This window comes from Chrysemys picta, chromosome 9 (assembly GCF_011386835.1).
Source record: "Chrysemys picta bellii isolate R12L10 chromosome 9, ASM1138683v2, whole genome shotgun sequence".
Lineage (NCBI taxonomy): Eukaryota > Metazoa > Chordata > Testudines > Emydidae > Chrysemys > Chrysemys picta.
In genome coordinates this window covers 19,166,255-19,446,920 of record NC_088799.1, presented here as the reverse complement: position 1 = coordinate 19,446,920, position 280,666 = coordinate 19,166,255, and the positions used below count along the sequence as shown (strand labels likewise).

Here is a 280,666-nt window from a genome sequence, read left to right as displayed (position 1 = left end):
TCCATACATATCCCAACAAATTGCACGTCTTCTCATTATATCTTTTGAAGACCGGAGTGCTGCTGCTATGAGTAAATAGCCTACAGATCATCAGAAGTATCCCCTGATTGCTTTCCAAGGAAAGATCTCTCAAACATTTTGATATCTCATGCCTTGCCCAGTACAGTAGAACCTGAAGAGTTACGAACACCTCATGAATGGATGTCATTAACTCTGGGATGTTCATAACTTTGAACAAAATGTTATAATTTTTTCAAAAGTTTACAACTGAACATTGACTTAATACAGTTTGTAAACTTTATTATGCAGAAGAAAAATGCCACATTGCCTTCGTTTTTAGTAGTTTACGTTTAACACAGTACTGTACTCTATTTGCTTTTGTGTGTGTGTATCTATCTCTGCTGCTGCCTGATTGTGTACTTCCAATTCCAAATGAGGTGTGTGGTTGGCTGGTCAGTTCATAACTCTGGTGTTTGTAACTCTGAGGTTCTACTGTACTTCCACCTGGTGGCACTATATTCTTATAGCCAAGAAAAAGAGAGAGTTCAATGGCTGTATAGTTTCAGAAGTGTGTACTTTTGCATAAGTACTGCAGAAGCCCCAGCGAAGTACTAAGTTTGATATGAACTGCTGCAGTTAAACCATTTGAGAGACCATTGAATCCCACCATCACAAAACAGCAGAGGGAAACTTGCACAATTGACTTTTGCCTCCACGTTCTCCAGTTGAGGAGGAAGGTAAGTTAAGTAGTGAGATTCGCTCCTGGGAAAAGACACATCTTGTTTGCACCCCCAACCCCTTGCTTCCTTCTCCCCCCTGCAAGTAAAAGAAAATATTTAAACTGTGGCTGAAAATCCATAAGCATTCCACCTGCAAAAGCTTTCTGGGGAATGTGCTAAATGAATACGAAACCTTGGCATCTGGCCATACTCCTCTCCAGGCAGGGCTGATTTGTGTCTGTGCTGGCCTATCTGGGCCCCCCAGTGGAGCAGGGATTTCAGGTGCTTTACACTACTACAACCTCTTAATTTTAAGGCAATAATCCTACAGAAATCTACTTTCAATGAGATTATTCGCAGCCCATAAAATTGTGTGTGTCTAAGTCTTTGCTGGATTTGAGTCCAAGGGTAGGTCTACACTTACCTCCGGGTCCGGCGGTAAGCAATCGATCTTCTGGGATTGATTTATCGCGTCTTGTCTAGACGCGATAATTCGATCCCGGAAGTGCTCGCCGTCGACGCCGGTACTCCAGCTCGGCGAGAGGAGTACGCAGCATCGACGGGGGAGCCTGCCTGCCACGTCTGGACCCGCGGTAAGTTCGAACTAAGGTACTTCGAATTCAGCTACGTTATTAATGTAGCTGAATTTGCATACCTTAGTTCGAAGTGGGGGGTTAGTGTGGACCAGGCCTAACACTGTACTGAGAGATAAATCTAACACATGAGAACATAAGAATGGCCATAGTAGATCAGACCAATGGTCCATCTAGACCAGTATCCAGTCTTCTGACAGTGGCCAGTGCTAGATACTTCAGAGGGAATGAATAGAAAAGGCCAATTATCAAGTGATCCATTCCTTGTTATCCAATCCCAGGTTCTGGGAGTCAGAGGCTTAGAGAAAAGCAGAGCATAGGGTCATTGGTAGACCTAGTGAACTTATCTAATTCTTTTTGGAACCCAGTTATACTTTTGGACTTTACAACATCCCCTAGCAATGAGGTCCACAGGTTGACTGTGCATTGTATCTTCAAAAAAAAAATAAAACTTTATTATGTATGTATGTATGTTTGTTTTTAAACCTGCTGCCTATTCATTTCATTGGGTTATGTGAAGGGGTAAATTACACTTTCCTATTCATTTTTTCTGCACCATTTATGAGAAGTTCTTTATTTTATTAAGGAAAAAGTGGCATGGGAAATCCCTTACCAAGTTTGAGTCAAACACCTTATCAAAGTCCAAAGACCTTTCAAAATGGATTTATTTTGTGACGTGTGGAGGAAATTACTCTTTGATTTTGCCTAATTTAACAGCTGCTTCCCTCATGAAGGAAGATCTGCATATGAAGTGCCAAGAGCCTGAGAGCCAATTCGAGTCAAGGTTATTTGAGCTTCACATAGGACCTAATCCAAAACTGGAATGACTCCCATTGAGTTCACTGGGCTTTGGATCAGACCAATAAAGATTCAAGCTTAAGTGCCTAGTGTTAAAGTAATACATAAAACCACAATAAAGATGGAAGCTTTGTGGAAATACAAGGGTTTTATTTATGCTGCTGTAAAATCACAAAAATAATGGATATCTTTCAAGGATAGTGAGTTTAAAATGCTGGCTGCATTTTGTATGGAGCTGATAGTTAACATTGTCAGTTCTTTGGTATATTATTTAACACACCTCCCCCACTTCAACTCCTCCAAAAAGCATGAAGCTGAAATCAAGAGAGGGCAAAATTTTTGTGGCAAAAATAGCAAGTCAACTATCCATTAGTAAAGTTGTAGGAGGCTCTTACCTTTTAAGATATTCTTAAGGTTTCTTTGTCACTATACCTGCCATACCTACATCTGCTCACAGTTCAACAGGTGCCTGACATTTTCTAGTATGCTATTTGTACGTATGTAGCAAATTACAGTTTTTGCTTTCCTTAAAAAGAAACACTGTGGGGGGGAGGGGAATCTCTCTCTAGATACTACAGTGATAGCTGTATTAGAGCAAGAGGGGGAGAGTTATATTAGATAACTCTGTAAAAGATGTTATGTGGCTGATGCAAACACACATTTTAGAGACCCTGTAGATGGCTTGTTTGTTTTTGTTTATTTATTTATAGTAAATAATGGGCTCCTCATTAAGGTTTAGTCTATTCTGAAGGCAGTTTGCTTTATTTCCCAAATGCACACCAAGCACTGCAGGATGCTAAAACTGAATAAACCATAAGCCCAGCAGGTACAGAATGAACTGATTTTTACATCAGGATAAGAATGTCACTAGAACATACCTTATAGTCTCTGTAACTAACCTCTAAACAGTGAGTAAATATTCTGTGGCACTTTTTGCTGATACATACATTAATCTCATGTGTTAAAGAGAGAGTGTTACTACTATTCATAGAAGATAAATTAATTTCTCTAGTGAATAAATGTTGTCTTTAAACAAAACTGTTATCAGTATCTGAAACATTCCACAATCTGGTCGAGGGATATCTTGTTTTTCATTATAGCTTCTGACATCCTCTTTCCCCCTACCCATCTATGCCTTCAACTGTCCAGATTATAATCCCATATGCTAGAGATATTTTTGCTTTCTTGTTTAAGGGCATTTCTTGAAGCACTTATACAAACTCCTCCCATGACTTTGTTGTGCATTACCCGTCTCAATGTTTCTGTCTATTTAGAAAAGTGTTCATTGAAGATGTTAGTGCAACATGTGTCGAATAGGTCATTATGGTGTTTGTAGCTGGAGGAGTTGGGATCGGTCTCTCAGAGGTGCCAATTCCGTGGGTGCTCCGGTACTGGAGCACTCGGGTGGGGGGGGGAAATAGTGGGTGCTCAGTGCCCACCGGCAACCCCGCCGATCAGCTCTTCCCCTCCCCTTCAGCGCTTCCCGCCTGCTGGTGATCAGCTGTTCAGCAGTGTGCAGGAGGCGCTGGGGGAAGAGGGTGGAGCTGATTGGCGGGGCTGCCGGTGAGGGCAGGGAGGGGTGGAACAGGAGCAGGAAGAGGCGAGCATGGAGGCTTGGGAGAAGGGGTAGGGGTGGGATCTGGGGCAGAGTGCGGGGCCAGCACCCCTGGGGAAATCACAAAGTTGGCACCTCTGCATTCAATAATTAGTTAATTTTTCATAATCTCTACGTTATTAGGAATATGGGGCACTGAGGTGATAGGGGTGGCAGGAGATCTTGAAGGGATTGAGAGACAGGGAAGCTGAATTCAATGGAGCTATGCTATTGCTATATTTTATTACACCAGCTGAGGATCTGGCTCCAGAATTTTATAACGATAATCCTAGAGATCATCACTGGATAATATTGGAGAATGTTCCCAAGAAAGACTCTTCTCATTTGAATCCAGGAAGAAGCACCTCTTGTTGGGAGAAAACCCAAAAGTGAAACATCTGATCTCTGACCCTGCTACAATATCTGAAATACCTTCAGCAAAAGTGAAAGGATTTTACATGGAAGGATCAATTATTCAAGATTTAATGAAAAGATCATGCCTATTTCTACCCTGCTTACCATCTCAATGGCTATTAATTAATCTGAAGAAGTTGTGGAATGTCACATTAACTCCAGAAAAATAAGATCTCTACATGACAATTCAAACTGAGAATATTGACAAACTATATCAACAAGCTGCCTAAAATGTATGAAAGAGCACAACTCATTTTAAATGAGACGGGTAGCATTTTGGTTTGAGTTCTAGACCATTATTCTAGTTAGTGTCACATTACTTATATGACAGCTTGTCATTTATCTGATATCATTCTGTGAGCTTTAAGAACACTTTTTTTTTTTAAGAAATTGTACAGCAACGGCAGCATCCATTGCCATTCATACTTCAATTAGCTTCTCAACTGCAATGGTAATGGCAGGGTATTGCCATCAAGCCACTAGCTAAAACTAGCTGTTTTACTATTTATTTATTTGCCAAGGGCCAACTAGAGCCACTGAATGGAAAAGCACTGAACTCAATCTAATGAAGAAAGCAGCTGTTTTGCTGCCTCATCACATGTGAGAGCACTTTAGTCTCTTCGAACTTCTTGTATGAATTATAATCTTACCCCACTATTGTTCCTTTGAGGATTGTCTCTCACTCAGACTCAGACTTCAGAAAGCACAGAATTATTAATGTACATATGAGGTGACAGCATGATCTATTGTATAGGGCAATGGACTGAGAGTCAGCAGACTTGGACTCTAGTTTTAGCTCATTCGTTAACTTACTGGGTGCCCTTGGGAAAGTCACTTCACCTGCCTGTGCCTCTGTTTCCCTTCACCCTTTGTCTATTGGTACTGGAAGCTCTGTGGGGCAGGTATGTGTTTAAACAATGTCTAAAATAATGGGAGCCATTTTTTTTTACATTAAAAAACTGGCGAACATGGGAACTATTGAATAATCAAATTAAAAGGAAAGAAAATGTTAGTGAAAGTCAGTGAATCCCACATGTGTTATTTCAGCAGCTTCCTGCACTATGATTTTTCATGGATTCTTCATTTTGGTGGTTCAGTCTTTGAGGTGCAGCAGGATCTGAGTTATGATGAAAATTGTAGGCATGGAAATATGGTGCAGAATTATAAGATGTCTCCAATTCAGTTAGAAAAACCTGACTCAGCTGCAGAGCCCAAACATGTCAAATTATTTTAAGGAGAAAGTTCAGATTTAATAAAATGTCCAGTACCATATCACAGTGGATCTTGGGAAAATAGAGCTGTTCAGTTTGCACCTATCTACTGCAAGGATAAAGCCAATAGAGACTGTGGGATAGAATGTGTCATTCAATTTAGCTTTATCCTCTGCCTGTGTGAGTTGGTTACTCGGGAGACTGGAGATGGTATTGTGAGCTTTAGTTAAGAGATTCCACTTATCAGAAACTTGCACCTTTTGCTCAAGCAAATGTGAACACAATCTGAATGCAAAGGTGGTGCTGCTGCAGTAGTCTTGACAGACAGCATGACTTTGAAGCTGGCCGCAAACTCCAGAGTCAGTGAAATGCTTGCCAGGAAAAGACATGCAGTATTAAAATTATTTCATCCATATCCTGTGTTGAGAGAGAAACTTTCATAGAATGTAGACAAAGATTATTGGAGTTTTGGATATGAAGTGATCTAAGACAATGCCATATTCAAACAAATTTTTGCACTATTCTTGGGGAAAACAGCCTACCAGTTGAGTGCAAAACAGATTGAAGAAATAGTGACATTGGTAGCAGCAATGGTTAGGAGAGCATGAGTCACCACAATCAGTCCTATACACAACATATTTATTTAATCTTCATCGTAGAATACAGCAGCACAGCCATTGCCACAATTCTAGCAGACAAATATCTGAATGATGAAAGGTCAATCATTCAGTGACCCTTTAATGTAATGAGAACTGAAAAACCAGCTGGGTAGCCAACTCTGGAAAAATTGCCTTCGTCTGTTCAAGTGCTGTGTATAATACAGATTTAGTACATCCAGTTGCTCTGTGATAGACAGTATGAATAAGCCTATTTAGTATAGACGATGCAAGACATTGCACTCTCCTTCAAATAAATTAGTAAACTACTGAAATTTATAGGCCTATCTTCTTAATACATACTTTGGCAGAAGAGGCAGCATAAGGAGATATGGAGGACTCTCAAACTTTTTAGTGGCATAGGTCCACTTTCAATCTTAAAGTTCCGCCCCAAGTGGAATTCCTATTGAATTAATAGGAGTTCCCCAAATGGATCAGATGCAGGAGTGGGCCTCTCACTGAAAATCAGTACAGTCTTTGCTGATTTACATCAGCTGAGAATTAGCACACCTGATAGTGTTCTGAAAAACTGTACTGGATAATTTTTTGACTGTGTGTGTGTGTGTGTCTGCATTTAGGCCCCAATTCTCTGCACAGTTCCTAGCATGAGTAGCTGGGCCAGGATGTGGATAGATACACGGGGGGAAAGAATCCTCCCCATGAACATGTGAACTGGCTCCAGCCAGTGACTGAAGTAGCACTGCATGCCTCTACCATACCCTTCCCTGCCTCTGGGAAAGGAGACTGGAAGATCTTCCTAGCAGTACATTGTTTTTGGTCCTTCCCCCAGCACACCTCTCAAACTTTGTGTTATTGTGCATTAGGCTCCAGGGAGCTGAACTCTGCATAAGGAGTGCACAGCCCCTGCACCGAAGCCCAACACACAATCCCTGCCTTGTACAGTGGGACCATTTCGGAGGCAGAAGCGACATGATTTGAGCCTCAGAATAGGAAAAAATTATTATAGGGAGGTAGTAGCACCACTTCTAGTTAAGGCTTATTCATAACTATTAAAAGTTTGAGGCCTCAAAAACCATAGCTTTCTGTATGTTCCAGCCAGAGCTGTGATGTAAGGTTGTTTGAGGATTTTCTCTCAGTCACTAGCATAGGCCCAGTTTTAATCATGCCATTTCTCCACATGTGGAATTCCTAGTGAATCAATGGGAGTTCACCCAATGAACAGGTGGAACAATGGACCCCTTTCACTGGATGTCAATAGGGCTAAGCTAATTTACACCAGGAACTTCTCTCTCAGCAGTAAGTATGGATATTAACTCAAGGCTGGATATTTTTTTGTTTCTCCATATTTGTTAAGAACCTCTCTTTTTAATAATATATTTTTGCATTTTAACTATGTCTCAGTTATAATTAAAACTTCAGTCAGGACCTATTTCTGTTCTTCCACACAAAGAATTTGAGTAGAATGACCACTGTGGAATGAGAAAAATAATGTCCAATGGCTTATGGCAATTAACAGAAAATGCTTTTGGACCTGTATTCTGGGTAAAGTCCTGCACTCAGGCAAAATTCTCCAGCCATTGAAACATTGATCCTTTGCATGAAAAGAACACCTTGCCTGCACAAAGAATTCTGCCACCAATCTGGCTGTAACTGAGGCTATCCATCGTGTCAAAATTAAAAAGGAGTAGTTATCCTCATTTAAGGAAGTCAATTTAATTAATGCATAATTTAAGAATGTAACTTTATTCTATATTTCCCTCTGCCTTCTACAAAGACGTTGGGAAAGACCTGAATAAATGAGCATGCAATTGTAGAAGTTTTACTGAGTTGTAAAACAAAAAATTAAATGCCCTTATTTTCCAGGCTATGCTAAATGGAGTACAGGGGAAAGTCAGAGTCCTCTTGCCAGCACTGGCTTTAATATGAACACTTAGGACTGTGGTTCTCAAACTTTTCTACGGGTGACCCCTTTCACATAGCAAGCCTCTAAGTGCAACCCCCTTATAAATCACTTTTTAATATATTTAACACCATTATAAATGCTGGATGCAAAGCAGGGTTTGGGTGAAGGCTGGCTGCTTGTGACCTCCCATGTAATAACCTTGCGACCACCTGAGGGGTCCCGACCCCCAGTTTGAGAACCCCTGACTTAGGACATTGATATATGGATTTACTACTTGTGAAATGAAAATGAAAGCAGCTGTCTATGTATAGTGCTGTTCGTCATCTACACTGCTTTAATATGTTTGGGATGGCATGCAGATAAACAGGCATTTACTTTCAACATAGCAGCGCTAATCTAAAGTAACTGACATTCACTACCACTGCATTATAACACATTATTAAGGTCTCAAAATAGCGAGAGCATCATTAAGATTGTGTCAGAATTTTCTGTTTCACAGGGACTGTATTCAGTGTCTCATCTTTATTCAGAATTCGCTTTTGTAATCATGCCATGGGGAATTTGAACCAAATTTCAGCTACTGATTAATGTGTGTGTGGAATGATCTCCCCTGTTTGTTGTTTATTAGGAAATATGGGGAAACTGGAAAAGCCTGATTTCCTTCCCTCCCTGCACAATGCACATTTGCTACCCCATACTCCTGCCTAAGCAGTAACATTGGGACATTAGAAATAATCAGCCATTCATCATTCCCTCCCTCTTGTTCATTTGTACACTTGAGGAGGGTCACTATTTTCCTAGTTGTTATGGCAACAACTGCCTTTGATAACTGATATGTCTCAGACTCCCATAACATTATTCCAAAGAAGGGTCCTAGGAGGAGATGTAATAAAAGCAGACTGGGTTTGGGTCTCTACAGGGTAGGTAACACTGTTTCTTTTCAAAGGGCAATTGTTCATTTTTATTATAATTTTTTTTTAGAATTACAAGTTTACATGAAAATAAGATATAAAATTCCAGTTCCTTTTCCTGTATATTTTTTACCTGCTTCTTACAAAGTGGAGGCTATAATTTTCTGAATATTTACCTCTTTAATATGGGAAATGTATAGCACTGAGCCCTTACTCAGATTCCTGTCACACAACTTTTATCTATCTATCTATCTATCAGCACTAGAACTTAGTCCTTCTTAATGTTTCTTCATAATACATTTTGTAATACTGGTAATGTACATAGGACTACACTAAACAGACTTATCATAGCAGCTGCAACTACTATTCATACAGCTTTTGTAATTATCCTTGCTAATTACAGTTGGGAGGTAGAATTGGGTACTGTGTGCTACATTAAAACTAGAGAAATTAAAACAGAGCCATTTTATGGAACTATTATGTTCTTTTGGGGACTGCAGCTCTTAGTGAAGCATTAGCTAATTAAAAACACCAACATAGTTCCTGAATAAACCATTAAAGTTAAAGGTTACTTTCACACTTGAGTGGTATATGTCAAAACACTTTTTCCTGGTTTGTAGGCCTCGTGGCATATATAATTTAGAAACAGTGTGCACAGTGGAAAAATTCTGTATGTAATGGTGACGCAAACACATAGGGTAAGGGATCTTGAAAGGAGATTTGCTGTGTTGTCAATTCTCAGTTTTGCTTCCTTTAAGAATATTTTTTCAAGTCACAATCCGACATTTTAGATCAGTCCTTATCTGTGGGCTGGGTATGTGATTTCCCTCCCCCCTGCTTTTTGTGTTTGTAAAACTGAGCCTGCTGGAGTGTGAAATCCAGCAATAGAGGGATTTTTTAATATTTCACTATATTATATATTTCAATCTCCAAACATGGTATTGTTTTCAGATGAGGGAGGTTTCTCTAAAACAGTTTCATTTTTTCCCAAAATGTACAAATATCTTTAGTATCTTACCTTGCTCCAAGCTGATCAATTGCGATAGAAAATAAATAGACCTAACAGACCCAAAGAAAGGCAATCTCAGATTAAATATATTTTGGCTTGAAAATACTAGATTTTTATTGTCAAATGCCAATAAACATTGAGTTTGTGATACACACATAAACCAATGTAAAGTATTTCTGTTGATGAGAATCAAAATGTACCAGTAGACAAAATAATCTTAAATCTAACTTTTTATTTTTATTTATTTTGTATATTTTGACATATGATCCCAACAATTTGTGTTTTTAAGGTTATATATCTTTTGAATCTCAACATCTATTGTCATTAATGTTTGACACTTCCCCATAATTTCCTGCAACTGTGAATATTTAAACTTTAAAAAAAGCTTAAAAATAAATGAATATTATCTGTCAAAATGTATTTACATAACAAACTCTGAGAAGCCTATTTATACAAGAGTGTCCCATGTCACAATCTGGTTCAGTAGCCCATTCTGGACAGGCACCAGTTTCTTGCTAGTGGACCCAACCGTTGGATCCAACATGCTCCTAAGCCAACCTGGTCTTAGCAGAAGTGGATCACTATTTCTAGATCTGGGTCTTTAAAGCGCATTCCCAGGTGCAGTTCTCATGTCTACCACCTTTGGGAAGTGGGGCCTCGCAGCTTGACTGCCTTAGGCCCCGGGCACCCGGTTAGTTATGTACGCTCCATCAGAGTTCCAGCTCACTGGGGTGCTCTCAGTTTCTTGATTAACCCCTTCAGGGACAACATGGCTGAGGAGGGCTTTAAACTAGGTTCACTGGGAGAAGGAGACCAAAGCCCTGGGGCAAGTGGGATACCAGGAGGAAGCACGAGCAGGAGAGCGCAAGAGGGGAGGACTCCTGCCTCATACTGAGAAAGCAGGATGATCTGCGAGTTATCTTAAGTGCCTATACACAAATGCAAGAAGCCTAGGAAACAATCAGGGAAAACTGGAAGTCCTAGCACAGTCAAGGAATTATGATGTGATTGGAATAACACAGACTTGGTGGGATAACTCACATGACTGGAGTATTGTCATGGATGGATATAAACTGTTCAGGAAGGACAGGCAGGGCAAAAAAGATGGGGGAGTTGCATTGTATGTGAGAGAGCAGTATGACTGCTCAAAGCTCCAGTATGAAACTGCAGAAAAACCTGAGTGTCTCTGGATTAAGTTTAAAAGTGTGAGCAACAAGGGTGATGTCGTGGTGGGAGTCTGCTATAGACCACCAGAGCAGGGGGATGAGGTGGACGAGGCTTTCTTCGGGCAGCTAACAGCTGCTACTAGATCACAGGCCCTGGTTCTCATGGGGGACTTCGATCACCCCAATATCTGCTGGGAGAGCAGTACAGCAGTGCACAGACAATCCAGGAAGTTTTTGGAAAGTGTAGGGGACAATTTCCTGGTGCAAGTGCTGGAGGAACCAACTAGGGACAGAACTCTTCTTGACCTGCTGCTCACAAACAGGGAAGAATTAGTAGGGGAAGCGAAAGTGGATGGGAACCTGGGAGGCAGTGACCATGAGATGGTAGAGTTCAGGATCCTGACACAAGAAAGAAAGGAGAGCAGCTGAATACAGACCCTGGACTTCAGAAAAGCAGACTTTGACTTTCTCAGGGAACTGATGGGCAGGATCCTCTGGGAGAACAACATGAGGGGGAAAGGAGTCCAGGAAAGCTGGCTGTATTTTAAAGAATCCTTATTGAGGTTGCAGGACAAACCATCCCGATGTGTAGAAAGAATAGTAAATATGGCAGGCGACCATCTTGGCTTAACAGTGAAATCCAAAAACACATAAACACCACCCTATACTGGAAAGCTACTGACCGCTATACGTACCTACATGCCTCCAGCTTCCATCCAACATACATCACACGATCCATCATCTACAGCCAAGCCCTAAGATGCAACTGAATTTGCTCCAACCCCTCAGACAGAGACAAGCACCTACAAGATCTTTATCAGGCATTCTTAACACTACAATACCCACCTGGGGAAGTGAGGAAACAGATTGACAGAGCAAGACGGGTACCCAGAAATCACCTACTACAGGACAGGCCCAACAAGGACAATAACAGAACACCACTGGCCATCACATACAGCCCCCAGCTAAAACCTCTCCAGGTCTACAACCTATCTACAACCTATCCTGGAAAATGATTCCTCACTCTCACAGACCTTGGGAAGCAGGCCAGTCCTCGCTTACAGACAACCCCCCAACTTGAAGCAAATACTCACCAGCAACTACACACCACACCACAGAAACACCAACCCAGGAACCAATCTCTGTAGCAAACCTCATTGCCTACTCTGTCCCCATATCTACTCTGGCGACACCATCAGAGGACCCAACCACATCAGCCACACCATCAACGGCTCATTCACCTGCACATCTACTAATGTTATATATGCCATCATGTGCCAGCAATGCCCCTCTGCCATGTACATTGGCCAAACCGGACAGTCCCTCCGCAAAAGAATAAATGGACATAAATCGGACATCAGGAATGGTAACATACAAAAGCCAGTAAGTGAACACTTCAATCTCCCTGGTCATTCTATTACAGATTTAAAAGTCACTATCATTGAACAAAAAAACTTGAGAAACAGACTTCAAAGAGAAACAGCAGAACTAAAATTCATTTGCAAATATAACACCATTAATCTGGGCTTTAATAGGGACTGGGAGTGGCTGGCTCATTACAGAAGCAGCTTTTCCTCTCCTGGAATTGACATCTCCTCATCTATTATTGGGAGTGGACTACATCCACCCTGATTGAATTGGCCCTGTCAACACTGGTTCTCCACTTGTGAAGTAACTCCCTTCTCTCCATGTGTCAATATATAATGCCTGCATCTGTAACTTTCACTCTATGCATCTGAAGAAGTGAGGGTTTTACCCACGAAAGCTTATGCCCAAATAAATCTGTTAGTCTTTAAGGTGCCACCAGACTCCTTAGTGAAATCCTTGCTGATCTTAAATGCAAAAAAGGAGTTTACAAGAAGTGGAAGATTGGACAAATGACCAGGGAGGAATATAAAAATATTGCTCAGGCATGCAGGAGTGAAATCAGAAAGGCCAAATCCCACTTGGAGTTGCAGCTAGCAAGGGATGTTAAGAGTAACAAGAAGGGTTTCTACAGGTATGTTAGCAACAAGAAGAAGGTCAGGGAAAGTGTGGGCCCCTTACTGAATGGGGGAGTGTAACAGTCTCGGCCGAGGTTCGGCCCTCAGCAGGGCTGTGGGGTATCCCACCGCCTCGCTCTGGTCCGCCGGCAGTCCTGGCCCGGCGGCAGTCTGGGACAATAGACACACGGTTAGGGGGCTCAGGCCCATAAGCAGGGGCTGAGCCAACAGGTCAGAAAAGAGCCCTGAGCCCTCAATCAGGGCGGGCAGTAATTACACAGTCTGGGGCTCCGGCCCTCAAGCAGGGGCTGAGTCAGTAGCTCAGAACCCCAGGCCCTTAAGCTGGGGCCGAGGCAATGTCTATAGCAGCCCGGGCCCTAGGTCAGGGCGGGGCAGTAATCAAATAGTCAGTCAGACACCCAGGCCCTTAAGCAGGGGCTGGGTCAGGGTTTGTAGCAGGTCCCAGCCTCTCTAGGCCAGGGGAAAAGGGAGAGTCTGCCACCCAAGGAGTGGGTGGCAGGGGGGACGCAGGCCCTCCCACTCCACTGCGTCCCAGCCCGGGGCTCTAGCAGTGGCAGAAAGTCGCTGCTGTCAGTGGGGATCCTGGCCGCAACACACTGACATCGGCTCTGGCAGTGCAGCAGCCAGACTGGGGTCGGCTGCCCCGGGGCTACTTCCACACTCCCCCTCATATGGTACCTGGGCCGTCCTAGGGTCCTTGGTGCTCTCCACCAGCATCAGTTCCTCTGGGTAGGTAGCGAAGGGCAGTGTAACAGTCTCCTCCTTGGGTTAGATTGCGTGGGGCAGGCTCGGCTCCTCCTCGGGGTAGCTGGCATGGGGCGGGCTTGGCCAGTTCTCCTCAGGGTACCAGGCAAGAGGTAGGCTCAGCACGCCTGGTAAGTCAGCAGGCTGGTCGCGGCCTGCGGCTGTCTCCCCAGCGGGAGCTCAGACACAGACGTCTGCTCTCTCTGCCGGCGTGTGCTCCACTGAGCTCTGCAGGCAGGCTTTTATACTTCCAGGCCGGTGCCATGACCTCTGAGGGGTGGGCGTCGGACCCAGTGGCTCCGCCCAAGTTGGTATTAGGGGAGGTTTGGCCCTCAGCGGGGCGCTGGGGTATCCCACTGCCTCGCTACAGGAGGCAAACTAGTAACGGAGGATGTGGAAAAAGCTAATACACTCAATGCTTTTTTTGTCTTTGTCTTCACAAACAAGGTCAGCTCCCAGACTACTGCACTGGGCAGCACAGTATGGGAAGGAGGTGACCAGCCCTCTGTGGAGAAAGAAGTGGTTCAGGACTACTTAGAAAAGCTGGACGAGCACAAGTCCATGGGGCCAGATGCACTGCATCCAAGGGTGCTAAAGGAGTTAGCTCTGTGATTGCAGAGCCATTGGCCATTATCTTTGAAAACTCATGGAGATTGGGGGAGGTCCTGGATGACTGGAAAAAGGCTAATGTAGTGCCCATCTTTAAAAAAGGGAAGGAGGAGGATCTGGGGAACTACAGGCCAGTTAGCCTCACCTCAATCCCTGGAAAAATCATGGAGCAGGTCCTCAAGGAATCAATTTTGAAGCACTTAGAGAGGAGGAAAGTGATCAGGAACAGTCAGCATGGATTTACCAAAGGCAAGTCATGCCTGACTAACTTAATTGCTTTCTATGATGAGACAACTGGCTCTATGGATGAAGGGAAAGCAGTGGACGTGTTATTCCTTGACTTTAGCAAAACTTCCAATATGGTCTCCCACGGTATTCTTGCCAGCAAGTTAAAGTAGTATGGGCTGGATGAATGGGCTATAAGGTGGATAGAAAGTTGTCTAGATTATCGGGCTCAATGGATAGTGATCAATGGCTCCATGTCTATTTGGCAACCAGTATCAAGCGGAGTGCCCCAGGGGTCGGTCCTCGGGCCAGTTTTGTTCAATATCTTCATTAATGATCTGGAGGATGGCGTGGTTTACACCCTTAGCAAGTTTGCAGATGATACTAAACTGGGAGGAGTGGTAGATACACTGGAGGATACAGAGGGACCTAGACAAATTAGAGGATTGTGCCAAAAGAAATCTGATGAGGTTCAACAAGGACAAGTGCAGAGTCCTGCACGTAGGACGGAAGAATCCCATGCACTGCTACAGACTAGGGACTGAGTGGCTAGGCAGCAGTTCTGCAGAAAAGGACCTAAGGGTTACAGTGGACGAGAATCTGAATACAAGTCAACAGTGTGCCACTTGTTGCCAAGAAGGCTATCAGCATTTTGGGTTGTATAAGTAGGAGCATGGCCAGCAGATCGAGGGACATGATCATTTCCCTCTATTTGGTACTGGTGAGGCCTCATCTGGAGTACTGTGTGCAGTTTTGGGCCCCACACTACAAGAAGGATGTGGAAAAATTGGAAAGAGTCCAGCTGAGGGCAACAAAAATGATTAGGGGGCTGGAGCACATGACTTACGAGGAGAGACTGAGGGAACTGGGATTATTTAGTCTCCAGAAGAGACGAATGAGGGGGGATTTGATAGCTGCTTTCAACTACCTGAAAGGGGGTTCCAAAGAGGATGGATCTAGACTGTTCTCAGTGGTAGCACATGACAGAACAAGGAGTGATGGTCTCAAGTTGCAGTTGGGGAGGTCTAGGTTGGATATTAGGAAAAACTTTTTCACTGGGAGGGTGGTGAAGCATTGGAATGGGTTACCTAGGGAGGTGGTGGAATCTCCTTCCTTAGAGGTTTTTAAGGTCAGGCTTGACAAAGCCCTGGCTGGGATGATTTAGTTGGGGATTGGTCCTGCTTTGAGCAGTGGGTTGGACTAGATGACCTCCGGAGGTCCCTTCCAATCATGATATTCTATGATTCTATGGCAAGATATACAGATTTTAAAAAGAAATTCCTGAACCCTAGTTACTTTTACTCACTTAAGAAAGCACTGGATATCTACAGGTCTTTGTATAATAACAAACAGTTCTGTCTTCACTCATTTTCTCTCTCTCTCCGGACTGGACTTCTGGCATGTAGTGGAGCACAGTCGCCTTTCCAGAGAGAGTATCCCCATTAAATAGTATCTCTGACCTCTGCTAGGTGTCAATTTGGAAATTCCAACTAACAGCCATGTGAGTCCCACATGAAGAAAACCATTGTCTACATGAGGTGGGCCAGTCATTGAGAGGCATTAAAAGCTTATGGCTGTTTCATTGATCATTCTCTTTAAGGTGTCCCACCCCCCTCCCTAGCAAGGCAGTGTCTGGAATAAATTGGCCTTATCAAGATCAGGCTGTTTTTTGTTTTTTTTTTCCCAGTCCAGCAAACAAAATGGAAGGGTATAATAATGGACTGCAGTATCTGATACAGACATATACCCCTCGGTCACAGTCTGCACCATACTTGCAGGGTAAAGTTGGCTGGGGCTCCTATGTAGGAGGGGCAGAGTGATTTATAAAATTTGACTTTAAACTATTATTTCCAAAAACAAACTTCCTCTTCCTGCCTTTACAAGAGACCATGTAGTTGCTAAGATTACATTTCTAAAATCCATGCTTAAAAAACACCCTTATGATGTTAACCTCAGCAGATAAGATATGGTACTTAGTAAAGCAAAGAGTTCACATGTGTGTCTTGGGGGAAAAAAAGCATCCCAACACCAATGCTTCTGCTTTCCTTTTTTGGTCTGATTGATGGCATGCCTTTACCTACATAATCTAGTAAGGCAGTTATTAAATCTCACCTTGAAAGATTTGTGAGTTTGCTTCTCAATGAGCAATGCAAGTGATCTCTTCAAAGGTTTGTGGAACCCTCATTGAAATGTTGCTCATGCATGTTTTGACCTCTGTAAAAATGAACGCTGATTAATGTTGATGTATCTAAAGAAGTTCCATAACTTTGTATGGTGTAAAATCTGTTGACAGGATCGGGATACTAGCGTTCATCCCTAGCATCAATACCAGTTACTTCTACTCTTGCCTTTGAATTTTATTTTGTAATGAATTTCCTAGATGGACACAATGGATGCAGGGGGAAGACTGGGAGTCAGGTGCCTGCTGTCTGGAGTAAGTATGGATTGTTATGAGAGCAGAAGGAAAGATATTGCCACTGGGATGAAAGGGTGAAAGTTTGGGGGGGAAATACTGCAGGTAAAACAGATCAAGTAAGATGTACCTAGAGAATCATTAGTATGAAGAGAGATTTAAAATAGAGAACTTGTGTTGTATTACAAGGATAAGGCTTTAAAAAAGATATTGTACCTTTATGATGGATGTGTCCATAAAAATGTTTATTAGGCAAAGCTCATTCAGTTTTGGTATCTCAGAATTTTGGGCTGGCATCAGCCCTGTTGTATAGCACTGTTGTTTTGCTTAACCACTGTTAAGGCTTTCTAATGCCCCCATAGCGTACAATTGAAATTGACTTCACTGGCACCAGGAACAGGCCTTAAAACTATGCAGAAGCCTCCATTTTATCTTTGAAAGCCTCTTATGAATGTTTCCATGTCCAAATGTATACATCTCTTAATTCAGCATAACATTTTCTACACTACACCTCCGACCAGTCGAAAAATTATGAGTCCCAGGGCTGGTATTTTTTTTATAGCACTAGGATTGCATAAAAACCCAAAAACATATCCAGGGAAGCAGATAGGAGCTGTTCTCACAAACCCCTCAGGTTTTAGCACTGTCTGCCTTGTGTAAATGCTAAGTAGTATTCTAATTGCTATTATCACCAGGGATTTGATACTACTGGAAGGACAACCCTGGCTGAGGGTGTTATGTAGGGATTTTCTTTTATTTCCTTAGGGCTCTGGCCTTATATGCTTTTTAAAATTATTAGTATTGGGAAACACATTTCAAGACTAAATCTCCTGCTTTTTACTTTTGTTTAAAATGTGAGTCACAGTTGCAAATCTTTCGAGTTTTCTAACAATTCAGTTTGTGTGCTTCTTACTATATAGATCTATGCATAGAGTCTAATTGAATGGCATCTCTAAGAAATAAATAACACGCTGCCACAATGGGTCAGAGTAATAAAAGGGATATCCATGGATAGAAACTAGTATCAGTGATTTTATTCCCTGCACATTTCTGCTATGAACTTGTAAGGGATTAAAGGTATAAACAGTTTCAATAAACAGATTAGGCGTACTTGTGGCCGTAGAGACTAACAAATTTATTTGAGCATAAGCTTTCGTGGACTACAGCCCACTTCATCGGATGTATAGAATGGAACAGATAGTAAGAAGATATATATATATATATATATATACACACACACACACAGAACATGAAAAGGTGGAAGTTGCCATACCGACTCTAAGAGGCTAATTAATTAAGATGAGCTAGTATCAGCAGGAGAAAAAAAAACTTTGTAGTGATAATCAAGATGGCCCATTTCAGACAGTTGACAAAAAGGATTATCACTACAAAAGTTTTTTTTCTCCTGCTGATAATAGCTCATTTTAATTAATTAGGCCTGGTCTACACTAACCCCCCAATTCGAACTAAGGTACGCAACTTCAGCTACGTGAATAACGTAGCTGAAGTTCGAAGTACCTTAGTTCGAACTTACCTCGGTCCAGACGCGGCAGGCAGGCTCCCCCGTCGACTTCGCGTACTCCTCTCGCCGAGCTGGAGTACCGCAGTCGACAGCAAGCACTTCCGGGTTTGACTTATCTCATCCAGACAAGACACGATAAGTTGAACCCAGAAGTTCGATTTGCTTGCCGCCGAACTACCGGGTAAGTGTAGACCTACCCTTAGCCTCTTAAAGTTGGTATGGCAACTTCCACCTTTTCATGTTCTCTGTATGTGTATATATATCTTCTTACTATATGTTCCATTTTATGCATCCGATGAAGTAGGCTATAGCCCACGAAAGTTTATGCTCAAATAAATTTGTTATTCTCTAAGGTGCCACAAGTACTCCTCGTTCTTTTTGCGGATACAGACTAACACAGCTGCTATTCTGAAACGTGAAATAAGCAGATTATTTCGCTTAGGGCCTGATCCAAAATCCATTGAACCCTATGATTTCAGTGGGTTTTGGGTTAGTCACTTAACCAGCAACCTTTGCAGTGTTTTATTGCTTGAAACATTTATTTATGACCAATTCCTTTTTAAATGTGTATTTTCATCAAATGATCTTTTTTTTAATATATATTTCTACGCAGACACATGTTACCCTAACTAATGATCCTCCTTCAAAACCCTCCTTAAAACTCTGCTTTGAGACGAGGCCTACACAAACACAGACAAAGGTTAGGTTGCTGTTGTGCTGAGACCACAGCATACCATGCTGACCATATTTGTCTCATTGTTTCTTTGTACTCACCCATCTGTCTGTATCCATCTGTTGTCTCTTGTTTTAGATTATAAACTTTTTTGGACAAGGACTGTCTTTTTGTTCCTGCTCCATGATAGGAGGTTCTAGGTGCAACTGTTCTTCTACTATACTACTACTACTAAAAATAATAATAATTATCCTGGGGAGAAAAATCTCACTGTGAACTTGTGGTACCATTCAAATCAATGGGAGTTTTGCCATTGACTTCAGTGGGGCCAGGGTTTCCCTCAACATTTTTGGATAGCCTTCAGAACTGTGCCTGTGAATATTAGACATTTTCTTGAAGTGTATGGATTTTGTTGTTTTGCTAAGCACAGTTTATATTTGTAGTGCTGTACAAGACACAATGATAAAGAACATGCCTGCCCTAAAGTCTAAAAGGGGAGACATGTAAGGAACACAGATGGTCTAAGAAATGTAGCATAGGGAGTTGCTTGTTTTTATTTTATATGAAATAAACTCTAATTTGCCAAAAGTTCCAGGTCATATTTTCATAAACCAGATTATATTGCAGGTTTTTATTCCAGATTTGAGCTAATAAAGTATTGTACCTGTACTGCCTTTACTAGTTTACATAGCAGGTATGTTCAGGGATCTGAATTGGGGTATAACATCACCTCTACAATAACCATTAAATAAACCAAAGTGTGGGCTGATCCTGCAAACCTTTACTTCATGCATGTATTTCTTACTCCGATGAGTAAAGCTTTGCAGGATTGTGCAGTATATCATTAACAAGAATAATTTATTAAATTTTATCAATGTATCTGTTGTTTTAAATACCCACCCTAATACAAAATCATTTCATATCATTCCAGTTCTAATTTCCAAGCAGGTAGTACACTATAGCTACAGCACTATAGTTATTTTTGTGTTCCTTCTGAAGCAGATTCTGAATAGAAAGTGTGCTAGTCTTGACCTGGTTCCTGCCTGTTGAGATGTCCCTTTAGATCCTTATAGGCAAAGGATCTATATATGGTATGAGACAGAGGCTGTTATGAATCTTTCTTTCTCTTTCTGTATAAGCGGTCTTAGCTCTGAGGATTTTAATACATTTTCTTCTAGCGAGAATTTCCAAAAGCTTATAGTCTTACAGACGTATTTCTTTCTGAAAAAGTATTGTTTCTGCACATACTGGGAAAAATGAAATCATTTATTTTAGTGAATGGGCTGCAAGGGCTGAAGTACAGACAACTATTATGAAGGATTATAGGACCCCAGACTGAAGAACTTCCAAGAAAGAAATTGTTGTAGCCACCTACAGGAGGAAAGTGGGAAATGAACTGAATGTGTACTATATTTGCATATACAAAGTATGTTTTAAAAGTTGTTGTTCATAATTTGCAGACAGGTTATTTTATTTAATCAACTACAACATTTGGGAAGCATTTGTTGTTGTTTTGCAGTTCAGGAGAATAGCTTTAAGATGAAGATGTTCCGGTGAAAAGCAATTTAAGGGATTTTGCCATAAATTATTTTATTAATTATTATTATGGGTTATTTGCATTACCATAGTATCTAGGATCCTAGTCATGAAACAGGACCCCATTGTGCCAGGCACTGTAGAAACACAAAACACAAAGACAGTCCCCTGTCCCAATGAATTTACAATCTAACAGGAACTAATTTGACTTGCGGAATAGCCACTACTGTGATAAAGGAATTAAGTCAGATGCTCTATACTGTTTTCATAGATAACCAGAAATCCTAAAAAGGCCATGTATCAATTCCTGAGATAACGGCAGATCAGCTTGACCAGATGATTTCAGGATGATAAATAGAAATCCTATATTTGGAGAAGTTACCATGAATTTTAAAATTGTGCAATACTGACTCAAGTAATTTCATCTCAGAAATCTAATAAACTGGCAAAATATTTCTATTTAAAGTCTAATATTTCCATATTGCTTCCTTAAGGAGGTTGATTGAAATGGTGACTAACTAAACAAGCCCTGTCTTGGAGTGTGTGTTTTCAAAAAGAGTGTGTGTTTTCAATTATTTAAACTCATTCAGGTTAGCTGAACACGATTGGAAAACCCTGTTAAGATGCAGGCCAGTATGCTTAAAGCCGTGTTAGCTGTCCATGTGCTAGACTGGGAGGGAAGTCGGGGAATGGTTCCAGATATTTCTGCTTGGTGTTAGAGGTTGGAAGGCCACTGGTGCTAAATTAACATCATCTACTATTATGTTCCCAGCAATTGGGAAGGGGAAAGGATGAGGAGAGCAGTTGGATGGCTACTCTGAGGCCTGAAGAACTGTGCATCCTGATAATGGCAGAATTAGTTAGCAGGAGAAATATTTCATGGTCTTTCACATTCCTGGGTGTATTTGTTGATAAAAGTCACTCAGACTCCCCTAAATACAGATAGCTACAACACAGAAGGCCAAAAATAGGAATTTGTTTCTGAGGCCTGTAAAGATCAAAAAATTCCTAAATCAGTACCAGAAAATGACCTGCTTTTCACTGTTTCAGTTGTTTACTCTTCATAACTTATTAATTTCTGCAGCAAGTAAGCTACTTGAATTGCGTAAGATTTTTTTCAAACTAAGACAGTAATCTTTGTGGCACCTAGATATCTTTGTATGAAAAGTTATTTTTCTTTAAGTATCTGTCCTTCTTTAGTCTTTTATATCTCAGCATGGGATTGTGTTGCCTTGTCGGGAATCAACTTTCAGGTTACTCAGCAGAAAACTTTAAGAACTGAAACTAAAAGTTCCTAGAACTCTGTTTTAAACAAAATGGGGGCAAATTCATCCTTGGCATTACTCCAGCGGCTTTAATGGATTCAAAGAAGGACTGAGTTTGGCACTATACTTCTAGAAATGACATTTTCCAAAATAATTTTCACTTAAATCCATATTCTTGATTTAAAGTTGTTGAAGCAATTTTCACTGTAATTAATTTGTTGTTGGCTGAAAGATTTAAAAACGGAGACCAAATTTAATTATAATCAAGGTCTTGAGTATTTTGGCACCTTCACATTGGCTGATCATTAGTGGGCATAGCAGTAGTGTTTTTATTCTGTCTTTTATTCTTATAGAAATCCAGAGGAAAATCTATCAGAACAGAGTCCCATCCACCATGAACAGGTCAATGTATTCAGAGAACCACCAACGCATACCTGGACGCATACTTCCCAGCCCCAGTATACAGACAAGCATTAACTCTGCTCAAGCTAGTGGGCTAAACGTAACACTATGAATGTGGCAGCACAGGCTAGCTGTCTGAGTACAAGCCCATCCAGCCACCTGGATCTATACTCCAGTAGCTAGCCTGTGCCATCACCCTTGCCAGAATGTCCACACCTCTATTTTTACTCTCTAGTTTGAGCAGAGCTAGCCGGTTTGTCTGTTCAGGTTGGGAGGTACACTAACGGTTGTGTAAACATACCCTCAGAGATTTCTGCTATATCTAATATAGGAGGTGCCTTTGGTACCTGTGTAGTAATAGCAAGTGCTGACTTTTTATTAACTACATCAAAGGCATAATGTGGCAATTAAATAGCTAATATTTGTAAAATACTCTGAGGATGGAAAAGTGTTTACGTATTTATTATCAAATAGAATAAAGATATTGACTTTCAGTGGAACAAATTTTAGAAAAACTGAAAATATTTAGGGGGATAGAGTAGTAGGAGGAAGGAGATAGAGTAGGGCAACAGATATTTTTTGTAAAAGATACGTTAATGAATATCTAATGTTTATGTGCCATCTAGGAGTCAAAGCAATATCAAGAGGTAATAATGTGCAAAATGTACTTTAAGTGAGAGTCAAGTGAGGGATAAACAATGTTTTTGGCTTGTCGGTTATTTTATTTTTCTCTATTTTCTTTGTTTTTTAAGCAAATGATGAGTTTGTGTCAATTTTAATCCAAACCCAACACCCAGGTACAGAAGAGGAATGGAAATCTGGAATGAGGAGGAAAGAAATAGTATAGCAGATGGTAAGAAACATAAAGCTACAGCACAGAACCAAAGGCAGAATGTAAAAAAAGGTGGTATTTCAAGAACGTAACTAAGAAGTAAGTGAAGGAAGCAGTAGGACCTCCTAAAAATGGCAAGTGACATTTATAGACAGAACGGTAGGCATTGCTTAAGAAAAGAAAAGAAAAGAAAAGAAAAGAAAAGAAAAGAAAAAATGAATTCTTTATCTGTGTTTAGAAGGAAGATGAGCAACAAAGACTAGAATTTGACCTAAAATTCCCAGTGGGAATAAAACTAAAAGTGATAAAAAAACAAGGTCTTGTTAGGAAAGGGGATCTAAAAATCATACAGATCATACAGAAAGGAGGTGGGGATGTGACAAAGTTCAGAATTAGAACCAGTTGCCTTCACTTTATGTTCTATATCAATGACCTGCAGAAAGGAGCATACATTTGGGAGAGGAAATTTTCTGCTGATTAACTGCTCGGATGCTTGACATTGGACTATGAGCGCAAAGGAGGAAGCAGATGGAGGGTGGGGTGGGATGGAATTGAGAATTTGTTGGGTCTGCTAGGAGACAAGCAGATAAGTGACTTATGCAATTAACTGTAGAGAAATATGAGGTGAAATAGAGACAGGAAATAAACAGTAATCTCAGCGCTCATATGCTACAAAATATTCCAGCAGGAGAAACATCTGGGACTCTGGAGGAGAGAATGAAAATAAAACCTTTGGCATAATGCTCAATGGCATTAAAAATGATTCTATGTAGAAATACAGAAAGTAGATATTACTTAGAGGGATTTATTTTTAGTACTATGCTAAGGGGGTATCGATTTAGCGACAGTCAGACTGTATTTTAAATTGTGTGCAATTCATCTCACCTTATTATAGCAAGATTTTATAGCTATACATACAGGTGGTAGATCAAAGGACTGCAGAAGACAACAGTCTTATACAAGCACTCAGGATTTTATTTCTTTCAAAGGCAAAAGACTATGTTATAATATGATTATGTTGTTGTTATAAGTGATTGAAACAAAGATTCTAAATATGTTCTGGAGAAACTTGGGCTAACTCCTGCTCTAGGCTCAAGGGTGCAATAGGAGATTCATCTTTGCAAATGGGAGCTGAATGTGGACTCAGATTTTGTTTGTTTGTTTTTCAAGGGGTAATGAGGAAGATTCAAGGAATAGTCAGAAAGCGGGAGGGCAGACTTTCATATATAATTTATATTCTGTATAACGACATTGGACTGGATGATCTTTTGCTCTTTTTCATCCTAAAATTTCTTATGATATAAACTACAGATCTCTGTGTGTTCTTCTGAGTATTTGGGAAGGATTTTAGAGATGAATCAGTGGAGTATAGAGGATTCTGAGGTGCCTATATTTCAATACTACAAGAGTCTGTGCATAAATAGGATATAAGAAGGGCCACATTCCACTATTGGATGTACAGTGGGCGATCTCTGTGAAATCCTATTGGGAGCACTGTGCATGCATAAAAAACTGGAAATTGGCCTTTGGGGAAAAGATGATTTGTTAAACTACAAAAGAGCCAGATAAGAAAAGAAAATAATTGGAACTTCTTTAAAAACAGAATGGAACTATTGTAAAACCGAGGGCTAACTTTACATTTTTCAAGCAACTGTAATGTGATGTATTTGTTAGCAAAGGGGTTAAAAGAAGTTCAGTCTACGTTATTCTAATGTTTAATTAATAAACTAGGGAGATTGACATTTGAATAATTATAAAGAAATTGGGATGAGGAAATAAGGAGGGGTCTGTTAAGAGGGAGAGTGTTCCTTCTGAGTTAAAGTAATTTTGACATTAAACTCGAAGGCCACACTGATCATTCAGTCTAGAATATAAAACCAATTTTCTATGTAGAGTACAAAATAATCACTTTGGTTCATTCATCAAAAGTGTGATCCGACTGATCAAAATGGAGTGATAACAGGGTTTGTCTATTTTTTTCATTTCCAGTTATCTGGATTCTTATAGGCTAGTGCAACATTTCTGGGTGCTGAAAGGGGGTTTAAAACTAATAATCTGTTTTGAATGAGTCTCCTAAGTCCCCATATAATATGTTTGAGCCAATGGTAGGGAAGGGAAAAAGGTCCATGTAGTGATGCTTTGATTTTTAGTACATTGATGTTAGGGTTTTGAGTCAATGTAAAAACAGAACTTTCAAAATTATTGAAGGTTTGAGTGAACTGAAAATCTCAATTTGCACTTCTGTGAGACTGATCAGAACCAATAATGTGCAAATTAATGTATATCAGCAAGCAACAGGGTTTAAAAAGAAATGTTTATAGTAAAATTAGCTACATGACTTCTTTAAGGTTTAACTCTGGGGCACTGCAATCCTGAGAGAGTCAAATGAAATATTTCATTTAGGCTATATATCAAAGCTTTAGTGAATTGAGGAAAGTTGTACATGTACATGGATTGGCTTGGTGCAATCCCACAAATCATATTTTGTGGGATGCAGTGGACCGTAAAATTGGAAAATAGGTACTATAACTGCATTCAATGAATGCAGACCTATATGAGGAGACTTAATGTTCCTGTCTGGAGTGTGAAGCATTTAAGAGGATAGATTTTTAAAAGCACTTATTATACTTTTGTATAATTTCTGCAGCATCCCAAAAAAATAACTTCTGTCAAGTGCAATACAAATAACTTTGTTGTTTTGAGAAGCCAATAAATGGAATGTGTCGAATTTTTGGAAGATAGGAAAAATTCCTTCAAAAATGCCTGGGAGCCAGGAAATCAAAGAAACTGTAGTTACTACAAAATGAGACCAAAGGAAAGACCCATTTGACATTACAGGCTAGTCAACATAATGTATACCAAGTGCACTTGTACACTCATTTGAAGTAGGTCATAGGCTGGCCTATTTGTCACAGCTTACAAAAGTAAAATCAATAGGAAGAAATATCAGAATTATATGTATTTAGCTTTATCGTGGAAAAGGCTGTAAAATCTCATGAAAATGAGAGCAATATTTGCATTTAAACAATCCAGATAAAAAAAATTAAATGTTTCCCCCCACTCTGTTCTCAGCTAATGGCTCTGATACATACAAGCGAATAATGTGCATCTCTAAGCTGTCCCCCACCTGCACTGGCTTATTTACTGAGCAGCATACATTCCATGTGGATACTAGGTATTGGTTTTTAGTTAGACTATTGGTCTCTATAAGGGGTAATAAAGGGTCAGCAGAGGAATATTTAGATATGGTTTTGGAGTTAGAGATCTGCAATGTGAAGGGAGAGATCTAACACCCTGACTCTGACAATAAACAAATGAATTGTGGGATGGTGAGTTAAGTCATAGTACTACATAGTGTGGAGAGGCTGATATGTACCCAGTCATGCAATATAGATTTGCCTAGGGCTTTTTTTCCCCCCTCCACAGGGAAGAGAGTTACCTCAGAAAAGGAAAATTTCAGTTCATGGCAATCTCAATGAGTGCCTATTGCTGAAGTTCCCCTGGTGAACTGGGATGATATTTGTTCAAGATTGGAGTGGTTACCTCCACCTCACAGCTTAGTGTAGGAGCTCAATGGGTTATTCCCATCAATGGTGCCACCCTAATGAATAAAAGAGGCCCCTGTTGGGGAGGATAGTTCAGTGGCTTTGTGCTAAATTCTTTCTGTTTATCCCTTTCTTCAGGCTCAAGTGAATGGATCACAAGAGTTAGTGTGGCTGGAGTCAGGTCCTTTCCCTGGGGGTAATTGTAACCTGGTTTGAGAAGCTGCATACACAGAGGGTCTGGCAAGGAAGCCTCAAAGTCTTTGTGAATAGACAAGGCCATGTGAGAGGGGTAAATCAGCAGTGGCTAAACTATGTGAGTGGAAAAGGCTGATGATTGGTTATCATGAAATTGTATATCCGCTGCTAGAGTTATTCCAGGAAGAGGCGGAAGACCTCTCCAACTAGTGAGTGGATCTGACAGTGGACACTATTAGGGAAGGGATGAGTAATAATCTGGAAATCCAGTAGTGGGGTGGGGAAGTCAACCAAGTAAATTGCTGGTGCGTCCTAGTGGCAGGTGCCCAGTGCAGGTACTCATTTAATAGATGCACCAGTTCCAAGATGAACCAGAATTGGAAGCAGATTAGGAGAAGACATTTCCTCAAGATTGGGGAATGGGTTTGGACTCCTAATGGCTGGTACAGTGAGGAGACAACCCCCGCTCCCTACCCCCTTAATGGTCAAATGAGGGAGGGTGGTGGGGTCACAGGATTGGTTCTGGGACCAGGTTACCTGACTTGGGGGGCTGACAGCAGTTCTGCTCCAGGTGATAAATATTATAAAGGAAGGATGAACTGCTCTGGGTGAGTTATTGCTGGATAGTTCCCAGATATGTTAGTAATAAAGCTGAGGCCCAGTTAAACCGTATTCCTGGTGACTTGTCTTCCTGTTGTGTCTGGGGCAAGCCTTTGATGGGTTTGACAGAGTAGGGAATACAAGGTAATGCTAACTCTATCATCTTAACCTATCATAGAAAGCAATTAGCCAGCCACATGACTTGGGGATATGGGATCATGTCACATACAGTGCCTGCTTCCTGACTCTCCATTCTGGCAGGCTATTTCTGTTTTTCTGCACACACTGTGGAAGGCACAAAGCTATTGTGGAAAAGCTAGCAGCTGTGCTGTGTGGGAAGTAAACCACATGTCTGCCTTTCCCGTCTGTGCTGTCCCCATGGCTTGATTTGCATGCAGTTACTATTAATTTGCTTCCCTCAATGCTGTGCATGGGAGTAGAGTTCTTCTGTGTCAATATAGGGCAATGTTGATTGCTAAGGATATCAAACTTCATTACGATATCTCAGTTTACAAAATTACCCCTAAAATGATTAATGTCGTAAACCAAAAAAGCCCATTGACTTCAGTGGGTTTTGGATCAGGCCTCATATGAAAGACTTGAGTGCTTTAATTTAAAGCTTTGCTCAATCAGGGCTATAAAGTCTAAGACAGTGGTTCTCAAACGTTTGTATTGGTGACTCCTTTCACACAGCAAGCCTCTGTGTGTGACACCCCCCCCCCCCATTATAAATTAAATACCTTTTTTTTTACATTTAACACTGTTATAAATACTGGAGGCGAAGCGGGGTTTGGGGTGGAGGCTGACGCCTTGCAACCCCCCCCACCCCCTGGTAAAACCTTGCGACCCCCTGAGGGGTCATGACGCCGAGTTTGAGAACCCCTGGTCTAAGGTGCTGAATAATCTCGATTTCTAGTAACAACATTGTCAGTTGAGGGCTTAGCACCTCTCAAGATCAAGACCATAGCTGGACTAAAGTTTATAGCAGGGGTACACTGATTGATATATTCTTTAGTGCAACATGACCCTATCACCATCAATTGTTTGTATCATATAGAACAGGGGTCGGCAACCTACGGCACGCGAGCCGATTTTGAGTGTCACTCAGCTCCCTGCCATGGTCCCAGCCTCCCCCCCCCATCCACCGCTCTCCCCTGTGGGGGGCAGGAGGCAGAAGCTTGGTTCTCCTGCAGCCAAGCTTCCCGCCCCTCCCCCACTTCTTTCCTGCCCCTCCTCCTCTCATTCCCTGCACCAATCAGCTGATGGCCCTAGCGAGAGGGAGGAGGAAGAGCGACAGCGTGCACACAGCTCCGTAGAGGACAGAGAGGTAGGGACGGAGCCTGGGGAAAGGGGGTGGAACAGGACATATCCCTTCCAGTCCCCTGCCATGAGCCGCTCAGGGCAGGGGGCTGGGAGCACCCCCACGAGCCGAGCACCCCAGCCTTCTGCCCCGTACCCCCCACCCCTCTGCCCTGAACCCCCCCACCCAACACACACCCAGCCTTCTTCCCTGCACCCCCACAGCCTCAGCCATCTGCCCTGAACCCCCCCACCCAACACACACCCAGCCTTCTTCCCTGCACCCCCACAGCCCCAGCCATCTGCCCTGAACCCCCCACAGACTTAACCTTCTGCCCTGCCCCCCACAGCCCCCAGCCCTCTGCCCTGAACCCCCCACACCCCAACACACACCCAGCCTTCTGCCCTGCACCCCCACAGCCCCAGCCCTCTGCCCTGAACCCCCCACACCCCAACACACACCCAGCCTTCTACCCTGCACCCCCCACAGCCCACAGCCCTCTGCCCTGATCTCTGACCCCCCCCACACACCCCAGCCTTCTGTCCTGAACCCCCAGCCCTCTGCCCTGACCCCTGAAACACCCCCCCCCAGGTCTGGGATCCCGGCCGCAGGCCCTGATCAGCCCGCTGCCGGCCTAGGTGAACAGAGCCCCAGGCTGGGAGTGAGCTGAGCAGGCTTGTGGCGTAAGATCAGCATTTTAATTTAACTTTAAATGACGCTTCTTAAACATTTTGAAAACCTTGTTTACTTTACATACAATAGTTTAGTTATATAATATAGACTTATAGAAAGAGACTTTCTAAAAACGTTAAAATGTATTACTGGCACGTGAAACCTTAAATTAGGTTTAATTAGGTGAATAAATGAAGACTCGGCACACCACTTCTGAAAGGTTGCTGACCCCTGATATAGAAGCATGTTCGATCCCAAGTGACATATGTGTATTAATTGCAACATTATTGTAATGGTTCTTTGGCTTATTCATTTTTTCTTATACTATAGGTAAGGACAATTTACCAACTTTTCTTTGATTTTAAAGGGACATTGTCAGTTGAATTTGGCCTCAAGTATACATTTTTGTAAAAACAAACTTTTACAAACCCTCAGACCTTTGACATGTTTCCATGCATTAAAAGACAATCCAACAGAAAGTTGTTTTTAAGAATTTTGCTGTCTAAACATTGCACCTTGGATAACCTAAATGTGGAACTGGCTTAAATGATCTTTATGTCCAAAGTTGAGAGATAGCATACTCAAAGTGGGGACATCACAAGGGGTCACAGACCTAGCAAAATAAATAAAAATCAAGCCAGGTTGCATAGGAAAGCACTTAAAAACTGCTTTACCAAAGTTGTTGCTCCCAGATTAATATTAGATCCCACCACCACCATTTATTTCAGGCTATAAAGAGTCAAAAGGCAGCTGAATTTTAAAAATTCTTTCATCTTAAATATTCTAGTGTGTTGCTGGTGACATGTTTCTTTAAAATGCACTAAACTTACAATGTCCCAATAAAAATGGATTAATAGGACTGATCATAAACTGTTTGCAAAAGTGTATATACATCTTTGCGTTTCAGCACACGTACGCTAACATTTTACAACTCTCCAATTTCTCTCTTTTGAATACTGTTCTATGTTTATTAAAAATTGTTTTGCAGTGTCATGTGGCTGTTGTGTACCATATTTTGGTGTCACCTGACCTATTTTTGCACTCTGAAACCCTGAAAACAGTGTGATGTACATGACATATTTCCCCATAAACCAAACAAGATTACTAGTCTCTTACAGTTTTGCAATATGTTATGTACAAAACTTAGTAAAATGGAAGGAGGTCATTTTTTGATTACAGTACAGAGTTTGCTGTTTGATTCCTACTTAGGGTATAAAAGTCCATACTTATATTATTTCATGTGTAAGAGTGGGTACTCCTTTTTAAGGGAAAACTTCTGTTTAGATGATTAAATGATATATCTCTGAGATCTGAATGCTAAAAATATTATGCCTCACAGTTCTCTGGAGCAATGACCTGGAATAAAGGGAAAAGAAGACATTTTAATAAAGAAACAGTGGTTAAATGCTGCATGGCTAATAACCCCTGTTATCTCTAATTAGGTTCTAAGAGTTCGCAAGGATTTCTGACACGATAATGGTATACTACATGAGAGGAATGCATCAATAACAGGTGAGTGAATATGATTTATTTCTGAAGCTTCCCCTTGTTGAATAATCAAACACACTGAATGGCGGATGGTCAGAAAATATGAGTAAATCATGGAAGTCTGTACATTGTCGAGTTTGTAAAAGCTCCACTTTAAATTATATTTAGACATTTTCCATTAGCATTTTCTCCATATAATTGTACGTCTGCACCCATCTGGAACTAATTTGAAAATCAGAGGTTAATGGTCACAAAAGATGACTTGTACCAATTACATGGAATATTTATAAGTTCAGTCTCAATACCAGTTCCCACTTTAAATGCTGTTTTCACTTGTCTGGCAGTGACTCCAATAATTAAGTTTTAAGTGTTACATTGTTAACATATAATTAACATAGAATCTAGCTACAGTAATGGCATTTTTGAAAATTGTTGTTTGACAGAGGATCCCTATTCACTATAATGGTATATGCCTTTAAAATACTAAGAAAATATGGATTGTTTCTGAAACACCAAAGTTATTATAAGCCCTCTGTATGGGGATTTATTCCCCCTTTGAAGTTCCTATAGTGAAACTTCCTGACATTGTTCAATTATATAATCTCTGTATTTGTATATTTGCAATTGTTTTTTATATATATATAAAGGCAGATCATTCTCCTTCCATTAAAAGAAGTTTTCTCCAAAGAGAGCTCTCTCAGGCTGCAAATTAATTGTGTGCAAGGGTGGACTTAAAAGTTAAGGTTAAGGTGCCCACTGGTTCTTTTTTTACAGGAATTATATGACTGTCTAGAGTGGTTGTTTGAAGTCTCACTGATGGAAAGTTTTTATTATTATTATTATTTATTATTATTTATTATTATGGTTTAAAAGAAGTTTATTTAGAAAAAAAATATTCTAGAGAAGTCCCTTTGATCAAAGCATGGGTGATTCTCTCTCCATTGGCCCTGATCAAAGCATATGCTCTATGTGTCTACATCTCAACAAATATTGTGGCTCAGGAAGATGTTGGCCAACATGAGAGGATGTCATAAAGGCTTTCACTAACCTTTCATTTCAGTTACCCTTCCACATGTATAATCCAGTTATAAATTCCCTCAAAGTAGCAACCAGAACTTTTGCTTTCACCCATGCAAATGCAGGTGGGTAAACCAAGAGGATATGTGAATGGCATTCACATGCTTTGTTTTGCCCAGGTGTTGAAAGCATCATTGGTGTGATGCACTTAGGGGAGAACTGATTAATGGAGACCTGTCCAAGATAAGGTTCTCAAATTTGGTTCTCCTGCTTAGCAACATATTGTACTGTACACTGGGCCAATGGGAAGTTAGAAGACTAAATTCTAGCTAGAATTAAAGGTGTGTCATTAGAAGTCAGGGATAATACACAATACATAATTTGTCAAATTTAGGGTCTTTCTGTGCATGTGGAATATCTACAAGCAGATTTGGGTTTCTTGGATATTATTAATTATTCAAATATAATAAATTAATATCTTTTAAAAATGTTTTACACTCAGAATTAACTGTGAATATTCAAAATTTGAGCTGTGGCACTGTGATGTAATTGGCCAAAAGGTCATGTAGTATTGAGCATCAAATTAAATAGAAAATCCTATTCCTTGCTGTAGAATTATATAGGATGGTTAACAATATATAAAAAGGAATATCAGTGTCTACCACATTTTATTCAGTTTTAGAATTATATCCACCGAAATCTACTGAATTTCTATTTAAAATTATTTAACCCTTATTAAATGCTGTAGAAGTTTCCCATAAGGGCTGTCATTTCCATCTAAGAAAACCCACAGAAACAAAATACACAAAACAGAAGAAAACCACCAAAAATCCTCCAACACATCTACATCATCTACTACAGAACTGTTGAATTAATAATACAATATTGAAGAATGCTGTTATATCAACAATCATTTATAAATGAGTGCAATAGGACAAATTTCCCCCTCATGTGTCTCTCTTAACTATTATTTTATAGTTGATTATATTCTAATGAACTAGCACATTTAGGCCCCAATCCAGAAAACAAATACATGCTTAAGTTTACCCACATTGATGGTCTCATTGAAGTTAATGGAATCATACATGTTAATAAAGTTAAGCACCTACATAAATGTTTGCAGAATCTGGCCTTATTTTTACACTTCCTTTCTTAAGGGGAAATGTTGCACTCACTGAAGTTTTCAACTTTCATGAGTCCTCTTTCCTTATTCCCTACTAAGCTTTAAATATGTATCTTCCAACTTTACCCTAGGGGGGACAAGTTACTTCTTAAAGTATTTTTCAAGGTTAAATATTTTAATAAGGGGATTTCTCTGGACCTCTCAAATCTATAATGCCCAAGGCTCTAATATTATTGCTCAGCAGGGGTTCAAGAATGATTTAGATTTTACTTTCATTTACATTTGCCTAGCTTCCAAAATGTAGATGACAAAGCATATCAGCCATATGGATAGATAGTGATGTCAATGGTCAACATAAAAAATGGATCTCTCTTTAGATAGAAGAGAATTTCAGATAAGTCTAAATAGATGGGATAGTAGCAGAAAACTATCGTCTCTGAGTTTGGAAAAAAAAAACCTTTTGTGTGCAATGATACTCTAACTTTTGTGTTGATTATTCTTTCAAACAGTGCAAGAATGATTTTCCATTTACGCAGCAAACATAAGGTTAATTATCACAATGAAAAAACACAGTATGTAACCACTATATTTCATTCTGTTAAAAAGTATATCAAGATTTATTGAACTATAAGATATTTATCATTTTGTTTATATCAAACCTTTAGGATTTGGCAATCTTACTAATGACTTGGGGAAATATGAGATGCACTTTTTATTTTAATCTGGAGAAGTTGAATTATGTTGGCTTGAGGTATTTCTAATACATTTTCTTGGCAAGTCACATTAGCATAATCTTATGCACCCTTCAAGGTTCAAGAAGGAGTTCAATATATTTAAATGTAAACTGCTTCCCATTAAAACTCATTCTATCTTGGAAGAAATCTTGCAGGATCAACACAGCTGAGTAGCTCCCTAAGGATATATAAGTATGCACTTTTTTCCAGAGCAGTAGACTTGTTGTATGATGGCACAGTTCCTTGCCCTTTCAAAACAGGAGCCTCAAAGGGACTAATAAGGCATGGAAACCAGAGGTCTGTCATACAGAGTTGGGCTATTTTCATCACAGGCCATAGAACACAGTTAACCTCCATTATCATCAACAGCTTACAAACCACACTGGATGGTCAGAGAGAATCAGATTAAATTTGTCAAACTACAGTGAACATTGACTTAAGTGCAATGATGGGCCTGCAACTATTAACCTCTTGCAAACTTGAGAATTGACTCCATTTCCTTACCATACTTTTCCTCCATCACACAAGGCTTTGTTAAAGCATAATATTGTAGAGATACACATGACAGCTTGGCTGCTAGTATATATTTTTATTTGAAAGGTATCAATAGGGTAGATGCATAAATAGTTATTTACTTGTACACAGATGCAATGTAAGAAGAAAATAACCAAGGTACATAGAGTATGAGAAAGCTGGTGCTACTTCAGTGTTCTATATCTGTGTATTTGCAAATAACTAGCTAATAGATAAGGTGTTGCCTAGTACATGATGCTCAAGAATATGTAGCATGATTTGTGAATTTATTGGTTCTGTAGGACCAATATAATTTGTTGTACACTGCAAATGGCTTCCTCTGGCAGCTCTCAACACTGTCAGCACTATTAGACATTTGTTAAGCCCATGATTCTCTAATGTGGCCTCTGTGCCATCCCCCCCATCCCAGGATCCCTCATCTTGGCCCTATGACCTTCACTCCTCTCCTGATTTTCTCATTTTTTACCACCCTCCCACCCCCGATCATTTGCCTACTGGGCTCAGTCGCTCCTCCCTCTCATTTGAGGGGATGGACGTTTAGTTTTGGGCTGTGTAGGCCCACCTACACCAATATGTGCAATAGGTGCTCTAATTTGTCACCTGTTTTCCAAATTCTTCCCCATGTGGGAAACCTACATAGATGTCAGGAATCTGATTTTTGAGTTGCAGTGCTTCCTCTGTGGGGAGTAATGGGGCTAGCATGCCATAACAACAAATAGGAGGAGTTCCATTGGCATTAATCAGCTAGTGTTTTGAGCTCCAAGTAGATCCTGGGTTACCTATGAAAGGGTTTCCCCCTCTATACCGAGACCCAGAAAATCTCATGCTCAGTCCCTCAACCATTTGTCAGTATCTCCTTGCTGGCCATTGCCCTGAATTTTTTACGATTATGGTTGTTCACTCAGCAAAGGGGTCACCACAAGACAATGGAGGGGAATCACCATGGGGTTTAACAAGGATAGCGATTATGTTGAAGAAGGCAGGCATGCAAATACACAGAACCCAGTGAACCTGAGGAAAATCATCTGTGATTGAACAGGAGGTCTGCCCCTTTTCTCAGTGCATCCCCCTCTTGTCATTGCTGTTTGCCCTAATGCTATGATCTCTAGCATCCAAACAGAAACCAACTGACGCTTCCACCAATAAGTGCCATTTTTCTGAGGATTTATCTCTGCATCTCTGTCAGGTGCACAGTTGCACAGTTTCCCAGTTTGTTTCACCTTTGTCAGCTTATATAATGTAACAGGGTAGTCTTTTGAGCCAACCATGGGCCAAAACCCCAAAGGCCAAGAATTCTGGTATTGTAATCCATAGAGTGAACACATGACTGAAAAGGGTTGTGTGACCACATGCTGAAAGCAGTTCTGATGCAAAAGAGGCAGACTTCTCTTAAAAGACATATCGGGTTCTAGAAAGACCTTGGTGTAGGGCTCTCCAGAGAGACCCAATGAAGAGGTCTGGTGAAGAGTAGCTGTTTGGAAAACTGCTGGCAAGATGGTCTGAATAGAGAGAATAATTCTAAGCAGTGGCTCTGGCTGGGATTTAAAATAGCAGGACCTGTAGAAGAGGGAGAGTATAAGCCCTCGTGATACCCCTAGAGGATGGTGAGAACACCTCTGTGACCCAGAGGTAAAGGAATTTGAAGAGCTCAAGGAACTATTTAACCTGTAATACAGTTGGTTGAACTTGGATTTACAAGGTGAAGGTTGTGGCCCAGGGAGGCCTTGGACATATTTTTCTTTGTGTTGGGACTCATGTTACCATGGAAGGAGAGGATGTTTTGGTGTGGCTGGAGGGCCAAAGCACAAAAAATCATGAGCCACCACAAGAACAAGGGGAAACTGAGAGTGGACATGTCTCTATGCAGTGGATTAGCAAGTTGCTATCTTCATATAATTTGTGTATTAATTTTGTCTGTAAATCTCCTTATCTCTTAATAAAAAGGAATAAGATGAGTTACAGGTGAACTGACTAAACAAACTAACAGCTACATCAATGGAAATCAATGGGGCTCTGGGTCTGTGCTACTGATCTGATGTCCAGATTGTTTCCAGAGGCCCCAAACCTGCCAAACTTTGTGTCCATGAATAGTGTGCCATTGGAGTCAGAGATTATTCATGTGCATAACATGCAACAGTTGGGTAAATGTTTGCAGGATTGGGACTTCAGTCAAAAAAGTATTTGTTTTATACTGGTGAGATTTAATTTTAAGACCAATAGATATCTTAAAAAATCTAATAGGATGGGACTTTGTCAGACTTATTTTGCAGGAATGACTGAGCTGTAAACAAGTGAAGAAATGGTGTTTCTAATGGAAATACTGATATGACCTTCAGTATCAAATTACAGAAAGCCCCCTCGCCTATGGGCATGTGACAACCTGATTTACAGATTTATTAGGAAGTCACAGAACAGACTGAATTCCCAAGCCATTGTAGTTTTCTAATTTACTAGATACAATCCTACCGCTCACACCACCTATTTCCACTGTCCAAAGAAGAGTACAACACAATAAATGCTTGGCATGTGGAAAAGATGGTCCAAATTAGTAATGTAGTGCAGTTACATTAGCCCTCTTTCTTTCCTGTGGTTTTTGCATAGTGTATTTCAGTCAATAACAAGTGCTGTTTTGACTGCCGTCCAGAATGATTCTTAGTTTTTGACCTCTGCTCTTATTCCCAAAGCTGATGTCATGAGCAGAAAATAAATTGTCCAATGATCTGGCACCAGCAGTTTCCTCTTGAGAGTGAAATAAACCAAGAATATCCTATTCTTAATTCAATTGGATTTTTTTCCATTTGAGTTCAGTGGATGTACAAATGCATTGCTTTCCCCCGTTCAATTGTATATTGTTTTATTATTTCATTAGTATTACAGATGGAACTTTTGAAAATGTCTTGATCTATATTGTTCCTGTAGTTCAGTCCAAGGGCAATATAACAATTAGGGAGCTGAGATAAGTTTAAAAAGAGCCCAAAACTTAAAGGGTCCTATCTTCAAAGTAATCTCAAGTGGTTTGTATCAATGCTTTATTCATTTTCTACAGGATGTTTCCTATTCTTTGCAACTGTAAAAGAAAAAGAGTACAATCTATTAGAAGGAAAACATTCTTCTGTTTACAACAAATATACAGTAGAAAACCATTATTTTGATAAGGTAAACTATAGGATAACAAACTTTCATAGCTATGGTGATCATCACAAAAGCCCAAAAAGAAATGTGGAAAAAGCTAGTCACACATAGACAGCCTAACAACATTATTTAAAGAAATTATATTCAAAGGCGTCATTCTTACAGTCCTTCTGTACCTTAAATTCCTATTCATTTCAATAGGAGTTATGCACATGGAACCATTGTATGATCTATTTTTACCTTGATTACTCAACTTTATCTGAAATGGCTATCCAACACAGGATTATGTCCTCTGATGTCAATTAATTCCATTACAATTCTCTTTCATCCAAATTCATTTAGTCTCCAGCCACATTTGGATATCTGGGACAACATTTTACTAAGTTATGTAGCTGAAAAGATGAAGTTGAAATCAAATTTAACGTGATAAATCTAATTCACTGTATTCATGACATTCATACTGATGATTCCTGATTGAAAAACTAATCTAAGTTCTTGTTTTGGAAAACTTGTTTTAAGAATAAATAATTGGGACTGAGGAAAGAGAGCTCCAGCTATTCAAGAACCATGTTGGCTGACTCCATCAGCTTAAACCATGTCCATTACATAATTTACTAATTATTCTTTTGTCAGGTGAGAGAACTAATTTGATCATCTCAAAGTCACCCAGAAAATCTCCTGGAGTGATCTCTTGAATATTATTTAGCAGTTGGTTTTTCTTGCACAGGAGCTACAGAGACAAATCCTTAGATCAAAATCTCTTTATCTCTTTCCCACACAGAGCCTGCCAAAGCAGAACAAATAAAATTTATTCAGTTGGGTAAATGATCCATTTTTAAGGTAGTTAAACCAGACAATGGGGTAACTCTACCACTATCAAAAGGAAAATACTTTTGCCTGACATCTCAAGGATGTTCAATGACCTCTTCAGAACAATAAAAACTTGAGGTAGCACTGAAAGATTTCTTATCACCTTCTCTTCAAGATGACTCTTCAGAGAAAGAAAACAGGATAAAACTCATTACCAATGTCCAACATACACTAGAAAGCCCTGATTCAACAAGTTTCTTAAGCATGTGCCCAACTTTAAGCATGTGAGTGCTCCATTGAAATCAGAGGATTTACTCATGCTTAAAGTAAGCCACCTGCTTGAGTACCCTGCTGGACTTTTGTTAGTAGGTACAGAAATGGTTCACACTAATGGATATTTTATTTGGAGTGATCTTTAACATTAACAGCAGTGCATTTAAACTGTCAAGGAACGACATTTTAAAGCAAGGAATGTGCTGTTATTTCACAAGTTGAAAAATTATTTCTTTACTCTGAGTTATAAATGTTCCTTCTACGTAAAATAATAAATGTAAGTAAAAGTAGTTAATTACTCAGTAATTAGTTTGCTTATTCTTCCTAAAGTCATCTTTACTTCCCCTTAACAAACACTGAAAATAATTAAGAGCAATGAAGTGACCTCGTTTCTTCTTTTCATGGTTTTTGTCATAATCTACAAGAGAAACTTGGGAAGGGTAACGGATGGAAGAAGAGGGATCTGAGGGAGTAGAACAGTCCCCGGAGCCTGCTTATTTTCCACAGGTGGGTGCGGGGAAATAATGAACAGAGCAGCCTCTGAGTCTCTACTCTTTTAAGAGTGGGACGGGGAAGGGAAGAGTAGTGGGTCCAGTAGAAGGAGGAGAAGCTGGGAAACAGATGAGTCTTCTGAATACCTTAGCAAACAAAGGGGACAGAAGCTGAGGAGCTCTGCAAAGAGGTAGGAAGGCACCAATAAACATGTAATCTTTGTTTCTAGTAAATAAGATACTCAACAAGCCATTTGCAGCCAATATTACTATACATCCTCTCCATGTGCTATACTCCCCTTACCAAAGAGCAAAATACACCAGTCGTGCTCACAATATCTATTTGCATCTTATCTTCCAATCAATGCATGTACAGTCATTTTGCTATGGTAGTACTGATGATCATTGTGCAGGATGGGAAACTTTCCTCCAGTGGTGTAAACTGGCCCATTTTTCCCTCTAAATCTTTACATGTTTTAAAATATAATTGAAATGGCTTTGCTCCCCTTGCCTTTGAAAATTGCCATCCTAATGCAAAGCAGTGCAGAAACCTTACTTTCTGAACTTCTCAGTGGCATGTTGACTAAAGCATGGTCAATTGCTGAGCCTTGAGTTTTTGACTTGAAGTGTTACATTCTTGTGATAGGAAATGATGATGAGGGCTGGGAATCAATGCATTCTGTATGTGATGTGAATGTCTGTGAGCTGTTCTGCACTCCAGAAACATTGTATCTGATGCGTGTTAAATCAGTTGGTAATGTAAGTCAGTGCTGAACATGTTCTTCTTTTTACCTTTTAGTTCTATGCCACTGTTATGATTTAAAAACACTTCTCTCAACACAGTAATGCAAGAAGATAAATCAAGGGCCAAATTATGTCCTTATTTGCATATGAGGACATCTCTTAATTTAAGCAGCAGTGACACAGGCAGGTAAGAGTAGAATTTGGGATATAGTGAAGAAGAGGAGGGCAGGCTGCTTTTATGCAAAACTTTGTACAAACATAGAGCATCCTTGAGTTCAGCATGTAAGGTATGAGGGAGTCTTGGTTCCTGCAAATGTAACTATATGGGATAATTATCAAAGGGCTTCCTCTGTGTTCTCAGGGAAGGATTTGGGTGTTCTTTCTGGAGCACTTGGAGAACAAGGGGAGTATTCAAAGCATAATATATGTGGTGCATGATGACCATATCTTCAATCTACTGTGAGTGTTGTCTCATGAGTGGAGTGTATTTTGTGAGGGGGAGGGAGTGAGGTAGCTGAGACCTCATGCTGCAGTGAATGGAGAGCTGCACTGTGAGTAGGGATACCATATTTTAACATTCAAAAAATAGGAGACTCCACGGGGAGGGTAGCCCCACCCTGCCCCCATCCACTCCTTCCGACTGACCCTCACAGAAACCCCAACCCATCCACCCCCCCCTGCACCCTGTCCCCTGATCACCTCCCCTGCCTCTGACTGCCTCCAGGACCCCACCCCCTATCTAAGCCCCAGTGGTCCTTGTCCCCAACTGCTCCCTCCTGAGACACCCCCCCCAAACTTCGCCCCCTAGGACCCCACCGCCTACCTGTCCCCTGACAAACCCCTGGGACTCCCATGCCTATCTAACTGCTGCCTGTCCCCTAACAGCCCCCCCAAACCCCTGACCCATCTAACCCCCCCTTCTCCCTGTCTCTTGACTGCCCCCTCAGAACCCCCTACCCCTTCTGCAACTCCCGCCCCCCGACCCCTTACCGTGCTTCACGCAGCACCAGACACACTGCTGCATACATGCTGCCGTGCTCCCCTGTGGAGCCACAGCCCCCTCCAACCCCCCCAGCACCTGCCTTCCAGATTTGAACACCTCAAAATTCAGGAGTGCTCAAGCTCAACTTGGGCAGCTGTTACTTCATTTCTCCCAAATCAAATATACTGATACTGTAACTTGCTGTAGAAAAAGTAGGATAAAATTGAGCTTCCCAGTGGTTATTAGGAGTGGAATTGCTATTTTCAACAGCCATTGCCTTTTTTGTTTGTTTGTTTGTTTGTTTAAAAGGAAGACAGCAATATTGCATTGGCAAATTCCCCATAGAAAGAAGGAGTGGAAGAAAAGAATAATAAAGGCACCTCAACTTTTCCTCATTTATGTAGGACAGTCTTATAATATGCATCCAGATATCTTCCAATCACACAAGTTGAAAATTGTTCTACTTTACTGCAGTTCTGTAACCATATGGGAACCAATCCTGTCTGTGTTGTGTGCACATCTAAAATTCCTGCTCAATGACCTGCCCTGGGAGCGAGTTACCAGTGACCCAGGGCTGCGGCGGAAGGAGGGTGCAGGTTGCGGGGGGGTGGGGGGAGGGTGGGGGGGTGAGCCCAGGGCTGGGGCGGCAGGAGATGTGTGTGGGGGGGCAATGGTGGGGGGGTAGGGGGAACCCAGAGCTGGGGCAGCAGGGTGTGTGTGTGGAGGGGGGGAGAGAGCCCAAGGCTGGGGCGGCAGGGGGGGGTGCGGTTGGGGGGGGTGAGAGCCCAGGGCTGGGGCGGCAGGGGGATGTGGTTGGGGGGGTGAGAGCCCAGGGCTGGGGCGGCAGGGGGGTGCGGGTGGGGGGGTGAGAGCCCAGGGCTGGGGGAGGCAGGGGGGTGCGGGTGGTGGGGGGAGAGCCCAGGGCTGGGGCGGGGGGCAGCCAAAATTTGTTTTGCTTGGGGCGGCAAAAGGCCTAGAGCCGGCCCTGGACTAATGCAGGAATTGTCAGAAAATCCTCAGAAATAGATGGAGGAAGGCAGTGTAGAACTTGTCCCTTGTTTTAAAAAAGCTATAAAAACAGCTTTTCTTGTGCATGAATGAGTAGGAGAGGAATGTGAAGCAGCTAAAGAATGGTTTCTACACATGACCAACATTTTCAAAAGCATGGGAATAAGCAAATAGCCATTTGGGGCCCCATCTAGAAATTCAAGTGGGCACCTAGGGGATTTTCTAAGCTTGTGTTTGGCTATCCCCAGGTTACCTGAGCACTCAATGTGATTTTTAAAAGCACTCATGAAAATGTGCTGGGTGCTCAGGGCTGATCAGAAATGCACCCTTGGTGCATCCATTGTTTTGCATGATACATGTTGAGTTTTCATCTGTGCTGAGTTCAGCTGACTGTCCTGAATAAGCTGCTATTTCATTTTTTTTTAATTTGTGGCAGGAGTACCTAAGCCTTGGCTAGGTGTTCCTTCTTAGTATTGGCGACACCCAAAGAAATATGTAAGTTAGCAATTTACATACATAAATAAGGTCTGGATGTCTAGTGCTGAGCAGTGTAGAGAAAATTCTTTAGAAACCCCTGGATAGTGGTAAAACCCATGTGACTTGGGCAAGTGCAGGAGATGGGAAGATAACAAAGGATGAAGGAGGCAAGAGGAACCCCACTACAAACACTTAGGAACTGACACAAGCAGAGGCTGTGGGCTCAGGTGATGAATTGGTTAAATACTGCTGAGCCCAATGGCAGGACATCGGAATCAGGATGTTTTAAGATAGCGAGCCATCACAGACATCATTGTGTCACCGTATTCATGGAATATGATGCACTCTCTGCCCTGGTCCAGTCAGAGAAAGAGAGAGTTGCAGTTCACAAGTCCAATACAGATGGGAATTTCTGCTTGCTTTAGTATTGATAGCTCTGTCTATCACTAGGGGATCTAATGATTATAATCCTACAGATCACAGAATTGAGAATCCTGCAGGCACAAGGGGGACTGGCTGATGGAAAAAACATTGCCTTGAGGATCCACTGAAAAGATCCAGCGGCAAGGATGTCCAGTGCAGAAGTGACCCTGAGTGGGACGGAGAGGGCACGGCTCCTTTGATTCCATCTATTTCCCCCTGCAGCTCATCACAGAGACCCTAGATGGCTTCAGCAATAGGCCATCACCTCTGCATGATCTGAAGCCTAGTGAGATTGAGGAAGGTCCTCTGAGACTCATGAGCCCAGTTAGAAGGGTAAAGGATGTCTCCTTTGACCCTCAGCCTTCCTTGCTCCCACCTACTTTTCCTGAGACAATATGCGATACGCAGCCATGACATGAACAGGTGGTGTACTGCAGCCTTCTGGAACTCTCCCTTTGCCCCCAAACTCCAAATGACCCTTTCCTTGAAGCCTTGATATATAAGCCCCAACTTGCCAGAGAAGTTTATGCTCCTCACAATCCCCAATGGCAGGATGTGCCTGAATAATAATTTAAGCCCTTGTTCCAGTGGGATTCCTGAGTCGATATGGCTTTTCCTCAAAATTAATAATGCTTGTGGGGTGTGCCAGAGGTGCTGTAAAGGCAGGCTGGCTTCTTCCTGTGAGGAATTAGGTGAGTAGTGTGGATTTAGAAGAGGTGAAAGAAATAAACTTTGGGCTCTAGCCTGATATTTTTTTGTTCACAATGCCAGAGGAGAAAAGTGTGTGTGTGGGGGGGGAATTAAACAATCTGCCTTTCCCCCCTTTTGCAATCTTTTTTTTTTTTGTACTAAAATCAATTATCCCCATTCTCTGTCCCCAAGGCAAAAAACAGTTTGCAGGTCTGAGAGTCTAGTGAGGTCTGATTAAAGTCAGTGACAAATTTATATTTATAAGCAAGACAAAGATGATAAAAATGAATCCCAAAGAAGCCATATTTCCCCATATTTGAGTTATCATTGATTTGATTGATAAGCATAAGGTAGTATCATTAGAAAACTTTTCTGCAACAATGCTGTCAAGTCTGCTTCCCCACTCTGAACTTTAGGGTACAAATGTGGGGGCCTGCATGAAAACTTCTAAGCTTAACTACCAGCTTAGATCTGGTCCGCTGCCACCATTCCCAAAAGCTAATTCCCTTCCCTGGGAAGCCTTGAGAAACCTTTCACCAATTCCCTGGTGAATACAGCTCCAACCCCCTTAGATATAAAAACAAGGAGAAATTAACCATCCCCCCTTCTTCCTCCCACCAACTCATGGTGAATACAGCTCCAACCCCCTTGGATCTAAAAACAAGGAGAAATTAACCATCCCCCCTTCTTCCTCCCACCAACTCCTGGTGAATACAGATCCAACCCCCTTGGATCTAAAAACAAGGAAAAATCAATCAGGTTCTTAAAAAGAAGGCTTTTAATTAAAGAAAAAATGTAAAAATCAACTCTGTAAAATCAGTATGGAAAATAACTTTACAGGGTAATCAAACTTAAAGAGCTCAGAGGACCCCCCTCTAGTCTCAGGTTCAAAGTACAGCAAACAGAGATAAACACTCTAGTAAAAGGTACATTTACAAGTTGAGAAAACAAAGTAAAACTAACACGCCTTGCCTGGCTTCTTACTTACAAGTTTGAAATATGAGAGACTTGTTTAGAAAGATGTGGAGAACCTGGATTGATGTCTGGTCCCTCTCAGTCCCAAGAGCGAACGAACTCCCAAACAAAGAGCACAAACAAAAACCTTCTCCCCCCCCCTCCCCCCAAGATTTGAAAGTATCTTGTCCCCTTATTGGTCCTTTGGGTCAGATGCCAGCCAGGTTACCTGAGCTTCTTAACCCTTTACAGGGAAAAGGATTTTGGAGTCTCTGGCCAGGAGGGATTTTATAGTACTGTACACAGGACAGCTGTTACCCTTCCCTTTATAGTTATGACAAATGCAGTATGGAAGGAGTGGGTAACTACCTACCCACTTAAAAGACAGCATATTAGAGTAAGTTTATGATTGAATATACCTTATAGTAACGAAGTTAAATATTACTTATATGATTGTAGGAAATGCTTTTGTTCTGCATGTTTTGTAAGCAGAGTCAGGATGAGCTCTACCCTGACATCTGGTGGTGAATTATGGCGAGTGTGGAAAAGAACTCCAGGGGCTGATCTTGTTTGCATAGGCACACCCACTCGCCTGGCATGAAACAACAGCAACTCAAAGTGGTTACTTTGGCTGGTGTGGGATCCCCAGTTTTCTCTGTTATTGGGGCAGAAAGAATAAAGTTTTGTTACCCTGATTCTGTAAATCAAGGCCAGTGGAACTGTTGTATAACAGAAGGACTGAGTGAGTCCTTCACCATTACCTAAGTAGCACTTGCTTGACAAGGGGTATGGGTTACAAAACCCAGTGAATTGAGAGAGAGGGAGGAAGGGGACAGGTATTTGTACCTGATGGTATGCCCCTTCTCCCTCTCTGTCTGAGGGTTTGAAACACCAATTGCACTACCTCCTCTCTCCACTGTTGAATGTCAGAGCTAACTTTGATTCCATTAGGAGTCTAGTTACAGGCTGCTGAGCTGAATTCACTTTGGGCCAATGGTGCACTAGCACTGGGGCTCCCCTACTATGAGCTGAAATTGCTAAGAGCTGAAATCACAAAAGAGCTAAAGTTATTAAGAGCTGAGATCACTGAGTGCTGTGTTAACTAGTGGGGGAGCCTGAAGCTATATTGCTAAGCAGCTGGCGGAGCAATTTGTGGGGACAACTGGAGGAGCAGCGAGTGGTGCGGAGCTTTGCGGGGTCAGTTGGAGCGGCCCAAGGAACAGCGAGCGGAGCTGTTTGTGGGGACGGCTGGAGCGGCTCACAGGTTGGTGAGTGGAGCAGAGCAGCTTGTAGAGTGGAGCAGTTTGTGGGACGGCAGGAAGTGGACTGGCTCGTGGTGAAGGCTGTGGCGGAACCCCACGGAGAGATGGCCAGCCGGCCTTGGATCACGTAAGGTGCCCCTTAACACCCTGCGTGCCCCCCCCCCTTTTACTCTGGGGCTGCACTGACCAGGGACAGAGACTTTGGGGTCTGTTGGACTTTTTGGGACTTTGGGTGGTTGCTGGACCCAAGAGACTTTGGGGGTGTTGTACTTTGGGGACTCTTGGTGATTTTTGGGTTGCTGGATTCAAGAACCAAAGGGAAAGGACACAGCCCAATTTGCTGGGGTGGGTTTTTTGCTCATGGTTTGTGTTATGAATCCTGTTTGTGGTGTTTTTCCAATTTAATGCTGATGTTGTTTAGCTCATGTTATTAAACATTTTCTGTTACACTCAGACTCCGTGCTTGCGAGAGGGGAAGTATTGCCTCTTAGAGGCACCCAGGGGGTGGTATGTAATTGTCCCAGGTCACTGGGTGGGGGCTCGAGCCGGTTTTGCATTGCGTTATTGAAACGAAACCCCTAGATACAGAACCCGGCCCTTGTTGCTGCCAACTTAGATGGGCAGAAGGGTTTCATAACGTATCATGTATCTCAGCAGTGAAATGTATGAAGAGCTTATGGCCTAAATTCACTGGCAGTGTAAATTCTCTTAGTGCCATTGAAATCAACGGATCCACCAAATTACAGTGGGAACAAATTGGCCCTACCTTTGATGATAAGGAGAGGTAATTCTATACGTTTGAGGGAAATGTTGCTCTGTGTTGATTGTTTCCCTTTGCCCTTTTAAGTGGCAGGTGAGGTCTCCTACAGATCCTTTTTTCCATAAAGCTTGCAATTAAATTCCTCTGTAACTACAGGTTGTTTTCCCGTCACAGCTGGTTTTCAATGAGACAACCTCAAGAAAAGCTAAAATGTGTATCAATCGAAAATTATTATAATCAACCAGGAAGAAACTGGTTAAAGGGATAAATATAAATTATATATATATATATATATATATATACTTTCAAATATAAGCAGTATCAGCAAGAAAGCATAGCACTTTTCCTTTCTGCATAGAACCATAAGCGTTTGTAAAGTACACACAGAAGTCACACTTTCCAGGAACCTAAGAACCTAAATATATAAGGTAACATCCCAATTGCAAAGTCCTGGTTAAAATCTAAGAGCAATGAAATGACTAATCTTCAAATGAAACATCATATAGGCCTCAGCTCAGTAAAGCATGTATTTAACTACTCCCTAAAGTTAAGCATATGCTTAAGTGCTTTGTTAAATCAGGGCCGGCCATAATTGGTAGAAAGTCTTCATCTCTATCCTGTTTTGGCTTCTGTCATAGGACATGGGCTCTCTGAGTCTGTGCACTAGCTAACTGGTGCTTACCATCTTCTATCTTTTTTCGTTGTTTCTTTTGTGGAATCCTGATGTACTGATCAGGGCCAGCTTACCAAGCAGGTGCTTGGGGGTGGCCCCTCGGAGAGGGGCGGCATGTCCAGCTGTTCGGCGGCAATTCGGCGGAGGTCCTTCGCTCCGAGCAGGAGTGAGGGACCGTCCGCCGAATTGCCGCCGCAGATCGCGATTGTGGCTTTTGTTTGTTTGGTTTTTTTGGTTTTTTTTTTTTGTTTTGTTTGGCTGCTTGGGACGGCCAAAACCCTGGAGCCGGCCCTGGTACTGATTTTTCCATAACAGGTGTTCTAGAAATGAATGTTGTAAAAAATAATTGGTAATGTTAGTAAAGATGGTAAAAAACCAACAATTTTTTCAGTTATTTATTTTAAGCCAAATACAGAAAATGCTGATCATTTCTAATGATTAAGGACTTCTGAAAGGGAATCTGCATCTCTTTCATTCAGATATAGCTCACAGAACTAAATGTCTGTCAGCATTACTGTATGACATATTTGTTGCCTTTTCATTCTGAAAGCTGCAGCACAGTAGCCTGTTCCTGAAAACCAGTATCGTGGAATAATAGCCAGCATCGTGTATATGAAAGTCAGTGAAACCTTCACTACAGAGCTCTCCTTGTGCTCTCCTGGTATGTGGGAACCCAGCTTCCTCAAAACCACTGGGAAGTCAATCAGGAGTTGTAGTTAGTACTCAGTGAAACTGTGGTCTAGAATTAATATGTCAGTCCAGCTGGTCCATCATTATTTTTTACCAGTACTATTTGATATATAGGGAAGGAGGGCATACAAGTATAGAAATTGTAGACTAATATTTTGATCCACCGGATTCTTCCATCTTCTAAAACTTCTGCGGGCTAGATCCTGAGGCAGCACAAATCAGCCAGAAAGCTCTCCTAAAGAGGCAGCTGGAGGAGTCCCTTGATGTAGGGGAATCCAGAAGTGGCATTAGGCTGGCATGGCACTCACCCCTTTAAAATGCATGGTGACTCATGTGATCACATTTTGTAGGACGTAAGTTAATACTTGATATATTTACAGAACAAAAGAGAATGTACAAAACCATTAATCAGCTCATTTGGCCTGGGAAATTACACTCAGCTGACAAGTATAAACATAAATGAATTTCATTGCTAGTTCACATTGTTTCTCCACTGAGGAAATAATTAAGGTTCAGTCCCTAGAATGCTCAATAAGGCACACCAACAGTAAAGAGAAACATACAACTATGACTATGCTACATATTTGGATAAACCCTGGCCATTTTGGCAGAAACACAGATCGATCATATATACCAGATATGTTTGTACACTCTAGAATAATGGGGCGGAAAGCAGTATTAAATCTAATAAATCTGATAACAAAGATGCTTTCAAAATGACAGAATCAGACTCTAGAATGGTGTTCTTTTTTCATCCCAGTTGTTGGCAGATATGTATTTAAAAACAAAATATAAGTTCTAAAACAGGTGTCATGCTAAACCCACTTTCTGCTGTTACATTCTAAGGTTAGTGCCACTGAAATCAGTTGGATTACTCGTGGTAGTAAAGTTAAGCAAGCATGTACGTAAATCTTTTCAGGATTGGGACCTAATGCACTGACTGGTTCAAATTCATGTTTGTTTTATCCTTTTCCTACTTTCCCCCCTAACACAGAGATAACATTCAGAACAAACCCTTGATGCTGTGATCTCATTCTAAGCATGACCTTTATTTTGGTGACTCTGTTGGCTCTTGTTCTTGTAAAAATTCAAATTTCTCTTTGGTTCACTGGTGCAAACATGAATGTTTTCTTCGGATTTGCTCTTCATTGTATACCCAGTTGGCACATTCAGGCTTCTGATGGAAAGTGATCCCACCAGAGGAACAATCAGGAAGCTTGTAAGCTTTGAGGGGCTTGTTTGTCTCAGCTCCTGCAGAGCAAACAGCTCACAGCAATCAGAGTCAAAATACAAATCCAAACTAACAACATGTTCAGTGTCTTGTGCTGCAATATAAAATAGAGAGGGACAAACAATGACAAATTCAAAGTTTGAATCTGATTCAAACTTTCCTAAAGTTCATGGGTCAGGTATGCCCATTAAAAAAAGAAGGGCCAGTTTGAGTATAGATCTATAATTCCCCATAGTTCAGATTCAGAATTTTGCTTCAGTACTATCCCTAGCATAAAGAAACTAGCAAAGAGTCACAGAAGAAATGTATAAACTACAGTCATCCTCCACCAACCATTTCTATATTGTATTATTATTTTTGTGGCTTTCAAGTGTGGCTTCTTAATTTGAATCCATCCAAACAGGAATGAAGTTGTTTAATCTCACTGCCCTCCTGCAAATCCATCATTAAAACATTTGGAATTCTTGATGCCTACAACAAACCTGACAGCTGTTAAGCAGCTGGCATGCTGAGACCGCTGCTTATCATCCTGACCAATGTTATTTCATTGTTCCCTTGTACTTGTCTGTGTCTGTCTGTCTCTACCTGTTATCTCCTTTGTTGTACCTAAATTGTAAGGTGTCTGGGGCAGGGACTTTTTTTGTCCTATGTTTGTGCCTGGTACAATGGGATCCTGGTCCATGACTAGGAATCATAGGCATTACTACAATACTCTCTCTCTCTCTCTCTCTCTCTCTCTCTCATAATTTTCAAGTAACAAAATATGCTCATTGCACAGCAGTTTCTGAAGTTCCTGACTAGAAAAGAAAAAACAGAACAATATAAAAACTTTGGGTGGATGTTTTATCAAGTTAAACTTTATAATGTCACAGACCTTTCACTTAATTTGCTGTCATCCTTAGAATACAGCAAGTCTATATGTGTTAACAGCCAATTTAGGTTGTTTGGTCTGTAATCAGGCAGCTGAAGATAATGCACTAGTGAACTCTAAGCCGAGCAGAGGTTTGGTGGTAAATTAAAAAAAAACAGCCAGTCAACACATTTTATTGTCATGACCTTCAAGGTTAGAGACAGATGAACTGAGAAGCTGGTTACATATTGATGTGGATTTTTTTCCTTTTAAAATCCAAAGCTAGTGTCTAGAAATTTCAAAATTAGGATACAGCTCCTTATCTCTGCAGTGAAGTGTCAATAACCTTTGTCTCAGTTTATTGAATATACTTTCTAAAGAGCATTATTAGGTTTTATTATTTCCATTGTTTTAGATGATAATTTCTGTATCCTTTTGGTTTAAATGGTTTCTGGTAAATTTCTCATGAGTATTGCTTGATTTCACCCCACAAGAGTGAAGGAAAACAGTGCATTAATGGCAAAGTGTTAATCTACTGTGTCATTTATTCTTTGGTAAACCATTTTAGTTATACTTTATAAAATCACAAGGCAATTTATATTTGTCACAGAGGAAATAGGCTTTTGTGTCATGTTACTTCTCTGATTAGATCATGAATTATACCAACCAGGCATGTATTTTAGATGGGATGCTTAGTAAGTGAAGCAGAAGATTTTTATCAGTGAAATCAGTATAACATTTGAGATTTTATTTGTTCTGTTCAGCACAGAAGAAACTATAATTTAAAGCTTTGACCCCAGACCTTAATACCTGTACTGCATACATAAATAATTCATAAATAACTGAAACTATCAAAATATTAGTGCAGAGCTCTGCTATTAACACCAAACATCCTGGGGGAACAAATTCTGAGCTCCCTGTTGAGAGTCTTTACTTGGGCAAATTTACAATCTTGCACTGAAGGGTTAAATCCTGCTCTTTTTGAAATCAGTGGCAAAACTTCCATTGATTTCAATGGGAGTGGATTCTGACCCCGAGTCAGATGTTGGGGCCAGATATTTTCAGGTATTTAGGTGCCTAACTCCCATTGATTTCAGTGGGTATTAGGTCCCTAAATACCTTTTTAAAAATCTGACATTTGGTCTGTTAGCAATGCCTTTAGAAGCAAATAACAATTGGAAGAGTTGATATGACACTTTTTAAGTTTCTTTTGCAGCTCTAAGTAGGTAAAAAACAAATGATAGAACCTTTCTTACAAAAAATCTGATTCAGAATATTTCATTATTGCTTTCGTTGTTCTCATACTAAGCATTTTAAGATAAAAGACTGATCGGAAATAGATTAAAAATTGTTAGAATATACTGAATGTATCATACAAATATTTTCATCCTCTCCTAATGTCCCAACAGCACATTTACATATGATATGCCAGCTAGATCATTTACTTTAAAAATCCACAGTCTTAAAAAGGCATCATTTACTCAGCATGGGGTAATGCACATCAAACTATCAGCATCAGTAGCCTGTTTGGTTTGAAGATTGTTGAAGAAAAAAATTAACTAATTGCAGGATTAAAATTTGAGCTTTTGGCAACAAAGAATGGAAAAACCTCCTATTGAACCACAGTCTTTATAACCACAGGGTTAATAATCAGTTTTCTGTAGAACCATGATAGCCCAGTGTCTGAAATAATTTCCCATGAGCATACAGAGAAAGGTAAATAAGCTCCAATAAGCTACACTGCCCAAAAGATAAATGCACAATCCATTTGATACCTACACAGAATTGTAAATAAGTGAAATCCCAATTTACCTTCACTATAAAACCTTTCCACTCATCGTTTTTGAGAATATCTACTAAAAACACAGAAGGGTCTTATTCTTCCCTTGATAGGAGAATGTGTGACGTCTAGTACTATTACTGTCAGTTACAAGAATGCACTGAGGGAAGAACAGATCCCTAAAATGTATTGAAATGTTTAAAGTTCAAACTAAAATGGCAAAGCAGAGTGCATCTCTGTTAAGCATACTTTTAGAAATAACACCATAAAATGATTTAGGGGCCCTGTACATGGAAATATCACCTCTGTAGATACTCAGGAATTGAATGCTTCCCAGGATATTTAGTCATGGAGGCTGCTGCTAATACTGAGGAGCTGTGGTCATTTCAGACAATCCCTTCCCGCCAGAAGCAGAGTTATGGACTTTGACCAGCTTATTAGCCATATATAATGATTGGGGGTTCATGGGAAAGAGCCCAGCACAAGGACAGGTGCTTCCATGTCTGGCTGACAACTCAACAGCCAGGGGAAAAATGAATGTCAAATGGCCTGAAAAGAGAAGAATCTCCTTGATTGACAGCTTCATTCAGGTCAATAGTCCAAGGACCTAGCTAGGTGAGGAAACAGAGAAGAAAGATGGAGAGAAGAAAGACCCTTATTTCTTTCTGGGAACTGAATATAGGAGCCACAACACCATTGTCTGGTAAATGAGGAACCAATTCCTCTTATTCAGCAGATTGGTAACTGGAAACAGAAGCTTCCCCTCTTTCCTTCCAGGGAATTTTTTCAGAGATAATGCCATGTTCTGATCTGATCTCCCTACCTCAGAACAGTTACTTCAGCTCTGGGCCTGTGGGAAGAGACGAAGAAGGAATTTTCAGAGGGAGTTGTAGGGTATGGTAGGCAGTTTGCTCATGTACCTAGCTTTTCTCCACCCTACTACATCCTCCTCTCTCCACTGCAAAAAAGTTGGTTTCTAATGCAGGGCAACCTTTGCACTGCATGAGGTTAGCCCTCTGGAGATCCAGCATCCATGATGCTGAAGGGGCTTGCATCGCTTAGAAGATGGGAATTATTTTTTCTTTTGGATTGTTCCCGTTCACTATATAAAAATCCTTCTTTTTCATGGTTTCATTCGGCTACATCTAAAATATGCTAGTTCTAATTGTTTTGCAATTGAAAATAGTGACTTTCCAAGTAGAGTTTTATATTAAAACTGGGTATTTTTCTGGCTCTGTTTAAATTTGACTCATTCAGCAATGACATAGTGCAGCATATTCTCTTTAATTCTGAGCAACAGATTTGAGAATCTCTGTCAGGGCCTCAAGAATCCCAAACTTTCATTACTTTGAATGCCATCCTGCACTGAGGCTAGTCTACACTACCCGCCTGAATCGGCGGGTAGAAATTGACCTCTCGGGGATCGATCCCCGAATCGACGGTCTTACTCCACCAGCGGAGGTGGGAGTAAGCACCATCGGCGGGAAGCCGCAGAGGTCGATTTTTGCCACCGTCCCTACAGCGGGGTAAGTCGGCTGCGATACGTCGAATCTTAAATCGACCCCCCCCCCCCGTAGTGAAGACCTGCCCTGAGATGCACTGCCATGGTCCTCTGTGCCTGGGTAGCAACCTTTGACTTCACTAGAGACTCTGTATATGCAGGGGGTCTCTGCTAGCAGATACTGATACAGGACTGGGACTTAATTACACTTATCTTAAGAACTCAGATGGCTCCCATTACAATAGCATCTGAGCATAAAGGGACTAAGGGTGGGATTCATAAAGATACTTAGGCACCTAAGTCCCTGTTCTAGGGTCCACTGTGAACTTCAAAACTCCTGCCAAACCCCAAACTCACTTAGTGCCCAAGTTTTCAGGGTAAAATCTCCCGGGGCCTAAGTTTCTGTGTCTGGGCCTGTGTACTGCTGCCTCCCTTTAGGTATTGTGACAGACCCAGACCAGTGGGGTAACAGCAGGTGTAGTCCCTAAACTCCTATAGCCGGTGCTCATAGGGAGGGACTTCCCAGGGTTTGGAAACTTACTCCCAGTAGGGGGATTGGAGAAAGATGGGGACCCTAAAATTGGTGAGGCATCCACAGCAGACTGTCAACCCCCAATCTTCTCTGAAATATCCCTAGATTTGTTCTCCACTCCCAGACAGGGTAGAAAGACAAAAAGGGAAAGAAGGGCAGCTAAGGCCTTGGGAACCCGAATACTGACCCAAAGCCAGAGGGTCGCTCTTGTAGGTAGGCGAACCCACGCAGCTGAAAAGGAGGCCACGCAGGAGGGAGAAGCACCTGAGTCTGACCCCCACCCTAATGCTTCTGAACCAGTAGAGGCAACAGAGACTGGGCCCCTAGATCTTAGGCAGATTAGCCCCAGGAGAGGAAATTTTGGACGGGACTAGGCAAAAGATCCAAGGTATGACAACATTAGGAAGGAGGTGACTGAAATAGATGGGATCCCCATGGAAGGGAAAACCCAGGGACCAAGACCCTACTTCATAATGAAGAAGGATCTCTTATACCGGGTTGCACCAGTACAGGGGCAGAAGGTACAGCAGATCCTAGTATCTCAAAAACACCAGAACGCTGTATTAAGTCTTGCTCATAGTCATCTTGTTGGGGGGCATTTGGGGGTAGAGAAGACCCTGGCACAAGTCCTACGATGGTTCTTCTGGCCTGGAGTACATGAAGAAGTGCGGAGGTACTGTGCCTCCTGCCCGGAGTGTCAGCTGCAAAGTCCCCGTCCCCACTTGAGGGCACCTTTAGTACCCCTTCCCATCATAGAGGTCCCCTTCGAGCAAATAGCCATGGACCTAGTGGGACCCCTGGAGAAGACGGCTCGGGGCCACCAATATATACTTGTTGTTTTGGACTATGCTACTCGCTACCCAGAAGCCGTCCCCCTGCGGAACACGGCCTCTAAAACTATAGCCAAAGAGCTGGTGGGGATCTTTGTCTGAATGGGGCTACCGAAGGAGATATTAACCGACCAAGGAACCCCATTTATGTCGAAGCTAATGAAGGACCTCTGTACGCTGCTCCATATACATACCCTGAGAACTTCGGTCTACCATCCGCAGACTGATGGGTTGGTAGAAAGGTTTAACTGAACCCTCAAGGCTATGATAAGGAAGGTGGTAAGTCGGGACGGGAAGGATTGGGACACCCTACTACCCTACCTTATGTTCGCTATCCGGGAAGTACCTCAGGCCTCAACTGCATTTTCCCCCTTTGAGTTATTATATGGGTGTCACCCCCGTGGCATACTAGGTATCGCCAAAGAGATCTGGGAAGAGGAACCCAATGAGGGGAGAAATATAAAAGAGCATGTAATGCAGATGCAAGACGGGATAGCCTGGGTTACCTCTATTGTACGGGAACATTTGGAGAAGGCACAGGAGGCCCAGCGAACCCATTACAATCGCCAGGCAAAAGTGCGACAGTTCCAACCAGGGGATCGGGTTATGGTGTTGGTACCCACGGCAGAAAGCAAGCTTCTGGCCCAATGGCAGGGGCCCTATGAAGTGGTTGAACCTGTGGGGGAAGTAACTTACAAGGTGCGGCAGCCAGGACGCAGAAAACAAAAACAGATTTATCACGTTAACCTTCTGAAACCCTGGCATGCACAAGAGGCATGCACAACGGTCCAAAAAGACCTAACCCAGGAAAACAAGCCTTCCAAACAGGTGAGGGTGTCTCCCGATTTAACAGGACCAGAAGAATGAGGTGTCTGAGATGATCTTCCGGAACCAATATGTGTTCTCGACAAAACCGGGTCGAACAACCGAGACATATCGCCACATCATCACGAACCCTGGGGCCAGAGTAACAATGAGGCCCTATTGGGTGCCAGCGGCAAAAAGGGAGAAAATAAAAGCAGAAGTAAAAAAAAAAAAAATGCTGCAGTTGGGGATCATCGAAGAATCCCACAGTCAGTGGTCCAGCCCAATCATGCTGGTGCCCAAACCTGATGGCACCACAAGATTTTTGCAACTACTTCCGGCGACTAAACGAAGTATCCCAGTTCGACGCGTACCCCATACCTCGCATAGATGAGCTAGTGGACTGTCTGGGTAATGCCCGGTACTTGACAACCCTAGACTTGACAAAGGGGTACTGGCAGATTCCCCTTGCAGAAGACGCAAAGAAAAAGACTGCATTCTCTACACCAGAGGGTCTTTTTCAATATACTGTCCTCCCTTTTGGACTACATGGGGCCCCAGCTACCTTCCAGCGCCTCATGGACAAGTTATTACACCCGCATAACAGTTATGCTGCTGCCTACTTGGACGATGTGGTCATTCATACTCCAGACTGGGAAACCCACCTGGAGAAGGTGGAGGCAGTCCTCGATACCTTTTGGTGAGCTGGCCTTACAGCAAACCCTGCCAAGTGCACTGTAGGGTTTACAGAGGCCAAATATCTTGGCTACATTGTGGGAAAAGGTTTGGTAAAACCCCAAGTGAACAAGTTAGAGGCCATCCAAAATTGGCCCCGACCAAGTCGCAAGAAACAAGTCCGGGCGTTCCTAGGTGTGGTGGGGTATTACCAACGATTTATTCCCCACTTTGCCACAAGGGCAAGCCCCTGACAGACCTAGTGAAAGCCCATGGATCTGATCTGGTGAGCTGGTCTGATGCAGCAGAGAAAGCATTCACAGACCTACGGACTGCCCTCTGCAGTAACCCCGTACTGTTAGCCCCTGATTTCACCAAGGAGTTTATCCTGCAGACGGATGCATCGGAAGTAGGGTTGGGGGCCATTCTATCACAGATGGTCAGGGAGGAGGAACACCCAATTCTATACCTCAGACGGAAACTCCTTCCAAGGAAACAAAAATATGCAGTGGTTGAGAGAGAATGCCTCGCTGTAAAATGGGCCATGGAAACATTGCGCTACTACCTGCTCAGGCTCAGATTTGTCCTCATGACCGACCATGCCGCTCTTCAATGGATGCAGCGGAACAAAGAGAAGAACACAAAGGTGACCAGATGGTTCTTATCCCTCCAACCTTTCCAGTTCCGTGTGCAACACAGAGCAGGGAGCCGTCATGGCAATGCTGATGGCTTGTCACGTGTGCACTGTCTGGCGTCTCAAGCTGCCCAACCCCTTGGCGTTGAGCAGAGGGGAGGGATATGTGACAGACCCAGACCAGTGGGGTACAGGAGTCTGGTAGAGGGCAACTATACTGGTCACTGGATGAGTAGTTTTCTATTCCCTGAGTGACCAGAGCAGGGGCTGCACTAGAGTAATCAGGAACCTGCTAGAACCAGTTAAGGCAGACAGGCTAATTAGGACACATGGAGCCAATTAAGAAGCTGCTAGAATCAATTAAGGCAGGCTAATCAGGGCACCTGGGTTTTAAAAGGAGCTCACTTCAGTTTGTGGGGGGAGTGTGAGGAGCTGGAAGCAAGAGGCACAAGAAGCTGAGAGTGAGAGGGTGTGCTGCTGGAGGACTGAGGAGTACAAGCGTCATCAGACACCAGGAGGAAGGTCCTGTGGTGAGAATAAGGAAGGTGTTTGGAGGAGGCCATGGGGAAGTAGCCCAGGTTGTTGTAGCTGTCATGCAGCAGTTACAGGAGGCACTATAGACAGCTGCAGTCCAAGGGCCCTGGGCTGGAACCCGGAGTAGACGGCAGGCCCGGGTTCCCCCCAAAGCTCCCAATTGACCTGGGCTACTTTGTTTGTTCCAGTTCCCTTCAAGTATCCTGGGGGGGTGGAGAGGCTCCTTCCTTAGCCAGCTGAAGACAAAATGGAGGGGTCTCCCACGGGTTTAAATAGACTCTCTCTTGTGGTTAGAGACCCCCCTCTTCCCTCCTATGCAAAGTCCAACTCCAAGAGTTCTGGAGTCACCTGGGCAAGTCACATGCCCCTGCATGACTCAGTCTTTACAAGCTGAAGCTATTGTCCACATGGTATCTTGCATGTCTCCAGGAAGACTTCTTATGTGGATTGGAGCATTCCAAGATGCATTGTTCCCCAAGTGTTTCCTGATCAGGTACTTAACCTGGCGAATTCCTTCCTAAAGAAGCTGACTAAATGCCTCACAAAGCTTACTTAGAAACCAAGCAAGCATACAGCCCATATTCTTAACCTCAAGTAGAAAATGATATATCATGTTCAAATAGGATGAATAGATATAGTAGACCATAACCTTTACGGAGATATGTTACATGGCACAGGCAGCACAAAACATATTCCAGTTATATCATACATACATTTATAAACTCCCCCCATAAAGCCTTATGGGGTATACTGTCACATAGGTATTTAGCTGCCTGTGGCACCTGATCTGGTAAGTGTGCTCAGAGGCCACCTACTGGATTGATTCCTGTCTAAAATCTGGCAGGAGAAGCTGGTGATGCCCAGCTGTTACTGCATTTACCTAGCATGTCTGAGACCCAGGTTAAATTCCTCCCTCTCTGCCAGAAGGAGTCTCTTCCACTTAATAGTCATTGAACCAGAGAAAGAAGCAGGCTTTGGGCCAGAAAGAGAGTGTGACTGTATAGTCTGGTGGTTAGCCACCCCCTCCTCCCCCACCTGGGAGGTGGGAGACCATGGGTCCAGCCCCCTGTTCCAATCACTGTTTCATTATTTATCCACAGTGGAAAAGCTTTCACAGGAGAGATGGAGGGAGATTCCCCCCAACATCAGATTATCCCATAGCCCAGTGGTTAGAGCACTTTCCTGAGAAGTCGGAGAGATATGTTCAAATTCTTTCTCCCTGTGAGGCAGAGGGGGGAATTGAAGCTGGGTCTGTCACATCCTAATGAAGTGCTCTAACTACTGGACTAAAAGTTATAAGGTGAGACCCCAAGTGGTTTTGTGTGGAGCAAGGCAGCTAATTCATTACCTCAAGAAACAACTAAGGTTCATAAGCCACCTGACTTCAGGAGAGGGGTGCCTGGTTGTGGATTACTAATCAGAGCAAGGTACCTCCCTGCAGCTCAGACTTAGGTGCCTATATTCATGAGACCAGCAGGGCTTAGCATACACTCCTTCCATCTGCATCTCCCATTGGCTAGCTTAGGCCGCTCCCTGCCTAGCACTTGGGATCACATGGTAAGGCAACACTCTCTCCCCATGCATTGTATAGGAAGCTTGGACCTAGCTCAGACTCTGTGGATTGCAGTGTTGTTTTTGTAGTTTTCTAGGAGCAGCGAGGCCTGAAGTCCCTTTGTGGATCTGGCCCTAAGAGATTTCCTGTGTGACGTTGGGCAACTCAATGGGAGACCAAGGATATGAACAGGGTCTCCCAAGTCCTAGGCCACCCTAACAAATGGACCATGCTTCCTCACTACACTGTGCCCATCATGACCAATATTGGGGCCACCATCATTCCACCTGAACGATAGATGTGGCTTCCAGATGGAATTCACCTATAGTGAGATATTCAGGACAACCATTTCTCCCAGGAACTCAGGCACTGCTTCTAAAACACTCCTAGCCCACACATATGAATGTTAAAATTTGAGCTGCTTTCAACAGCAATATAGCCCTTTGTTTCTCTGTTGGCTTGCTCAGAGCTAGGCTTGAGAGAAAAAGTCAAACAAGGAGGAGGAATAGTGCAGTTATTCGCTCTTCTCCATGTGTCTGAGAATCTCCCATAGGTGTGAGTTCACTGAGCATCACAACCAGCCTTTCTCTTTTTTAAAAAAGCTTGTTAAAGTAATAAATCTTAACAATCCTCTTCAGAGTCTTCTCATTCCCTAGTGCCCTTCAGCTATGTTAATAATTTATTGTTATTTACCAAAGCATAATTCTTACTCAAATTAACTTATAATTAATAAGCACTTGACATCTTCAAAGCACTTTACAAACATTTGATTCTCTCAATAGCCCTGTAAGTAGTTGCTGTTATTAGGGATGAGAGAACTCATTTTGGCTTACTTCAAACCTACTCAAATTTTGTGGGTTTGGAAGTTCAGCTTGAACTCAGATATTATTGAGGTTGCTTCTTATTTGCAACCATAAGGGCAGTGGAGAAATAAGAGGTGAAAGAGAAACTTTTGCCAAGAGACTATGGGACGTATGGAATGGCAGGGGGGGAAGGAGGAACAGTGGGTGAAATACTGTCCCCACTGACTTTGGTAGGGCCAGAATTTCACCTAGTGTATGATAGGGTACCCTCTTTTCTAGAGTAGTTTGGGCATTGTTCTGTTATTCCTGCTTTATAGCACAGGCATCCCTTTAGCACAAAGAACATATTTCTTCATTTAACTGAATCAGATTTTAAAGGGAAAGGTTCAATAACAGGAAAAAACAACTCCACAAAATTCAAATAAGTTTTGCAAATAGAAGTAGTCTGAGGTTTCTATAAAATCCCAAATTCTATGAGGTTTGCTCCCCAGTTCTCCAGTTGTTGGATCCATCTCACGCATGGGAAAGTAAGGTACAAAGACTGAGTGGCTTGCCCAAACCCACACCTGGAGTTGGATTGGAACAGAAGAATTCCAGGCTTATAGGCTCAGAGCATTAGACCTCTTTTTGAATGTCAGCTTCACATGATGGCAGCTCTTTGACCATATATTTTTTCTGCTTCTCTTAAATTTAGATGTCTTATATTCGAACTTCTCAGTTATGGCCACTTTCCAGGGCTCTGTTCAACTTCTGTGTATAATGGGAGCTAGACATCACATGTCATCACCCTTCTGACTCTACAGCACTATTTCCAGGATATCTGTTTGGTGTGAAATGTGAGTTTTAATTTTATAAGCTGTTCATCTCAGCAGTCACCTCTGGCCTTCTTAGTGGAAGACGAGACAGAGGCAGCATGATAAAAGATGCATATTTCCAGTTCTTCCATCTTAAAAGTCACACAGGAGCCTCATGAACACGATGTTAAGGTTTGGTTAGCCAACTTGTCTTGTGTCAGGTAGCTCAGCTGCAGCATGAGTAATCAGGGGAGTAACCAGAATTCATTTACAATAAGCAAGACCGTCTAGTCACTGTCACGAATGGAGAATATTTGCTAACAAACCCTAAACTAGATTCTGTTTGGTAGAGTATTCCCTTGACACTTAAACCATTAGCTGACACTTTTCACCTGTAACAGTCTCCGGTAAATCCCAGTTTCTTGACCACGGTTTGAATAGGTTTTAATTAATATTCTGTGAATACTACAAGCCACCTTTTATTAACACATTATATGGATGTAAAACTCAGCAGCATGATAGTCAGCCAGCTAAAATAGGGGATATTCTTAGATACCCATCAGTTAAATACATTGCAACTCCTTAGGAACAGACCATGTTATTTACTGCTGCTCTTGGACAGCAGTAATGTATACTTTAATAATCAGAGATGAACACACTAGATATATCCTTATATTTGAGTTCTACAGCACATGCAGATTTTTGCCATCCCATGGTTAGATCCTGTAGTCTATCACTCATTGTGCTATCTAACAGAGGGTTGACATTGCTATATATTTTTGCACTATTCCTTAAAGTATCATCATTAAGGCTACGATAATGTCATGGAGATCACAGAAGTCACAGAATCTGTGACTTCCATTGACTTCCATGATATTTTCTGCCCTGGGGCTGGAGCTCCCAGCCAGCCCCACCCCCACAACTCCCAGACCCAGCTGTTTTTTTGGGGACCCTGCAACTGCAGGCAACCAGAGGACCCTACAGCTGGCTAGATTGCCGGGCTGGCAGCTGGTGGACCTGAAGCTCCCAGCTCCCCAGGGGCAAGGGGATCCCACAGCAGCTCAGCCCCCTGGGCAGGGGGACCATTGAGCTCCCACCCACCACAGTGGTGGGGGACCTGGGAGCTCCAGCAGCAAAGGGTGCTGAACCCGCTTGCCTCTTTTGTCAGGGATATTTTTTGGGAAAGTCAGGGACAGGTCACAGCCTTCCGTGAATATTTGTTTACTGCCCGTGACCTCTCCATGACTTTTACTAAAAATATCCATGACAAAATCCTAGCCTCTATCAAAACCCAGCTCAAATAATCAGCTGTCTATTTTTTCTCCACATCCATATTTGAGCCTCTGTGATTGCTCTTCTCAGTTTTAACTGCTCATATGAAGGTCCCACTTTGTGACCACCATATGTCTAGTTGTGGACACAGATCAGGGTCTTATAGCTGATTAGTTTGGCTCTCTAAACTTTCCAAAGGGAATACTTCTGAATGGCAGTGTGTCACCCCTTCTCACTTCCCAAGGGAAAGAACATTTGGACTCTAGAGCATTCCCAACTCCTGCTTTCTTATGGTATAAGGCAAGAGGTGGTCTTGATTAAGGAAATTTGCACCATTGATGTATAGTTACACATGTGCAAAACCCAAATGTAGGCACACTGCACAAGGGCAAAGTAGATCTTGCACCAGGGCAATTTACCCACTTCCCATTGTACATGCTCAATTTTGCACTAGTGTGGTACATCTACATTGGGGCTTTCTGCCCATGTAGCTGCACAGCTGCAAGTCCCTCTGCTACATCCACCACATACACAAAAACACCTGCTATAGACTGGAAAATAAAGCTCTCCCTTATGGAAGTATTGAACAGTGTCACTAAACCATTCATCAGCCTTTTCTGTTCTCTGATAAGAGGGGAACATTTAACACCCACTTTTATATTACACTGGTGTAAACGTCTACAACAGGTTGGAGGCAACAAAGAGTCAGACCCAATGTCTTCCTCTCATATTTTCACTTTTTATCATGAATCATGGTAATCCCCATTTATACTACTGGTAAATGTGGAAATAACTTGATATAACTGTGATTTATTTTCTTTTAATAATAGGGCCCTTGAGAGATGAGTTGAAACTACTTAATTCACTAGTTCTGGTGCTCAAAAATATGCTCTCAGATCTCTTCTTTTGATGTGTTTTATTTTTTGATAGCTTCATTATTTTATTAAATATATTTTGATTTGGCACAAACATCATATTCAAGGGTTAGAGATTGGTGAAAAAATATTGCTGTTGGCAACAACTCAGTATTAATTTCAGAAAATATGAAGGATTTTTGGCTTTTGTCTCAAACCTTTGTCCTTCTTTTCATAAAGGAAGACAATGGCCCAAAATGTCCTTAATGTTATCGAGGGGCATAAGTGTTTCCAGAATCAGGCCCTATAGGAGTCCTGTGTTTGAAAACATTTCAGCAAGTAGGGACACTTGTGAACTAATGACTATCTCTTTTTAACCACTAGTTGTCCAGGGACAGAGCTGCACTATAAAATCCTACAGTTTTAGCTAATTTTCCTTTCATTAAATATGTCTTTGTTTGGGATTCCATTGTTGTCTTGATATGTTAATTTTAGACAAAACTTTACAGGTGTTGAATCCCCCATTCATAATTTTTTCTTCTGTCTTGCCCCTCTTCATGAATCAATGTTAGGACATCAAAAATCTATTTCATTTTATTTTTTAATCTCCTCTATAGACCCAAACCAGCTCCCACTGAAGTCAATGCAAAACTGCAATTGACTTTAGTGAGAGCTAGTTCAGTTGCTGTATGTAGATAAACAATTAGTTTATTGCAGAAGATGGAGAATATATCATCAATAGCTCATCCATCATGCAGAGTTATTTTCCCTTGTTAACTAATCTGTGATTAGTATGTCCTGAAACAGAACAAAGCTGGCATTCTCAATGACTAAATCCATAATGCAGATTTAATTTTCTTCTGAAGTTTACTTGTCAAATCTTTCAAACATAAACTTTCCTGCAGTACACAAAACTAAACTGGTAAAATTACCAAAAAAAGAAAAGAAAAGGAAAAAAAACCCTTCACTGTGGAGATTTATTTAGAAATAGGAGTCCCTTTACTCATTTGTTGTGGTCTGCTTAGACCATACAGATCCTGGAAAATCAAAGATGCATGCTCCACCTTATTTATTTTCTTAGCACTCACCAAGGTAAGCAGTGAATCCAACGCTTTGATAAGGTTATTATTATTATACCTCCAACACACCATTAGTCAAAGTTCTGTAGTTCTATTCATCATACACAGTTTGCTTTAAAATGTAAATGTAGCAAAATGCATGGATTCTCTCTCCATTAACTAATTGGGATCAAAAGAATTTCACATTCCCAGGTGGAAATCATAGGACGTTCCCTAACACTTTGTGTCTCATAAGGTACATTGTAATCAAGGGAGCATAATTTCATTGATGTATTGGAATTACACCTGAGAAATGTTGCCCACTAGTTTTACATGCACTTAGCACTCAAACAGTTTTCAATTAAATGGGTTTGTGAAAGGTTATTTGTCCATTTGTCAACGGGTAGTGATCAATGGCTCCATGTCTAGTTGGCAGCCGGTATCAAGCGGAGTGCCCCAAGGGTCGGTCCTGGGTCCGGTTTTGTTCAATATCTTCATTAATGATCTGGAGGGTGGCGTGGACTGCACTCTCAGCAAGTTTGCAGATGACACTAAACTGGGAGGAGTGGTAGATACACTGGAGGGTAGGGATAGGATACAGAGGGACCTAGACAAATTAGAGGATTGGGCCAAAAGAAACCTGATGAGGTTCAACAAGGACAAGTGCAGAGTCCTGCACTGAGGACGGAAGAATCCCATGCACTGTTACAGACTAGGGACCAAATGGCTAGGCAGCAGTTCTGCAGAAAAGGACCTAGGGGTTACAGTGGACGAGAAGCTGGATATGAGTCGACAGTGTGCCCTTGTTGCCAAGAAGGCTAGTGGCATTTTGGGCTGTACAAGTAGGGGCATTGCCAGCAGATCAAAAGACGTGATCATTCCCCTCTATTCAACATTGGTGAGGCCTCATCTGGAGTACTGTGTCCAGTTTTGGGCCCCACACTACAAGAAGGATGTGGAAAAATTGGAAAGAGTCCAGTGGAGGGCAACAAAAACGATTAGGGGGCTGGATCACATGACTTATGAGGAGAGGCTGAGGGAACTGGGATTGTTTAGTCTGCAGAAGAGAAGAATGAGGGGGGGATTTGATAGCTGCTTTCAACTACCGGAAAGGGGGTTCCAAAGAGGATGGATCTACACTGTTCTCTGTGATACCTGATGATAGAACAAGGAGTAATGGTCTCAAGTTGCAGTGGGGGAGGTTTAGGTTGGATACTGGAAAACCTTTTTCACTAGGAGAGTGGTGAAGCACTGGAATGGGTTACCTAGGGAGGTGGTGGAATCTCTTTCCTTAGAGGTTTTTAAAGTCAGGCTTGACAAAGCCCTGGCTGGGATGATTTAGTTGGGAATTGGTCCTGCTTTGAGCAGGGGGTTGGACTAGATGACCTCCGGAGGTCCATTTCCAACCCTGATATTCTATGATTCTATGATTCATTTGTGTTGCACGGGCAATACAAGTGAAAGTGTTCCCAGGTATGAAATTTAGCCCCTGGTCCATTTGCTTAGATTATCAGTAACCCTGCCAAATATGGTGGTGATTTGTGGCGTCTGTCTACAAATAACAGAAATGATGCATTCATTTCATATATAGCATTCACTGCATATATAGGCTACCAAACAGCTTTGATTGGTTCATGAATTGTGATCATTACTAGTGTGGCTGTATTTGAACTCACAACTTAAAAATGAAATGTTCTGTTTAGTCAGTTATCAATCTCTTGAGCCATTCAAGTTCCTTTGTAATCACTAATATTTCATATATTAAATTATTCACCATATTTAAAATATTCCTGAGACAGAATGTATTGAAGTGTATGATATGCAAAAAAACAAGCAACTGGAAAAAGGTCTTTAAAGATTAAAAATAATCACTTTTCAGTATTGCTTTTTCTTTTGGATGTGATCATCTACTATTGATAAGTTCATTTAAATAAGTTTGCAAAAGGGTATTAAAAAGTTACATTAAAAATAGGACTAATTTATACAAAGGTCTGGGAATGAAGGACATCTTGAGTGCAGTGAAACTTTACTCTGTCATTCGTATTATCTTCCATGATGATCATCATTTTCATTATCATTCATTATTTATTAATATTGGAAGCATCCACTGGATTGCAAATAAGTTCCTAACAATGCATCATCTGTTTTGCACATCACATTTTTGCTCTTTGGTGTTTGCCTTTATTTTAAGACTTTTATGCATTTCAACTCAACGAATCAGAAATACTATGAAACAGTTAGTAAAGAAATTGGCAACTTTGTTATATTTGTTAGAATCCCAGGCTGTGTCATCTTATCCCAGGTTTATTAGGTCTGTTGTTTCCTGGGTAAGCTGGAAAATAACATTGGCAATTACTTACTATAACGAATTCTGAGACAAACTTAGCAGTCAAGGGCAATATTAAGGTGCTGCATGTGATATTTGTAGGGAGAAGCAGAGGGCACCAGAGAGATCCCCTTTGCACGCAGCACTAGATGGACACTCTGTGAGCCTGCTTTTCCTCTAATTTACAATAGCGGAAATTGGGCTTGTCAATGTTCACCAAAATCAATAGGGTTATGCCCATTGATGCCTAGGCCTTTCCATGGAATTTTGGAATTGATCAGCTGTGGTGTTCAAAAGTTATCATGTTACAGACAGACAGAAGTGTCACCAAGTTGAGAACAGAGCCTTACCTCACTTGATTCAACCAATTATGGAGCAGATTTGTAGAAACCATCTGTGCAAATAAAATAAAGTTTTTAAAAAAATCCTTCACTTTCCCTTCTCCCCAGTACATTATACTTTTGTACAAAAGTGCGAGATCCAACCCAAAATAAATCAGAGCCTCTAAGGGATCTGCTTTGACTAATATAACTAATAAACGTTTGCTGGGGAAAAAATCCTGTTTACTTTCACAGTTTGGCCAAATGACAAACCTTTATTAAAAGAAAATATAAAAATAAGACACACAGAGTTAGTTAGATGGGATAGCTATTGCAAATGTAAAATAATTAAAAATAAGCCCAACCTCCTGATTTGTTGCATCTTCTTTTTCTTTTCATGGATCTGTAAATCACTTCTGGTAATAATCCAATAAAATGGGTAATGCACAAAACAAGTAGGATTGGGAATCCTTGTTTAAAAAATAATCTCTTCTATCTGAAATAAAATGAAGTTTCTTCTGCAGCATGTATATACTGTAGCAGAAGGAAATAGATGATTCTATGGCATTGATTAGTTAGGCAAAAGGAGACTGAGACATTGTTCTATTCAGAGTGTGTTAAATTATTTGAGTTTTGGAAAAGACTGAATGCTTGGAGGTTTGCACACACCCAATAAACATTTCTCATAGGAGAGTTAAACAAAAGCTTCCCCTCTGGAGAGAGAGAATTATTTTAGATTTGCTAGGGCTACTTCTACATTTTCTCAGAAAGTCACATTGGAAACTTTTATAAACATTTCAAGCCAATATGCAACTTTTCCATGTATAATTCATGTTTGGTCTCTTACATGCCTTTTCATTATGCTAAGTCCTAAACCTTTCAAATGATATTATAAAAACCATGATGAAATGAGTGCTCTGATATATGAGTCAGTAAGAACATTTGTGGTTTAGGATTTGAAAGATAATAGGAAGATCAACTTTTAATCCACGTGACTGCATTATCAGCTCTGATGCAATCTCTTAAAATAATACAACTAGCTTGCTGTGAGGAGGTTCCGGTTAGCTTAGAACAATGCAACAATATTTTTTTAGCTAAGTCTGTTGATTACAAGAAATCAGCCAAGAAAGCTTGAAATCTAGCTAAAACGGATATTATAAATATAAATTCCATATAAGGCTGAAGAACCAGAGGGTGTATATTTGCAGTTAGATGCATAGATGTATGCATGATATTCAAAACATATCAGGATTATAACTCCATTGGTACTATATAATGTGGATCAATCACTAAGGGAAGAATGCTGATCTTGTTTGTACCTGTGTACATTCATTTTACTGCCTGTGTTTATTCCATTGACTTCTATGCTACTCTGGATTTGCATTGTATAAGGCATTGTTATAGTTTTTCAAAATACATGGAAAACCATGAAAAGGTATATCTTCAGTATTACTTCAGTTGTGAGGAATTTTGTTATATGGGTTTTTTCAGAAAAAGATGTAGCCCCAATTGTCTAGAGCCAGTAGAATATAGAGTCGGGAAGCATATGAAATAAATAACAAAGCAGAGTTGTTATAGTAATTATAAGCTGGATCTAAGGAGAGAACCATTGACATTAAAAGTGCTCAGCAGGTACTCGGCACGTCTAATCATTTGCCCCTTAACAAATAGAGAATTTCCAGTTTCTGCATTTGCTCTCATCAGACCCATGGTTGCGGCACTGTAATTTACAAGTTATAGTGAGTACATTCTGTATAGGCATTTCAAGGATATACAGTAAGTGACAGCTCTTGGATGATAAGTTGACAGTAAAGCTGAGCAGCAATCTTTTTGTCTATAGATTCATGTTCTCGTTGGAGATGAGGGTATCAAACAGATGTCAGTACTGCATTTAGCTGTTTGCTAATAACAAGTGCTGCACTACTTTTCTGAACGTTGAACAGCAACTTCAATTTCATGGTAAGACTACAGTCTGCATAAAAATAGATCTATTAGACCTGCCAGCAGCAAGCTTTTCTAAAGATCCAGTGCATGCTAGGGTCAAAGTCAGCAACAATTAGGAATAGCATTTGCCAAAATGTAACAATCAGTTTACTACGTGGTGCTGTGTGGACAAAGAAGTCCAGATGCAAGGCCCATTGAAGTCAATGAAAAATCACTTCACTGGGTTTTGGATCAGGCCCAGAAGGAATACAAAAAAGAAGGAATATTCCCCTTGCTACATGTCCTGTTTGAACCCCACATGCAAGCATTAATGGGTAGGTATGGCTACCGTGAGGTATAACCCTTCAGTGGTATGATCTGGTGGCAGCAAGCATTCTAGTGGTTGTGCTGTGGTTTATTTTATAAGGGGTTGATAGTGTTGATTACTTGCCTACTGTGACAAAAAAAATCTTATACACTGACTTAATAGTGGCCAAAAGGTATTGCTTCCAGTGGAAATAATTATCTGTAACCCACTGCAAGTTCCCATAATGGGACAATAATACATTTGTATCACCACAATATATATGTGGTGGTGGGTTTGTTTTTTAAACTGCCTCTATGAGTGGGACTGTTGCATTTTCCTAGTTAAAGGCCCTTCTCAGCCAAAAAGGGTTTTAGCCATCTGGGATGTGTAAGCCCAGGAAGACCATATAAATTCTCAGTGCACCAGCATAATTTCTCCTACAGAAAGCCTCACAAGAGCAAACTGAGAATTTTTAAAAAGTCCAACTCCAAGGAATTGTTGCTCCCTATTCTCAGAACATCCCTTCTTCCTAGTATTTGGGCTGCAGAGAATGCAATGTGCTGTTTAAGTGTATGGGCAGAGAGAGAGATCCCTCTTCTCTCCATCCCTTAATCCTCACTGAGGAGAAATTTTTGGCCTTTTGGGCCTTGACTGAGTCCCAGTAATGGATGGTCAGTGGTCTGTTATAACTGGACCCAACCTTTGAAACCCATGTACTTCCAATCCAGCTCAATTTGGGCAGAGTCTAGACACTGTTTCTACTTCTAGCCTCTCAGGAGCATCTCAAGGTGAGGACAACCTGTCTGGCACCCCTTCTTGGGACTCTTCAGTCCAACTTCCCTAGACCTTGAAACTAGTGCTGATCCTTCCCATGGTTTGTCCTTGACATTTTTAGGCCATTACTGTTGCATACTCAAAATGTGGGTCACATTCTTTAAAATGGTGGTCGCAGTGTCAAGGGAAGGACCCTACATGATAGAGACTTGTACAGACATTATACCAGTCTACCACAGGCTCCTCTTCATCTCCTGGCTGAGGATCTCAGTTTCAGAACTGCAAATGTGGGAGAATGATTCAGTCTATGTAGCCCCCTTAAGACTGCCTCCCCAGTGGATTGCAGGTTAACTATGGTGAAAGTGCCCTCCCTGTTTTCTCTTCCCCTTCCATTTGGCTAAGATGTCAGGAGAGGTATGTTGCATTCTTCAAGCTCTGTGCATCTCCAGATGCAATTCCTAGTGGCCTGGTTGATGTCCATGGGCAATACCCTAGATGTAGTCACAGACTCCATCCCAAGTAGGGGGAGATATGTTTGTACATCTGTATAATGCTGAAATTGCTTTATGATGCTGCATTCCTGTAGGGACCTATCCCCCGGGAATACATACCAGTTGTTGTGGATCTGAAGCTCATCTGGGCTATACAACTGCAGAGGAAATTATGGGCTAGATAGATTTTTATGGAGATTAAATGTACTGAATTTGTTTGATCAGTGAGACTGAAAGAATTCCCTTGCCCCAAGAAAATTATATTGGTTCATTCTGTCTCTCTGAGAAATATATGGCTACTATATCTAAATTAATCCACATAGAAAATAATTTAAAATATTACTATGCATTTATACTCATGCATTTAATTGAAGTGTACATGTATAGGTTTTGATCGACTCCTCATATTAATTATCTCTTATGAAAAACAGTGAGAAGTTATTCTAATAAATAAAAAATATGGACTGAAATGACTATTGTTACAAAAGTGTCGGAAGTGGTAAAATGTTTGAATCCTGAAAATTTATTTACTTAATTTACTAGTTCTGGGTGGTACGTGTAAAAAGATTTTATAGCAAACAAACCCATTCATGCACAGAACTTGCTAGAATGCAGTTTAACTATTCGGTTAGGCTTGAAATTTAACATATGCTAGGAATAATGTATTTTAGTAATAATGCTTTTAAAGCAGCTATTATTGCTGTACCAGAGCAGCCTAGAAATAAGAAACACTCACTCATCATTTCTGGAGATTATGGAAATAAAGCATCTGAGAAAACAGATGACAAATTTAAGGCTTTCATGAGACTGGTTTAATTTTCTATCATTTCTCATTTTCATTACAATCATTACCCGCACCCCAAGAGTGAATATCTCTTGTTCTCAGCAAAATCATACCGCTCCTTCTACAGGTTGTATACTAGACGCTTTGGCTGGTCTCTCTGCACTTTAATTAGTGACTTCAAAGGCTGCTCAATAGGGAATTAACCTTAATCCACTCTCTTCTGAATTCACTTGCAGAAATCACATTGCAATATTGCCCCTTGCATGTGTGCGCAGGATGGTGGGAAGGATGCAAAGAGTCATCTCCACCTCTTGGGTCCTCTGTGTAAGAGACAGACCCAGCTGCAGTACCTACACTTGGAGACTCAAAGCATCCCAAATGGGACAGGGAATGTTAAAGGATTGGTAGGATCGTCTCCACTGCACACTGGCCAGCCAGTTTGGCCAGGCACATAGAGGGAGCATGTGGTTCTAATGATGGTGATTCCCCTGCATATCAGTGGAGGCCTGGGAGATATGATGCCAGAACTCTCCTGGAGCAGAGAAGCTGCACAAAGAACCTCATTCAAGGATCTGTGCAACTGAGCCCCAAATATGTACCCTTTGCACATCATTACATGACCCATGGGGGGTAAAAGATGGGGTAGGAATCCTGTTTCTGATCTATTAGTGAAGTCTGTTCATTTCAAGGCCTCTAACCTGAGGCAGAGGAGCCAAATGCATGAAGAAGGACCTCATTCCCTTTGTTCAGCCACCCACATAGCAAGAATTCCACCTCCCTACCTCAAACAAGATGCCACCCCAATGAATAAATTAATGGGAGATGGAGGAGTATTCCTCTCATTCCTTTGTTAAAAGCAGAGGAGACCAGCTGCTCTCCTTGGCCTCAGAGAGTAGCTCTCCCGCAGCTCTCCCTCATCTATGGCTAATGCAGGGAGAGCTCTCCCTCTTGCTTCAGTCTGCTTTAAGCATTCTCCCTTCTACCTCTCAAATCTTGTCTTAGCCATGTCTGCAAACTCTGAAAGATATTCACTGAAGTAAGCAGAACTTGTACTGGCCGGCCTTCTCCTCCTGACACTTCATGGTGCCAGCAATATATTTTTCCCTCTTTGTTTCTGTCCTCAGCAGTTAATACTGCTTTCCAGCCTAATAGAGGAGGTGAGTGAGAAGGTGAGGAGGACAGGGACAATAGATCCGACATTCATATGGGGGAAAGAGAGAGGTCCTTTCCAAAATGGAGTGAGATGGGCTGGGTTGGTCTCTGTCCAAAAAACTCCTGACCCTGCCTCATCTCAAAGACCTTCTAACTCATCTTCACCAGAGCCACATCTGGTGGTCCAGCTGAAATGTGGAAAAAATAGTATGTGATCATGTAATTAAAGTCTGTAATATCATGCATATGCACAAGGGGACTGCGTTAAGGTTACACAGTGCTTGACTTTGCCACTTTAATTTTCTTTTAACACAGGGTTCAATCAGGACTGGAAACCCTAGTGACAGTTGTGGGAGTACTTGGTGGGGAATATAGATCTTTACCCCCAAATGTGTTTTTATATATGGGATTTCTGAGATAGAGGTTTGGAATGTCATGGGGAGAAGTTATTTTGGGGAAGTTCTATGTACTATATAGGAGGCCAGACTAGATGATCTGCCCTTGAAATTGATGAAGACAGTTTTCAGCAAACTTCCCTACAGACACAAGCCCAGTGATTACAAGCCATTAAGGCTGAATGGGTCTTTTTGCCCAACAGTGGAGCAGTCATCCCCAGGGTATTAGCTTCAAGGGCTGAGTTGGCTGACTGGGAAAAAAAACAGTTGGAGGCTATGTCTACCCGTGCATACTTCTTGGGTACTTGTCCATGTACTGCTAGCACGTGTCCCATTCCCGCACCAAGTATTGATATATGCTGACCTGGGTATGGGTTCACGCTGTGGACAGGGAAATAACCATGTCCACACTACCTTTTTTGGTAAGCAATGGTAGTGCTACAATTTCACGGGTGGTATCCCAGAGTCTTCTATGTCACAGGAGACACTCTGGGAACCTCCTTGCTGGTACTGTAATCCTCCTTCATGGATTTGGTGATGGCAGCTTCTTGTCATCTCTCCCTGCTGCCAAACTGCATTGGAGATACAGAGAAAATGTATGATGATAGGGTTCTGCTCCTGTTTCTGCTCGCCTGACAAAGGTTCATGTCACGCAGTACCAGGTACAGGGTGGAATTGGTCCAGAAAAATTTGAGATGGCAAAGAGGAAGTCTTAAAATCTCTTTTCCTGATCAGTTTCAGATTGGTACCAGCAAGTAATTTTGGAAAAACTTGAAGAACTTTAAGTTAGAGGTTCATCAGGTGCAAGAAATGTCTCCAGACCCCTCACGGGAGTAGAGTCATAAAGGCGGCAGAGTGGAAAGTTATGGCCCCAAGTATAATTGAGATGCTCATGTTTTAATATGAATAATAAGGGATATAGCCTAGAAAGAACTTTCCCAAATAATATAAGGTAATTTCCATTCTATGATCTTTGTAATATGGGTCGATGATATGAGAAAGTTATCATATAGATTTGATGTGATTATACTACGGTTATTCAAAACTCTAGCAAGACAATTTTCAGAAATGTACTGAGCCCTTCTTATATTTCTCCCAAATACTTCACAATTTAATCAGCAGGGTAATATAAGCCTTCCATAAATTTTAAAAAAATCTGTTTTCCTATTAAAATATAAGGAAAAAATGAAGAGCCATTAAAGAACAGCCACTGAAGAACTATAATGGATACTATATATCCCTCCCCTCCTATGTAGCTCCAGTCATATATTTCAGTTCTGATTTACAAGAATTCATAGGCCTTGATTCTGCTTTTAACTGCACACAGGCAAACCACTGCAGACCCCCAAGGATTGGGATGTCAATATTTAGAGACTTCAAAACATTTCTAACTGCATGAAGGCTTTTGTGGTGTTCTCAATGCCAGACATTTATTAGACGCTACTACCCCAACTCAGTAAAGCATTTAAGCATGTACTTAAGTCCCATTGGTATGTGAGCAGATTCTTGAAGTTAAGCACATTTACTTTGCTAAATAGGGATGGACTGCAGAACTGGGGCCTTGTGGAAAACCAACTGCATCCTTTTTATCTGTGAACTTAATTAGAATCTAGATATTTAGAGTTGAGAAGCTATTGCATTAACCTACCTATTATATTATTTTGTCCTAAAAAAAGACATTCCATGGACTTCTGTATTTAATTGTACTTCCATCTTCTTTAGCAGCTCTGCATTTGTTTTCTAGCCTAGAAATGTGAGAAATAATTACAGTATCTAATGAGTGTTATAACCTAATGTAGAAGAAAATCTTCAAAAGCATCTGCAATTATGAAAGCTGAGGATTGTACAGTAATTCCTCATTATATATTGCAGTGCACTTTGTGCAGTATGTGCTGTTTAGTACCCACTTATGTCTAATATACAGCACACATTGTCAGCCTCATATTTTAAAAGGGGTAAGCATTGATGGAAAAGTAAAACTGAAATTACTTTCTGAATTATTTAGAACAATGACAGGAGGTAAAAACTGCTTAGTAGTTTCCATCATGTACATAATGCATCATGATCAATAAATGCAAGCTCTCCTTAACTTAAAACCCAAATTTATAACTGCATTAATAAAGAAGTATGAAATTGCTTGGCTTCATTACTTATTCAAATACTCTGGAAAAAGGTATATTTTAAAATTAAATGCAACCGAATTTCTAATGGAGCCTCCAGAGATTGTGGAATACATTACAAAATGGTTGTAAATATGTACTATAATCCCCATGTAAGGTTTAAAAGAATACTATAGTAAAAATATGCTCACTTATACCAAATTGGTTGAAAAGAAATCCTGTCTGATTATTATAAGATGACTATCATTACCTAATACAATTATTTTTAAGCGTGCAAAGTACCAAGCTATTAAGTAGCTTATTTATAAGAGTACAGGAAGTTTCTAAAAATTCTTCTTAGTCAATCATCGACCAAAGAATAAATAAAAAATATGGGAAGACTATGAGACTGTCTTCAAGCATGATCTGTCTTTTATTATGACTTTGTACAGCACTTAGTACAATGATACCTGAATCAGGATTAAAGCAGCTAGGTACCACTCTAAGGAAAATAAATAATTCTGATACAATTTACAGTGGCTTTTCACAGGTGTAACTCTGGTCACTGAAAAAGGCATGTAAATCAGGCTCTCTCAATTTTTCTTCTAACTAAACTTAACATCACAAAGGAGACAAGATATCACTACTACTATATTTAATTCATTTAGTCACCAGAAATGAGTCAGCTGGTAGTTTCTTTGCTTCACTTGGCTTTTTAAAAATTGTTAGTTTTGCCCTGTAGTACAACATTTTAAAAGTCTGTAAAACAAATCTATTAAAATGACTGTAATCCCTGACATAATGGCACGTAGAAACTCAAATTAAATATGACCTATGCAGCACAAGTGAATGTAGTTTCAACCTTTTCAGAGATAAATTGAATTCAATGGGCTAATATTGTTACATTGTTCTAAGAGTTGGAAACATCGAACACTTGGCTTCTCATATTTGCAAATATTGCCAATCAGTGGATGATACAGAAGGATCTGGGATTAACAATGTTTTAGGGCTAGAATGTGAACATTGTTTTGGCTCAAGAGAAGTAGACTGAAATTTGGTTTAGGTCTTCACTGCCTGACTCTCAAACGCTGTTCGCTATTCTTAAAGCTGTTTGAACTGCTGTGTAATTCCACAGAGCTAGTCTTAAATATAATATTCTCTGTAGGTATGGTAACTCTTCAAGTACCACACAACACATACACATAATGTTTGAATGCATCTTTGTCCAAGGGTTGTGATTTTAGGTCTCGGACATAATTTAGAAGCTGATGAATATTAATCTGTATTAAAGAAAGCAGATAACAGTGCTATCATAAATGTGGATGCATTACTAGTTAACTATCGGCACAATTTGATGATGCTGATTGATTGTTAATATATGTTGCAATTAATGGGCTGCTGGTAAACTTTCTGATGGTGCCTTAACACTGCTCAAATTACAAGTGTGAAAAAAATTGCAGAGAGGAAAAATATTAAAAATAATACACAAAATGATCTTATTTAATATTTTTACATGGAGTCAGATTTTTTTATTAGAGCCTCTCTTAACAGCCATATGCCTAAATAATTTACAGAACTAAATAATATAGATGCTGTATATTATCTTGTAATTTCTAGCATCCCGCTGATATTATTTAAGAAGCAATGGAGCAGATACAGTTTTCAAGAGAGGCCTGGAATGAGACAGGTGTTCAACACTTCAGTTCCGGATCTAGGTTACCTTGCCTAGTAAATAGGGTTGCCAACTGTCTAATCCCAGAAACCTTAACACTCTTGCTCTGTCCCTTCTCCTAGGCCCTGCCCCCACTCAATCCACCACCCTCACTCACTTTCATTGGGCTGGGGCAAGTGGTTGGGGTGCAGAAGGGGTGCGGGCTCTGGGCAGGGCGGGGGGCTGAAGGGTTTGAAGTGAGGGAGGGGGCTCCGGAGTGAACTTGGGGCAGGGGTTGGGGTGCAGGGAGAGGTGTGGGATCTGGGAGGGAGTTTGGGTGTGGTAGGCAGGGCCGGCGCTTCCACTAGGCAACCCTGCGGCAGGATGTGCAGGGTGGCATTTTGCCACCCTCTGCAGAATTTCGGTGGCGAGGGGCTTCTTCCGCTCCAGGTCTTCAGCAGAAATTCGGCGGCGGGTCCTTCACTTGCTTCGGGACCCGCCGCCGAAGTGCCCCAAAGACTCGGCAGCGGGTCCTTCACTTGCTCCGGGACCCACCACCGAGAACGCAGCTTCAGAGGAGGAGCTGCCGCCGATTACTGTGGAGGAGCGCTGCCGCCAAGGGCAGCAAAAACCCTGGTACCACTCCTGATGGTAGGGGGCTCTGGGCTGGACAGGGAGTTGGGGTGCAGGCTGGAACCAGGCGGCTTCCCGAAGTGACTGGCATGTCCGGCTCCTCGGCTCAGGGGTGGCCAGGTTGCTCCATATGCTGCCCCTACCTGCAGGCATCACCCCTGCAACTCTGATTGGCCATGGTTCCCGGCCAATGGGAGCTGCGGAGTCGGCACTCAGGGCAGGGGCAGCATGCAGAAACCCCCTGGCTACATCTGTGCTTGGAGCTAGAGGGACTTGCGGTCCGCTTCCGGGAGCCACGTGGAGCCAGGGCAGGTAGAGAACCCCGCTGCACCTCTGGACTTTTAGAGACCTAATTCCTCCCAGATTGACTTCAGTAGCTTCCAAAAGATCAAGACTGATTCTGGGAGACTCCCAGCCAATCTGGGAGGGTTGGGAACCCTACTACTAAAACAGGACTAGATGTTCCCCACAAGGAGAAAACCCACAGAGGTGAAAAGCACTACTAGAACTCTCACAAAATTCTCCTCCAAGCTTTCTCACTACACCCTTCCTTCAGATGAAGGACTTTGCTGTTTACAAAGTAGAAACTTCGTACCTCAGGGATCTACAGGAAAAGCCAGAGTGCTCCTTCACAATCCAGTCTGTCTTGGGGCAGTTTCCTGATGGAGCCATGCTGTCATTTAGTGGATATACAAAATATGCTCGCTTGTAGTGGCATAGTGGATTAGTTAATGTTGCTTCTAGCTGCATTAACTTCTGCACACATAGCCACATATTTACAAGGGAAACATGCCATGGAATTCAGCTTTTTCCCAGCTCCCCCCAGTTCCTATATAACATGAAGGAAATTCCATAAGGTCTTGCAGCAGCAGTGTGTGCATGGGTGCAGAGATGGGGGGAGGGCAAAAGCATGCAGACAGCTCCCTTTATCCATGCTTTCTACCAGTGTATTGCCCACTTTTAGTTCTCTTCAGCTTACATGGGACAATAGCGCTGGGTGCTCCAATTGTTTGTTTGTTTGTTTTTTATGTTGGTTTTTTGTTTGTTTGTTCCTCTGTTTTCCTCTTTGAATCCCATAATTAGATCATGCTACAAACTATATGTGTGAATACAATTTAATACCTTCTTTACTCTGTGGGTGAAATCCTGGTTCAACTGACATTAGTGATAAAACTTCCATTGACTTCAAATGGGACCAGGATTTCACCCCAATTTTTCTTTGTTCTGCTCTCTCCATAATCAGCCATCCTTGTCTGAGTTTTATTATGCTAATATAACAACCTATTTTTAATTAATACAAAGTTTGACTGTGCATGCACAAAAGATGTTAGTTTCATAATCTGTCTGTGAGGTTTAGTGTAAAGGAATAATTTCACCTTCTGCATGATCCCATTTCAATGTTATTTTTAATGTATATAGTTTTAATTTTAAAAATTCTGTCATTGATTAAAAAAAATAAATGAAAGTCTAATCCGTTACAGTAGTAGCAAACAGTATTTTCAATGCAACAGCTAAATTGACTTATGACCTCCAGAGAGAACTTCAAACAGGGCTGAAATTCTTTTTTAATTAAATTTTGACTTTTGAAGATGCATTTGCATGTTAGGCCTCAAAGGCCGAGCCAAGTAGTAGGTCTGGAGCTAGCTTATGCTTTGTGTTGTTGTAAATCCTGCTGTATCTCATGTATATTAGAATGTGAAACAGTACTATTGTATTTTACTAGGTGAGGAAGGACTCAATTTGTATAGCGTTTTAATAAATGTATGGCATGGCATATGGGGGATTTCACAGTTTTCTGAGCTGTTCTTGGAATCTTTGCAGATGTTTTGTTTTGTTTGCAGACTTCAATGTCTAATGTCAGGACCGAATGCATGTAGCTTCTTCAAAGTGATGCATTCCCTGGGTTGAGAAGAGCTCCAACAAGGTCAGAAATTGTTAAGTAGTTTGCTCCATTTTGATGTGGTGTCTAATGCTATAAATTTCATCTTGGCCTTAGAGACTTATTAGTCAGATATATTATGTTGTAGTCTATTGGCTGGTGGTGAGGCAGCTTCTTGCAGGATATGGCCTTTGCTTTTGGTTGATAGTCCTACTTAAATTTGATCCAACTGGAATTTAGTGTATTTTAATTATATGAACATTAGCTGTGAAATCCTGGTCCCATTCAAATCAATGGGAGTCTTTCCTTTGCTTTCAACGGGACAAGTTTTCACACTAGTTTTGGGTCACTCCCATTTCCACATCTAATCCCATGTAGGAAATTGTTGAGACAGACTCCTTTTGGGTTTGGTAGCACTGGAGCTAAAAAAATGAAAAAGAAATAGAATAAGAAAAAGAATAGCAACACAGGGGGACCCAGAAAAGCTGATCTACGGAACATAAAACTCCTTTCTGTCCAGTCTTCAAAAAGTATTTTAAATACTGGGGGATAAAGCAATTTCTTGATTCTTGTTTAACTATATACTTGTATTTTTCTGTTTTTTAAGCAAAATTATCACGCTTTTCTGACAATTACTTTGTTCAGGTATCAGCAGGCCAGAAACAATTAGACTGGACTTTTGTGTGTTAGAGTTTTCCACAACTCTAATCCCATATATGTCATCATCTGGGACTGATTTATCACAGATTCTGAAATGGTGACAGAAATTTCTCCTTATGCTTTTATACTAGCTTGATAGAATACATGTATTTGGAGTGTTAATTCCGTCTTTTATTATGTGTTTTTACTAGACAGTTTCTTATGAAGAAGAGACCTCTGAAAAAGAAGCTTTATAAATCTGATGATGATGTTCTGTTTAATTCTGTATATTATATACCGCAGTGTCTATCAAACCCAGTCATACTGGCCTGGCTATTGTATTCTGTTGCGTGGCTGTATATCATGTAATTATAACTCTCTTTTGCCTTGTAGCACACAAGCTAATGAATTCTACTTCATACTTATTCCTGCTAAAAAAGTTAGCATTTTTATTTCATTGTTTGCCTCTTCCTGTTTCTGCTGCTGTCTTCCGTCTTGGCAGGATTGTAAGGCTTTGTCTTTCCCATCTCCTTTGTTGCTCAGATGCAGAGGAAAGGAGTGAATCTGGGAAAGACTAGAGAAGAATCCTTCAATGTTACAGGAAAAGCCTGTGTGGCGAGGACATTCCATTATAATGTACGCTATGCACAATATTCTCATGTCACAGAATACCCTGAATGTAAAAACTTCACATGAAGTAACTTCCTCTGGTTACAGGATGTTAATTGAAGGCCCCTTCATATCCTAGCAGTGCTTTTGGTTCAGTCTCACTTATTAGAAAATAATTCACTATACTAAATCCATAGTGAGGAGTAGATTTAAAAACAGTGAGAATGTTCAGAGCTAAAGTTTTCACCTTATCCTACAAAGGAACTACATCGCATATAGGGAAAAGTTGTAGATGGTCCCATGTGAATGTGCTAGAAGTGGATGCAAGAAGATCCTTTTCCTCATCCCCGTACACCTGGTCAGGTTGCAGGAATAGTTTGGATAGCCCCATTCAAGACAGCAAGGTGTGAAGGCTGGTCAGAACTGGCCAGAAAGGTGTTTATCTGCCAACAGGAAATATGGCTGCATAGGGTTGTTTTGGCCTTGCCTGCCTGAACACCAGGCAGCATAGGCAGGGGAACACAGAGAGGTAAGCACTGACTACACCTTTATAAAGGCATGGCATATACCACTGCCTAGCACAATCCTCCCTTAGTGCCTAGGAGGAATTATGCCCAATATGGGCATCTTACCTCTCTGCACCACTGCTAGAATGCTAAAAATCTTTCACAGCACCCTTCCCCACCACCCCCACAGTTCTCCATGGGTTGGTATAGCCATCATTTCTCCATAGCTCAGGACTGCCTGCAGAGCGCTATCAAGCACAGCACAGTGAGGTGGGAGTTTCAGTATAGCTTCCGCCTATAAATGATTTTTAATATGTTACTATGATAGCATCTAGCACCCCCAGTCAGGATCAAGGCCTCATCAAGGCTAAGTGTTGTACAAACAAATAGGGTAACAAGGGCCCTGCCCCAGAAAGCTTCCAATCTAATTTACATATGGCGTTATCATAGGTGCTGGAACTAGAGATGCTGGGGGTGCTGCTGAGCCCCCTGGCTCCAAGTGGCTTCCATTATATACAGCATTTACAATTTGGTTCAATGGCTCTCAGCACACCCACTGTAAAAATTGTTCTAGAGCCCCTGGCCGTTATCCTATATGCTCAAACTCCTGATGCCTTAGTCCCAACAATCAAATATAAAAATCTAAAGGGGCTGTGCTAATGTGGATATTTGATGTATAAAGCTTCTTGTAAACCATAATTCAGTTATGGCTCATGTGAGCTTGCAGCACTACAGTTTTGCTTTCAATATCCAGTAAACCTGAAAAACTCAACCTAAGATGCCATGTATAAGGAGGAGAGGAAGGTGGAGGAGAGGAAGATGATCAGGAATAGTCAACATGGATTCACCAAGGGCCAGTCATGCCTAACCAACCCGATTGCTTTCTATGATGAGATAACTGGCTCTGTGGATATGGGGAAAGCGATGGATGTGATATATCTTGACTTTAGCAAAGCTTTTGATATGGTCTCCCACAGTATTTTTTCCAGCAAGTTAAAAAAAGTATGGATTGCATGGATGGACTATAAGGTGGATAGAAAGCTGGCTAGATTGTTGGGCTTAACAGGTAATGCTCAATGGCTCGATATCTAGTTGGCAGCTGATATCAAGCAGAGTGCCCCAGGGGTCGGTTTTGTTCAACATCTTTATTAATGATCAGGATGAATTTCACTCTCAGCAAGTTCGCAGATGACACTAAACTGAGGGGAGAGGTAGATACGCTGGAGGGTAGGGATAGGGTCCAGAGTGATCTAGACAAATTGGAGGATTGGGCCAAAAGAAATCTGTTGAGGTTCAACAAGGACAATTGCAGAGTCCTGCACTTAGGAAGGAAGAATCCCATGCACCGTTACAGGCTGGGGATTGACTGGCTAAGCAACAGTTCTGCAGAAAAGGGCCTGGGGATTACAGTGGACGAGAAGCTGGATATGAGTCAGCAGTGTGTCCTCGTTGCTAAGAAGGCCAACGGCATATTGGGCTGTATTAGTAGGAGCATTTCCAACAGATCGAGGGAAGTGATTATTCCCCTCTATTCGGCACTGGTGAGGCCACACCTGAAATCTTGCATTCAGTTTTGCCCCCTCCTCCCCCCCACTACAGAAGGGATGTGGACAAATTGGAGAAAGTCCAGCAGAGGGCAACAAAAATGATTAGGCGGCTGGGGTACATGACTTACGAGGAGAGGCTGAGGAAACAGGGGTTATTTAGTCTGGAGAAGAGAAGAGTGAGGGGGGATTTGATAGCTGCCTTCAACTTACTGAAGGGGGGGTTCCAAAGAGGATGGATATAGGCTGTTCTCAGTGGTAGCAGATGACAGAACAAGAAGCAATGGTCTCAAGTTGCAGTGGGGGAGGTCTAGGTTGGATATTAGGAAACACTATTTCACTAGGAGGGTGGTGAAGCACTGGAATGGGTTACGTAGGGAGGTGGTGGAATCTCCATCCTTAGAGGTTTTTAGGGCCCGGCTTGACAAAGCCTTGGCTGGGATGATTTAGTTGGTGTTGGTCTTGCTTTGAGCAGGGGATTGGACTAGATGACCTCCTGAGGTTTCTTCCAACCCAAATATTCTATGATTCTATTGTTTGTTTATGACACCTGGAAATTTTACTTATGGCTATATAAGCAATTTGTTTGTTGGACAGAGGCTATCGCTGAACTCAAGACTTACCTGTTATTGATATTAGTAATTGGATAAATACTGTGTATCTAACCATCCACCCTGATATTTTTCTGATATGCTGCAGATGTTTCTATTCTATGTATGGGAAAATAATTGTGGCATTGGTGAAACCACCAAGTGGTAACTGGATAAATATTGATTTTATACTGGCAACAAAAGTAGGAGTAGTGAGGAAATGGTTTTCCCATCTGTGACTGAGTACTGGGACCAGCACTCTGGTCATTGAAACTCTAGTTAATTACTCCAAACCCGACCTTATTAAGAAGACTGTGCCTAACTGATGGGCTGAGGAGAACTAAGAGGCTAATTAGGCCACTAGACAGAGGATACAAAAGGCCCTGAAAGGATGAGGGAGAAGGGCAAAGCAGAAAGAAAGAAAGGGAGAGAGTGCTCTTCCCACCTTGCCATAGAAGCTGAGGGCTCCCTAGGACTGTAGAGATGTGGCTATTTAGCAAATAAAAGTGATGAAAATTAATATTATAAATAAACTATACCAGATGTTTTACAAGGAGAAAAGTCTCTGAGCTGTTTGTGGACTTGGGCAGCGACAGGAGCTAGTGAGCCCTGCCACAACGTTCCATGAAAATTTAAGATTTCAAAAACAAACAAACCCTGTCCTGAACTGGGAGGAAAATTTAAAATCTTGAAAACTTTCATGAACTAACAAATGAACAAGATTTTTGATTCAGGTAAAACAAAATATTTAGATATTATCAAACCTAAATATTTCACACTGATTTTAACCTTCTTTTAGTATAAATGAAGCTAAATTTTGAAATGAAGCCATTTTGAAATGAAAAAAATGAAACTTTTTCATTTTGAAAATGAGATCTTTTTTGACAATTCTGAAAGTTTTGTGTGTGCGTGTGAACTTGTTTAACCTGACCCTTTCCCATGAACAGTTTGGGGCACTAAAATAAAATAAAATAAATAAATCATGTTGTCAAAAATTCCTGACCAGCACTAAACCAATGTAGGTAGTTAGGTATCTACATAGTCAGACAAACTGTTCAAAATGGGGGGAAATATGCCTTGAGGTTACAAGCATTGTGCCGGTCTGGGAAGTAACCACTGAGATCTCATTGTGCTTTAGTGTGTCATCAGTGTGTCATTTTGCATCAGTGTGTCATTATTGAGTTCCTGCTCCCTACTAGTCTTCTGTACAGACAAAATCTTAAGTAGCTAGCTCTCAAAGTTCACAGGGAAATTGATGAACTTTTTAACCAGGAAATCTAGCTATACTCAAAAAGTTTCTGTGTAAGGATTCTTATTTAAACAAAATAAGCCAAAAAAATTCACTGACACCATGGACCTAAGTAAGAGGTGATGTATGACTTAAATCTGTGAAAAAGTGCCTTTTTCCAACCTGCTCCACAATAAAGCGCTCACACTATAATCAAAATGCCACTACCTGAGGTTGAAATTACCAATAAGAGAAAGTTCAGCTAAAACCTTCTCACTAATTCAGGATAGCTCAGTCTATAACTAGATCCAAAAAGCCACTCCTACCTGCTTTATATCTAAATATACAGCTTGAGGTAAAGAGTCATCTACCTTTGTGTGTGAATTGTATCCATTGAAGCCTTTTACTGCAGGAGGAACACCTGCTATTAGGACATGATTTTTCAGGCAACCACTGCTGACCTCTTACAGAACCCTTTACACTGATTTAGACTGAGTTAGATTCCCTTAGACCTACTTTACTGAAATCTACTGATGAGTAAGGAAGTCTAAATTGGTGTAACTGACTTGCTGAGAAAAAGAAAGATGGTGCAAGTTAAGGTATAAGTTAGTTCAGAGCACCATGCAACTTCTAAAGGAGCATTACAATTCAATAGCAAGTGGAAAATTCCTTAGAAGAAGCATGCTTTACACCTTCTTCCACTAACATAGTCCCTTACACCTCACCTGAGTGAATATAAGTAGTCCTAATGGAGTCTAAATTATTGTAAGGGGATCCAATTTACCCCACTTCACATACAACCTTTGAATTTGTCCCCATGACTCCGTTGTTTGCCATGACCAACACAGCCTTATTCATTTTTTCATTTGGTGCAACTTGTCTCCTCTAAAATCTGATATAGTTTTTGTCCTTTGTTTTTCAGAATCCCACAATGAGTCCCTTCTAATTCTATTCTCTCTTGAATTGTACTTTAGAAGTTGTAGTAGTCTTTTAGAAATTACATGGTGTTCCTAATTAACTTCTGTGTAATGCCCTTTATTCCATTGTACTAAACCTTTTCCCCTTATTGTTTTCAATGTCACCATGGCATCTGTTTGTTCTACACCTCCTCTTCCGCCCCCTTCCCCCAATTACAGAAAGGGGAAATAAAACCTAACCTTGCAGGGATAGGCATTAATATTAAAATATTCCCTGGATAAATCTGTAAATCTTTAAGCTGCATAGTTTTTGTCTGTATCTTTCACAAGAATTCACCTTTGGAATGAATGTGGATTTATGCTACAACTTAGTTATCATTTCTTGCTTATTTAAATTAGCTATTCAGTTTAGACGCCTGAAGTGAATTTCACCAGTGTTGTCATGCTGAGGATTGTCAAGACTAAGAAGTGTTCCAAGTTTAATGCAAACTAAACAAATAACATCACAAGAGATTATGTGAATATAGCATTTTAACAAGAAATTTAAAAGCTATTTGTAAGAGTATTGTCTTTGTTGTAAAATATACATCTATATTTTATTAGTAGTATAATTAGTGCTAAGTATATAAGTTTACAGCATTCAATAAGCATAAAAACTAAGAGCTAGATACCCTTGCTCATACAGAGTAATACCTTACTCCACAAATAGGTCCACTGATTTCAATGGGACTGTTTCGAGAAATGAGGATAACACATGTGGCCCTTTTTCACAGGTCAGTCAGTCCTGTTCTATTTAAAAGATACAAACTTTAATGGAAAAAAACCAACAACTGAGATTACTTTCTGAATTATTTAGAAATAGCACAGGAGATGAAAACTGCTTAGTAGTGCAGATAATGCATCATGATCAATAAATGAATGCTATCCTTAACTTAAAACCAAATTTATGAATTAATTATTAAAGAGGCATAAAATTTGGTGGTTTCATTATTCATGCAAATGTTATGGTATAGATTACGTCTATGGCTGAGGAGGACATACAGTGCAAAAAAAATATTTGGTTTCCTGGTTTACATTCTTTATAATTTTAGAAGGATGGTTGATGACCAAAGTTCTGTTTTAATTACTCAGAACTCGTCACATGCTTATTAGTCTGTATTCAGTACATGTCATTCCATAGAAACAGTTCACACATAGGGTTGGATTGAAACTAATTGGGATTCAGATTCAGCAACATTTAGGGGAAGGAGACCTAAAAGAGAATCTCCAGCTTCCAGCAGACTCTTGCTCACATCCCTACATCACTTTGTTCTTCTTGCCACAACACCCACTATCTGCACTCTCATATTTTCTCACCCACTTTCTCCATGTTAATTTTTGCATCCAGTAAACTCTTGCTTTCTGCTATGCACAGATTTTCAACTGTGTCATGTTCCCTCATACCACCAGGCTCAGATTTTGTTGATTCTGCCTTATTCTTCCTTCGTTAAAGTACAGGATCTGCTTCACCTCTACTCTTTTTTTGCTCCTAAATATTTTGGACATTGCTATTGCTTTCAACAGTAATAGTCATGCATTACTGCTTTCTAGCCTTCCTATGCTTGGCTTTGGGGAGCTAGTTCCAGACTGGCTTTTGTTAACCCTCTGTCAGTTTGTTCTTTTAAAACTATTTTTAATATATCATATTATTTGTAGATGTACCTCAAGTATCTGTTCTTGGTCCTGGTGTATTTTATTTTTATGATTTTCATTTGTAGTACAGTAAAGCCCAAGACGTCCTAACTATGATCAGAATCCCATTGTATGCATGTAGTAAGAGACACTGAAGAGCTAAGTAGAGACAAGCCAGAAAAAGAATGGGTGAAAGGAAGAATGTGTTGAAAATACCTGTGTTCGATCCAGGGCCGGCTCCAGGCACCAGCTTCTCAAGCAGATGCTTGGGGCGGCAGCTCCGGAGAGGGGCGGCACGTCCAGGTATTTGGTGGCAATTCGGCGGAGGGTCCCTCTCTCCGGCTGGGAGCAAAGGACCTCCCGCCGAATTGCCGCAGCAGATCGCGATCGCGGCTTTTTTTGGGAGGGGGCTTCTTGGGGTGGCCAAAACCCTGGAGCCGGCCCTGGTTCGATCTACTTTAGTGTCTCTGCAAAAGCTAGCAGTTGCACCAATACTGGAAAACAGACACAAGCTTTCTTAATGCAGGTATATCCTCATCTCTGAATTTGGCCCTTTGAGTCATTTTAAGACTTCCCTTCATCTTTCCGGGCTATTATTCCTCCTATTGCTTGGAGAGCTACCACATTTCTTCAATAGACTTTTTAACTTTTGTAAATTCCAATTGTGTTAGACTTTCTTTGCTTGGTACTTCATTACACTGAACCTGATGCAGTCATTTGCACAGTGCAAAGTGGGTGTAACATGCTACCAATTCAGAATGGAAGGGTTCTCTACCAGCTTTGCATTGGTCTAAGTGATTACATGGGACAATGGAGAATCAGGCTGTATCTTTCTTCCAAAGATGGTGTTAGTTGTTCAAAACCAGCAGCTAGATTGATTTACCATTTACTCCAGGGCTCACTTGTTATGTCTCTTTTCACAAAGCTACATTGTAAGACACAGATAAACTTCAGGAGTATCCCATAGTGCAAAGTACTTATCTGAACTTGCATATCACTAATTGATATCTTGCTAAATCAGACCATCCCAAGATTTCCAGTATTTCTGGGTTCTAAACAAGTAAAAAAAATATTGAGATAACAGCTTTTTCTCAAGAGAAAGGTTAGCAACATGATAGAGAGAGGTTAACAACATGATCTCAACTTTCATATTAACTATTCATTTTGAAACAGTGCCTGTTAGACCAGACCACTTCCACGTTTTCATATTCTTCTGCAGAAGATAAACCCTTCTGAACTTCTCTGAAAGATTCAGTTTCCAATAAAAGTCAAAGAGCTTGTTCTTCATAATAACAGGCAAGACTTTTAAATCTTATGCAGTACTGTTCACAAAGAAACTTAGAAAATAGACAAAATGGAAACTGTAGAGTACATAGAGTATGGTGTATAAATGGCTGAAATGAACAGTCCCAATGAATCCTTTCACAGATAAAGCAGAACCCCATCATTTGAATTCCTACAGAATGTGTGATTTATAATGTCACACCTAAAAAGCTGCATTAAAGTAAAGCTAAAGTGCAAGAATGCAAGGGAATTTAAATTGAAGGCTAATATCTATCATGCTAGTGCCATATATTATCTATGTATAATGGGGTTCATTGTTTGTTTGTTTTAAAAGAAAAAAACCCACAGTAAACATGGATCCATGGAATCTACTCTGATCCATCACTGGAGTGTTCCTGGATTACCCCAAAAGTGACCTTCTATGCTGCTCCCAAAGTGGCTGGTACAGAGACGAGTTGCATATCCATAGAGATGTGCACAGGCACCTTGAGTGTTTGCCAACATGGGCCTCCTTTTCATGCATCTTGTGTATTAGGGCTTAAGTTAGTGGTTCTCAAACTTTTGTATCAGCAAACCTCTGAGTGCGAACCCCCACCCCCCTTATAAATTAAAAACACTTTTTTATATTTAACACTATTATAAATGCTGGAAGCAAAGTGGGGTTTGGGGATTGAGGCTGATAGCTCACGACCCCCCATGTAATAACCTTGTGACCCTCAGTTTGAGAACCTCTGGCTTAAGTGGTGCCAAATGATTTCGGCTGACTCTCTGCACCAGAAGTTAATTTCATGTTGTTGCCAACTCTTGCAATTTTATCACAGGTCTTTCAATATTTTTTTGTGTTCTTTAAAGCCACATGTCCTGGACTCCTGTGATCACAAAGACCTGTGATCTCAGTTTTCTTTGTTAATATAACCAACTTCCTGACCCTGGTGGTCATTGAGTAAAGCTTGAAAACATGAACACTATGGGCTCAAAAAGAAGAAGGCAAATATAAAGAACCCCAAATGTTTTTTTTTAATGTTGTGATTTTTAAGCCTGTCTCATGATTTTGGGGGCCCAATGCATGATTTTTTTGAAAGGTGGAGATTGGCAGTGTCAATTTCACCCAAAATAAATGTTAGTCGTAATTATCTAAAACTGGATAAAAGCAATGAAGAATAGAAGTTAACACTGAACTATTAGAAAGAGTTTTATACAATCTAAAACTTTTTCTCCTTGAGGACAGGGATTGTATTGTCCTCTGTTTGAAAGATAACAGTCACATTTTTGTTGCTCCTGTTATGTCAATATAGCAAGGCTAATAATTTGTTTATTTGTTTTAAGTTTAACTCCTTCAGTCCCAGTGGAATTGGATTTACGGGATGCTTACAGGACTAGAATATTCCAGACTCTCCTGTTATCTCTAGAATAGAATAGAAGCTTTGCTGCTTCTTGTGTAAGGTAAGATTGTCCCTTGCCATTAGGCCTGTATGAGGCTCTAGATGTGTAATGGAGAATGACCTGCAGGGCCATTATTTCTCCCATGAGAAAGTGGATGTGGTGGGGCCAAAATGGAGGGAGAAGTAGACAGTTAGACCTCATCCCCTTCCTCAATGAGCCAGCCAGCAGAGCTGTGTGGCAAGGAGAACATGCTTCACCCTGTAATGAACTGTAACAAAGTAGGAAGCAAGTAGTGAGCTAAGAGAGTAGTTGTGACTCCAAACAGCGATTAATTCCCAGGGTTCTTCCTGGGGCACTGCTGCTGCAGGCTGCCCCTTATTCAGGGCTAGTAGAAATGTCTTCATCTAGTCCTTAATGATTACACTAGAAACAAGTTAAAGAACTAGATTCTGTCAAGAGGATTCTTTCTGTTGTAGGTCTGTTCTATTTGAAACAGTATATTTCACATATTTAATAATACAAAGCACTATTTTTTTAAAGAGTGGAGCAAGGTTTAAATAGCACAATTAAATAGCACGATTCAATTCAAAAGGAAGTTACTTACCTGCCTCTACGTGTACTGTACATTTAAGGGAAAATGTTCTGTAATTCCTAATAAGTAGGCAATTCCTATGATTGAAAACATCAAGACTGCTAGACCTTGATCCTGCAAAGACGGATCAGGGAATGACTCATTCTCAAGGGCTCCAAATAAAAGTTGAAAAATATAGAAGGGTGGGATTCTCAAAATCCGTCAGGATTTGCCTAGCTCTGCTCCCTTTGAAGTCAAGTTTGAAACTCCCCAAAGGGAGCAGAGTTCAGGCAATCTTGAGGGCTTCTGAGAATCCCACCCAAAATTCCATGAGTCATTAACAATAAAATAAGGATGGTTTTTGTTAATATTTTTATAGTATAAATAGGGTTTTAACTTTTGTTTGTTACAATACAATTGTCTGTTTCGTGTTTTGGGTAGCACTCGTGCTTTCGGAAAAAGTGGGGCTTTAATAATTCCAACATGGGTAGCAATAAAGGGGGGGTGGGAGAAAGAAAACTTTATCTGAAATAAGTCTTAGCTCCTTTAGAGAACTTCCAGCCATTCACTGCATTTTCAAAAGTCACTGCTATCGATTAAGTGGAATGTGAATACAAATAAAATAACAGGCAATGCTTACTTACCTACCTCACTTAATTTATTTTGTGTGTGGGGGGGATTCGGTTTAAGTATTCTTCCTTTTATTTTGCATGTATTATTCACACTGAGAAGTCATCATTAAACATGCGGCTGAAACCAAATTTCAAATGTGATGGATAAAATTGATTAGGTGTTCTTACCAGAGATAATAGATTCCAAGGTCTCTGGCTTTTTCAAGGCCACAAGCTCTGCTGAAAATAGAATGCAGCAATAAACTGAAGGAAACCAACATTTCAACCCTAAGGCTCTCAGAAAGCCTGAAAAGTAACATTTGTGCAAGACTTTTACATCTGCTGGTAGTGGTTGCATGTGCACATGGATTTTTGATGGTATAAGGATGAGAGCAGATCCTGCACTGACCAAAACTTGCTAGTGAGGGAACTAATCTATACAAGACATGGACATAATACTCCCATTCTGGGAAGAGATAGCTAATCTCTGATTGACTGCTTTTACTATGTATCTACTGTTCCATAAAAAGAAAAAAGAGGCAAGTGGACTATTTTACTAGAAAATGATCTCAATCTGCAAGAATGTAGGATCCTGAGGTGCCAGATCCTGAAAGAAGGTAGGATCAGGCCCTAAATAGCTGCTTCAGTCTGGAGTTTTCTCCTGCGATCCCTTGCCTCTTTGCCACCTTTATCCATCATAGTGTAAACTTTGGGTGTGAAGAGATTGAGTTAGCAACTGCTTAAAATGTGCTTATAAAAATCTTTAAAAAAAAGGAAAACTATCTCTTCATATATGAGTAACTCTGATAATTATAAACGTAAGAACACACTAGAGACTTGCAATGGCAATTAGACCCTGAAATGTTCATGTGTGCCTTTGTGAAGCCTTTCTTACTTTCCTCCATCCTAAATAGGTAGGTCAGAACTCTATTGTTTCATATATTCACTAACTGAACCAGTTACCTTGGGTGATTTATGCTGCTTCATTATACTGATGCCTTTGAAAGTATGTGTCATATTTTAATCAACCTTTGTATAAAGATTTTCTTTTTAATTTGTGTAAGGGCTGGTACCTACAGCTTTCATCCTTGACCCCTTGGCATACAAGGTTTTAATCAGTTGCTCTTATGAACATCTTATTGGCATCAAGATCTCCTATATATTAGCAAATATCCCTCATATATTCCATTGTTCTAGGGTTTAGAGGCTAAGTCTAGCTAATCTGTCCTCATAACTCAAATTCCCTCCCTCAAATCCTGGATGATTGATTGCTCTGAGCTGCACCTGCATTGATCTCTGCAATGTCTTTATGTGCTAATCAAAATTGCACATAATTTTCCAGATGAGTCTTCAATATATATTGCCAGAATAACTTCCTTGATCTATGCTATGTTCTCTTGATTGCCCAATGTACTACCTCCTATTATTGCACAGATGGTTTTATTATCTGAAACCACCACAATATCTCCCTTCTGGTCTCTGTATCCGACAACGAGCCCTGTGTTTATTTTTGGTTCCCAGCTTCGTTACCTTACTTCTGCCAGCACTGAACAGCTTGTGTTCTCTCTTTGCCCATAAACCAAATCTATTCAGGTCATTTTGAGTTTGGGGTTGTTATATTCTGCTTTACTAAGAGGCTACTATTTTTGTGTCATCAAAAGTAGTCTGGAAACTTAAAGTCCTCCAGGTTATTTACAAACACAACAAATCTGATCTTAATGTGCTGAATCTAGCAATATCTTATTTGTTACCTCTTTCCAACTCTCAAATGTTGCTACATAGCAACACTACTGGCTTTTTGTAAGTAGGAAAATATTTTAATTCCTTCCTGTATCTCTGTTCCTTTCTTGCTGATTTTATGGCTCAGGCATTCGTTGTCCACACAGTATCAACTGGTTTTCTGAATTTAAAATCCTATCAAACCTACTGCCTCTTATTTGTCCCTCAGTACAGTAAACTATTAAAAAAACTTGAGCAAATGTATCAAGTTTCTTCTTTTGGCAAATCCATAATTAATATCAGATTATTTGTTTCTGTTATGTGTAAATACATCCATAACTTTCCTTGGATCATCTAACATGGGGTTCTTCTGCAGTTCAGTCCCAGTTAGCATGGTTGTCCCTTGTCTCAGATAATATAATTTGCTCTCTCAGTGTAGTTATGTATACCATGTTTTAACTCTGCCCCAAGTCAACCTACATCCTTAGCCACAATAGGAATGATTAGGGAAAATGATTAAAATATCTCATTTATATCTACTATGCAATACCAAACATTTTTAATCAATGGTGGAGGACAACCATGCTGTAACTGGGCCCCAGGACAGATTTGTTTTTACAATATAGTCTGGCCCATTGTCAGATATGGAGTTTATATCACTAGCTCTAGCTTTGTCACCTTCAACCTCTATAAGCTATCAGAGAAGTTTATCAGAAACTTGCTATTTATCAGGGAATTCTGTAATGAGGGGATATAAAACATTTTTCAGACTTGAGGGTTACTCATATTTATGAGTTCTAGTGTGCAGGGAAATATCAAAACATCCAGATATGAATGCCATCTAGATCTGATTATGATTCTCTCCCAACTCTTACCTAGTGCTGTCTTGTGGAGATGGGGAAAGCCTTAGTAGATATTCTAGGGCGCTGTGACTAGCTTACCTCCCTGCCCCATCTTGTCTTTTTTTGGGGAACTCCCTGTAAATCCATTCTCTCTTTCTGCTGCAGAATGGTCTTACTTCTCTTGGATTTTGTCCTACTTCAGCACATTCTATTCAAAGATTTCAAAACATATTGTAAACATTAAGTAATTAAAGGGATAACACCAAGTTATGCCTGCAGCATGATAAAGATAAAGACTCAGGGTAAAATTTTCAAAAGCATCTACAGCCCGGGGTTTTTTAATTGATTTAGGTGTCATTTCACTCAGTGGTATAATGCCTAATTCCCATTTTCAAAAGTGACGGGAATTTAGGAGCCTAAGTCTCATTGAAAGTCAAAGAGGATGTAGGAGCCTACAAAGCAAAGTCACTTCTGAAAATGAGACTTAAGCTCCTAAATCAGTTAGGCATTGCAACACTGAGTGCAGCTATATCTATATACCTTTAAAAGTCTGGACTTTAAATGCTTTTGAAATCTTTGTCCTCCTTCCCACCCTCCCTCCCTGCCCTTAAAAGCAAGCAATCTGAAAAGACACATACAAACTGGTAGAAAAGAGATGTAACATGCAAGGAAAGGGTCGGATTTTTAAGAGCACTTGGCATGGGCCTAAACATACTTCCACTGAAATGAATCTGCTTTTTAACCATTATCCTCAATGCTGAATGCTTTTGAATATCCTACCCAAAATGATTGAGCTGAAGATAAGTACATATTCTTGCTAGTCACATAAGTTGATGGCAGTTTAAAATATATATATATATCTTTTAAAAAATCTATTCTTTTACTATTGACTAGATTGCAAAACCCTTGTTTATCTTAAATAGTAACCTATTATGCAAGTGGTCCTGCTGGTTTGATTACTACTTGCATAGTAAGTTGCTACTCAAGGTAAGGGATTCACAATCTGCACCTGCATTTATTTTGGGCTAAGAAAAGCCAGTCATGGCCCAGTGTATCTGGTGCACCAGATTCTGTCATGTCTAAAAATAAAGTGATAGATATGTAGAAGCAGTACTTCAGCTCTCTGCAAATTAGTATTCTCCAGTGATAGTAAAGTACAATGTACACAGCTCCTGAAACTGAATAGCTGACAGGAAACATTGAGCAATTGCAGTTGCTTTTGAATTGATTTGATTAATATGGTATTCTAATTAGAACACATGATATGCCTTATAAAATTTTAAGGGACACTATCGATATAAATTACAGGAAGGCTATGTCCTTTCCTGAGGAAATATAAGAATCCATTCTGGAGTATCAGTACACTGATGATAAGGTTGGCTATTAAGCATTACTGGCACACAACAGCATTTTGAAAACAAAACCAAACAATGCATAGTTGTGTGGCCCCTGGACCACTCTGGGAAGCAGATTATGACTCAAAGAATTGCAATCAGGCCCCCCCCTCGCCCCCCCCCCCCCCGCTCTGCAGAAGAAGTAAGCCTGGCTAGGCCCGTACCTGGTGCAGTATCTGACACTCTATGCGTTGGTGGAGCTGTGCTGGCTGGTGTGTTGAGCGAGGAGAGACAACGTTCCACCCAGTTCCTGTCTGCTTTGGGGAAGTAAGAGGTCTGAGAAGCCTGCTTACCCGCTGATGCAAGGGGATAAAAGGGTGCTTGTGCAGATGTATGAGGGCTAATCGTTACAACACTGAGCAGAGCAACACCTTTAAATACCTTTAAAAATCTGGGCCTAGGCACCTAACTCATTCAGTGGGAGTTAGTCACCTGTCTCTCATTGAATGAATGACACCCTCTCAGTGCTTTTGAAAATACCACTAGGCACCTATCTTTATATTTAGGCACCTAAATACCTTTACAATCTGGCCCTAAGATTTTATCTAAGATATCTATGACCTGAAAAGAGAGTACAATCACACAATTGTGTTCCAGATTTGCTAGGAAATTATAAGTTTGGGAGTTGAATGCTGTCACATAGCATTCAAAAGTTACCAAATATGCGTCAAACTGGCATACCCAGTTCTAGCAATGGATCAAGCCTATTGATTAGTAGTTTGTGTTTAAAAGTGTACCACCTACCACTGGCAAAAGGTTTTGCTGTCCATTCGAGCTGTCCATGTTTTAAAGGATTTTTCCCCGGGTGTTAATTATTTGGAAATAATTTTAAGGGTGGCTTTTAGAAAATACAACTGTTCAGTGCTGACCTCTTATGAAACTCTCTGGTCCTCTCCAAATTTGGGCTTGTCCAATGGGTCAGGTTGTCTTTCACAATGGCTACATCTAATTAATAGCATTGAGGGGAGGTGCATGCATGTGTGTGCAAGACAGCAAATAAGAAAGAAAAGCAAGCAATGCAATGATGGAAAAAGGGAAGAAATATGTTGAGATTTCAGGATTTAGTTTCCTCTTTGGATTATTTCTCATCTGGATATAATGTTTATGTGGACAAAGCAGAGGCATGAGAACTAGTGCTTTCATAAATATACTGTGAAGCCAACAATTCATGTCTATCTAGCCTCTGCTGTTTCTCTCCACACTGCGCTCAGGGTCCAAGCCTCTAGACACACTTCAGTATATGTCCCTCTTGAAATCTGATCTTCTTTCTCCAGTGTCACTTATGATGTAATATAATGGAACAGTTATTTTGAGACTTTAAGGATATTTCTGGTCTCTCCTATCTCTAATTCCAGAACTCTTACATTATTATCTTTACTCTCAATCAAAAAACCTAGTTAACCCATCCACACCATTGGACATGCCTGTTGTTTGATCCCATTTTGCTGGCTTTCTAAACAATAAGATTTCTGTTTGAATAAACTCTAAGGGTATGTCTACACTACGGGATTAATCCGAATTTATATAATTCGAATTTTGGAAACAGATTGTATAAAGTCGAATGTATGCGGCCACACTAAGCACATTAATTCGGTGGTGTGCGTCCATGTACCGGGGCTAGCGTCGATTTCTGGAGCACTGCACTGTGGGTAGCTATCCCATAGCTATCCCATAGTTCCCGCAGTCTCCTCCACCCATTGGAATTCTGGGTTGAGATCCCAATGCCTGATGGGGCCAAAAACATTGTCGCAGGTGGTTCTGGGTATATCCTCCCCCCCCTCCAGGGAAGCAAAGGCAGACAACCATTTCGTGCCTTTTTCCTGAGTGAATAGTGCAGACACCATACTGCGGCAAGCATGGAGCCCGCTCAGCTCAAGACAGCAGTCATGAACATTGTAAACACCTCGCACGTTATCGTGCAGTTTATGCTGAAACAGAACCTGCAAAACTAGGCAGCAAGGAGTAGGCTGCGGCAGCGAGAGTGATGAGGATATGGACATGGAATTCTATCAAACCGCAGGACCCGGTGCTTTGGAGATCCTGCTGTTAATGGGGCAGGTTATAGCCATGGAATGCCGATTCTGGGCCCGGGAAACAAGCACAGACTGGTGGGATTGCATAGTGTTGCAGGTGTGGGATGATTCCCAGTGGCTGCGAAACTTTCGCATGCGTAAGGGCACTTTCTTGGAACTTTGTGACTTGCTTTCCCCTGCCCTGATGCGCCAGAATACCAAGATGAGAGCAGCCCTCACAGTTGAGAAGCGAGTGGCGATAGCCCTGTGGAAGCTTGCAACGCCAGACAGCTACCGGTCAGTCGGGAATCAATTTGGAGTGGGCAAATCTACTGTGGGGGCTGCTGTAATGTAAGTAGCAAAAGCAATCACTGAGGTGCTGCTACGAAAGGAATTGACTCTGGGAAATGTGCAGGTCATAGTGGATGGCTTTGCTGCAATGGGATTCCCTAACTATGGTGGGGCGATAGATGGAACCCATATCTCTATCTTGGCACTGGGTACCCAGTACATAAACCGCAAGGGGTACTTTTCAATGGTGCTGCAAGCACTTGTGGATCACAAGGGACATTTCACCAACATCAACATGGGCTGGCCAGGAAGGGTTCATGACGCTCGCGTCTTCAGGAACACTAATCTGTTTAAATGGCTGCAGCAAGGGACTTACTTTCTGGACCAGAAAATAACCGTTGGGGATGTTGAAATGTTGAAATGCCACTAGTTATTCTTGGGGACCCAGCCTACCCCTTAATGCCATGGTGGGGTGGGAGGCTGAGGCAAATCTCCTGGCTGCTGATTACACTCAGCCAGACACCAGGGCGATTAGAAGAGCACACCAGGAAGCACTGTGCATCAGAGAAGCTTTGAAAACTAGTTTCATGACTGGCCAGACTACAGTGTGAAGTTTCTGTTTGTTTCTCCTTCATGAAAACCCGCCCCCTTTATTGACTCATTCTCTGTAAGGAACCAACCCTCCCCCTTCCCCCAGCTTGCTTTCAAAGGAAATAAAGTCACTATCATTTAAAAATCGTGTATTCTTTATTAATTGATTATAAACATAGGGAGAGAACCGACATAGGGAGAGAACCTCGCCCCCTGCGTTCTTACACGTCTGGGTGAGGAGGATATGGAACATGGTGAGGGGGGAGGGAGGTTATACAGCAGCTGCAGCAGCAGTCTGTTATCCTGCTGCCATTCCTGAAGCTCCACCAGACGCCGGTGCATGTCCGTTTGATCACGCAGCAGCCCCAGCGTTGCAGCCTGCCACCTCTCATCTCGAGCGTCCTTCATGACCTCACGTTCACTGGCATCTTTCCTAAATTTAGATACCGTGTCCTTCCCCTCATTCAAATGAGCTCTTTCATTGCGGGTGCATTCCATTATTTCCGTGAACATCTCATCTCGCGTCCTCTTTCTCCGCCGCCTTATCTGAGATAGCCTTCAGGACGGAGGAGGGAGGCTTGAAAAATTTGCAGCTGCTGGAGGGAGGATTGAGAAAAAGGAGAGAAGTTTTTAAAATGATACATTTTACAGAACAATGCTTATACTCTTTCATGGTGAACAACACTATTCACATTACATAGCACATGTGATTTCAGTACAAGGTCGCATTTTCCATCTTAATATTGAGTGCCTGTGGCTTTGGTGTTAGAGATCACAGACGCAGGTCCGGGCAACAGAATTCAGCTTGCATGCGGCCATGGTAAGCCATTGTCTTTCGGCTTCTGTGCCCCCCCTTTCCCACATACCAAGCAAAGCCCGTTGGCTGCTGCGGTTTTCCTGTTAACCTTCAGCAGCAGAAAACAAACTAACCAACCCCCCCATCCAATTCTCTGGGATGATCGCTGTACCCCTCCTCCCACCGTGTGGCTGGTAACAGGGAAGATCCCTGCTAGCCAAACGTGAAAAGCTCAGGGCCAATTCCCCCCCCGCCCCCTGCACTTGGCTAACTGCAGGGAAGGATTTCTTTTCAGCCACAGGCAAATAGCCCAGTAGGAACGGCCACCTCTGTCCCCTTAATTAAATTCCCGTATTTCAACCAGGTTACCATGAGCGATATCACTCTCCTAAGGATTACACAGCGAGATAAAGAACGGATGTTGCTTGAATGCCAGCAAACACTGGGACCATACGCTGCCAGGCTTTGTAATGCAATGATACCAGATTACTTGCTGCAAGCGTGGCGTGGTCAAGTGTCCTACCATGGAGGATGGAATAAGGCTGCACTGACCAGAAACCTTGTGGCAAGGCTTTTGGAGTACCTCCAGGAGAGCTTCATGGAGATGTCCCTGGAGGATTTCCGCTCCATCCCCAGACTTGTTAACAGACTTTTCCAGTAGCTGTACTGGCCGCGAATGCATCCCAAGTCCTCAGGGCAAAGTAATCATTAAAAAATGCTTGCTTTTAAAATGAGTTTTATATTTTAATAGGTAAACTCACCTGAGGTCCCTTCCATGGGGTCATGGTCTTGGATATTGGCTTGGGAGGGTACTTCAGTCAGGCTGAGAAAAAGATCCTGGCTGTTGGGGAGAACGGAGTGCTGGGTGCTCTCCGCAAGTGCGTCCTCCTCCTCCTCCTCCTCTTCCCCGTCCGCAGAATCCTCAGGTGTAGCTGATGAGATTATCCCCGCCTCAGAATCCACGGTCAGAGGTGGGGTAGTGGTGGCGCCCCCCCCCCAGAACTGCATGCAGCTCGGCGTAGAAGTGGCATGTCCATGGCTCTGACCCGGAGCGACCGTTTGCTTCCTTTGTTTTTTGATAGGCTTGTGTGAGCTCCTTGACTTTCACGCAGCACTGATCTGAGTCCCTATTGTGTCCTCTCTCCATCATGCCCTTGGAGATTTTTTCAAAAGTTTTGGCATTTCGTCTTTTCGAACGAAGTTCTGCTAGCACTGAATCCTCTCCCCATATAGCGATCAGATCCAGTACCTCCCGTACGGTCCATGCTGGTGCTCTTTTTCGATTATCGGCCTACATGGTTACCTGTGCTGATGAGCTGAGCTATCTGTGGTCACCTGTGCTCTCCATGCTGGGCAAACAGGAAATGAAATTCAAATGTTCGCGGGGCTTTTCCTGTCTACCTGGCCAGTGCATCCGAGTTCAGATTGCTGTCCAGAGTGGTCACAATGATGCACTGTGGGACAGCTCCCGGAGGCCAATACCATCGAATTGCGGCCACACTAACCCTAATTCAAAATGACAAAATCGATTTTGGCGCTACTCCGCTTGTCGGGGTGGAGTACAGAAATCGATTTAAAGAGCCCTTTATTTCGAAATAAATGGCTTCGTTGTGTGGACGGGTGCAGGGTTAATTCGATTTAACGCTGCTAAATCCGAATTAGTCATAGTGTAGACCAGGCCTAAATCGTCCAGTGCTGCATTTGACTACTTCTGATTAGCTTGAGCTTCTGATTTATTTACACCACAGCAATAAAATTTGGCATTGATAATTTCCAAAGCAATAAACAAAATGAGAACCCAGAAGAAGAAGGCCCACAAAGACAAAAAATGCTACACTTTGTGCACTTATTACATATTTTTGTCTCTATTATAAAAGCATTTTAGCCTCTCAGATGGCCTCTTACATTAAACTGCCTTCCATTTCCACCTGAGTCTGGGAAATATCATTTTATTCATGTGGTGCTCTGTATAAGAAAAATGACCATTTGTATCATTGTTGCCACCACTTTTATACAACTGCAACAAATTTTATAAAAAGTGTATCATGTAATGTGTCAATGGAAAAGTTATAATCTACCACGTATGATTATCCTGGTTAAATCCATGTATTTTTTTATCTGAAAGTTATGAATATTGGCTATGTATGTGTATCTTAAACATGTATTTTGTTCCTGAGTGACACCCTCCAGATAGATTTATAGCAATGCCCCTCTGCCATGTACATTGGCCAAACCAGTCTCCACGCAAAAGAATAAATGGACACAAATCAGATATCAAGAATTGTAACATTCAAAAACCAGTAGGAGAACACTTCAATCTCCCTGGACACAGAATAACAGACTAATTTTTTTTTTCAACAAAAAAACTTCAAAAACAGACTCCAATGAGAAACTGCAGAACTGGAATTAATTTGCAAACTGGACACCATCAAATTAGGCCTGAATAAAAACTGGGAATGGATGGGTCACTACAAAAAGTAATTTCCTCTCTGCTGATACTCACACCTTCTTGTCAACTGTTGGAAATGGGCCACCTTGATTGCATCGGCCTCGTTAGCACTACAATAGTAATTTCCCCTCCCTTGGTATTCATCCCTTCTTGTCAACTGTTGAGAATAGGCCACTTCCACCTTAATTGAATTGGCTCATTAGCACTGACCCCCCACTTGGTAAGGCAACTCCCTTCTTTTCATGTGCTATACTATATATTCTGCTTACTGTATTTTTCCCTCCATGCATCTGATTAAGTGGGTTTTAGCCCACGAAAGGTTATGCCCAAATAAATGTGTTAGTCTCTAAGGTGCCACAAGGACTCCTCATTGTTTTTGCTGATACAGACTAACATGGCTACCACTCTGAAACTGTCCACTCTCACAGTGGGTCATTGAAGAAAATCATCCCATGCAGACAGGTCTTCCTGCAGATGCCTCAGACAGCAAGTAGCCAATGGCACACCATGTGATTCAGCAAACCATGTAAGGATATGTGATATGCTCATGTGACCCTGTACTCCATCTTGGGCTAGTAACTTTCCATACACAGAGGCTGTGGGATTTGTTTGGGACAGTAAATTTCCAAAGAATATAAAAATACACCTGAGACACCTCCATTTTGCCTTTTTACTGCTCTAATTTTCTGAACTGTGGATTACAACTCAAAGGAGCATCTTGAACTACGGCCTGAGGACCTTCCAATCTTTTGGAAGCCACCAGAGAGACTTTTGCAAGCCATATGTCTATTCCATCACTGCTACGAGGACTTTGCAATCACTTGGTATGTGTATGATCTATTAACCATTTATAACTCTTCTTTTCTTTTATTAATAAATCTTTAATTAGTTTACTAAGGATTGGCCAACAGCATGATATTTGGGTAAGATCTGAAATACATATTGACCTGGAGTAAGTGTCTGATCCTTTGGAACTAGTAAGAATCTCACATATGGTTAATTAGGTTTTTAATAACTCCTCACCATATTAGATCTTTTTGTCTGGATGGGAGCCAGGCGCTGGACTGCCTAAAGTGGACACTGTGTTTGGTTTCTGGTTAATCAGTGTGCTACTGCAGAAGCTCTTTTGTTGCTAGTTTGGTGAATCTAACTATAGAATAAACCACCAGTTTGGGGAGATTGTCTGCCCTGATTCTTGCAGTGTGGTCCATCCCAAGCACCCGGTCACAATTCATTCAACCATGAAGCTATTTTTATTTTGAAAAATCATTTTTATCCCTAAGTTACCACAGATGGTCAGCTTTGGATTTCATCAGAATGATCTGGTTAAAAAGGTACCCGTTGTAATATTGGTTACCCTTTATTATGTTTCTCTCTTTCCAGTAATTCTTTTATCAACCAACTACCTTTATCAGGAGTCCTCCAACATCCAGAAATCAGTGCACTGTAAATGTCTGTCGAAAATCTATCTGTCCATCTACTCTTTCTCCCCTCTGCACTTTCAACTGCCTCTGATCTCTTTTCTTGGATGTCCTGCCATGTCCCCAAACTCAGCATGAAGAAAAGTGACATCTGCAGTTTCTCCCCACAATCTATCCCCTGTTCTCTCTCTCTCTCTCTCTCTCTCTCTCTCTCTCACTCACTCTCGTGTTTCTTCCCCCTCTTTGTGGCTCATATTTCCAACCATGGCTCCATTTTTTATGCTAGACTCCCTTTATCCTCACTGATACTTCCTCTGCAGTATGTTTCCTTTCAGTCCCTGCAGCCAAATCCTGACTGGTAGCTTTGGCTACTGTCATCTGTGCCTTTCTCCATGTCTCTCTGGCTCTCAATTTGTTTCCCTTCCATCCAATACGCTCCATCTTTCTTGCTTTGAATTTTTCATTAGCTACCTGTACTCTTCCACAACTCTTCTCCAGTCTGTATATCCAATCTCTTTTTCTCCCTATTGCCCTTTGCATCCTTCACTACCTCTGTTTCTGTAATTCTGGGACACCAATTTCCCCTAGTTTAGAAATGGTCTAAATCCATCCAGCTATCTAGTCCATCAAGCTATCATTGCCAAAATGCCATTTCTTTCCTCTTCAAAATGTAATGCAAAATCTGAAGCCAGATCCTTAGCTTTGTGATACCCCTCCTCATTCCAATAATCTTAACATCTCCTAATTACATAAATTCAAAATTACATATTTACGGCAATAATGAGTATGTGGAGAATGAAGGAGTTAGGTGTATTACTTTTTATACACATCTCAAGCACCTCAGTTCACCTGTTTGATATTATCCTACCTGACTGCAAGGAGTTAAATCAAAGGAAACTGTTGGGGAGAAGCAAACAGGAAATGAAACAATAGCAGAGATAAGGTTTCTTAAGGGAACTATGTGGAGAGCTATTAACTGGAGAATGCCCCTACCAGGCTCCCACCAGGCTGGTACGATTTCCAGAAAGGTAAAGGTAACAAACATGTCCCCAAAAGGGTGGACTTGAGAGGAACTAAAAGGAGTCTAAGTGCAGCTCAGCCTGTAATTAAAACAATAACTGCAAATATCAGGAAAGTATAGGGAGTTCCTTATTAATTGTACTTACAGTTTGAATGCCAAGATGTGCAGCAGCAATTTTAAACTTACCAAAGAACCAGAAGGAGGCATGATATTGAGATTTTCTGGAAATCACTGGAAAGTTGATAAGAAAATCCTACCCTTTTAAATCAAGATACTGAAGGGTTGCCAATTTCTATTATAACTTTTGAGATGTACACACAGTTTCTCAGCCTGTCAAGTAACATCCGTTCCTCCCTGTTCTTAACAAAGTGAATTAAACAAACATAATAAAACTTACATCATTGGATTCAGAAGATGTTCTTGCCAGCTGCTACCATGTTATTGAGTAATACATTATCAGGATGATAGTGTGTTTGTGATGATGTATTACACTGATACATCATTAGAGCAATTGCATTCTTATGATATATTAGTCAATAACAACCCCAGATAGAAAGAAATCATTTTGGAAACTCAAACTCTCAAATCTTATTTTAAAAGTTGTTTACATACACAGTAAACATTTTTAAAAAAAAGTTATAGACAGCATCTCTTTGTATGTTATAGAAGCTTCACCTATGGGTGAAAGGCACTCATTTTATGTATGTAGTTTATGTACATAATTTTGATATTAAGATGTTAAAACCTTTTGTTTTGCCATTTTTCCTTATTATGGCTTGTAGTATAAAGATGAAAGATTTTATATATATATAAAAAGCTCCATTTGTAGCGGAGATGTCTGGGTGCTCAGTATGCCATCTAAATCCTACTGAAACTGGGGTGAACAGTCACATATAAGGCATTCATGTGAGGGTGGCATAGGGTGCCAGCCACTGCCAAGGCATGTGAGGATCTGCAGGGGGACTGGCTAATGGAAAAGTTTGCCTCCTTATCGCTAGACATTTGGAGTATATTCATAGCCAGGAACATTGTCAAAAATAGGTCCAGATTGTGGCTGATTCACTTCTCTTCTTTCATTCACCCTCAGCCTTTCCTCTTTTTAAATAATTAATGGAGATACCCTATCTCCTAGACGGGACATTGAGTCCAGCCCCCTAGCTTCACTAGCAGGACCAAGTACTGATTTTGCCCCAGGTCTCTAAGTGGCCCCCTTAAGGATTGAACTCACAACCCCTGGGTATAGCAGGCCAATGCTCAAACCACTGAGCTATCCCTCTCCCCTCAAAAGCTACCACTATTGAAAACTATCAGCTCCATTGAAAGTGCTGAATTCAGGGCTGCTCTACAAAAGTAATGCTTAGAAGTTAAGAACCAGGAATCAGAATCCTGCCAAATAATATCTTCAGAGAAGAATAAATAGAAGGTAAATAACTTTTCCCTTTCCACTTTTCTATTGACAAAGTGGAAGTCATAAAAAATGGATCTTTCTTTCTCCTAATATAATAATAATTTTGGCCACTTTTGTAGTATTCTAGATACAATGCTAAATTCTGCATTCGTTTACACTGGTGTAAATCTGTAGCAAATTTAAAGTGAAGAGTTTTGTTCTGATTCAAACAAGTATAATGAATATGAGCCATTGGGTGATATTGTGACTCCTTTGAAGTTAATGGCAAAACTTCCATTTACTTCAGTGGAGTCAGGATTTAACCCATTGTGCTCTCATCTCTTTTTCTCCACTCATATGTAGTGATGTGCCTGAATTTAAACTCTAAATAAGAACACATTTGGATTTTGTGGAGGTTTGATCAGAGCCTGAAACTGAATTTTGCAGGTAGGGCCTCGTTTCTGCTTTGTCGTGTTGTACTTTTTGTGCTTTTACTTTTTGTCTTTTAAAACCAGTCTAATGAGTTATCAACAGCATGAGTAGAAAGCTAAGTAGTATAAAGGTCAAATCCAAACAGTATAAAATACCCCAGATTAGCACACTTTGTTTTGCAGTAACATGACTTAAACTGTAATAGAATAATTAACTGCAATTAATATATCTTAGCAATACCCAGCTTTGTTAAATTAATGATGTCTAAATTATAGGATTTAATATAGATTTATATAAACCCAACATAATTACTAGTGAATGTTTCCATTCCTATGATGTGTTATATTGGTTTCTGTATATTAATGTTTTATATTTAAAATGAAGGATTAAGACTTAGAGACTTCATGAGTACAGAAATACCCTCTTTGTCGGTACTTGGATATGTACAATGGAGATATTGGTAGTGTACTGGTTACATGATAGTCACATATCCTGAAAAGTGAAAAGGCTAGATTTTTTCTATGGATACATGTAGATGCCTCCCATAGACTTCCCTTGAGACTGCTTTGCTTCTATTACCTGGTAGAATTTGGCCCTGTGTTTGGTGATTATCCAAACCAGATTAAAAAAATCCTCAGATTACTTATTGGGATTTGATTTAGTACTATCTAATCAGCATTCGGTTTCATGAGTATTAAGCAGCATGAACGTGTTAAACGAAATGGGAATGTGATTGAAAACCCAAGTATAGAAGGACATAATGGCAGAAGTAAAAGAAAATAAATGTATCTTAACTGAGCTTTGGAGAAAGGAAGAGGTCAATCTCCAATGAAATAAGGACCTAGTTCTTCAAAGCCTCATTCAAGTGTCTAGTGATAAAATATGGTTTGCAGGACTGGACCCTAAGTCTGCATCAGGTTGAGCTATGGTCTCCTTATTTTCCTATTTTAAATTATTTTTGTTGAATAGGAATGGCTTTGACAGATTATAATATACCATCCCCTCTTCCTCTAATTAACAGGCTCTGCTGTTTATTACATTCTAGATTGTGGCACCCACTCCATTATTTATCTCTAGAAAATTACCATACCTACTGATGTATCTGTTAGAAGCAAATTAAAAGGGATAAATGGAGTTTAATGTATGCACTCATTGCCTTTTATTGAGTAGGTCTGAACATGAAGTGCAGGTGAATAATTACAGGGGTCAAAAATACTCATAAAAGTAAGGGTTTGTTCTATTTACCAGACACAAATGCTCTTCTCCTTGTGGTTTGTCATCATTTTGAAGACAGAAAACAAAATACTGTCTGGGACTAAGAATTTAACTTTCTGTGTGCAAATTGTTTGATAAGCATCATGACCTTATTAAAGCAAAGTTTCCCCTCCATTCTTGGCTCTTAGAGTGCATTTCAAATCTGGACTGATGGGATTAACAATAACATTCTTCTTGTAAAACTCTGCAAAAAAAGAAAAAAAAGAAAAAGAAAAAAGTGGCAACGTCTATTTGCTCATTTTAAGCAGTATTCTTTTCAAGACTTTTCTAGCGTGCTACTAATTCAATGGAAAACTCTCAGATATGTATACACAATGTTATTAAATTATGCTAATGTTCACTTTGTTTTGACTAATAGAAAAATATCAATTAACACTCGAGTCTTAGTTTTCTTTAAAAAATTGTCATACGGTTGAACTAGCATTTATTAATTTGGGCTAAAATTGTCAAACCAACATTTCTAAAGTGTTTTGAAATGAATAAAAATTGCTAAATAATTATAGAACCTCAGAGTTGCAAACACCTTGGGAATGGAAGTTGTTCGGGACTCTGAAATGTTCATAACTGAACAAAACATTATGCTTGTTTCAAAAGTTTACAACTGAACATTGACTTAATACAGCTTTGAAACTTCACTATGGAGAAGAGAAATGCTGCTTTCCCTTTATTTTATTTTTAATAGTTTCCATTTAACACAGTACTGTACTGTATTTGGGTTTTTTATTTATTTATTGATTGATTGTCTCTGCTGCTGCCTGATTGTATACTTCCAGTTCCAAATGAGGCATGTGGTTGACTGGTCAGTTTGTAACTCTGGTGTTCGTAACTCTGAGGGTCTACTATAGTCGTAAAAACCATGCAGTTCAGACCTCCTTTGGGAATCAACTTGCTTCTCTAGCCAGCACCTTAGCTGACTGGGGGCCTCCTTTTAAAGAATGATGGCTGCACCTCAAAAGGATCAGAACTCATGTTTGCTTCAGAGAACTCTGTATATATTCAACTTTTTATATGAGCTAATCAGATAGAAAAATGTAAGATCAAGTTTTTGTATTGTCTTTTTGACCAACTTCATGCTCTGGTTGGAAAATAGAATTAAATATATATATATGTGGATATTTCAGAACCTCCAAAAGGATTTGGTGGGTTTTTGATTGTGGGATGGGTATTTGGGTTTGAGTGCTCTGAACTTTATCCACACCAGTTTCCATATGCTTACCCTTCACTGAGTTGACACAGTGGGTCTAAAATACCCTTCTCACTAACAAACTTTGTGGAAGTTCATGTTGTGGTCTGATTCTAGATTCAAACTTCAAGTCTCAGCTGTGTCTCTGTCTTTAAAATTATATTCTAATGGCCTGTGGTATTGGTACAAGCATAAGACTGCAATTTTTAAATGGCATAAGGGGCCGATCAAAAACTGTTGTAGACAATTGAAATACTTCCACTGGCTTCAATGGGTGTTGGATCAGGTCCATAATGCATACTGGACCCAAACTATTCCTGTGTAGGCACAATCTGCTTTATATTACAATGCTTTTAGCATTGGCAAAAGATTCAAGCTATAATATTTTATATGGCAGGACATCCCCTAAAGTAGAAAGATTTGCTGCTGCCAACTAGCAACACGGATATTTAGCTACTTACCTTATTCCAATCTCACCTGGCTCTGAGCCGCCATGCTAACTGATTTATTCCAAAAAGAGTAGACAGGGAAGAATAAGCTCTGCTGAAGCTAGGGTGGCTTAAATCAAAGGTTAGTCCTCAGAAGTTGTTTCCAAATTTAGCTGCATGCTTTGCACAGAGATTTCACCATCTTATGTCCTGAAACTTGGGGTACGTCCAGACTACCGCCATATCGGCGGGTAGCAATCAATTTATCTGGAATCAGTATATCACGTCTTATCGATCCCCGAACGCGCTCCTCGTCGATTCCGGAACTCCACCAGAGCGAGCAGCCATCGATCCCACGCCGTGAGGATGGGAGGTAAGTCGGAATAAGATATGTTGACTTCAGCTATGGTATTCCCATAGCTGAAGTTGCGTATCTTACATCGACATCCCCCCTAGTGTAGACCAGGCCTTGATATGAAATTACTCCAAGGCCTGGTCTACACTAGGGGAATACCGTAGCTGAAGTCGGAATAAGCTATGTCGACTTCACCTACGGTATTCCCGTAGCTGAAGTTGCGTATCTTACATTGACCAGGCCTTGGAGTAATTTCATATCAAGGCCTGGTCTACACTGGAGCGGGTGTCGATGTAAGATACACAACTTCAGTTACGGGAATACCGTAGCTGAAGTCGACATATCTTATTCTGACTTACCTCCTGTCCTCATGGCGTGGGATCGACGGCCGCGGCTCCCCCGTCGACTCCGTTACCGCCGCTCGCTCCGGTGGAGTTCCGGAATTGACAGGGAGCGCGTTTGGGGATCGATATATCGCGTCTTAACGAGACGCAATATATCGATTCCAGATAAATCGATTGCTGCCCGCCGATATGGCGGGTAGTCTGGACGTACCCTTAGTCTACTTAAATGATGCTGTGGCCCAATTACAACATAATAAGTCTGTCATTTGAAATAAAAGAAAACCCCTGGGCCCAGACTGAACATGTTTTAAAAAAAAAATCTGCTTAATTCAGGTGTCTGCTTGCACATGGCACAAATCTGAGGTGACAAAACAGCTTTATTCAGCAGATACTTTAGGCAGAATCCCACAGTGTGGAAATTCATGGACCTAGTTTTTTTACATTTGGACAAGATCCTAAAGCAGGGATCTTGGCTATGTCACTGCCGACTCATTTTGTCTGGTCTCTCCAGTTAACTCCCTTTAGGCAGTCTATTGGAATAGAGCCTTCTGTTAAATAAGCCTCCCCTTCTCCTCTGTTACACTTGCTCCGATTAACCACTGCCAGTAATTGGCAGCTGCTCCTGCAATTTTTCAATTAGAGCTAGGTCATGAGCTGGACTACACATTACATAAGGGATTAGGGGGGAGTAAGCACCCCACTTACACCTGTCCCCGAGGCAGGCTAGCTCCAGGCACATAGGAGAAAGTCAGTGTGCACTGCATGCACTTCACCCCCTCATCGACAGCAGGTGGACGGGGAGGGGAGGGAATGAGTGGAACTGCAGCTAATCAGTAGCCTGGCTGTTGTAACTTGTTGGTATAGGGACTTACAGCTGGGTGGGAACCAGTTTTCCTATCCCATGAACGTTTTCAAGATTTCAAAAAAATTTCCTGAGCTGAGACAAAATGTCAAAAAAATTATATGAACTGAAAAATCCAAACAAAATTCCGGTTTGGGTCAATTGAAATGTTTTGTTCTGATAACTTTGACACTTGTTTTGATTTTGACCAGTGCTTATTTTTTTTGTTATACTCAGTTTAAATTTAAAAATGAAAAGTCAGTTCAGACCAGAAAATCAGATTTGTTTTCATAAATGGTCAAAATGGAATGATTCAAGAACTTTGAAACTTTTTTTCTTTTGAAAAAAATAATTTCAAAATGAGAAATTTGTCACAATAGACCCTTTACAGAAAGAGGTGGTGGTTGAAAAATTCCTGACCATAAGTGCTTTCCATGCAATCTCATGCCAAGATGAATCTGGGAATGAATTGCCATTCAGAGAAGTGTGTCTGAGTGACAGTGTTTCCTGGGACTACTCCAGGAGACATGCAGTTTCTGCACCACCCTTGATTAGGTATTTTCATAACATCAACATTTAACAATAAATAAAAATAATGGGACGTATTATGAGGAGAGATTAAAGAGGCTTATGAGGAGAGATTAAAGAGGCTAGGACTTTTGAGCTTGGAAAAGAGGAGACTAAGGGGGGATATGATCGCGGTATATAAAATCATGAGTGGTGTAGAGAAAGAGAAGAAGGAAAGGTTATTTACTTGTTCCCATAATATAAGAACTAGGGGCCACCAAATGAAATTAATGAGCAGCAGGTTTAAAACAAATAAAAGGAAGTTCTTCTTCACACAGCGCACAGTCAACCTGTGGAACTCCTTGCCTGAGGAGGTTGTGAAGGCTAGGACTATAACAGGGTTTAAAAGAGAACTAGATACATTCATGGAGGTTAAGTCCATTAATGGCTATTAGCCAGGATGGGTAAGGAATGGTGTCCCTAGTCTCTGTTTGTCAGAGGGTGGAGATGGATGGCAGAAGAGAGATCACTTGACCATTACCTGTTAGGTTCACTCCCTCTGGGACACCTGGTATTGGTCACTGTCGGTAGACAGGATACTGGGCTGGATGGACCTTTGGTCTGACCCAGTATGGCCGTTCTCATGTTCTTATATTCTGCATCATACTGAAGCACAACAACAAGATTTGGCCCAATAATAATAAAGCTCATCCACATAAAGTTGAATGACTCCTCTCGAACCTGACTGATCACTTACGAGGTACTTTAAGCCACCTAGCGTAATTTTCCATAAACATCATTTCTGTATCTTCTTTGCTTTTGGGGGGGGAGGGGGAAGAGGAGGTGAAAATGGGAGGAAGGTTTCATCAGTTTTATAGAGTAAACTATGTCCTCAATCAATGTTTATCTCATTAATTTTAAAATTACCTTCAGTGTCTGTTGGGCTCTCTAGATCACGTGGGCAGCTGGCTTGTTGTAAATTTGCCTTAAATAAGCTTTCTCTTTCAATTTGTGGAATTGTAAAGTGTAGCTCCGTACTGCAGTTGTGTGAAATCCACAATGTTGTGTGCCCTTCAGAGACAATGTTGCCATTTCATTGTGTATTTCACAATGAAATGTGAAATACACAATTTGTTTTATTTGCAATTTTGGTGTAATATTGGCTTTTGTCTCTCAATTATATCAAAATATGCCGATTTGCATCTCTGTCTGCCGAGTTAGGTCCATTTTCATGGTCATTTTGACATGCAAAATTAAAATGATTAGGGCATATTTTAGTATTGTTTTCAGACTGTTTCACGCTGCTTCAGTGCTTACCTTCTGCATACTTCATATCTACTGGGAAGCTAATATATTGATACTTTTGGGTGGGCAACAGTAGATTGTCAATAAATCCACCTGTCATCACATTCAGCCAACTTCTAACTAAGAAATAGGCAGATGTAAAGGTCTGTGTAACAATTGGCTGTTTCCTAACAACTATACACCCACTGTGGTGTGTAGACAGGCAGGAAGGAGCTAGGCTATTAGCAGGGCCACATGTTTAGTTGTTTATAGCCATTTTCCACTACATACCTCCTTGAATATCAAACGTTATGTCTCCTCCTTTCACCCTCTGGGGATTGCTTTCAATCCAGGCTCAACCCTCGCACCCATCTGTAATCTCTCTACTTTCAGCTCTATAGTCTTTCTTCTCAGCTCTTCACTCTGGTTCTGCACCATGCTGTCTATGCTTCTAATACCCACCTTGGCTCTGTCTTTATACTCTCTACTTCTGCTCTCCTCCTGCATCATTCAGAGTCTTTGGAGAAAGTCTTAAGACAACACCAAATTTCTAATCTTTGTTTGCTCTCTCTCCTGTCACACCATCTCTTTCCCTTTCCATTATTCGTGGTATTCTCAACTGCCATTGCCCTCTGATTCTTCTTTGCCCTGAACACTCCTTAAACCCTCTTCCCAGACACCACCTCATCTTCCCAGAATTCTGTAAATGTCCTGAAAAATGGAATTGAAGTAATCTGGAAATAATTCCCCTCTTCCAACTACCCTTCATATCTCCTCTCTCCACTAGTTTTACCCGCTCTCTGCACAGATTGCTGCTGAGATTCCTCATTCGGTTATCTGCATAATATGGATGTTATAGGATGTTCAGAGCCCATGATGTCCCAGCTGCTAATTAGCTAACATGTGAAGGGTCGACCTGCAACAGCTGGGAAGATAAAAAAGCTGCAGGTCACAAGGGAAGCAGCTGCCAGAGCAACTGAGGAACTATTGAGAGTAGGGTCTTTCAGCAACAAATTGGGAAGATAGTGGGACCTCCAAAAGAAGAGGATCACAGAATATTACTCTGGGAAACAGCCTACTAGAGAGTTGTGGTAGGAATTAGTCCATTAGTCTCATTAGAGTTGGTATGGCAATCCCCATTTTTTCATGTTCTCTCTGTGTGTGTGTGTGTGTGTGTGTATGTATATATATCTTCCTACTGTATTTTCCACTGCATGCATATGATGAAGTGGGTTTTAGCCCACAAAAGCATATGCCCAAATAAATTTGTTAGTCTCTAAGGTGCCACAAGTACTTCTCATTCTTTTTCCATTGAAGCAGGGATAAACTGGTTCCAACTGCTTCATACAGGCTCCTGGATTGGAACTCAGAGGAGTCGGTGGGCTTGGGTTCCCCTGTCAACCCCAGCAGAAGGGTTACTTAAACCTCTAGAGCAAATGGGTCAGAACCACCTAGGAGGCTAGAGACTCTCTCTCCTTCTCTGGGATTGCTAGACTCTTGATTTCCCCAAGAGGGGACAGACTAACAATGATCTGGCTGGAGTCCTAACAAGAAACTCCCAGGCATGGCTAAATGGTAATTGGCTGAGCAAAGGGGAAACTGAGACAGACACTCCATAACACCTGCTCAACAGCAAGGGGATCACCAGTATCGGAAAGCCACTGCTTCACTAGTTCAATCTATCCCTTCCTTTACTCACTTAGGCCTCATTTCCCTTACTCCATTTATCAGTCCTACCAGTTATTTTATATTTACCTTTGACACTGTTTTCCCTGGATCTACTTGCCCTACCTAAAACCATGCTCTCTATCCTATTTGTTTGAAAAACACCTTCCGTGATTTCATCTTTATCTAACCTCTGGTCCAGCCTCTCTCTTCCCCAACTTCCTACAAAGTTATAGCATATAATGACTATTCACATTGCCTACACATCCTGTCTCCAATTCTCTTGTTGATCCCCTGTAATCTGGCTTCCATCCTTTGCACTCCACGAAAATATCACTGACCATTCAATTCCAAAGGTCCAATGACCTTCTCATTTTAAAAGGTAATTCTGATTGCTGCTCTTTTTGCCACAAAAGTTAGGTATGAAGTCATTCTTATTCAGTTAGCTGGGGAGATAAAATGAAGAGGTGGAGGCTGAAACCTATTGCTACTTAAATGCAATAATGTAAACCATATAATGGGAATGAAATGTAAGTCCCAGATGCATAGGATAAATCACAGAAAACCATCTCCACGCCTGAGAGATGGCTTCATTATGAAAGTGAATGCATATGGATGAGAGTAACATGACAAGACTAGCAGAACTCAGTGTACTGATGTATTAATATAGTATGTTAGGAAAGTAGGGCAGGATGCCTAATAATTGATTATCACAATAGCCCATTAGGATAATAACATATTGACCCTGAAGAAACAGCAGAGTATAGAGGCTCAGACTTAATGAAAATATCCAACAAACAAATGAGAAATGCTCCAAAAGGACCAGTGCCCATCCATGTCAGGAGAGGAGAAAAAACAAGAAATCGCTTATCCCAGCACTGGGTATGTAGCACTAGACAGCTTTCAAATTCAGCTCAGAATGATCATGAATCACCAGCGGATGATGATATTGATTATTATAATTTGTATTACATTAGTGCCCAGAAGTCCCAATGGAGATCAGTGCTAGCTGTGCATGCGCATAATATGAGGCAGTTCCTGCCCCAAGCAGCTTACAATCTAAAGAGACAACAGTAGAGGAGGAAAAGGGGAACTGAGGTACAGATTGATTAAATAACTTTCCCAGGATCACGCAAGAAGTCTGTGGTAGAGCTGGGAATCGCACATAAATCTCCCTCCCTACCCCACACACTCTGTTCCAGTGTCTTTACCAAGAGACCTTCTTTCTATCTTCTGTTTTTAAAACAGTGACAGCTACTAATGCCCATCTCTTTCCACTGAGTCAGTGGGATTTTTATGTTTGATTCCTATAGAAATAGGATCAAGCCATTAATCAGTGCTCAAGTGTTTATAGTAGTTTTCTCGTTTTGCTTTCTTTGTTCACCAGTTTCATGTTTGGTAGTGGGGATTACAAGTCATTGTCCTTGAATTTCAGTAATCCTGTTGTGAGCCTGCATGACACCAACAAAATTACCACATCTGTAACTATGCTTATCTCTGTATCCATGTATTATAGTGAGCACCAAGAATAAGACATGAGAGCCCTTTTTACTATCCTTGGTCCACATGTGAAATGCCCAGTGCAGTGTATAACCTTTGCATATAATCCTAGTTTTTACACACAGTCGACAAAGATGAAGTGGACAGAGTCCTAAGGAGGCTGGGATATTGTGTAAACAACAGTGCTATAGGTCCCCTTTGGGCTGACCCACAGAGGATAGGAGTTGTTAAATCCCCCAGCTGAAGAGCCTGGGTTGGTTAGCTCATGCTGTAACAGCTCATGTTTTTAGCTCTGGAGGTCCTGGTGTGTCAGCCAAGATGGTGACTGTCACATAAGTGGGGGTTCATCTGGGATTTAAACTGTGGTGGGCCTCAGATCCTCAGGATTGGCTTGTATCCTAAATGAGCTGCCATTTATGTGATGGATAATGCACACTTCAGGACAAGCCGTCTTCTAACGGTTACTAATGCTCTTGCTGTCCCTTTTTTTTTCTCTTTAGCTTCAGAAATAACTTCTCTTCCGTGATTCCCTATTTGTTTTTCAAAATGGCTTACAAAATTTAGCTTTCCCTTGGCACAAATTGATTCACAACATCTGGGTAAGTATTGATGGGGGTCACATGACTGAAACACTGCATGACTCTTAGAGTATTTGTTACACTACTATCATCACAATTGCATCAAGATACTTTCCATATGTTGTATGGAAAACCCACTTCTACACTAGACATTTCGCTTCTGTCCTGTATTTTCACTATGCAAGTTGTGCACAATAAGAATAGTCATTTCTGCAGGAAGGCTTATATATATTTTTAAAGTGCATTGTTTAAAGTACATTGTTGTTGATATAAATAGTGGGGGACACATTTTGACAAATAGACCCAAAGTTTCACTCATGAAATATGCATGGATTGGCACACAATTACCTGTTCCTCATGATCATTCACTCATGTTGCAATGTGATGACTGCCTGCATCTGCTTATTTGCAGGTGCAATTTAGATGCCCAGTTTTGAGGGAGGGGAAGGGGGTTTTGAACTCATTGAATAATCCATTTGGAATTTTAGAAGACATCTCCTGTTTGTAATATAGCAACTGCTAGATTATATTTGTGAGGAAAGTAGAGCATAGACCTGAGCAAACACTTGAAAACATTTCCTGTGAACATTAACGTGACTAAATCAATTGAATCCCCTTTCACCTGTGTTCATGCCCTGTTCTGGTGCATTTCCACAAATATTCTACTGAGCTTCCTCACTGGCAGGCATTTTAATGGGCAGAGCAAAAAGCGATTATTTGCAGAAAGCAAATATGTAAATATGAATACGAAACATGAGCGATAAATACATTTCAGAAAATCCTAAACTGTGCATGAATAATCCACAAATGCAAAAGGGCTGTTTTTGTGTTTGCTAGATAAATGATTATTTGCTCAGCTCTAGGATAGTACACAGAAAAAAGAACTGCACTACTGAAGAAACTCTTAAGTACTGTAAGTCCTTGCTGCCAACAAAATAGCTGAAATACTTTAGATATTCTGGAGAATGAAGATGAATGCTCAGATACCACAGTGATGGGCACTGTATAAGAATCCAAATAGAACAGAATAATTCCTTTGTAAGTGACTTGATATTATATAACTACTCCTGACGCTTCGTCATTATTTAAAAAAGAGACATTCTAAAGTTTCTATAACCTCTTTTTGAAGCAGTACCAAATGTAGCTACTATTGCCTAGCAACAAAGCGCTCAACTTAGCTCACTTCTTTGTGTTTGTTTTTTTTAAGCAATACCTGTTTTTACTTATCATGCATCAAGCTGATCTCAAGGAGAATCTAATATATTAGATATACCCAGCCAGCTCATTTTTCTATTGTCAATTTTTTCCATGATTAATGCTACAAAAAACTGTTTAGCTCCATTGTAAATGACACTTCAGGTATCACTCAGTACTTTGATTTTTGGGGGGTTGTCATCATTAACTAAAACATAAATTGAAGTTAAACTGCAAAGGCAGATAAAACAATTCCCTTTTATTTCTTGTATATTTTTGTATTCTCCTTCTGGAATGACTGCATCTATCTCTTCATATGTTTTGAAAATTGCTTGCAACCTTAAAGATCATGCAATTAAACAGCAATTAAACTTACTGTGTTTTATTATTTAGGGTGGATATATTGATATCCTTTTTAAGTAGATGGTTTCTAGATTTTATAATTAATGTACTGAGAGAATCCTGGGCCTTGAAATTACTTGCAAATGAAAATCTGTCTCCCATCTCATAAGCCAGCTTTAAAGAGAATCAATACATAAATCTATCACATGCTTTGTAAAAATGCGGTGCACTATAACAGAGGGGAAAAAAGTCAAGAAACTATTAAGCACAGGAAACATTTCTAACCAGGTTTATTGTAAGCCTCAAGGGGGGAAAGGGAATGGAAACATATTGTAAATTGGTTTTAAAAGAAAAAAAAGAGAGAGAGAATCTTAATATTGGACATGCCCTTGGAGTGAATGTTCATGCAAATTCACCTCTGTACAGAGGGAACTCTCGAGATCCCATGCACCAGTTAAGTTCCATTTAAATCCATAATGGGTTTGTACAACAGAAGTGGTGTGGAGGGCCTTGCACGGGGGTAAATTATAACAGGGCCTTATGTGATGACCTGGACCATATCCTACCTTTGGTGCAATGGGACATGGATAGAATATTCCCAGAAGAGGCTAGATTGTCACAGCCCTTACTCAGATTTCAGGCAGTAAAGGTTCCCTTAAATCCCCTGCTCAGATTGTAAATCTGGCCATGTGGAGGAGAACAGGAGCTACTCATTCATTGCTCCCCACTCAAAGCATGAGAATAGGAGTGGGGCAGAGAGAAAAAGGGCCCCTAGCTCTGGCCCCCTACTTGACATCCAGAGAAACTGGCTGGGTGCAGAATGGGAGAGTAAGCTGCTGCACAGAAAGTGGCAAAATAATTTATTCCTCACCAGAGCAAGCAGAGAGTAGGAGAGGGCTGGTGATCCCAAGTCATAATTAACTTGATGCTCAATACTCAGAGCAGACAGAGTTCAAACCTCCAGTTTTTTGACAAATGTAAGCAATTTATTTGAAATACAGCAAAAAAGAAGGAGGGAACCCCCCCCCCCCAGTCATATTTACAAACAATATCTTGAGATATTTACAGGAAAGAGTAAGACAAAAATTGAGTTATTTTCCTCCACTGCACTCTTCTTTTGATTTAATGAAGCTCAAGAAAGATTTTAAGTTGTACATTTCCACCAGTAGAGAGTAATAGCAATTTCCAACACTTGTAATTTGGGGGGTGCATTTTTAATATTTGCACACAGATTACATTAAAATAGCTTTGGTAGGAAAATGCTTTCAATGATCCCCATAATAAATCCATAATAGATGATGCATATTATCCACAGTGCATAGTTACAGCATACAGTGAGTCTTTTCACCTACTGCTCCTGAACCCACAGGCAAAGGAAAACTGCCTATTATTAAATTGTAGTATTTCATAAGCAAACTTCCCATCAGCTAGCTGGCAAAATAAAAAATGCATTATTAAGGCATATCGTTAATACTCATCCACCAACTGGCAAAAAGAAAATGTGAATTATTAATGTGTATTATTAATTCTACTCAAAATCCCTTAAAGGGAAATGAAAGGTTTCAGCATTCCTTTTGAAGAGATTTTAGAGTGGTGAGCCTGGTATATGCACAGCAACCTTCTACAGCACATTAGAAAAACATAAATTATGAACGAGGTATGGAGCATCAACCCCCAGGAAAAGCAAAGTGTGCATTGTTAATGTATGTTATTTTTACTTAGTGAAATCCCAAAAAGGGGCATTTTTAGGAACTGGGAAGTGGTTGTCTTTTGCAAAATTATTCAGTAATCAACTGGGAAAGTGAAATATATGTAGGCTTGGCAGAATTTGATTTTTATTTTTTTATAATTTTGGTGGATAACATCAGTGTTTAAGTATTTTTTTCTATTTTTATTTATTTAAACTTTTTCAGTCACAGGACATTATTGGGAGTCAGATGGGAAGGTCAGACAATAATTATGTGACTTACGGATAAAAAATGAAGCCTTCCAAGTCGAAATATGTCATTAATGTGCTTTATTTGTCTTAACAGCAGCACCAGAAGTTCAAAACCGTACTTGAAAACTAATTTGACTCAGGGCAATTACTGTTAGATGTCACAGCAGAGAGAGGAGAGGAAAGTCAAGAGTATGTTCCTCTCTTCTCAAATGGAATGTTTCCTATGCCATTGTCAGTGGGGAGTATAACTTGGGAAAGGAAGAAGGTAGGGTGCATACAGACAAATAAGTGCAGTTGCTGAGACATAATTTGTTAAATCCATGCAAAAATCACATCTATTAGTTTCAGTATATGGGACTGTATTTTAATTTTCATAAGATAAGAGAGTAGGAAATAATGAAATGGGGCAGGGTGGGTCCAGATGCAAACAATGAAAGGGACAATGATGAAGCAGCTGGAATGTGTCCTTCATTGCATTGTGCTGTGTCCGCAAGGAGGGCTTCCACTTTGGCTAATGGATGTATCTGGGCTTTGACAGAACAAGAGTGGCAAATAGGGTGACCAGACGTCCCGATTTTATCGGGACTGTCCCGATATTTGTTTCTTTGTCCTGCGTCCCGACCAATGTTTGGTCGGGACACTGGACAAAAAAGAAATTTTGCGCTCCGCTCTGGCGCTCGCGCCCCCCCACCCGCCCCGGCTCCGCCCCCTCCTTCCCCCATTGGCTCCCTCCCCAAATCCCCGCCCTGGCCCCGCCTCTTCCCCAACCATGCAGCATTCCTCCTCCCTCCCAGACTTGCAGCATGGCGGCGCAAGCCTGGGAGGGAGAGGGTGGCGGCGGTGCCTGGATCCTGGAGCTGGTGAGTCAGCTCCGGCAGCCGGGCACCGGGTGAGCAAAGGGGGCTGGCAAGGGAGGGAGACAGGGGGCTCAGCTGTGAACCCCCCCACCGCGTCAGAGGGCTTCTGCCCGGGCTGCTGCACCCGGGGCCGGGAGCGCAGCCTGGAGGCTGCTCCAGCCCTGCAGCCCACGGGGCAGCGCGATGGGTCCAGTCGGGGACAGCGCAGAGCGGGCAGGGGCCAGGTGGGCGGCGCGGGGGCGTGGACCGAATCCCTGCTGCTGCCAGGGAGCCCTGTGCCTCTCCCTCCCACTCGAGACTGCGGCTCCTTCCCGGCAGGATGCACCCCCCGGCCTGCCCCGCGCACATGCGGCGCATGTCCAGCTGCTCCTTCCCGGCGGGAGGGAGACTAGGCGCGGGGGACGCACGCCACATGTGGCCGGGGCAACGGGAGGCGCGTCCCGCCGGGAAGGAGCCACAGCCGCGAGCGGGAGGGAGAGGCGCGGGGCTCCCTGGCAGCAGCGGGGATTCGGCCCCTGACACCCACCCGGCTCCTGCCCGCTCCGCGCTGCCCCCGCCCGGACCCATTGTGCCCCGCATATGCCCGTGGCGGGCCGGGGGGGCGGGAGGCTCCGCGGGGAGGACAGTGTGCGGGGCCGGGGCCGGGGCCTGCGCCTGCTAATGCCCTAGGCCCCTTTAAAACTCTTTTTTTTTTCTCCGTCCCCCCCCTTTTTTTGCTCTGCCCCCCTTTTTTTTTGCTCCGCCCCCGGCCCGATATTTTATACTACTAATCTGGTCACCCTAGTGGCAAAGGTGTGCAAACATTCCTAACCAAGGCCCAAACTTTGAATTGCTCTTTTTTTTTTTTTTTTTTTTTTTTTAACAGTACTGAGCACTTACGTTAGCAGTTTCAGTGGTATTTGGTTCAGTGGTATTTCTTGTGTGAGTATAGGGTTCATAATCTGCTCCCAAGAGACAGATGAGCCTATTGTAACTACATGCGTTACTACAATTCTAATCAAATATTTTAGGTGGAAATGTTATATCAGGTCATCTTGATGATATAGAGCCTGTTGGTCCCAGCCCATTTAGTCCAATTCTTAGAACCTATTGACTATTTTCTGTCATTTTCAAACAAAAATAATAAAATCTGTTTACTTTGAAAACCAAGCGTGTTGACAGTTTGCCCAATTCTGAAGTTCCTACTCAGTCTGTAGTCAGTTCTCACTCAAACATAACTCCCAATCATTAGGAACTTTACCTGAGGAAACACTGTGGGCCAGGTTTTCACAGGTATTGAGGTGCCTATAGATGCAGATAGATGCCTAGTGGGATTTTCAAAAGTGCCCCAATGCTCAAATTCCATTGAAAGTAATAGAAACTGGCATCTAGGCATTTTTGGAAACCTCATTAGGTGCCTATGTGCATCTTTAAGGGCCTAAACACCCTTAAAAATCTTGCTCCGTGTGAGGACTTCAGGATTTGGCTCAATAGGTGTTTATTCACGTTCAGATACCAATATTACCTCTTTCTCTCCATTCTGAAGTAAACATTAATATTAGCCTTTGCTCAATGCAATGGTGCTATAACTACTAACAGCCAGATGATTGACACCCTTTTTACTGTACTATCTTACTCCACAAGTAGTTCCACTGATTAAATGCTACTTATGATGATAAGCCAAACTGTGGAATACTTATCTGAGGGTCCCAATGAAGACTGACTATTTAAAGTACTTACCTGCCCCCTATTACCATAACAGCCTTTAGTGTAGTTATCTTCACAACACCCCTGTTAGCCCTGTTGTATACATAGGGAACTGAGGCATAGAGATCCTAAATGACTTGCCTATAGTCACACAGAAAGTCTGCATTTAAGAAGGGACTTGACCCCAGGTCTCCTGAGTCCAGTGCTAGCTCCCAAACCAGTGGACTGTCCTTACTCTCTGAAGTAATTGTGAGAGTAAATCTCACCAGCATAAGTAAGGGTGCCACAATTGCACATTATGGCTAGTCTAGAACAGGACTTAGCTCCCGCTGGGCACCAAGAATTAATATGGGGATCAGGGATGAGAGCAGTCAGGATTTTCAGTCTTCAAATGATCAGTGATTTCACAGCAACATTTCCTGGGTCTATTTGATAAAGAGAGGTGCCATAAGTGGTAGCACCTATTTCAGTTCCCACTGGACATCCTCCGCTCATGACATATCATATCCCTTATATAAAAATGGCAAGAGCAAAATCTGCCTTGCCTTGATGCTGTATTTCATTACTATACCTTGTTTGTAAGCTCATGTTTTACCTTCACCTTTATATTCGCAATGCAGTTTAAATTAGTTCACCTGGTAATTTATTGTTTTCAAATAAAGAACATTGCTTACCTGGCAGGTTGTCACAGCTCTAAGAAACGGGACACATTTCACTTTTTATTCACTTATTTATTTTGCAAAAAATGAATGAATACAGAACAGATAGTTCAGCTAATAAGGAGATTGAGGGTTCTATTCATAAAACATTTCTTGGCCATTTCTATGATTTTTGTCAACTCTTTGGCACTCTGCCCTACATTTGCATATTGCCTATCATATGAAATAAAAATTTACACTAATAGAAATTTGAGCCCTGCAGAGACCTGAGAAGCACAAAGGGTAGCTGCCAGCTTGAGGGTAAAACCAGTGTTTAATCAAATGCGTCGCCAGCTGATCACAACAATGCAGTCCCACACTTCCCATGTTCCCTGAGACTTGTAGAGTTCTAGTGACTCACCTAAGGAAAGTCTGGAAATTGCTAGTTCATCAAGGACTGTTTTCAGAATTCCCAAGCCAGGGAGACACATCTGCAGTATCCATTCTGAAGAGTGTTTAGGTAAAGACCTTATGCCACGCAGTTTGCAAAGGACTGTGAGTATTTCACTGCATCTTTACAAGGGATCATTTACCAAGATTGTGGCACTGGGACCATGTCTGTCTTAACAATTAATTATAGTAGGTCCCGTGCCCAACATTTTCTTACAGACGACTGTAACTTTTGTTACAGAGAATGGAGAAAAATTTAACTAGGACCCTTTTTCCCCCCCAAAATAATACCTTATCAACAGTACCTTTTTTTATTTATATTTTTCAGAAGTTTTAACATATCCATACACACATACTTAAATACAATGAAAAAGGAAACACAGCAGGAGTATGGATTTAACAATAACAGTGAGAAATATTCATAGATAAATACTCCTGAGAGAGATAAGATAAAAATTCCATAACAACTCTTCCCCACACCTAGAAAAACAAAGCAAAAACATCAGAAGTCTACATGGAGTAAGTTTGCAATGGTCTCATGAAAGCCCAAGTGTCTTCATAGACCTTGTGTTTCTATAGATTGTCCGTTTTTCCATGAGGGTTGTGTTGGTTAGCTCAGTTAGACAATCAAGGAATGTGAGGGGAATAGTGGATTTCCATTTTCCTAAAATTACACTTTTGGCCATTATAATGGCTGCTGCATCCATCTCCTGACATTACATAAACAGGGTAAATCTTCCAGAATGCCCAAAACACAGAGGCTTGACGTAGAGGGAAGATAGAGCACCACACACTTCCTTCCAAAAGATGGATATACTTTAACATTCAAAGGTTATATGAGACGGGTTTGCATTGGAGCTGTCATATCTCCAACATTTATTATGTGGGGCAAGTCCAGCTTTATTCAATCACTCAAGAGTCCAATACTATCTAATTAGATATTTTTTCTAAAAGAAATGCAAAAACAGAGAACTGGATGTTCTGTGCATATTGTGCCAGATATTATTCCACCTGTCAGATGAAGTGGAGATGTTTAACTCATTACTCCATTTTTCTTTGAAGGAATAGTCAGTAGAATAAATCAAGGAGTTCAGCTATTGTATGTGTTACCCACAAAATGTTTTTGGCTCACATACTTTTCAAGGTGCACATCAAGTGATGATGTATTGTTTGTAATCTGCCAACAATTCCCAGCTCTTTCATAATTTGGAATAGCAGTTTACTGTAGAATAACCATGGTCTCTTCGTAACTGGTATTTATTATGAAGATATGTGAAGGAGGTTCAAGTTGTCCATTCAATAATATCTTTATGATGAATATGCCCTGGTTAGTCAGGTGGGTTGAGTTTTGAATTATTAGCAGATTTAAATCCAGGATTATTCTAGATTGGCATGGAAAGATAGCTGGTGAGATTAGAAGTGCTAATGGACTTGATTTTCTGAAGAACACTCCAAGAGGAGGTAAATATTTCCTTTTTCCTTAAAAGTGCAAGCAACTGTTGTTGTTGTTTTTTTAAATGGAAGTGCAGAGAGGGAGCCAAAGAGATTAACTAATTTTCTTCAATCTCAAATCATACTGGGGGTTTGGGACGTGTTAGTGGGACAGAATGCTTTTATTAAAAATCTTAATTGAAAAGCCAGATAATATAAATACAGATCAGGTAATTTCCCCCCATTTTAGAGGGGGGGAGGGCAGATTTATTAAATATCTTGTGGGATATCTGTGGTATCTTCATATTCCATAAGAATTATTGAATAACTATTCTTATAAAAACTGAAGCAGGAAATTTAAGTGGAATTAAGTTAAACATGTACATTAATCTTAGTGCTTAATTCATCTATAATAGCTTCTACCTTTCCCAATAAAGATATTTGTGAACACCATTTATCCGTGTCTTTTGTCACTTCTCTGAATATCATCCATGTTTGAGGATACTAGCTTTGATAAAGCAGATCATATCCTGATGCCTAAGTAAGTTATCACTTTGCATGAATGAAAGTAGAATGATTTCAATTGAGATGGATTTGGTCTATGAGAAATATTAATCAACTTGAGACTTGTTCCAGTTTATCCAAAATCCTGATAGCTCACAAATTAGCTTATTGCAGATAGTAGCAGTGGAATTGAAGAAGAGGGATTTTTGAGAGTGAGCAGAACATTATCCATGTGCTGACTAATCTTGTACTTTTTATCTTGATGGTAAATCCTTCAATGGAAGGTGTCTGTCTGATATATGTGTTAGCAGTTCCATGGTTATGTCAAATAGTAATGGCAATAGAGGGCATCCCAGATTTGTTTCTCAATTTTACTGAAAAGTGGAGGAGATAACACCGTTCGTTAGAACAAAGGCAAGGGGTAGTTTGTAAATAATATCAATCCAGATCAGAAAATTAGGCCCAAATCCTAATTTTCTCAGAATCACTTGTGGGCATGGCCATTCCACGTGATCAAAGACCTTTTCAGCATCTAACCTAGTATAGCAGCTGGATCATCAGTTGTGTATGTCTGGCAGAATTAAAGGGAATAGCTTCTAACTATTGTATGCTACTAAACTGCTGCGAATAAAAACCACCTGGTCCTCATGAATGGATGATTGGAGCAACATTGTTTAAGTGTGAAGTGGGAATATTTTCAGAATTTTTTAATCTGTGCTGATCAGAGAAATCAGGTGGAAATCTCCATACTGAAGACTATCCTTGTCTTTTATTAGAATTAGGGTAATTATTGTTGTCCTCATATCTGGTGACATTATTGCTTTTGTAAATATTTACTATAGATTTCTGACAGTATCAGTACTAATTAACTGACAAATGAGTTACAAAATTCTGTTGGAAAGCCATCACACCCAGGTACTTTGCCAGCGTTGAATGATGCAACTGCCTGCTTAGCTTCAAGTAGAAAGATATCTTCCTCACCGTAATCAGTTTGAGGTAGTAGCAAAAATGTATTTAGTAGTAGTCCGTCCAAGAATTGGTCAGACAGATTGGAATTGAACTCCTCTTGAAATGTGCAAAGGGATTCATAAAAGTTTTCAAATTGTCTGTTAATTTCATTAGGTTCTAGTACAGAAAGACTATAGTAAAGAGGATATAGTGTTACTGGATGAAGTCATTTTAATTTTTCTCACTGGGAGTTTGTCTGCTTTATCCCTTCATTCATAATGCCTCTGTTTAACTCTATTAAGAAAGAATTCCATGTGAATTCAGTATCTTCATTGTATTTGTTTTGTGAGGCAATGGGAGAGTGTAGCAACTCATCATTCTGAGGGCTTTCGTGTTTTTTTTTTCAAATTTAGTAACCCCCCTGCCAAATAATTAAGCTTCTTTCTTTCTTTCTTTCTTGATATGAATTCTCCCCCTAATATAACATTCAGTGCTTCCCATAAATTTGCAGAGGAGTCAGTATTTGTATTTTCCTTCAAGAAGTTGGTAATGGATGTTTCAGTCATCTGAAAAAAATTAGGGTCTCTAAGTACAGGTGCGTTTAACTTCCATCCTGAGGATCTTTTAGCACTTTGACCAGTATCTATGTGAAGAGAAATTGGAGAAAGATCAGAGATGACAATATTACTTGTGCCTCCAGACCTACAGGAGCTAGCACCTTAGACATTCATAAAAAAAAATCTAATCTGGAATAGGAGGCATGAACCATGGAGAAATATGTGTAACTTTGTAGGATACTTCAATCTGCAAATATCCATTAGTGCAGTATCCTTTAGTAGGGTTAATAGATGGTTTACAAAGGCCTGAGATTTTCACCTAGAACACAGAGTTTTTTGTCTAGGATATTATCCTTGACAGTGTTCTAATCTCCTCCTCCTAGTACCACTGGGGAATCAGCTCTGTTGGAAATAATATCAGTTATTTCTGCAATACAGGATGCATTCCCACCACTACGATTATATACACTTCCAAAAATTAATCTCTTAGCATTGAAAATGCCTTCAATTATTATGTATCTGCCCTCTGAATCTGACCACAACTGAATAAATTGAAAAGTTAGGCTCCTGTGGATTACTATCACTATTCCCCTGCTTCTGGAGTTGAAGGAAAAGCGATGTTCGTATCACACCCATAGATTTTTAATTCTGTCTGCAGCTTCATTCCTTAAATGGGTCTCCTGAAGGAAAGTTATGTGACATGCATTTGATTTTTAAGTGCCTTGAAGTTTTGATTGTCTTGGAGGGTTCATTAAGCCCTGTATATTCTAGGACTAAAACTTATTAGAGTCCATGTGGTTGTTCCACTGCTAATTGTTGCCTAGTAGACTGACAACCTCTGTGTGCCTTTCCATGTAAAATAAATAAATAAAAAATACACAACCCCTTTACTCTTAACATCCCAGACTTCCAATACAGGCACGTTCAGATCCCAGATAGCACATGCCTACACCCACCTTTTCTCCCACCAGGCATAATATGAATCAGTTAGGAATCTGCCAGAAACATACCTATATTTACCAAAGTACATACATATGCCAGGATATATAAATGAATGAAACCTATTGCTTCATAGATATAAATGCATAAGTAATACTATATAGAACATAAATGCTAATGTGCACATGGTATATAAATATTTATACTGATAGACTAATGAAAAGGGTAAACATGAAGTGACATAAATGATGTGTGCAAATAAATAGATATGAAAATATTATTACCATATTATAAATATATAAACTTGTAGTATAGGTAGAAATGTAAAAATAAATATATACGTGAGCCCATATTAAGTGATATAGGCAGTCACAAATAACATCCAAGTAAATGGTTATGACAATATTAGCATCTTGTGTATATATAATAAACATATAAATATACTTTTAAATATTATTATATATGAAGAAATAAGATGATAAGAGTATTATAGTTATGAATATATAGATATACTTAGGCTGGCTTATCAATATATTGAGAGTATTAATTACTAAGTTATACTAAATATCTTGTCTATCAGTACTAATTACACCCTATTAAATATATCAGATATGTCAAATATATGTACATGAGTTGCCTGGTTTTCCCAATCTCAGTTCCTTTTCTTCAGGGCTTACACTCTTCATTTTCTTTTCCTTTATGCAAGGATCATCCTGTTACCCGTCGTGAGATCTGGTCTCAATTTCTGTAGTGCTTGCCACGCCTACAATGGGGTATTGAAGTATTTCACAGCGTCTGTCATCTTCATTATGAAGATCGCAGGATATCTGAGGGTGAATTTAATATCTGATCCCTTGAGAGTTCGTTTAATGCCACTAAATCCTGCTCTCATCTTGCTTAAATTTACAGGGAAGTCTGGATACAAAGAAAACTTAAAATCCTTGCACTTCAGTTCCTTTTTGCCTCCTGGCAAACATCAGCTTAACTTTGTCGTTAAATTTTAGCAATTCAAAAATTATGGGTCTGGGGTTATTATTGTTCTTTCTCATTCTGGCCCCTGCCACTCGATGAGCCTTTTCAGCCTCCAGGGGAGGCAAACAGTGATCGAAAGCCAGTACCTCAGAGAGTGTGTTCTGGAGAAAGCTAATCATGTTTTTTTTTTTTTCCCCTTCCAGCTCTTCAGAGATCCCCAAAATCCACAAATTATTCCTGTGTGCTCTGTTTTCAAGATATTCTTGTTTCTCCTCAAGACTGGTTAGTCTTTGCCTTAAGAAAGCATTCTTTGTTTTAACCGCCTACAGATGGCAGTTGTTTGTAGTTTGTTATCCAAATAGCTCAAATGAGCTTTGGCTTCTTTCACATCTTTAGATAGGTCACATGTATCTCAAGATACAAGATCAAGTTTCGGTAGTTAGAAAATCCTTCATATCTGCAAAGTACTGTGTGAGAAAACCCAGCAATCTCTAAGCCTTACCTGTCTTTGGATACTCAGGCTTTGGTTATTTGGCATTTCTGTTTTTCCCAGCAGGATCCATAACACAACAAAAAGGGTCCTCCTCCTCTAATTAGCAAATTGCTGACAGAAAGTTATGGTTTAGATGCCGGGGTGCCCTTAATTGATGAGGATTAGTGCATTGGGTTAAGGAGACCAGGAGGCAGACTGCAGTCGTCTCTACAGGGCACATGACCCCCACCATCAACAGCATCTTCAAAAGCACAATTTTCATAACCCAAATATCTGGATACATATTTTTTTTAATTTAAAACTTTCTCTGTTTACTTTTTGGTTCATTTTCCTTAGTTTTAATTGAGAATATTTCAGCATTTGCTACCCATCAAGATTTTTAATGCATTTCCTCAATATATATTCCATGGAGGAACTCACAGGAACAATGAATTTATTCATGCAGATATTGTGATATTTAAGTGACTCAACAAGACTCTTGGGGTACTGAGATCCCAGGGACTGTGGGATTTTAGAAGGGGCTGTACTCTTGTGATAAGTTGAAGATTCTCATTTTATCAAGCTCTTCCTTTGCCCATTCCTTCTCCATACTACAATAAGTTTATGCGGTGTATATTGTCTGGGCTATGGATGGTTGTGTTACCTTAAATGTTTTTCTCTATTATTTCACCCTTATGGGAACATTGAGAGGCATAAACTATTTCAGAGAGGGGAAATAAAGGAGAGGTCCTCCTCACCCAGGCCCTGTTCATTGCACAAGCACTCTATGAAGGGTATAGGTGGAAGTGAATCTTGAGTTTTCGGTGCAAAATCAGGATACGTTTATTTACAAATCTTATTCTACCATATTCTTTGCCAAAGTAATAAAACCCTTGGAAGAATCTTCCTTATAGAAATAGCTTGAAGGTTACTCAGAGCTTTTTAATATCATTCTCTTCACTAAAATGACTATTCAATAGTGAACATCAATCCTGAACAGGCACTTTCAGTTTTCCTGGATGGTATGGCCTCATTTCTGCACTGCAGTTGTCTTAAGCCTTTTTTTCTCTTTATAAAAGGCATCACAGGTGATATTAATAACACTTAACCTGCTCCCACATGAAATGCTATTTTCCGTTAACAAAATAGTATCTCTTATGATGTCAGCTGTTCATACACTGCATGTCAGGTAATTATCAGTGAAAACATCTATATCAGTTATGCCAGCAAGAAGGATATTTGATTATGTCTTTTGTATCTGACTGCTGAATAAGACCTTTGGGAAAATTACTTGGTATCTTTAAGCCTTATACGTGGCTCATGGTATACTAATTGTAAAGAGATGATGATCATGATAATGTTAAGGGAATCATTTAATAAAGAACATTACTAATTCTTGGGCCCAACCCACCAAAACACTTAAGTATATGATGCTTAAATCTATGCATGTGAGTATTCATTTTCTGAAAGTTAAGCACATTGTTTTGCTGGGTTCAGACCTTTCTTCCATATGTTGTGGTGCAAAGATGTGAACAGCAGTGAGGACTGTTTCTGGCCTGCCATCTGGTAAATATATGCAATACTGTTCCACACCTCAAGAAGCAACACAATACCTAGATAAGGAATGAATATAAACTGTTTTGAAGACTGCACAAATCTTTTGGATGCTTTAAATGCTTCTTTGTGTGTTGGCCTGGGTATTAACGTTTCTTAGTGTAGTTATTGTATTAATGCCAGAAAACTTGATAGATTTGGCAGCAATTTGGTGAAATAATTGATTTCACCAAGGGAGTTACTCTATTAAGTCCCATAGAGACTGAGTTTAAGAATAGCTTTTATTTGTTTGTTATTCTGTTTGTAAGAGGAGATCTGCAGCTGCTAGATTCTTGCCTGTGAATATTTACCCAACAGGAACCATCCCATTTGTTTTGCTTAGAGTCACATAGCTGCCATTTTAAAAAGGTTTGGTTACTGTCCCACTTTCAGTTGCTGCCCCGAATTCCTTCTGCCCCCATGTGGGTTTACTGTTGTGGAGGAAGAAAGCAGGCAGAGAGTGTCTCATCACTCCTAACACTCTTGCACAGCCACAGTTGTAATTTGGCTGCATGCACTCATTGGTTTATATTCTCAGCTCGTGTAAATTAGCATTGCTCCAGAGGTGACACGTGGGGGAGCACCCGGACTCACATGTCCCCCCAGATTTGCTGCTTGGCTTGTAGGGAGCATGTTCACGCAGACTGAGCATGCTCAGTAACATCTGCTGAAGCTGCTGCTCTCACTCTGCGCCCGCCTCCCTGACCCCCGTCAGCAGGTAGGGGTCCTCTCTGCATAGCTCCATTAAGTGTGAAGAAGCACCAGGATTGCCAGAAGGATTGAATGATTCGGAAGAGGTCTAGCTGGGCCCACAGTCAAAAGTCTGGTGCACCAGACAAAGGCTGGAGCTATTCTCTTCGGGAGGGGCAGATGTTAAACCTTTTCACAAGGTGAGCATGCTTCCCCAGTGCACTTGCAGTCAAGTTCTAGCTTGCTTCCAAACACTGCTGTGCACATTACACCACCTTCACCCCTTACTTCCCAAGGGTGGCTCCGTTTGTAAGTATATTTTATTCCTATATTGTCACATAGATAGATATGCAGAGAGAGATTTTAACTCAATATGAAATCCAGAGGAATAGCAGTCGAGAATCCAAATACTTAAACCCTTCTTAGTTTAACTAAGTGCTTATCTCAGTGATTACAAATTCTTGAGAGTTGTTGTATAGAGAAACCTTGAGGTACTCATTAAAATTAATAGGCATGGGTTATTTGTTCATCTGTCAGAAAAGGAAAACAAACAAGAATGTTCTCAAGTCTCACTGCTAATGTGCAAGAGGTGAAAATTGTGATGTAACATGCACCACCAACCTATTTCAAGTCAAAGCTAATATGTTTGAACATGCTGACGTACTGAAGTCCAAGGGAGGGAAAAATTACTAACAATGAAATACCAGAAATAAAAATGAAAGGAGACTAATTTCAACATAATTATAGGATAAACAGAGAAGAGATTTGGGAACGGATGATAAAAGGATTGGAATGGAGGTGATACTTCTATACATAAGGACCAGAGCCTCAGCTGGTGTAAACCATTAATTTCAGTGGAGCTACATCACTTTACACTGTGAATCTGGCCCATAAATATAAAAAGATAAGTTGTCCAAAATTGACAGTAAATATTAAGTTCAAGGATTTAAATAGTAATGCAACACTATCAAAACAGAGCAAGGCTCCTTTATAATCAGTAAAATTATGAATGCTTTCAATTTGGAAACACACATAGAGGATGAAGGCAGCATTTTCAAAGGAGTTAAAATTAAAACAAATTTGTAGACCAGATTAGTAAAATAATTCTAAATAAATATTGATTGTATAGTAAATATCCTGTTCAGAGGTGAGTATCAAGCAATGTTCAACCATGTCATTTGTATTTCACATGATACTTCTATCCCAGAGACAGTATATATGATCTATCCATTCTCTCACCCCTAGAGTTTTTCAGACTGCCAACCAAATAATGAAGGCTTAGTTATACATAGCTCATAGTGTATGATTAGTCCATCAACTGCATAATATTATCCATACTCTCTACAATAACATTGCAAAGTTCTTCCAGAATTTTTAGAGAGAATAGGTTTGTATTGAATGGTAAAAGGATAGTTTTTCTATTATTTTAATCTTCATGATAAAGGAGAGCACAGTCGTTTTTTTTTTTTTCTTTTCCCTGGTCTACTAAATTTTCACAGCATCTTTATAAGGCTGATCTCTCTCTTTCCCACTAACTAATTTATATATATATATGTGTGTGTGTGTTTCTGGATAACTGTGTCTAGAGGGTTAAATGTCAAGGTTGTTAATATTGCAATCAAAAACATTCTTACTGTAGGCAAGTATCTCTGTTAGGCAGGATGTTATTACTTTTATCCCCAGCTGAGCTGTCGTCGTGTTATTCTGACATCTAAATCTAACTGGAATGTTTTAAATAGATTGCAATTTGCTAAATCGCAAAACAGAGACAATAACAGTCTCTCAAGGAACTGTGCAGAAAAAAAGAATATTTAAAATAGGCTTATAATGGTTTATAATGTACTAGATTGACGGGGCTCAAGGGTACTTTTGGAAGGAGCAATGTAATTATTACCAGCATTGATGATGATGACAACAAGGCTGATTCTAGAATGATAGTGAGGATAAAGGAAGTTTGACTGTCATTTGAATAATTGGATTGAGACATGCAAAATAAGCAAGCAACAATTTAGAAAGGAAGGGATAATTCCAGATTAGAAGTGGTAGGTTTGGGGATTTTCATTAGTCACAATACAGAAGAAAGAATAAAAGGTTTAAAAGGTTAATTATTATCAAAAACCCATTAAATGGCCTAAAAGTAAAATGAAAAGAATAGGAATTTACTAGATAAAGTATTAACTTTACAAAATGATTTTACAGTGCATAGGTTGGTTGATTTTCCTATTAAAAAGACAGTACATATGTTTCTTAGGATACTTGTAAAGGAAGAGTTTTCCTATTTTACAGATGTAAGGTTCTATAATGGATTTGTCAAGGAAATATTGACAAGGTAGCAGGATTTCTCCAGGATTATGGTAGAAAGGTACCAAAACAAGAAAGAAATAAGAAATGCAGTGACCATAAAAATTGACTCAAGTGGGACCAATATTTCCCCCATGGAGAGGAGAATTCTAAGAAAGGGATAACAAGAGAGTCCAGAATGTTTCACCAACATCATTAATTCTAAGACTAGACAATTGTGCAATCTTTATTCACAGTGAGTATGATTTACCTTGCCCTCATGTTAGATACTTCTGAATGTCACTGCATTGGGGAAGCTGAGATACATTTAAGGCTCATCCTGCATCAGTTGACATCAAGGGCAACTGATGATGTCCTATTGACTTAAATGGTTTCGGGACCAAGCCCTTACTGCGCGAATAGTCCCATTGACTGGCAAGGCAGTACACATTGTAAGGTGTGCAGCACTGTGTATATTAGGCTCATTCATGCCATTTAGGCTCAGCTACTAGTTTGTGCATATGGAGGTGGGCTACATCCTGAGCTTGGGTACGTAGCTCCATTTAAATCAAGTTTACACCAGCTCAGGATCTGGAAGGGTAAAGAGTTAAGTTCACACTGTTGGGATTTAAATCTTTGATTCCTGAGAATCAGGGTAAATTGTTGACACTGATCTTGATTCCTCCCCCCCCCCTTATTACAACCATAGAGAGAGCTGAGATACCATTGTAAGAGATTGGAGCAATAAAAACAATACTACTGTTTCCTAAATTGAATATATTGTATATTTGAAATGTCATCCAAGTTCCCTGTAGGTTGCCGCTTTGCATTGCTAATAAGCAAAGGGACACATTATGTATATAAACTGCATGTAAAAAGGGGAACATTTAGACTGATTAAATAATACTGTGGTACTTGCAGCAACAAACAATAGGGATAGATCTTGTGTGAATTGGGAATTCCTCTATACTGCAGGGAACTCAAGAACGTATGTGCAAGATTGCCTTTTATCTATAAAGGGTTAAACAATTGGATAAAGCACAGGAATGTCCCCCGTATTCCAGAATGAAGAAATGTGCTACCTGATGACTCCCAAAAGATGGTACCTAAGTGACTGAGGATGAAGGTCACACAATTGCTATCAGAAGAGGAGGTCACTTCCCCCACATACTGCCACGTTCCCCCCACAAGAAAACCCAGCCCCATACATATGATTGATAGGAAGAGGATATAGGGCCTTCTAGGCATCACCACTAATCACATTTGAGAAGGGAGATGGATTGGGAAGCAAGAGGAACAGCCAAAATGGATGACAGTTTTTTAAAGCAATAAACATTCATATACCCAGTTTTTAAATTATGTTTCAGCTGTGTGAACAGGTCATTCATTTTTGCACTGTCATTTATAATCCTAGATGACTAAGGCCATGATTTAGTAAAATAATAAATAATGAGTAGTCCCAATAGGGACTATACCAATAGGAACTACTCATATTGATGCTGAAGTACTTTGCTGTATCAGTCCTTGAATGTTTATGCAGGTTGCCACACTCAATTTGCAAGCCAACATGTAATTAATAAAACATACATCTAGCATCATGCAGATTGCTTTGCTAGTATGTTGTATCCTAATCCCTTTTCTTTGTGCAGATGCTGTGCACTTTGGGGTAGTGACTTTCTGTGTGTTGAAAGTGCTAGAACAGTTTGGGTTCTACCATGATCTAAATAATAATTTTGCATCAAACCAGAAAAGACTTTGGACAGTGGTCAGGGTCTAGAAGATCAGGAGCTATGGTATTCCAAAAGAATCCTCATGGCAATTGAAATTATCCATAATAATCAGTCTTAGCCCAATGACCTTGGTGAAGAGGAAAGAGATAAAACCAGTATTAAGGAAAATGTCTTTAGATACTGTTTTTTGTTTCTGATGCATCAATGAATGAAATTAATTTTTTGGCAAGATCTATAGCATTAAACACTGTTTTCAGAATACTATTGTAGCTTGACTTGGGGGGATGGACAAGTAAAACAACTATTGTCATCAAAATGTGTGGAGAAAAGTTGTTTGTTTAGTGAAGCACTAGATGAAGAGGTGTTGGACACAAAGTGGGATGTATCAGAGTAGTCAGATCATCTTTTTGACACTCCCAAGCAGAGGCAAGATAGAAGAGGTTGCTTGTTGTAGGGATAGAGGCTGACCTGCAGAGGAGGCAAAATGGAGGAGAAAATGCAGAAATCATTCTTCAGTCCTATAAAGTATTTTACTCCGTTAGGCCACATTCTACCTCTCCCCCCACCCCCACCCCAAAAAAGCAACCAGGAAAAAAAGGTTAAGGAGACATAATCTGATACATGCAATGTCAAATATGCCTCAGTTTACCAAAATATGTAACAGTTTTCTAGATTTGTTAATTTACTTCAATGGAAGATTAACTGGGCCCTTAAATAATACAGAAAAATGAAAATTTGCTTACTGAAAATAATGCTTTTTAACTAAAACTGTGTCTTGGGTGTTTTATTAAAATTAAAATGTGTGCGCATAAAACCAGATGAAAACTCCATAGAGCTTAATGGACCAGAACCATATTGTTTAGAATATATTTTGTCTGACAATATCAGAGATGTAATATTTGTGACCTTAATAGTAATATGTAGTTAATGAGGTATTTAAAAAAAAAAATACCATAATGAAGTCAATAGGAGCTCTTGGGTGTTCACCCTTTGGAAAATCAGGTAACATAGGCTCCCGTCCTGCAAAAACTATACATTGGCCTAATTTTAAAGAGGCACATAATCATTTGCAGGATGAGGGCCTTAATTAGGTGACTAAGTCATGGTGTTAGTCATTTAAAATAAAATATAAACTTAAAATGAAAATAATACTGTACATTTTGCAAATAGAAAGATCAGAAAGAAAAACCTAGTTCAAAGATTGGATTTATCAACCTTGAGTATGTTTCCTGTGACGGTACAGGAATATAAATAGAAATAAGAACTTTTGTGCATTATCTGAACAAACACATTCCATCCACTTCTCCAAAATAATGCAATATACTCGGACTCCGCAAGGGGGAAAAGGCAGCTGCATAACATAAGAGTTCCTTGATATTTATATTCACACCCTTTTTACCTCAGCAAGTCATTTATCATCTAAATGTGTTATTATTCATCACTACTACATATGTCAGCCATTTACTATATCACAATTAAAATATTACATTTGACACCCACTATTAAGTTTTAATATTTTATCTCCCTCAAGCATAAATTCCATGTATTACTTTCATAATTTCTTTTTTTATTAGCAGTGTCTTACTTCATACCTTTCACATCTAATTGTTCACTCTTTCTTCTCCTTGACTTCCCCACAGAGCATCCCAGACCACGACTGAATGCGGCAGACCCAATGCCAGGTATAGTTTAAATATCCACTGGTAACATTTATAAGAAGCTTGACAATGTAAATTATAAATATTGCCATTTATTTGAAAATGAATTAACTTGTTCAGGGTATTCTGACAGCAGCACAAAGCCTCCCTGATACTTTTTTTTTTCCATGCTATTTTTTTTCCTCTCTCTCTCTCTCTTGCAAAGAGAGAAAATCTTGATACCTTTAAAAAAAAATCTCCATGCAGATAATAAAAATAATGGTCGTGATCCTGCAGACATTTAGGCATGTAAGCAACTTTATTCACATGAGAATTTCCATTGACTCTAACAGAAGTCCTCCTGCACTAAAGTAGTTGCCTGCCAAAGTGGTTGTAGGATCAGGCTTCAGGTGTGTTAATACAATGGTTATCATTAAAAACTTCACAGTTTACAGGTCAAATAAATGTTAACAACATTCCCAGCAATCCTGTACATAAGGATGTAGTATACCACAGTAACTGTCCAATGTTTAATGTTGGCCTGTATGATATGAAACATCAAAATGCTAGAGATCATGTTCCACACATCCCTAATGGGTATTAAAATGTGACTGTATTAGTATAAAGATGGTGTCCTGATTTTTTTTCATTTATTATAAGTTTGCTTTCATTTTGGAATTTCAGTGGTTGCAAGTTTGATTGGGTCCTTATTGTTCAATGGGGTGGTATCTGACCATATCAATTGTTTAAACCATGAATTAAGATTGTATACTCTGTAACTAATATTTCAGTCTTTCAAACAACATTTAGTTACTCTGAAGGAAATATGGTTTTACATATGTACCAGATGACACTGCAATGTTCAACACAGTAAGAATATGAGAGGTTCAAATACTTAACCCAGCAGACATTTGAGGGAAAATGTTGTAGGCTGGGGTATTGTATTGGAGACAAGGAACAATTCATTCCATTGCTCCAATGCACCTTCACAGCGGGAGGGAGTGTCTGGACTGTAAGAAGCATGTGGATACATCAGTCCCACTCCTTACCCAGTCAGCCACTGGTAGGGTGCAAGATGTTTTCATGAATCATTGCCCTGTAACATGCAGAGGTTACATACTTCACGGACAGAGTCCACTCTTTGAGCAAAGATTTTATTTAAAACAAAAAAAAATCTCTAATTGTGTTTATCTGAACCTCTTCCTAACTTAGACTGTCCCTGAGAGAGTCAAAGTCGAAAATCTTCTCCAAGCATTTCTCCTGATTATAGGCCTGATCCTACAACTTCTGAAGTCAATGCCAAAACTCCAATTGACTTGAATGGTGCAGGATCGTGGCTAATAAGAGTTATGCTCCATAATCAGGAAGTAGAAACAATAATATGTGGCTTCTGCGACTGATCGCTACTAACCAACACAGCTTGAATTTTGAAGATAAACTATTGGATAATTGCAGTGAACTGTCTTCGATAAATGCATAGATTAAAACTTGCACATACAAATGCATCATGTAAATTCAAGTATGAAATAAACTTAAGGAAACTGCAATTTGCTCATGGAAGTTCTGTGAGCAGAGGAAGAGGCTGAACTCACTGAGTAATTTATTTCCTGGCTTAGTGGCCCATAATCATGTAAAGGAACCATCTCCCTAAAATGGAAGATGGAAGGTTACTATTGTTTCTTAATTCTGTATTGCCTATTAGAATTTTGTTCCTCACTAAGCTTCTCCTGCTGAAAGGAGATATGCCCGCAAAAGTTTTATCTTAAGCAAAGAAAATACTTCTTGAAACGGCCATATCTGTTGCAATATTAATTTGATATTGGTGCTATTAAAATATTGATGTGTTAAAGTTCAGCTAAAGACTGTTTCCATCTAAGTAGTAAAATTCATAATGTACCTTGAGCTGTGTAAGCAGCTAGACATTTTTGAAGCCTGTAGTCTGGCCCACAGTATCCCAGAAGAAGTTTCGTCTCCTCTTCTGCTTTATTTTAAGAGTTTTCCCTGCTCTTCTCAATTTCCTACTTAATTTTCTCTTGATGAAGAAACCAGAAAATCTGTAGGATTCTGTTGTAACTATGTATGTGAATCACCCCAACCAGCCAGGATTTATATTGGATATAAACCCAGCATTTTTGCAGAAAAAAAGACTGTACAACAGCGGATCTTAAGCATTAATTTCACTCTAGCAGGCTGTTAACATCTGTAAGAATTGCTGCCCAGGTGGATGCTCCAGAGCAGAGGAAAAGTAGGGAGAATAGAGATCCTGAGCAACACCAAGAGATTGAGGGGACACAGTTGTTCCTACTTCCTTTTTTCTTGGGGCACGTCTTCACTACCCGCCAGATCGGTGGGTAGCAATCGATCTATTGGGGATCGACTTATCGCGTCTAGTGAAGACGCGATAAAAATCGATCCCCGATGGCTCTGCCGTCGACTCCAGAAATCCACCGCGGCAAGAGGCAGAAGCGGAGTCGACGGCGGCGCAGCCGCGGTCGACTCGCCGCCATCCTCACAGCCAGGTAAGTCGACCTAAAATACGCAACTTCAGCTATGCTATTCACGTAGCTGAAGTTGCGTATCTTAGGTCGACCCCCCCACCCCCACTCGTAGTGTAGACCTAGCCTTGGTTTCCTTTCCAAATTCTCTTTTTTTAATAGTCTTTTTTTCACAAAATTAATTGTTTTAATTGTGGTAAATGGCATGAATGGCTCATTTGTAAGAAGGGCATGTAAATACTGGGGCAGTTTAGTATAAAGAGGGGATATTTAAGTCAGCACACAATGGAGGTATACAAATAATAGCAAGTAAATCTGGTATTTCTACTTACTCTTTCTCTTACTACAAGAACAAGGGACTTTTAATGAAATTGAAAGACAGCTAAATTAAAACCATTAATGAAAATAAACAAATACATAATTAACCTGTGGAATTTAATTCCCACAAGATATCACTGAAGCCAAAAGCTAAGCAGGATTCAGAAAAGGATTAGACATTTATATGGATAATGAAAATATTCCATAGTTGTTTTGGATGAGATAAAAAAATGTATAATAGATATAGGGTTTGAGTCAGCTCTCATTAAAGCCAGTGTGAATCAGATCTGGACCATTAACCCTCATTTTTCAGGGCATAAACCAACCACTAACTGATATGGTTAGGAAGAAAAATCTCTAAGGATAGTGTAATGGGGTGTGTACCCCACTCAGGCTCCAAAAGAGTCAATATGGTCCTAAGAAGTTGACTAACAAACCAGGCTGTACCTGGAAAGTGGAACAGGCTTAGCTGAGTATGAAACTCAGCAGAGATTGTCTGGGTGGTGCTATAAGCAGAGGAAGTTGACAGTAAAAGGGAGCATCAGGGAGAATCCCTAGTCACTCTTTGGGACTAGAGAGAGTAGATACCAAGAGGGTCAAGAAGAAAGTATGGGTGACCTTTTCCTGAATAGAGAAGTCTGTTAGGAGGCCAGGAGAGACATGAAGCAAGCACTGGGAGTGGAGCAGGCTCCACTAGTGAGTCCCAATTAAAAGGCATGATCTGGACTTCCAGTGAACGAGTCCTGGGAGGTGTTCAGTGGAAGAACAGCAAGGGGAAATTTAAGAAGCATGAAAGGCCCTGCCCAAGGAGGGTGGAAGTTGGTTTCAGTTTGTACCTTTGGTTTGGGTTTGTTAGGTGATTCCAGAGGAGGGTCTTGGAAATCCCAGCCCTGAGAGAAGGATGAACCTAGAGAGGTTACCAGGAAGAAGGCCTCTGAAAGGCTGAATAAGAAGAAGCCCACAGAGGCAGCAGTAAGGCGATAGACAAAATACCCCTTGGCTACTTGCTATAGTCTTCTTGATCTGGAACCCCAGTGATGTAGTGGGAGGGCCTGGGTTCCCCTACCACTCACTGGTAGGGGGAATGGTGGCATGTGGCTGTAGAAAGGGACAACAATGATGGAAAGCCTAAGAAAAGGGAGTGAGGACCACGGGGCCCAGAGTTGGAGCTGAAGACCTGATACAAGTTCTTGGACATTGGTTAGTTGGCCTTTTTCTCCACCCCAGAAGGCATGAATTTAAATCATGACCAGGCTAGAGGGCCATGTCCTCGGAAGAGGTGGACCATTAGAGGACAAGAATGGCCATTAAAAGGGGGCACCAAATGAGGGAGAGAGCCACCACACCTGGCCATGAGGAAGCATTCCAGCAGTCAGTTCACCCTTTCACAGGTAGGTTATTCCATAACTTTCTATCACGGAGTTTCTTGTACCTTCCTATCAGGGGCAGGATACTGAATTATATGGGCCAGTTGTCTGGTTGGGATTGCTGGATCTTTTTTCCTTGTGAAGGAGATTTTGCACTAATTAAATGGCGAAAGCATTATTTATTTGGGTTTTCATTGTTCCTTACCGACCAAAAGAGGCAAATTTTCCATCAGAATCAGCTGAACACAAAGTTAACTAACCACTACTATATGTAACTATTCTCATTGCAGTCCTAAAGAATCAAGCAAGGAAAGAATATAACAACCTAAAAAATGTAAGACGATATTACTTAACTTTCCCCCTCTCCTATGTATTCATAAACATGATAAAGGTGAGTAGTGTCCAAGACTAGTTTCCTTCTGGCATCTGAAAGAGTAGCAGTATAGTTCTTCTGTATTTGTTCACTACACATACAGGGGGAAAAACACTGAGTTTAAATAAATCTACTAGAATATGTATATACTTCAGAATATAATGGAACCAGAAACATCTTACTTTTTCTACCATCTCAATACACGGAACCCAGTTTAAGAAATACAGGTCAGAAGCTCATTAATGTAATATTTAAAACAACTTTTTAAAGTCAGTTACCACAGACCCACTACAATATGTGCGCAACTGACAAAATGTGTTCATGTTTAGTAATATTGTATCATCTTAGGTTAGAAGACTGCATGTAGGATTGTGGTCTTCCAACCATGAACAAACCAGATTAGTTTCCAAGATCAGATGAGATCAGGTGAAATCAGACTTGTATGGTTATAGTGTTATCAGGAACACCATAGTACTGTGCCACTTTGAATGCAGTTCTGCTCAACCTCGTGTTGTAATTTATTGCATTTTTCTCAGGCAGCAATATTTTAGGATAAATAAATGTCACTGTAAACTCTGTAATAAGAGAATTTCCATAGGCATACGTTGCCTAAAGTTTGGATTACATTTTCATGCTGGGGATCTCTACCAATATGCTGAACATCAAAGAATTCGGATGACCTAGATGGCATTATTTTAAGGCCATTTCCCCTTTACCAGTAATACTATCTAAACTAAAAAAAGAAGAACAGGAGGACTTGTGGCACCTTAGAGACTAACAAATTTATTAGAGCATAAGCTTTCGTGGACTACAGCCCACTTCTTCGGATGCATATAGAGTGGAACATATATTGAGGAGATATATATACACACACAGACAGAGAGCATAAACAGGTGGGAGTTGTCTTCTTTTTGCGGATACAGACTAACACGGCTGCTACTCTGAAACTTTTCATTATCTAAACTAAGTTTGTGAAATCTCTATATACAGTGCACGTAGGGAACTGTTCTCTACAAACACAGATGTTGCTGAAGAACAGAAATGTAGCAGACATATGGTAGGTTGGAGGTGCATCCCCATTTCTTTCATTAACCTTTTCAGGCTTTCTGCCAATAGAAGCACATAACTTTTTAACATCTGCACCAACAGTATTAATTAATCCAGTTCTGTTGGGTACGATTTTGTTGATCATTACTACTCTAAATCAGAGCATAATCTCCACTGTACCATGATAAAAATTGAAATCATGAAATCTTCATTAGTGCACAATTAGTCTTTTAGCAATATTCATCATCCAGACCACTTATTTATGACATCTTGTATCTTACATGATACTTGTAAAGCTTTGTAAACCTGACGGGTATGGTCTAAGATATCCAGAATCCTTCTCCTGGCCCCCCATAGCTGCATATCAAAACTGTAATTTCAAGTATTATGCCATTAGCAACACAAACTTGGTTATTTTTTGAGAACTTCAAGAAACAAAATAAGTCAGAAGGAACTAGGTACAAAGAATGTGTAATTCATTAGCTAACCTCACTTAAAATCCATTCCTAATGTACATATTTGGTCAGCTCTTTAGATTTAAAACATTATTTATCTTGCTGTCATTAAAGCTAAGCTGCTGTAAGTTATTAAACCCAGCGGTGACTGTTTTCACTCTCGCACACTGCCTTTTTCAATCATAGATGAGCAGAAGCAAGCAATGAGTCTGAAGCCCTGTTACCTCATGTATAATTAGAATGTTTAGTTTTTGGAGTACTTGTAGAATTTCCCTCTGGGTTGTCCCTACATGGCTCACTAAAATGCAATTTTTTTTAATATTCTTCTGGCAATATAAACTATTTATGTACTGGTATTCCACCTATTTTATACATTACAAGGCTGATAGCACAGTAATAATGTATGAACAAGACTATCTGTAGATGTGTTGCTCATGAATGAAGATACAATAGTAGAAAAGCTTATCCTGTCTCCTGTGGATCATTTACATGCAAAAGAAGTAACTGACAAGCAGCTATGTAAGTATAAGTAATGGCTGGTCTTGCAATCTGAGTGACATCCAAATCTTAACTTAGTTATTATTACAATTATTATTATTTTATTTTGGGCCCGTAGGTTCAACCACACTACAATCAAGAATGTCGCACCATTGTGCTAGGCACTGTACAAACACAAAGTAAGAAACAGTTCATTAGCTCCCAGAAGTAAGAGACATGGGATTTTGCTGGTGGATCTTGGGCCTTAGGAAAAGGGGAGACATGTAGTATTAGCACACTGAGATCCTTCTTTTGGTACCTCTGTCCATATCATGGAGGGGGAGAGGATTCAGCAGAGTGAGCTGAATCTTAGGGCTAGGCAGTGGAGAATTTACCCTGGGAAAATTTGATGACCACAGCCAAGCTGAAACTGAGTTCCCATACAAAATCTTCTTCTCAACATCCTGTAATCTAACTTTTTTAATAATCTGCAACATGCGACTAGCCAGTGTGAGAGAACTTTCAACATCAAACTTCACATCTGTTTTCTTCTCTCCAAGATACACTACTGAGTTCAGCTGTAATTATCATACAACTCTCCTATGCGTGATTATGCATAGATTTTGTAGTCCACATTTCACAAGCTGAGTTCCATGTTAGTAACAGTAACAAGAGAACTCTCTTTCAGTTCCTAGGATATCTTGGTTCCAGTTAGTAATAGTTAAAAACCCAACATGGCTCACTGCTGAGTTCTGGTTGAGACATCATGAAAAACGGAGGGCTTGTCTACAGGAGGGGTGGGGTGTTAATCTGCACTTTTTTTTGCAGAATTAGGTAATATTCATTATGTAAGCCACAGTGATAGAATGCACATGGGAGAGTGTGTCATTTGTCAATGCCCATCATTGTGTACACACTCAGGCAGTTTGCTGTGAACTGTGTATCCCATGTCCAGCATTCTAGAATGGTATCCTATGTTGTTTTGCTGCTAAGTAGCGTGTATTCTGGGATTTTTCTTGTTGTACGTTGTGAAACACATAGCAGAATTCAAGCTAGTTCAAATATTTTTTTTAACATCCCATGATTTATCGGTCTCTGCCCTGTACTGCCTTTCTGGGCAGTCTAGCACCATTTTTAAAATGCTTTCAGCAAGTGTGGACACAACAATTCTCCGCACCACTGTGCTGGCAATATCTAAAATGCAGAGGCTGCTTAGGTTGTAATTTTAGCCCTCAAAGCTGTATGAATTTGGCTTTGGACTTCACCAGCTGCACCCCTGAGCAGATGTGTGTAGCAGTAGGAATGTACTACAGACCACCTGACCAAGATGCTGATTGTGAAATGCTCAGGAAGGTTAGAGAGGCTATAAAAATAGAAAACTCAATAGTAATGGATTTTAATTATCTCCATATTGACTGGATACATGTCACCTCAGGAAGGGATGAAGAGATAAAATTTCTAGACATCATTAATGACTGCTTCTTGGAACAACGAGTCTTGAAACCCACAAGAGATGGGCAATTCTTGATTTAGTCCTAAGTGGCGCACAGGATCTGGTCCAAGAGGTGAATATAGCTGAACTGCTGGGTAATCGTAACCATAATGTAATTAAATATAACATCCTTTTGGCAGGGGGAAGAGAGGGTGATACTATAGAAGCCCACCACAGTAGTATTTAACTTTAAAAAGGGGAACTGCCCAAAAAATGAGGAACCTAGATAAATGGACATTAAAAGAAACAGTCACAAGTGTGAAATGCCTGCAAGCCATGGAGACTTTTTAAAAACACCATAATAGAGGCTCAAAGTAAATCCCAAATTTAAAAAAAAAAGTCAGAGAACCCAAAAAATGCCACAACTGCTAAACAACAGAGTAAAAGAGGGGGTTAGAGGCAAAAAAGTCATCCTTTAAAATTGTAAGTCAAATCTTACTGAGGAAAATAGAGAGGTGCATAAACTCTGGCAAGTAAAGTGTAAAAGTATAATAAGGTGGGCCAAAAAAGAAGTTGAAGAGCGACTAGGAAAAGACACTAAAAAGTTCATCAGAAACAAGAAACCTGCCAAACAATCAGATGATTGAGGTGCTAAAGGAGCACTCAAGGAAGACAAGTTAAATTAATTCTTTGAATTGGTCTTCACTGCAGAGGATGTGAGGGAGATTCCCACACCTGAGCCATTCTTAGGTGACAAATCTGAGGAAATGTCTAGATTGAGGTGTTGATAAAGGAGGATTTGGACCAAATTAATAATTTAAATAGTAATAAATCACCAACACCAGATGGTATTCACCCAAGAGTTCTGAAGGAACTTGCAGAACCAGGAACTGTGGCATGTAACCTTTCATTTAAATCAGCTTCTGTACACAATGACTGGAGAATCACTAATGCAATGCCAATTTTTAAAAATGGCTCCAGAGGCAATCCGGGAAATTACAGGCTAGTAAGCCTAACTCCAGTACCAGACAAATTGGTTGAAATGATAGTAAAGAACAGAATTATCAGACACATAGATGAACACGATTTGTTGGGAAGAGTCAGCACAGCTTTTGTAAAGTAAAATCATGCCTCACCAATTTATTGGAATCTTTATAGGGGGTCAACAAACATGTGGACAAGGCTGATCCAGTTGATACAATGTACTTTGACTTTCAGAAAGCCTTTGACAAGGTCCCTTAAAAAAGGCTCTTAAGCAAAGTAAGCAGTCATGGGATAAGAGAGAAGATCCTCTCCTGGATCTGTAACTGGTTAAAAGACAGAGGGGAAAAGTAGGAATAACTGGTCAGTTTTCTGAATGAAGTGTGGTAAATAGCAGGATCCCCCAAGGATCTGTATTGGGACTTTGTGCTGTTCAAAATATTCTTAAATGATCTGGAAAAAGGAATAAATGATGAGGTGACAAAGTTTGCATATGATACTAAATTACTCAAGATAGTTAAGCCAAAGCAGATTGAGATCTCTTTGTAACTCTTCACACAAAACTGGCTGCCTGGGCAACAAAAGGGCAGATGAAATTCAGTGTTGATAAATACAAGGTAATGCACATAGGAAAACATAATCCCAACTATATATACAAAATGATGGAGTCTAAATGAGCTGTTACCACTCAAGAAAGAGATCTTGAAGTCATCATGGATAGTTCTCTGAAAACATCGGCTCAATGTGCAGTGGCAGTCAAAAAAAAAAAAAAACTAGAATGCTAGGAACCATTAGAAAAGAGATAGATAATAAAACAGTAAATATCATAATGCCACTATATGAATCCATGGTACATCTACAACTTCAATATTGCATGCAATTCTGGTTGCCCACTCTCAAAAAAAATAAAGAAAAGGTACAGAGAAGGGCAACAAAATGATTAGGGGAATGGAACAGCTTCCATATGGAAGAGGGGTTAAAAAGAGTGGGACTGTCCAGCTAAGAAAAGAGATGACTGAGGGGGGATATGATAGAGGTCTATGAAATCATGAATGGTGTGGAAAAAGTGAAAAGGGAAGCATTATTTACCCCTTCACATAAGAGCCAGAGATCATCCAATTAAATTAATAGGCAGCAGATTTAAAACAAAGCACAGTCAACCTGTGGAACCTGTTGCCATGAGATGTTATGAAGGCTAAAAGAATAACTGGCTTCAAAAAGAATTAGATAAGTTCATGGAGGATAGGTCCATCAATGGCTATTAGCCAAGGTGGTCAGGGATGCAACCCCATGCTCTGGGTGTCCCTAAGTCTCTGATTGCCAGATATAGGGACTTGCTGACAAGCAGTGGATCACTTGATAATTGCCCTCTGTGTTCATTCCCTCTGAAGCATCTGACATTGGCCACTGTTGTAAAACAGGATACTGTGCTAGATGGTCTATTGGTCTGACTCAGTAGAGCCGTTCTTATGATATGACAGCAGTAGCAACTCCTCCAGCAGCAGGGTCTTGGTGGCAGTGGAACCAGGTTGAGGACAAGGAAGAACAGGGACACACTGAGCAATTGATAGTACGGACTGGATCCTGGAGTAGCCTTACAGTGTACAATGTCATTTCTGGGGTCAGAAAACCAGCACAGATTGGTGGGACAGGATTGTTCTGCAGACCTGGGCTAACCAGAAGTGACAAGAAACATTCAGGATGAGGAAGGCAACCTTTCTGGAGATATGTGCAAAACTAGCCCCAGAGTTGCTATGGCAGCATCCAACCTACAGTGCACCACACCCATAACAAGCAAATCACAGTTGCCACTGTATCTCCTTGTCTTTTTCCATAGTGGCTTTAGGCATGGCAATGCTTTACCTGACAACTACCTTGCTGTCCTTTGCCATTGCAATAATCTCCCTGGAAAGCTCCTGTTGGATTCCCTCTCAGTCCTTATATACTGCCTCCATCTCTCTGCATTTTTTCTTTTTTTGAGAGAGAGGGTTTCTGTAAAGATGTCCATAAATATTTTATCAGACATTTTCTGTTTTCTCCCCCTCAGGTTTGCCAGCTATTCTGCCACTGATAAAGCAGCAGTTCTGAAGGATCTGGCCAGTGCAGGTTCTATAGCTGTGGTGGTATGTGATGGGGTGTCCATGCCACACAAGCCCTGAGTGGGTTAATGTGGGCCAGGAGGGGACAATTAGATGCTGCACCTGGCGGGAACCAGGGACTGATAACACTGGTCTACAATTTTTGAGAAGTCGTCTGCTTCAGAGATAAAATGTTCTATTTATTATGTATTTTGATGTGCTGAATTCAAATATGACAATTAAAACAACTGATTGGCTACTGTTTCTAAGATATTTAAGTTTTTACAGTTTATGTCTATGTATATTGTGTAGATAGTAGAGTTTTAATCATAAATTGTAAACCTAGGTTTTTCATGTGTTTATGGTTGCTTTACATGATAATATTTCACCTGTTCTGTTTATGTAACACTTTAAAAATCAGCAAAAGGGTTATATAAATAAAATGTATTATGAAACAAAAGGCAAAAAACTATTATGTACATAGTTTAGTCCTATACAGTGTCTACTCGGCGCTTCTTGGCTTGTCTCTTGTATTCATTAAATGGAACATCTCTTGTCACTGTCCAGCAATAGTCTGCAAGCATTGATGGGCTCCATTTGCCCTGATAGCGTTTCTCCATTGTTGCAATGTCCTGGTGAAATCGCTCGCCGTGCTCGTCGCTCACTGCTCCGCAGTTCGGTGGAAAAAAATCTAAATGAGAGTTCAAAAAACGTATCTTTAGTGACATGTTGCAACCAAGGCTTTTGTATGCCTTGAGGAGGTTTTCCACCAACAACCTGTAGTTGTCTGCCTTGTTGTTTCCGAGAAAATTTATTGCCACTAACTGGAAGGCTTTCCATGCTGTCTTTTCCTTGCCACGCAGTGCATGGTCAAATGCATCATCTCGAAGAAGTTCACGAATCTGAGGACAAACAAAGACACCTTCCTTTATCTTAGCTTCACTTAACCTTGGAAATTTTCCACGGAGGTACTTGAAAGCTGCTTGTGTTTTGTCAATGGCCTTCATCAGACCCAGCTTGACGTGTAAGGGTGGTAACAAAATCTTCCTTGATTCAACAAGTGGTGGATGCTGAACACTTTTCCTCCCAGGCTCCAATGACTGTCGGAGTGGCCAATCTTTCTTGATGTAGTGGGAATCTCTTGCACGACTATCCCATTCGCAGAGAAAACAGCAGTACTTTGTATATCCAGTCTGCAGACCAAGCAAGAGAGCAACAACCTTCAAATCGCCACAAAGCTGGCACTGATGTTGGTCATAGTTTATGCACCTCAAAAGTTGTTTCATGTTGTCATAGGTTTCCTTCATATGGACTGCATGACCAACTGGAATTGATGGCAAAACATTGCCATTATGCAGTAAAACAGCTTTAAGACTAGTCTTCGATGAATCAATGAACAGTCACCACTCATCTGGATCGTGAACGATGTTGAGGGCTGCCATCACACCATCGATGTTGTTGCAGGCTACAAGATCACCTTCCATGAAGAAGAATGGGACAAGATCCTTTTGACGGTCATGAAACATGGAAACCCTAACATCACCTGCCAGGAGATTTCACTGCTGTAGTCTGGAGCCCAACAGCTCTGCCTTACTCTTGGGTAGTTCCAAATCCCTGACAAGGTCATTCAGTTCACCTTGTGTTATGAGGTGTGGTTCAGAGGAGGAGGATGGGAGAAAATGTGGGTCCTGTGACATTGATGGTTCAGGACCAGAAGTTTCATCCTCTTCCTCTTCCTCATCTGACTCAAGTGAGAATGATTCTGGTGCATCAGGAACCGGCAGTCCTTCTCCGTGGGGTACTGGGCGTATAGCTGATGGAATGTTTGGATAATGCACAGTCCACTTTTTCTTCTTTGACACACCTTTCCCAACTGGAGGCACCATGCAGAAGTAACAATTGCTGGTATGCTCTGTTGGCTCTCTCCAAATAATTGGCACTGCAAAAGGCATAGATTTCCTTTTCCTGTTCAACCACTGGCGAAGATTTGTTGCACAAGTGTTGCAGCATGTGTGTGGGGCCCACCTCTTGTCTTGATCTCCAATTTTGCAGCCAAAATAAAGGTGATAGGCTTTCTTAACCATAGTGGTTATACTGTGCTTTTGTGATGCAAAAGTCACTTCACCACAAACATAGCAGAAGTTATCTGCACTGTTCATACAAGTACGGGGCATCTCTGCTCACTTTGGCTAAACGGAAATGTGTCCCTTTGCAAAATCAAACACTGACAAATAAGAGAGCACAACACTGTATGATTTCTAGAGCTGATATAGGGCAATTTGTTCAGCAGAGTGATGTAAGCTTCGTTATGATTGCATCATCCATGACTTCTAGGAATAACGTGATGCAATTCATATCATGTATGACGCAATACCAGCTTCAGATTGCATCATTCATTGTTTTGCCTAAAAAGCAAGTACTGTCCAAACCCAGTCATAGATTTATTCATAAATCCAGTCAAAGATGTATTTTAGTCATTTCTGGTTTAAATTGAGATCCCTTCCCTTTATAACTCACTTATCCTCCGCCATTCCCAAATCAAGGGTCGTATAAACTGACCCAATAGCATATCTTGAAAACTAGAGCCAATCAACAATTTTAAGCATCATTTTCATTCTCAGTGACCCAGAATTAGTAAAGTTTGACTACATTTATTTCAGAAGCATTTTGGCTGTAGAGCAGTGTAATGGCAGATGAAGCCCAGCTGGAGAAGGATCTGGGTTAGGATTATAAAACCAGCAAGAGAGCACGGGGATGGGGTCTGTAGTCTCTCCCTAAAGGGAAAGGGAGTTAGCTAAGGACAAGGAGGAGATCCAAGGGAAGAGTAAACCCTGGGATTCTGCACTGGATTAGGGAGCCTCACAAGAGGCATAGAGGGATAAGTAGTCCTAGGGAGGGAGCAGAGGAAGCTCCATTGTTAAACCCAGAGTTGGGCCAGGAGATAGAGAGGGAGGTAGGAAGGATCCCAGGGGAACAGCAACTGAGAATTGAACACAGATGTGTTGCTAGTCAGAGGGTCTTTGGGCTGGAACATGGAGTAGTGCGAGTGTCTGGGTTTCCCTACCAGCCACTTGGAAAATGGCACTGGACCTAGACTTAGAACAGAACACTTCCTTAAACAGTGTCTGAACAGTTTGTCTACTTTGACTTTGTTATCCTGGAGGAGGTGGTTTATATAGTGACCTGGCCAGACAGCTGAGTCACAAAGAGGGGAGAGGGGTCACAGCATTAGTAACTGATGGCAGGGAGTGACAGATGGAGTGGAGTGGGAATTATGTTCCCACTCTGGGGATGGTGTTTGGTATTATATTCCTGGTCTGGCTTTGCAGTTTTGTATCACTGTTTCAGGAGTGGAAGGGAGTTGTGAGCTATACCGGTGGGCAGCTATTCCTCATAATCTCTGAGCAAAAATTGAGCAATTTCCAGCATTAGATTTTTATTATGTCCCCTGCAGACATGTTGATAGTGAGGAGAAAAATAGATAGGATTCTGCAATGATGGCCTGAAGCATTCACTGTCACCAGTCCCTGAGAATTCATGTTACAAGGAAGCTATGCTCTTTGTGTCTTTACAGGCATGTGGTATCAGAATCTACCTTATGTAGAGTAAGAACATTACACACAAACTTCTCTTCAAATATGGCATGGGGTATTATAGGCTGTGGCTGCACCACATTGACGGTTGCTATTTGGAGGTGGAAAGTGAGGTCTGGGGGAAAAGGGCAGGTGTTTGCCTGGCAGACCAACTGAGGAAAGGGGAAAGGAAAACAAGCCCAGGGCCATGTGTCTTCCATGGCGTAGTCAGTATTTATGGCTTTAGCATGAGATGGAGGTTGATTGCCCAGATAGAATAGATGCCATTTTGGAAAAGTAAATAGGGTGGTTGGTGTGAACAAACCATGTGAGCTGATGTGGAAAGAGAGGCAGGTGTAGACCTCTGCCTAGGAAAGACTTCTAGCTCACATCCTCCTACAATGGCTGAGGTCCTGGGGCACCCAGAACAAAGGCTAGCACAGCAGTAGATCATAATAACCAAGGCTACGATTTAGTCACGGGTATTTTTAGTACAAGTCATGGACAGGTCATGGGCAATAAACAAAAATTCACAGCCATGACCTGTCCATGACTTATACTATAAATACCCATGATTAAATCTTGGGGGGGTCATTTCTGAGGGGGCGGCTGCTGGGGGTATGTGGGCCTGTGGCGCCAGCTGCAGGGCGGGGCACTGCTGGGGGGGCTGCCAGGGGTGTGTGGTCCTGTGGCGCCAGCTGCCGGGAGGGGCACTGCTGGGGGGGGCAGCTGCACCAGCTGGGGAGGGGGAGGGCCCACGACACCAGATGTTCAGGGGCCGCTGGAGCAGTGGCTGCTCCAGCCGCCCGGGACCGCTCCTCAGGGTGTCTTCTGGGGCCAGTGGCTGGAGGTCACCCGAGCAGCGGCGGGAGCAGCAGCGACCGGTGCGGCTGGCTGCAGAGCCGCTTTGGCAGCAGCCATGTGGCTGTCCCCAGGGCCACCTGAGCAGCTGGCCCTGTAGCCAGCTGCTTGGACAGCCCTGGAGTCAGCCGCAATGGCTGCTGCAGAAGTCACAGAGATCATGGAAAGTGATGGAAAGAATCCATGACATCTGCGACCACTGTGACAGACATGGAGCCCTAATAATTAAACACATTAAAGGTTAAATAATACATTTTTTTTTAAATCTTGCAAACTGAGATTCCTTCCATAGGATCAGCCTCAATCCCAATCTGGGTTTCTGCCTAAGATTTAGGATTGGGGCTGTAAGGAGTTGGGCTCACCTTCTACCTAGCCAGCATCAGAGTCCTGATTCCTGAAGAGATCCTGGCTTTCTGGAGAGAACTCTTCATGGCTCTCTCATGCTCACCCCACAGCGAGTCTTGCTGCTCATCCTTGGAGAGGGGACTAAAGATGGCCAGAAGGTTCTGCAAGCTGCTTGGGAGGATGATCATGTAAAATACTGTCTAGTGCCTCAAAAATGGACTAGTTACATGTGCCCTACTGGATTTTTTTCCTGTTGTCCCTGATTTTAATGTAGGCGCTCCTGAACTGCTTGCTCTTTGTTCAGCACCATTCAATGTCCTGATGTTTGGCCTCTCAAGCAAATCTGCCTAGTAAAAGACCACAAAAGGGTCTTTTATTGCTGTGGCTGGCCACAAGATCTTCCTGCACTGATGCTTCTTCCCAGATAACTGGGATCCAGAATCTCAGGGCAACTCAAACTGGCTGCTTGAAGCATGTTGAAGGGCTTCTGGAATAGTGCAGGTGTGATAAACTGGAATCCAGGAGTGAATGGACAAAATCTGGCTATGTGCCAGCTTATAAATATGGGGGAATGGGACATTTTAGTCAGAGCAGGGGAGGGCATGCAGGTAAACCAACAGATCAGTAATGGTCACATGCAAAGCAGTGTGGGATAGCAGTTGGAAGACTGCCAAAGCAGTGTGTAGCAATATTGCATGGATACAAACAGCAGACCAGACTAACTCGCCTAGCAGCAAACTGAGCTCACTTTGAAAGAGGCCTCTATGGTTCACAATAAATGCAGTCAGTGAGCTACAATGAATTGTGTGTATGAAAGTGTTTACAAAGCAGATTAACTTGAAAGTTGAAGATTAAACCCTCTGTGTAGACAAGTCCTGAAAGTTTTATTTAGTGCCTCATGTACTTTACACTTAAATAACATTATCAAAGAGGTCAAATGGGATACTATAGGGATTACAGAAACATGGTGGAACAGCATTCTTTCACGAGTGGAATATAGGTATTGAAGGGTTTGTGCTGTTTAGGAGAGAGGAATAAAGGTAATGGGATACCATTGTACATCAATGAAACAATCTGGACAAAACAAAATCTGTTTGGGTCAAAATCACTTTAAGGAAGGATTGTAAAAAGAGGTTCTATTAGGATAGTGTTAGGGGTCTCCTATAGACTCTTTGGGTTCAACTCAGGTATGAATAAAGATTTGTTTACTATTACTAGAGATAAATACTACTGAGAATTGTCAGAATGGAAGACAACTTTCTGGATACAGTTTGGAAAATAAGTGCCACGAAGGGTGATCCAGCTGCATCGCTCAGGGGTGTGAAAAAGTCATACCCCCTGAGTGACGTAGTTAAGTCCCTGTGCAGGCAGTGCTAGGTTGACCACAAAATTCTTCCATCAACATAGCTATTACCACTAGGGGAGGTGGATTACTTATGCCAACAGGTTTAGGTAGTGTCTACACTGAAGTGCTACGGTGGTGCAGCTGTGCCGCTGTAGCATTTCAAGGGTAGACAAGCTCAGTAAGGTAAGGCCCAGTTATTCCTGAATATGATAGAAAACCATTTTTTTCATCAAATTATCCCTGAACCAGCAAAAGGTGATGCAATTTTAGAGTTGCTGTTGGTAAGCAGTCAGGATGTCATAGAGCTAGTTGCAGGAAATAACTTTGGATAGAGTAAAAAGAAGAACAGGAGTACTTGTGGCACCTTAGAGACTAACAAATTTATTAGAGCATAAGCTTTCGTGGACTACAGCCCACTTCTTCTGATGCATACTTTGGATAGAGTGATCATGAGTTGATTCAGTTTATATTAAATGGAAGGATAATCAAAAGCAGGTCATCAACTGTTTTTATTATTATTTCAAAAGGGCAGACTTTGGGAAATTAAGGGAATTAGTTAAAGAGAACAAGTAGACTGAAGAGCTCAAGGACTTAAATGTGGAGGAGGCTTGGAATTTCTTCAAGTTAACTATGGAAAAACTATCTGAAATTTGCTTCCCAAGCCAGGAGGAAAAGTTGTAGGGAAAGGCTCGAGACCCAGCTTGATGAATAATCACTTCAAAAATGTTGGAGTAAGAGTGGAGTAATGGAATAAGTAGAGAGCCTATATGGAATGGGAAAAGGGGGTTGATCCACAAGGAAAGATGCATCTTGGAGGTTAGACAATGTAGGAATAAAGTGAGAATTGCTAAAAGTCCAGCTGAAATAGCTCTTGCCAAGGAAATTAAAATAAATAAAGAGAATCAGGAAGGAGGAGGTTGGGCTACTATGCAGTGTGAATGGGACGGAGATTAAAGATAATCTGCATATGGCCCCAAAACTAAATTAATACTTTGCTTTGGTTTTCAATAACAACAATAATATGTAACTGGGGAATGAAGGCAGGATGGCTGATGGAAATGAGATTCTAGAAATGCAAAATCTCACATCTGAGGAGGAAGAAAATCTTAGCATAGTGTGCTCAAATGGGGGTTTCCATCCCAGAATACTGAAAGAATTGGCACAAGATTGCTAGTCCAAGGGCAAGGATTTTCAATAAATGCATCTATTGCTAGAAAATCGTTAACATCATATCCCCATTTTAAAAAGAGGAACAAAGTCATCCAGGCAATTACAGGCCTGTTATTATGACTTCAGTAGTATTCAATCCTTTAGAACAAATTATGAAGGAAAGGATGATTAATTTGATGGAGGTAAACAGTAAAGGGGATGTAATATTACATGGGTTTACCAAAGATAAATCCTGCCAGACTAACCTAATTTCCTTGCTTGATAAAATCCCTTTTTTAATGATAAGGGAAATGCAGTAGATATTGAACTTCTGCAAAGTTTTTAATGTGGTAACATATTGCAAATTATTAGTTAAATTAGAGAAAATGGGGATTAGTACAAGAATTGTAAGGTGGGTAAGGAACTGGCTAAATGGAAGAAGGCAACAAGTTGTGCTAAAAGGTGAACTATTGGACTGAGGGGAGTTCAAGGATTGATCTTGGGACCAATCTTATTCAAGATTTTTATTTTTATTTAATGACCTTGTCACAAAAAATGGAAGCCAATGAAACTTGCTGGAACAAAGTTGGGGTGCATCACCAATTCAGAGGATTGAAATATTACTCTGGAAGATCTAGATGATCTTGAAAACTAGAATGGCAGAAGTGGGATAGAATTCAGTAGTACAAAGTGCATGATCTTGCATTTGGGGTCTAATAAGAATTTCTGCTACAAGCTGGAAGCCGATCAGTAGGAAGTGACAAAGAAGGGGGAGACCTGGGTGTGTGGGTCAATCATGGGATGACTGAGCCACCACAATGAAATGGCTATGAAATAGGCAATCCTAGGATGTATTGGGTGAACAAAATAGTAGAGATAGAGAAGTATTAATGTCATTGTACAAGGCACCTGTAAGGCCTTATTTGGAAGACTGTGTACAGTGCTAGTCACCCATCTTCAAGAAAGATGACTGCACCTTGTCCAATATTAATTCAAGAACTATTAGGATAAAGAGGGGAATGAAAGTCCTATCATAAAGAAGAGACTGGAATTGCTTGGTTTGTTTAGCCTAGCAAAAACAAATCTGATATGATTGCACCCATGATCTATTTATAGAAAGCAAACACCAAAGAAGGCAAAGAGCTATTTAAGCTCAAGTACAATGTTGGCACAAGAACAAATAAGTATAAACTTGCCATGAATAAATTCAGGCTGAAAATTAGAAGAAGGTTTCTCACTATTAAAGGAGTCAGGTTCTGGAACAACATCTCAATTATGGAGGCTAACAACTGATTCGTTTTGAGAGAAAGTGGACGAATTTGAGTGCTTGTGATGGGCAGGGGGCAGCAGCCCGGTGGCCCACCCCAACGTATTCTGGGGTCATTTTTTATCTTTTTTTTCCTCTGAAGCAACAGGGATGGCCACAGCAGGAGATGGGATACTGGATGGGATGGATCAGTGTTCTGAGCATTCTCTCTCTCTCAGGTGCTTGACTGGCTGGTTCTTGCTCACATGCTCAGGGTCTAACTGATCAGCATAGGTGGAGTCAGGAAGGAATTTTCCCCAAGGCCAGATTGGCAGTGTCCTTGGGAGGGTTTTGCCTTCCTCTGCAGCATGGATTGCAAGTCAATTGCCTAGATTATCTGTGTATATCTCACTTAATCATTTCCCTGCCATTTCAGGTGCCTTGGACATTGGTGTGTCTTAGTCCCTCCTATTTTTTCCCCATTGCACTTTGGTTTCATTCCAGTTGTTGGGTTTAATGTGTGTGGGTCCTGGGTGGTGTTGGTGGCCAGCAATATACAGGAGGCTAGACTAGGTGATTGGCTGATCCCTTCTGCACTTAGTTCTCAAGAAAAGTCTTAGCATTTTATTTTATAATTTACTTGCAGTTAGATTATGAAATGATCCTCATCTGTCCGACATGAGTCACTGTCCTACTGGAATTAAACACTAAATAATGTGATGGAGTTGACATACTTCAGAGAAGAATTCATACTTTCCTGTAATGGTTTTTCCTTTATCATTGATGATTCAATTGGTTGAAGCATTGAATGACTAATTTTATTTCTTCCTAAAGAAAACTGGTATTTCTTGGATTTCATCGATCTGTTTCAAATCCATATTGAACCCAATTGGAAACTTTCACTCGATAGGTGGCCAGTGTTCTAGTCAGTGGCATCTTCACCTGCTCAAACAGTACCCTATCCAACCCTGGTATTTCAATTGAATCTGGCTGGCCATCTTTTGACAGCTGGTTCATCAGATCCACATTGTCTGTGCAGTGTAGCTTTATTGCACAGAGTCCCCAAGGCACCTATATGGTGTTGTCTAAATCTGTCCACTCCTATCCTATAATGATGTTCACAGTGAAAATATGATTCAAACCAGTCACTAGTGCTGAATTATTTCCCTTTGCTACAAAAGAAATACGACTGACTTTCTTTGATAAAGTTCTATCCTTTAGGGCCTCATTAGGAAGGACATTTATAGACTTCTTACACTGAGGGAAAGGCTTCTATTAAGGAGGTTTGATTGTTTGAATTCATCTAGATAAGCAGATTATTCAAAATACAACACATGTACAAGATTTCTCATCAGATTTTGTAAACAGGATTTATATGCATCTGATATCATATGGAGTAAAAATGGCCCTTTTTGTTTCAAATGCTGTTTGGATATTTTGTAAGACAAATTTGTTTTGATCTATTTATAATGCAACATTTTATTTGCAAAATGCCCAGACTTGATCACAAATTTCATTTGAAGCATATGAGACTGTCCTGGAAAATATTAAACTTCTTAGATTGTAAACCCTCCAGAACAATTATTGCCATTTCCAAGTTTGTGTGGTGCCCAGCACAATGGGGTCCCATTCTTGCCTAGTGCCTATTGGAGCAATAACAAAAGGGATTCTGGAAAAAATCTGAGACACAAATCTTTATTCTGACACTTTTTAAACATAAAATATTTCACAGGTCACCTATATGTAACTAATATAGTTTTGGAGGAACTCTAATTTTTATCATCTCTATTTCAGGTTTTATTATTTTCCAAATATTTTAACATATCAAAGATATCTGTGAAACTCAAAAATTCTGATGCATCCTTGACAACAGTCTCAAAGCTCCATCATAATTAATCTCTCTAAAGCAATTAGACCCCTATATTTTACACTTTCTGTATCTCTAGGCAATACAAAAAACAACAAAGTTCTGACTCTTGTTTTACAAAAGATGTTTATCCAAAGAATCAATTGCAATTTTAAAATTTCCCCAGATCATAAAGACATCCTGTAAAATGTCTTTTGGATGAACTATACGTAAGAGTCATTAAAAGGTTTTTAAGGGAGTACATCTTTTGAGAGAATTATTGAATCTCTTCAGTGATGTAATGTGGCAAATTATCAATTTAACCAGTCATGGAAGTGCTCTTTTGAGAATCATTGTGGGTGGGTCGGTCAGTTTGTTAAAAAGCAGTAGTTGAGAAGTTTAAATATTGTAATGAATTAGTCTTCTGCAAGTAACTTGCCAACACAGCTACTGAAAATTAACCCATCAACTTTATAGTTTGGGAATTAATACAGATCAGCAGCACTTACCCCCCGCCCCCGCTTGCTAATGATTCTGCATTTTACTCAATCAGGTAATCCCATTGAGGTCAGTGGGATTAATCTGATAGGGACCATTCATATGAATAATGGTTGTAGGAGTAGTCCAATAGTTAGTACAGAAACTTTGCAAGTTTCTCTTCAAAACAAAATCACTGGGAGGATCAGTTGCAAACATGAAACGTTTTATTATGTGGTCACCATTTTAAAAATATGCTGACTCTAAGGATGTTGTCACACCTACTATTTTTCTTGTATATCTTATTAATTATGGAATTTAATGCAGCATAAATAAGAGCTTGGTGTGAAGGCCTTCTGCTGTATGTGGCTACTGTTTAATTAGGCCTCAATCCAGGAAAATATTTAAACACATGCTTAAATTTAAATCTGATTAATTTAAATGATTAACATTAAGCACATGTTTAAGTGCTTTGCTGGACCAAACCATTATTTCCCATATTCTAGCTCAATGCACATATTTCTGTTAGTATATACTCCTGCTTGTTCCAATAACAGTTAAAGAATAGGAAATGAAACTTTTTCCCTAACATATTATATAATGTCATTCATTCGAGAAATGAGTTTATCTATAATGCGTTTCTGCTGATAGGATCTAAAGTTTTCACAACCCATATTTCCTTGTAATAAATATGTTGAAATATGAATGTACCATTTCACTAATCCATCAGACAAATCACATTCATCACCCTCAGCATATGCTTTTTGGCCAATATTTTATTTATTCTCTCTTGATTTGTAGACATCCAAGGAGTGGGGGCGGGGGGGAACCCAGCAACAGACCACTTGAAATAGTAGGTAATAGATATGCTAAAGGTATAAATGATTGCATATAAAATCTGGGATATGCAAAGTACAGAGTCAGTATTAAATATGTTCTTGACCTCATGGGCCTGCTCCTGCTTCTATTGAAATCAGTGGCAGAAATTCCAGTACTATTATTGGACTATTTATGTACTTATACAGTTTAAGGTCCCAATCCTGCAAGTGATCTGAGGCCCTGGTCCTGCACCATTAAAGTCACTGGGAGCTATGCCATTGCCTTCAATGGTAATAGGGGCCTAAATGAAGTATCCCCATTGAAGTCAATAGGCATGGGCCATATTTTCAGATTGTTTCAATGGGTATAGTTCAGTTGAAGACATGGGAGCTGTGATTTACACTGAAGATCTGGCCCCATATTCTTGTATCTATTTCAATGTTGGGGACGTTTGATTTGCTGTTTTGCTTTCATTCACAGGCCTATATAGTCAGCTAGGGCCCCATCCTGAGAGGTGCTGAGTACTTTCAAATATCATGGGTAAATTGTTGGGAGCAGAAGGTGCTCAGTATGCCCCAGGATTGCGGCAGCTAGAGAATTATACACAGTCTCATTCTCTGCATCCTTGATTGCATTAGCAGCAGGAAGCAAGTTTTAGGGCCAAAAGGAGGGAAGAGCTCACAGTGACCCTGCAACCCTAACTCTGAGAAATCCCATCTCTTAAACATCTGTACTTTTTATTTAAAACATACTAAACCATTGTGTTTAAAATAGCTGCTCTAATTGGGTAGTCTAACTGGGATGGACAGAAATAGACTAGTGGGTCTATTAATGTGCTCAGGTGGGTAAATTATGCTGTATTGATCATAAAAAAAATCTCCTGCTTATAGGCCTGCAGCACAAAATTAAGTTTACCTTAGTCTTAGAGTTTTGTCTATTTTTGCCAATCTCCAGTAAAAAGCAAAACTTTCTCTACACGATTTCTAGTGTTTATTTCATTATAGATTTTCTAATTTCCCTCTTAAAAATTCCAATTCTAGCACACAGTTCATTAGTGAAGGAATGCTAGGCTTTTCAGTGAATAGTGCACCAAACACTTCAACTAAACACTTCAACTAATATATGGGGATTTCCAAACATGGGATATTCTTTATTAACCAGCCACTCACTTCATATCTGAATTGCAGATCTCAACAGGTGCTTCATTACAATGAGACATGCAACATGCTGTGAAATACTACATCAGCTTAAAAATTTCCAACCCGTGTAAGACTTCTTTTCGTGCACCCATTATTAGGAAATAAAACTGATGACAGAAAATAGTTTTTACACAATTATAGAATTACATGGCTTTGCATCTTAGGCATTAATATGCCCTCTATGACCACAGTACCTTGCAATCCTTAATGTAGTTATTCTCAGAGCACCCCTGTGTACCTATTGGGCTTCAGGAAGTGGGTGGGCATAAGCCCACCCCTGTGTAGTGGGGTGGTCACCCACTCCTGACTGGGGAGGGTTAAAGCCAGCCCTGCAGAGGGGTGGGGCTGTGGAAGGAAAGACCTGGGCCAATGGGGGCGGGGGAAGCAGCTGCAGCTGGGCCACACCCCAATCAGAGCCCAGCTGGCCCTATAAAGGCTTGAGCCAGGAGCAAGGAGATACTCACTCTCTGCATTCAGAGAGAGAAGGACCTGGCTGTAGGGAGCTTGAGACAGGATACCTAAGTGGAGCAGGGCTGGGGAAAGGCAGAGTTGCTGGGGAGCTCTAGCCTGGAAAGCCCCAGGCCGTGGCCTAGCACTGGGCCAACAGGTACTGGGGGTTGCAGAGCGCAGCCCAGGGGTAAGCAAAGGCAGCAGGTCCAAACCCAACCTTGCCTGTGATGAGTGACTGATACTGCAGTGTGCCCCAGGGTGTGGGGGCTAGATGGTGACTGGCAGTAGCCTTACACTGAGGTGAGGTGGGGTTAGTGGATGGGGGTTCCCCTGGGAGGGGAGACCCAGTGTCTGTGGGTACTGACAGGGGGCAGCACCCAGAGCAAGGGGCACTGGGGTCAGTGGCAAGGTGGATCACGGCCTGCAGAGGGCGCTCTGGAGCAGGGATGAGCTAATTCCCAGAAGAGACCAGTAGGAGGTGCCGCAGGGCTGAGTCTGACCCCCTTACACCCTGTAGGTTGGAGAAGTACTATATTATGATTTTACAGATGGGGAAGTAAAGCACAGAGAAGCTAAGTGATTTACACCGGGTCATGTAGGAAGTCTGTGACAGAGCAGAGTAACCTCAGTCTCCCAAAGCTAGTGTTCTAAGCGATTGGCCATCCTTTTTCTCAGGGGAGGAGTCTTACAAGGCTTACTACTGGTTTGTCAGCCTTGCCATTCTGTCCATGTGGAGCTGAGTAGGAGGGCATGTAAATAAAGTCAGTCTTACTTGCAACAGTGACTTCAAGACCGAAACTGCCCCAAGATATCTGATTGGAGCTCTGGATATGGCTTCAATTGCTCTAGACTACTTGGTAAAAAGGTGAGATCTTGTTACTATGGTGTCTGAGAGACTTTCTGAGCAAATCAGAATTTTTCCTGGGGCAGGGGAAATAAAAGGCTAAGGAGAAGGTGCTCTGAAGTTTGGGATAGTAATTTATGGTGAGCTGCCATGAGAATGGAGGGCTCAGCCAGAGTTCTCTACTTATCCTCTGAGAGCTCGATTCTCTGCTGGTGACACAAAAAGCCTAGGTCCCTGCATATTTACTGACTATGGGGACTTTAGGAAAAACACCAGTCCAGAGACCAGAAGTAATGGTGCCAATTTAGTTATTGTTTGGCAGGTGGAAAATTCCAGTCCTTACTCATTCCCCTCCTGCCACAGGAACCCTGGGTTTATCTGGGGTGGGGAGTTTCCCCTCTCTCTTTTCCACAGTGTATGAGCCGAGACAAGTTCTCTGCAGATTACCCTGCACTCTGCCATCCAAGAACAGACTTCCCAGGTTGCAATATTTTTTGGCTCAGCCACCCCTCCATATGTGCGACGAGGTGGCTAGATCACACTTCAGTGGCATAGCAACCATGTGGCTGGAGCAATGATTGGGCCATGGCCTAAGGAACTTTGAGCACGTGCAAAAACTTGAGGGGAATAAGGGTGTTTGCTTCTGTCAGCCCCTTCATCCCCCATAACTGATGGCTCATAGCCTGTCTGGCAGACACACCAATGTGTTGTGGCTGTGAAAAAAAGCTAATGCAGTCCTAGGAGGCATTGATTGAGGTATTTCCAGTAGAGACAGGGAAGTGTTAGTATCATTATACAAGGCATTGATGAGACCTCATCTGGAATAATGTGTGTACTTTTGGTCTCCCATGTTTAAGAAAGATTAATTCAAACTGGAACAGGTGCAGAGAAGGGCTACTAGGATGATCCAAGGAATGGAAAAACCTACCTTATGTGAGGAGACTCAAAGAACTTGGCTTATTTAACCTAACCAAGAAGGCTGAGGGGCTATATGATTGTTCTCTATAAATACATCAGAGGGATAAATACCAGGGAGGGAGAGGGGTTATTTAGGTTAAGTGCCAATGTGAATTCAAGAACAAATGAATATAAACTAGGCATCAACAAGTTTAGGCTTGAAATTAGGTGAAGGTTTCTAACCACCAAAGAAGTGAAATTCTGTAATAGTCTTGCAAGGGGAGTAGTGGGGACAAAAAATCTAACTGGTTTCAAGATGAGTTTGGTAAATTTATGGAGGGGGTAACATGATGGGACTGTCTACAATGGTATGTGGCCCATTGGTGACTGCCAGTAGCAAAAATCCCCAGTGGCTGGGGATGGGACACTAGATGGGGAGGCTCTGAGTTATTAGAGAATTCTTTCCCAGGTATCTGCCTGGTGGGTCATGCCCCCATGCTCAGGGTCTAACTGATTGCCATATTTGGGGTGGGGAAGGAATTTTTCCCTGGGTCAGATAGGCAGAGACCCGGGGGGGTTTCGCCTTCCTCTGTAGCATGGGGCCTGGGTCACTTGCAGGTTTAAACTAGTATAAATTATGAATTTTCTGTAACTTCAAAAACAGAAAACAGAACCCCCCCTTGGGACTGCCACCTGATGTGCCGAGACTACCTCTGATCCGGTTTTCCCTGCCAGCTTGGGACTTCAGTGCCCTGCCTGGTTATGCCAGACATGCTTGCCTGCAACAGACACAGACACAGGTCTGAACCATGTCCCCCAAAAGCTGCAGGCTTAACTGAAAACAGCTTGAGAAGTGCTCCTGTCTCCAGCACTCAGACACTCAGTTCTCAATGGGATCCAAATGCCAAATTAATCCGTTTTACCTTTTATAAGCTTTATACAGGGTAAACTCATAAATTGTTCACCCTCTATAACACTGATAGAGAGAGATGCACAGCTGTCTCCCTCCTCTTTCCCCCTGGCATTAATACATACTCTGGGTTAATTAATAAGTAAAAAGTGATTTTATTAAATACAAAAAGTAGGATTTTAAGTGGTTGTAAGCAAAATAAAATAAAAACAAGTAAGTCTATGCCTAATACAGTAGGAAACTAAATACAGGTAAATCTCACCCTCAGAGATGTTCCAATAAGCTTCTTTGACAGACTAGTCTCCTTCTAGTCTGGGTCCAGACAGCAAGTGTGAAAAATTGGGATGGGGGTGGAGGGGTAATAGGAGCCTATATAAGAAAAAGACCCAAAAATTGGGACTGTATAAAATCGGGACATTTGGTCACCCTACACTCACACCCCTGTAGTTACTGTCCTTTGTTCAGGTTTCTTTCAGGCATCTCCTTGGGGTCGAGAGGCTATCTCTTGAGCAAGCTGAAGACAAAATGGAGGGGTTTTCCTAGGGGCATATATAGTCTCTCTCTTGTCAGTGGAAACCCCTCTCTTCCCCTGTGTAGAATCCAGCTACAAAATGGAGTTTTGGAGTCACATGGATGGAGGAGTCACATGGATGGACAAGTCACATGTCCATGCATGTCTCAGTTTTCTACAGGATGTTCCCAGGAAAGCTCAGATGTGGATTGGTGTCTATCAAGATTCATTGTTAACCAAGTACTCCCAATTACTTGAATAATCCCTTCACACTATGTTGACCAAATCTGCCTTTGGTTCTTTCTACAGCAAACACTTTAAATACAAGCATAGAGCCAACGCTCATAACTTCAGATATAAAAAATGATACATGCATACGGATAGGATGAATACATGCAGAAGAACATAACCTTTGCAAAGATATGTTACATGGCATATCTAACCTAAAACATATTCCAGTTATATTTACACTCATAAACATATTTCTATAAAGCATTATGGGGTGCAACGTCACAGTCACAGAAATGTTAAAGTACTAAAAGCTAGCAGCTGGGCCTATTTACATGTTACAGTACATGCTTTAAAATCCAGACTGTAGATTACCAGCAGATGTAGAGGAAACCTTCACCCTTTGGCCCTTGTGCAGGGGCCAGGCATGGTCCCACCATGTGACTGTATGAGGCAAGTAGCCTCACTGCTCTTTCCCAGTGGTTCAGGTATGTACATCTCTGCATTTGCTAGTAGAGCTTGCATACTGCATCTTTCAACAACTGTAATGAGATCACACTAGACATTCCTCTTTCAATTGGAGTAGTAGGACTAGAACCTGGATTTCCTGTTTCCTACATGAGTGCCCTCACCACTGGGCTATAGAGTCATTCTCAACCACTATGGTCCAATGCACATGTAATTAGTTATATACAATAGAACTGCTTCAACAGTGAGACAGAGACATGGGCCCCAGAAGACCCCAGAGCAGTGATTAGGACCCTCTTTTAGGAGGGGTTGACTCAAATTCAAATCCGTTGTCCACATGAACTGGAGGGTGGGGGAAAGGGGAAAACTGAACCTGGGTCTCTGGTCTCTGAACCAGATGAGAGCTCTAACCACTGGGTTAGAAGTTATAAAGGGAGGCACCATCTGCTCTGGTTATTTTTTAGAATGGGTTTAGGTGTGCTCTGGGAACAGCTTCTGGATTGGGACCCACAGGTGATATAAGCAAAGGAATGCCTAATTTGAGGATCCATCTTCAGAAAGAGCATGCATCAGTCAGTGCAGAGCAATAGAGATAAAAACAGGAAATAAAGTCTACTACCCTTGTGTAGTACCCAGACCGGTATCAAAACTTCCAAGACACATGCATGAATCTTCAAAGAGGTTACTTTTATTCAGATTTATGATTTCCTGGGATTAAATAACCCTTTTTTAAAAATTAAGGTAATTTATTTACAAATTGTAAAATTTCTCCAGACTGATGTTCTTTGCTGTAAACTTCAGATAAAACCACAATGTGATTTTCTAAGGACAATTTATTCTTAATTTTGTCTTCACTTTCCAAGCGTAGAAAAAAAAATTGTGTATCCTAGCTCCTGGCAAGCAGCAGACCTCTCGGTTTTCCCGGTCGGGGCGGCAGATAGATGACTCAGTCCCCCTGAAGAGGGAGTCCCCGACCACCACCACTCTCCTCCTCCTCTTGGGAGTGGTGGTTGTGGAACCCCCATCCCTAAGACAGTGCATCTTTTGCCTTCCAATCAGTGGAGTCTCCTTCTGCTCCCTTCCCTCAGATGGGTCATCTAGTCCACTCTCCGCATTACTACCCTCTTCACAATCCTTGGAATGCTGTTCTTGGGATTTCAGAGAACTTTAGAGCCTAGGTGGATCCCAGAGGGAAAAGTATAGTATCAGCAAACCCATGGGGAAGTGGCTCGTGTAAACATAGAATAGGGATAGGAGATTCATTTCGGTGAGTGGAATACTAATAAGCCTACACTAATGAATATTTTTATAGCAATATGCCTCATAGTGCTTTTCCTAGGGTGGTATGTGGCTTCATATGCCTCTTAAGAATCTGTGCTGAAATGGCATAATCTAGTCCTTTATTTTTAAGTGTTAGGTATCACTTTTATACTTCCTGGTTTCAGCTGACGGAGGAACTAAAAATCTAAATATGACAAAGCACCATACTTCCAACCAAGGCAATGTCAACACATTTTATGAATCTAACAGTATAGTCTATGCTGGTGAGGTTTGCAGCCTGATTTCTAAGAACAAAGGAATCAGGATATATTTGTATAATCCTAGAAGAAGACAAATGAGCACTTAAATATTATGTTACAGCTTCAAAACATAGTACATATATCTAACAAATCTCCCTGTGAGGGAAGTAAATATTTCCATTGGCAGATGGAAAGATTAAATGTATTAATAGTGTTTGAAGTAACTAGCTGCCTCCATGCCCAATATGAGAAACTGAGCCAGATTAGAACCCAGTAGCCCTGTGTTGAATCCATACTTGTCTATGCTTATCTGAGACCAACTTCTGAATCCTTTGCTATTTGAGTCTCAAATAGTTGTTTCATTTATTTGTTTTGCAAGAGGGAGTTTCTCATCCCAGAACAGTTGTTCCTCAACTTTGACCAGTGAGATTGGTCCTATTGTAATCCTGCTGAATTTATGAGTGACTTTTGGACTATCACTAACAGTATGTTCTAAATGAGACCATTATAAACAATTAATAATATGTATTGTGTATTGCATATGTAATACACAAGCCAAGCAGAAACTTGTCTCTGCCTTCCTTCCTAATGTAGGAAAGTGTGGTGCTGGAATGTAATTGGAAAAATTACTGTGCAAGCAGTAAAACCATAATGTTTGTAAATAGTTTTCAGAGACAGACAAAATGATTCACATATGTCAAACATCTTAATTTGTAATTACAGCATAGAAACAAAGGGAGAAGATGACTAAAGAAATTAGTTTCCAAAAGATGGAGTTCTACCTGAGCAGAATTTGTTTGGTGCCTCTTCTTTTCAATAATTTGCAAAGTAAAACAAGGGCTTACAGTCAACTCAATAGCAACTCTCTGTGTGTCTGTCTTGTCTAATGCAGTAACTTTAGAACATCACATCTGATCAATTTCAAAGCTTCAGGGAATGTTCTGGGTATCAGTGGGTAGAACCCTATTGATTTTGTTAGAAATTGTGTACTTAGAAAAAAAAATCAGGGAAAAATGGGGGACACATGAAGCCCTTCACATCTGATTAGCTGCAAGCATAAGCAATGTAAGTGACTTCTTAGGCTTGGTCTACACTAAACCCCCAAATCGAACTAAGGTACGCAACTTCAGCTACTTGAATAACGTAGCTGAAGTCGACGTACCTTAGTTCGAACTTACCGCGGTCCAGTCCCGGCAGGCAGGCTCCCCCGTCGACTCCGCGTACTCTTCGCGGCGAGCAGGATTACTGGAGTCGACGGGGAGCACTTCTGAGTTCGATTTATCACGTCCAGACAAGACGCGATAAATCGAACCCAGAAGTTCGATTGCCTGCCGCCGAACCAGCGCGTAAGTATAGACAAGCCCTTAGACAAGACCTAGCTTGGCATCTCCCAGACTGGCTTAACTTCCAACAGCAGATAAGACTATGCTCCTACTGGGGATTTTTGTGCCTATTAAAATAATCGTAAAGCGATACACTCTGTATTGGAACTTCTACCTCTTTGATTTTACTGACATTCCCAACATACAGAATAGCATGAGGGTAATTAAGCCTGTGGTGCTAGGAATGCACAGTACTGGTTAATAATTGAACTCTTATGGCACAGTGAAATCTTTGCAGTTGGTAATCACTGAAAAAAATAATGGCTTCTTGCTTGCTTGCTTACAGGAAGTCAGTGCTGCTTTATCCTTTCCCATTTAGCATACATGTATTGAAGAGTCACTAAACCTTACCATTCTATCACTGATTCTGTTGCATTTTTGAAAATTGGTGCCTCCAAAAAGAAACCTTGACTAGAGTTATTGTGTCTAACCTGTAATCTCAAACTGTTGTGCACCCCTTAGTATGATGATTTGCAAAATAGGCAAGATGGTGTCAGCCTGTGGTTGAAGTTTAAGCTAATAACCCAATGCAGTAAATAAGAATTAAAGCACACAGCTGACTTCCATTCCCACCTCTGTGTCATTTGGATGACTTTTTGCTGTCTCCTTGACAGGTATTTGAATAGACCCACAACATACTGAGCTTACTCTATCTATCCGCCAACTACTCTCAGCAAAGTGAAACTGAACATGAACAAAGAGGAGCTATTTTGTGGGCCCCGTAAGAGGAAAAAAGTTTCTTTAAAAAAAAAAACACAAAGCATCAAGTACAAATAATGTAACTGAGTTGCTGCACGCTAAAATGGTACCACCCCCCCTCTTCTCCATTGTTAAAGCACTGGCCCATAAGCATAAATAACATGGGATAGAAGGACTGTGTTGAATGACCTATCAAAAGGAATTCTGTTTCCCCCCCCTCATCAGACTATCAGCTCTACCCTCTCTTTTTTGTATAAAATGTAGTATATCTATCTTCTGAAGTGCTACTGTATAAATCCTTCTTCTTCCACCTTGCTAGGACTTCTACTCATAAGACTCTAAAGTTTAATTTAGGGTGAATATGATGGGTGAATTCAAATGGTGCATGTACCACAGAGGTAGAAAATATTTGCAGTTGTAACCTGAAATGCTTTGTTTTACTAATTTATTTTCTATAATATTTCAGATTAGTCAAAATAAGTAAATTAATGGTATAAGCAGAAACCAGAGTTACAAAACCTCACTAAAGATACCCTGGGTCAAATCTTTAAATGGCTTCTATTTAAGTTTAATTCTTCTGGCCAGTATTTGGGGGACGGGGACGGGTGCGGGGGGAGAGGTGATCCCTTTTCTGGACACATAGATCTTTCAGTCAGGGGAACAGAAGTACTACTTTTTACTTCGCTTCCATGTGGAGAAGGCCTCTTTGGGTTGTTTCCCTAAGGGCCTGATCCAAAGCTTGTTGAATTCAATAGAAAGTCTGAGGAGAGCTTGTAGTTTCTTGAGGAGACAATATTAAAAACACAAGTGCAGCCTATCCTGATGCAAAGGAAAGAGCCATAATTGGCCCCTTACTAGTCTTCCTATCAAAAGCTCTTTAATTTGAAAATCAGAAAGGAGTCCTACAAAAAGTGGAAACATGGAGAAATTGTAAAGGAGGCGTGCAAAAGAATAGTAGAAGCATGTAGGCACATAATCAGAAAGGCGAAGGCAATAAATGAGTTACACCTAGTAAGGCTTATAAAATGCAATACGAAGTTGTCCTTTAAATGTACTGTATTGATATTGTCCTCAGTGAAATTCCACAACAACCTGCTCTGACAGATTTTGACTTTCCGCCCACTATAGATGAGATTAAGAAAGCTGTTAGCCAGATGAGTTCAGGGAAAGCTCCTGGAAAAGATGGGATACAAAGCAGCAGGTCCAGCAGCACTAGCAGCGTTCCACAGTGTGATCTTCAACATCTGTGAGGATGAAAACATACCACAGGACCTCCGCAATGCTACTATTGTCTCTCTTTTCAAGAACAAAGGCAGCAAAGCAGAATGTGGAAACTATAGAGGCCTATGCCTCCTCTCCGTTGAAGGGAAGATCATTGCCCGCATCATCTTGAACCGCCTAATAGCCAGTATTTCTGAGGCAATCTACCTGAAAGTCAATGTGGTTTTCGACCTGGCCGGAGCACAGTCGACGTGGTGTTTGCTGTCAGACAAATACAAGAGAAGTGCATTGAACAGAACATGCACCTGTATGCTGTCTTCATAGATCTGACAAAGGTGTTTGATACCGTCAACAGGGAAGCCCTTTGGACCATTCTAACACAACTTGGCTGCCCAAGAAAATTTGCCCAGATTATACGCCTTTTTCATGACAGCATGACAGGTGAAGTATTGTCTGATGGAGCCACATCAGCCCCCTTTAACATCACCAATAGGGTGAAACAAGGATGTGTTCTCGCTCCTGTCCTATTTAAACTGATCTTTGCATGTGTCCTTAACCATGCAATGAAAGATATGGACCGAGGTATATACTTGAAATGCCGGCACAATGGTTCACTTTTTGACCTCTGTCGCCTGAATGCAAAGACTAAGACAGTGCAGAAACTCCTTCTTGAGGCACTCTTTGCTGATGACTGTGCCCTCATGGCTCACACTGAAAATGATCTTCAGCACATTGTCAACAAGTTTGCTGAGGCCTCGCAACTTTTCGGACTATCAGCCTCAGAAAGACAGAAGTTCTCCATCAATCTGTACCTGGATCAAATGCTTCTGTCCTGAGTATCTCCATTGACGGCACTCAGCTGAAAGTAGTGGAGAACTTTAAATACCTGGGTAGTGTCATATCCAGTGATGGATCACTGGATAATGAGATCAACGCACGAATATCCAAAGCAAGCCAGGCACTTGTCTGTCTGCGTGTCAAAGTTTTAAATCACCACAACATCCGGATGTCAACAAAACTGCTTGTGTACAGAGCTGTTGTTCTCTCATCTCTTTTGTACAGGTGCAAAACACGGACACTATATAGGTGTCACATCAGGCAGCTCGAAGCATTTCACATGCACTGCCTCCGCAACATCATGAAGATCCGCTGGCAAGACAAAGTGCCCAATCTCGAGGTCCTCAAGAGAGCCCAGATGACAAGCATCGAAATGATGATCATGAAGTCACAGCTACGTTGGACTGGTCATGTTAGCCACATGGATGCCAACAGAATCCCCCATCAGCTTCTGTATGGTGAGCTCTCCCAGGGTATCCGGCATATAGGTCATCCACGGAAACGTTACAAGGACACCATCAAAGCCAAATTGCAGTACAGCAGTATCAAACCTAGGGACCTTGAGGACGCTGCCAGCGACAGAACACAGTGGCGTGCAACAGTCAGAAATACCTGCATCGCCTTTGTGGAAGACCGCTGCTGGCGTATACAAGAGGCATGCGAACGACGTCACAGAGAATCAGCAGCGCACAATCCACTGACCGCGAACTTCCCATGCACCATCTGCAGCGAAATGTACACCTCTAGAATTGGCTTGTACAGTCATCAGAGGGCACACCGTGAGACCAGCAATAGATGATCTGCACAGATTTGTCATCATCGGATCGATGGACTACCAAGAAGATTAGGAGCAAGAGAACTATGAAGGATAGTACAGGTCCTCTTGCCCACTAAGTAGGAGAGCTAATAACTCATATCAAGTCTTCACTAGAAAGATTAGTGGCAACCAGATACTCAACACAATTAATATTAACCATAAAGGGGAAGGAATAAAAGCCAAAATAGGGAAAGAACAGGTTAAAGAATATTTAGATATATTCTAAGCACCTGGAGAATAATAGGTTTATAAGGAATAGCAAGCATGGATTTGTCAAAAAGAAATCATGCCAAACCAACCTAATATCCTTCTATGATAGGGTTACCAGCCTAGTGCATTGGGGTGGGGGAACAGTAAATGCGATAGCTTGATTTTTTTCATAAGGGTTTTGATACCATCTCACATGACAGTCTCAAAGCAAACTACAGAAATATAGTTTCTATCTCGGGGACTCTCTTTTTGCCCCACCACCCTCACGAACATGATACAGTTCTGCGGCGATCTGGAAGCCTACTTTCACAGTCTCCGACTCAAAGAATATTTTAAAAATAACACTGAACAGTGCACTGATACACAGATACCCTCCCACCAACAGCACAAGAAGAAGAACTCCACATGGACTCCTCCTGAGGGTCGAAATGACAGTCTGGACCTATACATAGAATGCTTCTGCCGACGTGCATAGGCAGAAATTCTGGAACGTATAACCTAAGCCATGCAGAACGCAATGCCATCCACAGCCTCAGAAACAACCCTGACATTATAATCAAAGAGGCTGATAAAGGAGGTGCTGTTGTCATCATGAACAGGTCTGACTACAAAAAGGAGGCTGCCAGACAACTCTCCAATACCAAATTCTACAGGCCACTTTCCTCAGATCCCACTGAGGAATATACTAAGAAACTGCACCATCTACTCAGGACACTCCCTACACTAACACAGGAACAAATCAACATACCCTTAGAGCCCTGACCGGGTTATTCTATCTACTACCCAAGATCCACAAACCTGGAAATCCTGGATGCCCCAGCATCTCTGGAATTGGCACTCTCACCGAAGGACTGTCCAGATATGTGGACTCTCTACTCAGACCCTACTCCACCAGCACTCCCAGCTATCTCCGTGACACCACTGATTTCCTGAGAAAACTACAATGCACTGGTGATCTTCCAGAAAACACCATCCTAGCCACCATGGATATGGAGGCTCTCTACACAAACATCCTGCACACAGATGGAATACAAGCTGTCAGGAACAATATCCCTGATGATGCCACAGCACAACTGGTTGCTGAGCTCTGTGACTTTATCCTCACGCACAATTATTTCAAATTTGGTAACAATATATACCTCCAGACCAGTGGCACCGCTATGGGCACCCGCATGGCCCCACAATATGCCAACATTTTTATGGCTGACCTGGAACGGCGCTTCCTCCACTCTCGTCCACTCATGCCCCTTCTCTACCTACACTACATTGATCACATCATCATCTGGACCCATGGGAAGGAGACTCTGGAAAAATTCCTCCATGATTTCAACAGCTTCCACCCCACCATCAACCTCAGTCTGGACCAATCTACACAGGAGATCCACTTCCTAGACACCACGGTACAAATAAGTGACGGTCACTTTACCACCCTATACCAAAAACCCACCAACAGCTATGCCTACCTTCATTCCTCCAGCTTCCATCCTGGACACACCACATGATCCATTGTCTACAGCCAAGCGCTGAGGTACAACTGCATTTGCTCCAACCCCTCAGACAGAGACCAACATCTACAAGATCTTCACCAAGCATTCTCAAAACTACGATACTCGCACGAGGAAATAAGGAAACAAATAAACAGAGTCAGACGTGTACCCAGAAGCCTCCTGCTGCAAGACAAGCTCAAGAAAGAAACCAACAGAACTCCACTGGCCATCACCTCCAGTCCTCAGCTAAAACCTCTCCAATGCATCATCAGTGATCTACAACCCATCCTGGACAATGATCCCTCACTTTCACAGGCCTTGGGAGGCAGGCCAGTCCTCGCCCACATACAACCCGCCAACCTTAAGCATATTCTCACCAGCAACCACACACCGCACCATAGTAACTCTTACTCAGGAACCAATCCATGCAACAAACCTCGATGCCAACTCTGCCTACATATTTACACCAGCGACACCATCACAGGACCTAACCAGATCAGCCACAACATCACCGGTTCATTCACCTGCACGTCCACCAAAGCCCCTCTGCTGTGTACATCGGCAAACTGGACAATCCCTACGTAAACGGATAAATGGACACAAGTCAGATATTAGGAATGGCAATATACAAAAACCTGTAGGAGAACACTTCAACCTCCCTGGACACACACTAGCAGATTTAAAGGTAGCCATCCTGCAGCAAAAAAACTTCAGGACCAGACTTCAGAGAAACTGCTGAACTTCAGTTCATTTGCAAATTTGACACCATCAGCTGAGGATTAAACAAAGACTATGAATGGCTAGCCAACTGCAAAAGCAGTTTCTCCTCCCTTGGTGTTCACACCTCAACTGCTAGAAGAGGGCCTCATCCTCCCTGATTGAACCAACCTCGTTATCTCTAGACTGATTCTTGCCTGCATATTTATTCCTGCCTCTGGAAGTTTCCACTACATGCGTCTGACAAAGTGGGTATTCACCCACGAAAGCTTATGCTCCAATACGTCTGTTAGTCTATAAGGTGCCACAGGACTCTTTATCACTTTTTACAGATCCAGACTAACATGGCTACCCCTCTGATACAGAAATATAGTTTCATCTAGACCAATATAAGGTAGGAGCACCACTGGTTGAAAGAGTGTTCTCAAAGAGGAGTTCTCAATGATTCACTGTAAAACTGGGAGGGTGTATCTAGTCAGGTCCCACAGTGAACAGTCTTTGATCCAGTACTGAGTCAATATTTTCATTAATGATCTGTCTAATAGAGTAGAGAGTATACTTAAGATTTATAAATGATACCAAACTGGGAGGGGTTGCAAGCTCTTTGGAGGACAGAATTCAGAATGACCTTGACAAATTGGAGAATTGGTCTCAAATCAAGAAGATGAAATTCAATAAAGACAAGTGCAAAGTACTTCACATAAGGAAAAAAAAAACAAATGCACAGCTACAAAATGGGGAATGACTGGATAGGTGGTGGTACTGCTGAAAAGGATCTTGGGATTATAGGTGATCACAAATTGAGTGTGAATTAACAATGTGGTGCATTTGCAAAAATGGCTAAGTTATTTTGGGGTGTCATATGTAACACAGGAAATAATTCTCCCGCTCTACTTGGCACTGATAAGACCTCACCTGGAGTACTGTGTCCAGTTCTGGAGAGAGTCCAGAGAAGAGCAGCAAAAATGCTAAAAGGTTTAGAAAACCTGATCTATGAGGAAAGGTGAATTTTTTTAAGGGCATGTATCATGTAAGGTGTCAATGGAAAAGTTATCTGTCAAGGATTTAACCAGGATTATTATACATGTATCATCATTGTATCTGAAGTTATGAATATTGGCTATCTATTTGTGACACTCACGAGGTAGTTTACATCCGGTCTCACAAGCCCATTGTGAATGGACCATTCAAGCTTGATGGGCCATTAAGAAGAATCGATTCTCCAGATAGCTCTTCCTGACGATGCCTCAGACCGCAAGGAGCCAGTGGCCACCCCGGTGATTCAGCAAAACATGTAAGGGCAAGTGATGTGGACATGTGACCTCAGACTTCATCTTTGTCATAACTTTCCATACATAGGGGCTGTGGGCTTTGTTTGGGACAGTAACTTTCCATGCATGTGGCAGAGGATGTAAAAGACACCTGAGACATCTCCATTTTGCCTCATTCCTGCTCCAATTCTCTGGATTGTGGATTTACAGCTAAAAGGAGTATTTTGAACAATGGACTGAGAACCTTCCAATCTTTCGGAAGTTACCAGAGAGACTTTTGCAAGCCAGCAGTCTATTCCATCACTGCTACAAACTTGATCCAAGGACTTTGCAATCATTTTCATGTATATGATCTTTTAACCATTTATAACTTCTCTTAATAAATTCTTAGTTTACTAAGGGTTGGCTGACTCTGTGATATTTGGGTAAGATCTGAGATACATACTGATCTGGGGGTAAGGGTCTGATCTCTTGGGATTGGTAGACTCTCATATATGGTGAATGGGGTTTTCAGTAGCCTGTTACTACATAAGACCAATTTGTCTAGATGGGAACCAAGGGCTGGGATGCCTAAAGGGGTATGTTTGTCATCTTGTTAACCAGTGTGGTGCTACAGAAGCTCTTTTTTTTGTTACTGGTTTGGTGAATCTAATTGTAGTATAAACCACCAGTTTTTGGGGTGTGTCTGCCCTGAGCATGGCATTCTCAGCATGGTCCATCCCAGGCACCCAGTCACACCAACTAAGATAATTTAGAAGAGGAGCCTATTAGAAAGAACCCTTGTCACAGATGTTCAGCCTTAATTCCATTACAAAGAAAGAGATTGAAAGGCAGAGAAAATAGGCAATTTGTTGGATCTTTTCCATAGAAATGTTTCTAGGTTGTGCATACAGTTTAGATATTACAGTATCACAGAGGGAATTGAAAACATGGCACTTGTATAAAGATGCTGTGTTCCCTTAAGTAAAATTCTATGTATCATGTAAACCCTGCAGCTAAAAGTCAAATTTAATTTGCTGAAAGCATAAATAAAAAAGACATTAAACTCATCAAGAGATGGTGCTAAACAACAAAAAGGAAGTTTATAAAGCTTATTACAGAAATAAAGTTCCCTTCTTAACTAATTCAAAAATAGAAAAGGTTACTCTTTTTTAAAATGAAATATGGATTACCAGGCAATAAAAATAAATTGTCTTGTAAAGATATACAATTCATTTACAGCATCTTATAATTGTTCTGTTTTTGATACAAGTGATGAAATGTGATTCCATTATAGAGTACAGAATGACTGTCCATTTGTAGAGTACTTCTATTTTTACTGTTGTCCATTAATGCTCAGTCTAGTCCATTTAATATCTCATCCAATCTAATGCACTATTTCAGCTTTAAGAGTTCAGAAGAAAAAATACACTTTAGTGTTAATCACTTGTTTTTCAATCTGAGTGTTGTTGCAGATGCAAGAGTGGGAAAAAATACACTGTTCACTTACAGGTTCCAGAAAGTTACCCAATTTTTACATTTAATCCTATGTAGTAATTATCTTCAATTCGTGTTGAGGGATAAATACACAACAACTCATGTGAAGATACAAGATTTGTAATTAAAAACAACCTTTCCCAAGAAACCTGATAATTTACAATGGAAACTTATAGTGAAAACCTTTTTTTGTTCAGTTATTTTCCTCCACTATAATTTCTTCTGAAAGATATCCATGCTCCATAATTTCAGAATATTCTTTCTTTAGTATGTATTTTTCCTATTAGTGATTTGGGGCCTAATCTAACTTATTGGAGGAAATGGAAAATCTCCTATGATTTCAATGAAAGGAGGATCAAGCCCTTAGAAGGTTGCTTGTTTATCTTTTTCAGTGTCTCTAGCATGCCTACCCAAATATCTCCATACAAGCACAAGTCAGTATAAAGCTCATGTTCACATAGAACTCCCACTGATTCTACTGGGAGTTTCATGTACAGGGCAGGCACAAAAGTGCCCCAAAGCAATAATTTCTGAAAGGGGCAAAATTAATTCCAGAGAACAAGTGGGCTATGTAGCATTTATGTCCTCAAAGTAGGGCTTCATTGGGACGTGAGTTCTGCGTCAGTGTAGTGATGGACCTCTCAATTGAAACAAATGTCATCCAAACTGGCTGACAATGCGAAATCACAGGGCTACTCTGGTGAACTATTGCTCACATTTGAGAAGAATGGGTTCACAGTCTGGCCCATAATGTTATAGTCTTTATCCAAAGTAGACAGCTTCACATTCATAATGATCATTTTCATGGATTACAGAGAATCATCAATGATGATAATCACGAGTTGTGTACTCAATTGTCAATGATGGGATCAAGTCTTTGGTAGCAACAATTTAATGTTGATGGGAGAAATCCTGACTCTTTAGCTCTAGAGTGGCAGAACTACTACACTTACCAAAAAAAAAAAACATGTCTTGGTGGGATTTCTTTTCTGACTGAGTGCTGTGCTTTGATTACTTCCTATGATTTCACACAGTTTGAAGCACAGCTTACTGTAATCTTAGTTTAACAGCCTCTTCAAGACTGGCCACATTTCCACTCTTATAAACCTCCGCTAATGCCTTTTGTCTCACAGTGCTATAAAAGACTTTGTCACCCTTGATTGTAGCTCTAACATAAAGTGGATCAAATATTACCTTTTTAACACAGTTTTCCTGAGAATTCACCCACACTTTATCACCTCATTCTTTTCAATTAAAAAAAGCTACTCCTTGACCTATGTTCTTACATATTTATCTATTATTGGCTGACTAACACGGGCATTTCAATTATTTTTCCTTCCTGGTATTTACAAGTGCTTCATCACAATATTGTATTCCTTGTCGGCTTGAACCTAATTTATAGCTTCAAAAAGGTACAACACCACTCCTCATGTCTTCAACAGCTTCTCCCTTTTTAGAATAACTAATAACAAATGTAGAATTGCTTTAACTCAATGTATGTCTGACTCTCAACAGTCAGACCATTTTACAAACTAGTGTCCCGATCCTAAAAAGAGTTATGCACTTAGTTAATGGGGTTACACATGCTTAAAACTCAGCATGTGTTTTAAGTATGTGTTTGCAGGGTTGAGACTTACTTGAGTAGTAATAAATCTAAAAGATCTTATAGTTAAGTTATAGAGCTTCTGTATTTACTTCAGGAAGACTTATTGGTGTGGAAAATAGGATCCTAAATCCTTAATTCTTAACCAAACTATGAGACAAAATGATTAGCCTTAAATTTCTTAAAGGCTGAAAAATTAAACTTTTTTTTTTTTGCTTGCTGAATTTGTAACCTATAATTTAAGAAGGTTCTCCCAGCTTACTTTCCCAATCTCACAGAAGGTTGCTTTTTCCAAAGGTCAGTAATTACCCTGCAAGAAATATTTCATGGCTTATTGCTTAACTTTAAAAATAAGGATGGATAAGCTTGTTCAGATAATTTAAGAACCAACTCAAAGTTTCATTTAGTGCTTATATCAGAATTTTGATATTTAAAAAGTTCTGTTGTGGTGTATCTTTTTACTGTATCTATGCACTTCTGCAGCTTGGTTTTAAGTGAGAGTGGTGATACATTCTGAGCAAAACTTCTCTTTAGGCTTTCTGGTCTGGCTTGCACTAAGAAAACCATGCCCTTATGAGGTGTCCACCCCAATTTTTAAACTAACAAGGTTAGCTAAGCTTGGCTGCACTTCATATAAATATTGCAGTGCTGTTCAACTGTGACTGAGAAATCTAGCTGTGAAAGAGAGAGGATATGGAGAGCTGCCCCCTTACAACAATGCTAGCCTACTTAGGTTTCCAGGAGGCAGGGACCCATGATGACACTCTAAATCCACCGTTCTTACTTGCTACCAAGTTAATGATGCAAAGTTAGCAAAATCTATTGTTGTCACTGGGCTCTGCTGGCTGGAAAAGAGCTCAATTGGTAAATGCTATTTGAACAAGAGTAGAAACAACATAGTCTCTCTTCAAAGCATCCTGAACTGGAAATGCCATGTGTGGTAGAACTCTTCAGTTATGCTTATATTTAGTCATGTCACTAAAGGTGAGATTGTCCCTGTTGAGCATATCCAAGTGTTAAGGGCAATGCAGAGCTGCAGTACCCTGGAGTGGGGAAGGGGGAAGCACTAGGAAGCTACTACATTCATCCAACTTTCCTGCTAGTCCTGCTGCAAAGGTTGGGTTGGAGCAATTATGCCACACACCTTCACCCCTCTTCTCTCAGTGTTACAGTGCTGGCTACCCCAGGGCAGTATAGAGGGTGTAGTGGCTGCTCTTCCATGACTGAAATTCTGCTGACCCTTGAGCAGACTGTGCAAGTGGCAACGATAATGATATGATAATATATTGGTTCAGTTTATGTAGTGGAGTATCTGAACCATTAATAGCTTTTTTTGTGGATTTTTAATTACGGTCTTAAAATCCATTGTAGTCTACACATTTAGTGAATCAATTTACATAAATTCAGCCTATAAATTGGACCTGCTTAAGTCTCCAAGCCAAGCTGTGGAAGTAGCAATTATAGAAGGTGTGAGAGAAATACAGCTTCATAGCCTAGTTAAAAAAAATTGACAAAATTTCACAACCAAGCCATTTTTTAATCGTTGAGTTGCTATCACTAGAGAAATTAATATTCAGTATTCATTAGCACATGCTCTTTGTTTATAAGAGTCAACTATAGGAATTGGTCATTCTGGCTTATTAATATATGGGTACCTCTGAGCACAAATTTGCCTCTGTAAAATGAGAATAATAGTATTTTTCTACCTCACAGGCCTGGTGTGATGATAAAATGTACAAATACCTTAGATTGGCCTGAAGGTCAATATTTAGGGCAAGTATTTGGATCCCTATGCTGGGTTTGTCTACATTGTAGTCAGAGGTCTGACTGCGGCACGTGTTGACATGCCCAAGCTAGCTCGGATCTTGCCAGCTTTAATACCAATAGCAAGGAATCTGCAGCAGCATAGGCTGGCTGCTTGTGTGTATACCTAGGGTGCTCTTGTACTGCCTGTGCTACCACCCATGCTGCTGCTGCTTCACTGCTATTGATCAAGATAGCTCTATCAAAGCTGCCTTGGGTAGGTCTACACCCACTGCAGACAGAGCCAGTATTAGGAGAATGTCCATGCCATCATTATCACTCATAACACTGGTAGTTCCTCAACTATGTAGGTAATAAAATGTTTCCAATGACAGCCCAGCAGCTTGATATGTTAACATGTATATTAATGTGTAGGGATTCAAACAGATTACATGCGTAAATTATTTGATCTATTAAGGGGAGAGTTCTGGGGGCTCTGGTTCTTCTGGTAAGAAAGATACGTGAGAAGAAACAAGAAAAATCACTCATATTCAATGTGGGCAGTGGTAAAACAGGCAACCTATTGTGGGAGGCACGCTGAGAACTGTTGCAGTGGTGGTCAGGGAGATGCGCATGACAGGATTTCTGATAATTACGAGGGGATTGAAAACAGTGCCCTCTGCTTCTCATAATTTCTATTCTCAGCCAGGTACGCTTGGTTTTGCTTTCTGCAGGGGAGAGCTGACATGTGGTGTTTGGCTTGGATGGTGGGAGGTGTCCTGTTCCAAGCTGACATCTATCCTTACAGGACTGATAATAGGTCGTTTGTTGAGGTCCTCATATAGTAGTCTGTTACAGGCTCAGCTGACGAGTTTAGCTACAATATCAGGTGCAGCAGCCCAATGGTACTTTTAGGTGGCCAGGATCTTATAAAGATTGTGGAGAGGTAGGACCTGTTAGGGAATGGACCTGTAAAATGTAGATAGTCCCAGATAATGAACAGTTTTATTAATCTGAGCCAAAATTCTAGAATACCTCAAGCAGAAGAGGAGTTCAGGGCTTTTTGCTTTGCCCAGTATAGGGGTTTTCATAATCCTGAGACTGCAGTGGTTCATTGGCTATGTTGCTGATGAGGATTTGTTTCATATAGCTGTTTCATACTTTTGTGCTCACAGCATTCTCCACTTTGAAGCCCTTTGGGCCAAATTCTGATATCAATGTGACTGCCTGGGATAAAGGTCAGGGCATATTTTGCCCATTTCTTTCGCAAGAAACACCATTATTTTCAGATGAATTTGGATACAGTTTGTAATTTCTCTGGTTTATTGAAACTTGGTATTTCTCACAATTTTAAAGCTTCTATCTTTCAAATTTCTGCTGTTGTGCGTATTCAGTCTACTCTATCCCCTACTGTGTGATCTATCTGCTGTTGGTACTTAAGCTTATTACTAGTTTAGTCCACTCACTCTCCAAATTGTCAACATCCTTTATTGCTTTGATGATAAAAGTCCTGTAGCTTTCTCTGTGCTGCATAGCATCTAACTTCCCCCTGGTTAAAAGCTTTAAGATCATCGGCAAATGGACAAATCTATCACTTTCTGTGATTGTATTTTAAATATTATAACGTACATCTCCAGTCTCAGTATTGTCTTCCTGTTCTCCAGCTTCTTTTGTAACATTAACGAACAGTGAAACAAGCCCTAGTTTTAAACTCTTGCTATGCCAGGGGAGTTTCCAAAGAAAGTTTAATTTGACATTGCTGATAAGATTAAAAGATAGAGCTTTAATAGAATTGGCTTTCAGCAACTTTAATCTACCAACCTTCCTCCAGTCCAAATATTTGTTGGCACCTGGAATAGTTATGGATGTTGTTTTTCCCCACTCACAGCACAAAGGGAATGGCTTTCACCTACACCTTGAAAGCTTCATTAAAGCCAACATGGTTATAAAATGTTGATTGCACAAGTAAGTGATAATTCTATGGATTTGGGTGAGATTACTTTCATTGTACCTATTGGTTTAGTAGGAGCATTACAAATACTTGGTGTAATTTCTCATACAGTCTAGTGTGTATTGCCCTATCACATGGTAGCCATACTACGATTTTAGGACAAGATTCTCCCCACAGAAGTACATGCTTGACTCCTGTTAACTTCGCTAAATATTAAACTAATCCATCCAAGAGGGCAATTGGGACCTTATTGTTTCCTATTACATGAATAACTTATCATACATTTTTAATTAATGACCAAAACTAAGCAATGTGGGACCTGTTTGGCAAAAGTGAGACTTCTGAAAATATTTGATTATCACCCAATTAAAGAAAAATTGCATTTTGCCTATTATTTATTCTGCCTATTTATGAAACATGAGTTTCATGAAGTAATATCTGCAACAGTAATAAAAATGAAAAGGAAAAAAAAAAATCAGTTTCTGGGAGTTGATTGTGAGACCAGATGGCTGGCACTAAGTCTTACTCCAGAGCACTTACAGTGAAGCAGTAAATAGGAAGGCAAATGGCATTATTCCCCATGGAGTTCAAATTACATTCAGATTTGTTTCAGCAGGGTATTAATAGGATTCCTATGATAGTTGCTATACTGCAAATCCTCGAGACAAATGATTAGTTTAGGTTGTTGCAGATTGTGACTATGAACACCTCAGTGTCAACTGGCAAAGGGGTTAGAATAATATCCTGATTCTGGTATGTATATGCTGCTTCACCAAAGAAAATCAGATAAGCTTTCAAAGGTGTCAATATCACAATGGTTATGGATATATTTGTAACATGTATATACTGCTACTATGTAAGAAGTTGTGTGTGTATATAATGGAAATATGTTCTTATCGTTTATATCAAGGTGTTAATCCCAAGCAGAGGTGAAAAACTGGTTTCCTGCCAGACCAGAGATGTGTATCCATCTGTAAATTGAATATTGTCTCATTCACAATCGCCAGTCTGAGCTAAATGTAGCTTTAGGGTTCTGAGATTTAACAGGAAGAAAAGAACAACAGGAGGGAAAATGCCTTATCTGGGGGTGCACTTTAGAGTTTTACTGGGCTATAACTAGGGGACAAGGAAAGTATCTGTTATCCTGCACCTAGGAAGTAAATAAGTAGCACACCTATGTTCTTGAAAATAGATTTGCAACCAGCCTGTGCAGAAGGCTTTGGGTCAGATAAGATTGGTCTAGACCAGAGGCTTGCCTGGTAAATTAAGTTTAGGGTCTAGAGAGCATATATAGATTTTTGGTTTTTATGTAACTCTTCTGTTTCTATTATCCTCACTATCTCTTCAATTTTGATCTTTGATGATAAACTTATGATTGCTTTCACTATAAGTTTATCTCAGTGCTGTGGTATTGTGCAAGGAGCTGATCCTGAGTTGAATCATTCAAGCTAGTGTGTACACTGTTCCTTTCGGGATAGCATACCTGGTATTACTCTGAGTTTTCAGTGGATAAGGGGCTGAACACTACAGGAGAATGCTTCAAAAGGGTTTGGGGACTGGGATGCACCTATTGACCTGCAGGGCAAAGTGAGAGCTGGCATAGCCCACAGGAGATTGATTGGGTGGCTTACAGGTTGCAGGTGTCAAGGAGCTGACACCCAGTTAAGCACCAGCAAGTCTCCATCTCGTGGAGGATAACAAAGGTGACTCTCACTCCTGGGCACCCGGAGAACCATCACAGACTACATTTTTGTGTATATTTATGTTTCCGTATTTGGGCGTGATACTACTTACCCATTTTTGTAAAGCACTGTATAATAGTTAAATGGGGGATTTTTTTGACATACTAGAGCTATGTTTATTCCTAAATGAATATTCCAGGTGGGGATCATTTTAATAATACATTCTGGCAAGATCCACCCTTACTACTTCAGACCTTGTACCACAGTTGACAATTCCATGCTTCTATATCATGCTAAGTTCATACTGCCTGAGGATATGTCTTCTGTAAGTAATTCAAAGAAAGTGCTTTGACTTAAAGTAGAGAACAGCCATTGTTAGCATAGATGTTTCATTCCACTATGAGGGGTGTTTGGGGAGGAGGGGGGTTAACAGTAGAGTAAGCATCTTGCTTTACAGTTAAGACGGTAAAATAGTTTCTATTATAACATTCCGCTTTCATGTGCTCCATTTTCTATTTCATAAGTTTAGGGCTGGAATATTTGATCCTTGGTGAAATTCTCTTGAAAGTTAGAATAACTCACGCTGTATTAAAGAATAGGACCTCTAGGCACATGCTTAGACCCACAGTGGCTTAGAGCCATGTGATGACAAATTGTTTCCAGATTTCATAATTGCGGGGGAGGAGTCTTGAAAAAGCTGACCAAGTGCAACTGATGGAATGATGACAGCCTGAATCTGCAAACAGCTAAATTTCTGGTTCCACAAAGCATGATTGTGTGTCTCTCAGGCACACTGGAGTTCTCATAATAAATCTAATACCTCTGGGTCTGATCACAAGACAAGACCCTACCAAATTAGTGTTCATTGGCATTTCAAATTGATCAGCATAACCAATGCTCAATCAGGCAACAAACTGACAGGGCCCATAAATGAGTGGTGCTGTGATCTGGGTGGCTCTGCAATCCTGCTCACTAGGTCACAACACGACTTGCTCAAATTTGGCCTGGCTGCTCCTCCATCATGACAGAGGGGCAGCCAAGCCCAGCTGGAGTGGTGAACTAGACTCAGCCCTGCAAGACAAGAGCCACCACTGTGGGTGAGGTAGGATGGGCTTGTTTTCCAAACCCCCCAGCCTGGGTCTCCCCTAAGTCGTAATTTTGTTTCAGTTTCAGATCTTGCCCTGGACCCCCAAAACACCTGTGTAGTCCTGGGGTGGGTCAAGCGGAGGGCTGTCCTTTGCTCTACACCTGTGTATAAAAGTTTGTACCCGCTGCTTGGGGAGGGGGGTGATTTCCCCCATCTTCCTAACAGAAACCAAGGTGTTAGACCCTTGTGTTTACAATAACCTTGGCACTTGCAAATTATGAGCATTTGACCAGTAAATAAGTAAGCTCTGGAACTTTCTTTTCATACTATGGGACTAGTATTGCAATACAGTAGCTTCATAAAGGACGCATGTGAGCACTTATAAAGATAAACCTTTACCATATTCTAAAAGGCCCTGCTCTACTATTGAAAAGCATTTGCTTTCTGCCATTCCAGTGTGTTTAAAATGTTGGCACAAGGAGTTTTTAGCATTGTGTTTGTTTGAGTTGAAAAAATATGAGTACCGCAGGGGCAGATAATACATTTATAATGGAGATTCCTCACAGTTGTTCAATACATTCAACTTGCAGCTATATACTATTGTATGCAGCCAGCTTCAGGATGCTCGTCTTACTCAATTAAGGACCAAAGAAGCTGGTCATATATATTTTTAGATTTTTCCCTGGGCTGGAGCCATTCTTTATTTCCTATTACTTGGTAACCTTACATGCCTGGCTCTGGGCCATGTCACTGTTTAAAACACCTTTCGATGAGTCTTAAAGGAACAAAATGTAGAAAGTTCTAACCTCAATGGAAAAGAAGAAAAATATAGCTATCTGTCAAAAGACAAAGACACATAGAAGAATTTCATCACAATCTTTCCATTCTCAATACTTTAACAAATGGATTCTTTCTCCTCCAACACATAGCTCTTATGTTGAGGAAGATGTTCAAGAATGTCCATATGGCTTTGACTTGGCAGTACTGTTCTTTAGCCATTTATACTCAGGGTACAGATTACTGTACTCAAACAATTGGCACAAATAATGTGGAAATGGATTTTGGTATTTTATTTATTATTGTTCAGTAATACAAAAGCTTGCTTGAGAATTCAGCATCACACTTATATTTATATTTGATTCTACTTTGGGTGAATACTGCCCTATGATGGACTACTTTATTGAATACAACTTTTTCCTTTTCAAAGAGAGTCCTCTCACTCCTGTCTTGTACAGCAGTCTGTGTGCTTTTAGTTTAACAGTGATCACTAGCATGGTTGTTATTCTGATGTAGATTTGAGTCAGTCTAAGGGTGAAAGCAGGTGGTGCTTTTTGTGAGTCTGCAGAAAACAAATAGTGACAGGAGAGTGGGGAAGTGGCTACCTTCTCTTTGTATTTCCTGACTTTCAGAGATTTGTTTCACCACTGTACATATTCTGGAAAGCCATTGGACATCATTGGGCAACCTGAACTCTGTATTAACAGATTTGGCCATTTAACTTCCTTTGGTTTAAAAAAAAAAATTCTCCGCCCCTGCATTTACCACTTTAGGTAAGTCTGTTAATGAATGACAATTGCATTGCAAACGTCTACTGTTGTAACATCATGGCAGTTGTACTCCAATGATACACACAAACATAGGATGTGTGTCAGACCCAGGCTGGGAAAACTGGTACCAGACTGGAACTAGACTAAGGCTGGGAAAACTGGTATTAGACTAACTGGCATGAAGTCCCACACTTAAGATCTCTTTAAAATTAACTTTTCAGCACATCCACCGTCACTCATTAATTAATGAGAGTATGACAGTTACTTCCTTGCATCACAATAAAATATGGCGGGCCTAACCCAAGTAAAAGTTTCCAAACTACTTTAGTGACTTAACCTAGACACACAGCTGCTTTTTACATTTTTTCCCCTCAGCATAAATCTCATTGTTTTATTGTGAATGTTCGTTTTTCCCAAGTCCAACTGTAATATGGGTTTATCTCGTTCACCGCAGTAAACTGTTCGCAAACCACCCATTGTGTTTTACAAAGAAATTCAAAAACATTCTATGGGCAGAAAAAGTCAAAGTGATAGAAAGAATCAGAAATAGCTAATGTTCATGTACCACCTTACAACTGAGGGCAAGTCAATGCTTCAGAAGGGGAGATTTTCAAAAGCACAAAGGGAATGAGGTACCAATGGCGATTAGATGCGAATTGCTATTTGTACTCTGAAAATCTCCCCCTATCTACTAAGGGTTAGATCAAGAGTTAATTTTGGGTGTTGTGCAAGGCCACCGTCATTAGGCTGCCACTAGAGCAGACAAGGAGGGAGACTAAGTCCCAATCTGCCTTCTAATCTCCTGATGGTCTGGGGACAGTAGTCTGCACTAGCTTTATACTCGGCTTCATGTATTCTTCCTCAATGTACCAGCACAGCTACCGCTAGCAGGGGCATTGAGGGAGCAGTGTCAACATGAAGTCTCTGCCCTAATCTGCCCCCTCCCCCATCTGTGTGAAGTGGTACAGAGTGGCTCTATGCATCCTGCTTTCTCTCCCAGGTAGCTACCCAGGATGCAGGTAACCAGCATAGAGGACACTTTACACCCTCTTATTCCTTTGTGTCACTACAATAACTGGGACACAAACTGAAAGTTTAGTTAGGATCACAATAGCTCGTGCGAGGGTATAGTGAGTATTCTCCCTACTTAACAGATGGGTACATTTATCATAGAGGTTAATATGACTTATCCAAAGCCACATGGCAAATAAGTGTTAGAGCTTAGACTAGACCACAGCTCTGCTCATTCAGACCCATGATCAAACCAACAGACAAAGGGCCTTCAAAGACATGAGCTCTTAACAAAACAAAACAAAAATCATATGGCTAATTGTTTATATACCTATAACTCAAACCACAGAGCAGGTTCCTGGGAGTTCTACTTATAGACTCATAGACTTTAAGGTCAGAAGGGACCATTATGATCATCTGGTCTGACCCCCTGCATGCTGCAGGCCATAAAACCGTCCCTACCCCTTCCCTGGACTCTGCTGTTGAAGTCCCCAATCCTGTTTTCAGTGACTTCAATCGGCAGAGACCCTCCTGCTAGAGATCCCTGCTCCATGCTGCGGAGGAAGGCGAAAAACCTCCAGAGGCTCAGCCAATCTGCCCTGGAGGAAAATTCCTTCCCGACCCCAAATATGGCGATCAGTAAGACCCCGAGCATATAGGCAAGAGTCTCCAGCCTGACCCCTGTTAGCCATTATACTATTTACCTACCATTGCTTGGTTTTCCTTGACTACTATTTTTACCATTAAACCATTCCCTCCATAAACTTATCTAACTTAATCTTAAAACCAGACAGGTCCGTCGCCCCCACCGTTTCCCTCGGAAGGCCGTTCCAATATTTCACCCCTCTGATGGTCAGAAACCTTCGTCTAATTTCAAGCCTGAACTTCCCCACGGCCAGTTTATATCCATTCGTTCTCGTATCCACATTAGTACTAAGCTGGAATAATTCTTCTCCCTCCCTTGTATTAATCCCTCTAATATATTTAAAGATAGCAATCATATCCCCTCTCAGCCTTCGCTTTGTCAGACTAAACAACCCAAGCTCCTCTAGTCTCCTTTCATATGACAGGTTTTCCATTCCTCTGATCATCCTAGTGGCCCTTCTCTGCACCCGTTCCAGTTTGAGTTCATCTTTTTTAAACATGGGAGACCAGAACTGCACACAGTACTCCAAATGAGGTCTCACCAGCGCCTTGTACAACGGAAGCAGGACCTCCTTATCCCTACTAGATATACCTCGCCTAATGCATCCCAAGACAGCATTGGCTTTTTTCACTGCCACGTCACATTGTCGACTCATAGTCATCCTGCGGTCTACAAGGACCCCTAGGTCCTTCTCCTCTTCCGTTACTTCTAACCAATGCGTCCCCATCTTGTAACTAAAATTGTTATTGGTCATCCCCAAATGCATCACCTTACACTTTTCACTATTAAATTTCATCCTATTTCTGATACTCCAATTCACAAGCTCATTCAAGTCTCCCTGCAGGATATCCCTATCCTCCTCCGAATTTACAACACCTCCCACCTTCGTATCATCCACAAACTTTATCAGCCCACTCCTGCAATCGGTTCCGAGGTCAGTTATAAATAGATTAAATAAAATGGGTCCCAAAACCGAACCTTGAGGCACTCCACTAGTAACCTCCCTCCAACCTGACAGTTCACCCTTTAATATGACCCGCTGCATTCTCCCCATTAACCAATTCCTTATCCACCTCTGGATTTTCATATTGATCCCCATGTTTTTCAGTTTAACCAATAATTCCTCATGGGGAACAGTATCAAACGCTTTACTGAAATCCAGGTATATTAGGTCCACCGCATTTCCCTTATCTAATAAATCCGTTACTTTCTCAAAGAAGGAGATCAGATTCGTTTGGCACGATCTGCCCTTCGTAAAACCATGTTGTAATTTATCGCAATTGCCACTAACCTCCAGGTCCTCAACTAGTTTCTCTTTCAGAATTTTCTCTAACACCTTGCACACTACAGATGTTAAACTAACCGGCCTGTAGTTACCCGGATCACTTTTTTTCCCTTTCTTGAAAATAGGAACCACATTAGCTATTCTCCAGTCTAACGGGACCACCCCCGAGTTTACAGATTCATTAAATATTATCGCTAACGGGCCTGCTATTTCCCGCGCCAATTCCTTCAATATTCTCGGATGAAGATCGTCCGGTCCTCCCGACTTAGCCCCATTAAAGTGTTCAAGTTTTGTTTCTACCTCGGATACGGTAATCCCCCATCCTGAATGCCCCTCTGTAGTGGTGCTAGTATCCCTAATACCTTCATTGGCCTCATTAAACACCGATGCAAAATATTCATTGAGATATTGCGCCATGCCTAGATTGTCTTTAATCTCCTCTCCGACAATAGTCTTCAGTGGTCCCACTTCTTCTTTCTTTGCTTTCTTCCTATTTATGTGGCTGTAAAACCTCTTACTATTGCTTTTAATTCCCCTCGCTAGGTCCAACTCTACACGGCCTTTGGCCTTTCTCACTCTATCTCTACATTCTCTGACTTCACTTAGGTACATTTCCTTACTGATCCCTCCCCTCTTCCACTCTTTGTGCGCTTTCTGTTTTTTCCTAATCGCCCCTTTGAGTCGGTTGCTCATCCAGCTCGGTCTAAATCTTTTGCTTAGTAATCTTTTTCCCTTTTTTGGAATACAGGCCTCCGACAGCTCATGCATCTTTAACTTGAAGTAATCCCAGGCTTCTTCTGCCTTTAGATCCATTAATACGTTTGCCCAATCCACTTCCCTTACCAGTCCCCTTAATTTGTTAAAATTGGCCTTTTTAAAATTATAAACCCTAGTCTTTGACTTAATTCTGTTACTCCTTCCATGTATTTTAAACCGAATTAGCTCATGATCACTGGAGCCCAAATTGTCCCCTACTACCACTTCCTCAACGAGGTCCTCACTACTTACCAGAATCAAATCTAAAATGGCCTCCCCCCTCGTCAGTTCAGCTACCACTTGATGGCGGAATTGATCAGCAAGCACATCTAGGAACATCTGAGCCCTATTATTGCTACTAGCGTTTGTTCCCCAATCTATATCCGGGAAGTTAAAGTCCCCCATAATTACACAGTTTCTATTAGTAATTACTTCTCTAAACACATTAAATTGTTCCTTATCCATATCCTGGGTCGATCCCGGCGGTCTATAGCACACTCCAAGCACTATCCCCGGAGAGGCTCTAGTAGTCCTATTACCCAGTGTTAGTATTGCCCAGATGGACTCTGTGTTATCTAATCCATCAACTATTATTTCTTTACAGCTTATTTCACTATTGACATACAATGCCACCCCCCCACCTTTACCTTTGTTCCGGTCTTTCCTAAACAGCGCATACCCCTCCATACCTGTGTTCCAGTCGTGACTGCCATTCCACCACGTTTCCGTTATTCCTACGATATCTGGTTTCAGCTCTTGGACCAAGAGCTCCAATTCCTCCATTTTATTACCTAGGCTTCTGGCATTGGTGTATAAACACCCTAATGTATGTTGTTTAGCCTGTCTCCCATTAGTAGCACTATATGTTGCGGGCATCCTTGTGTCCGTCCCCCCTGTCCTTCCTATGTCCAATCTCATCTCCCCGGCTATGTCTCCTCTCATTTTACTCACCTTTTCCATACTGGAATCTGGCGTGGAGATTAACTGTGCATCTCCCAACCGTCTCCCCAAACTTCCTAGTTTAAAGCTCTTTTGATAAGATGAGCCAGCCTCCCTCCCAGAAGTCTATTTCCTTCCGTGCTCAGGTGAAGCCCATCCCGCGAGAACAGGTGTCTGTCCCCGAAAGCCTCCCAGTGGCCATACATCCCAAAGCCCTCCTTATAGCACCACTCCCTTAGCCAACTATTTATTCTCACAATCCTATCAGCCCTTTGCTGCCCTTCCCTCGGAACGGGCAGAATCCCACTAAAGATAATCTGAGCCTCTATCTCCTTGAGCGTCTTCCCCAGCCTGGCATAATCTCCCTTGATTCTCTCTAACGAGAACCTAGCAGTGTCATTCGTTCCTACATGAAGGATTATCAAGGGGTTCTTACCTGCTCCTTTTAGGATCCTTTTCAACCTCAGGTCCACATCGCGTATCTTTGCGCCCGGTAGACAGCACACCCTTCTGTTCTCCGGGTCTGCCCTGGTTACAGGCCTGTCCAATCTCCTCAGTAAAGAGTCTCCAATTACATACACCTGCCGTTGCCTGGCAACAGTGCGATCTAGTAATCTAGTCTCTGATCCCTCTAGTCCTGACCTGTGCCTGTTCCTATCTTCCCTTATGCTCCCCCTTATGCCTTCCTGAATCCTCCCGGGGTCCAGAATTGGTGCTGTCTCCATCAACTCCTCCCCTCTCTCTCTTGGACTAGCTGCTCTTCTCTTCTTCCTCACCCTCCCACCTTCAGTCGCCACATGCTGCCCCTCCACCTCGCTATCCAAACACTTGAACCTATTCCTGAGTTCTATTCCCCCCTCACTGGCCCTTCTTTTCCTTGGCCTGCTTCTCACAGTCACATGCTTCCACCTCCCATGTTCTCCCCCTTCCATTCCCCTCTCACCGTCCTCTACCTCTGCCTCTACCTGCACCACAGGGCATTCTCCCTCAGCCCCCCCTTGCCTGTCCTCCATCAGCTGCTCAAACCCCCGCCTAAACTCCACCAGGGTATCTACCTGCATCTCCAGCCCTTTAATCTTTTCCTCCAGTAATACTATCAGGCGACACTTCATACACACATACCTGTGTTCCAGCTCCCCTGCTAGGACCATATACATACCACAGCTTCCACATGCAGCCATCTGCATTCTGTCTGCTGCTGCTGCTTGGCTCATGGCTGCTGTAATCTCTGCCCACAGCACCTGTGGACTCGGAGCACACACCACACCACGCCCTCCTGCCTCCCCCCTTACCTCCCCCTGCAAACTCCCTCTCAAACTCCCCTGTTAGCTGCCCTGCGAGCAGCGGCACCGGAGGCAGCAAACAGGGCGGCTAACAGGGGAGTTTGAGAGGGAGTTTGCAGGGGGAGGTAAGGGGGGAGGCAGGAGGGTGCGGTGTGGTGTGTGCTCCGAGTCCACAGGTGCTGTGGGCAGAGATTACAGCAGCCATGAGCCAAGCAGCAGCAGCAGACAGAATGCAGATGGCTGCATGTGGAAGCTGTGGTATGTATATGGTCCTAGCAGGGGAGCTGGAACACAGGTATGTGTGTATGAAGTGTCGCCTAATAGTGTTACTGGAGGAAAAGATTAAAGGGCTGGAGATGCAGGTAGATACCCTGGTGGAGTTTAGGCGGGGGTTTGAGTAGCTGATGGAGGACAGGCAAGGGGGGGCTGAGGGAGAATGCCCTGTGGTGCAGGTAGAGGCAGAGGTAGAGGACGGTGAGAGGGGAATGGAAGGGGGAGAACATGGGAGGTGGAAGCATGTGACTGTGAGAAGCAGGCCAAGGAAAAGAAGGGCCAGTGAGGGGGGAATAGAACTTAGTGCCTCTTTATCTTGTATTTTGATTGTATTCCATACCAGTCTTTACTCTGAAGTCTAGAGGTTAATGATTTTTTTAACTAGTAATCACAATCAGAGTTAGTTATAATCCATTCCTGAGCAACGTTTTTTCACATGTTCCTCTAAGTAGTCAAGAGAATTAAAATTTGAAGCACAGACTAAAGAATACTTAGTCTCACCTTCAATTTCAGACTCCTACCAAAAGACACAAATGTTAGCAATAGAAAGGGGGAAATATCAGGGATACATTCTGTTTTTTCTCATGAATTGTATCATTAATCCCAATAAACACACAAACAGATTATGAAACACACTTTGGGAGTGATGGTGGAAAGATAAAATTATAGTAAAATAAACTTTGGGGGGGGATAATTAATTTAGTTTTGCCACCATCTCTTACTGAGATTAATGAAGTGATAATTTGAAATATGCTATTGAACATTTGGTTCACACAAATGGTTATATATGTAACTTTATACATAATTCCCCCTTTTTGGGAGGTGAATGTATATACTGGCATATTTTTGGGAAAATAACATTTGATAAATAGGGCCTGACCTACCCACTGATCTAGACAAAAGGCAAGAGCTTTGGGAGATTAGTATCTGCACAAAAAACCATGAGTAAAAAGGGTTTCCCCCTTTTTTTAAAGCAGCAACATTTTCTCCCTACATTCTTCCTCACTAACATTATTCAAAGTCTTCGCAATTAATTTAATTTTGAAAATGTTTCAGTAAAAGGCTGAAGAAATATTTTTTTCTGAACCAGTTGTATTTCTAACACCAAAGTTACATATCCTGAAAACACGTAGGGACATGAAAATCTACTCCATGGAGGACTCCCCTAGAACTTCATGCAAGTGTGTGTGGGTTTCCATGTCTAAGGCACAAAAGTTCTATTTTTGGAAAGCAGGGCAGCATGTGCTATATTTGGGAAATATCATTGTAATTACCTGTCTGTACATACTGCAGTGTACTAAACAATAACTTAGACCAAATAGAATGGTCACCTACTCAATTTCTGAGTAGAGGAAGAAAGATGTGTTCTGAAAATGTGCTTTTTAGAGTTTTTTAGGAATCTCTGGGGTTTTAGAGATCTTGATAGCTTTTTGTATAACACCTCTAAGGCCTCTCTTTGCTTCGTGGGGGGGGAGGGGGGGAAGGGGAGGAGGGGGGGGGAAATCTCTTTCCCCTCCCTTGATCAGTTGTACAGCCAAAACTAAAGGTGGAAAGAATCCAAGTTACTTAATGTCATTCTCAAATCAAGAGCAATACTAAATTGCAAAGCAAACCATGAAAACTTGGGTGGCTTTTTTCTTGCTAAAGCATTTTAAAATAATCATTTAGACATGCTTACCATATTTGGGAGCTGACTGAGAAATGAAGCACTGCACTACATCTCATTCTAGACAAGTCTCAGAACCTGTCTGAGTTATAAGTGTATATATCTCTTGCTCCTGTTGTCTAAAATCTTTGTAGTCCCCTCAGCGCTGTTGATCGGTTTGCTTTTTGTACAATCATACCATGCATAAGAACCTTGGCATTTAAGTTATTAAAGTATAAATGAAGACATAGCTAGCTCCCTGAATGATTGTAACAGACTGCTGAGCCTCATCAATCATGCAGCAGCCCATGCTGTGACGGATAAATGAAGCTATAAGTGTGTAAATATACAAAAAATGCTTTTTGGCTGAAATTCATGCGCCCTCGTCCTCCAGCAAAGCCCAAAGCCTGGTCTACACTACATGGCTAGCTCGAGGTAAGCTGCCTTGCATCCACCTAGCTATGAAAGAGTCTTCACTTAAATTAGGCTCCTGCCAACCTAAGTGCATCTCAACACCAATTTAATAACACCACCTGTAGAGTCGCAGTCCATGTAATGAGGTTGACACAGTGTCAGTGTAAACATTGCATTGCTTACATCTACTGTTACTGGCTTTCAGGAGCCATCCCACTATACCCCACGCTGACAATACAATCAATACAAGTACTCCTGGTGAGGTTTGTGCACCCTGACACAAGGAGCCACATGTGCGCACCCACAAGTGATTTAATAAATGCAGTGGCTTTATGGCAACATAAGTCAGGTTGACCTAATTTGGTAGTGTAGATATGGCCTAAGTAACCACAATATATGCTAGGAATTCTTGTGTGTGAGGATTCTGTGCCACTGAATCCACATAAGCATGTATCCTGAGGCACCTATCTTTAATACATATACACCTCTATTAGCATCAGGCATACTGATTTCAATGGGAATTAGGGTCCTAAATCCTTTTGAGGATCTGGGCCTGTAATCCTTCCCACAGAGCACTGGCTGTGCAGAACATTTCTGCTTGGCTGATCTCAACCAAGGTGCCATTGTGGGTCTTAAATGTGGAATGCTTGTGTGAGCTGTTTGTGCTTAGGAGAATTTCACTCTTTGTTTTTAAATGAACATTGAGCTAGATATATAGAGTATAAGAGAACAATATAGCTAGGACAACTTTGCATGGAATGAAATGATATCCTTCAGAAGAACATCACAGATGCAAAAAGCTTGGAATCACTGGAGTTATATTAGAGAATAATTAGACTGTGTCATATGTAACAAATTTGTTTGTAATCAGACTGAGAAATACATGTTAAATACAATCTGTATTTCACAATTCTATTGGTGTCCGTCAAAAGCTGTGTGTGTGCAAGAGAGAGAGAAAAAATAGTGACTGGTAAACTTAATAGGTTTTGACTGACTCCATTGTAGTTGTGATATACAAAGATTGTATCTAACATGTATTTCTCAGTCTAATTACAAGCAAATTTATTATAGAATCTTTCTTCTACAACAAGAAATGTAACACCTTTTGAGTCTTAGGCTATTAAAATTGGCCCAAACAAAATTTGTTCATGTTCCTAGAGTAATTACAAAGCCAGAAATATATCAACAACCATGCTGTTCATGCCAAGAGTTCTATTACAAATGCAAATAGTCATTAGAAAGATAGAAAGACTAAGCACAGCTCCCAGATAGGTAATTTCCTGAAAGTTAAACTTGACTTATAGTCAGAGGCAACTCTGCCTAATTCTTATGCAGATTTCAGCAAGTAAAACAGTAGTGTGATAAAATAAGCAGCTGAAATGTGTCTTAGGAAGAACAAAAGAGGATACATACAGTAAATACTGCATAAATGAGAAACCACTGTATGCTGATGATATTGTTTAAAGGTTTGGCTTTGACTGTAAATGTCAGGGAATTTAGAATTAAAATATAAACAATGGAATTCTTAATAGGATATTAAGACACAGGGATGTAGTCTCAGAGGTTAGCAACCAGAAGGGCAGTCTTTAATTGGATTCAGAGGCCTTGTTCTCGCTATTTTCTTTTACAATGGGTGCAGCTAACACACCTGAGCTATCCTGAAGTAAAAAGACAAGGCATTTTGTTTTTCTTGTGAGGTAAACTCATGAAGGTCAGCCTTCTACCCCCAGTTGTGGTTGACCTCAGTGAGTTTACCCTTAGCCTGTGGTAAAATGCCTTGTCTTCATTATCTTTTTACTTCAGGATAGCTCACATGCATTAGTTACTCTGAGATTAAAAATACATCTTTATTAGCAGTGGAGACAAGTCCTGAGACTGATAAAGCACCATCCAGAGTGACGGGAGGGGAATGTATGCTTTTATTTCCTGGAGTAAGACTAATTGAGCCAGTTCATTCCACACCCTTTAAAGTTTAAAAGGCAGGGAAATATGATGAAGGCCTATTCCAACTTTCACTGAATTCAAAGGGAAGGTTCAGTCCCTAAAGATGGATTGTGACTGCTGAGGTGGGAAGCCATTAATGTATGGATAAGAATTTCAGCAAGATAAGGAAAATATTTCAAAGTTTGTGACACAAACTCAAGGAAAATAATGTCAGTGTCACAGGATGTACTACCCATTTAAGAGATGGTCACGGTCCACCTCAGCAGGGCCGGCTCCAGGGTTTTGGCCGCCCCAAGAAGCCAAAAAAAAAAAAAAAAAAAAAGCCGCGATTGCGATCTGCGGCAGCAATTCGGCGGGAGGTCCTTCGCTCCCAGGCGGAGTGAGGGACCCTCCGCCGAATACCTGGACGTGCCGCCCCTCTCCGGAGCTGCCGCCCCAAGCACCTGCTTGACAAGCTGGTGCCTGGAGCCGGCCCTGCACCTCAGTGTTGTTCTTGTTTTGTTTTTAGCCTGGAAAAGAGGCATTCTGGGGTTTGTAGTTTGAGAACAAGGCCTGCTGGAAAAGGAAGTTGCATAAAGTGGCTCTTCTTGATAAGAAAATCAGCAGTAGGACACTGATGTATTGAAACCTTGAAATATCAGTCACAGCTGTAGGTTCCAGAAGAATTACATGGAAGCATGAATTCTCCATGTTATCTTGCTAGAGAAGGAAAAAGTAAGTAGCTAAAGACTCCACTTTTAACACCAGTTCCTCTTAAATGAAATAGAAAAAGAAATGTCTTTTTAAAAAAAGCCATCTATATATGTGAATTTACTTCGAAAAATATTCAGCCGGTTATACTGCTTCATCATGTCAACAACAACAACAACAAAACTCTTTGGAAAAGACAGTCATCCAGAAGCCATAGATTCCTTTACATTTCTAATTAAATCAAACATCCTGTAATGTAGAGCTTTATTCTCTACTTGTGTAGATTCTAAACTAGAGTTTAGAGAGCTTCCATCCAGCATGTTTCAGAGATTCATTGTCTGAGCGATCCTATTCCAAGCCTGGAAGCTCTTCACAGATCTCATCCTACAGCCTGTATCTAGATAAAACTCCTATTAACTTCAATAAGGGTAAGCCTCTAACCTTGCTTGGTTACGTGCTGAGTTCCCAAAGAAATTGTTACTTTAAAAAATGTTCCACAAAGTTGCCAAGGAAATTCAAACTGCTCCTAGCGTGGAAATCTCCAGAAGCTGCTAACACAATGAAATAATGTTCATAGCATGATCACTGTGTCATGATCTCATTCTAAATGTAATTTCTTTGAGATGTGAACTTTGGAGAGCTTTACCAAACGGAGAAAATTATTTTAGAAACATGAGCATTCTTTTTATGGGTTACTTCTTTCCCCATCAGTGCCAGACTCAGAGGAGACAGGGAATGAGCTCCCCACAGAGCATTGTTTTGTTGTAGTTATATTTAATTTAGTACTTGAGTGTTTCCAGAGGGAAAAATTCTTTGATAAGAGGACAAAACACACAGAAGTAGGTTCTTTGCGCAGTAACTGGGTATAATATGTTCTTTTGCAGCTCAAAGTCCTATGAGAGCAAAAGTAGCTAGCTAGAGTAAGGTGAAAACAAAACCCATCAAATCTGTCTTAAATCTGTTTTATATATATTTGTATAAATTCTATAGATTGGCTTACAAATTCATACAAATTCTATTCTTTATTAAATCCTGTAGGATTTTTTTCATATGGAGAATTTGACTCAGATCTATCTTATCTGTAGCTTTTATAGCAAACAAAGAAGGGTGAAATCCTGGCCCCTTTGAAGTAAATTGCAAAACTTCCATTGAGTGCAACAGGGCCTGGCTTTTACTCCAGTTCTCTAATTGTAGCTGGCACCATCCTGTGCAGTGACTTTAAGCGAAAACTCGGTGACTATCATTACATGCAGGGTTAATTTTTTTTTTTAAAACAAAGGAAGTTTAATTTTCTTAGTCAGATCTATAAGATAATTATCCACAGTGAGCAGATTTTATTTCACTCAATGATTCAGAGTTGTTGTCAAGGTTTTACCACAGATGGCAGTTTTATAGAAGTCAAATTTATTAATTACTTACTCACCTCACAGAGCTTTAAATAGTTAGACTATATTGGCTGCCTTTGCAAATATATATTTATTCCTCTTGTTTCAAAGTGTTTTTAAATGAAAAATGTAAAAATGTGTGAGCTAACTTTTGTGGGCACATTTTGTTATTAAATAGCTGTTAAATAGTAAAACAATGGATTGTGTAATGGAAAAAAGTAATAGTTATGAAAATAATTTTTTGTTTTGTTTTGGAGAAACCACTAACCCTATGTGGAAAGTGTAGCTTCATCAAGCATTGTGCAGAATTAGGCTAATTTCTGAATACAGCAGGAGCCAGAATTTCAAAGTTAAGCTTGCATATGTGAAGCCTTAAAGTTGTGTGCTTTTACTTTATGCATGGAAATATTTGAAGTTTGCTCACATGTCCATATGAATGAACAATACAAACACATGCTTTAGGTACATACATTGGATATTTGCATGCATAATTTTAGAGGTATACTCACAGCTGTCAGAGTGGTAGCCGTGTTAGTCTGTATCAGCAAAAGCAATGAGGAGTACTTGTGGAACCTTAGAGACTAACACATTTATTTGGACATAAGCTTTTGTGGGCTAAATCCCACTTCATCAGATGCATTGAGAGGAAAATACAGTAGGCAGGTATAAATACACAGTACATGAAAAGATGGGCGTTGCCTTACCAAGTGGGGAGGGGGTCAGTGCTAACAAGACAATTCAGTTAAGGTGGAAGTGGGCTATTCTCAACAGTAGAATACCAAGGGAGGAAAAAATCACTTTTGTAGTGGTAATGAGGCCAATGTAGTCAGAGTGGCCCATTTCAAACAGTTGACAAAAAGGTGTGAGTAACAGTAGGGGGAAATTAGTTTTTGTAGTGACCCATCCACTCCCAGTCTTTATTCAGGACTAATTTGATGGGGTCCAATTTGCAAATTAATTCCAGTTCTGCAGTTTCTCATTGGAGTCTGTTTTTGAAGTTTTTTTGTTGAAGAATTGCCACTTTTAAGTCTGTTATTAAGTGTCCAGGGAGGTTGAAGTGTTCTCTGACTGGTTTTTGAATGTTATAATTCTTGACATCTGATTTGTGTCCATTTATTCTTTTGCGTACAGACTGTTTGGTTTGGCCAGTATACATGGCAGAGGGGCATTGCTGGCACATATCACATTGGTAGATGTGCAGGTGAACGAGCCCCTGATGGTGTGGCTGGTGTGGTTAGGTCCTATGATGGTGTCCCTTGAATAGATATGCAGACAAAGTTGGCAACAGGGTTTGTTGCAGGGATAGGTTCCTGGGTTAGTGTTTTTGTTGTGTGGTGTGTAGTTGCTGGTGAGTATTTGCTTCAGGTTGAGGGGCTGTATGTAAGCGAGGACTGGCCAGTCTCTCAAGGTCTGAGAGAGTGAGGGATTGTCCTTCAGGATAGGTTGTAGATTCATGATGATGCACTGGAGAGGTTTTAGTTGGGGGCTGAAGGTGACAACTAGTGGCATTCTGTTACTTTTTTTGTTGGGCCTGTCCTGTAGTAGGTGACTTCTGGCTCTGTCAGTCTGTTTCTTCACTTCACCAGGTGGGTATTGTAGTTTTAAGAATGCTTGATAGAGATCCTGTAGGTGTTTGTCTCTGTCAGAGGGATTGGAGCAAATGCGGTTGTATCTTAGAGCTTGGCTGTAGACAATGGATCGTGTGATGTGGTCTGGATGAAAGCAGGAGGTATTTAGATAAGCATAGTGGTCAGTAGGTTTCCGGTATAGGGTGGTGATTATGTGACCATCACTTATTTGCACTGTAGTGTCCAGGAAGTGGATCTCTTGTGTGGACTGGTCCAGGCTGAGGTTGACGATGGGATGGAAATTGTTGAAATCATGGTGGAATTCCTCAAGGGCCTCTTTCCCATGGGTCCAGATGATGATGTCATCAATGTAGCGCAAGTAGAGTGCCTGTCCTTTCTTTACAAGAAATGCAAATGAGAAGTGAAACAAAACAATATGATGGACAAACCTGATACTCTGAACTGGTTCAAAGAAACTTACCTAAATTGAATTGGTTTTAGGAACTAGAAAGTCATGCTTTCAAGATTTGGCAATAAGCCTTTACTTTTAAATCCAGCTTCAGACCTAAAATCTTTAAGCTTGACTTTAGTTCTGAACGGAGAGCTTTTCTGGTGCTACCAAGAGCCTTCCAAATATTCTGTCTCTTTCCAATTCTTTCCAAGATGCTTCCCTGGCCATTTTAGCTGCTTTCTCAAACTCTATCCCTTTTGACTACTCTCGCCTGTCTCCAGTATACCCTTATGGCTCCCCAGGTAATAGCATTTGGTCTGAAGTTTTAATTTCAGGATTTTAGAGTCATGTTATTTGAATGAAGCAAAAAGTTTCAGCGTGGTTTTGCGATATTTCCATCAATTTGAAAGGAAGCAGTGCAGTTCTTTTTACAGAATGACAGGTGATATTGGAGCAAGCAAGTGTATTAAGATGCCTCAGACTATTGTGATGAGTCATACATCCTTTTTTAAAATTTAATAGACACCAAGAGAAAGTGAGGGAGGGTTCTTATCTTTGGCTGGAACCCCCAATGCATTTGGTTTTCTTATTGGTTCTATGACCCATTTTTATCCTATTTCAAGTACAATAGATTTAACATGATGATAAAGCTAAAACACCATGGGAATGTCTATAGAAAAGTTCAGGTCTCACACTTGATTTCAGTTTATTGGCTCTTTGCTGCCTGCCTAGTTATAGCTGGCTTAGTCTAGAGTGTTTGTATAGAGTGAGCATTTGGCATCTTTGTGCCACACTTTAGTTTTTAACTGGTTGAGCTGTTTTTATAGTGCCTTTCATTGGAACAGCAAACTGACACATCACTGGAACCAAATAGCTAAGTATGCTAACTCAGTGGTTCTCAACCAGGGGTACATGTACCTCTGAGGTACACAGAGGTCTTCCAGGGGGTACATCAAATCATTTAAATATTTGCCTAGTTTTACAACAGGGTACATAAAAATCACTAGTGAAATCAGTACAAACTAAAATTTCACAAAGACAATAACTTGTTTACACTGTTCTATATACTATACACTGAAATGTAAGGACAATGTTTATATTCCAATAGATTTATTTTATAATTAGATGGTAAAAATGAGAAAATAAGCAGTTTTTCAATAATAGTGTGCTGTGACACTTGTGCATTTTTGTATCTAATTAAGTAGGTGAACCTTGGGGTACGCAAAACAAAGCAGACATCTGGAAAGATTGAGAACCACTGTGCTAACTCAATTCCTTGTCCAGCACAAACGTTTCAAATTTGTATTTTGTGAAGGAAAATCATGATAACAAATGGTGTGAAATGATAAACATGGGACATTACAAGCAATTTTACAGTTTTCAGGTTGATATGAATTTTTTGCTCTCACTTCAAAAACCTAGAGGACTGATTATCAGAGGTGCTGGGCATGCAGAACTCCGGTTGTTTTCATCTGGAGCTGCAGGAGCCCAGCACTTATGGAAACTAAGCCCTAAAAGTTTGTCTCAACTCCAAATCTTAAGTCTTTATAATTTCATCTAAAACTATGATTAGCCCTTTGTGAAGCATGGTAGAACATCTAATAAAATCTAGTATTGGGAGACAGGGAGAGCTGGAGTTATGGCTTGTCTGTTTAAGGTGCTGAGATTGTGATGATACACATCTTGTATCATTTGACCACTTTTGATTCCATGCAACAGCTTTCATATCACCACCAGAATGAGTAATGAATGCCATATTTGCCATCTAGTACCTCCAGATCAGATGTAGATAACAATATGAGAACCATAACGTAGAATAGGGCATGGGTCAGTTGCTTTACGTGGAGTAGTTTGCATATAGAGAAAGTTTTTGTCATCGTTGGTAAACAATGGGTCAAATCCTGGCTCTATTAACTTCAGTGTAGCCAGGATATCACCGCCCCCTTTCCAAAAAAAAAAATTGTTGCTACGTCCTGAGGGATGTTGTTGTTTTTTTCTTCTGCAGAGTGTATATTTGTTCATGTTAAAACAATGGACCTGAAAAATGAGACAATATTTTATCTAGGCCCTGCCATTCAAAATTAGGTTATTAATAAAGGTACTGAACCAAGTTTTGGTTAGGTGAATACTTGGCGGGTCAATTTACCTGCTTTCCTGAAGTTTAATTGGATGGGTATCTGAAATTAGGAGATATCTGCCTTAGATAACTTTCTTATGAGAATCTTCTTGTTTGTTTGCTCCACTGCTGATGTTGCTCAAGACAAGAGAAAGCACTGGAGACTATTCAAGAAACACAGAAAGAGTATAATATGCAGTATAAAGGAGAGAGCAGTTCAGTAATTCTCTTCCAATAAGAAAGTTTGCCTTGGAAAATTACACGTACTAATCTTTGCTTAGGGAGACACATTGTCTTATTAAAATGAAAACACAGTAGTGCACAGAGTGTGCGCTCCTACCATCAGCATATTATATAACAAATATATGATCCCATCAGACATGCCAAACCCACAACAAAAAAAGGCAGAAATTGGGCTTTTTTTGGCTTAATTGGCTTGTGAGTTGCTTGTTGGCTAGTAGCTTATTTGGCTTGTAGCTTGTTGCTTCTTTTTTTCTGATCAGCTCCTGGTAAGCAGGGGCAAAGGGGGAGAGAGTCAGGGGTGCACAGTGGGCCCAACACAGTCCCAGACTGCACGCCGGGTCGATCTAGTCACATAGAGTGTTGGGGTTCTCAGGGATTGGTTTGTTTTGGCCTTGTTTTGAAATGAGATTCACTTGATTTTTGGCTTATTGTGAAAGTTGGGGTGCTTATTTATTGCGTGAAAGTAGGCAATTGTGGATCCCATATGCACACATTACTACTGGCAAAAATAGTTACGAATTCTTTTGGAATCACAACATAGGAAAACTAGACTAACTTGTGTTTTCTAGTTTAATTAAAAGACTTTTTGCTTAGCAGGCTTTCTAACCAATAAATTATACATTTGGATAAGTAGAGCTCATGCAGAGTAATGCCAGCATATAAGGGTCCAACTAGCAACAATCTAAACTTCCTTCAATAATATGCATCAAACCACTAGAAACCAGCAACATTTGAAATCTCCATTGCACGGGTGATTTCACTATTTCAGCATTTTGTTTTTTTCATCCTGAAATGGGATAAAAAGTTGAAATTCCAAAAAATCTTAAATTTGGAAATGTCAGTTTAATTTCAATATTTTGATCAACACACTGTGACGTTCCTCAGATCAAAGGACTTAGTTTCATTTTGGTGAAATGCCACAAAAGGCTTCTTTCTGAGTCAGATTAATTGATTGCATTTCTCTAGTGTATTGCCTTATGGGAGTTCTCATTCAGGCCCACAATCTCCTATGGGCCAGACTCCCTGGAGGACTACATCTCCCACAATACACTATGGATTCAATTGACCAAACTGGCCATATAACCGCTTTCTTCTCAAACTCTTTAAAACAGTAATTAATCTTCACAAATATCTTTTAAAATAAGTAAGACTTACATGTGTCTTGCAGATGAGGAAACAGAAAGGGAGGTTGTGATTTTTGCCCAGAGGTATCAGGGAAGTCAGTATCAGAGCTGTCATAGATAAGAACAAAGTTGTCGATCCCTGTCCATTGTTCAGGCCTGTAGGCATACCAGTGTAAGCCCAATTACCAGGCTGCCATGGCCACTGACTTGTGTACTGTGCTACTCAGAAGTTTATTAGCATTCTTGAAATGAAAAATCCAATCCAAACATTTCACCTTTTGTATACTAATAGTATCTCCAATTCTGTTAGATTAACTAATTAGTCCTTAGAATGAGGTGATGATACAATATGATAAAGTCATGATGACACATGCATTTCAAAACAATTTACTACTCTATTATTTGCTGATAAAGCTTCTATGTGCATAGAGGTAGTGCATAATTCAATATGACCTTGTAACTCTGTTAATATTGTACATCCAAGGCAAGTCATGTAATGATACTTATTTGTTAACTAAATAAGATGGCATAAAATACAAGCATTCACAGTTAAAATAATGTGAAGCTTTCTTTGTTTCTTTCCATATCTCCATGTAATATGGAAAAAAAAATTCCTAGTTGATGCTCTCAGCAATCTAAATTTACCCAAGCATAATATAAGTAGCCCACACACTTCTCATTTGAAAATTATATGTGGAAAATGTAATAGTGCAGTTTTTCTACTGCAGAAATGTACATTGCTTCTGAGTGCAGCCAGGGCCAGTGCTACCATTTAGGCCAACTAGGCAGTTGCCTAGGGCGCCAAGATTTGGAGGTGCCAAAAAGCGGCACCCCCAATTATTATTATTTTTTTTTTAAACAGCGGCCGCTGCACTGGGAGGGAGAAGGAGTCTGAGCCGCCGCTGGCAGCCCAGGGGTACCCCTGGGTTGGAGCTGCCGCACGGATCCCCGGGCCGGGGCGGGGGGGAGCTGCCACAGGAGGGCTGCCTCAGGTCAGGGGGGGAGCTGCCGCGGGGGGGGGCACCTCAGGGTGGAGGGAGGGTGGGTAGCTGCCGCAGGGCTCGTGGGGGGTGGTGGCGCAAGGTGGAAGTTTTGCCTAGGGCGCGAAACTTCCTTGCACCAGCCCTGAGTGCAGCATTTGGACCCAGTATGCAAATGTCGCATGCATAAGGGCACTTTCATGGAACTTTGTGATTTGCTGTCCCCTGCCCTGAAACACCAGAATACCAAGATGAGAGCAGCCCTCACAGTTGAGAAGCGAGTGGCGATAGCCCTGTGGAAGCTTGCAACGCCAGACAGCTACCGGTCAGTCGGGAATCAATTTGGAGTGGGCAAATCTACGGTGGGGGCTGCTGTGATGCAAATAGCCAAAGCAATCACTCAGGTGCTGCTATGAAAGGTAGTGACTCTGGGAAATGTGCAGATCATAGTGGATGACTTTGCTGCAATGGGATTCCCTAACTGTGGTGGGGTGATAGATGGAACCCATTTCCCTATCTTGGCACCGGAGCACCAGGGTACCCAGTACATAAACCGCAAGGGGTACTTTTCAATGGTGCTGCAAGCACTTGTGGATCACAAGGGACGTTTCACCAACATCAACGTGGGCTGGCCGGGAAGAGTTCATGACGCTTGCGTCTTCAGGAACACTATTCTGTTTAAATGGCTGCAGCAAGGGACTTACTTTCTGGACCAGAAAATAACCGTTGGGGATGTTGAAATGCCACTAGTTATTCTTGGGGACCCAGCCTACCCCTTAATGCCATGGCTCATGAAGCCATACACAGGCAGCCTGGACAGGAGTCAGGAGCTGTTCAACTACAGGCTGAGCAAGTGCAGAATGGTGGTAGAATGTGCATTTGGCCGTTTAAAAGGTCGCTGGCGATCGTTACCGACTCGCTCAGACCTCAGCCAAACCAATCTCCCCATTGTTATTTTGCTTGCTGTGTGCTCCACAATCTCTGTGAAAGTAAGGGGGAGACCTTTATGGCAGGGTGGGAGGCTGAGGCAAATCGCCTGGCTGCTGATTACGCGCAGCCAGACACCAGGGCAATTAGAAGAGCACACCAGGAAGCGCTGTGCATCAGAGAAGCTTTGAAAATCAATTTCATGACTGGCCAGGCTACAATGTGAAATATCTGTTTGTTTCTCCTTCATGAAAACCCGCCCCCTTTATTGACTCATTCTCTGTAAGGAACCCACCCTCCCCCTTCCCCCAGCTTGCTTTCAAACCAAATAAAGTCACTATCATTTAAAAATCATTTATTCTTTATTAATAGATTATAAAAAGACGGGTGGGGTTTGGGAGGAGGATCGGCGGGAAGGAAAAGGCCACTAAAAAGGGTTTAAAAAAATGACAGCCTTTTGCTTGGGCTGTCCACTGGGGTAGAATGGGAAGGTGTATGGAGCCTCCCCCCCACGTTCTTACACGTCTGGGTGAGGAGGCTATGGAACATGGGGAGGGGGGAGGGGGGCTATACAGGGGCTGTAGCGGCACTCTGTTATCCTGCTGCCGTTCCTGAAGCTCCACCAGACGCCAGAGCATGTCTGTTTGCTCACGCAGCAGCCCCAGCGTTGCATCCTGCCTCCTCTGATCTTCTGCGAACATCTCGTCTCGCGTCTTCTTTTTCCGACGCCTTATCTGTGATAGCCTTCGGGATGGAGGAGGGAGGCTTGAAGAATTTGCAGCTGCTGGAGGGAGGGAAAAAAGGAGAGAATTTTTTAAAAAGATACATTTTGCAGAACAATGCTTATATTCTTTCACAGTGACCAACACTATTCACATTACATAGCACATGTGATTTCTGTGCAAGGTCGCATTTTGCCTCTTAATATTGAGTGCCTGTGGCTTTGCTGCTAGAGATCACAGACGCAGGTCCGGGCAACAGAATTCGGCTTGCATGCGGCCATGGTAACCCATTATCTTTCGGCTTCTGCGCCCTCCTTTCCCACATACCAAGCAAAGCCCGTTGACTGCTGCGGTTTTCCTGTTAACATTCAGCAGCAGCAAACAAACTAACTCCCCCCCCCATCCAATTCTCTGGATGATCGCTTTATCCCTCCCCCCCACCGCGTGGCTGGTATCAGGGAAGATCCCTGCTAGCCAAACGCAAAAAGCTCTGGGCCAATTCCCCCCCCCCCCCCCCGCCCGTGCTTGGCTAACTGCAGGGAAGGATTTCTTTTCAGCCACAGGCAAACAGCCCAGTAGGAACTGCCACCTCTGTCCCCTTAATTAAATTCCCGTATTTCAACCAGGTTACCATGAGCGATATCACTCTCCTGAGGATTACACAGCAAGATAAAGAATGGATGTTGCTCGAATGCCAGCAAACACCGGGACCATACGCTGCCAGGCTTTGTCATGCAATGATACCAGATTACTTGCTGCAAACATGGCGCGGTCAAGTGTCCTACCATGGAGGACGGAATAAGGCTGCACTGCCCAGAAACCTTGTGGCAAGGCTTTTGGAGTACCTCCAGGAGAGCTTCATGGAGATGTCCCTGGAGGATTTCCGCTCCATCCCCAGACATGTTAACAGACTTTTCCAGTAGCTGTACTGGCTGCGAATGCATCCCAAGTCCTCCGGGCAACGTAATCATTAAAAAACACTTGCTTTTAAAACAAGTTTTATATTTTAAAAGGTAAACTCACCTGAGGTCCCTTCCATGGGGTCATGGTCTTGGATACTGGGTTGGGAGGGTACTTCAGTCAGGCTGAGAAAAAGATCCTGGCTGTTGGGGAGAACGGAGTGCTGGGTGCTCTCTGCAAGCTCGTCCTCCTCCTCTTCCCCATCTGCAGAATCCTCAGGTGTAGCTGATGAGATTATCCCCGCCTCGGAATCCACGGTCAGAGGTGGGGTAGTGGTGGCAACCCCCCCTAGAACTGCATGCAGCTCATCGTAGAAGCAGCATGTCTGCGGCTCTGACCCGGAGCGACCGTTTGCCTCCTTTGTTTTTTGATAGGCTTGTCTGAGCTCCTTGACTTTCACACGGCACTCATCTGAGTCCCTATTGTGGCCTCTCTCCATCATGCCCTTGGAGATTTTTTCAAAAGTTTTTGCATTTCGTCTTTTTGAACCAAGTTCTGCTAGCACTGAATCCTCTCCCCATATAGCGATCAGATCCAGTACCTCCCGTACGGTCCATGCTGGTGCTCTTTTTCAATTATCGGCCTGCATGGTTACCTGTGCTGATGAGCTATCTGTGGTCACCTGTGCTCTCCACGCTGGGCAAACAGGAAATGAAATGCAAATGTTCGCGGGGCTTTTCCTGTCTACCTGGCCAGTGCATCCGAGTTCAGATTGCTGTCCAGAGCGGTCACAATGGTGCACTGTGGGATAGCTCCCGGAGGCCAGTACCATCGAATTGCGGCCACACTAACCCTAATTCGAAATGATAAAATCAATTTTGGTGCTACTCCGCTCGTCAGGATGGAGTACAGAAATCGATTTAAAGAGCCCTTTATTTCGAATTAAATGGCTTTGTTGTGTGGACGGGTGCAGGGTTAATTCGATTTAACGCTGCTAAATCCGAATTAAAGTCGTAGTGTAGACCAGGCCTAAGTATGCTATTTTTATTTTGTGTTTGGGTGCAACACTTTGAAAAGTTAGCATAGTATTTAAGATAATGTTTCAATGATTTAATAATTCAATTTCATTTTTTACATTTTTTTGTTGTCTTTTAGTACAGAGCAAACACAGATGCAATAGTAAATCAGCACTGTCACAGAGTATGGTCTTGCTGTAGTCTGCATTTACTTACCAAGATTTGCTTGCATTTACTTACAGTGCAGCCCAACTCAAATCTGTTCCATTTTATGCCCAATGATTTTCATAAAATCCTCTTTATAGCAGAGTTAGAGCAGCAACATTGCCTCAATATTTTTTTACAAAGGTTCCTTTTAATCACACTTAATTGTTTTCTTATGATCTGTGTTGTTAGACTAAAATCAGGGAAAACCAAAAGTTCAGCTACTGTATAAAGTATTTCTCTTTTCATTCTCATTACCTACAGGATATATGAAAAGACTATAAATGGAAGATAAGTAATTGCATAACCACTGTCTTCCTCACTGGGATTCTATGACACTTCTTTCCATTACTGGACCAACCTTTTCATGTCCTTTACATTGACACCTCTTTCCGATCAATGTCTGATATTTGAGCAGTAGGATCCCTTAAAACGCATAGTACAGTCATCTCCGTTTCCCCTGGATGCCTGCATAATTCTTAAGTTTTTTCTACATTCATTTTCTAATCAGATTTAATATTTTTGCCATAACAAAAATACAGTAATTTTACAGTGTTGTATCAATGTTACTAATTGATTATATTTATCATACTGCCTTAATCCTCTCTACACTTATCTGAGATCTATCTACTTAATTGTTGGTCAAATCTCAATTATTGGTTATATCCCAATCTGACTGTGTGTTAACCTGATTGAGGTGCAACGAAAGTGGACAAAGAGATTGGAACATTCATTTAAACTTTTCTAATATGCGATAGTAGCATCAAAAGCAACAAAATTCAGAGTAAGGGAAAGTAACAGCAATTACAGATTATGTTATAATAGTTTCCTTGGGTGGTACATGTTGAATGCTCACTGTGAAATCACTATGAAATTGCAGTTACTATTCAATATGGTGTGCACAAATTCTCTAATACAGTCTCTGCCGGTAATTTATTTTGAGGGACAAGCAGGTGTTCAACAATGTTAAAATGCAATTTCAGTGGAAATCTGTTTCCTATTCCAAGCCATTCTTGCATTCTCATTGGCTGAGTTGTGGGCTAGTTTTTCTTTTTAATAAGGGGCACCTGACTATCATACAAAAAAGCAATTTACCTAAAGTTATATTAAGGCATATAGGGCCCAAATAGCTTTTAGCACACACTGAAAATGGATTGCAAATCAAGTATTCTCCATTTAAATTAAGGTAAAATATACCTTTAGCATGCTTGGACAGACAATGCAGGGAAATGTTCTTGTTAAGCAATCTTATTTATCCTTTAAACTTTATGTTTGAAACTCAGTCAAATTAAGGAAACCCATAGCTACTTATCTAGTACTGCAAGGAAAATGAGGGTTCTCTCCCCCACCACCCAAGTGCATTAGTAGCACAAGTTAAGTTCCTAGTTGCTGCATAATATCACATAGATTGCATTTGGATTTCAATCAGCGCAGAATACTTGTTGCTGTATATTAACACCTGCAGGATTGAACCAGGAAAAAAAAAATCTGCAGAATGAATTGTGGTCTTAAGAAGCAGGTGTGTGCTTCAATTCCATTTTCCATTAATTGTTTATTCTAATTTAAATACAAAACAGACTTTGGGCCTGATTCCCCATTCTGCTACAACAGTTTTATTCCAGTTTAACTCCATTAAAAACAATAGAGTTACACTTAGGTAAAAATGGAGTAATGGAATGGAGAATCAGACCACCATCCACAGCTCTAGGAGCCCAAACAAATATGTACTTTAAATTAAAGCAAAAGAATAATGCACCCAGGGGCATAACAAAGCCCCTCCCATCACAAAATTAATTTAACAAGTAAAGTAATTAAAACTGGGAAAATTATACTCACACCGTCATATTCATAACTTTAGCTATTCCCCATAGGCCCTTCTCATGCAACAAACCTGGGCTATATGGAATAAGCAGGCAATGGAAACAAATTCTAGAGCCAAGCAGTTCTAGTGACAAATATTTTGTAAACAGCTCACTCCCTTCTGTACAGGGGGGATGCCAGCTTGATCACCTCCACTACATAGGCCTGTGTCAGAGACAGATGTTAGGCCTAATGGTTACAGCAGGAGTTGGGGGTCTAGGTGCCAGGGCCAAAGGTCAGAATAGGAATCAGAATTCAAGACTCAGAGCCAATGGTCAGAACTGGAATCAGTAATCAGAGCCGAGAATCAGAGCAAGATTACCTGCAGTGAGGCAAGGTAGCAGTAGAGACAGAAAAAAGCCGCTATTTAATATTCTCTAGCAGTTCCTGAGACAGTCATCCAGACTTCCCAGTCCACCAGGAATTAAAGCATCCCCCTAATACCCAGAGAGTTGAGGATTCGGTAGACCAAGTACTCCTCCGGTCTGTGGACAGTTATGGGTGGCAGTGGTGGGTTGGAGCAGTTTAGATATGGCTTCTTAGCATTGGGCTTTAAAAGTGAGATGTGAAAGACGATGTGGATCTTCAAGAATTCTGGAAGCTGTAACCTGAAGGCCATTCATTTACCCCATTCTGTAATCTTGCAGAGGTCCAGGTATTGGTAATCTAGTTTATTAGATGAGTGACTTGATTTAAGGTTGTGAGCACATAGCCACACCTTGTCCCCTGAAGCCAAATTCGGGGCAGCATGATGATCTTGGTCTGCGTGGTGCTGATAGGCTTTTTTGGCAGACTACAAGTGTATGTTGAGCTCCTGGTGTACTGTGGCTAAATCCATGGTGGCTGGTACTAGGCAACTTATGGGTAAGTCTGGGTGGAAGTGGGGCAGTGAAAGCCATAGCTTGCAAAGAATGGGCTATGTTAGGTCGGGGCATAGATTGCATTGTTATACACAAATTCAGCATATCACAGTAATGGGGAGCAGTCATCTGGATAGTAACCCGGAAGGCAGCAAAGAGTTTGCTCCAAGATTTGATTGACTCGGTTTACCCACTAGTACTTGATGCCAAGGAGTCTGAGAAATTCCTGCCAGAATCAGGAGATGAACTGGGTTCCATATCCGACACATCACCTGTTAGTCATCTGTGATCCTGGAAGACATTTTCAGGATGAGCTAAGCCATCTCCTTTGCAGTAGGAACAGTATGGCGTGGAATGAAGTGTGCCATCTTTGTCAGGAGGTCAATGGCAACCAGGATTACCTGGAATCATGTCAGTTCTACAATGAAGTCCATTTATGATATAGTAGACGGTTAAAACGTGTGGCTCCTCTTCCGCCTTCTCCCCACAGAAACTGCAGGGAATCCAGTGGTTGTGCCTTCACCATATTCTTTTATTTTAAGTTCCCTCCACCATTTCTACGACAATCCCTGTGCAACAGTCTATTACCAGTGCCAACAGCACTTTGGGCTTCTCCCCAGGATCTCAGGGGAACAGAGTTCTCCCTCCCTTCAGGCTTCGTGTTACTGAGCTCAATTAGCCCTAGTCTCCTTTCCCCCTCCTCCCCCCACATTGGTGCTTCCTCCCTGCATCTTTATCAGACCAGCCAGCCTGATTGTCTAATTACCCCCATCAGCTTTCTCAAGGGGAAGTAATTAACATCTGAGTAATCAGCGTGCAGATTCACCTGTTTACACCCTGCACTCTGTCATACAGACCAAGACTGCAGAGGTGTGGGCAGAGGCTGGAAGAGACCTAGGGGGGTTGATTATGGGTTCTTGTTAAGGGTGTAGAGGATGCAGGGTCTTACATAATTCTTAATGTAAGCCTGTAGGCATGGCCACCAGAAGTTCCTTGAGACCATATATCAGGTCTTTGAACTGGCTAAAATGTCCCACAAGTGGCAAATCATGGCACAGTTTCAATACCTGAAGCCTGGGTTGTCCCTCCAGAACATAATTACAACCCTTGAGATAGAGAAGGTTCTTCCATAATTGTAACTCAGAGTCAGATCAGGTACCCCCATTGTTCAGGGACTGGGGGGATCTGGGTTGAGAATGGGTCACCAGGGAGCAGGGAGTGGATGGGTCACCGGGGAGCAGGGAGTGGATGGAGGACATCAGACTGATGTTGATCATCCTATTGACAAAGATGGATAACTAGAGCACAGTACAGATGGCTCTTTGCCAGTTGTGAGATATTCATCTTTATTTAATAGGTCATCTCCTTTCACTTTTCTAATCCCTGAATAATATGTTACAACAAATTTGAAGATCTGGCATTGGTTAAGGCATCTGGTAGTCAATAGGTTCTCCAGGTTTTTGTGGTTCTTTAGGACTTGGACCAACAATCAGACTCCTAGGAGCCACCTTGACAGCCAGTAACTCCTTGTCCCAAAAATATAGTTTTATTCTGACATGGTTAGCTTCTGAGAATGTGGTGAAGTTGGTTGCAGAGGGTTCACATATTGAGATAAAAATGCACCAATGGCAAAATTTGAGGCATCAGCTTCAATCATAAGTGGTTTGGTGGGCTCTGGGTGAGTCAAGATGGGTGCTGAGGTGAATGCCTCCATCACTTATTCAAAGGTCAACTGAGCCTCCATGATCAAGGCAAACCAGGCCCCCTTTTGCAGGAGCACTGATATGGATGCAACCAGGCTAGAGAATCCTTTAATAAATCACCTGTAGAACCTGGTGGATCCTGGGAATCACTGCACCCTGTATATGACATTGGATATGGCCCAACTGAATATTGCCATCACCTTACATGGGTCCTTGGTGAGTCCCTTGGGTGAGATGATCTATCCTTATCAAACTCACATTTCTTCAGCTTTGAGAAGAGAGGGGGTTTTGGTGGAGTTCCCACCAAGATAGTATGCACATGGTGGTGGTGGTGGTGATGACGGAAGTCCTGAATTTAGGAGAAAATTAGGATATTATCCAGATAAATGACAACAAATTGATCCAGCATGATGTCACTTATGAAATACTGTAAGGTTGCTGAGGCATTACAGAATCCAAATAGCATGACTACATATTTGTACTTAGTACAAAAGGCATTCTTCCATTCATCATTTTCACAGATCCTCACCAGTTTATAAGCTCCTCAGAGGTCCAACTTTGTGAAGATCTTGGCAGAGTGGAGTCTTTCAAACAGCTTGTTAATAAGCGGTTTCAGATTGTAATCATGTTCAGAGTCACCCAAGGTCAAAGGGAGCCATCTTTCTCCATCATGAAGAAGATGGGGCCCCTTCTGGGGATGTAGTGGGCTGAATGAACCTCTTCTGCAGGTTTTCCTTGAGAAGACTCTGGAGTACTTGTAGTTCAGGTTTGGAGACGGAGTAAACGCACCCAAAAGGAAACCTCTGCTGGAGGTCAGAGGGTAGCAGGGTGTTGGCTTTCTTTTTGTCAAACACATCAGCATAGCATTTATATTTAACAGGAATCCCTAGAGCCACTGGGAATGTTGTGGGGGTTGCCAGGGTAACCTTTCGATCCTCCCTCCATGTCTCTGAATTGTTTGGAGGAGCAAACAAGCCTCAAAAGGTTTCTGGTCCCAGGACAGTTCTTGGGAAACAGGATTGTCTACAAACCAGGAGTCAAAGCTTACTGTTCCTGACCACTAGCAGATGCGTGGGTTGTGCGTGATGAGCCTGGGGATTCCAACAAGAACTGATGAATGCAATGCATGGAATTGGCCCAAACCAGAAGTTTTCTCAGTGACCTCATAGGGTAGTGTGGCAGGCTGGCATCGCCCCGCCCATTTGTGGCAGGGGTGGGATGGGGTGTCAGAACCTCACCACTCCCAAGTTCATGTGCTCGCCTCTCTCTGGGCAGCCCGATGCACCCTAATGGCCTCCTTCCACGCAATCACCCCTTGGTCGGTGTAGTGTTCCGTAATGGGTCCATATAAATTGCTCCCAGCATTGGAGCAGTGCGGCCCAATGGCCAGAGTCCATATAATCACCCCTCTCATACAGGGTAGCGTGGCCTAGCAGCCAGAGTCCATATGATTCCCGTGGTGTGGGGAGGTGGTAGGGGGACCTGGGCCCACCCTCTCCACCAGGTCCCAACCCAGGTAATGGGTTCCCCTTGCCACCAGCTTGGCAGGGGTCTGCCCAAACACGCCGAGCCTCTGTGCAGCTCAACGCCATTTTCCTCCAAAGTTCCCCTGGGTCACTTCCTACCATAACCTCCATGTTTTCTGATTCGGGCAGGGTGAGTCCTGGCTTGGCTGGCCTCTGTATCCTGGAGTGCAGGCTGTCATTCCTCAGGAGTGCGTGGCGTGGCGTGCCTCCTTCCCCTCCAACAGTCAGCCCTGACTGAGCAGCTCTGCAGGCTTTTATGCCTGTTCTCCAGTTGTATCATGTCCCGCAGTGCCTCAGGGGTGTGGCTTCCTCTGCTAGGAAGGAAGGGTTAACCCCTGCGGTACTAGTGCGGGGCCGCTCTGCCCCATCATAGGTAGTTACCTCTAAAGGAGCTGCCCCTGCAAGGTGGCAAACTGGGCTCCCAAGATCAATAGGTTCCCACTCTCTCCATCAGAGAGGGATTGGAATAGGCTGCTTAAACTATCAGAGACTGGGACATTGTCAGAGATTGACAAGTGATTAGAGCAGGAGTCATGATGAGTGGGTTGGAGGAGGAGTCAGTAAGCAGGAATAGGAGCCAAGGGTCAGAGACAAGGATCAGAGTTGGGTTACCAGGGATGAGGCAAGCCTGGGTCTGAGGCAGGAGCAGGGTTGGAACAAGGCTCGGAACAAGCAGGCAGAGGAGCTATTGCAGCCATAGGCAAATGCTTTGAGCTGGGCTTAAGAACTGGTGCTCACTCTTCCCACCAATCAGGCAGCCTACTACAGGCCAGCTGCACTTGTCAGGTGGCCTGGAGACTGGCTCTGCTGCAGGCCCTGAAATCTAACAGACTGTGAATATTGCATATGGAGAATGATTTTCTCTCAAGTCCAGTCTCAAGCCATTTAAAGCTTCATAGGTCCTTTGACTGACCCCCAGGGTTTTCCTCTTAACAAGATACCATTTAACAAGGAGACTCTTGCATTCTGTACTAACTTCACTTTCTGGCTATATTTAAGACATATCGCACTAATGTAGTGCACTAGTCTAATGTAATATGAATGGCTATTTAAATAACTAATATCTTACATTTATAGAATGTGATTCTTAATAATGGCTCCAATCCTCCCCAGGCAGGGAATTCCCAGTAATTTTAACTGGTTTGTCTAAATCAGAAATGCCACGCTGGGCCTATAATTTTGTAAAATACTACAGGATTCCATAAGTTTCAGCTCAACCCAACCCAAGCAATTCCGTACTATTTTACAAAATTATGTGACTTATCTTGTATTTCATACTCAGACAAACCAGACACCATTGTCAGTGGGAAGTTTGCTTGAGTGAGAATTGGGACGTTATCAGGAATCCCTGCACTATATAATTCTAATTTACTGGTGTCTGTTTTCTACCATGCATCCATTCAGAAAGTGGAGTGGAGCAGTATCCCGTTTATTTAATGGTGTTGCTCATTGGAGTGCAACTCTTTGCCAGTATTGGGAAATGCTGCACACACAACAGAAATACACCGAGGTGCCACCAGGGTGGAATGTGGTAGGTGTCTTCCAGCAACAGATTAGGATAGGACATTCTGAATACTATGCCAAATGAGAACTGCATAGGGAATGTAGATAGGCAGAATGTAATTAACCAGATTAGTAATTGGACTAAAATCTCTGTACTTGCAAAATCAAGAATATCACTGTATTTTGAAGACCACAAGTGTGTAAGACCTTGGTTTTGTATCTTCCAAAATCCAACAGCACACTGAAGCATTAATTGATATTAATTTAAATGGAAGAGTAGTACCTCCTGAGTGACCTTCCTGTAGCATCCTGAGTCTTTCGTACTGAACTTCCATTGAAGTAGCTAACATCTGTATAGTGCTTTGAAGATCTAAGCACTATTTAAGTGCTAAGGCCGAATTATGCTTAACTTGTGAAATTTGATAAGATGAAGCTCAATTCAGGACCTGTAAAAATGGTAACTGATGACCTACATTATGTATGCTAAGAAAAGCAAAAATCACAAAAGCGGTAACGCTGCTGAAAAAAGTAACTACTTTCAAATTTCAGTTTCTGTGTATGTCAATGGCAACTAAACTACCAGTAGGTCAAGAATTTTCTCTTCATACAACTGCTTCTGAATGTCAATAAATATCATTGTAGTTTGGGGATGAGCAACAGGAATGTGCAATTTTGCTTTACAAAGGGATAATACTAACTATGTTTATTACAGTTTTAGAAAACTTAAACATAAACAAACAACCTGGCAATCTAGCAGTTCAACATTTTTTTACTACACAGTGTATGTAAAAAGTTTACAATACATATCATGCAGGGTGTGCAGTATGGACAAAACTTCCTTAAGTGCCTATGACAACTAGACAAATGTACAAAAGTCAGTGAAGTTTCCTTTTCTGTTCTCTCTCTCTCTCTCTCTGCCTCCCCATTCTCCTGCCCCTCACAACTATACCATACTCATATGGAAAAAAAAGAAACTCTTTACACTGCTTTGGTTTCTTATTTTTGGTTTTGTGTGTCTTTGTTTTTCAGGAAGGTTGATATTTGCTTTGGGTAAAAACTGAGCACTTTGTCAGTTTGGGGAGGGGGGTGAAATCCCAGCCTGGTGTTAAGTCTAACTCTTATTTCAAAATATGAAAATGTTTTTTTTAAATAGCTATTCTTAGTCATAACACAGTTTCAATACTACTTAACCAATCTATCAAATGCAAAACATTTTACTGTGCTGTTGAGATTACACTTTTTTAATTTTACAAAATTGGAAGTAGACTTGCCTAGTAAGGAAAAAACAAAAACCTAACTTTCCCTATGATAATCCCATCCTATTCTTTTATGCTCTATTCAGTGTTTTACCAGAAATGACCTACATAGGGTATAGCTGTGTAATGTCAAATAATGGGGTTAACTTGGCAAACAGTTTCAAAAAACAATATTCTACACTCAGTTACACTGTGAAATCCAGGTAGTAGAGTTCATCCTCTGCTTTTTTTAAATCTTATAACATTAAGGCATAAATACGCTTATGAAATATTTAGTACATAGATCATTATTCTGAACAATACATTTTAAGTGAAGTTTCTTACCCTAAAGAGGTTCCTGTCTGTGCTCTCATCTAGAGTTGAATGCATTTTGGTGGAGCCACACAAATTTTCTTCGCTCTCATGGTTAGGCTGACCAGATGTCCCGATTTTATAGGGACAGTCGCGATATTTGGAGCTTTTCTTATATAGGCACCTATTACCCCCCCCCACACACACACACACACACACTCTGTCCTGATTTTTCACACTTGCTATCTGGTCACTCTACTCATGGTCAGCACAGGAAAGAAGATGCAACTAAGCATTAAAAATGAAGAGAAAAGTGAAGTTGGGAGAAGAGGGGATTAAAAAATGGAGCCATGTGGATAACATTCCTTCCTTCTTGCCCCACTGGTTGAACAGCACCTGTGAAGTTCTAAAGATGCAGATGGTGTTTGGAGAAAATGTTCAGGTGTAAGGGCTCATGACATCTTTGAAGTGACAGCTGGGTAGATCATTTGATGGAGGAGAGAGTCAGAGGAGGAACAGAAGGGTGGACACTTTTTGTTCTGAGATTCAGAACCTGAGGTCTTGGTGTCCTCTACCAAGTTGACCAAGTCAACTTCACCCAGAAAAGGAGGCATTCTGAGTGAGTGAAGGTGACAGAACAAGTCAGCATATCTGGGGAATCCTTCAGGAGAGTGCAGTTTATGCTTTGGAAGATTAAGGTCATCCTCAGCTTTGCCCTTTCCTGACCTGTGAGCGCTTAAACATACTACCGTAATGTTCTCTAAACCTCAGCTTCTTATAGAACTTGTGTGTATACACACACACAATTGTAGTCAGGGAACAAGTGGGGGTGCTGAAAGCCACTGAATCAAACTGTAAACTGAGAGCATCCCCAGTATCCCAAGTTCCAGCACCTGTAATTGTAGGAGATTTGGGGAAGAATGTCCATGTCTTTACAGGCAGCACATATATTGCTGAAATGGTTAAGATCTTGTTTTATAATGGGGAACAAGTCAAGTGTTCTTGTCACAGAATATTCAATAATGTAACGTTGCTATAAATGTGTGATAAGAGTGAATCAGTCAAGCAAGTTATGTTAATAGCATGCATTTCTCTCAGATGATGTAATTATATCCTTTGGGACAGACTGTGACAGGTCTTTGCATGGGTTCATGGCAGTAAAGGGAGGGTATACAAGGAGCCTCTTTTCCCCTTGGATAGGCCACAAAGAAGCCTGTACCAACTGTAGTCCTTATGGTTGCTGTCCTCTCTGAACTGGCATTAAAAGCAGCTGGCTGGCCTGAAGCAGATTGCAGCATCCTAAAGAACAATGTCTGTCTATGTACCTGACCAGTCAAGGAACAACTGTACCTCTCTGAGGAATTATACTTCCCCGAGTTCTCCATGAGGCAGTGCAACTCTGCACAACTCTGTATTCTGGCAAGTGGCTAAATGCCATGATTCCTCCCCCAGTTTGTGAAAACTGTGACACTCAGGGATTCAAGAAAGGAGCTATGTTTTTTTCTGAAACAAAATGGAAACTTGGATCTGCAAATACACTACAGAACTTTTAAATGATATTACAATAGCAATCTTAGTATGTACTGTTGAATAGTTTTTTTAAAAAAGTGAATATTATTCATTTATTTCCATGAATAGGAGAAGTCTGTCTCAGAATTCGTTCTATTTTACATTCTCTCTTAGCCACAGAGTGAATCCGAGCTGCTTTGTAAAGTTGTTTGCATCACAAACTGAAGACTATGTGAAAGTAAATACTTGCAAACTGTTACATTTAAAAATAATTTAAATTAATATTTGCAAAGCTGAATGTAGGGGAAAATGTCACTTTTGCAGTGAACCTGGTGCTTTTGCAATGGATAATAGCAAAACTCAAAATATTTGTGACTTGGCCTGGAAATAGATTTTCACAACAAAAATTCAGAGGAAAATAGAAGCCCAGTAATAGTCCGTTAGGGAATAACTTGCCCTTGTGGGAAGCTTATTCCTAACCTGGCCAGTTAGTGGCTAGCTTATGTTCTGAGGCATCACTTACTATTTTTATCCTATAAAGTATAATTCTGGATATTCTCTACTCTATAGAAGTCTAGTATCCCTTAAATTCTACTAAGCTCTTGGCCTCAGTGATATATTAAGGCAGTGAGTTCCATAGTTTACTGATTATGTTTACTGAGGGGGTATGTGTGTATATATATGTATTCCTTTAATGCATTTTAAATTTATTTAAACTTCCTGTTGACTTTAATTTGCTCTTTAAAGTAGAAGCAAAAGACCAAGAATTTGAGGCTACAGACAAAGGCATGGACAGTATATTACATGGAAACCATCCCTTGAGATCTGGGTTGAAGCATATTGTCAAGACTATGTGGGGAAGTGTACATTAGTACTGCCTTGTGCTGTAACTTTCCTTTAAGACAACTAGAGAATTTTGGTCTCTAGTTCTATTGAAACAGCACTGAAGTAGAAGTCAGTCAATAAAATGAGACAACAGAATTTCTTTGTGTGGGTCAAAACATGAAGAAAAATTATGTTTCTCTAGTTTGAGCAGTATTGAAAATTTCTTCTTGCAATCCTAGAAGATACTGTAATTTAGTAAAGAGTCAAATCTTATTGTACCAAGGGTGGTTATAGCTGACCTGTAAGGAGAGGTTATTTTTTTCTCATGGGTGCAAAGAAAGAATATATCTGACTGACTAAATTGCACCTTTCAAAATTAAAATGTAATGGTAACATTCTTATGTTAAGCAGTAGCTTTGATTTAACAAGAAAGCAGACACATAATTTCACTTAGCAATTATTAAAATAGATTATAAAAACTTCATAAACAACTATGAGGCCTTGAAAAGTTTTTCTTTATTTTTTACTTGAATTATGTTTAGGTGATCTCCAAATACTTTTGATTGTAATGTAGTATCAATTTTTTTTTCATGTGTGTGTGTGTGTGTGTGTGTGTGATGGATATTTAACAGACTTCAGCAAAAAATAGTTGTAGCCACTAAGGTAATCCACATTTGTCAGCTTGCAGTACTTCCAGATGCAACAATATTACTCTTACTCCTATGGGAATTCTGCACCAAAAAATTAAATTCTGCACACAATATTTTTTAAATTCTGCAAAATTCTGCATATTTTGTTAAACTAATGCAATATAATCACTCTGATTTCAATTATTTTGGTAATATATTTAAATTACAAACCAATGGATGGAAAATAGGAGTGGGGAACATTGGAGAAAATCCCCTAACCCTCTTGCCTAAAAGTAATGTAGCTAGGTTTCACACTTTATTTCTAGTTATTAGTCAACAAATACATGCAGTGTTACAACACAGGCAACTGAAGAGGAAGTGAGGGCTGGTGAATCAAACTCACAATTTATATTGGCTACTGACCATTTCCAGAAAGATGGGCATATAACCATTCTTGCAGCTTCCCTACCCTTCCTGGTCAGAAGTCATTTTTCTGCGGAGAAGCAAAGAAATTTGTGAGGGATGTGAAATCTGCACAACCGCAGTGACACAGAATGCCCCTAGGAGTAAGTTGCTGTGTGATTTAGCGGCAGTAGACTACTTTAAAAAAAAGTATTTGCTATGTTGTGACAGCTTTCTAGTATGACTCTTATTTTGCATATTTACTTTAAAAAGCTTCTGAAAAGGGAAAATGATAGCACGCATTTTCACTCGCTCATGTTATATAATTAGCACTGAGGAAAAAATGACAGTTCCCAGTTCAAATTTGCATGTCAAAACTGATTAAGTCAATACCTCTCCTCTACCTGAGTTCACCAATGTTAAATTTTGTAAATCCAGTTGGGATTGCAAGATTATACCCTAAATTAGTTAGGTGTTGCAAAACTGAGCAGAGCAACACTTAAATATCTTTAAAAATCTGGGTTTTAATTTCTCAGTATCTCAGTTCCCCATCCATTTAAAAGAGCGGGTAACATAAGAATGGCCATACTGAGTCAGACCAAAAGTCCATTTAGCTCAGTATCATGTCTTCAGACAGTGGCCAATGCCAGGTGCCCCAAGGGGAATGAGCAGAACAGGTAATCATCAAGGTATCCATCCCCTGTCACCCATTCCCAGCTTCTGGCAAACAGAGGCTAAGGACACCATCCCTGTCCATCCTGGCTAATAACCATTGATGGACTTATCCTCTATGAATTTATCTAGTTCTTTTTTGAACCCTGTTATACTCCTGGCCTTCCCAAGATCCTCTAGCAAAAGTTCTACAACTAGACTGTGTGCTGTGTGAAGAAATATTTCCTTTTGTTTGTTTTAAACCTGCTGCCTATTAATTTCATTTGGTGACCCCTAGTTCTTGTGTTATGAGAAGTAAATAAATCTTCCTTATTTACTTTCTCCACACCAGTCATGATTTTATAGATTTCTATCATTTCCCCAAGCTGAAAAGTCCCAGTCTTATTAACTTCTCCTCATATGGAAGCTGTTCCATATCCCTAATCATTTTTGTTGCCATACGCTGTACCTTTTCCAATTGCAATATATCTCTTTTGAGATCATGTGACCAGATCTGCATGCAGTATTCAAGATGTGGGCATACCATGGACTTATACAGAGATAATTTATTTTCTGTCTTATTATCTATCCCTTTCCTAATGATTCCCAACGTTCTGTTAACTTTTCAGATTGCCGCTGCACATTGAGTAGATGTTTTTTAGAGAACTATCCACAATGACTCCAAGATCTTTTTTCAGTGGTAACAGCTAATTTGGACTCCATCATTTTATATGTATAGTTGGGATTATGTTTTCCAATGTGCACTACTTTGCATTTATCAACATTGAATTTAATCTTCATTTTGTTGCCCAGGCAGCCAGTTTTGTGAGATCCCTTTGTAACTCTTCTCAATCTGCTTTGGACTTAACTATCTTGAGTAGTTTTGTATCATCTGCAAATTTTGCCACCTCACTGTTTACTTCCTTTTCCAGATCATTTATGAATATGTTGAAGAGTACTGGTCCCAGTAGAAACCGTTGGGGGACACCACTATTATATCTTTCCATTCTGAAAACTGACCATTTATTTCTACCTTTTGTTTCCTATCTTTTAACCAGTTACTGGTCCATGAGAAGAATTTCCCTTTAACCCATGACAGCTTACTTTGCTTAAGAGTCTTTGGTGGGGATCTTGGCAAAAACTTTCTGAAAATCTATACACTATATCCACTGGATCACGCTTGTTTACTCCCTCAAAGATTTCTAGTAGATTGGTGAGGTATGATTTTCCTTTCCAAAAACTATCCTGACTCTTCCCCAACAAATCATGTTCATCTATGTGGCTGATAATTCTGTTCTTTACTATAGTTTCAACCAATTTGCCTGGTACTGAAGTTAGGCCTACGAGCCTGTAATTGCCAGGATCGCCTCTGGAGCCTTTCTTAAAAATTGGCGTCACATTAGGTATCCTCCTGTCATTTGATGCAGAAGCTGGTTTAAATTGTAGTTTACATACCACAGTTAGTATTTCTGCAGTATCACATTTCAGTTCCTTCAGAGCTCTTGGGTGAATTCCAGATGGTCCTGGTGGCTTATTAGTGTTTAATTTATCAATTTGTTCCAAAACCACCTCTAATGATTCCTCAATCTGGAACAGTTCCTCAGATTTATCACCTAAAAAGAATGGCTTTAGGTTTGCGAATCTCCCTCACATTCTCAATCATGAAGACCAATGCAAAGAAGTCATTTAGTTTCTACACAATGGCCTTATCTTCCTTGAGTGCTCCTTTAGTATCTCGATTGTCCAGTGACCCCACTGGTTATTTAGCAGGATTCCTGCTTCTGATGTACTTAATTTTTTAATTTTTTTGCTGTTACTTTTTGAGTCTTTGGCTATCTGTTCTTCAAATTATTTTTTGTCTTTCCTAATTATATTTTATACTTCACTTGCCAGAGTTTTTGCTCCTTTCTTTTTTACTCAATACGATTTAACTTCCACTTTTTAAAGGATGTCTTTTTGCCTCTAACTGCTTCTTTTAGTTTGTTGTTTAGCCACAGTGGCACTTTTTTTGTCCTCATACTATGTTTTTTTAATTTGGGGTATACATTTAAATTGAGCCTCTGTTATGGTGTCTTTAAAAGTTTTCAGGCAACTTGCAAGTCCCAGTAAATGGGTTATGTGCAGAGAAGGTTGCGTGGTGTCATAGGATGCACAATCCTTTGCCAGGCCACTGAGTCACAGGACTGTATTTAATCCCCAATATCTGTCTCATCCTTACACATGTGGATGACCGGTGGATATGCAATGCTCCAAACCCCTCCTCTACCCTTTTCCAAAGCACTCCTCCACTCTAGGTCATTATGGGGGCCACCCTGTGGATCTGTTATCTGCAGCACATGGAGGTGCAGACTCTTGTGCAGGCTGCCTACAACCTAGCTCCCCAGCTCTGTGAAACCATTGCAAGTCCACCATGTTCAGGGCTTTCCAGGGCTGTGGAAGTTCAGGATTTTGCTTTCATTTTTTCCCAGTGTAATATGTCATTAGTAATTATGTCTGTTCTCACTACTCCAGAACACCCTGGGACATATACTTTAATGGTAAATTGCTGGTTGGTGTTATTTGAATTTGTGGGTGCTCACCATGATACCAAACATGTCTCTTAATCTTCCTGATAGTTATTTTTAAGCCATTATGGGGGAAAAGAAACCCCAGCAGAAATATCAACTAGATGCTAGTTTTTGCTTTTGTAAAGTAAGCCACTAAAAGTTCTGTCATGCCAGTAAAAAGAAAAGGAGTACTTGTGGCACCTTAGAGACTAACAAATTTATTAGAGCAGAAGCTTTCGTGGACTACAGCCCACTTCTTCGGATGCATATACAGACTAACACGGCTGCTACTCTGAAACCTGTCATGCCAGTGTTGATAACAATTAGTGCAGCATATGAACCAAAGTCTTAATAATTTGAACTTCCACCTGCAGCCTTCTAGTCCACAGATGTCAGGAGTTTGTAATAAACAATGAAATTTACAGAAGTCTAAAGCAGACTTAGGTAAATTTATGACTTGGACTGCATATTAAATGTTTGGTTCTCCTTTGTACAAAAAGAATAACTTAGAAAGGTCATTCTGATAAGGTAGATGTTTTCTTTGTGTTTCATTGGTTTATTTAAGACTTGTGATGGAGGTCTCCTAAAGCACCTTCTTTTCCCATCACTGATATTAAATTTTCTTGATGGTATCAAAATGTTTTTATGTGTAACACATTTATTTCACTGTTATTCCATCCTTGCTTTTGTCTGTGTCATCTACTTGTTGTGACTTGTTATAATCCCAGAAATATGAGTTCTCTGGGTAAGGGTCTGTCTTTTTATTAATATTTGTTTATAAAGTACCTTGCACAGTGGGGCCTTGATCCTTAATTGGCACCTCTAGGTACTACTACAGTACAAATAATACTTAGTGGTAATTGCTATCCTCTCACTATTCTAACTAGTGTTGACAATAGCTTTGCACCTAAAACATATTATAAGACAAGGGGAGGGAGGACCTTCTTTTGACATAGTCTCTAAACATAATTCAAGTAGAGGTAGGTTGAATCTGGAGATTTTTCTCTGGATTTAGAATTGATATCCAGTATTAAATGAGGTATTTTGCCACATGCCATCCCAGAAATCCAGTGCAAATATTTTGAACCGTAGTTGTGGGTATGTAGATATTCTGGGGATACCCACCATCAACAAGAAACAGATGGAGAGCCACATTCTTTCCATAGTGGCATATCATTGCTACATAATAACTGTTTGGGTATAACTGTAACTTACAACTTTTTTTTGTTTTTTTTTTAATAAAGAAAAATGTTATTTCATTCTCAGTGTCGTACTGACCAATATTTTACAGTTGTGTTCTGGGGTCTGACATAACACTAAAAGCAGTTAAAATTCCCAGAAATGGCTTCTGGAAGATGTGGTCTGGTGCTGAGTTCCTAGTAAAATGACTGACTGCAAACATTGCTCAGCAGCATTTAAGAATTATTTTCCTTATTGAAGTCCTTTTCTAAATTGGTCTGTAATCTCAGTTTAAAAAACTCCAAGTAAAAGCTCAGGGCTGCTATCAGCCAGGAAATTATACACTCTTTAGTTTAAATTCATTAAATAGTTATGTGGAAAGGGGAGTAAGCCATCTGTAATAAGCTAAAATTGCTGACACAGTACTCATAATAAGTTCTTTCCCAGAGGTTTTTATTGCAGTTATATAAGAAATCATTGACTTATGAAGTTCAAAGAAACTTTCAAAATCTTTTTTGTTATATTTTTGAGAGCTGTAACATGAGAACATGAAGATATTGCTCATAATACTTAGAGCAATGAAGCAGTGGGAAAATATGCCTAGGGAGTAGACACATTAAACTGAGGGATTTACTTAAAACCTGAGTGAAAGTGATCTTTGAGTATGGAGACCACCATAATGAGGTGTCTAGCCTTTCTAGTAATTCACAGGAAAATAAAACATACTAGTATAAATTTGGGTACTAAAGGGCTAGATTTGCAACCTTTATACACACTGTTACACACTTACACACATAAGTAGTTCCAAGGTGAAAACAGGACTGCGTTTACGTATGCAAGTAATATGAATATGGGTTACGGTCTAGTTGACGTTTGTTAATCTCTGTTTGTAATGGAATGCGCACACTTCATCTTCCAACAAGGAAACTGGATTTTAATAAATAAACTGCCTTTTCCTTACATATAAGACTGGGAGGTTTTCAGAGACTGAACCACAGAGTGCTGGCAGCCATTTTGTAAAGGAGGGTGGTGGAAAGAGGGGAACTTGAAGGCTTATTTCAGCACATCCAATTTCAGGACAGAAAATGCCATTTAAGTTATAGGGAGAATTGTGGCTTTTCCATGTCTATCTTTGTGTAATATTTATGAAAGAGGAAAAGAATCCCAAATGTATTGTTTTGTAAACTAATAGAGAATCTAAGTGGATATCTGGCCTTTCTAGTCAGATTTTCTATTTGGATGACTGAACTGAAACCAAGCATGCAAGAGGCCTCCGAGGTACAAGGGAGGTGGAATGAGGCAATCCCTAGTGAGATGCTCTGCACTAGCATAAAAAGTGACTTTCGCTTCTGGCCTCCCTGATTTCAATAACAGTGGTGGAAGTGCACCTGTACAAAAAGACCCAGTGTTGACAAGCATATGCCTTTGCTGCCTCAGTGAGGGGGGGAGCATGTTCCATCTACACAGTCTTGATGCCAAGAGCCTGAAAGGGAAGGCTGGGTTCTCTGCTAGCCTTCCTTCAAGGATGAAATACTTTGGGCTTGACTCAATAAATAGGCCTTCTTATTGGACGAGTGAAAAACCCAGCTTGACTTTCACATTCCAGATTCAGTTTGCAGGTCAGGTAGCCACAAAAACATTCTAAACACATTTGATACAGGAATCATGATGAAGCAATTGTGGAGTCCCAGGATGCCATTTTATACTAACTTTTCAGAGTAGAACTCCATTTTAAGTGAATCCATGAGACTTCTTTAACATTAAGCCCTTGACCTCCACTTCAAGGTAAAACTTCGTGTTTAAACTGTCAAAGACCTGAATATTGTCTCTGTTTCCATGTGCTTCCTCTGTCTGTTTATGATGTCAGCCTGTTGTTTATAGTCTTAAAACAGTACTTAGATTGTACGTTCTTTAGAGCTGGGACCACTGTTGTTTCTAAAGTTTCCTAGAATGGGGCCCTGGCCGTTAAGCACCACTGCAATGCAAATAACAAAAAATAATTGTAACCTTAGCATTAGTAGGCTTTGGTATTCACAAAGGAATATCTTGGAAGAGAGCAGAAAATTGCACCCAATAATCAAGAAAAATAGGCTGCTCTGGCCATTCTCGTTTGCCAGTAGAGCTTCCATCTTGCACAGTGGCCTGTCCTTTATTTATTTGCTTGCACTTGCTATAGATAAAGTGACTGAAACCTATAAGTACCATAAATCTCTTGAACTTTGATTTTAGAAAAATTCCCACTGCTCACATCCGTTCTCTCACTATGATCTGCAGCATAGAAAATCATGGCAACTTCAGCTGGGGAAATAAGCCTTTTTCATAAACCTCTGCTTTTCTTTCTCCCTTGGGACTCTACGCTTTTTGCTACATTAAACTCCCTGCCATAAATATTACAGATATTTGATCTCCTTAGTTCTTATTATCCCCTGATTCCAAGCATTGATTGCCTTAAATTCCAGTCAGTACTTTTAACCTCCTTAACCATACATCTGTTTATGTTGTTCTTGGGTCAGAATTATAATGCAACTGGAATTAGTGTATTATAAAATGGTCTGTATAGTACACTGCACTTGACACCATGACCTCTATTATGCCTAATCATTCATTTGTATTTAAACAATAACTAAGACACAGATCATTTCCTAGGGATTCATTAATTTTGAGATGTATAAATTAAGCACCAATATGAATCAACAAAAGTCCATCTTTCATTTCCCTCTTCAGGGGAGAAAAGATCCAACTTCCTCCATTTCACAAGGAAAAGCCTGAGTAAAAAGATGAACCTTGCTCAAAGTCTTGGAAGTCAAGAAAAAAGACTCAACAAAGCAAATTCCAGTGGTTGTTACTGCTTGAACATTTTGTCTCTAGTTTTGGAAATGCAGACCTAGAAGCAGAAACACCCAGCAGATAAGCAAGATGCAAACAATATAATTATACTAATATCAATACCTTGAGTTGCATCCCAAAGGAATTAGAAGTCAGTGTAGTTCACAGAGAACAGGCAAAACATACTTTGCATGGATCACATCCCTAAGCAAGCATTCTGTACTAGTGGAAGGTCCTTTGCGGTCTTAAAGGGTGAGCTCATAAGAGCTCATTGGAGTCATAAAAACATCAAAGTAATATTTTTAAGTGTCTAAAGTCCAGCTGTACAAATTTACTTGGGTGCCTAGCCCTCAGGCTTAGGTGCCTAAGTCCTGTTTTCAAACCACCACACCCCTGCTTAGCCTCCACCTAACCCTGCAGACACCTAAACTCACTTGACACCTAAGTTTTTGCAGTATAAGGTCCCTAGGTGCCTATGTTTCTGCCTCTTGGTATGTGCACTGCTGCCTCCCTCTAGGCATCCTGATGCCTATCTTTCACCTAATCCCCAGCACAATCCACTGGGCCATAGAGGGATTCTTGCTCTTTCTCTGGCCCCATTAATACTAAATTATTCACTTATTTAATTAAAGTGGAACAACTTAAATGGCGAGATTGAGGGAGCCCCACATCAGAATATCCATAGCCCAGTGGCATGCACTGGAGAGGTGGCAGATCCCTTTTCAAGTCCCTTGTCACCAGGCAGAGGAGGGACTTGAATTAGTGGTATCCTATATCCAGAGAGCGTCATAACCACTGGACTAGAGGTTAAAAAGGAGTTGGAATCTGGGACGGCTCTAGCTTTTTTGCTGCCCCAAGCATGGCAGGCAGGCGGCTTTCGGCAGTGCGCCTGCGGGAGGTCTGCTGGTAACGCGGATTTGGCAGCATGCCTGTGGGAGGTCCACTGGTCCCGCGCCTTTGGCATACCCCCCGCCGAAATGCCACCGAAACCATGGGACCGGCGGACCTCCCGCAAGCATGCCGCCGAAGGCTGCCTGACTGCCGCCTTTGCAGGCACCGGCAGGCTGCCCCTCTGCGACTTGCCGCCCCAGGCACGCGCTTGGAGCATTGGTGCCTGGAGCCGCCGCTGGTTGGAGGAATATCGCCCTCCTCCACGTAGCCCCACTCCCAGCTGTAAAGGGGAATTAAGTGGCCTGTGAACACAGTAGACTGCTGGATTGGGCCCCAAACACAACTTAGGCCTTGGCTACACTTACCAGCTAGTTCGACGGCTGGAAATCGAAGTTCTGGGTTCGACTTATCGCGTCTAGTCTGGACGCGATAAGTCGAACCCGGAAGTGCTTGCCGTCGACTGCGGTACTCCAGCTCGGCGAGAGGAGTACCGCGGAGTCGACGGGGGAGCCTGCCTGCCGAGTGTGGACCAAGGTAAGTTCGAACTAAGGTACTTCGACTTCAGCTACGTTATTCACGTAGCTGAAGTTGCGTACCTTAGTTCGAATTAGGGGGGTAGTGTAGACCAAGCCTTAGGCAAAGGAATGTCTATCTTCCCCAGTTCATGGTTTGCAAGCAGAGTGATGTGCCTCCCTGCAGCCTGGATTTAGGTACCTATTTCCAAGAGAGGGCAGGGCTTAGGACACAGCCCTCTCATTGGCATCTCCCAGTGGCTATCTTAGGCCGGCTGTTGCCTAGTGTGCTGGGTTTGCGGATCATATTCTTAGGCGTCTCATTACCTATTCATTGTATAGAGAGCCTAGCCATCTAACACAGTGGTGTTCTTGTAATTTTTCTAGGTGCCTAAAAGTTAGGCATTGTGACACTCTGTGTCTCAATACTTAAGTCCTTTGTTGATCTAGGCCACAGACTCAAGACTCCATCAGGTAGGTCTAATGAAAAAAGACCTAGACTTGAGTTATCAAATGGATGGAGATGATAGCCCAAGTCAGAGTAGTGCATTGAGAAAAGGTCCTAGAGTCAGATCACTGTTAGAAATTGAAAACTAAAATTAAACCATAGTATTAGTTGCTAATTAGTTTTCCTAATCTCTTCATCAATTTAAAATGTTAGATCAGTTGATTTAATATTTGCTTGTGTAATCCATTTGTAGAACATGCCTGTGCATCTTAATCTCCTCCATCAACATTGCCTGTGTACTGATGAGACCAGCACACTCTAATACAGTATTATTGAAAAATTTGGCCCATGTTTTCTAAACTTGGCATCTCTTTTCAAGCATCTGCAATCTATATGGACAAATTGTTGCATGTGCAATTTAGGCCATTTAGACATCACAGTTTCTGGCTGAACCTACAATTCATGGTCAGATATGTTACAATAACTTAACTATCATCCATAATTATTTGTACTTGCAAAACTGAGGTGCAAAAGGTAGGCCTAGTTAAATCCTGGCTGAAAAATCAGGCCATTTCTCATGCCACTTTAACTTATGAATGACTGAAGATGTGGCCCAGGAAGTCTTCTAGTGTTTTCATATGGTGCTAGTAAGGGAATGTCTTCACTCCACGGACTCTATCATATGAGCACTATTATAGTGCAGAGTTTCTGTGTTGTATGTAGATGAATTGCCATATAAAACGGTGTATACTATAGGGCACTTTTTTTGTGTGTAAACACAATACTTTGGGGTTTTTTTCATACACAACTTTAACTTTTCCTGTTCTTACTGTTATGGTTTGTTCAAGTTTTTTAATACTTTCATTTTCTGAAAACTGACATGCTACAATTTCCCCCATGCATTTAACTGGCCTGTTGCATAAAATCTGGGAAATATGTGCCTGCATCCACAGTTTTTAATCCTCCTATTTTGTCTTTGAGCAACCAGACAGCTTCATTTGGAAGATTTTAAACTTTATAATTCTCATTGATTAGTTTCTACAGTGCAACTAATAGCCATCCAGTCTCTGCTTCAGTCTCTGTGGTTATTGCTATATCGTTGTAGACAGACGCCCCACAGGGGTTGCTGTACTCCTGCCAGCACTGTACCACTTCCATCTCCTTCTGCTGATATTATGGCCAAGTTCATTCCTGCTGAAAACCAAATAACTTACTTTGTGCGTCATATTATCATTCCCGTCTCCACTGCCTACCACAGTAGTTTTCTAATCCCTTGTAAACCTTAGAATATTTTCTTTAAATTACATTTTGGCCAGCTGTTGCATTACTACTTGCCCATTACTTGGTCCAAGAAAGAGAAGAACTATTTGTTGATAGCTGAAGGAAGGTGCTGGATTAACATGAATGCAGATGTTTGATGGTTTTTTAGTGGTGATGAAGTGTGAATTGTTTTCACTGCAGACAGTAGTTTGAGTGCAAACTTTTTTTTAACTTAAGGTTGACAATGTTGAAGAAAGTAATATTTTATTTTCAATACATTTCATATAAACAACATAGGGAACTCTTCAAATTATTTTGTAGATAAGACATTCTTGATGTAAATCTTGGGAGGTCTGATGAAGAAGACAGCCAGTTTGATAATGGGGACAACATCAGTCTCAATACCACAAAGACTTTATGCACCATGAGGAATCTCAGTAACTTCAGTGGGACCCATCACAGTGCATGAAGTTTTAACATGTGCGTAACTCTTCATGGGACTGGCGCCGTGGTTAGTACCAATGAGCCAGATCATGTAGTCCTTATTCCTCCAAGTAGTCCCATTGAAATCAATGGGTCTGCCATATGAGTAAATATTTGAATTACCAGTCCTTTAATATGTGGTTCCTATTCATCATCTACCTAAAAACATCACCTTAATAATAAAAAAACCTCCTACTCTTTTCCTCTCACCATACTGATTTTCAGGAAGAGAAGGGTCCTATTTCTTTATGTGCTGTGTATCACTCAGGCCACAGCTCAGCAATGGTACTATTTACATGCTTAAAATTAGGCACATGTTCCTTATTCAACTGGGGCCTCATGCTGTTGCTTTCTTGTATACAGATCCGCCTCATTTTCCGTCCCACTGCCACATCCATAGTTGCTGAGGTCTCCATAACAGGGCCGGCTCCAGGCACCAGCCGAGCAAGCTGGTGCTTGGGGCGGCAGATTGAACGAGGCGGCATTCTGCCCAATCCTAGGGCGGCACGGCAGCTTTTTTTTTTTGTTCCGCTCCAGCTGCCCTGTAGGGGGCGGCAGTGCGGAGGACGGTAGCGCCCTGCAGCAAGCCCAGCAGGGCAGTCCTCGTCCTTCCCTCCCCGCCAACCGGAGCGGAGCCCTCCCGGCAGGCGGTGCGGCGCGGCGGGAGGGGCCGTGTGGCAGTGCCCCACTGTAGCCCTGGCTGCCCCACTTCTCTCTCTCTCCCGCCCGCTCCCTCTCCCTCCCCCCACTAGCCGGTCCGTGCCGCAGGGGTTTTTTTTTTTTTGCTTTGCCGTTCTGGCCGCTCCGTTTTTTGTTTTTTGTTTTTGCTTGGGGTGGCCAAAAAGCTAGAGCTGGCCCTGCTCCATAAGTAGCTGAATCAGTTTGAATTCCAATTGATGGGAATAAGCAGGATTTGGGGGAGGGGGAGGTACCTATAGGGACAATCTGCAAAACACTCTAGCACTATGGTACGCTGTCAGGCAAGAGACATTTAGAGGCGTGACAAGCAAGGCACAGTAGTGAGGCTGGCAGTTCTGAGACCACAAAGATCCATAAGACATTACCCCTCCAAGGCAGGGTGTGCAGCAGCTCCAGGGATAGTCTTATGGCTGTAATAGCAGCCCACGGTGGGACAATGTCACTCCATGGTCCGCAGAAAGGCATCCTCCTCCTAGCATGACTTCCCCCCCCCCCATAGATATCTACAGTGCATGGTGCCTAGTTCCTTTAGACTGCAGATTGGAGCTAGGATTTGGCCTGAGAGAATGATCATACTTTTAAATATATATTTTTAACAAACTTTGCCCCGTGTTCATTACTGTAGCTCCCACCCCAGACCATCCCCTTTTCCTTAAGATACTCACTACTAAATTATGATCAAATGTATATTTAGAAAATTATTTCTGTTTTAAGAGAAGATCAGATACAGGAAATTTTCCTTCATCACCCACCTCCTTTTTAAAAAATATTACCATAATGAACAACAATAAAATATCTCTGGCAGTTTTGAATAACAGTCTATTGTTCAAGCAACTGCAAATGTGGCTATTTTATAGCCACATTTGATACATAACTCATCTCAGGGTACACGTTTTGATAAAGTTAATTAAAATATTGAAATGGCTTAATTGTTTCAAAGCTTAGCCAACCGGTTACTTGTGATGTTTTCAAACAACCCATATTGCTGATTAGCCACATTTTGTGTTTTGATTTACCTCATGAAATCTGACATTGCTGTAGTCTTTCAATAGGCGATGTCAGACCATTGAAGAAAGGAACAAATAAAATAAAACACAGTATATTCTAAAAGCAGGGAAACTGGAATTAGAGTTTTCAATTGTCTGGTGTACAGCCTGTGTACATTTGATACAAGATGAAATCGGATAAGCATAAGTTCATGATAAGGTGAATTTAAAAGGCACCAATGACTTTAACAGGTACAATTTGTTAGTCTCTAAGGTGCCACAAGTACTCCTGTTCTTTTTGAGGATACAGACTAACACGGCTGCTACCCTGAAACTTGACATAGCACTGTGAGGTTTGGGGATGACTGTATTGTGTCCTATTGCATAGACATCTCACCACCTCCACACCCACATAGGTTTTCTAAGACATAGATAGCTCAAAAAATATTTTTTGAAACATTTAGAGTTTTAAAAACGGTTAAGAACTATTTTATGATCCTTCTGTGTCTTCAACCCAGTTTTTAATAATTAGATGCTCAACTGGACAAATAGTTGGAAAGAAAAATATATATTAACTTAATCGAGCTTGTTGAAAGATAACAAACATTTTTATAAACATCTTCAAACCCTAAGAAAAAAATTAATATCCCAATGTTGTGCTGTTGTAATTTCTGGGAGAAAGAACTTGGTAGGCTTATTCTTTCTTTTCACAATGTCAGTTTCAAAATGTATAAATTTTCAAAGTAAAAAATTATGCTGGGGCAGAGATGGCTTGGTAGGAAGCATACAGATGAGATAAGATGTCCCCGTGGTTAAGGTGGATTGAAGTTCAATTCCTTACTTTGTCACAAAATTTCTGCATGACCTTGGGCAAGTCACTTTAGTGTCTCTGTGCCTCAGTTTCTCTTCTGAAAATGGGGATAATAGCATGCCTATCTCATAGTGGTATTTTATGAGGACAAATACATTAAGGATTGTGCAGTGTTCAGATACCATAATAATGGTGAAATTATAAAATATGTTATTAAAGCTATAAATTTAAGTTTATTCCATAGTTACAAAAATAAAGGAGTGTATTCTTTGGTTCTCATGACCACATATGTGGTACAAATAATATGTCTGGGGCCCTGTTCTGACTTCAATTGACAGCAGTTCAACACCCAATAAGGTCAAAATGTGTGTATCCACATAACTGTGGACAGAACTAGGCTCATGGGACAGGGGGCACGGAGTTTATAATCACATAATTTACTTGGTTTGAAATGACACAAAATTAAGCAAAGGACCATTTGGGATGAATATTACAAATTTTTTCATCTAAGTGAGGTTGAAGCCTGGAAATATACTCCTTAGCAAAGAGATGAGCTGATCTTTCAAACAAACAATTCTTTGGTTCAAAAGGTAGGTAATCTCTCTCTCTCTGTAGATTGTTGTTGGAGTGTGTGTTTGAGAGCAAACCACAATTAGTGTTTGGATTGGTTTATCCCATTATCTCACAAGACTTTTGCCATCTGTTAGAACTGCAGAGCTGGTGTATTCCCTCTCCATAGTCCCCTCCAGCCTATGGTAATACAGGAAAAGCAGTAGAAGCCTGGGACCTACAAATTTCGGCCCTCAATCCTCCGATCCTCTGTCAGACAAACATTGTCCCTCTGATTTTTCTCTTGCGCCCCTCCAGTAATGGCAGCAACAAAGTAGCGATTCTGTCAGTGATTACCAAGCCATGACTACATCACTCTTAAGTGAGAGGGAATTTTAGGGCAAACCTTGATCGTTAATACTGTGACTTCATTGGGAGCAGGATCCTATACTCTCCTTCTCTTCCAGTCAGAGAAGTCTGCTGTCATAAAACTAACTACAGTTATAATTTGAATTGACATTTCTACCTAGTTCTTGAGATGACTGCTCCAGTCATGAAGTGTAACTAGGTAGAGACACAGGCATCTCAGAAACACAGTCTCAGTGATAAGTAACTAAAATCAAATATTTTTCTATCCTCTATGTGTGGGATATTTTAGTTTTCTCTGAAGAAATGAACGATGTCCTTGACACTGTGTACCTGATTGTAAGAAAATGCTAGGAACTTAGGCTTGACAATTGCTCTGTTTAATATAGAGAAGTATTATTAATAATATTGTTAGTTATATTTTGCATGGTGCTTTTCAAAACTGAGGAAAACTTTGTCTTTATCTCTGAGCTAATGTTCTAAGGCACTGATCCTGCAAACATACATGTGAGTAACTTCACAAATATGAGCAGTCCCCTGGAATTAATTTTCTCATATATCAGAGCATGATTGGGATCAAATTTAAGAAGATGGAAGAAAAGGTGTGAAGATGAAAAGCTTGAAATTTTTGTAAAGATGCACAATCTGTGTTTCTTGCAGATTGAATGAATATATCAAATTATCAAAATAATAGTGTAGTAGAGCTCTGAAAAGTGACTCTGTGAGAAAGCACCATGCCATTCCATGCTAATACTCTCTCAAAATTCCATATCAAAAATCATTTTACAATTAAAAAACAGTATTTTCTAAATAGCAACCCTGATAACTCAAGCTGGGATCAGAAAGTCAAGCTGAGTTCTTTCCTTCTGATTATCATCACCAGTAATAAAGGTTCTGTAGGCCAAATTCTGCCCTAATTTACACTTCTGCAACCTTCAGTGTGTTGCTTAGGTATAATTGATTCAGTATAGAATTGTTTTAAAAATGCGTAAAAAGGAATATAATCCAGCTCATTCTGTTAATTGCATTGGCTCTGACGGATGACAGGAATTAAGGGTAGTTTTAAAACAAAACAAAAAACTTATTTTTGTTCCTGAAATCTACAAATATGACTAAATATACAAAGGAAACAGTTCTATTGCGCATGAAGGAGCCATTTTTTCTGCACACTTTTCACAATGTAACCACAGTTTAAGGTTGATAAACTCTTGAGAAACAGTTGCTTATGCAATGTATGTTAGTTGTAATTACAAAGTAAGGTTACTTTAACACTTATGGTTAAGAGCTGTTACTAGAAATATTAAAACTTTTTTAATGGATTGTGAATACAATTAATTTATGGATGATACTTTGGTTAGGATTAGAGTGGTATTTGGATGTGCCTGTGTTTGAATAGATCTATGTAACATTGACCATAGAAAAAAAATTACTAGAAAGACAAATTTTGACTCAATTGATATTTTAAACATATATTTATCTAGGTAGGCAGTTGACTTTATAGTTAACTTCATTGGATGTCACAGAAGTTTGAATGACTCTAACATGGTCTAGTTCTACAATGACATTTGAATCTAATTATTAACATCATAGTTATCTTTTTAGAATGGGATTTAGGTAAGAGTCAAATTTTATTGTTAAAACAATTATTTGCACTAATTTTATAAAACTTTAATATAGTCTGTGATAATTCCATCTTAAAAACAAAAATCGGGGGAGAGGGGAAGATTTGAAATCTTATAACATCTTGCTTTTTAAATTTTCTGTCCCTTATTTTAATGTTTATTTTAGTTACTAAAATTTATAAAATCTAGATATATACTGATCTGTTTTAAATGTAAGCAACAAGGATCCAATTAATTTAACAAAGTTATAATTATGAAATGCTAATAAAATTGAAACTATAAATCATAATAATTCTTAGCTTTATTCATTATTGTTTCTACATATAGCACTTAATAAATCAGAGGGTGCACACAGCTATTCCCACCAGCCCAATATGTGATTATATAATAGATTGCTTCAGCATAGTATTGTTACATTCTGTTTACTTTTTTTGCTTCTTCAGCAAGTAACCTTTGCCCCTCAAGTGAACTCAGCAGCAAAGTTCTAATTCTGTCACATGTTTAACTAAATAAGATTTATTAGAAAGAGAAAGTACAGAGTTTGAAATACAAATTAATTTCCCAGTGATAGTGTTCAGAAATGAGAGGTTATGCAACTTTATAGCTAACATCCTTTTACATTTCAAAATAAAGTGTGTGAGGACATCTTTGTACCTCTTGCCTGTGAAGCACCTTTTGTTATGTAAAGGTTTCATTTGAAGATTCAGATTTTTCCAATACATTCATTTTCTTGGGAGGAAAAAATTCAAGTTCCAATCAAAATAAAGCTCTAGGCATATTATCCCTCTTTCTCCAAGTGGACTGAACTGCAAATGGTTGCACAATTATGTGGAAGTATAAAATGACATACTAGCTGACTCTTCAGTCAGAGACCTTTTTCATAGTAGGCTCAACTTGCACGGCAAAATCTGCACTTGCAGTTGAATTGATGGTATAAATTGTACATAGAATTCAACTGTAGTCATAGATTTGAGCAGTTGTATCTCTAAGCATCAGAATGTGAGCACAAATCAGAAAAATAAAAGCTCAAATTCTTAGCTTTGCACCCACAAGTAATTCTTATGAGCGCAAAATTTTAGGCACAGATTGTACCATCTTAAACCATTCCTAATCAAAGATATAGAGAAAGTGTGTCCTGAAGATCAGTGGACTGTATCAGACCAACTGGGAAAGAGACTTTCAGAGTAAAGGTGCCATTCACTGAAAATCCGCTGCCTCAGTCTCCTTCTAGTTAAATCTGGGAACTATTAGCTTGTGTGTCTCTTCTGATTTCATCTTGCATGCTATTACACAGAGAGATGTAGTCTACCACGTAGTTAAGATTCCTGTAAACAGGGTCTAAATGAAATCTCCCCTGACATCTAATGATGAATCTGGGGGGAAAGACCGTATTTGAATAGACATACCGGCTCTGCCTAGGTGATCACTAGACAGTCCTGCTTTGTCAGAGTGATCATTTTTGGCTGTTTTGGGTTAAAATTCACTTCAGTATTGAATGCAGGGGCAATGGAATGTTGTTGTTATCCTTATTGTATGAGCAAAGAGCAGCAGAACGATCCTTAGCATGCCCTGATTGAGGGAGCCACCCTAACTTTAACCTCACTCCCTAAGTAGGTGGTAGGGATGCCAAATCCAAATGAAAGTCAGAGAAGGTGGGAACAGGTTTTCCTAGGTGGCAGTGTGATACCATTTGACCCTCCCCTTTCCAGTCTTTAAAGACACAACTGATCAGACTCCATTGAGAGTCCTTGTTTTTGAAATCACTACGAGTAGGTCTAGGAGCTGAGCCTTACAGCTAATGTGGCAACAATGTTGCAATGAAAGACAATGCAGAGACTATAAGAGCAGAGAGGTTTCCTACTCCCTAGGGAAATCGCTAACAGCTGAAGTCACTAGGAGCTGGCCTAAGTGGTGGAAGCTCAGAACAATGCATGTCAGATGAAGCAAGTGGTGGCAGCGGGGGCAGGGTGCACAGTGGCAGAAAGCAGCAGCAGCGATGAGCAGTGGCAAGTGGCAGCATAGACTGTTAGCGGTGATCACTGCAAAGTGATAGTGAGAGGCAAGAAGTAGCAGAGACAGTGGGCAGTGGCAACAGCAGAGGCATTACTCAGCCTCCCTCCCCCATCAAGGTGTAAACCCACATGAACTCACTCCTGAATTTTGGGACTTTGCTGGCGTCTGATAACTGTGAATATACAGCAGAGGGAGAGGTAAGTGTTGTTTTAAGGGGGCATTCATGGGTTGGACTTTCACACCACAAGGTGGGAAACTGAGGCAAAGGCCACTGCTAAACATACTATGGAACAGGTGTTTAGTTATGGTTTGTGCTTTTGAATCATTGTTGCAATGTTTTCCCCCAAACTAAAGCTGGGTTCCCTGTCCCTTTTATTAAAACATTTATTTTGTTATGCACAGACTCGGTGCTTGTGAGTGGGGAAGTTTTGCCTCTTTGAGGCACCCAGGGATGGTGTTTAGTTTTCCAAATTATTGGATGGGGGCTTGAGTCAGTTCTGTTTTGCAATGTTAGGACGAACCCCTAGATACTGAATCTGGCCATTGTTGCTGCTGACACCACATCACATGGTTACATTACAGGGTTACATTCCAAATCACTTAGGAATGTATCTATAGAAAGCCAAATCCTGGTATTGGAACAAGAAACAAACTGGAAACCAGCACAGATCTTGGAACATTGTGGTAACACAATCCCTGTGAGATGCAATTGAGCAACCACTTTCTACATTCACTGATATTTGAGAATCATATTCAGGAGTATGTACGTGCACAGCTAACCACAATCCATATGTGAAGTGTCAGAGTTACAGATGACTGTTGCAGTGTGGGCTCTGTGAGGGTCACAACCTTATATCCAAGATCAGAAGGAAAAAAAGAAGTCCTGGCATTTGCTGCTACCTTGGCTCTGTCAGAGTAGCAGGGGCTGAAGGATGTAATCTGTACCACCTGTTCCAGACCCTTGGGATTGCCAGGGTGCAGATAATACTATGGTTATTCTCCCTGCACCAGGATCCAGTAGGTAGGATAAAGTAGGGACCACTATAGTGGCCATACGCCACCTAAGTGTAGAGTGAATACGTCAGTGGTCTTACCTGACAGCTATAAGGCTGTTTTGCAACAGAAGACAGCATTGCACTGCTCTCAGCACAGTGGAGAATCAGGGATAATGTGAGTAAGCTGTGCAGGACTTTAGACTGTGTCTGAGCAGAAGGAATCATCTTGGCATTTTCTATTCTTCACCAATGAAAGTTTATCCTTATTCAGTTAAATGTGAATCGGTTACCTGTGTATTGATGGAAGTGATTCACCAAAAATGTTTTCTCTAACTTTTTCTCCTAACAAATGTGGGTGCTGCAAAGCCAGTATTGATCGTTGGTTAATGATATTGAAAGTATTTTCCCTATTTTCCTATGTGTGAATAATATTCAGAATAATCAATGTGTAGCCTCTAATTAAATTTAATTGATAGTTCTGTGCTAAACCACAGTGTCCCTAGCGAGTGAGTCTGGTTCCTCTGTTCCTACAGTTCTAAGATCAACAGGGTGATAGTTACTCTTAGTGATTCTATTAAGTTGGGAGGCTCTAGAAACATACAAAGACAGTGACCACAAACACATCGCAAGAATTCTTGTTTATGTTATAAGTTACACTCACATACACATATACAAACCTGAGAGAGTCCATGCAATAGCTAATGCTATATTCATACTCACATACCCAAAGATATCAGAGTCTGGTGGATCTCTCAACAAGTGGTCTTTGACAGAGGGGTGATTCTTTATGGTCATAAGACCATAAGAACGGCCATACTGAGTCAGACCAAAGGTCCATAAAGCCCAGTATGCTGTCCTCCGACAGTTGCCAATGGCAGGTGCCCCAAAAGGAATGAACAGACAGGTTATCATCAAGTGATCCATGCCCTGTCACCAAACACAAAATTCTGACAAACAGAGGCTAGGGACACCATTCCTGCCCATCCTGGCTAATAGGTCCATCAATGGCTATCTTCCATGAATCTATCTAGCTCACTTTTGAACCCTGTTATAGTATTGGCCTTCACAACATCCTCTGGCAAGGAGTTCCAGAGGTTGACAGTGTGTTGCGTGAAAAAATACTTTCTTGTTTTTGTTTTAAACCTGATGCTTATTAATTTCATTTGGTGGCCCCTTGTTCTTGTATTATGAGAAGGAATAAATAACACTTCCTTATTTACTTTCTCTATATCACTCATGATTTTATAGACCTCTCTTATCCCCCCTTAGTAGCCTCTTTTCCAAGCTGAAAAATCCCAGTCTTATTAATCTCTCCTCATATGGAAGCCATTCTATACCCCTAATCATTTTTGTTGCCCTTTTTTGAACCTTTTCCAATTCTAATATATCTTTTTTGAGTTGGAGCGACTACATCTGCCTGCAGTATTCAAGGTGTGGGCAATACCATGGATTTATATAGAGGCAATATGATATTTTCTGTCTTATTATCTGTCCCTTTCTTGATGATTCCCAACATTCTGTTCGCTTTTTTGACTGCCGCTGCACACTGAATGGATGATTTCAGAGAACTATTTCCTTATCTCTTCTTCCACACCCCACACATTTTGGGGTGCGCCACTTCTCATAGTTTGTTCTCTTAGTTCCCCTTATTCTCATTAGCATCAATGTAAACTTGTTCCCATGGTAACCTGCAGTTAGAGCAGAACTTTCCATGATGTTACAATCATGCATCTTGTGGTCTGGACAGGTACATTGCGGCATATTTTCCCGAACATCACCTATTGGCACATTCTTTACAGTGAGGCTAATATGGCCAAACTGAAATCTCAGTCTGTAGTTCTTGCATTACAACCTTACTTTACTTACATACCTAATACACACTCATCAGTCCTAAATACTTGTCAGTTTTATACTCTTGTAATCCTATACCACTTACTATACCTATAATTGAACTACTAATCACACATTAACTGCATATGAAATAACATGATTTAACCACAACAATAGATGGTGCATTTAAAAGATAATATGAACTAATTGGCTACAAATGTTCTGCTGAAACTCTAGCTGCTAATTTACATGACTGAACAGAAGGCAATACAATTTCTATCCATTATTACATTTATTTTCTAATTTTATAACCTGATTTTCTGAAAATACTTGTTTCAGTATGTACCACTTCAAATTCTGTAGACTTTATTAAAAATGTGGTCCTGATGACTAAACACCTCAATGTTGCTGCTTTAAAAAAAATCTGGATTCTTATTTCACCTAAGGTAGACTCGATTTTTTTCAGATACCAGAGGCCTTGTACAACTGAGGATTTTTTGTAGAAGGATGCTTTTGTGTCCCTAGCTACTAAATACATTCCCATTCAGATAAATCTCTACAAAGTTTGTAGTACTAGACATGTGTCAAATGAAATTCACCAGAACCTAGAGGTATGAGAATATAGACTAATATTCTTGACTAAACTGTTATACCAGCTGACAAAAATTCTATTAAACCCTGTAGGTTTCTGTCAGTTTTAAGATTAATGTATGTGTAATTCAGGAATATAATAAATCATATTTTAAATGTCACGTCACTTATTGCTCACCAGGTTGTAGAAACCTCAAGCTACTATAGTTCTAAAATCCTCAAAGTACTGTAATTCACAAACAGAGTCAGGAAAAAGTCAAATAGCAAGGGCTGAAATGGATCTACACTATTTCTTGTAGTCCGGAAAAGAAATAGAATTTCTCTGCATACGTTTTTTCCTTTATAAAAATGATTATCTCTGTTTTCCACGTTAGAAAAGTTGCTTCCAAATTTTGCCAATATATTTATTAAACACTGTATCTGTAGTGCCTTCTAGGATACCTTTTCATCTGTGATTCTATGATCCTATCTATATTGTGTACAAGAAAAGGGGAATCTTATAGTGAAGCCATAAAAATAAAATTAATGATATTAGAATTGTATACTTTACTATATGTGAAGCATGATGGCAGCAATGCTGCATTGCAGCAAGAGAAAGACATGTATTCAAACTGTGCACATCTTACTTTTTACTGGTATAATTTGGGGAATGTTATTTTTGCATTCATAACTTAGAGCAGAACAGATGATGAACATTAAGTTCAAAGTCATTAATCCATTATGTTCCTAGTGATTCCTCACTGTAGGAGGAGTTTAGATTGCCATGATGTGGTTTTTGTTCTGCTGGAGAAAATTCATTATAAGAGAATTCAATAAAAGTGAGTAATTTTAATCGAACTGCTGTTTTTCTTCCATGCCACTATATCATGAATCCATGCTAGTGGATTCATAGTTAAGGGTGTAAATGTGTTTCTGGTACACAAAAGTGTCTGTGACTCTTATACCTCAATGTCCTGGAGGGCAAGGGGTGCACAAAGCCTGCTTTGTACCTGTAATTACTCGCTAGACAGAGGACAATTTCATTTTCTTAAAGTTTGAAGTTAACAAAAAAGGAGATTCAAACAAGAGTTTAAAACTGAAAGGCTTTCATGCTAAGAATAGTCCTTTCTTAAAATTTATTTTATTTAGATCTTTATCTAAAATAGCTAGGTCAAACTGTGTTTTATTCTGATGTCCTCCATGGGAAATACTGTCTTTGAGAACACTTATGAAGGTTGAAAGGTACATTTTAGAGAGATTTGCTACAATATGTGAAGCTTATAAACTCTGCTAATGGAGTTTTAAATTTTTTTAAAATGGCAGTGGTTAATCCTGTACATGTCTGTACTGATTTTTTTTTAAAAGCAGTAAAAAAGTTTATAGCCTCCTTTTTATTATGGAAGATAATTTTGAAAAGTCTCATACTAATACAGTGCTTTCCATTTGTAGATCTCAACATGTTTGACCAATGGCAGCAAGCATGATTGTCCCCAAACTACACATTGGGAAAAGGAGGCACTGAGAGGGAAAGTGATTTACCCAAGGACACATGGTGAGTCAGTGCCAGATGAGGGACTAGAACCATTTATCCTAAATATCAACTCATCACTAGAGTTTAAAGTTTGCAATGGAGAGTTTAAAGTTTGCAATGGAGATTTCCCTTAGAAATCAGTTATTCCCTTAGTGTAGTCTCACCAGGACCTACTCCTCAGATCTCTCAACATCTGTCATCTATAAGGGGTCCTTTCTCAAATTTCCAGTTTTACTATCCTTACTCGCTCATTTGCTAGCCAGTAGGTGGTGGGGGAGGGGGGAGGATCTTCACCCCAACATACTCCCCTCACATCCATGCTGTTTGATTCACTGACTATTCCAGGAGAATCACCACTCTGAGGATAATACAAGTGCCTCTACTCATTCTTGCACTGCCATTACTTCAATGTACTCCTTCCTGAGGCAATGGAATGAACATTTCTTCCATTACAACAAGGGCTGTTGATTAATTGCAGTTAACTCATGCCATTAACTAAAAAAAAATTAATTGTGATTAATTGTGCTGTTAAACAGTAGAATACCAATTGAAATTTATTAAATATTTTGGATGTTTTTCTACATTCTCAAATATATTGATTTCTGTTACAACACAGAATACAAAATGTACAGTGCTCACTTTATATTATTATTACAAATATTTGCACTGTAAAAACAAAAGAAATAGTATTTTTCAATTCACCTCATAAAAGTACTGTAATGCAATCTCTTTATCGTGCAAGTGTAACTTACAAATGTAGATTTTTTTGTTATGTAACTGCACTCAAAAAAACCCAACAATGTACAACTTTAGAGCCTACAACTCCACTCAGTCCTAATTCTTGTTCAGCCAATCGCTAAGACAAACAAGTTTGTTTACATTTACAGGAGTTACTGCTGCCTGCTTCTTATTTACAGTGTCACCTGAAAGTGAGAACAGGCGTTCGCATGACACTTTTGTAGCCGGCGTTGCAAGGTATTTAAGTGCCCGATATGCTAAACCTTCATATGCCCCTTCATGCTTCCGCCATCATTCCAGAGGACATGCTTCCATGCTGATGATGCTCGTTAAAAAAATAATGCATTAATTAAATTTGTCACTGAACTCCTTGGGGAAGAATTGTATGTCTCCTGTTCCGTTTTACATGCATTCTGGCATATATTTCATGTTATAACAGTCTCAGATGATGACCCAGCACATATTCATTTTAAGAACACTTTCACAGCAGATATGACAAAACGCAAAGAAGGTACCAATGTGAGATTTCTAAAAATAGCTATAGCACTCGACCCAAGGTTTAAGAATCTGAAGTGCCATCCAAAATATGAGAGGGATGATGTGTGGAGCATGCTTTCAGAAATCTTAAGAGAGCAACACTCAGATGTGAAAACTACAGAACCCGAACCACCAAAAAAGAAAATCAACCTTCTGCTGGTGGCATCTGACTCAGATGATGAAAATGAACATGCCTTGGTCTGCTCTGCTTTTGATCATTATCAGCATGGATGCATGTCCTCTAGAATGGTGGTTGAAGCATGAAGGGACATATGAATCTTTAGCACATGTAAATATCTTGCGACGCTGGCTACAACAGTGCCATGCAAATGCCTGTTCTCAATTTTAGGTGACGTAAACAAGAAGTGGGTAGCATTATCTCCTGCAAATTGTAACCACTCTTGCTTGTCTGAGCGATTGGCTGAAGTAGGCCTGAGTGGACTTGCAGGCTCTGAAGTTTTACATTGTTTTATTTTCGAATGCAGTTATTTTTTGTACATAATTCTACATTTGTAAGTTCAACTCTCATGATAAAGAGATTGCACTACAGTACTTGTATTAGGGGAATTGAAAAAATACTATTTCCTTTGTTTTTTACAGTGCAAATATTTGTAATCAAAAATAAAGTGAACACTGTATACTTTGTATTCTGTGTTGTAATGGAAATCAATATATTTGAAAATGTAGAAAACATACAAAAATATTTATATAACTGGTATTCTATTATTAACAGCAAGATTAATCATGATTATTTTTTAATCGCTTGATAGCCCTAATTACAATCTTACTTTACTTACATATCTAATACATGCTCATTTCTCTGCTTCTTCAGCAAACCCTTACTCTCAACATGTCTGAGTAGAATATAGTGACAGAATCTGTGCTATCACCCATGGAGCAGGAAATAAGGGTGGAAGAAGAGCATTGTCACACACCATGTGCAGATATCACAGTTCAGATCCACTAACTTCACTGCACCTGTAGTCATGTCAGTGCAAGAATATAGGTACAGCCCAGCTTCTCCCCATTCACTCTTTAGAAGATATAACTTTTTCAATGCCATAATCCTGGTTCCACGTCTCACTCCTCCCAATCTTGCATGAAGGAAAAAAAGGATTACCTAACTGCTTTGTGATTTAGCCTGTTATATCATCTCCTGCCATTTCTCTGTGGTTTTCTAAATTATTAAATTGGATTTGGTGGGAAAGTTTATTCCCTCTCCCCCCCCCACACACACAATAGATGGTCACTCTTGAGAACATGTATAGAATGGTTCACTTTGATCATTGAACTCAATGTCTATAATAAACTATTAAGAGGTGGGAGGAGGTGACAGAAACAGAGCCATAGCCTTGCCCCAACGTACTTCCTTTGTGCCAGTGCAAAAGGTAATGTCCTCAGCAGGAGGTGGTGATAGCCATCTACAAAATAACTTTCACTGATTTGTGATTGGCAAGGATTGCTCATATTGAAGGAGTAAGAATGTCTTAGGCTCCTGCTATTGTAAGAACATAAGAACGGCCATACTGGATCTGAGCAAAGGTTCATCTAGCCCAGTATCCTGTCTTCTGACATTGGCCAATGCCAGGTGCCTCAGAGGGAATGAACAGAACAGGTAATCATCAAGTGATGATGTAGTCACTCATATAATCTGGATATTATTCTGCCACTTGTATTAATCTTGAGTGGTTTCTTACTCCAGATCTCTAGAATAGCCCCACTTAAACCTTAACAATACATTTCTTAGAGAGGGAGTTGGCAGTATAAATGTCGATTAAAATATATTTCTTAGCATACAGTCCCTGTAATTAAAATATAATAATGACCAGAAGGGGCAGCTATGATTAGAAATTTAAACAAGAATGATTATATGTATCATTGCAATTGTTGCTTTGCTCTTAGAAGTTCCAGAAAAGGCACTGGCAATGTCTTCCCTGACCTTTTTTAGTCTACTAACAATCATAAGCAGTGTGAGACTAGATTCTTGAAAACAAACAACATGAATGCATTGCTTTTTGATCAGCAAGGATGTGACTATGCTTGGGCAGTTTAGAGAATTCCGTAATTGTTTTGGGTGCCTTGAAAACAAAGTATCTAAGTGTGACTGTGAGATGTAAATTGCCTGAGAAGATCTTTTGTATGTATTCCTTGCTGCTGAATTTTGAGTAATTTCAAATGTTCGTTTTGGAAAATTAATGACCTCCTGAGGTCCCTTCCAACCCTGATATTCTATGATTCTATGATTTTATGAAAAGACCTCTCCAAATCAATTCCTAGACAATGGCAAAATGTTGCTTTTCTCTAATTAATGAGGTATACCAAGAGGTCACTAAATTCAGAAACTACTGGCAATAAATAAGGAATAGAGTCAGTAGCATTTGGCAGAAAAAAGAATACTGAACGTAAAGCAAAACTTTTAACGTTTGAGCCAATTGAAATACTATGACCACCCAAATTCTGACATACTCTCTATAGTTTGACTGCTAAATCAAGTATAAGTGAATAGGACCTGAAAAATTTTATCCTTATCTGATGTTCTTTCCATAGCAACAGAATGAGAGAGTTTTGTTTGTCAATAGCTGGCTAAAACCTAAAGTTGAGGCAGTCTGGGAGATTTAGAGACCTATCTTCTATTAATTCTGCAAAGGTTTGAAAATCTCAGTGCCCCACCGCCATATATCAACAAATACAGAATCCAGGATATGAAACTAGAAGAACTGTGAGTTCGATATAAAAAATGCCATTAGCTTAAATTATTGAAAGCCTTTATATCTAACAAGAGTGAGAATTTTTATTTTAAAATTTGCTTCACTGGATTGACAGTAAAATGTAATCCCACAAATAGAGCCACAGTGCAGCCCTGCTCAGGTTAATCTTTGGGACTAGTGTCTAAACAGACATGGACAGACCATATGTAAAGGAGCCAGGCCATACAATACTGGACATTTTTTCTTTAAATAAGCCTCCAGCAAGGGTGGATTAAGGCATGCAGTGTCCTTTCCAAACTAATAAACATTATGGGGGCTAAAATTCTTAGATTAATGTGTATCCGCAGAATTAGGCAATAACAAGAGACCATATTGGTACATTTATCTCGCTTTTAGAAATTGATGGTAAGAGCTGTTTGAAAGGTGAATGGCAATACTTCCCGGCATCTTTGATATGTACTGGATAATAGGGCTATTTAGAGTGGCAATGTTGTTATAAAGGTGTTCAGAGATGACATCTAAGACCTGAGCCTTATTAGAGTTCATGTCCATATCAATAATTTAGTGGGGACTTCTAGAATGTAAAATTAACCTAGTGGAAGATGTTTTTATTGAAACAATTTTCTAGAGTCTTTTCGGTCTATGCTTTCAATAGAACATTAAATATATGTTCTTTATGTTTTTATTATCACACAGAAAAGAAACCTTGTTCAGCAGCTGTATAGTTCATGGAATTATGAGATTTCACTTGTTTTAATTTGAAGGCTGATAATTTGTCATATTTCTCCTACTTCCCAAAATGGCCTCTGTGATCTGAACAGAAAGGCATTTCATAGTTCACATACCTGTTTTAAAAATATGTTCCCGAAGAAATTAGCAGCTTTATTGTTCACTTACTAGAGAGTTATTTACATGGTAATCCAGTAATGGATCAGATTCTGTTTTCAATTACACAGAGTAATCCACTGACTTTAATGTGGTTGGATTACATAGCTATAATTGGGAGCAGAGTTTGGTCTATTTTACTATTATTTATATTGATCCCATGATAGTACATGTAGCCTGTAAAGGATCTCTACATTTGAATCTAAGCAGTACTGAAACTAATATGATCATCATTATAAATACAGATGTATTTATCTGAACAGGAGACTTTTCCCTACTTTTCTTTTTTCTTTCCTTCATGAGTTTTGAGCAGATTTGAACTCATGTCAGTCAAGGAATGCAGAGGTGGAACTTTAACCAACTATTCTTGAAAGCAGTTGATTGGAAAGAGTTTCTGCATGATTCATGAGTCACAAGTAGGTGTAATGGGTTTCAGCTAAACTTATGCAAAGGATATGTCCCACAGAGATGTGAGGGCTGCAGAGCTTCTAATTCCCCGAGCCTGGATTTATTCTAAGGGCTGGTCTGCACTGAGGGTTAGTGAGCTGGAAGACAGAGTATGCCTTCCCACCCACTCACTCAACCCTGCTCTCACATACTAAAAGTTCTCTAGCACTCTCTGATATACTCCCATATCAAAGATCACTATGGAACTTCTTAACAGTATGTTAGGAACCATTAGGAAAGGGATAGAAAATAAGACATAAAATGTCATAATACCACTGTATAAATCCATTATGCACCACCACCACCACCACCACCCCGCCCCTTGATTACTGAGTCCAGTTCAGGTCACCCTATCTCAAAAAGGATATAGTGGAACTGGATAAGGTTTAGAGAAGGGCAACAAAGATGATCAAAGGTATTGAAAGTCTTCCATATGAGCAGGGCCAGCTCTAACTTTTTTGCTGCCCCAAGCAGCAAAAAAAAGCGCTGCCCCCCGAGCCCCCCGCTGAGCGCCGCGCCACCCTGCCCCCCAGCGCCACCCCCCCGCCGAGCGCCGCCGGAACACCCCCCCCCCCAGCGTCGTGCCCCGCGCTGCCCCCCCGCTGAGCGCCGCGCCGTCGGAGCCCACCCCCCCACCCTGCCGAGCGCTGCTGGAAACCCCCCCCGAGCGCCGCGCCTCCGGAGCCCGCCCCCCCGCCGAGCGCTGCCAGAACCCCCCCCGAGCGCCGAGCCCCGTGCCGCCCCCTGCCGAGCGCCGCACCGCGCCGCGCTGCCGGAGCCTGCCCCCCCCCGCGGAATGCCGCGCCGCACTCCCTCCGCCACCCCTTAACAGGTGCCACCCCAAGCATGTGCTTGGGTGCCTGGTGCCTGGAGCTGGCCCTGCATATGAGGAGAGACTAAAAAGACTAGGGCTATTTAGCTTAGAAAAGAGATGACTAAGGTGGGATATGATAGAGCTCTATAAAATTATGAATGGTATGGAAATGAGAATCATGTTGTTTACCCTTTCACACAGTACAAAACACAGGGGTCATCCCATGAAGCGAATATGCAGCAAGAGGAAGTACTTTTTCACACAATGCACAATTACCTGTGGAACTCATTGCCATGGGATGTTGTGATGACCAAAGTATATCTGGTTCAAAAAAGAACTGGATAAATTCATGGAGAATAGATCTTTCAATGGCTATTATCCAACATAGTCAGGGATGCAACCCTGAGGTTGGGGTGACCATAAACCTTTGACTACTAGAAGCCAGCAGTGGAAATCAGGGGTAGCTCACTCCCTAATTGCCCTATTCTATATGTTCCCCCTGAAGCTCTGGTATGGGCCACTGTTGGAGACAGGATATTGGGCAAGATGTTCTGACCCAGTATGGCAGCTCTTATTTTCTTTTAGAGATTACACTGGAACACAGACCTAAGGGGGAGAAATAAGACTGGATAAAAGACGCTTATTTCCATCAGTGACCCAATCCTGCTACTGCTACATTGAAAGTTTTGTTATTCGTTATTGATTTCAACAAGAGGAAGATCAGGCCCTTGATCTATTCTTGCTGGATGAACAGGAATGCCAGTTCATGAATAGTCAGGATATGATTACTGAGTATGGGTGTCTTAGTTTTATTACGCTAGCTTCCATCTTTCTCTGTAATAAAATTTTCCAATAGCATGAGCATATCTTTTAGATTGCTCAGTAATGTAGTTTCTGCATATTCATATTCTGTATGTTTCCTGTGCTTTCTGATGTGTAGCCTTTTAAGCAATGTTAAGTAATTACGTTCTCTTCAGTTGTATTATAGATGACAGCATCCTCCTACTCATCTTTCAGAAGCATGTTGCCCTGTAGAGAAACAGTCCAGGCTGCTCTTGAGAACACATTAAATAGGCCAGTTTGACTCTCAGACTCCAGAGCTTAGACATATTTTCCATGCCAAACTAAGGAAACAGCAATGCATAAGAGCTAGGAATTTTTATTTAGTATTACTGAAGTGCAACCTTGGATGTCTCTTAGAATTTAAGGCTGTGTCACTTGTGTGAGCACTGAACTAACCTGATATTGTCATAGTATGAGTACTAAAGCTACCTTAAAGAAAGAAAAAGTGGCCTTAAGTTTGCTAGTCTTATGAGTGTGATATCATCATAAGCAGAAATTGCGAAGAATTGTAAAGGGAAGGAAAAATTGGGTCAGGAAGCCAAAACCAAGATTTTTTCTTTTTATCTGATGCCGTCAACTTTCTGCTTCATGATTCCCTCTCAAAACGAGCCATGAATCAGAGCCACTGTCAGAGATGTCATGTTCTTAAGATGCGATAGCGCTGAGTTATGTAGCTCAAAATATCTTGTATCTGTTTGTTCATGATGATCTCAGCTTAACTTCGCTATCAACGGACAACTTTGCTGTCAAATGACAGCTTGATGTTTTCTTAATTATGTGAAAAATGTATTCTAGTCTATTTGACCATTTTCACTAACTTTATTACTGATTTAAAAAAAAAAATATGTAGACCCCTCAACCCTTGTTCTGTTACTTTTTCCCTGTCAAGCTGACTTTCTTTGGGAACTATGAAGACTGCCATCTCATTTCCACAAAGCCTAGTCTTCTGGAAATGCTTCCAGTTTCATTGTTGTCAAAACTCTTTTTCTACATTAACATTACACAATTTAAGAACATAGGTCTAGTCATCGTCAAATCAATTTTCTGAGTATACAGTGGGGGGGGGATGATGCTGGAGCATTAACAAATTTTAAAAGCACATTTAAATCATTATTTATGTATAGGGTTGCATTACTTTCTGAATAATGCGGCACAGTAAATGGATGATTCAAAGCAGTGCAAAGTCTTTCGTTGTCATTTCGAGGCCCATTATATGAATCTATCACTCTCTGTATCCACCAACAGACACTTCTCAAACTGCTGAGGCCAAAATCATTATCATGTAGATAAGAGTGAGCCTCACAAAACAGGTACAACAGTTTTAATTAATCTAATGTATTTAAATTCTCAGAAGATTTTTTTTTAAATGCACTTTCAGCTGTTTGGAGCATAACTGTGTAAAACCCAGAGTGAGGCAGTGGACTGTATTCATCCCAGGGTGAATGGTAGAATACATCGAGACACACCACCCCTAGTGGCCAAAGTCATCACAATTCTCTCTCTATGAAGGGACCCTTAATAAGCCAGCATTACCTAAAACAGTGTTCACAGGGAAAGGACATGCTTAGGATGGCAAAGGTATGTGCTGATTCAGCAGCCCCTTTTGGCATAAATCCTACATGGCCATAGATTAAAAGGTGGAAAACCCCTAAAAAGTGTAGCAGAGACAAACACTGAGAACATCAGGGGGTGCGGAAAACCAGGCTTGCATAAGGAAGAGTAATTTACAGCTTTTCATAAGCCATCTTTGGTAAATCTAGCATTTTCATCTACTGGTAGTAAAGACTATTCCTGTTGTCTCTTAACATCACATGTGAGGATAAAGGTAATTTCACTGTGCACTGTTTTTTTCCCCTTTTATTTTCTGTTTTCATTTAGAGATGGGAGAGTGTAACCAGGGAAAAATGTGTGTGCATCCAGGAAGGTTAAAAGGTAACTATGAATGGAAATGAAAGTAGTTTGTTTCATAAGAAATAAATAATGTAGATGGCTTCAATTTCATCTCCAAGGATAGGATTAGAGAGGTGAAGTAGTTCAGGTAAAATAAGACCTCAAGCTGTGGGAAAAGGAAGTATTTTTTTCAGTAAAATGTAATGTGAACATTTTTGTAATGTCTTTCTGGGCTATTTCTTGACTCAGAAATTTTGCTTTTTATTAAATTTCTATGCTATTATCATTTTTCGCATTGAAAATACAAAAAATGTGAATTTTTTGATGCAAGCTGATCTTTAATTGTCTAAACAAATTATATTTCAAATTTTAAAAATGTTTTTAAAAAATGTTATTTGTTCAGTCATAAAAAAAAGTAGTCTACAGTCCTAGTCACTCTATATCTGATCATAAAAATAGTTTTGGAAAACTAAACTGTATTTGAGAACTTGTTGGCTATCGGTCTATGTCCGATTCTCTGGGGCTAGAATATATATATTGAATCTTATTTGGCCCCCCGAGCATCTGGTCACCTCACAATCTTAAATGTATTTTTCCTCACAATGTCTCTGTGAGGTAAGGAAGTGCTGTTACCCCCATTTTACAGATGGGCAACTGAGGCATAAAGAGACTAAGCCTTAACTAACTTATGATCCTAAGTCTCACTGACTGTTAGTAAGACTTAGGCTTGTAAGTCAATTCGGTATTGGAGCACTGAGAGGAGCATACATGCCTTTTAAAAATCTGGCCCTAAGTGACTTGCCTAAGGTAATATAAGAAGTCCATAGAAGAGCAAGGAGTTGAACCTGGTTCTCTTAAGTCTAAGCCTAACACCCTGACCAGTGGACCATCCTTTCTTTATTGAGCCTTGGTTATTCCCTCTGTTTTTCTATTGACATCTAGTTCCGTTATTCCTTCCTAGTCTTGTGCCATATCAACCTACTCCTCAACTTCAGCCTCAGTTGCTCATTTGACGATTCATTGGGGTAAGGAACTAGGTTTTCAGGAAAGTAACTTCTGACTCTTGAACTAAGTGAAGAAACATGTTGGTTTGCCTAAGGCCTTCTACAGCCATGAGTGCAAATATTCCTGGCTGCGTCTGTATGGTGTGCACTTGATTCACACAGGATGAAACCAGACTCTGTGGTTCCACTGGGTTAGTATATAGGTATCATGACCAGAAAAAGGTATCATCCTCCAACATAAAAGTGACTTAAATGTCATATTTCTCTATGCCAAATTCAGTGGTGACATAAACAATTGTGTAACTAAGGCCTGGTCTACACTGTGTGTGGGGGATCGATCTAAGATACGCAACTTCAGCTACGAGAATAGCGTAGCTGAAGTCGACGTATCTTAGATCGACTTAGAATCACTTACTTCGCATCCTCACATCGCAGGGTCGACAGCTGCGGCTCCCCTGTTGACTTTGCTTCCTCCTCTCGCTGAGCTGGAGTTCAGCAGTTGATGGGAGAGTGATAGGGGATCAAGTTATCGCATCTGCACTACACATGATAAATCGATCTCCGATAGATCGATCGCTACCAGCTGATCCGGCGGGTAGTGTAGACGTACCCTTAGATATCATAGGCCAGGTTCATCCCTGTGCTAGCACAGGGATAGAGGGGATTCCACTTCCTGCCCTTGACATGACCATGGCCCTCATCTCCAAAAATCCACTTCACTGAGGTTTTCCATGAATGGGGGTACGGACAGCATCCTGCACCAGGGGTATTCCTGTGGCCTTTTTACTTGCTGCAACTGGCACAGAGGGTCTATAGGGCAGAGATTAATTCCCCCTGGTCACAAAACAGATGTAAATGGTGGTGGAGTTTACATAAATGTGGGAGTTATACCAAATGACTGAATTTACATTCTCAGCCTGTCCCAGAAACCTCCTTGAGAACTGCACTTGTTCCTCCAGGCTAAATGTGTCCCTATATATTTATAAACATCCAACATATACATCAGATAGTAGATGATAGTTAAAAGATTGAGTGAAGATTTGTTTTTGAGGATAGTGCATGAATAGATAAAATGATTCATTTTTGTCTAGCTTATACTGTTTGAATTCATGGCATGATGGTCATAAATTCTGTGGGTCAAATTCACCCTGGCATTAGCAGTCACAGTACCATTGAAATCAGTGGTGTTATTCCTCTTTGCAGTATTATTGAATTTGGCCCAGATTCTTCAAAACCGTTTGCTCTGCTGCCTTTTGAACGTGCTTGTATCTGTTATGGATATACATTATGAGAAAACAGAATTTACAACAAGACAAAAAGTCCACATTATAATATTATGCAAAACATTGTAAAGTCCTTTAGTCCATTGCTTCTCAATCAGTGACCTCCACTAAAGGCAATGGAATGGGAGGAAGGAAGGAAGGAGGGAGTAGTCACTAAGTGTTGAACTTAGTTACAATTAAAAACAAAGAAAAAATTACTCTCCTACTCCCCACATACCCCGACTATTCATGGTTGAGTACAGTCTGTCAGCATCTCAAAGCAGGTGCACAAATAAATTACACAGGCATATCATTCTCATTGATATATATATATTTACCTTACTTTTGTAACATGTAAAGGGGATGCGGAAATTTTTAACTTCAGAATAAGGGACCACCAATCTAAAAAGGCTGGGAAACCCTGCTTTAGTCTGTGGTTCATTCACTATGAGTGTGTAACCTTTGTGTGTATAATCCTAACTTCCAAATCTAGGATAGAGGACCTAATACAATTCATTCACCGGAATAGTCCCATTAATAAATGTTTTTGTCACTGCCCATGTGCTCATAAATTTTATCCAGTTGTTTAATTCTATTACAATGATAGTTACATTTTTGGCCCATTTAAACTGAAATTACATATTGTACTTTTAACTGATGCCTTGGCTAACATTCTTTGTCAATAAAAACAGATGCTGGTACCTACGCCTCTGTTAAAGCTATGGTTGAGAACATAACAATTGCTGTGTTCACTTACACAAGTCTCTTTACTACCAATATTTTGGGGTACCATCATTGTTACATAAAAACTAATTACCGGTATATTTTTTTCTGTTCCATTCTTTTATTTAGTCTACCTTTGTACTTCAAAGTCCAGATCAGCCCAAAATATAAAGCAGAGAATTTTGAAAAATATGGTTTCTTATTTTAAAGATCTGAGGTGAAATTGTGTTTTCAGTTTCATAGGTGTAAATCTCAAAAAACAAAAATAAACAAACAAAAAAAAACACCTATACTAATTTCAGTAGTTACCCCAGTCTTATTGAGAGCAGAATTTAACCCTAGTACTTTAACATTGGGAAAGTTTTTGATAGACTGTGACTTCTGTAAATGATTTACTTACAGGGTGATATTTTGGCATTTCTGTTATAGCCCTGAGTAGGGGCAGTGTGGAATTGCACAACCCAGGAACAGCACTGGTAAGTCAGTGCCTTAGGCTAGTATAGTCTCTCCCAGCGCTGCTCGTAGTGTATGGGAAGTGAGCTACTTGCATCATCCAACAGAATGCTCCCCACTCACCAGTACCCGGGCCTGTCTCTGCAGGAGGGTAGTGTAGGTGGACAGTGCCATACCTCTATCCCTTCCCAATCTGGATCCAACCCCATCTGGATCCATCCTCCTTGACATCTTTCTTTGCTGGAGAGCAGGGAACTAGCAGCGCCTGTAGCCCAGCAGTGCTGCTATTTTGACAAAGCTCTATGTAAGCTACATAACAGGGAAGCTTTTTATAGAGCCCTGTGCAGCTGTGCAAGGACCTCTCCTGCTACAGCCTGTAATAAGCATAATAGATGCATAATGCACCTTGAGATTCCCTATCTGTGCAGGGGCTAGTTAAGGGAGTGTGGGATATTTTACAAGAAACTGCTTCATATCAATTCCATCAAGTGAAAAAATGTGCATAATCCTTCTTATCCACCGGTTCCTTTTAAAACTTTGCAAGCCGTCCAACTGGTAATACTGTAGGTGATAGCTCAGCTAATAGCCTGTATCTATTTTTTGTTTGTTCCAATTACCTCATAACACTACCATAAAATGAATTAATAATTTTGTGGCTTTTTCCCTCAATCTGCTCGGTGCCAGCTCCTGTGTAAATGAATCTATTATTGCTCTTCCAAAAATAATAAAATGTGCACAACAAGGAAACAATACATGAATATGTAAATAATACAGAAGGCCATTAATATCATAAAATGTGGTAGTTCAGTGCGTGGGTTCCAAACTACAATGACTCTGTCTCATACATAGCCAAACATAGGCAGGAATCAGTGGGTTTCCCCAGGGAGCCACTAGTTATGGAGAAGTTATATTTTTACTGTATAGTATTTGCATAGAAATGACTGTTCCCTATATGGGGGCAGCTGTAGGAACAAAGGAAGAAGAAGAGGAGTTACAGAGGTGAAACACCTGCAGCTGTAGGAACAAAGGAAGAAGAAGAGGAGTTACAGAGGTGAAACACCAACAATAGTCTTAATTTTCCAGGGTGAAAGGGGTGATTTAGCTATACCTATATATAGTAGCCATGGTGGTGTCAGTATGAGGCCACTTCAGCCTATTAAGATGGGCCCCAAACTTAATAAGGGTGAAAGAATTCAAATAAGTGCATTATTGATCAGTAGTGTAGGAAACCTAATGATTGGTGTATGAAAAAATAAGGTTGGTCTTGTCCATTTCCTCACGTACAGGTGCTCACACATCACAGAAACCATCACTAATTTTTCATTCCTTCTGCAATTTTTCAGTCAAAAGGTTGAGAATGGGGGGGAGGGGCAGGGCATCATTTCACACGTAGATGTGATCCCTCCAGGCCAGGGTTGAGACACATCAGTGGGACAAAGACTAGGAAGCTTTCCCAGATGCTGTCTGTGCTGTCTATTTTGTGAATAAATAGAGGACTTCAGTCTCCTGGGGTATTTAATCAGGAACATTCAGGTTTTTTTAAAAAAATGTTTAAATAGAAAACAAAAATATGTCCATTACTGAAACAGTATATGATCTCTGGAGGAACCAGATGATGATGATTATGGTTATTTTATTTTTAACAGGGAACTTAAAAACTTAGAATTCTTTAATCTTTTTTCATAATTTTACATTTTTTGGTCTCATTGCTCATACCTGTTACAGTATTTGGATGCCATTTTTACAACCCAAATGGGCAACGGGCCACATCCGTGGCAATAGGCACCTGAAGTAATGCCATGTTGGTGTTGATTCAGCACTATTGTTTTCTTAATGGAGAGCTGACAGACAAATCAATTCCTCAGATGAATTTCTCGCAATGTAGAATGTGCCAAAGTAAATTAAATGACTACATGGTCCAGAGTAGGAGGCATATGTTGCTACAAAGAAGGGCATTTAAAGAGGACCAGAATATTCTCATTGTAATGTTTGCTTTGAGTGCAGATTACATTCTCCTCTCCATTCTCATTAAATCTCTGTCAAAAAGAAGCAGTTTCTGAATTGTAATGTGTTTGTATTTCCTGTAAATCACAGTGCTTAAGCTTTAAGAATCTGACCTTTCCAGTATTCTGTGATTTGACTGGTTGATTATTTCTTCATCTCATCACCACTCATTCTTTCAAGGCTGCAAAGAGAGGTAATTAAAAAAGATTTAAATGTCTATCAATTTTTCAATTATGTAGGTTGGTCTACTGTTTGACTAAAGAAAAATTCAGTACTAATCACTGCATGTGAAATTTAAAACTCTGTTTTTTCTCTCTCTCCAACAGGTGCTCTAAACTAAAGCAAAATATGCTAGCATATTATGTACTCATACTATTCATAAAGGGAAAACTAACACCAGGTCTGTGCACCCTGTTTGTGGCCATATAATGGATTGTATACACCGGCAATGGAGTGCATCTCCTTACTGAATATTCCATCCAAAAAATTGAATATTTTCCTTTAGTATTTTCAAAACAAGTTTCTGATGGTATGAAAGCTGCTACTTTCTGGCATGCAACTTACTCCCCCTCCTACTTACTTATACATCACTTCTAAATTTTGCCCACTGAAACTAAAGAAATTTAAGTTGGTTTAATTCATGTGATGGGGTCTAAAAGAGACTTCTAGCAAGAAAAACATCTAACAGGTGAAAGGTTGTGAAAGTTAAAGTATCTTTACTTCACAGAAAATTGACTGTGGCCTCATAGGATTTTTGTCGCATGCCTCAGAGAATCACAGAGACACAGTTAGGTTAAATAGCTATAAAATTTAGGAATTGTATAAACATTAAGTCATCACAACTTGTGTCTAGTGTCCACTGTGGCTAAAAGACTATCAACTAGGGGTATGTCTACACTACGAAATTAGGTCGAATTTATAGAAGCCGGTTTTATAGAAATCGGTTGTATACAGCCGATTGTGTGTGTCCCCACATAAAATGCTCTAAGTGCATTAAGTCGGCAGACCGCGTCCACAGTACCAAGGCTAGCTTCGACTTCCGGAGCGTTGCACTGTGGGTAGCTATCCCACAGTTCCCGCAGTCTCTGCTGCCCATTGGAATTCTGGGTTGAGATCCCAATGCCTGAATGATGCAAAACAGTGTCGCGGGGGGTTCTGGGTACATGTCGTCAGGCACCTCCCCCTCCGTCAGAGCAACGGCAGACAATCAATTCGCGCCTTTTTACCTGGGTTACCTGTGCAGACAACATACCACGCCAAGCATAGAGCCCGCTCAGCTCAGCTCAGCTCACCATCACCATATGTCCTCTGGGTGCTGGCAGACGTGGTACTGCATTGCTACACAGCAGCAGCTAATTGCCTTTTGGCAGTAGACGGTGCAGTATGACTGGTAGCCTTCATCGGCGATCTGGGTGCTGGCAGACATGGGGCTGGCAGATGTGGGGCTGCACTGCACACAGCAGCAGCCCCTTGCCTTTTGGTAGAAGATGGTATATTACGACTGATATCCGTTGTCGTCGTACTGCAGTGGCTGTCAATCATGGGCACCTGGGCAGTCTTGACGATGATGGCTATCAGTCATAGTATGCTATTTTCTGTCAAGCGCCCAGAAGATGCCGAGGGCTATCAGTCATGCTGCACTGTCATCTGCCAGCTTAAGATGTAAAAAATAGATTTGTTCTGTATTCATTTGCTTCCCCCTCCCTCCGTGAAATCAACGGCCTGCTAAACCCAGGGTTTTGAGTTCAATCTTTGGGGGGACGACAGTTGTTTGTGTTTCTCCCTGATGCACAGCCACCTTCGTTGATTTTAATTCCCTGTACCTGTACGCCATGTCGTCACTTGCCCCTCCCTTCCTCCCTCCGTCCGTCAGATACTAGTTTCGCGCCTTTTTTCAGACCAGACGCCATAGCACTGGGATCATGGAGCCCGCTCAGATCACCGCGGCAATTATGAGCAAGATGAACACCACACGCATTGTCCTGGAGTATATGCAGAGCCAGGACATGCCAAAGCAAAACCAGGACCAGCTGAGGAGGCGATTGCAGCGCGGCGATGAGAGTGATGAGGAAATTGACATGGACGTAGACCTCTCACAAGGCACAGGCCCCAGCAATGTGCAAATCATGGTGTTACTGGGGCAGGTTCATGGCGTGGAACGCCGATTCTGGGCCCGGGAAACAAGCACAGACTGGTGGGACCACATCGTGCTGCAGGTGTGGGACGATTCCCAGTGGCTGCAAAACTTTCGCATGCATAAGGGCACTTTCATGGAACTTTGTGACTTGCTTTCCCCTGCCCTGAAGCACCAGAATACCAGGATGAGAGCAGCCCTCACAGTTGAGAAGCAAGTGGCGATAGCCCTGTGGAAGCTTGCAACGCCAGACAGCTACCGGTCAGTCGGGAATCAATTTGGAGTGGGCAAATCTACTGTGGGGGCTGCTGTGATCCAAGTTGCCAGTGCAATCAAAGACCTGGTGATATCAAGGGTAGTGACTCTGGGAAACGTGCAGGCCACAGTGGATGGCTTTGCTGCAATGGGATTCCCAAACTGTGGTGGGGCGATAGACGGAACCCATATCCCTATCTTGTCACCGGAGCACCAAGCCACCGAGTACATAAACTGCAAGGGGTACTTTTCAATGCTGCTGCAAGCCCTGGTGTATCACAAGGGACGTTTCACCAACATCAACGTGGGATGGCCGGGAAAGGTACATGATGCTCGTGTCTTCAGGAACTCTGGTCTGTTTCAAAAGCTGGAGGAAGGGACTTTCTTCCCGGACCAGAAAATAACTGTTGGGGATGTTGAAATGCCTATAGTTATCCTTGGGGACCCAGCCTACCCCTTAATGCCATGGTTCATGAAGCTGTACACAGGCAGCCTGGACAGTAGTCAGGACCCGTTCAACTACAGGCTGAGCAAGTGCCGAATGGTGGTGGAATGTGCATTTGGACGTTTAAAAGCGCTCTGGCGCAGCTTACTGACTCGCTCAGACCTCAGCGAAAAGAATATCCCCATTGTTATTGCTGCTTGCTGTGCGCTCCACAATATCTGTGAGAGCAAGGGGGAGACATTTATGGTGGGGTGGGAGGTTGAGGCACATCGCCTGGCCGCTGATTACGCGCAGCCAGACACCAGGGCAGTTAGAAGAGCACAGCAGGGCACGGTGCGCATCAGAGAAGCTTTGAAAATGAGTTTTGTGACTGGCCAGGCTACGGTGTGAAACTTCTGCTTGTTTCTCCTTGATGAACCCTCCGCTCCACCCCCCCCCACCCGGTTCACTCTACTTCCCTGTAAACCAACCACCCTGCCCTCCCCTCCCCCTTCAAGCACCCCTTGCAGAGGCAATAAAGTCATTGTTACTTCACATTCCTGCATTCTTTATTAATTCATCACACAACTAGGGGGATAATTGCCAAAGTAGCCCAGGATGGGTAAGGGAGGAGGGAAGGAAAAGGACACACTGCAGTTTAAAACTTTAACTCTTATTGAAGGCCTGCCTTCTGATGTTCGGGCAATCATCTGGGGTGGAGTGACTGGGTGGCCGGAGGCCCCCCCACCGTGTTCTTGGGTGCCTGGGTGAGGAGGCTATGGAACTTGGGGAGGAGGGCTGTTGGTTACACAGGGGCTGTAGCGGCGGTCTCTGCTCCTGCTGCCTTTCCTGCAGCTCAACCATACGCTGGAGCATATCAGTTTGATGCTCCAGCAGCCGGAGCATCGACTCTTGCCTTCTGTCTGCAAGCTAACGCCACCTATCATCTTCAGCCCGCCACTTGCTCTGTTCATCCCACGATTCAGCCCGCCACCTCTCCTCTCGTTCATACTGTGCTTTTCTGTAGTCTGACATTGACTGCCTCCATGCATTCTGCTGTGCTCTTTCAGCGTGGGAGGACATCTGGAGCTCCGTGAACATGTCATCCCGAGTCTGCCGTTTTCTCCTTCTAATCTTCACTAGCCTCTGTGAAGGAGAAACATTTGCAGCTGGAGGAGGAGAAGGGAGAGGTGGTTAAAAAAGACACATTTTAGAGAACAATAGGTACACTCTTTCACGTTAAATTTTGCTATTCACATTACACAGCACATGTGCTTTCGTTACAAGGTCGCATTTTTCCTCTTATATTGAGGGCCTGCCGGTTTGGTGTGAGAGATCACTCACGCAGTGCCAGGCAACAGATTTTGGCTTGCAGGCAGCCATGGTAAGCCACAGTCTTCTGGCTTTTTTAACCTTCTTAACATGTGGGGATGGTTTCAAACAGTAGCGCCCTCATTTCCCATACCAAGCACCCATTGGGTTGGCCATTTAAAATGGGTTTGCAATGTAAAAGGAGGGGCTGCGGTTTCCGGGTTAACATGCAGCACAAACCCAACTAAGCCCCCTCCCCCCCACACTCAATTATCGGGGATGATCACTTCACTCCTCCCCCCCACCGCGTGGCTAACAGCGGGGAACATTTCTGTTCAGCAGAGCAGAAAGGGGCACCTCTGAATGTCCCCTTAATAAAATCGCCCCATTTCAACCAGGTGACCATGAATGATATCACTCTCCTGAGGATAACAAAGAGCGATAAGGAATGGATGTTGTCTGCATGCCAGCAAACACCAGGACCATACGCTGCCATGCTTTGTTATGCAATGATTCCAGACTATGTGCTACTAGGGTGACCAGACAGCAAGTGTGAAAAATCGGGACGGGGGTGGGGGGTAATAGGAGCCTATGTAAGAAAAAGACCCAAAAATCGGGACTGTCCCTATAAAATCGGGACATCTGGTCACCCTATGTGCTACTGGCCTGGTGTGGTAAAGTGTCCTACCATGGTGGACGGGATAAGGCAGCCCTCCCCAGAAACCTTTTGCAGAGGCTTTGGGAGTACATGAAGGAGAGCTTTCTGGAGATGTCCCTGGAGGATTTCGGCTCCATCCCCATACACGTTAACAGAATTTTCCAGAAGCTGTACTGGCCGCGATTGCCAGGGCAAATTAATCATTAATCATTAAACACGCTTGCTTTTAAACCATGTGTAATATTTACAAAGGTACACTCACCAGAGGTCCCCTATGTGCCCTCAGGGTCTGGGAGCATGCCTTGGGTGAGTTCGGGGGTTACTGGCTCCAGGTCCAGGGTGATAAACGTATCCTGGCTGTTGGGGAAACCGGTTTCTCCACTTCCTTGCTGTTGTGAGCTATCTACATTATCTTCATCCTCATCTTCCTCGTACCCCCGAACCCACTTCCCTGTGTTTTTCTCCAGTGATGGAGTCATAGCACACGGTTGGGGTAGTGGTGGCTGCACCCCCTAGCATGGCATGCAGCTCCGTGTAGAAGCGGCATGTTTGCGGCTCTGCCCCAGACCTTCCATTTGCCTCTCTGGCTTTGTGGTAGGCTTGCCTTAACTCCTTAATTTTCACGCGGCACTGCTGTGCGTCCCTGTTATGGCCTCTGTCCTTCATGGCCTTGGAGACCTTTTCTAATATTTTGCCATTTCATTTACTGCTACGGAGTTCAGCTAGCACTGATTCATCTCCCCATATGGCGAGCAGATCCCGTACCTCCCATTCGGTCCATGCTGGAGCTCTTTTGCGATCCTGGGACTCCATCACGGTTACCTGTGCTGATGAGCTCTGCGTGGTCACCTGTGCTCTCCAAGCTGGGCAAACAGGAAATGAAATTCAAACGTTCGCGGGGCTTTTCCTGTCTACCTGGTCAGTGCATCTGAGTTGAGAGTGCTGTCCAGAGCGGTCACAATGAAGCACTGTGGGATAGCTCCCGGAGGCCAATAACGTTGAATTCCATCCACACTACCCCAATTCCGACCCGCTAAGGCTGATTTTATCGCTAATCCCCTCATCAGAGGTGGAGTAAAGAAACCGTTTTAAAGGGCCAGTTAAGTCGAAAGAAAGGGCTTCGTCGTGTGAATGTGTCCAGGCTTAATTCAATTTAACGCTGCTAAAGTCAACCTAAACTCGTAGTGTAGACCAGGCCTAGGAAATAAGAGACATTAGATTTCACTGGTGAACTCCAGGTCTATAGGGAAAGGGGAGACCTGAAGTTCTTGGTAACTTCTGTCCCCTTCACAAAGGGGAAAGTGAGAGGATCCAGGAGAGTACACTGAATCCTTGGGGTGAGTTGTGCAAACTCTGCCCTGAGTTATGGACTCTGTCAGAAATGCCTTGAAAACCCTGTGTTGGACCCATCTACATCCCTGGACATGGACAGCTAATGCCCCTTTTCTGATGTTAAATTTTAATAAAGTTGCAGCCTGTCCCTTAAAATCTATCCCCGCATCTGTTCTCATTCATTTGTGAGTCCTGATCAAGGAGGCAGAAGAAAAATAATTGAATAGCAACAGTGATCAATTGATTGTGGAGCTAGTGATCTTAGAAGGGAAATCACTGTATACTATGTGGAGAATGTTGTAATCTTGCTGAGCCATGACATATTCAAACCATTTAAAATCCTTTAGCGGCAGGGGAGGCTCTAGCTTTTTTGCCGCCCCAAGCACGGCAGTCAGGCAGCCTTCGGTGGCATGCCTGTGGGAGGTCTGCCGGTCCCACGGCTTCGGCGTACCCGCTGCCAAATTGACGCCAAATCTGCGGGACCGGCAGACCTCCCATAGGCATGCCGCCGAAGGCTGCCTGATTGTCGCCCTCATGGCGACCAGCAGGCCGCCCCCCGTGGCTTGCCGCCCCAGGTACGCGCTTGGAGCGCTGGTGCCTGGAGCTGCTGCTGTTTAGCTGATAGCAACCAGTATTTGAAAGGCATGATTTGTGTAGTGATAACCTTTCCTTACTGTCCCTAAAGTTTGTTGTTGCTTCTTCCTCTTGAATTGCATTGATAAATGCATTCTTGCAATTAACCTTCTGGAAAATATCGAGTCCCTTTCCACTTCTAAAGAAAGCAAAATTAAACCACTAAGTAACAGTTTATTTTCCTCTGTTTTTGCTTGGACAAACTCACAATGAAGTCCTTATGGGGCAGATTTCACTACCCATCCTTCGGAGTAGTACTGCCTATTCAAGGAGTAACACTCACAGTGAAAAAGAACATAAGAACTGCCACACTGGGTCATACCAAAGGTCCATCTAGGCCAGTATCCTGTCTTCCAACAGTCGTCAATGTCAAGTGCCCCAGAGGGAATGAACAGACCAGGTAATCATCAAATGAACTATTCACTGTCACTCATTCCCAGCTTCTGGCAAACAGAGGATAGGGACACCATCCCTACCCACCCTGGCTAATAGCTATTGATGGACCTATCCTCCATGAATTTATCTAGTTCTTTTTTGAACCCTATTATATTCTTGGCCTTCACAACATCCTCTGGCAAAGATTTCCACAGGTGGACTGTGCATAGTGTGAAGAAATACTTCCTTTGTTTGTTTTAAACCTGCTGCCTATTAATTTCATTTGGTGACCCCCATCTCGTGTGTTATGAGAAGGAGTAAATAAAACTTCCTTATTTACTTTCTCCACACCAGTCATGATTTTATAGACCTCAGTCATATCCCCCATTAGTTGTCTCTTTTCCAAGCTGAAAAGTCCCAGTCTTATTAATAGCTCCTCATACGGAAGCCGTTCCATACCCCTAATCATTTTTGTTGCCCTTTTCTGAAACTTTTCCAATTCCAATATATCTTTTTTGAGATGGGATGTCCACATCTGCACACAGTATTCAAGATGTGGGCAATACCGTGTGTTTATATAGAGGCAATATGATATTTTCTGTCTTATTATCTATCCCTTTCATAATGATTCCCAACATTCTGTTCACTTTTTTGACTGCCGCTGCACATTGAGTGGATGTTTTCAGAGAACTATCCACAATGATGCCAAGATCTCTTTCTTGAGTGGTAGCAGCTAATTTAGACCCCATCATTTTATCTGTATAATTGGGATTATGTTTTCCAATGTGCATTACTTTGCATTTATCAACATTGAATTGCATCTGCATTTTGTTGCCCAGACACCTAGTTTTGAGAGATCCTTTTGTAGCTTTTTGCAGTCTGCCTGGGACTTAATTATCTTGAGTAGTTTTGTATCATCTGCAAATATTGCCACTGCACTGTTTACCCCTTTTTCCAGATCATTTATGAATATGTTGAATAGGGCTAGTCCCAGTTCAGACCTATGGAGGACACCCCATGGACCTCTCTCCATTTTGAAAACTGTCCATTTATTCCTAACCTTTGTTTACTATCTTTTAACTGGTTACCAAATCCATGAGAGGACCTTCCCTCTTATCCCATGACAGCTTACTTTGCTTAAGAGCCTTTGGTGGGGGACCTTTTCAAAGGCTTTCTGAAAATCTAAGTACACTATATCCACTGGATCCCCCTTGTCCACATGCTTGTTGACCCCCTCAAAGAATTCTAGTAGATTGGTGAGGCATGATTTCCCTTTACAAAAATCATGTTGACTATTCCCCAACAAATTATGTTCATCTATGTGTCTGACCATTTTTTTCTTTACTATAGTGTGTCCGGTACTGAAGTCAGGCTTACTGGCCTGTAATTGCTGGGATCACCTGTGGAGCCCTTTTAAAAAATTGGCATCACATTAGCTATCTTCCAGTCCTTTGGTACAGAAGCTGATTTAAATGATAGGTTACAGACTACAGTTAGTAGTTCTGCAATTTCACATTTCAGCTTCTTCAGAACTCTTGGGTGAATACCATCTGGCCCTGGCGGAATCTGGTCCTGTATTTGTTAGATATGGTTTTTAATTTTCAACTTGAGAACTCAAACACCTGAAAGATGGGATTTTGTTCTAACTATGAAGAGAAAAACTCAGGGACCAAGCAAGCGTGGAATATTTCCTCGAAAAGGTGTTTGTTTTAGAAAGTGGAGTTATGAATCCTTGTGAAAATAGGGTTATAGTCTAAACTGTTTTGCAGCAGCTACAATAGGTGCTATTAAGCACCTGCCTCAATATGACTGATAGTTTCCTGAGATATAGGTTTTATTTTCCTCTTTCATTTACTTGCATGTTTTAAGCAATTTGCTGTTTAACAGGCTACAAAATACCATGTCTCCCCTTGTTGATATAATTTCACTAAATTGTGCATTGTTTTTAAAGGTTCGTGTTTTTACATTTTTCTTTAAAGTTTACAAGATTACATTTCAAACCTGCTATGAAATTACCTCTGTACTAAAGTCATTTTCTCAGGAACCAGCAATCTTTTGTTTCTTCTTGTCACCTGTAGCTGTAGCAAGGAACTCTTCCCATTTAAATGAATGAGAGAAGTCATCATAAAAGATTTATTCCTGCTGCCCCATTTTTTCTTATATATTCCTAACATTCTGCCCATTTACCATGAACTTTCTCACATTTCACAAACCGCCAGTCAGCTTTGAAAACAAATTATGCTATTTACTTCTCTCCTCAGAGGAAACTAATGGTTTACTGGGTGAAATGTCCAGAACAATAAGGAAAAGTGGAGCTGTGTATTCCCAATAGAAGTGTACATCTTCTGTAAATAACGCCCTGTTGAAATTATGGGATGTTATAGAATTAGACACAGATTTTTATTCTTGTGGTATTTCAGCAGTATCAGAGCCTATCCATGAAAATAATAAATTAACCTGGCCATTGCTATGCAAATACTTTGTTCTTCGTGTGGCAAAAAAGTGCATAGTTGCAAATGTATTTTTATTTCACAAAGTACTGCATGTATTTTCCCATCTCATTAACTTGTCTTTAAAGGGACACCATCTCAGTTCTGAACCCCAGCGGCAAACTATAACTTCAAAAGAGTAACTTCAAAAGGGTGGGGGAGAAGAATTGACTGAAACAAAGGCATTCTTAATTCCACTATGCAAACGTGCTTATTTAGCTATTACAAATGGAAAAGAGAATAACAAGAATGCTAACAGTAGCATCCCTTCTATATATATATATGTGTGTGTGATAATCCCAGCCCAATAAATGTATGTACTGTCCATGTAACCATTACAGATTGACTATCTAGGGATTTTGAAGGTCTTCTACTCTTCCCTTTATGGAGCTTGATCCCAAGTTAATTGAAATCAAAGGGAATCTTCTTAAATGCCTTCTTTAACACCATTGACTACAGTGGAGTTACTAAGCAATGAATTTGGTTCACATAATCTTATGTTGATCCATTTTACATTTTCAAAAGGATTTCTTCAGAGTTGAAAATTGAATATAGGGTGACATTTTCAAAATGGTTAAGGCACCTAAAGATGCAGCTAGGTACCTAATCTGATTCAAATTGATGGGAGTTAATTGATCTGATTAAGCACTTCTAAAAATGCCATTAAATACCTAACTGCATCTTCATTCCTTGGAAATTCAGGCCCATAGTGTACATTATGAATACTTAGCATGACTAGTAAGAATTCCTGAATGATATTTTCTTTAATTTAATTTACATTTCTCTATTATGTTTGGCAAATTGTTGACATTCACTGATATTTTCTTACATTGAGTCTAGCAGCAAGTGAAACGTGGTTACAAATGTTTTGTTTCTTCTACAATAGAACTTTATGGCTTCACTTGCTAACACAATATACTATGGCTCTGATACACAAATGAAAGAGTCCAATCATGCAAATGGTTCCCCCTGGAGAATTGTCAGGATTTTTGGACAATCTGGGCAAAATCCATTTTCTAACTCTAAACAGATGTTCTGTGCAGCATAAGATATTATTATGTACCTTTGAGTGAATACAATTTAAATGTTGAAATGCCTGAATTTTGCAAAAAGGCAGCTAGACCAGCTGGCTTTCATGGATGGGATCCTTAGAAAAGGGGTCTCAGGAATGTTTTGCAAAAGAAGGATAACCTACTTGAGGGTGGAGTGAGAAATTTCGGTCCATTGCAGAGTGCACTAATAGGGAGTGGGATGAGGAAAGGGAGATTAGAATTGGGGTGCGTTCTAAGTGCATGGACCTGCCAAAGCCTTCTTGAAGAGTTTCTTAATTAGCTTGCACTGTGCCCTACCTATATCTGTTTGCTATTACTTGGTCCTGTAATATAATGTAAAAAAAAATTAAGGGACAAATACCTAGCAAAGTTAAGTATGCTTATGAAATTACTGAAAGTACTCCACGTACTTTCTACACAGCATTATGTCAGATGCTGTATTTGGACAGTTGCTGGTATTTCACAGGGAGTCATGATTTTGGATAGTCGTGAACACGGAGTCTTTTCTCTTCAGTTGTGAACAAAGCAATTATTCTAGTTCGTGAAACGCTTGAAAAACAAAACAAAAACAAAAACGAGGAGTCCTTGTGGCACTTTAGAGACTAACAAATTTATTTGGGCATAAACTTTCGTGGTCTAGAACCCACTTCATCAGATGTATGAAGTAAAAGATACAAGAGCAGGTATAAACACATGAAAGGATGTGGGTTGCTTTACAAAGTGTTAAGTCAGTCTAATGAGATAAATCAATTAACAGCAGGATACCAAGGGAGGAGAAATAACTTTTGAAGTGGTAAGAGAGTGGTCCATTACAGACAGTTGATAAGAAGACGAGAGTAACAGTAGGGGGAAATTAGTATTGGGGAAATTAAGTTTAGGTTTTGTAGAAAAATATCAGCTTCTTCAACCTTTTATCATGTTACATCAAGTTATACTGGATCATATGTATAAAACAATAAAAGATCCTGATACAATCTGACAATGTGCCATACCCCGATATAATCTGATGTTTCTGTCATGCTGCTTCACAAATGTAATGGAACACCTTGTCTTTTCACAAAGGTGAAGTTTGCTGTTGTGAATGTCTAAGGTATATGCAGTGCATCATGACAGGTGGGAGAAGACATTTAGTTACCATAGTAATTTAGGGGGATGTGAGTCTGTGTGTATGTGCGTGTGCATGTGCATGTGCGTTAGCACACACAAACATCCCTGGCTGTGAATCAAACTCTCTGAAACTAAGGCCAACATTTTCAAATAATGCATTTCAAATGCCCGCTAATTCTAATGATCTGTAAAACTGATATGTAATGTTAAAGAATCGTGTGCCCAATTAGGCAAGCAATCATTGGTGTTAGCCATACAACACAGAAACATTGGATCATATACTCCACCTCAAGTTTATGCTTAGCACAGTGAGGGAAGGGGGATGGACAGACACATCAGGGAACCAATTAGGTCTCCTTGATTCCCTTACTGGCACAAGTTAGAGTCTGCTTTATTCTTTGCCCCCTGTCAATGTTCCTCAAGATGCAGCATACTCCAGCCATTCTTCCTTTCCCGTCTCTTACGTTAATTGTGGGAAAGGTGCTAATCCCACTTTTATTGTGCCTGCGGTACACCCCATGCTGGAAGAACCTCCTACTATGGGGATGCAGCCAGTCACTACTTGTTTTCTACAACCTGTTTGGCATGAATGGCGCAAAAGGAGGTCAGCAAATCTGCCCATATTTAGCCTGTGCAATATGAACCATGCAACAGAGACACATTAACTATTTAGCCAAAGGTAAGTTTTTGAGGAACAGCAGATATCTGTATGCTGATTTATTGGGTGTATGCACAAAGCAATGTCTGTCTCTTCAGGTGTTGCCTTCTCCATGAAACGTACTGTAGTGCTACACAATCTACGGAGCATATCTCATAATGAAATAGATTAAGGCAAACAAAAGATTACTAACAATTGTTCTGCTCAAATAGGAAGAAGCATTTGGTTTTTCACTGCATCAAAACTGAACATAAAGCTGTAAGGAAATGGATAATCAACAGCAAAATTTTAATTTCCCTAGGACCTCATCATCCATACCATTACTGCATGAAGGCCCTGATCCTGCAAACTCCTGGGCACATGCTTGACTTTATGCATGAGAAGTCCAACTGACCTTTTAGACCTTTTAGAGTGTTGCTGGATATTCAGTACTTTTGAAAATCGCCCCTAACTTTAGTCTCCTATTTTTCTAAATTTTGACCTGCGAGTTTTGACATAGTTCAATGTCTTAAGTAAGCCCCTAATTCATGAAGTGATCTCACAAGCTGCTCCGTGGTGGCAGCTCCTCCTCCCCATTGACTTATACTATCCAGCACCCAACATTTTTTAGGGATCTTCTGCAACCTTTTTAATATACTGTATATTTGGGGGGAGGAGGCCTTTGTATTCCTTGATGAACAACTTTATCTCTGTTCTCATGAGTATGTGCATTATATACCATCTAAAACGACATGATGTCCTATTATTCCTCAAATAATACAATATGATATCATAGCTTTGTCTACAACCTTAGATATGCAGGTGTACTGACTTCTAATGGAACATACTAGAAAAGCTGTGGATGCCAGAAAAGCTTCAGTGAGACCACTCACTTCAGTAGGAGTTACAGGATCAGGTCCCAGTTTGTTGGTTTTGCAAGGATATATTTGACTCTTAAAATCTTCCAATATACTGTTAGAGACTTGGGATCTTTAACATTTTGTCCTCTGTTCACCTGAATTTAGGATTTACTAACAGCTCCCAGAAATGTGTGTGTGTGGGTGTGTGTGTGTGTAGGTTCTGGTTATTTCTTAATATCAGAGTAAATATGCTTCATCCCCCTGTTGTGTTGCCATGTCAGCCCATTATTGAATCTATTGTCCACATGGGCTTTCTAGTGCATATGTCCTACTTATTACATCTAGGAAGTCTTTACCTAACAAACAATCCCTGAAAAATAATTTCCCTCTCCTTGCTAGTGATGTGTTTCTTGTGAGCCACTCTATAGCTTCGGTTGTAATCATTATTCAGATTAATGTGAATGTTCTAGAGTGAGTTGTCTACTAAAGAATTGAACTCTGGTGACTAATTCCTTGTAGGCTTGCATGGAAAAGCTTGCAATCTCACTGCTGTGTTAGCCACTATTTGTTAGATTGCAAATGAAAACCACCCTGAAAGCTGCCAGTAGCTGCATAGATGTATTTTTGTAGAGTCGGTTATCTTACTTGAAAGGATGAGTCAAGGAGCAGGAAAGACATTAATTTAAGCTTGAAACAAACACACCGTATTTCTGCGCTTATTTTTTGGCTAAAAGTTGTCCATACAAAAAGGTTACCCTTCAAGTAGGTTTCTCTCATATTAGAATTGACTAGAAAAAGATGTAGTGTAGGTGTAGCTAACATGACATATCTCAATCCTGTCCTAGCCCCTTTGTGTTATCTCAGCATATGGTTCTATCAAATCCCCTCACAGAGCCAAGGCAGTTGTCAAGGGAAGGGGCATGGCAGAAGCCCTGCTGCTTTTTGCCAATTCCCTTGTGGGGTTGGTACCAGATGTTGCTGGTGCAGACCTGAGACTGTTCTCAGACAAGGGTTCAAATTGACCCATACAGCTCTGTCAGTCAGAAGTGTGCAAAGAATAAAACCACCCTGCTCAGGTCCTGCACTGTGCCAAATAGTTTAAAAGGTGGTTATTTATTGCTATAGGTATATTGTCAGGTAACAACACTGGTAAATATACTTACAAAAGTATGTATATTTGTTTTAGGTGTGTATATAATACTTGGTGCAGCATTGTTTATCACAAATGTGTTATTGCTAACAATATTTGAAAATACATTGTTGTAGGTGAGCGGGTGTATTATCCTTGCATACGGGTATATGGTGCAACATGATTATACAGGTATATGCTGAAATATGTTAACAGTGTATTGGTGTTGGTGGACTGTACACATACATGCAAAGTGGATGATTTCATATGATTATCGGAAGCTTAGGCTATGAAAATGGAACCCAATATGTACTTGGTTTCCACCCCCCACCACCCTACAAACACATACACACACACTTGATTTTATATAATACAAGTGTCTGACATCATACTCTGGCAGAGAATAATTTAACGGGAAAGACAGCCATTTGTCTTTTTGGATACCTGATCTAAGTAAATAAAAAAAATGTACAGTAAATCAAGGGTTTTGTTGTATTCCTATTCTCATGCTATTTTATAAGCTTCAACTTCCTCATTTGTTGTGAAGTCAAAACACCTTGACATTTTGACAACTGACAGGGATTTTATGATTAAGGAAGACAAAAATTCACACTCGGATGCATCTTTCATTCACTGCACATTAACTGCACTCAGTATTTCTAGTCTGTCATTGTTTACATCCGAAGATTGTGAATTGCCATACTGTTTTTCCCTTCCATGCAGCGTGATTAAAATATATCTCTAGCTAGCTATCTCTGTGTATGTGTATAAACACCCACACACATCACACACTGCTGCACAGTAAGATCGTGATTTAAACTGACAAAAGACAAGGGATCCCAAGTTAAATCTTCTATGGGATTCACATTTTGAACAGAAAGACAACTCCCTGTTCTGAGCTCAAATACCTATGTTAAACTAGATGAACTTGAGATGACGCACCAATTTTACAATGTAATTTCCATGGTTTTGCTAGTTTAAATCAGACTTTTAACTTTATGGTACCCTATATTAAATTTCTTGTATCTAATATATTTTTATCAGGTCTTCTTCGATAAATAATAACATTCTCCCAGTTTGTTTATGGTTTAATTAATTTTGCCCTTGGCAAAAACAAACAAAAATGTGGGAAAATGTAAAAATACTATTCTTTCAAATCTTCTTCAATTAAGTAAGGGTTGCTGGCAGTCATTGATGTCTTACAAGGTTCCATTAATCCCTATTCTACTTTGCTATCCTTTTTCTTGACTTACAAACCAAAATGAATTTTAAGTAAATTTCACTTGATTGCAAGCAAAATTGACATGGACTCTCCAGTGTAAAACCTTATGAAATAAAACTAGAGAGAAATAAAGGGAATGAATGAAACTATAACTCCAATGACTTCTCTACTTTATGCCTTTTACCTACAACTATGGGTGGAACTCATGGGGAGCTATTGGCAGGGACATCTCTGTGGCAGGTTCATGGATCTGAAATATGCTGTCACTGGAAATCCACTGCATCCCAAACCTGACCACTTTTAGAACCTAATGCAAGAAAGTGCAACAACTACTGGGAATAAGATGAACAGGATGTGTTCTAACTTTAAGTCTTTGATCAAAAGTTTATTTTATCTGTAGCAATTCCAGTTCTGCAGCTTCTAGATAAGTTGGTTTGATCATCTCAGAGTGATGTGCAATATGCAACTTTACATTTTCTTGATCTCTATTAGGTAAACAGTGGCTAAACATTAGTGATGCGTTGCTTATAAAAAAAATAAACCAATCATTATTAGTGATCAAAAACTCCTGCATAATGTCCATCCCACCGCCAATATAGGATTGTTTCCTATCTAATGTTTAGACACATTTGCATAATTTTAGTGATGTCTGGAGCTGGATAGGAAATTTTCATTTAAATAGTTTTCCATTGGAAAACTCTGTTTCAACAAAACACGATATTGTTCACAAAATCATATTTTGACAGTTTTGTTTTGGGGAAAAATTTGGATAAATATTTTGAAAATTTTATGATCTCATTGTGACATTTTCTGATTGAATTTTTTTGTTTTGTTTGAGAACTATTTAAATGGGAAACTTTATTTTATATAAAAAATTATAAAGGGTCAGAATCAAAATGAAACTTTCTGAATTTATTAAAATGATTGGCCCAAATTTTTTTTTTTTAATTTTGTTGCATGAAAAATTGGCTTTTCAGTCTGCTTTTGAGCAAACAAAATGCCAAAAAGCTTTACATTTTTCACTGGCTGGCACTCCATTTTTTGACCACCTCAAAAGATGGCACTTTCACTGTTGCAAATTATATAATTTACAGTATAAAATCTTTTCATACTTCCAAACACTGTGTCTTATGTAAGGATTCTGTATGCCAACTCTTTCTATAACTGAAGAATGCCATATTGCATGTTCTGTTTACTTAAAGTTTTCTTTTTGTTAATGGCATATAAATGTTAAAACAGTAATTAAGTTTTATTCTTTTCCACAAAAAACCCAAAGTATAATTATAACTTTTATAACTATCTATCATCCCCTGTAACAATATGTTCACCCTCAGGACCTCTTGCTATTCTATCTAGCATTATATAATTCTCATCTTGTTATTTAAACAATATTAATCCCATCAAACACGATTCACATAATGTCATAAACTGTGATATTACTGTTCCCCCCCAAAAATCTTGCTTGTATTTTATAACATCTAGATAGTTGTAATTAAATTGTCAGGAGGATTTCCTCATTACTCATGAAAACTTACTATTTGGTTACAACATTGTTTAATTTCAGCCTAACCCTTCACTGCAAGCATCAGAAGACAGTTTATCTTTTCCTTTCTTGTTTGGAGTATTATGATAGCTTTATTCATTCATCCTTATTGAAGACTCTGTCAGCAATTCCATTAGGATGGGAGAAGAAATTTGGGTAAAAGAAAGAAATTGATTTTTTCTTTGAGCTGTGGTTATGTGGGGGATCTGCTGAGCATGTAGAGATGTTGAATTAGGACCAGGGAGAAGATTGATCTTTGGGGGACTCCACAAGTGAGGCGCCTAGTGGCAGAGGGGGAGTTTCCCATCACAAGTTTTTGGGTATATATCCCCCCAGGAAGGACTTAAATCACGTTAGCACATTTCCCTACATCCCTGCCTAATAGCTGACCGGTGGTTAGGATATTTACCTCCAAGTTCAGTGCATGCACCAAATCCAGCAAAATAGGGATTTGAACCCAGGTTTTCCCTACACCAGCAGAGTGTTCTAACCACAGAGATATAGGAAGTGAGGGGGTGCTGGCACTATCCCCATCTCCTCCTCCAGTGGTCTTGTGAATCCTGCCCCCGATTATTTATTTATTTATTTTTAGAGAGGGGACAAAACTATTTGGCAAATTTTACACAATTTTGGTTGACCTGAAACTTCATTTTTCAGTGAATAAAATAATCCTCCAAAAATGTTTGCCCAGCTCTAGTTCATCTGTCTTATATCATGTTAAAAATTAAAGTTTTTCCATGTATAGTGCTCCAGTTGCTTTTGAAGGTGTGGTGCTTTTTTAAGAAAAATATGTAGATTCTGAAAGAAACATTATTAGGTATCTTTAAAGTCACTTTATTGATAGCTTTTATTTTCAGATTAATTGTTCATATGTATAAGCCCTAGAGCCAGAACATTTAAGGGGCTGAAACACTCAGATTTCTCTTCAGGGAGAAGAGGAAAAAACAGCTTTAGTCAGCTTCATTTACCTGCATTATGCTACTTACCCATAATTCCACCTACTGAGTTGTCATTTTGGTTGGAACTTGTTGATGGTCTGTTAGTATAAATGATTAATATATTACTGGTACTACTGTACTCTTGAAAGAATGTAGGAATTGTGCCCTTATGACCAGGATAGAGTAGGTTGCCCTGACATTACAGGTAGGAACTTTGGTTTGGTAACAAAATCCAACCTGAGTAATGAGGTAGGAAAGGGCTATTTCCTAGACACCATGTTGTCTAGTTCAAGAAGCAGAGGCTCTGTCTATAATGCTCTGGGTTGACCACCTGGAGATTCTACGTTCTCTGTGGAGTGAATCTGTGGGGCTGGATTGGTGATGGCAGCCGTGAGGCCTGTCTCCACCAGCAGCTGACTGCACAGCAATCCAACAGCGCTGAATTAACTTTGTGCTACCTTGACCCACGAGGCCAGTGGCAGCAGAGGTGATATCACAAAACTGGACCATTTAACTGCACACAGGAATGGGACCTAGCCCAACTGTAGCAGACTGACAGAGAACACCAGCGCTTTGACATCCTTTGATTACTTCTAAGTCTAATTGGACCTGTGGTTGAGGTTTGTAGTGGAACTAAGAATTCTGGACCCAAGTGAGCTAGGCAATTGCTATTTGATCTGTGGGGCTGACTAAACTCTTGATGCACTGGTTTAGGTTGCACATTTCCCTGTGTGGTTTTTGTTTCTTTAGATTTATTTTCCACAATGGCCCTAAATCTTCAAACTATAGCCCCTACTGTGCTCATCTTACTAATTCAAATACTGCCTTGACTTCAATCGGCTGAAGGTCATACAACGGTGCTACTGATGTGAGTAAGAGAAGCAGCATTTGGTCCCCTGTTGGTTAGTTATTAGTGTAATAAATAATACCAACAGCTATTTATGTATTGCTAAGTAAATTAAATCGGACATATTACACCAATATTCACTATTTAAGATGCCAAGCAAACGTTTACAATTGATGTTTTCTCTCTTTAAAACTTTAATAGTTGCATTTATCAGTTAGAAAGAGTGTCAGTGTGCTTTGCCATATCATTATAGGTGAATAGTTCCTTACTTTCTTCTCTTTGTTTTCTTATTCCTGCTGCTGCACAAGTGTCTTACAATGCCCTCACCTACTAAAGATTCAGGTGTCCGTTTAGAGATAAAAATGGTGCTTTTATTACAGCAAAGGCTGTGTCACTTTCTTCTATTGGCAGCCCCTGGTTTTTAGGCATTTCATAAGAAAGATGCAGGTATGTTTACCAGAAATTGGAGCTGTATCGATTTCAGAAATGATGGGTGTTTGGATCGATTTTCTTTTTAATTTTGGATATTCTAAAGGTAAGAGCCCATGACAATCTGGGTTCAGATTTTGCACATCACCAGAGTTTGAGGTGTTGAGTTCTGGCGGTTCAGTTCATGCCCATCTGTGCTACAAAGTTAACATTTTTTTGTTATACTTCATGTGATCCCCTTCTTACCATTGTGCAGTGTGTGTGATGTGAAAACAAACTGATACATTGTCAGAAGGGGTGGGAGGGATGACGAGGAGTCCTTGTGGCACCTTAGAGACTAACAAATTTATTTGGGCATTAGCTTTCGTGGGCTAGAATCCACTTCATCAGAAGAACACAAAACTTTAATACAGCAAAAGATCTCAGCATGCACAGGTAATTCGTTTGTCTTCTTTTCGGAACAGAAGACTTGTCCACATTTGTGCCTACCCTAAACTGTTCCAAACCTATTTGAGTGTATGTGGAAGGCATTTAAAAATAATGCACTACCTGAAGTTGGTTGGAAAGCTTTCATTATTTTTAACTGCCACCCACATAAGTTCAAGTAGGTTTTGAATGGTTTAGGATAGGCATAGTAGGATATGAAACACTCTGGTATGAAAAGATGGACAAATTAAGACGTTGAGAGCCCTAATATTTCATCATCAGTCATAGACTCTCAACTGTGAGAATAAGAATATTTTAACATATAAGTTTCCTTTCAAATTAGCCTGTTGATGGGAAACATTCAAACTTTTACCATATTATGACTGTGAATAAGGAATAGGTAGTAATATTTTGTGATGATTCCTGCAGGAAACTAAACAGAAGTTCTCAGCAAAAGAAATGAAGTGCATAACAGATGAGCCTGCACAGAGAATTCCAAGTTGTAATCCCTAATTCTTCCAGTTTACATAAATCTATAAAATGTTTAATACATATGGCATTTATTGTATGTAATAAAGCTAATTGTTCCTCATATATTTCTCTTTCAGATGTACAATGGATGTTGAACTATGTACTCAAAGGCTAAGGTACTCCAAGGTGGAGAGGAAAAAAAAGCAGGAACTGCTTACAGTGAGATGATGTTATATGGGAAATATACCAGAAGAGTCTAGAACTAAGTCTTATTCAGCTCTTATTGACTTCAGTGGGACTTGGACTGAGTCTATGGTGACTAGAGAACATAATATATACAATAGAGATTGAGGAAAACACTCTGTAAACTTTATATCCTTTATCTATGAATAAAATATGCCTTGAACTCAGGAATTCTTTCCTATACACACATGAACTTTATTTCAATCCCCATCTAACTCCTTAGACAAAAACATCAAATCCAGTAGGGAGATCTATAATCCATAGATAACACAGGCTGAAAAGCATGTCAGCATTTCAAATAACAACTTATATTTCATATGGTTTATAACATAGCAATAAAAATGTATCCCAGCCTGAAATTTTGCATTAAAGTTTTCCACTGAAGCCTGGTGATTGTTTGTTTGACAGGATGATAAATCATTGGGACATTTTTGAGTAATAAAATTACAAAAAATGTAGGGATGCAGATTTTTAAGACTTTTTTAGTGCATGTAGAACACAAAGATGTTTCAAAGTAAAATACAATTTTCTGAGCCTACATCATTGAAAGTTTGAGGAAAGAAAACTTTGGTTGATGGTGTCAAGGAACACTGTCTGGTCTGATACACAAGGACTCATTTCCCAGTTCTGCAGAAGAGCTCTGTATAAGCTTGAAAGCTTGTCTCTCTCACTAATAGAAGCTGGTCCAATAAAAGATATTTCCTCACCCTGCTTATCTCACAAAAGGACTCATTCAGAAATAACTCCTACAACCATACCCCACTGCTATGATAGTAGTGAAAATAACCTAACTCTCTTTTGCCATAGATGCGGTAATGTTATGCCTTGCAGAAATTTTGTGCACTGTAAATTGCTTTGTATACACAGATTGACTCCACTCAGTTTCAGAAACACTACACAATTCACCATGACAAATGATCTCACCCGCTTCTGGGCTTGTCTCAACAGCCGCTAAAAACAAGCCAACAGGAGGACCATAAGAATGGCCATACTGGGTCAGACCAAAGGTTCATCTAGCTCGGTATCCTGTCTTCCAACAGTGGCCAATGCCAGGTGTCCCAGAGAGAATGAACAGAACAGGTAATCCTCAAGGGATCCATTCCCTGTCTCCAATTCCCAGCTTCTTGCAAACAGGATAGGAAGACCATCCCTGCCCATCCTGGCTAATAGCCATTGATGGACCTATCCTCCATGAATTCATCTAGTTCTTTTTTAACCCTGTTTATATTCTTGGCCTTCACGACATCCTCTGGCAAAGAGTTCTACAGGTTGACTGTGTGATGTGTGAAGAGTATCAGGAGGTAGCTGTGTTAGTCTGTATCTACAAAAACAACAAGGAGTTGCATAGAAGAAGTGCATCTGAAGAAGTGAGGTTTTTACCCACGAAAGCTTATGCCCAAATAAATCTATTAGTGTTTAAGGTGCCACCAGACTCCTTGTTGTTGTTGTGTGAAGAAATACTTCCTTTTATTTGTTTTAAACCTGCTGCCTATTAATTTAATTTGGTGACCCCTAGTTCGTGTGCTATGAGAAGGAGTAAATACAACTTCCTTATTTACTTTTTCCACACCAGTCATGATTTTATAGACCTCAATCATATCGCCCCCTTAGACGTCTCTTTTCCAAGCTGAAAAGTCCCAGTCTTATTCAGCTCTCCTCTTATGGAAGCCATTCCATACCCCTAATCATTTTTATTGCCCTTTTCTGAACCTTTTCCAATTCCAGTATATCTTTTTTGAGATGGGGTGACCACATCTGCACACAGTATTCAAGATGTGAGGAATACCATGGATTTATATAGAGGAAATATATTTTCTGTCTTATTATCTATCCCTTTCATAATGATTCCCAACATTCTGTTCACTTTTTTGACTGCCGCTGCACATTGAGTGGATGTTTTCAGAAAACTATCCACAATGACTCCAAGATCTTTCTTGAGTGGTAAGAGCTAATTTAGAAGCCATCATTGTATATGTGTATTACTTTGCATTTATCAACATTGAATTGCATCTGCATTTTGTTGCCCAGGCAGCCAGTTTCTTCACAGTCTGCTTTGGTCTTAACTATCTTGAGTAGTTTTGTATCATCTGCAAATTTTGCCACTGCACTGTTTACCCCTTTTTCCAGATCATTTATGAATATGTTGAATAGGACTAGTCCCAGTACAGACCCATGGAGGACACCTCTATTAACCGCTCTCCATTCTGAAAACTGACCATTTATTCCTACCCTTTGTTTCCTATCTTTTAACTGGTTACCAATCCATGAGAGGACCTTCCCTCTTATCCCATGACAGCTTACTTTACTTAAGAGCCTTTGGTGGGGGACCGTGTCAAAGGCTTTCTGAAAATCTAAGTACACTATATCCACGGGATCCCCCTGTCCACATGCTTGTTGACCCCCCTCAAAGAATGCTAATAGATTTTTGAGGCATGATTTCCCTTTACAAAAACCATGTTGACTCTTCCCCAACAAGTTATGTTCATTTATGTGTGTGACAATTTTGTTCTTTCCTATGGTTTCAACCAGTTTGCCTGGCACTGAAGTTAGGTTTACCGGCCTGTAATTTCCAGGATCACCTCTGAAGCCCTTTTTAAAACTTGGTGTCACATTAGCTAGCCTCCAGTCATTTGGTACAGAAGGTGATTTAAATGATAGGTTACAGACAACAGTTAGTAATTCTGCAATTTCACATTTGAGTTCCTTCAGAACTCTTGGGTGAATACCCATCTGGTCCTGGTGACTTATTACTGTTTAGTTTATCAATTTGTCCCAAAAACTCTTCTATTGATGCCTCAGTCTGGGAAGTTCCCCAGATTTGTCACCTAAAAAGAATGCCTCAGGTTTGGGAATCTCCCTCTCATCCTCAACCCTGAACATAAATGCAAAGAATTCATTTAGTTTCTCCACAATGGCCTTATCTTTGAGTGCTCCTTTAGCATCTCAATTGTCCAGTGGCCCCACTGGTTGTTTAGTAGGCTTCCTGCTTCTGATGTAGTTAAAAAAAGTTTTGCTATTACTTTTTGAGTCTTTGGCTAGCTGTTCTTCAAATTCTTTTTTGGCCTTCCTAATTATATTTTTATATTTCATTTACCAGAGTTTATGCTCCTTTCTATTTTCCTCACTATGATTTAACTTCCACTTTTTAAAGGATGCCTTTTTGCCTCTCACTGCTTCTTTTACTTTGTTGTTTGGCTACAGTGGCTTTTTTGGGGGGAGTGAGGGTTCTATATTTTTTTAATTGGAGGTATACATTTAAGTTGAGCCTCTATAATGGTTTCTTTAAAAAGTTTCCATGCAGCTTGCAGGGATTTCACTTTTGGCGCTGTACCTTTTAATTTCTTTTTAACTGACCTCCTCATTTTTGTGTAGTTCCCCTTTCTGAAATTTAATGCTACAGTGTTGGGTTTTCCCCACCACTGGGATGTTAAATTTAATTATATTATGGTCACGATTACCAAGCAGTCCAGCTATATTCACCTCTTGGACCTGATCCTGTGCTCCATTTAGAAGTAAATCAAGAATTGCCTCTCCTCTTGTGGGTTCCAGGACTAGCTGCTCCAAGAAGCAGTCAAGGTGTCAAGAAACTTTATCTCTGCGTCCCATCCTGAGGTGACATGTACCCAGTCATTAGTTGAAATTCCCCATTATTATTGTGGTTTTTATTTTAATAGTCTCTCTAGTTTCCCTGAGCATATCACAGTCACTATCACCATCCTATCTATAGGGTTGATAAACTTTTTATTTACGTAGAAAGAAACCTGTAAGCCATTCTCATCTCTGAAATTCCCAGGGAGTCTTATCTTTTCTATTTTTATCTTTATAGTGTAAGCATATCTGGCTTTATT

The 280,666-nt window shown here is 40.8% G+C and overlaps 1 protein-coding gene and 1 long non-coding RNA gene across 3 annotated transcripts; both read left to right on the top strand.

The window, feature by feature from the left end:
- The first annotated feature begins 159,252 nt into the window (after nt 1–159,252).
- LOC135973563 (uncharacterized) lies at nt 159,253–277,120 on the top strand. 2 transcript variants are annotated; one of them, XR_010590467.1, is made up of 4 exons: nt 159,253–159,390; nt 159,909–160,098; nt 241,914–242,016; nt 276,713–277,120. It is a non-coding gene; the product is annotated as an uncharacterized LOC135973563 (long non-coding RNA). The 2 variants fall into 2 exon arrangements; XR_010590468.1 differs by lacking the exon at nt 276,713–277,120 and adding an exon at nt 250,846–250,899.
- LOC135973562 (uncharacterized) lies at nt 258,105–260,942 on the top strand. The gene is made up of 2 exons (XM_065557422.1): nt 258,105–260,500; nt 260,826–260,942. Exon 1 carries the CDS (start codon nt 258,226–258,228, stop codon nt 259,525–259,527), a length of 1,302 nt encoding a protein of 433 aa, XP_065413494.1. The 5' UTR covers nt 258,105–258,225; the 3' UTR covers nt 259,528–260,500; nt 260,826–260,942.
- Nucleotides 277,121–280,666: the final 3,546 nt, after the last annotated feature.

Coding starts and splice junctions, on each gene's coding strand:
- LOC135973562 (XM_065557422.1), top strand. CDS start 258,226: ATGGAGCCCGCTCAGATCACCGCGGCAATTATGAGCAAGATGAACACC.